This window comes from Vespa mandarinia, chromosome 4, assembly GCF_050613455.1.
Source record: "Vespa mandarinia isolate Hongniang chromosome 4, ASM5061345v1, whole genome shotgun sequence".
NCBI classification, from domain to species: Eukaryota; Metazoa; Arthropoda; class Insecta; order Hymenoptera; family Vespidae; genus Vespa; species Vespa mandarinia.
The window spans coordinates 7,526,219-7,780,000 of record NC_140813.1 but is presented as its reverse complement, the minus strand read 5'-3'; the positions used below and the strand labels follow the sequence as shown (position 1 = coordinate 7,780,000).

The following is a 253,782-nucleotide window of genomic DNA, read 5'->3' as shown; positions in this document are numbered from 1 at the left end:
AGAAAAAAGAGAGAGAAACGGCTATATCGAAACACTCACCGCTATACATACTTTACTATCTCTCGTGGCGAATCGACCGTTTTCTTTTTTTCCATTGTTTTTTTTCTTTTTTTCTTTTTTTCCATTGAAGAGGCAGCGTTCGGAGCCTCGTCGACATACTGATTAATTACTTTACTCCTACGCTCGCTAATATATCAGATTCTTATGTCTCTGCGTCAATATGTGTGTGTCCTTTCGTGTGTGTGTGTGTGTGTGTGTGTGTGTGTGTGTATGTGCGTATGTGTCCAATGTATTTCTTTTTCTCTTTAATTTTTATCGCTACGGTAAAGTTACCATTACTTAAATATCACAATAACCTTACACAGAAAGCTGCTACAATTTATTACTATCGATTATTCCTACTGGTTATTAATATTACTTATTATCATCATCATTATCATCGTCAGCATAAGCATCGGCATGATCGACATCATCATTATCATCATTATCGTCATCATCAAAGTCAACATCGTCGTCGTCGTCGTCGCTACTTCGATCTTGAGATTCATTCACAAGTTATTTCCTTATCTCTATTCCTTTCCATCACATATTCTTTTTATTCCAGCTCTTTCCTTTGCAAGAATATACATTCTCGAAACGTTCCCTAAACTAATTCAAAATTGATATTACGCGTCCATTAGGATACGATTACGAAACGATGCAGGTCACTCGATCGTACATTTCAAATTTAAAATTCTCGCACGAACGAGCACTACCTACTGTTTCGCAAGTTGGATAAAAAATAACCCCATCCCCATCTACCCCCTCCATTGTTATTAGCATCAGTATTGTAATCATTGCTATTTCTGTATGAGTCAACGGTACTTCTTTTACAAATTTTCTTCCTCTGTTTTTTACCTATTTATGTATTTTTGTTTTGTTTTTATCCTCTCCTCCTATTATCTCCCAAATTTCAACCCTATCGTATATACTGTCCGATCTTAAATGTTAACTATCATATGTATGTGTGTCCATGTATTTGTATATGTATGTATTATTTTCCATTTTAAGAGTATAAAAAATATCCATTCAATGATCTATTAATTGCCATTTCTTCATACTTTCATTCAAAATATGTATACGCTTGTGACATATTATTGAATTCATGATTATTACAGTGATCTCTTTTCCTTTCCTTTCTTGTCTTGTCTTGTCTTGTCCTCTTTTCTTTACTTTCTCACTAAAGTATCCACGCGCGGAGAAATATCATCGATGAACAGATTAAACCTTATAACAGCTGACAAGTATATTGTTTGATCGCCATTGAGAAGTAGAGTGAACTTTGGTTTCTTGACTCGCAATGGTTTAGTACGAAATATTGTATATTTGGTCGTTCGTTACTTCAAACTACTTAAAAGCAGAGAAATTCTATATTATATACATATATGTGTGTGTGTGTGTGCGTGTGTATGTGTGTGTCTATGTGTGTGTATATGTTTGTTTGCATATACGTAAATATGTATAGATATGTATAGTATATGACAATATTGCAACGTATGATCTCCGCGCGTGAAGACCGACGTCGAATGAACACGTTAATAAATTATTTATCTTGTAAATATTCCTTTTGGACGTTCAAATTCGGTTGTTAGCTTCGTACAATATACTGCCAGTATACGATGCTTTGTATGTAGTATGTATATGTATGTATGTATATCACAATCCCATTCATTAACTTCCTCGCAAGCGTATCCTATATTTTTCGAAACAAATAACAAATTTATTACTTTTTTATCGTATCTTTGTTTAATCGGGAAATCTCTCTAACAGATTTACTAACTGTTTGAGCTGTTCGCTTAAATAAATCGAATCGGTATCAGTTTTTCGGCGACGAGCATAATGATCTTTAAGAATGTGAATTATGCTCAATTTGTATCGAGTCAAGAATCACAATTCATACTTCGCGCCTTTTTGTATCACATCAATCTCTATCTAACTTTTCAAATAGCTTTGGTTTAAACATAGGCGGTAAAAGATGACAATAAAAAAGTATTTACGCAATCAAACAGCTTTAGTCCAACGTATGACTATTCACAAATAATCAATGAATTTGCTATTCATAATCACATAATGTTCACCTGATATGCAAAAAATCGCTGAACCTGCCTGATGCGAACTTTTTCAATTTGTACATATAAAGAATAAAGTTATATATATATATATATATATATATATATATATATATATATAATATTAATCGCTCTTACATCGATAATACATTCATGAAATAATCACTGAAAATTTTATCCTATTTTTTCACATTTTCTTCGTACAACTTTATATAAGTAGGAACGAAATTCCTAGATAAATCTTAGACGCTAAATCTTAGATTTAAAATTAAAAAATGTTCATTTTCTGAGAAAATATGCAGGATAAGCGTGTTTTCGTTGGCATGAACGATAAAGCATGTGTACGTCAATAAACGCTTAATGGATCTATTCTTTAATTGAAGCTAAAGTTTAAAACAGAAAATCATCATTTTTCTGCTTTTCTTTTTCCTGTTTTATTTTTCTTGCCAAATAAGATAATGATCATTAATAATCGATAATTACGTAAGTAGTAATAGTATCAACAGAATATAATGTATCTATGATGCATCTAATGTTATTCATAATCGTAAAGAAAAAAAGCGAAAATAGACGTACACCTTGCACGCTGCTATGGGAACAAAAAACTCTGTTTAAAAAATATGATATTAAAATGTTAAACGAGCATCATTGAGCATTCGTGATTTACGAAACTCCTGGACGTTGTTTTTTATTTCTTGTTGTTTTTGTCTGTTAGATCGTTTCGATGAGTTTCACTGAAATTGTTCAAATAAGAACACGACGGATCTCGACGGAATAGTGTAAAAATAATACTGATATTTGTTTCGTCAATTGAACCTCAAGCAATTAGATGCTTCTTTCTGATTTAATCTCCAAAAGGCTAGTTTCTTTTTCTAAGTACGTTGAACTACGCACAACCACCGTACGATATAGTCTCACAGTAATCGTTAATATAATATATATATTTTACCAAAATGATAAAATTTTCTTCGTGGATTCTTACATTAGGAAAAAGTAAAGGAAAAAAAAAAGAGAAAAAAGAATTGAAAGAAAAATTCATATGTCAGCGTTTTTTTTTTTTAATATCCGATCCGCCTAAATGCTCGTGTCTCTATAAACGAGGTAATATGACTCGAGTTTTATCTTTGTAAATATAATGATATGTATTAATAACTTATCTCGCTTGTTAAGTTCGGTTCGTAGATTTTGAAAAACTTAAAAACTTAGCTATAAGGCTCGCATTCTTCTTGAGTCTGAAATATAATGAACTAGACGCGTTTTTTTTGCATGTCAAAAGTGTGTATCTATAATTTTGTATAAAACTTGGAAGGATCGAATCGTTGTCGATCGATTATCAAAATATTATCCAATTTTTATTTATTATTGAGCAATTTGTTGTTCACTAAGCCAAAGACAAAAATCTTGTCAATCGCGAATTTTTTTCACGCTCTATTTTTTATTGATCTTTTTACTGATTTTTATCTAAAAAAGAAAGGAAATATGTGCTTTGTTTTATCCCGAATTGATCGATAAATTTCAATGGGATCGACAATCATGATCGATGAAACGCTAAACGATCGAGATCTCTTTCTCCGATTGTAACGGATAAAATTTTCATATTCTGTTATCTTCCTTTCAACGTTTATACATTTTTTTCACTTTTATCTTATTCTTCTTCTTTATATATCTTTTTCTCTTTCGTCTTGCTCTTTTAATCTTTGGAAAGATATACATACATTGCTAATCTTTGGTTGAGAATATATTCTTTCGGAGCTTGATCTCGACTAACCCGAGGCTAGATAACCTTGAATACCCAAGGCTTCTAATTTTTATCTTCTTTTTTTTTTTTTTTAAACCTCTTCGATGATACACACAAGACCAAACTAGAACGATTTCACGCGTTCTCTTTTTTCTGCTTTTCTTTTATTCACGACCATTCACCCTTTTCAAACACAACCTTTTCCATAATATTTTACGTTCAACACATCTTGGTCGATCGCCTGTGGCAAGAAAAGCAGAGTATTTCGTAAGATGATGATCTTCAATGTGTAATGCGAGACGTTCCATTTTTTAGTTTTTTATTTTCTTCTTATTTCTCATTTCTCGTTTTTCGTTTCTTACTTCTCATGCTCCTTCATTCATATATTTTTCTTTGAAGGCCTTCGGCTTATGATGGACGACTTTGAACATTGACAAAAATCGTCGTGAAAGGTAAATGTCCTGTATAAGACGATGTTATCTCTCGTAATCGTACTGATAGATCGACTATCACTCGAAATCGATGAGATAACAAACGTTTTTTCGCGAATTGCTTTTATGGAAAATTTCGTTGGTGCGAATCCACGCATCATTTATCTCTTTCCAGCAATACCGATCAATATCATTGTAAAAGATTTTTGTCACGTAATATATGTATGTTTATATCTGTGTTTGTGTGTATGTGTTTATGTGTGAACTTTTTACATGTATCCTATCGAATACTTTTATCTGGTATCTACATTTTCGCATAGCAATTGCGCATTATTACGTTAATGTAATTTACATGATGATATTGCAATACATTGTATAAAAGAAAAAACAAGTAATCGAGTCGTTAGAATAGTTCCTCTTTCCTCTTCTACTTGCGTGATTTTTTCATGTTATCTCGTTATTTTCTTTCTCTCCCTCTTTTCTTCCCCTTTTTATTTTTCTTCGTTTCCTTATTACGGTACAAAATATCTGATAGACAATGTACATATTTCTCTCTTCATTATACGCGAATTTGTGTTTGTATATGTGTGTGTTTTTATTTTTTCTTTTATATATTTCTCTCTCTCTCTCTCTCTTTCTCTCTCTCTCTCTCTCTCTCTCTCTCTCTCTCTCTCTCTCTCTCTCTCTCTCTCTCTTTGCGTCTTAATTTTTCTATTTTCATACATGTATATACATATACATATGTTTGTATATATATATATATATATATATATATATATATGTATGCATATATATATATTCTTTTTCGTATATATATAGATATATATATTCACCTTTAATATCATATATATATATATATATATATATATATATATATATATATATATTATTCTAATATTCTTATTTACGCGTAAACGCTACTATAGAGAATTACATACTAGCAGTACTATCTACTGATATGAGTTAGTTCACTTGTAAAGCACTTTAAAATTCAACCTAACGATCCGTCATCGATCGCCGACAACGAGTACGTTCCCTTACGATCTAAAATGCAGAAAACCAGTTACGATTACACGGAATGAATTCGCGCTATATTTCACCGATCCCGATGATTCCCTCCTTCATCGAAATATTTTATCAAACTACGGCGATAGAAACTCTACAAAAAGCAAAGAGGAGAACAGATATATTTTATACTTTCGTATCTACACCGTTCTCATCGATTGAGTCTCGTCGATTTCCCTCGTCGAAAAGGCCAATCGGGGAAACTAGAGAATTTCGCTAATCGCACGAGACGTCGAAATGTGTATATATATATATATGTTACCTACATATATCATTTTCTTGATGATTTGCACGCGGAGCACGGGCAAAGCTCGTTCGTCGGATCATAGATATGTATATCGCGATCGTCGGTCTGTGTACGTTTTATTCTTACTACATTGATATTTTTTTTTCTTTTTTTTCTCTTTTTTTCTTTTTTCTTTCTTTCTTTCTTTCTTTTCTTTATATCTTTTTCCAAATATAGCTATTCGAGCGACAACGCTCGAGCAATCGCGTTCGTACAGTAAAAATAAAAAAAAAAAAAAAAAAAAAAAAAGAAAAAGGAAAGATGATAATCGAAGAGTAACTTTTTACTTTTAAAAACGGTCCCGAAAAAAGAACCTTTCTTTTCTCGACGAAACGAATTAATCGTGCACCGAATCGTGTATCTCCCAAAGGAGAAAAAAATTTCAATGATGATAAATTAACGAGTTTTCCTACGAGGCTTTTGGTTTATCTTCAATTGACTAAGTTATTTGGCATTGTTTGCACACTGATCCTCTCACCGATTTCTATTTCATTCAAATATTTCGCCAAGCAATCGCTCTTTAAACGACGTTGAATTACTTATAAGAAATTTATCTCGAATTTCGAATAAATAATTATACAATTGATATATATGTGTACAATGGTTTAACCGAGTCGGTTTCTTCGAAGAAAATATGCCATAATATATCATCGCTTCGTTTCATTGTACGTACTTTCCTAACTATAAAGCGAGCTCTTTGGTAAAAATGTTTAATAAATCACGAAAATGGGAGAGAACAAAATAAAAAAAAAAGAAATAAAAAAATAAAAAAATAAACTGAACTGAAGTAAAGAAAAATTGAAGTTCGAAGAACTCCAGGATTATTCAACGTTCGTTCGTTAATGTTAATAATTTTCCCTGAAATCTCGACATGGGATGTAAGGCCTCGTTTGGCTTACAGCTTCGAAAACTGTTCTATTATTTTTGAAAATAACGTCTAACATTTTTAATCGTTACCATTTCTAACCGTAAGTACAAACTTCGAATGTAGCCTTCAAATGACTGCGTCCGAATTCGCTATAATATATAATACATAAATAAGTTAATAATAGGATTAAAAATCATTTTTTAACGATACTCGAGATATAAAATAAGTTAAAAAACATTTCTATTCTTTTCGATTTAATCACTCACGATCGATTCGAAATATCGCTGCTCGGCTAAGTTACAAGAAAAATAAAAAAAAAAATAAAAATAGGAATATACGACCTAAAGATAGAAATATAAATCAATCTATAATAAAACCACATGAATAATAATAATTTATGTATATCGATAACTATAATCAAATTTAACGACTTAAATCGTTTAACTCAAATATATCACGTGAAACACCATGTAAAGATAAAGAATATAAATAAATAATTAACATACAATAAATATCGAACCTTTACATTGTTGTTGCAAGTAATAATAAACTAAATACTATGGGTCTCTTCGCTAGAAAACCTCATTAAAATGAGAACAGCGCGACTCGTGTTTCGTATCACGTGCATTAATTTTTTTAAGGTGAAATTCTTAATTGAGTTGCGATAAGCTCTATTACGTGCTGTAATTTGCATATTGTAGCATTGTAACCTATTATGTGTACATAATAATTCAAAATATTTATATCGTGCAGAAAATAGAGTTCACTGAAAAAAGTCAATTCAGGAAAACATTTCATTTGTGATATTTCATGCTCGCGACTTCGCAAAAAAGAAGTAATTTATTTTTGTTTTTCTTTTTTTATGTTCGATAGAAATTTGCCAACAAAATTTCGATTCCCATAAGATACACCAATCTTTTCGTTTGGAATATATCGAAACAAGGAATATATTGAATCATATTAAAATATCAGCATTTATTGAAATAGGATAAAGAAAAGGAACCGTACAAAAAAGGACTGATCGATCTTGTTAGTTTAAAATACACCTCGAGAATGCCTTGATGAATGACGTCGATCAAAAAATGCGGAATCGAAATCGTCCTCATAGAATGATTTAAAAGTAATGTAACTTGTATATCGATATCTTGTACGTGTTGCTGCAATTTTGAATACCCATGATGTTTGATTTACTTATTTATTTTTGTATTTTTCTCATTTAAAATTCATTTTATTTTCTATTACTTTCTTTTTAACGTGGATTTGCTTTTCCGTAATTATAAAATTACGTTGCTCAAAACGGTCGCTCGCATTTCCTTGTAATTCGGGCTTTTTTAGTCTAATCCGAGATTAGGAAATATATAATATATATATATATATATATATATATATATATATATATATATGTACAGTGTAACGACCCTGAATACCATTTGCAACGTACTCTTATCACTTTCCACACGATATGATACTTTCGGCCATCGTTTACCCTGAAACGATAATTCGGTCCCACTCTATATATATATATGTGTGTATGTGCGTGTGTATGTGTGTGTGTGTGTGTCTGTGTGTGTGTGTATTTTATATTTATTCGATATTATCATAATCAATATCAACACTATAATTTGTCGTCTAATTGTAAATTCATCGATCCGTCCTCGGATCAACAAACAGATGTATCGACGTGCTTCTTCTTTTCCCTACTTCTTTTTCTATTTCTTTTTCATCTACGCGAGAGACTGTTCTATCTCTCTGAAAGAACGATAAAATGCTATACGAACGTCCACTGCGCGATCAATTGTCCCAACTTATATGAAAAGTTCGCACACGTTTTTTTTTTCTTTCATTTTATTTTTCTTCTTTCTTTTTTCTTTTTGTTTTCATACTATTTCTTTTATATTATTTTTTTCATCCAATTACGTCGGCCTAGTTAAACGGTCGATTTTCAGCAATTTTTGCGCTCACTGGACATTCCGAACGTACGCGAAAACATTTAATACATCGAGCTTAATTAATGAACGTTATTCAACCGAGCGATACTCGGCGAACGATCGTTATACTTTCGATTCATAGTTTAAAGTCTATTAAAAATAATTACGAACGTATTGATTGTTCTGTCCTATCCAAATTCCACCGATATTCAGTGAGTTTATTACATGAGTGCGATGTTAGGACGGCTAAGGATATGTGTCTATCGCGATGGAACATAAATACTTTCTCTCTCTTTTTTTTTATCATGGAAAATGGAAAACGAGAGCCGAGACGATTGTGATCAGTCTACCGAAATTATTCTAGAACATTTCTCGTCGATATTACAAAAAGAGTGTCAAACCAATTAAAGTTTTTATAAATCCACGGAACTCTAGCGCTATTCTCTTGTTACAAATTTGTTATTCAAAAAAGAAACAAGAATACAAAAAGTAAAATATTGTAAACGTCACGAAAGGGAATCCTTTTCTCCTTCGATCGCGACTTTGTTTAATTAATTATTTAATTTTTCTTTATTTATCCATCTATCTCCCTTCATATCCTATGAGCGTCGGAGTCTCAAAATGCATAAACCGCGACTTAGTGTTACATCGATATTTTATTGTATAGATGATAATCAATAGAAATCTCATTGATCTTTTTCTTATGAATTCTTCCTTTTTTGTTATTTATCGATGAACGACAGAGATATTGGCATAAACAGTAAGAATTACTTCGACAATTTGCGAATTAAAACACGGACGATCTTCAAAATTTCTAAAATGCAATTATTCGTCAATCATTTAATTTCTGCGTGAAACTTGTACCTATATACATAAGGCAATGACACGAGCTTCATTATTATTTTTTTTTTTCGTCTAACTCGATTTCATTCGATTCTTGATTTAATTCTAACAACAGCGCGTTTAAGATATGTATTTTACTCGATATTTTCAATACGGTATTGACGTCATTAACAGACCGGAGGGAGACACGGAAAATTTTGCCTTAAAACCGTCCTAAATCCAGCGGATGATATATATATATATATATATATATATACACATACATACATACATACATACATACATACATACATACATACATACATACATACATACATACATACATACATACATACATACATACATACATACATACATACATACATACATACATACATACATACATACATACATACATACATACATACATACATACATACATACATACATACATACATACATACATACATACATACATACATACATACATACATACATACATACATACATACATACATACATACATACATACATACATACATACATACATACATACATACATACATACATACATACATACATACATACATATATACATACATACATACATACATACATACATACATACATACATCATACATACATACATACATACATCATACATACATACATACATACATCATACATACATCATACATACATACATCATACATACATACATCATACATACATACATCATACATACATACATACATGCATACGTACATACATACATACATATGTGCATATATAAAAAGAAGAAAAAAAAACAGCGCTAGAGGCATAAACATTGAATTTTTTGTTTTTTTTTTCAGACGTTTAACATCCGGACGAGAGATTCTTTTTTTTCTCTTTTATCTACAGTTTACGATTAAAGCATGACTCGACCAACGGGAAGGCACTTGGACAAATTACGTGCCGAGTTGGCCGCTGTTTATTTATTTTTTTTTTCTAGCACGCATGGCAAAACACCTGTTCTGTCTGCTTTCTCTTCTCTCGTTTTTTTCCCCTCTTTTTCTTTTTTTTTTCCTTCTCCGATACATCACGATAACAGATCGTATAATAACGTTTCTCAATTTTTTTCTTTGCCCTTGCCTAATTGCCTAATCCTATGATATGTTCACATTCGTTATGTATATGAATAAGGTTATCACTTAATACTCGTTCGATTTTTTATAATTTTTCTCCTTCTCCCTATCTCTCTTCCACCCCCCCTTCTCTCTCTCTCTCTCTCTCTCTCTCTTTCTTTTTCTCTCCCTCTCTTTCGCTAAGCCGTATTAAATCTTTCGTCCTTTTTCTCCTATTTTTTATATTTTCTTTTCATTACACACCTCCCTTACCTTACCAACATCATCCTTTTAAACATCCCACCTAAACACCCACGTTCTTTCGTTTTATCCATTCTATGTGAATAGATGCACACCTATCAACAAGATACATATTCATGCAACGCATGTGGCTCGCACCTTCGCAACCCGCCGATAATAAAACATAAATACACGCATCTTAGGGCACCTTTGGTATTAAGCTTGATGTACATAACTCATCTTCCTTTCATCGCTTTGTATAATAAATACGTAACTTCATCTACGAGCCTTCGACGCTTGTTCCTCTTATTTTTTTCTTTTATCTCTCTTCACCAACATCGTCCATAAAAGATGTATGTTTGTGTTCGTGTGCGCGCGCGCTAATTAGTCATCTCGAAAGCATCGACCGAAAACGTTCCTTCGTCGTTCGTCTTAAAAATCATTATTTACAGAGATCGTTTGTTCAATGGCGACGATAACCATCTTGTATAAAACCTATTTTTTATTCTTTCTTTTTTTCTCTTGTTAATTCTTATAGTCTCAAGTAAAAAGCTGCGAAGGATAGCGTTACTTGCGCGAGCGCTTGATTATTATTATTATTATTATTATTATTTTTATTATTTTTATTATTATTATTATTATTATTAATATTATTATTATTATTATTAATATATATTAATATTATTATTGGATAATATAATTATTCTATTTGTTTTTTCTTGTTTTATTCATACGTCTCTCTTTGTCGCAATTTTTTTCTTTTTTTTTTATCAAGACGACAGCGCGCACACGCTCGTTGCGTTTTTCTTCCTTTCCTGTCTTTTTTTCCTGTCGAGGCGTCGTCGCCGGCATTTTGAGGCACGAATTATCTCCTAAGGAGAATCTTACTCGATCTTCTGTGCGCGACGTGCAAATAAATTATATGTGCTCTTCGGTGTGTCATATCTCTGTTATTCTTTTTTTTTCTTTTTCTTTGTAAGTGTCATCTTGTCTTCTTTATATTATTTATAATACGAACCGATCGTCTTTCGACAACAAGGCTATGCACAAGCGTGGTTTTGCTCTTTAATAATTAGCTTTAATTAGCTTCAATTACATACTCCCCGATATGCGAATCCTTCGTCTCTACTTGCTTCTATCTTCGACTGTTACCTTCGTTCATCTCTTTCTAGTTTCGTCTTTTCATTTTCTTCTCTCTCTCTCTTCTTCTTTCTCTCTTTCTCTCTCTCTCTCTCTCTCTTTCTCTTTATCTTTCTTTCTCGCGCACATTCTCTCTTCATCTCACGCAGTCTGAATTTATTCTTTTTCTCACTCTCCTCTTTCACTTCGTCGTCGTCCATCCATCCTGATGTAAAATCCAGTGAAAATAATAATAAAAAAAAAAAAAAAAAAATAGAAAAAAAATAAAAAAAAATAGGGAAAAACGCACGGCTACGAATCGGTAAGATAAATCCTTTAAAAATATTATGTATACCTAGGAATACACGATTATTGGGCCCCCGGTGAGACGCGAACCAACGCCATTGCGCCGAATAAATTACAAAATTTATCTATTGGTGCTGCTCGGATCAAGGTGGAACGACTCTCCTCACCCCGTCCTCGTGATTCGTATTTTCATATCTCTCCATTTTTTTGCTTCTTCTCTGTATTTACGTGTAAATCCCTGTTTTATTTCGCGTGTATTTGTATATGTATGTGTATGTGTATATGTATGTGCGTCTGCTATTTTTATCCTTTACGATATGTTAATACGCGCCTATATATATTTTTATTTTCCACATTAAGATGGAAATTTTTTACGCCAGATGTATATCCCATTATCGTTATTCTTTTTGTTCTTGTTGTGCTGTGTTTCCTGTTGTTTGTCATCGTGTTGTTGTACCATAGCGAAATCTTCCAATTCATTATGAACGCCTGCGCTTTTTTCCCCTTCTCCATAAGAATATGCCGTTTTTCTCTTGCTTTTCTTCTTATATGCCGTTAATGTCGATCTTAAGGTTGCCCGTTTTCTTCTCTCTTTGATCCCTGAGAAAATAAAGAGAAATAATTAGAATCTTTTAGGGACAACTGTAACGATCGTCTATAAATAAACTTTTTTCCTTCTCATATTAAAAATGTCAAAGTAACTTTTTAATTAAATATTTTTAAATCGCCCTTCGTATAACGCCCTTTGTTTAACATACAAAGGATATCTACTCTGTGAATATTAAATTGAAATTGATTTTATCACTATGTTCAAGAAAAACTAGATGAACGAAGACACAAAAAAATAAATGAAAACTGTAAAAGAAATTAATTTTCAAAGTTAACAGAACGCGTCGCTACGTTATTATTCCCTATGCATGGAAAATATCTCTTGTCTGCTCGCTGTTAAATACAACAGATAAATAATAATAAACTTGCTGTAAAGAATGAGCTACTTTAAAGATTCCACGGAATGTTACTTCAAATGCACTGTATTAATTTTTTTTTATAGGAAATAAATGGAAATTCTTTTACATTTTCTAATCTTTTTTATTAAAAAGAAAATTTTAATTGAAATATTATCTGACAATGTTTTTATCTCAGATATGAATCATATTAACTAGAAAGAATGGATTAAAACTAAAAGAAAATTATTTTTAACAGAATAATCGAGATCTAGGTAAATCCGAAACTCAACATTTACAGGATATTTTAGAAGCGATTATTCAACCGACTTAACGTATCTCTGTAAACGCAAGCATCGTATCATTTAAAAACGAGATCGTGCAAAGACAGAGAAACAAAATTCGTCCCACCGAAGCACTATTCAGCGTAACACATATGTGTATATATAGAGAGAGAGAAACAGAAAAAAAATAAATATGAACTTATTAAGATCAGCGATTTTTTTTTCGCGAAAAGCAAAGTCGAGAACGCAAAAATTGAAGATAGGGAACTTGAATAAGACTGACGCTAATGAGATCGAGAGATGCAGGGTGTGAAACGAAAGTAAAAAACAGAAAAAAAGAAAAAGAAAAGAATAATTAATGAACTCCACTGTGGCCAATTATATCGAATAACGATTCAAAAACGACGAAAACGCAATGTTGTGCTCGTGATCCCTTCTGTAAAAACGATGTACGATATAGATCTTGATCGTTGTGTGACTATACAGATACAGATGTCCTTTTACATTCGTTATTACAATGACGTAAATAGAATCGGTGCAGGAGCAGGTAATCAAGCGTAAAGAACATCGGGCGTGCGTTTATGCGGTTTAAAATTGACGGAGAGGATTGGAAAGGTTCCGAGTGGCTTAGCATCGTATATGTATGTATATAACAGCGAGCAAAACTGCGCGTTCGTCGAATATTTCATGAGAGTAAGAGAATGAAAGAATGAATATGAGAGAGAGAGAGAGAGAGAGAGAGAGAGAGAGAACGAGAGAGGAAGAGAGAGAGAGAGAGAGAGAGAGAGAAAGAAAGAAAGAGAGAGAGAAATAGACAAAGAATTAGCCGGTTGTGTATCATAGACAAAATGAAACCTACTTCGATCCAGAGATTTGTAAAGCCCACCTCGGCCATTTTTGATTTTGCATATTCGATTCTTATCGCTCCTCGGTCGGAGGAGAGGAGAAGGGACCCCTGGAGAGTGGACATCGCCTGTGCCGCGTAGCGTACGTCTTGATATTCGACGAAGGCCACCGGTGACCCTCCCTTCGTGTGCATACGAAGCCGGGAGAAACCAGGGAAACTGTGCATAAATAAGATAAAACGTGCTTTTGTTAGTTGTACAGAGGTTCTTTGCTGCTAAAAGGGTTTTGGAAGGTTGACGGTCTTAAGGGTAGTTAATTGCTGGTGATAATTGTGCAAAATTTTATTATTGTTTTCAGTCGGTACAAAGCCGGTGCACGCGTGTGATGCGTAGAAAAGAGAGAGAAACAGAAATAGAAAGAAAAGAGAAAGAGAGAGAGAAAGAGAAAGAGAGAGAGAGAGAGAGAGAAAGAGGATAAATGGTTGGGTGCATGGAAACCTATACCAGAATTTTCGAATCCTGTGAATGGATGGTTACCATTGTGAAACGATTGTTGGTGCGATAAAAGATAAGATTCTTTCATTCTTCGAGTTCCTTGTCTTCGATTTGCGATCATGTCAAAATGATGAACGGTATCAGATATTTTATCGCGGACTGTCAACTTTGAAAATTAAACATCGATATCGTCGATATTGTTTATTCGGTGTCAATCGAACATACTCTAAACGAAAAGAGAATCCGATTTTTAATTACCGTTCGAAGCAAAACGAGGGGCAGTTGCAAAACTGTTATACTTATCGATTTGAACGATTGTTTGATGATAAGTGTAAAAATGCTTAAAGCATTTAATCCATCTCCAATCTGTTAAACGTCGTAGATATATCAAAACTTTCTGACCTGCTGAAGATGTCCTTGAGCTCATGTTCGGACACAAATTGACCGAGATTAGCGACAAACAGGGTGGAGCACGGAGCGTTGCTAACTGCGATATTCGGCTGTGATGACGGCGATCCAACGGGTGACGCTAATGCCGGTGATGGTAAGAAATGTGGCAGCGATGCGTGTATTGATGTTAAAGTCGTTGGATGTGGTAAAGACATAGGAGCCTGAAATTAAGAAACGTTTGAATATATTTTTACTTTTGGGATCAAAGAAATCGAAAAAGAAAATTCTGATAAATTTGAAGTCAAATTTATTAGTATTTAGCCAACTTTGGATATATTTTTAATAGCCAAAATGGATATATTTCTAATTTATTTCCTAATCCAGTCACCTAACCGTACATTCCTTCCCACGTTCCATAAAAATCGTCTCTAGACCGCGAACTATCTTTATTCGATTCGTTCGATCTACCCATACGTATTAGATAGATATAACATGTACACGTCAAAACATCTACACGAGTATAAAAGCACGTCCATCGAGCAAATAAATAATTCAGACGATCGAAGCAAAAAGATCCGAGGTAGGAAGCCGAGCTATGTCGTACTCGTCGTAGTCTTCGTTGAGTCACGTCGATGAAATTGATTTCGATGTAACTTTACGTATCTTTTATCTCTATTTTATTTGGACACCGCATGATTCAGTAATCGAGTATAACGATCATGTGTATCACTAACGTGCATCGGGGCGCTCGTCGGCGGCTCCAGAGCTTTGTCTGCTGATAGTCAAAGATAGGAACGTACGGGGACCTGAGGGTGTAACGCTGGATGCACCAGCGTTGCATGTTGTAGAGCGCCTGGTAATTCTCCAGCTGTTGAATACGCCAATGGATGATGCCATAGTTCAGGACCACCAGGGAAAAATGGGCTTCCTATGTCTGGAATAGAATTCATTATTAGAGAAGATTGTTGCTTTTCATGAACATAATACATTATAATTTATATTTAATAACAATTCGATGTACCCAAACAAATTGATAATGTTATAAAGTATAATTAATACGAAATAAATCTTAAAATGATCAGGAAAAACGTTGCAGATCATTCATATTCTTTAATAGATAATCCAATGTATTCAAGAAATTTATATATATAATAAACGATACTAAACAAACCTTAAAATGATCATATGAAAATATATTATTCAATAACAATTTTATGTATGTATTTCGAATTGATACAGAGCGATTATTTTCATTTTTTAATTTGATTTTCAGTCGTAATTTTGCAAAATTTCTTGGAAAAAGTGCTATATTTATCTACGTTACATATATGCAAAAAAGACGTCAAGATTTCCACGAATGCCGGATCGAAGCGACGCGCTTTCACATCTGTGACACGTCCATACCCTGGACAATAAATTTTCAACGAGGACGATTAAATCAATCGTGACGGTGAGTAATTTCACTGAAATTGTTGATGGCTTAGAGTTGCCATGTTTCGAAGTACCGATCGATAAAACAACGCTTCGCGGTAGAACCGCGCATGGTACGATAGAACGATACCTGCAAAACCCGCTTGATAAACGCTCGAGTTCGTTCTTTGCTTTCTTCCCTTCTTTCTTTATTCACTGATCTTAATAGCGTGGTTAAGAATTCTCTTGGATCATTTTTATAGAGAATTAATTTTAATACTTTCTTATTCTTTTTTTATGATTGCCTTACTTCCTAATCATGAGCTCGTAAAATGAATCAGTGATAATAGATGGTCATATTATTATTATATTATTACTATTATTATTGATAGGTATATACTCGTATGAGGGACGTAAAACAGATGAAAAGGAAAATAAAACAATAGGATTGAATATATATATATTTATATATATATTTATATATATATATATATATTTATATATATATTTATATTTATATATATATATTTATATATATATATATTTATATATATATTTATATTTATATATTTATATATATATATATATAAAGTTTATACAATCGGTGCAGTGGGTGAGTAGAATAGGTGAGTCGTGTGTCAGCGAGTGAATGAGTGGCGGTGCATACTTACGTCCAGTTAGAGGGTGCATCAGAGCAGGGTGCGAGGTGGCTGCTGCAGCGGCTGGTTGCTTGGGTTTGCTAACCTTTGTGTTACTTTTTGCAAATTCCAAACGTATGGTTTGTGGCATATCAGGATCGAATCTAACCCCCTGCTGGAAATAGATTCCCTAAATTAGTAAACCGGGAGCACACGTACAGAGCTGGGTCGTGATATGTGTGGAGGTAAAAAAAGACAGAGAAAGATAGAGGTAGAGAAAGAGAGAGAGAGAGAGAGAGAGAGAAAAGGGGTCAGGCTTTTTCGAACATTTCAGCAACGTCTCCTTTCCATCGTCGCCATCGCATTATATTTTCATGTCCAACCCTATTCGACCGACAAAAGCGTTAAAATAGAAATATCATGAAAATTCGTTGATATTTTTATTATTCTCGTTTTTTATTTTACGGTGAATAGATATTTTACGTTTGGCGACGATGAATCGGAAAATAATGCATCTACAGGTAGTGCCAATCACGAGGGGTAATAGGTTCGAAAGAATTCAGCATAGGAGCACGCATGTGCGTACGTGTTTTAACAAAGTGGATCGTTCCTCAGTCAGTTCTACGATACAGAGCGAGATGTGTCCATCCGACAAGAGGATGTTTCTTAAAAACCATTGTCATTGTTATTGTTGTCATTGTCTTTGTCATTATTGTTGCATACTTGCAATATAGCGTGAGCTCAGTTGCAGTGTGGTGTAATAAAAAAAATATATACATATATGCGTATATCTATATATGTATATATAATGTATACAATCAGAGATCATACGACTCCTTCCTCCCCTTCACCTTATTTACCACACATCGCAACGTCATTTTATAAAATATCAAATCGACGTACATACATATATCAAAAAACTCTATCGCTAGCGCAGGCGATATTCGAAGGCTTTCAAAACGTGACACGGTCCGTTCGTTAACGGGTCAAAGTTAATATTAGGAATGCTGACGTCAATCCGATCTCGCAAATAACATTAATGCCTCGGATGCATTTTTCGGGATAGATAGGGAAGGGAATGATACCGCGAAAATAAAAACGAATTCTTTTATCGAATTCAATTTCGAACGATGTTCATTAATATTATACGATAAATCCATTTGCTTCGACGTAACGAAAATTACATCGAAGCAAACTTTATTCGACTTTATGTCGAATTGAACTTTGTTCCGATTTTCTCTTTCCGATTATATACCCTTCAAACGATTATCATGACGTTTAAGCGTCGTTCAATGTTCTAACCTACTTCGGAGAAACTGATGCTCGCAATTACTGCAAAGGGGGTACTTACAGGAACAACGGGCGCGATTCAAACGCAAATCAGTGGTCTTTAAAAAAGGAATATATTTATGAAACAGTGGAAAACGCTTACAAGTACCTACCTATCAACCGCTACTTCCCGTCTATACAATTAGTTTGTAAAATACGAAAGTAGTTTAATAACTACAACGCTACAACTAACATTAACGGACCACTGTAATCTCTGCTTTCATTTAAAAAGTTACATAAAAATACATTAAATTTTATTTCATAGATAAAAACTGAAGAAATCCGTTGAGTTTTTCCGCTAATTCTACCAAAGAATTATCGCGATTACGTGAACTATGAATATTTATGCAATGAAAACGATTCTAAAAAAAAAAAAAGTAGAACGCGTTACGGTTATCATGAAAAAAAGAAAAAATAAAATTTATCGATTTTCGTACGTGGTGTTATAAAAAAGAACGATATTGCAGCTTTTCCCAGATGAAAGAAGCTAATGCTTGGATAATGAGAAGGAGAGTGGACCGGATGAGAGGAGGACATAACGAATAAGAACTAAATAACGTTAATCCATGCCAAATGGACGGCATAGTCAAACAATATACTCGCGCGCGTGTGTATGTGTTTGTGTAAGTATAGTTGGGGTATATATTATAGTTGGATATAAAGAAGTTCTAACATTCCATGGCACGTCTTGTCTAAACGTATGTTTGTATATATGTACAAAAGATAGATAGCCAATTTTCTCAAAAGTATTTTTTCCGACTCCTCGAATCCCGTCTATTAATCGAAAGCATTTTCAATACAACCGGATTCTTACCTGTAGATCTTGCTTGGCCGCCTCTGCACCAGCCCTCGTATGGAAAGTCACGAAGCCCACCGGCTGAAATTGTAAGGCGATTTGATCAGTAAGCCCTTATTTATAACAAAATCATAAATCACGCTAAATTTATAAATTTATTATCGATAACGTATAAAGTAAAAAGTAAAAATGTGTCATCAGATCGGCTCTAAACGATCTTGTTAATCAATAAAAATTTTCTTTTGCATATGCATAACCATGATGAAATCATTGCATTATTCATGATACGTTTGACGAAAAAGGTCGTTTTAATATTTCACGATTTTTCAATGTGGCTAAAGATAAATATAAATGATCAAGTGTATGTCATATGGATATTGTTCACTGTTACTTTACCAAGGCACTTTTTTAAGTGAACGAAAAACAGTACAAAAGTTTCGTAACAACCGTATATTCTACTCGAAATGACGGATGCAACTCAAGAAATTCCTTCTGAGACATAGCAATCTCGAAATACAAAGCTTTTCACAAGTATGTTCTTTAAGTAAAATATGCTATTCCAAGTCTGGCAAATAATAAATTATGATGAACGCAAGAAGATGGACGTTCCTGAACTCTCTATGATCCGTTGTCCTATTTTTCACATTATATCTCTTAATATTCTTGGAAATCGTACGAACTATCGTATTTTATATCAACGTCTTCATTATGCGTATTATATAATATGCGTTCAGTATACGTATATTGTACGTTCCGGATCGATGAACTTTAGGAATTCTAATACCAACTATAAGGATGAGTTGCACACATGAATGTTAGTTTACATTGACTTCGTGATAAGCTATCGTTCGAGAGGTTGTTCGTTCTTGAAGTTAGTTAAAAGATTATCAATTATGTTAATAATTGATAATCTTTTAACTAACTTCGAAGCTAACGTTCGAAGCATCATCGTAAGAACCGATACTAAAAGATATATAACTATATCGCAACTAACATAACTGTTCTTCTGCAAAGCCGCGATCTAATCCATTACAACCTTCATATGTCTACCAACCGATAAATGTTTCAGGAGTTTCGAACGAAAATGGAACTCGGATCGATGCCTCGTAAGATGGCCCTCGCTACGTCCGTAACTTTCTTATTTCGGTATCCCTACTGTTTTATTTCCAACTACGTTACCATAGGGAAATACAAGTTTCCTTCACTCAGTACCAGAGTATATGAGAAAGAAATAAAATTTTTCTCAATTCCTTTAAAAAACTTATTGTACGAATCGAATAATGATTATCTATCTTTTTAATTTCTACGTTAAACAATTTCTTTTGTTACATAAATTTTTGAACATATTTGTTAAAAATAAACTAAATTTTTATTTCTTTATATCAAAAATATTTCACTTACCGACGCCGTCTTCCCATTTTTACTCGTAACCTTCAGCAACGATCCCTCGTAACCCTGGAATAAAATAAAAAGTATTCACTCGTCTTCTCTTCGTTGACCCGAACGAATCGGGGAAATAAGAATGAATAACTATAATCGATTCTATTACAACTTTTCTATTACTCATCCATGCAACGTATGGAATGTATAGAAGCTTTTATTATCGACCTTTTATAACTTCTATAAATTCTATTTCTGACGTAAAATCGTAAGTCTAAATGAAAAATAAAAGACGATTAAGTTCTTTCTCGCACTGACCCCACTATTATGATGAATAATAAAAGGGGAGAGGGTGCAAGAAAGAAGACAAAGGGAAGGAAGAGAAAAAAAAAGAAAAAAAAAGAAAAAGAAGAAAAAGAAAAAGAAATTGTGGTAATTCATGTGCTGACCTCGTATGCTCTGAACAGCAGGTACAGTTCTCGAGGCTTGGCGTCCATCGGTAAGCCGCTCACGAACAGCGTGCGCACCTGAAAAAAAAAGATGAAAAGCACGATAAAGAAGATTAAAGAGATACCCTTTAACGGAAGATTTTAGACCTAAGAAAAGAAGAGATGGATAGTCTATATCAAAAGATCGTAAAATCGAATTCGAGATATTTATGCAATTTATATATACATCCTAGTAAATAAAGAAATAAAAAGAAAACTGAAATATAAAAATATATCCAAACATCAACCTTATATTTTTCCCTCCCACTTTCCAATATTGCGATATGAGTCATTAGATAAAGTAGCTTAGTTACTGGAATACGTCGAAGCTTTAACGACACATAACGAGCGTTATACATTACGTAGAGATGATTATCACGGTCTCGCGACCCTATTTCACATACAACCAACCAAAAGAAATCGTTCAAAGTTCACCTATTTTCCTCGGCACGACACGCGACGAACTTTCCGTCCTCGTCGTCGTCATTGTTTCCAAGACAGAAAGGAAAAAAAAATGAAAAGAAAAACAAAAGAAAAGAAAAATGAAGAAGAGGAAGAAGAGAAAGAGAAAAGGGGGGGAAGGCTCTTAGGTGAAAGTTTAAATTTCGCGGATTCTAGTGGGCTCAATAATGAATCTCAAACGGGACGTATAAGATGACGGGGATTGAAAAGTTTGAGTTTAACCAAAACCCGCTGAAGAGGGTATAAAGCGGACAAGAAGAAGAAGAAGAAGAAGAAGGTTAGGTGGAGCAAAAGTATCAACCGAGTGAAAGCGTACAGTAGGAAGAGGTAGGGATGTGGGATGGTAATAAAGAGAAAGGGAAGGAAAACGAAGTATGAGTAGTAGGTGAAGAGGGATCGGGCGGGGGGTGGCAGGTATACTGGCGCCGTCGTGTCTGTGCAACGCCCGGAACGAAAGAAGCAGGCACCGCATGCGAATCACTTATTCATACGCTGTGAAATGATTTCAGCCTTCTGCGTAGAGAGAGACTAACATATGTATACGCGAGCCAATGTTCAGAATTTCTTATGTCTTTTCTTTGTGTGTGTTGAATGGATGTAATATACATCATATATATATATATATATATATATATATATATATATATATACATATATATATATATACATATATATATATATACATATATATATATATATATATATACATATATATATATATACATATATATATATATACATATATACATATATATTAATATGTCGTGCTGTATCTCTTTTTACCTTCATTTTTTTCTCGCATATACGTGTAATACGCACTGTATTTTTAAAAAATACTTTTGTAATTGCCATCAATATATCTAGTTTTAATTGCACGAGTCTCGCGAGAATGATTCAACGAGACTGCACCGATTCCTTTGAATCTTTCGAATGACACAATTATTGATAACTTTCATCGACATCTTTTCTTCGGCCATATGCCTGAGAGTCTGAACGATTTTGGATGGCGAATCGTGATTTCCTTCGGGTTTAGAAAAGAGGAAACGAGAAGGTGATATCAAAGCAGGCAGGGTGCCATGGAGTCGTGAGTCAACTGTCCGAGAGATATTGACATCGAAGAAAGGGCGGAAGTTGAGAGCAGTAATAGAAAGAGGGTCAGAAAGAGAGAGAGAAAGAGAGAGAGAGAGAGAGAGAGAGAGAGAGAGAGAGAGAGATCAGAAGAACGTGAGAGGGTGCCTTGGTTCGCTTGTTTGCAGATAACGAGTCGCGTACGTGTGAATGTGGTCGACTTTCAAGTGAAAAGTGGGGCTGCTACTGACTGTTTCAAAAATTTCTTTATTTCAATTGACTCTAAAGATAATACATTCCAAAACAGTAATTAAGAAGACAATAATACGAGTGAACGATCGTTGAAAATTTCAATCGTCGAAAACTCTTTTATAAATAGAAGGATAATACGATCAATATCCATTTTATCGATCGTACATATTCACCCAGCTTTGAACGCTCCCTCTTTTTGTTCTCTCTTTCCTTTCCTCTCTTACGAAGGATGATTCATAAGGTCTGGTGAGACCTTAGATATAACGGGATTACGGGATTCTCTAGTGGGATAATAGGAGTTCAAATTATGTCCAAAGAGTAAAGCAAGGCATGCCGGTCGATATGACGAGGTATTTTAGATTCTTATTAAAAGTTTTACTGGACGTTTTTTAAAAATCGTTATGGCTGAAGGATACGCTTTCTCAAATGGAGTATATACGTTATATACAGTATTGTGATGAAACAAGTATGTTAAAGAATGCTTTAAGAAAAAAAAAATATGATCTTTATAAGTATACAATATAAAAAGTAGACATACATTCCATCCTTTTCTTTGTTGTTTCCTTTACGTTACAAAATGTAAAACAAAGTTGAATAAACGTAGAACAAAAGCGGGCTTATCTACGTCGTTCAAATATTTTACCATATGCGAGCTATGCGCTCTACGATAGAAACGCTCGCGCATGCGTACACTCCGCGATGCGAATATAACCGGCATAGAATACTCCTCTCTCTCTCTCTCTCTCTCTCTCTCTCTCTCTCTCTCTCTCTCTCTCTCTCTCTCTCTCTCTCTCTCTCTCTCTCTCTCTCTCTCTCTCTCTCTCTCTCTCTCTCTCTCTCTCTCTCTCTCTCTCTCTCTCTCTCTCTCTCTCTCTCTCTCTCTCTCTCATCGATCCTTGCATATACACGCGCCTTTAATCATTAACTACAGATTCTTTAGCATCCAATGGACTATTAAATGAAATTCAAGCAACTTTTCCTCCATCGTTCAACGTTACTTCGCCTTCTTTATCTTTAATATTTTAAAGGTGACATTTTTATTACTCACAGAATATAAAACGTTACGTTTCCCATCGTACTCGTAAAATATTTAAACAACTTGTGACTATAAATCGATTAAAAAAAAAAAAAAAGAAATAATATTCGCATAAAAAGAAATTACCTTACCAAATCGACAAAATATGATGATCGCAGTCTTAATCTATGATAGGTACTACAGTGAAAACAATGAAACAATTAATATCGTTAGATTAATAGCTTCGCATTATTACCACTTGACAATAACTTTATTTTATGTAATTAAATAGAATGATATGTATAAAAATAAAAACGTAATATAAAAGATGTCCTTGCAATCTGTCTTTATCCACCGTGCATTCTGAATTACCGACATACCCTACTGTATGAAGCAATAACATGGCGCACTCTACATTATAAGTGCGGACATTTATTGAACTACAATTACGGATTTTGTCTGTATACTATAACTTAGCAAGGTTGCCAAGTCGAGTGCGTTCTTGCCAAATTTAAGCGTGCGTGTAAAATTCTATGCTCGCGAACACGAATCATTGATGTGTGGAGTAACACATTGCACTAACTCATGCAAATAGTCAACATATGTGTATATGTTATGTGTACGCGCGCGCAAGTAAACGACGTGTGTATATATATATAACGTATGTTCATATTTTTATATACGTGTATCCATCAAACCGTGCATCATAATTGTTCCCTGAAGTAGAAGAGCTATAAAAAAAGAAAAAAAAAAGAAAAAAAAAAGGAAAAAAAAAAGAAAGAAAAAATGGCTGAGAGCGCAATTTTATGGATATTTGCAAGCAAATTCCAACGAATAACAAAGTAAATAATATTATTTAATCATAAATAAAAGAGTGAATATATTATTGAACAATTATATTTTTCTAAGGTTCAATTAAACATCTAAAATGAATAAATAAATCTAGAGTTGATTAATAATTTAATAATCGGTTAATTAATAATAATTTAATAATCGGTTTGTTTCGTTAAAAGTTTTATATTTAATATTTTAATCCGAAAATCTATTCTCTATATTATCGGTGCATGAATCGAATACAAATTAGGTGCGCGCAAATGGTAAGGAACGAAAGCGAACGAACGTCCTTTTAATGCGCGCTTGAAATGCAGAGAATTCTAAGCGCGTCAAGTCTCGTACATCTGTCTTGTACTAAAGACGATCTCTTTTCATTTCAAAGAGCGTTCGTTAAAGCGCCCGTAACTTGTTATAACCGTTATTTATTTGCGTGATGTTTTATTTTTACATAGAAATGGAAAGGAACATGACGAACAAACGGTCGGCCATTTTTTTTTCTTCTTTCCTTTCCCTTTCGGAAAGTAACTTCGATAGACCGTGAGGTAAATAGTAATCGATATCGAACGAGGGAAGGTATGCTGCTGCCCCTTTAGAGAAAAAATGTGCGAACGCACCAAAAAAGGGAAAAACCGGTTAAAATACCTGGCAGATGTGACGAGGTGGGAGAAAGAAAGAAAAAGAGAAAGAGAAAATAAATAAATGCATACCATTTCTCTACTCGCCACTCTCCTGTTACAACTTTGTGTTTTAAAAGTAAGCAATCATGATTCAATGTACGCGTGGAAAAAAAATTTTTTACGACTTTCAGCGTGATGCCACGTATGGCTAAAGGAAGAGACAATCAATAAAGCAAATAAAGCAGCATCAAACTCGTTTCAGGTTGCTGACCTGCGTGGTGTTTGATGGGTCACATAAGAGTACCTTTCACGATGCTCTTTTAAATATATCGTCATTAGAACTCGAAGAACCTGTTTATCGTTTCAAAATGAAAAATAGAGATTAAGATATTCGTTCTTTTTGTTAGAATTTAATTTTCTGATGTTTTTTACTAGTACGTATAAATAAATATACATATATATATAGGTATATATATATTATATATACATTTATGTGTGTATGTATGACAGATCGCTATGCAATTGTTCAAAAAAGAAAATAAAATACGCACATTGGTATTGGCACAATGAAATAGATCGAAAATGCACTGTCGTAACATATGTCCGGAAACACTTTATTACATAGATAGGAACTCTAGTGTGTCATATAAATGACCGAGGTCGATGCAAGAACGTTGATACAATTTCATACGAATGTTTTAAAACTCTCTCGAAGAACAAAGGTTTTAATTTTTATTTAAGTTCTCGTTTACTTTGTTCATTCCCTTTTATTCGCGAAAATCTTTCATTGAAATATAAAAAAATAGAAAAAGATATTTACGATATATATATGTAAAATATATAATATATATAATATATTCGTGCGTACGTGTGATCGACGCGTTAATTCAATAATTTAATTTAAATAGAACATTAATTATAGGTATTACCGAAATTGAAAGGATTTATTCATTGTATAATAAATATTTATTCCACTCATAAAATAACTCATAGATATCGAACAAACACTAAATAAATACTTGTAAAAAGCTCCAACGCCAATCGAAATACTGATTTCAATGGCGTATTGTCATAATACATATAAGACTGATATACACAGACACATAAGTTAATGGATATCAGTTCTACCAGTTAGTAGCATAACATGAATGCTGGTAATCAAGCATTTCCGAATAGCTATTAATTTGGAATATTCGACTACTCTCGTACCAATGTATCGATTTAACCTTTCTCAGAAATCACCTGTGCAATTTGTATATCAACTGAAATACCATGCACTTGAATGCAATTACAACGAGAACGAGAGGATGTGAGGATATATTATTTGAATTTATCTATAGAGAGCTATTTGCAATAACGATATACGCTTTTCGATAACGAAATTTATTTCCAATACGACCTTTACATAAGAAATAGTGCTAAATCGAATCGAACATAAATACTACTCTTCTGTTTTTCAACGAAAGATCGAATTAATAATGGCTATAACTTTCTTCGTTGAATCAACGGAAATGTTTCGCAAAACAAGAACGGTAAAACTGGACCAGTTCGCATAACCTCGATTCAGTTTCAGGGTAACGAAGAGGAATTTCACAATAACGTATCGTCGTTCAATCTCTGAAAGCTGCGTTTTAGACCTCATTCGTTGTGAATGTCTGTAAATAGGAACAGAGTGAAATATATACCATATGTATGCATATAAACGCGCATAGGAGAGACGAATGAAAGATGGATCTCATTGTACGTCGGTAATGTTAAAAAAGGAAAAAGAAAAAATAGAAATGTTCACAGTACCATTAAACATTTTTGCATTCTATGTAGAGATAGAACTCTGACCGCATCTCTACCTTGGTCAATGACATGTCGGAAGTGAGTATTACGACCCAATAGCTAAAATGTCGGTTTTACGAATCACGGGTCGTATATCAACTCTCGTTTTACAAAATATACCTCGACCAACAAGAGAACTGCGGAAGTGTAACCGCAAGTCGAACGTTTCGCGAGTTTTATAAGACACAATAGCGTATAACAAATAAACACGTATCTAATCACACGATAGTGAATTGATACGTAACATATTCAAAAGAATAGTCAAATAATAATTTTCTATGGAAGGAAATATTCGATGAAGAAACAATATAATCAAAATAAATCAAAATAATCATCGCCGAAATGTTAACTCGAAAATGACAACGGCAAAAACTATAATGTATTTTATTAAAAGACAAGGCAATTAATATATCTAGACACATTGAGTTAATGTAAAAAGAGACAATGAATAAGCAAAAATCGACGAGAAAGTATAGTATAGTCAGCGAATTGTATTAAATTTTTAAGATGGTATTTAAATCAGTTATTACTTACTTTCCTCCTGTCTTGTTTTTTGCAAAAAAAAGTGACGAATATTCGATAAAGACACTTTCTACATTCCCGGGACAATGAACGCGAATGATCTCGTGGCGGAATTAGAGTGACGAGAGAGACGTAAATGTCGAATAAAAGAGATAGATAGAGAGAGAGAGAGAGAGAGAGAGAGAGAGAGAGAGAGAGAGAGAGAGAGAATGAATAAAAACAAAAAATAGTAGAAAGAACAGAGAGCATCGAAGTCGAACGACATGCACCAGAAAAACAGTGGTGAAAGAGCGGTTGCAACGAGGAACGAAAGAGATTACGGAGAAAGGAAGGAAGGGTATGAAGGGGAAGGGGACAAAAAAAGGAGGATTCGGGGGCGACCTCTTTTTCTCGCAAAAGCTGATTCGTCCAGCGAGCGTGAATCTACGAAGATACATAGTCCGTGCATAGACAGTAGTAAGAGAGTCTTTATGCTCCAAGGTTAGACCATCATTCCGCGGTGGGAATACTTTATGTTGATCGTATCCGGTTCATGATGATACGCGCAGCTTCCGTCGACGTGATATCGATCTGGTGGATCAAGGGACGAGCCCTCTCCATTCTCTCAGTAGCCTACAAAGCGAACCTTTGAATGCTAGGTTACAGAGCGATTACGTCCGTTATCTCTCTCTTTCTCTCTTACTCTTTAGTTCGTATTGTATAGCAAAAGCCACAAAATCGATGCATTTCTACCATTCAAAGTTATCGAGAGTACATATACATGATCCATTTGAAATCTATGAGAACCTTGCATTAGCCCAATAAAATCTTTCTAATAGAAACGATAGAAAATGTTATGGGTTATTCTTTTATTTATATTCAACGCGTATTTTCTCATATTCGAAAATTAATAAATATTTATGAGAAAAATGATAAAAATGCAAATCAATTGGACTAACTCAAACAATACGATGATTATTTTGATTACGCTAATGGCGGAACCGAATCTTGTTCGCAGTAAATGATTTCCATCTTTTTGATACGCACACTTTCCAATAACTTTGTTTATCGTGTTTGATTATTGTGATAAGGCGCATTATTCATGATCGATTTATTAATTAAACATACTAAAAGCATTCCTATAGTTCTTTTTTTTGTTCTTTTGTTTAAAAATATATTACCATTATTATTTTACTATATTGTTATACGTCATTACTTTTGCACGAAGAGAACATTCCGTTTTACGCGTGAACTTTAAACATAGTTTACTGCTTTGTACATTTACACGAGTTACAACAAGCAAGTTGTTCGCTTAAAAGCAAGCAGGGAAATAAGCAGACGTAATACCTATAGTAAACGCAAATATTTCTCACGAGTTAGGTCAGTGGGATTCTTCATTGGTACGGTCAACTTATGCGCCAGACGCGACACTGTTAGGGACGCTGTCATTTGTTCCGGTCGGACGAGTGTTTCCTGTGCGAATGACGCTTCGCGGAAAATGATCGCGTTCGAGGCCGCATAGGAGTTATGGAGTTGTTACCAAAGGAACGGTGTCGTTTCAATTTAGTTGCAAAGTTACTCCGACGTTTTCTTTCATTATATTTTCATGATCACACAAGAAACTAACTAAACTTTCTGATTGTAAAATCATATTCGTTGCACTGAAACTAAAAAAAACCTACTTTCACGCTTTAAGGCTCAACGAATGGACTTTCGAAAAGAAAAGGAAAGGAGAGTAATCTTTAAAAAAAAATATATATATATATAAATAAAAACAGTACTTATATATAAGAATTCTAAGCAGGATATTTAAAAATTAAATACGATTGGTCATTCGATTTTATTTCGAATCGTGCGAGCGGCGTAAATATATGTGAGAGAGAGAGAGAGAGAGAGAGAGAAAGGGAGAGAAGTCAGACTTTCGTGGCTTTTACGGTTTGCTACTCCCGTCTTGTTCCTCTTCGCTGGCTAACCGTTATACAACATCCGCTCTACCACAATGCCCGCGCCCGCTGAAGTCCCAGCCCTCATTGTCTATTGTTATACAATCGTTATTCGTTCTCTCGACTTGCTACAAAATTCGATGCGATAGAATACTAGGTGTGCAAGCTAATCTGCTATACACATATGTATAAACAAACTTGTATAACTGGGAATGGGAAATGCGAACAAAGATATTTAAATTCTGGTGTGAATCGAATAATCTAATTTTCTCTCTCTCTTTCTCTATCTATCTATCTATCTATCTATCTATCTATCTATCTATCTATTTATCTCTTTTTCTATCATTATTTTTATTTTTTCCTGTTCTTTTTAATTTCATTTCTAGGACTCTTTTCATCTATAAAGTTCACAAAACGTATAAGCTACGTGTACACTGCGAGCATCGATTTTCATAGCTTCCATTCGACCGTCGGCGTCAATCGTTGTACATATCGTTGCTACGTAACGTGTACAGGCTGGATATGTCGTGGTAGTTGAGGAAAAAGAAACATTAGATCCAGTCGCGGAAGAAAATTTGATTTCGAAAACTTCCGTTAGGCGTAAAAAAGAAAAAAGAGGAACGAATCGATCGAGTTTGCATGAATATTTTCGAACCTTTCGAAAAAATATAACTTTTTTTCTTATGAGGCCAAGTAGATATAAACAGATGTATATACGTTAATTGAAAAGGTGATTAGTAGTGAAGAGTGCCTCCGATAATTCAAACTTCTCTCTTTCTCTCTATTTCCTTTTTTTTTTATTTTTTTTATTTCTTCTGTCGAGTGTCTTTTTGATAGCGGAATACCGAATCTATTGAAACGACTAAAATATGCTCCTACAAATAGTACATGCTACTACCATATTCACGCAATAGTACTTTCCACTTTGAAGTTCCATCTGGTGAAACGTTAAATATTTATACAGCTTTATTCCCTTTAGGATCTCCATGCTATCTTTTCGTACTCGCTCTTGTCTTATATATGTTCATTCGTTCATTCGTTCATTCGTTCATTCGTTCGTTCGTTTGTTCATTCGCAAGAAGCTTCAAGGAATGATTTTCTTTAGGTGGAAAGTCAAGGGAAGTCAATGTATGCAAGTCAAGTGTCATTCGCAAATGGAAAATTCGAAAATGGTAAAAATTAATTCTGCATTCATATCATTTCGAAAAGTCAACCATTTCATACTTTATCCAAATCCCTCGTTGTACACTTTCTAGAATTAATTTTTCTTGACCGTAAGGAGAGGTTCTGAGCCATTAATGCTGAATTACTCAAGGAAAATGAATAGTACGGCGGAAACAACCGACGAAGACGAGCTCCAAACATTCTTCAGCCTTAATGCCACCGGATTTGCATCCCTAATCTTAAGGCGCTTGCTACCCGTTGAAATCCAATGCGATTCTATCTTATTCTCTCTCTCTTTCTCTCTCTTGAAATATTCGCGTCTCACACGAGATCGTATCGATCTACTTGGTACTTAACGACCTTTTTGAATATTCAACAATGTCTGATTTCCGCGCCTAGTTACAAATCTTAACATCTTTTTCCCCAGTAAAATCCTATCAACATTTGAAAGGACAGAATTGAAGATAGATCCAGCAAGTAAAAAATGGTGAAAAATAGAAATTGCAAATTCAATGAACGTATTCGTCAAAGCAAAAGTTTTTTCTACTGTTTCTCCCTCTTCTCTTCTTTTTCTTTCTTTCAATCCATCCGAAGAAGTGTCTTCGCTCTCTGAAGATCCAACGAGGCCTAACCCTCTTGCGAGGCTTGACGAGCGCACGGTTTCTCTCGCAGCAAAGACGGATCGGCGCGCTGCTTGAGCACGCGCTAAGCGTTTCAGTTCGAATCGTGGATGCGATTTCTTCGTCCTCAATTTCTTTTCTCCCTTCTCTTAAGCCGAGATATCCGTACGAGAATTTCGCTCACTCACTCACTCGCTCGCTCGCTAGCTCGTTCGTCGTTCTTACCACTAATTTCGAGCTCGATTTAATCTCTCGTTCCAGGACACCTCGACTTTCCTTTCGTTTCTTTATTATGACAAGGAACAGCACGGTGCAAATTGTAAAAAAAAGAAAAAATTTCAAATAGATGAGATCGATATTCGTCTGACCATGACAAATGATATTACGCTCGAATGATTAAAATGAAACTTGTCGAACAAATCTCTTCCTATCCTTTCGAAATGACGAATTACGATGAATCGACATTTGCTCATCGTTTGCGAGAATAATTTGAAATTCGTCGAACGATAGATGTCTTAGATTTACTAATGAAATAATCTCGAAATGCAAGATTAATTTACGTACTTGTATACGATACCACGGAATATGGTAACGATAAAGAAGAAGAAGAAGAAGAAGGGGTATCGTTTCCATATTTAGATGACCGAGCACGATAGCGCGATCGATCTGCAACATATTTTCTCTCTCTCCCCCCCTCTCTCTCTGTCTTTCTTTCGTTCTATCTCTATCTTGAAAAGAACATACGTTGTTTAATCGGGTAATACGCAGAGGATAACGTGATTATAACATATAAACGCTATATTAAAACAGCGTTATCTTTTTACTCGTTATAATAGATTCGACAAAAAAGAAGAAAAAAAAAAAGAAGAAAAAAAAAAAGAAGAATCTCGTTAAATGCAACAGGGAGAAGGTTTTACAACCTCCAGATTTTTTCGTCTCGAGATAATATATTTTAAATGAAAAAAGAAAAAAGAAAAGATTAAAAATGTGAGAACACTTTTCGCGTCATTGTCGAGTGAAAAAAAAAACGATGTGGCACACGATCGCGTCCGACTGGAGAAGTCAACGACCTATTACGTGGTTTACTTGGCCAAGTGAAAACTCCTGTTACATAGAGCCTATCGCAAATAGAATTGTTTCGGTACGAATAAAATACGAAGAACCAAACATTTCAATTTTCTTTCAAATCTTTAAAGAAAAATACAAAATCGAAATTTTGAAAAAACTAACTCACTATCGATTCATCAGGCTATGTAAAATATTGATTCATTGATCTTGCGATTAATTCGATGGCAAACTTCGCACGATAAATAGAATATAATGTGACGGTTAGCACGTGCTGCCACGAACGAATTTCGCTATATACGCGAATCCAATTAACGAGTTGCCGTACGGAGGGATTAATTATGATCGCATTATATTTGGAAATAGGCTGTCACAATTCAAATACGCATGCGTATAATATGTAGCTAGTTATATATATAATAAATATCTACGTGCAAACGTGGAAATTTCGAATTACGTACGTTTGAATCGATCAATGAAAATATCGACACCTCTCTCGTTCATAAATTCGAACCACGCATGATATTAATTTTAATAAACGTTTTCGCACTCTTCCGTGTATTACAATAAAAATGACCGTAGGCTTGAAATTAAATTTCCTCTCTTCATTAAAACGCGAACCTCCAGAGAGAACCGTTTGAATTTATGCCAGTGTTCTACCTAATTCGATTTCGTTAAGGTTCTTTATGCAACGATGAATTAAAATTATTTACCTTCATACATACGTACAATCATTCAGAAAAGTATATTCAGATATTTTGTGAAATAGAATAATATTTTTTAGACCAAACAAAGCGTTCTGGATTTTTTAGTAAACTTTTTTAGTAAAATGAAAAAATTAGTACGTAAAATGAAATATGTAAAATATTTTTTTTAATATTCTTTCGCTGTATCAGAGATAAAAATACAAAATGAGCTTTTTAAAAATTTATATCAAGTGAACTACAAAATGCATATATTTCTTTTTTATAAAAAAAAAAAAAAGAAATACATGCATTTTATAGATCTATTTGTCTTATTTGCATCTTGTAAATATCTTAAAAATTGATAAATCCTACTAATCAATTTTAACACGTTTAACCGCAAATGACGGCCATAGCCGTCCGATTTTTGGCGATATGTAGACAAATGACGGCTATAGCCGTCTTGCACATAACGACTGACGCTCAATTTCATATGACAGTCATAAACAATTGAACAAAAAATGTGTTTCTGAGCACGATCGTCAAATTAAAAGTGTGCGGCAACGTGTTAACTAAATTTAACTAAAATATCTATAAAATAAGAATTATATTATCATTGTATCATAAAATTTATCCTTTGATCATGAAAAACTTTGCAGGATGTATAAAAGATAATTAAATTAATGAAACATATTTACGTAATTTTTATAAAAACATTTAATAAAAAACTTGAATTTATTATTTTGCATGGCTACTAAAAAACATACATATTTCGTTTTAATTCTAGATTTAATTATTACAATTTAATCACTCCATATCTATTAAAAAATTCAGAATATATTTTGTTTAAATATATTCTGAATTTAGTTATTCAATTTCAAAAAGTGTTCAGATATTTCATAAATGAGTATACATTTACATGAATTTATATAAAAATTTGTCATTATATTCAAGAAATTAATAATCGTTCATCATTTAAGTACTTTCATACGAATTGTGATTCTTTTTTCACGTCTTGTACAACGAATCGAATGTTATCGCAAGAAAAACTTTTATCAAACGCACGTTTTGCATTGATTTTTAATCTGCTAATCAAACCTGACGTTTATATTTTTCCGTCAATCGTTTCCGATTTTATACAAGAGGAAGGAAAAAATCAGAGCAAGAAAAAGAAGGCAGTAACAAAGTAGAGTCGTGTGAAATAGAAAAAAGATAAAAACTTCCACGGTGTTGTCGCTACTAGCACATCGTGCAACGAACATGTTGTTATTTGCAGTACCGTGAGAATTAAATTTTCCTCGCGGCACAAAGTTTCCCGCCAGTAACAACGGCGCGAAAGATCCAACTTCCTACCGACCCGTGTCCATGCCTCATCTTTTCTACGCTATACAGAAAAGTCAAAACTATTATATAAGTACAGTAGATAATTATTTATATAAAGATTATAGTCTTACATACATCGACAATAAACCAAAAATAATGAATAAAAAAACCATCCATATTCATTAATTTTTTCAGCTTTCTACATTTATAAACAATACACAATCCTTTCATAATTCCATTTATAATGAAAGATTAAACTACATATCGAATTATTCGTAAGTACCATATACATATGCATAATAATTGTATTTGTCTTGCTTTTTTTTTATTATCTATCCATCCAACTATCTATTGGAAGTAAATAATGTAAAGGATACAGTATATAAAACTTATTCTGTTTCGATTATTTTAATTAATACAGAGGTTCAAAAAGAAAACAAGAAGAAATCGTCGAGCATCGAAAGAAAATAAAAGTTCTTTCGTGCTGACACCGTAGCTAGTTCGATATTATCGACCAAATAATTTTCATCCTGCTGGTGGAGGAAGATTCCGCATTAGTCTCGACGAAATAAATGCAAAGACAAATGTAATGTAATACCATTCATTTTAGCTAACGAGGGAGGTTTACCATCTTCGTCCAGTTCGTTCGCTCACTCGAAATGGCCACTCCTAAAGCTGTTCTCGCGATCGATCGATCGCGATTCTCAATACGAGAATACAACTACTACGACTATGACTACAACAACGAAATCAATGGAATCCGGATTTTCAAGAAAATCTCGATTTTCTTTATTACATGATCAACTCGACAATTGCGAAAGGCAAAATGAGTGGTAATATAGATAATCTCTTTACCCTCCTATCATAAATATTGATCGATCGACGTGTAAAATTATACTGAACTATTATATCTTCTATTTCTATTCCTTTTACTCTCGCTTCAGTTATTACTATCTTACATTATATTATACTTGTACATATTATATTTGTCTTATAATTTGTAATTATAAGTTATAAATGTATAAAGTGTATAAGTTATAAATATATTTTTAAATGATTCATAATTTCTATATAATATCATATGTATAATATTGTATGTGCTTTGTTTTTACTCATTTATAGTATTTATGCATTTACAAATACGAGAGAATTTATTTTAATTCAATAAATTATATTATTCCTACTCTCCTTATCGATCCTGTTTCCCTTTCCTATTTATGACCAAATTGCATTAGACTTTATCGATTTCACAATTTTACTAGTAAATTTAAAACTCATAAAAACTGCAACTTCTACGAGGAATTTTATGTTAAAAAATATATCGAACGAATTTCAACGATGTGACAAGTCGATGAATAATTTACTAGTGATTATTCGCTAGTTGGCATAGCTTAATTTAAAAAGCGAAAACTTTTGTTCTCCTTTCGAATTAATAGCCTCGAAATTCGAAGGACCAAGGAAAAAACAATTTCGTATCAAAATGTAGACATCACTACTGCTGCTATTACTAGCAAATCGCGTAACTCTTTTTCACGGAAAGTTTTCTAGAGCACTAATTTCTTCCCGTCGTATACGAAGCGCGGCTTCGTCAAAAAAGTTTTACCGCGCAAAAAAATAAAAGAGAAAGAGAGCGGAGAGAGGAAGAGAGAGAGAGAGCTCGCGTCGCTCGAACGAGCGTGCGAAATCGGCGAACGTCTCGTAAAACTAAGAATCATCGTTTTTAAAGTGCCTCTCGATCGAAAGAATACAACGAATCGTTCCCTTTTTCGATCGTTCCGTTACGGAGAGACGAATAAAACGGCGTCACGGTTTCACGCACAACCGAAACGATTATTGTCAAACAACAGAATTATTACTTGACGATAACGAGTTACTTGTAGGAAGCGAATTGCTTCGGTTTATTAGATAAGAAATTTGTTTTCAATTTCGAAGAAAGAAAGAAAAAAAAGAAAAAAGAAATGATACCTCCATAGTTCATAGATTATAGAAAGCCACGCGACAAGAAGAGAATCACACAATGTTCGACGATACGATAAAGTGTACAACTTGGTTCGATATTTTCCTTTGCTTTCTTCGTTTATGTATACGTACATAAAGTGTATAAATGCATATGTGTATGATACATAGATATATAACTACACGTAGGAACGTTATATATCATACGTGTACGTACGTTCTCACGCGCGTCAAAAGAAGCGTAATTCTCGTCCATATGATATGGCACGTAAGTAAGCTACATACGTAGGTGTAGAGTACATACATCCGTATGTAGGACGTTGTATATACGTATGTACGTACAGAGTACATAGTACGTATAGATTATAACGTAGTTCGGCGCCTTTGCGCTCGCCGGCACTCGCCTAGCAGAAAAATCAATAACAAGCGTGGTATGGCGTGGCGCGTCGTGCTCTCTCTCAGGTGCCCGCCCGCTCGGTCGCCTGCTTGGCTGCGCGAGAGGAAGGAAGTTGGTGGCAGGAGAGGTGGCCAGCCAGCCAGCCAGCCAGCCAGAAAGCAGGCAGGCAGACAAGCAAACAGGCAAGCAGGCAGGCAGGCAGGCAGGCAGGCAAGCAGGCAAGCAGGCAGGCAACAGACGATGGTGGCAACCAGGCAACCGATCGAGCGAGCGCGAGCTTGGTGGAAACGAGTCACCTGCGGCACACTGACGTACCTTTGCGATCGAATTCTCTCTATCCTTCCCTCTCTTTCCTTTTCTCGAAGGTACACGCGTGACGGGACGCGCGATACCCTATCTTCATAATAGTATGTGTGTACATCTATATATGTGTGCGCGTGCGCACACCTACACGCGTTACCAACGCGTCTGCGCTGAGTAAAGTAAAGAAAAGAAGGGGAAGGAGGTACGTCGACGACGCGTGCAAGGTGGAACGAAGAAAGAACGATGGGAGAGTTGGAACGAAAAGAGGGGAGGGAGTAAAAAAAAGAGAGAGAAAGAGAGAAAGAAAGAAAGAGAGAGAGAAAGAGAGAGAGAGAGAGAATGTGTGTGTCAGTCCGCGCGTGCTCGAAAGACGAAGAAACGAAACGAGGAGACGGACAAGAGCGCGAGTTGAACGAAGGGTCGCTTGAGCGCTCGCGCACGAGCACACGAAAGGCGCGGAGGAAGCGTTGCTTTGCTTCCGTCGAGTGAGCGTGAGCTAGCATCGCCGCTGTCCAATGAATACAAGAGAATGTGTATGATGTATATAAATATATGCATATGTGGGCATGTGTAGAGTTATACATATACGTACCTCGTCCTCACCGGTGGCCACCGTGTTGACGGAGTCCATGCTCTGAGAGAGCGGCGCGTCCATCGTGCAGGCTAATTTGCCAGACGGTCCGGGTTTACCGGAAGCTGCGGTACGAGCGGGTGGCGGTGAGGAGTCCACCGTATCCCGTCTCGGGCGTTTTAAAGCGGGAGGCGTTATGGTTGAACCGGCGAAGACGACGGGCGCCTCCAGGACGTATCGGTGGAAGTAAACTTTCGAGGAGAAAAAATCGGCCCTTTTGCCACCTCCCCCTCTCCCACCTCCACCACCACCACCGCCTCCTCCTCCTCCTCCTCCTCGTCCTCCTTCACTGCCGCCCACTTCCGCTTCCTCCACTTCCTTTTCTTTCTAATTCCCCTTCGTTCACTTCTTCTTCCGCTTCTTACGATGCGTCTCCTTCTTTGCTTTATCCTCTTCTTCCTCTTTTTCTTCTTCTTCTAATTCTTCTTCCTCCTCCTCCTCCTCCGTCGCCGCTGATGCCGTCGCCACCACCACTACTACGTCCACCTCCACTAGCACTACCACCACTACCAACACTACCAACAACCGATCTCCTCCACCAAACGAAACAACGATGGCACCAGCACTAGCACCACCTGCACCACCACCTCCACCGCAACCACCACCAACGATAACAACGACAGCCGAGGACCAAGCAAGTCGCGGTGCTACTGCCACCGTCGTCACCGATGCACCTGTCACGCGCTCGCTCTAAGGGTCTTTAAGATAGAACGAGAGGGCCTGATTACGGAGACGGGAGAGGTTAGCGATGTCCACGAGAGAAAGAGAGAGACGAGATGGATGGACGAGAGGGTCCGCGAATGTCTATGTAGCCTGCAGGTGTTCCCACGCGTCTATTTTCGAGCAATCGATACACACCACACATACGAACACACGCGCACGGTGTGTGCACTCTATGTTTCTCCTCTCCTTCTGACTTAACTTAAAAAACTATTTGATATGCTGAAAAGAAGAGCAAATAAATTGACAATCTATTGTTGTATTTTTCAACGTTTGGAACCACCGATTATTTTCCGATCATTACTCTCCCTGATGACGTTGCAACTTCCGTTCACATTCGAAGAACACCTTTCGTTTCTTCCACCTCGATTAACGGCGATATTCTTCTTTTCGAGCGAGCACATACGGTATCCAAATATCTCTTTCTTGTTATTAACCAGATTTTTGCAAGTCTCCCTTTCTCTCTCTCTTTCTCTCTTGTCGCAACTCCGTTAACGACGACGACGACGACGACGACGACGACGACGACGACGACAACGACGACGACGACGACGACGATGCCGACGACGTAGAGGAGGAGGAGGAGGACGTTTCGTGCATAAAAGCAGAAAAGCGCGAGATAAGGACGCGCGCGCAACTTTCCAAATGGGGTAGTTGGTGGGCTTACTATTAACGACGATCAGAACGAACAAGACAAACGATGATAATGTAGGCGTGGGTACTGATATTTCCTTCCAATGTGAACGCGCGTGGACGTAAAAACGGGACGTTCAAAAGTGTAGTAAGGCGAGTCGTTATAAAAACGAGCCAACGGAACGCCAAAATGTATATGTATGTGTATATATATGTGTATATATATATATATATATCTATTTATATATCTCTATGTATGTATATATATATCTATACATATATATATAAGTAAAGATAATAACGACGTTGTTACACGAGCACCGCGACACAACTGGTACGCAGGCTACCGATAGACTGACGGGCCATGAACGAGCGCAACGAACAGCCAGGTGAGAGGGGAGTCGGTACGCGCGCGCACACACACGTTCGTGGGGTGTCGGTTTTGTCCGTCCGCCAACTACCACCAACACCCACCATCGCTAGCACCACCTCCACCGTAGGGATGAGGCGGCCTTACGATGAGCTTTCTGGGTCGGAGGTAGGCGCGAGCGCAGGACTATGTATGGTAGGGTGAAAGGGCGAGACTGGGGGTGTCACGCGGTAAAATACGACGAGAGGGGTCAAGGGGTAAGAGCGGTAATATGCATCGCTATACTCGAACATTGTGGTAAGGTCGTACACTACTATCTCATCCAGAAAGCAAGGAATCGTAGATACTACAAATTTTTTTTCAATTTTGAAATGGGAGAATGATGGAATAAAGAAATACAGCATTATAGTATTCTCATTCCCTATAATAAAAATGCCGGAAGTGAGATGGAGATAAAACGGCCATAATCGAGAAAAAATTAGTAAACGAGAAGGAAGGATAAACTAACTTCTTGTTTTTCTTTTCTTTAATATTTTTTTCATTGATGGATGCCTGATGCCTTCGACAAAAAAGGTCCTATTATTTTGTGGCTATATTTTAAAAGAACATACGACAGGTGTACTTGATCCGTGAGTTGAAGCTCTTCCGCATGTTTCAAAGTATGATCGATGATTCTACGAAAATTCAGCTGTTCGATTTATGACTTGGCGAAATTTTGATCCTTCGTTGAGGACAGGTGCATCGGCGTTGATGGTTTGGAAAAAAAAAATCGTATTTGATCGATGAACGCAGTTCATTTCACACGTCTTAATATTTTACCTTGTTAATGTCTTTTTACACATACTTTCTGCGTATATACGTAGACATTCGCGTTTTTGTTGCTCATGTTGTAAAAGAAAAGAGACAATAGAGTAGAATCTTCGCAGCCATGACCCAACTCGGCTGATGCCAAGAGATCGTAGCGCTCCCTCGTCGAAGAATATGTCCTAACGTTGACCTTACCATCTGCTTTGCTACTACCTCCTACTACAAATTTTACCGATTTTATGGTACAACCATCGTACAGTTTGTATAACTATATAAAATCAATCTACCGAATCGTACTACATATTTAACATGATAAAATTGAAAACCTCGAATCGTGCAGAGAAAACCTTGAAACTCGGATTAAAATACTTTCGTCGGTCCTATATTTCCGCATTACTCCTGTATTTTTTCATGCTTCAATGCAATTGAGGAATGCGCACTTTTATATAATTATTCTGTGAATAATAATTTACAGTTATCGAACAAAATGAAGCACGATTTAATTATTTCCCCTTTCAATTATTCATAAAATATATCGTTAAGATTAAAACAATGTAAAAAATATTTTTTTAATTTTTACTACGTGTATACACATTTCATATTCCATGTCTTAATCTTACTTCTAACCGATGACACTGTGGCGCTACTATCTGTTTCTATTGATGATAACATTGGAAGCGACATAATGTGATAAATTTTGTTATTTATTTATTTTATATATACTATTTTGATGTAGAAAAAAAATCAATAATTATAAAAACATTAAATACATATAATTGATTGCTAACTTTGACAATATAATTCTTATCACTTTTTTCTGAGTTTTTTTATCAGTATCAATATATAACTTTGCTTTTATACATATTTTTCTTATATATTATTGTAGTAATATTTCAACATTATTTAAAATAGAATCTAATTTTCAAAATCATATAATTACATAATATAAAAGTAAAATTGTGATACGTACGCTCGTATAATGAGTAAATAATATTTACATATTCCGAATATATTGAGTAATATCTAATTGATCAATGAATATAAAAAAGCTTTATCCTATAACATATATATAATGTTTATATCATATGAATCACGTAGTTATGTCTAGTCGTGCCTACAGACGAAAAAATATAAGATTAATCATTCAACATTCGGAAAAATTTATTTCACTTATACGAACGTATTAAGAAAATAAACCTATAATGTTCTAAACAAAATTAAATATACTCCATTTAATAAATCAAACTTGAAAGTGGTAAGTATAATTTCATTAATTACATTAAAATATTTCCATTATAATATAAATTATAATGGTAAGAAAAAGTACTCGAAAAATGAGTGTTAATAATTTTGTTTGTTTATATTACTGATGCTCATTAAAAAATGTATTTATTTATGAATAATATTAATAATTAAAAAAATATTGGAATATTCGTAAATATAAATGCAAAACACATTTTATCGTATGTAATTCGTCAATTTTCATGTTACAATTTTTCGAAATTTTTATCGTCATAGTTACCGACCTAGGAATTAATGATACTTATTACCTACAGAATACGGCAAGAGAGTCGCTTCGATCGTTTCATCTTTTATTTTAATATTTTCTTAAGTATTAAATATATATTTTATAAAAAAAATATCTTTCATGTGATAAAATGTTTATCTTTAATTAACATTTCCGATTTAATGAATGATATTCAATTTTTTAGAACAATTTTTTTTCATTATTATATATATGTTATAGCAATTCGATCGAAACTTCTCGAATATGTATTTTTCGATCGTATTAAAAGTATCGTCTGATTATTATTTATTCTTTTTTAAGCGATGTTAAGAAATTTATAAAAAATGTATAAATTATTTTCTGTAAGCGACAATTATAAATGAAAACGATATAAATTATTCTGTCATGCCATTAGATTCAATTTGAAATTGTATAAAGAATACGATTAAGATACCAGTAGTTAAATGTACGAAAGACATGTATATTTATTGAAGAATAAAGGAATGGAAAGATAGATATTTACTTTTCCTCAGATCTATATAGAAGAGGGAGGTGACCGGTCAAACTCCATCCGCTGTTCCGCAAAGCAAGATAGCTTGCGTTTGAACAACGATATCAACATGCAGCTACTTTAACGTAGAATAAATTTAGAAAATTTTCTTATTATGTACAGTAGTCTGCTTTTGAACTTTGTTCCTATTCAAATGTCAATTTTTACTTTTGTCATGTTTACCGGAGGAAAAACTAACAACCTTCTAATTATAAACACTATCAATTAAATTGAGGAGTATTAATTTATATTATCTACTCTTTTAAAAGAAATCAACATTTTTTTACACGGAATTCGATTTTATATGTTTGAACAATATTTATATACATTAAGATTTTTGTAACAAGAAACAATTGGAAAATTAACAGAAGTACGAATTAGAAAAGCCGAGGAAAAAATAACTATGTATTCTATATCTCGAATTGAAAGATTTAAGAACAAAATTTCAATTAAAAGTTTTTTTTTAATTGCAAAACTTCAGATTACGAAAGTTTAAATGCAGTTCTTTACTCAGAAATATTAAATATATTAACTAACTTTTTCATTCAGTAATACCTTTTTTATATGGAGGTAACATCATTAAGATCATAAAGTTAGAAAAAGTGAAATAACGAAATGCAACTATTTATCTTCTCGTGTAAATCCATGGTATGACTATAAAATATATTAAATAAACGAATAAACGAATCTGTTAAATACAATTACGTTTTGATAATTTCGACTTTATTTCTGGTATTTGTGCGAGAAACTAATTCCTCGTAGAACTAGTATATTTCAAGATAAAGGCGCATGAATGCAATAAGGTCGTCGATCTGCAAAAATCATTTGGTCGTTAGAAAAATCACGAGCAATCTTACTTGAGTTGACACGAGAAATGGAGTACTTATTACCCTGACCGAGACTTCGTTCCTGTAAATAACGTTTAAAATGGTCGCTTTGCTTTCTTAGGAACGTTCTCTCTCATTCCTCTTTCTCCTTCTCACTCTTTTTCTTTTTTCTCTTTCTTCCTCCCTCCTCCTTTTCCTCCTTGTTCTTTTTCGTCATCGTTATCTTATTCGACAGCGAGTAAATGAATAGAGGGTACATACGAAGGTTAGACGTGTTAACTCGCTGCCCCCGAGAAGAAGGGGGAAGAGAGGGCGGAAAGACGGGGAGGTATATGATAGAAGGTACGAGAGCATAAAAGCACGCACGAAGAAAAGTACCGAAGCTTTTGTGGTGTGCTCTCGTGGTCGCTTCGTGTCTCTCGGCGATTTCGTGCTGGACTATACGAAAGGTCCGGAAGCCGAACGAGTCGAACGGCAACAACATCATGGGGCATCCACCTTGGCTTCTAAGAGCCTTCCTCATCCTTGGTTTTGTCCTTTTACCCGTTATTTCGGCTTCGACAAGTAAGTCTACCCCTAACGTAAAATCGTTTTTCAAAAGAATCCACCTTGGTCCACTTTGTTAATATCGATTTTTTTAATATTAAAATCATTTAAGATCGTTTTCTAACGAATTTGGTAACTTCCTTTTGTTTTCTTCTTTTCTTTGCTTTTGTATTTTCTTTTCTCTTTTTTTATTTAACTATGATATTCGTAATTTTTAACTAAATTTTCGAATCAGAATTAAAAAACGATCTTTGCTTTCCATACGTCCAGTTAATCTTATATAAATCAAGTTATATTCATTAAAAAATTTATAAGATTACTATTATATTGTTATTATATCGTAAAATTCATAATTTAAATACACTTAATTTTATTATTAAGCAACAAATTATTCAATTTCAAGAAATACGCAAATATTTTTGTGATTAACTGTAAATGCCATGATATAGACGATAAGTACAATTTTTGTATTTTTCTTTTTCTGTTATACTATGTCGAAGATAAATATTTACCCTATAATAAATGCGAAAACAGTCCCACATAGATATGTTACTCAACATTTTGATTATAACGAAATAATTAACAATAAAAATACTTTCTTGATAACTTTACTATGATTTCTATATATATTGTTCGTATTTATATATATATTCATATATATATTCGTACGTACATGTATGTGAAAATAGTAAAAAAAATTAAGCAGACTATATACTATCAGATATTAAGTTATAATATGACAACGTTATCCATCGTTTTTTTATATTAACTCGCGTTGACGATTATCAGTGTCGGTGGCAAAATTTAATGAATCATAAAGGTTACGCGTAATATCAAGGTTAAAGATTATTTTAGTACCGAGATGTCGAAACGAAAAATTAATTTACTTAATGATAAAATTATATAATACTGATATTTTGAATAATATATTAAATTACAGAGTAAAAAAAGAAGCCAAAAATTAATAACCTCTTATCATCTTAAATCTTAATAATTATTCATAAATATATAACTATTAAGACTTTATTAAATCAAACAATTTTGAATGTTGAGAATTTTTAAGAAGGGCCTTGAAATTTGTTCCTTATTGTTTCGGGAAGTAATTTTTATGGTAATTAAAAAAGTGGTAAATTGTACATACGCTAACAACATATCACTGCATAGTACGATGTCTGTACCGTTCAAGTGATTACACGACCCCAGGGTTAAACCGGACGTTTAGTAAATTGATCTGATGTCCCTGCTATCATCCTACCATCGTCAATTCCCAATAATCTTTTTATTACTTCGTAGAGATGTGTAACCCCGTTACCGTTTTTCATCTATATGATATATTACAATTCTTGTTCTTTAATGACAGATTTATGATACGTGAAATTTGGGGGAATAAAAAGAACTATCTGCTTCACTGGTTAGCGATTGCCACTTTAACGTAATAATTTCATAATGTAATAATTTCATCTAATTTAACTTTTTATTTCTTTATGATAAGATGCTTATACGAGAAATATGTGAATAACTTGTGTAAGCAAATTTTTACATTATTTGATAAAGAGATAACTTTCTCGCTCTCACTAGAGAACGATAACGCAGACATACGAAGCTCTCCACAAATATAGTAATATCAAAAGATATAAAAATTTTGTAACGTTTGGATTCAGTTTGTTGAAGCGAATTAACGCATACATCATATATAAAATAAAAAGTTGATGATCATAGTTCATCTTTATCAAGTATTTTTAATTTATCATTGCAGTCGTTATAAATTTTTTCTCATTCGATAAAATTCAATTTTTCGCACGATAAGAACTTTAAGGAAATGCGACGTAATGTTATGGATTTTATTATTTACCTCTATTGTATGTTATATTATTTTGCTAAAATAAATTTTTTACGAATAACATTTATGAAAGTATTAGAATTCTTATTTATAAAGATTCAATGTGAACTGCTGTATGAATATACATCTAAACGCGTATAAAAGATTAATAATCTTTATATAAAATTTGCCGCAAATAAATAGATTATTTGCGGCCTCTAATATATTCCGTTGTTTACAAAGACAAGAGTTCGAAAAGTGATATGGATAAAGAAGATACTATTAAACGTATCACTTTTGGGTCGCGGTATAAGTCAACAGCGATTATCACTGAATCATGAAAGAAAGTGATTTTTAATCTTACAAATGAAAAATTGAAAAGAAATAACGATCTCTTTATGTTGATCTCTGCTTAATTAAGAAAACGATGTGAATTACATTCACTCGAATACAAGAATAACTTTAATCGAGTTTTAATCAATCATAAACACAAAAAACTTTTATAGAATACGTACGAGAGTACGTATTTAGCGCTCTTTTATCTCTTCCCTATCTTGTTTTTAAAAAACATAACTTTCTGCAAGCATCGATGAACCGTATCGACCCTATGTTAGCTATTTTTCGATGAAACAACGAATCACGCGTATTTATTTTTTATCAAAGTTGTCCTTACTTTGTTATCACGAAAAAGGAGTAAATCATGTTGAAATCGTGCTAAATAAAAAAGAAACGAGGTGTAATTAAAATATTATTAAAACTTTGACATTGATCAATGTTGCTATTAAATTTTTTCATTGCATGACTTTTTTTCTTTCATTTTTAATGCTTAAATTGCTTCATTTTGCTATTTTTCCTGATCAATGAACCGGTTTCTATTCTAGTACTTATATATAGTTCTCTAAACGGCAGGACTTTCCAATGATTCCCAATTCTATAAACAATTAAATAAAATTATCATGTCGCATACGTAATCACCAGCTGCAGAACAAAACAAAAGAAAAATGATGAAACATAAAGCCGAGAAAGTGGGGAGAACGCCCCTTAGTCATTAGGGAGTAAATTTATGACTCTTCGCAATACAACAGCTTCGCTAACATTTCCTATACGATTTGAATTAGTTCAGTGACCCTCTATCAACGTAAACATTTCCACATGATTCCAATCGTAAAGCTAGTAGAACAGTATGTTTGTACAGATTATAATTCCATAATATTTCCATATATTAAAATATGTACATACAAATTCTTTTTAAGATATATCATGATTACACAGCGATATAATGCTTAAAATTTAATTTGTTTCAGAAAAATGCAATCTAGGTTGTCACAAAGGTAAGTAATAAAATTTTAAAATGAATATGCACCTAGCACGCATAGAAAATTACTCAAGTTTATAATATTAAAATAATTGCAGGACAATATCCAAAAGCATATCAAGAAGGACATACCTATATATATCGTTTAGAAGGAAAGTCTGTAACATCTGTAACGGATTCTCAAGGCGATGCTACTCTTAATTTGAAAGCCATTGTTGAATTGACTGCAAAACCAGACTGTGTTCTACAGTTGCAACTGAAGGATGTACATTTGAATGATGCTGTAAGTATCCTCCGGATTTTTAACGATACAATGTGCCTAAACAATAAAATTGATTTATTTATTTAGTCACATTTTAAAATTGACAGAAAATTCAAAGATCTATAATTACATTTTTCAGGTAGTGTCCCTGCCGGACATTCAGAAATACGCTCTTCAGTTTAGCTATCATCACGGTCACATTGATACTGATGTTTGTGCAGAACCTAATGATTCACAAACATCTCTGAACATTAAGAGAGCCGTTGTCTCTTTGTTCCAATCAGCTGTTCAGTTGGAATCCGGCTCTACTGTACACAGCGAGGTATACACGAATCTTTATCAATTAATATATAACGTATTTGTCCGTTTATTTACATATACTTTATAAGAAATCTCCTCCTGTCAATAACCTTAATGTTCAATTGACAAGAGTCGTTAGTTCAAGGATAAATCAAAATTACTGACTATTATTCATCATTGCATGGTAGACGAAGATGCAATTATCAGCTTATTTAATTTATCCTGATGATCATGAATTGCATTAACTTCTGATAATAATACATACTAAGTGACCATATAATATAATAACATCGTTTGATTGATCGACTTAAAAAAGGGATCGAGTCGGTCCATGGATAGGATCCTATTAGCGTGCATGTATGCGTGCAGATGAGAAAAAATAAAACAAGTTCCTTTTAACAATCCATTAGAGACAAATATCAGATTATCAATTCTAAATTCTTATTTATTCTTTATGTTTTTCCACCTAGACTGATATATTTGGCAACTGTTTAACGGAATTCAATTTCCAAAAAGAGGGTGACTCCTTGCTCGTAGAAAAAATTAAGGATCTTTCGAAATGCTCCTATCGCGAAAACTTCAGACAAGGACTAATCACGTCTGTATTCGACACATCATCTGGTATCAAGTCTACGCCTTTGCTCGCTTCTGAACAAAAGATTGAACAGCGTTTTAAACAGGGTATCTTAAATAAGGCAACATCTACGGAAACTTATAAGTACAAACCATTTAGCAATGGAGAAGCCGGAGCTAAAACCGTTGTTGAGACAACTTTAATTTTTAAAGGCGAAAAAGGTGATAATCCACTTGCTCCAGTATCCGTTCCCAAGTCTTTGATTTTCGATGTTCCACATCCAGTCGTGAAATCATCAGTAGATGAAATTAGCAATGCTCTCAAGGCCGTATCGAAAGAAAAAACTGACATTGTTCACGAAAAGGCAGCCGGAAAATTTGCTGAATTTGTTAAAATACTTCGAGTGAGCAATAAGAAGGACATTCTTTCAGTATATCACAAGGTCAGTGCTGGTGCAGGTTATAATAAAGTTTCTGACAAGAAAATCTTGCTGGATGCACTTTTCCGCGCTGGTAGTGGCGAAGCAGCCGAAGTGGCCGTAGAGCTTATAAAGAATCATGAACTAACCAATCTACAGAATTACGTTTTCTACGCTAGTCTCCCGTTGATTCAACACGTGAACCTCCCAGCTGTCGTAGCTGTAACATCTCTTTTAAATCAACCCGATTTACCTCGAATTGCTTATCTTGGAATTGGACAAACCATTGGCAAACACTGCCAAGATCATCCCTGTGACAATATTCCCGAGATAAAGGGAGCCATCCATAAGATTCGTGAAAAAGTAGGAAACGGGAGGACAAAGAGCAGAACACAAGAGAACCAAGTGATTTCTGCTTTGAAGGCACTTGGGAATACGCGATTTCTAGATGATGCGACCCTACAGAAATTAGCAAACATCGCTGCTGACAAACAAGTACGTAATAGAGTACGTGTTGCTGCTATCGAAGCTTTGCCTACTATTTGTTCGATGAAATGGAAGAATACAGTTTTTAATGTATTGAATGATCGTGATGAGGACAGTGAAATTAGAATAAAGGCATATCTGTCGTTGGTCAATTGTGCCTGTCCACACGTTGCCGATAAAATAAAGGAAGTATTAGACAAGGAAACCGTTAATCAGGTCGGATCTTTCATCACCAGTCATCTCCGCAATCTGAGAGCATCAACGGACCCTAACAAGGCAGCTGCTAAAAATCTCTTGGGTCACATCCAACCACGCACTAAATTCCCAGAAGACTTCCGTAAATTCTCCTTCAATAACGAACTGTCCTATAATCTCGAGGCTTTCGGTATTGGTTCCTCTGCCGAAAGTAATGTGATCTACAGTCAAAATAGTTTCGTACCGCGTTCGACAAGCTTGAATCTCACTGCTGAAGTATTCGGACAATCCTTCAATTTCTTTGAGCTCGATACACGTGTAGAAAATCTTGACAGAGTTATAGAGCACTACTTCGGACCGAAAGGACAATTCAATAAACATTCGGTCGATATAAAAGTAGCCAACGAAGCCGTCGATACTGCCTTCGAAATACAGAACTACATACACAAACGTTACGAACAATTAAAACGTATGAAGCGTGAAGTAAAACAAGGAGAACTCGACAGATTTGCGAAGAACGTACGCCTACGTAATACCGAAGTCGATGAAAACCTTAGCATAGACTTATCTTTGAAATTATTTGGCGTCGAACTTGCATACTTGAGTTATCAAGATGATACTGAGAAATTTACACCGAAGAATTTTATCGATAAGATTTTCGATAGTCTTCACAAAGGATTTGATCTAGTTAAAGATTTTGATTATAATTTCCAAAATCATCTTCACTTTTTGGATGCCGAACTGGTCTATCCAACTGGTTTGGGTATCCCACTTTCTTTGGGTGTAACCGGAACAAGTGTGGTTCATATGAAAGCTAAAGGAAAACTTGATATGGCATCCATCTTGCTAAGTAAAGAAAGCACACCTATTCGACTTGCTCTTGAACCAAGTGCATCGATCAGAGTCACTGGTAGTATGATGCTTGAGGCATTGGATAAGAATTCTGGTGTGATTCTCGTCTCAACTCTTCATACCGATACAGCAGCGGACGTATCCATCAAAATACTCGATGAGTATGGCTTGGACGTTAATTTTGGTATCCCTAAAAAGACACAAAAGATTATCAGCGTATCTAGCGAAATTCTATTTACGTCTGGACCGAAAGGTGAAAATCTCGTTTCTCCTAAATTTAACAAGGGCAAGGAATATTCTGATTGTTTCGATCAACTGTCTTCTGTCCTTGGTCTGACTGTATGTGGATACATTCAACATCCATACAATGACATTGAATCCATTCAAAAGAAACCCTTCTATCCATTGAGTGGTCCTGCTAAATTTGGCTTATCTATTAAAAACAATGATGTAAAGAATTATCATTTTAAAATTTATTATAACACAAAGGTTCCGGATGCCCGTTCCTTGGAAATTTTATTCGATACACCTAACAGCAAAACGAACAGGCGAATTTCTTTGCTTTTAGAAGGTGGTTTTCAACCGGATAAATACATCAAGGTAGACCTCAATTTACCTCTCAAAAAGGCTTCGGCTTTAGTTATCCTGAAAAACAGGCCTGAGGAACAAACATTTTCGATTACTGTTCGCAATGATCTTATCGAATATTCTCTTCGTGCTGGACTTCTCGCGAATGGCAATAAGTACAAGCCTATATTGGAATATAAAGTACCGGAACATATCGAAAAATTGTCAGGCACAAAGATTGGAGTTAAGGGTGGACAAAATGGTCAATTATATAACGTCGATGGTGTCGTGAGTATCAACGACCATGAAGATGGTAAAAAGTACACGTTTGAGAATGTTGGCGTCATGGCTGGTGGCAAAAAGATAATTAGTCTTGACGGATTCGCGGTTTCCACACTTAACAAAGCAATCGTCGATGTAAAACTTGGTTATGGGGATGAGAATTTAAGCTTAAAATTGGATGGTAATAGACTAGGTGAAAAAAATTATTTGGTTAAATTGACAGCTGTGCCATCCAGAGATCCAAATATTGGATTTAGCGCTATATGGAAATACCAAAGGCAACCACACGAATTTGAGCAGAAATTAGTTTTTATTCACGGTGCTGATCCAAATTCTGAAATCAATCGTTTCACTTTGAGCCAACACGCTGTGTACAAATTGATTCCATCTGATTTCGTTTTATCTGGATATACAAAAATAACATATCCTGCTATGAACGCACTTTTGAAACTGGAAGGTAAATTAACCGACGCATCGGTCGATGGAGACGTCGAAATAAAATACGAAAAATTCCAATTTGGTTCTGAATTGTCCGGGAAAATCAATATGGTCAAAAAAGGCGACTACGAGGTCGAATTAGAGATTGAATTTTTGAATAATAAAATTGAATTAAAGTCGAAGCGTACTGTCCTTGAATTAAGAAAAAAGAGCGAGTTCAAGAACTCTCTTAAACTATCGCCAGGTGCTAAATATGAGATTAATGGTATCGTCGTTCACGATTTAAGTAAAAATCATATTAATTTACAACTGGATGGTATTCTCGATTTAAATAGCAAAATTGTTACAATTGATACTGCTATAGAAACAAATTCGGGTAATCTTAATACCCGAGGTATCGTTACTGTTGATGGGAATAAATACCTAGAGTTCGTTCTGAAAAGTCACGGTAGTCAAAATCTCAATGGAAACTTGAATTTTAATTTGAAAAACTACTTGAACGCTGTAGGACAATTAAGCTACCAAAATGGCAAAGGAAATGGACGTATTATAATCGATATTCCTAAGTACAATCGCAAGATCGAGGGACACGGAGACTTAACCGTTTCTGGATCACAATATGCACTTAATGTTGAATTGTTGTCTGATGCGGGCAAAGATCCAAATAAACGCATCAAATTGTCATCTTTGTCTGACATAACAAAGACATCGATTGATACAAAGAATATTCTTGAAGTATACTCATCTAAACTAGAATTAAATGTAAAAGGTGAACTAAAAGGTACACTACAGAACGGTGAATTAACGATCAATGCTGATACCCTTCTACCAAATGGACGATATATAGTTTTTTCCAATAAACTAAACTCCGACAAAAAAGAAAACAAATACAATATTAAAATGCAATCTGAAATAATAGATCACGTTACAAAAGACGGTAGTTCGCGGAAGATAATCTACAACGTCGATGTTAAAGATTTCAACGTTGAGTTGTTAATTTTCAATAACAAAGGACAAGTGAAGTTTATCAATTTTGACGGACGCGATGTAGTAGTTGATATAGGTACAAAGAATCTTCCTATTGAAAATACGGATAAAAAAACCGGAGAAGTCTACATCAAACTATCGGGATCGCTTTTACCTAAACCCCTCGCATTTGGAATATCCAGTGATTACGGCAAAAATGACGCCACATATAAAGTCCAATCATCTCTTGGAAATGATTTTGAACTTACGGTACGTCAGTCAGCTCATATATTATTTTATTGTATAATTCCATTTTTTTGAAATTAAGAATATATTAAATTATACATTTGAACGATTTGTTTAACGTAATAGTAATTTGCAGGCAAATGGAGATTACGTTTTTGGTAATAAGGTAGACAAATCTTCCGTCTTCAAAAATAATGTAGAAATAAAATTGCCGTTTGAAAATTTACAAAATATCAAATATCATTGCACTTATAAATTTCTCCTTCTTGAAAACAAAATGTTGGAGTATTCAAGTGTTGATGATCTTACATACAATAACGATAAAAATATTAAACTGGATACCTATGCGAAATATACATGCGATCATAATAACAATGAAGGTATTGGAAAGATTAAGTTGACTGCTCTTCAATTCTTACCTTTGACTGTTGAAACGACTTTCAATAATGCCATCTCCGATGATATGGGAAAATGTTCTGCCTCAATGAAATTGTATTATGGTGACAAAGGTGGAACATTGTCTTTTGACAGTGCATATGCTTCTGACCTATCAACGATTGACATAAACACTAAAGCTACGACGACTATGGAAAAACTGCAGAATATTGATCTTCATCTTAGCCACAAGGTATTTTAAATAAATTTTAAGAACATATCACGGATGTATCACAACATTATAGTAACAATATTGCTATATTAACTTTTTAGAGTAAACCAGACGACTATAGACAAACTGATGCCACCTTACAATTGGATAATGCTAAATATACATTGAGCACTGAAATTCGAAAAGACAAAATAACACCGATGATTCATTTTACTTTAACCAGCCCACAAGGTGTGACAGAATTATTATCTAAGTTTCAGAAAGTTGGTGATAATGATTACACAGGTGATTTGAATTATCAATTTGAGTTTTCGATTCGAAATATACGAATAACGAGTACACATACTTCAATGTTTATTTGATTTTTAGGTGAATGGAAAGTAAATACACCGGTAGGATTTGTTAATGCCGATGCGCGAATCAACTTAGAAAGTGTTGATAACTTTTTAATTAACATCAACTTTGACAGCGATAAAATAAAAGAACGTAAGATTCATGCTGAGATAGCTAATAAGCCGACTGCTAAGACTGGAAGAAGGATTATTATCACTGTCACTAGTGATGGCAAAAATTTAATAACTGGAAGGTATTTCTGATCGCATTACCTATTATTATTCATAATAAAAATAATATAAGAACATACTTCTAAAAATTCATGAAATTATGCTACAAATAATCTGACATATCTAAGATTTTTTTATGTTCACAGTACAAATTACAAAAAGCGCCAGGAAGAAGGCAAAATTATTGTAGAGGGTAATGGTAGCTTAAAAATTGGTGAAAATACAAGAAGTTCCTCTTTCAAATACACTCGTCAACAATTGACACATGAAACTGATGGTGAAGTTGGGATAGCTATAATATTAAATGCAAATTTCGGACCATCCGCGATTGTTGGAGAAGTCAAACTTACGAATAAAGAAGTACACGTATTCAATAGTTATTGCGAGCAAAGTAAGGATTGTGCACATTTCAAACTTCAAGCCACTTTGGACTCCGATAGTAAGTATTTTAGAATTATCAGATCCATAATTTTAAAACATACATAATCAAATCTTTAAATCCAACTATTGAAATCGAATATATTTAAACCATGTTCTTTTAATATCGTTGTGAGCAATCTTATTATTATATATAATATTGTATAATTTAATAATTTATTTTTTCTCAGAAAAATCTTATTTCAAACAACAACAAACGGTTGAATTCAACTTGAGGAAATTCAACATACCTGCCGAATTTGGATTACAAATTAGCACTCAATATCTAAATGATAAGTTTGATCATACAGCGAGTTTATATATGCACTCCACTAAAGATAAATCTCAATACACTTATCAACTGTACATTCACCCCAAAGAAGCTGGTAAGAATATGTTTTATTTATAACATATATCTGATAATATTTTTAAAATATTCATCCATCGCATTTGTGAACATTATTATTTATAAAAAAATATAATTTTTTTTTATAATTACAGCTGCTATTCTAACTTTACCAAGCCGTGAATTAGCACTTGTTATAACATCGGATTTTCCTAAAATTAAGCAAACTGGATCATACAAATTAGAAATTTCTTCCTTCTTAGATAGAAAAAATAGACCTACAGAAAAAACGTGCTTATCTATTAACAGCGACGTAAATATTGATAAGACTAGTTTATCTCTCAATGGTGAAGCCAAATTTACATATCCATCACAGACAAAGGTATAATTATAACAAGTTAGCATGTTAAGAAATAAATTAAACTTTTTCGAAAACCTAGATAATATTTTCCATATTCTTCTCAGGACATGGTAGTGAAAGGTAAACTACATAGTAGCGGCCAAAATCTGTTGGATGCTAATGTAGATATTGATGTTTTCGCAAAAAAAACGCAAAAAATCAATATTGTAGCTAAAGTGTTAAATCTACCAATACAAGAGGGTTATAATCTAACTGGATTTTTGCAAGTACTTAGTAAAGGTCAACAACTCAACGTCGAACATAAAACACATTTGACAATATCAAAGAATGAAATTGGTGCTGGTTCTATTTTTTCATACACCGATATAAATCAGAAACCAAAGAGCATAGTAGAATTATTCTCTGCTAATCTCAATGAAGTTCATCTCTTGATAACTTCTCCCAACAAAGAGATCATTAGATCAGATGCAAAAATGGAATTTACTAGAAACTTACAGAAATTAGAAATAGGAATAGAAACTAATATTCTTGACGGAAATCCTTACGTTACTAATTTTGAAGCAAAAGATTTCAATAATTTCAAATTTGTTCAATATGAAAAGAGTAAGTTAGGATTTAACGATATATATTTTTAATAATCTACTTTAAAAAATATATAACAAATGATCATATTTGTACAGACAACCCTAATAACAAATTAACTGCTAATGGCCATATTGTACTCGGTCAACTAGCTGAAGTTCATTCTGATTTTTACCAAAACAACAAAGAGAATAACTTGTTCCACATCTTAGTACATCTTGATGAAAATAAATTTTTGAAACCTGATTTTGAATTTAACAAGGATAATCTAGAACACGTAATGGTAATATACAATATTTATATGCAAATATATTTGTATACTTTTTGCTATATGTTATATCTATACTAATTGCAACTTTATTTTTATTTTCACATAGGATTACACCCGAAATCGTATCCTTAATATAGCAAAACAAATGAAAGAAGTTGCTACCGATATAGCTAAGGAAACTGTAACTGAGCTCAAGGATCTATTAGATCATGCTAAGAAAGCTCAACCAAATATACAAATACTTTTGGACTATTACTCTAATGAATTAACTAAATTTAAAAACGAACTTCATGCTGACCAAATTATCCAAGAGATCCAAGTGACTTTGTAAGTAATTTTACAGTTAATATATAAGCATTTCTTTAAATAATAGCATTATATAATGTATGCAATTATGACAGAAACAAACACTTTGGATCAATTATTACTACGATCAATAATATTATTAAACAAGTTTCGGAACAATTAAACGAGCTCTCGAAGCAATACATCGCAATTATTTCCAAACTTACTGAAGCAGTTAAAGCAATATACCCTCAAATACAAGAATCTTATAATAAAATCTTCGAAGCATGCATGAATGTGTTAGATGCAATTGCTAACTTAGCTATAACTTATTTAAAAGCTGCCTTAAATATTATTAATAATCACCAAAAAGAAATAAAAGAATTGGCTGTTATCGGAATGGAACTTGTTAAAGACATTGGCAAAATAATATTCAAAGCAGTTGATCAAATCAAGAAGGATGTTAATGAATTTATAACTTTGCTCATTAACCAAGCAAAGGCTTTACCCATTTACCAAATTGTAAAAGAAAAATATAATAACATTGTAAACTTCGAAATACCGGAGGCACTTACAAGCCCTGTTGAAGAACTTTGCAAAATAATAAAGGCGATGTTACCAACGAAAGAATTACAAGATTTCTTCGGTTCAGTATGCGATTACACAATGACGATTATCAAACGACAAAAGGTACGTATCATTACAGTACGATTTCTTACGAAATCTTAAGTAATTTATTTTACGATGAAAATTATTTTGTTTTACATTTACAGCCTGACAATACTGCTCAACTTAATACAATTTACACAAAAGGCGTTAATGCACTTAAATCCTTAATCGATTTGTTGGAGACCCATTCGCTCTTCAATAATTTTCAAAATGTTTTCGACATGAAAACACCAACCGACTTTAGTATTTTAACTAAATTACCTGGTATTTCTACGTTGAGAGTTTCAGTCTTGAATCTTTTACGCAACGCCGAATTACCAACACCTCTTGATATTTACTACACATACGGGTATGCCCAAGATTGAATTTTGTAATTTTCTATTATCCAATGATATGTATGTGTACCTTTCTCTTCCAATATTGTATTGTTTTATGATAATCTTCATTTAGGCCTACCCTGCATCTAACCAACATCGTGCCACCATTCAGCAAGACAGGAACTATCATTGATGGAGGACACATTTTTACATTCGATGGAAATCATTTCACATTGCCTGGAACATGCAACTATATTTTAGTACAGGACATGCAAGATGGAAATTTCTCTATTATCGCGAACTTACAAAATGGAGTTCTAGTCAGTGTAACTATTACCGAACCCAAAGAAAGTATCACACTAAAGAACAATGGAAACGTAAGTATATAATTGAAATATTTGACCTTGAAAGACATAGCTACTGATCGCTTATTTACAAAAAATACTTACGAAATAAATATATTTACAGATCTTAGTAAATAACAAACCAGCGGATTATCCTGCCAGTACAAAGAATCTACAGGCCTTCCTAACTATACCAACAATAAATGTAAAATCTGCTTATGGTGTACACGTAATTTGTAGTAGAAAACCACCTATGATGTGTATAGTTCGAGTCTCTGGCTTTTACTTTAGCAAATTACGTGGGCTTCTTGGTGATGGCAACAACGAACCATATGATGATTATACTTTGCCATCTGGAAAGGTACTATTGTCATATTACAAGTTCTATTGCTGAAATTTATATTTATTTATAGAATAATAGAGTAAGTTCCATAATATTTTCAGATTATTGAAGATCCAACTGAATTCGGAAATGCTTATAAGTTGAAAGGAGATTGTCCAGCAGCTACTGTTGTTAAAACTAGCGCACACGCTCCAATTTGTTCCGAATACTTCGCTAGTTCTTCTTCACCATTAAGGTACTTTATTGGTCATTTACCTTATGATATTTATCTTAATTGTTCATGTTAGAATCAAACAGGGAAAGAAGATATTTTACATTTTTATTACATATGTATATTAATGTTTCAGTTCCTGCTTCAAATACGTTAATGCGAATCACTACCAGGACGCTTGTGATCAGGCCATTAGTGTTGGCGCTTCTGAGAAAATAACTTGTTCGATTGCATTTGCGTACTATGCTGCTTGTTACGAACGCGATGTCTTTGGCATAAGCATTCCTCCTGTTTGCGGTATTTCTTATTCTTTATTGTACTTCTCTACCATAAATTAATTCAATGAAAATATTTATTCTTTTTTATCAATGGCAAACAAAATCGATTGAAAATAAATCAAAGCATTATTCTTTTAGTGAACTGCAAAGATGGCACAAATTCAATTGCTGTTGGCGATTCCTTCAAGGTTAAAATACCGAAGAAAGAAGCCGATATTATCTTTATAGTAGAAGAGGATATGCAAAATGAGAAAATTTTCAAGGATATGATCGTACCACTTATGACAGAATTGAGAGAAGAGCTAAAACAACAAGGCATAACGTGCGTATTATATTATAAATAATATTTTTAATTGTAACAAATTTAAAAAAAAAATCAGTAGTAATAATTGAAATGCATTTATAGTGACACTCATATCGGTCTCGTTGGTTTTGGCGAACACATGAACTGGCCACAACATTACACAACCGATGGCAGCACAAACATCGTGGGTGACGTAAAGAATATTAAATTCGAAGGAAAAAATCCAATTCTAAATCTACAAGTAATATAATTAAATTCATCTAACATAAAACATATCTATAAATAGTTCATAGTATTACCGTCACTCACGTTTTTCTCATATTATAACTTTTAGGATGCTATTAAAGGAGACATAGAAACAAAATTGAAATATCTTAAGCAAAGATATGACGTTGAATTTGGTACTTTCAAATTAACCGATGCTTACGAACAAGCAATAAATTATCCATTCAGAACAGGAGCAGCTAAAGCTGTTGTCGGTGTTATCGTTAGTCCATGTGAAAAGAGTCCTTTACCTATTTCAGTAAGTTTATTTTCTTAGAATCCATTCGGCCACTTTAATAACATTCCACTCAATTCTACCAATATTTAATAAAATAAATCTTAAATAGTTACAGCAATTGCGCTTACTTCTTGGACAAGCGATATATCGTAATCTCGGATTGTCATACTACCATGTATGGTTCTCGAATGACACTCTGGTTTATGGAAAACCACAGAAAAATATTGTTGCTTATGATTATGACAGTGTTTATACATTCTCTGACAGCAAAAAGAAACCATTAGAAGGAAGTAACGAACTTAGAAATAACATGATTCTATCAACCAGTGACGTCTGTGCTGATTTTGCTATATCTGTAATTATACATTTTACAGTCTTTTTTTTTTTATTTAACGATCCACTTGATTAATAATTATTCCCTATAGTCTGGTGGAGCTGCATTTAGTTCGAACAATTTCTTGGAAGCGAAACCTAATCAAAAGAAACAATTCGTTCAAGTAGCCGCCCGAAAAATTATTAGTGGACTTGTTAATACCGAAATTGAAGAGGAATGCGTATGTAAACAAAGCCACGGATTATTTGCTAAACCGTATTGCAAAATTGTAAACAAGAGAGAGAAAGAACCTCTGACGGTATGTAAAATCCTACGAAATGAAAAAATTATTATTGACGAATTTATACTAAAATTTATAAACAAAAATACATCGATTAAAAATATGAGTAATATTTTATCTCCATTTATTTTGTTACAGAGGCACACTAAGGGTGGAGTTAAGGGCTAGAGTCGTCTCGTAATAGTAGAGACTATTATTATTAAATAATCAAAATGTATTTGCTTATTAAGCTATTACTAATGTATTTAGTAATATGTAAAATTGTCATTTAAGATTCACTCTTATTTTATATAAAATGTCGAAGCACCATGAAAACATAAATAACATAATAAATTCGATATTATAATTGTTAAACAAATGTGTTATTAATTGTTTATAAGTCAGTCTCTTTGTCTAAACAATTAAATGTAAATGACATATAAATGTCTTTAAATGTGTGTGCGCATATCTTGAATATATACATATGTAATATATCCTCCTGCGACTGTGAATTAACTCAAACAATTTAGATTTATTTCAGTATTAAATAATGCCATAATAATATACTATGTATATCAAAAGTATAAACTTTATTATGCATCAAATAGCCAATAGAAAAGTCAAGATTCTTATGTGTAGTATAAAATTCTATCAAATGCTATGATATGTTGCAATTTTTTAATTACTAATAATAAACCACAGGTTTTAAATGTTTGTAATCTATTTACAATATGATTATCTATATATGACTTATTTCAACAAATTACTCAGTAAGCATTGTGAGCACAGCTCGCAAATTTCGTAAAGTAGCATCATTGATATCACTTTTTCGTTTTATAATACTTTCTAACTCATTGCATATCTTATTTACACGTTCGTTCAGTTCTTTCGACATATTTTCATATTTCATTTTCTCTGATTCTATCCTTGGTATTTTTACGTCCTTCTTAGAATCTTGGAAAACCACACATATATGCTTCGTATTGTCGTTCATAGATTCTTTGATTAAACACAACAAATAGGATTTAACATTTAAAATATCTTGCAATTTATAATATTGCGTATAAGATAAATATGCAGGCACGGAATCGCAAATCGTTAATTTTCTGGAAATCGCATTTGCAATCTTTGCCACAAGTTCTTCGTTAGGGCACGTATGTGCTAAACGATCGAAACTTTCGAGCATTTCTTGAGACACCCATGGATTTTCATCCTCTAACAATCTACAATTTAACTCTGCGAACCCATTGATCACTTTAGGATGGGCATTCTTAAATGTCATAGCTAAATCTTCTATATAATACGCTATCTTTATTTTTGCATGAGGTAATGCGTGCAAAGATAAATTAGCTATAGCATTTAAAATCTAAAAAAAACAAAAAAATTGTATAGATCGATGTTTATTCTTGTTCTTCGAATACGAAATTTATAGAATTATACATACAGAATCTTGATAAAAAAAGTCGTGTTGAGTACCATCAAGTACATTTATGGAAAAATCAGATAATATGAATGAATATCTATAATCGCATCCTTCAATGATATTTGTAATAAAATTCCATAATTTGGATATAACATCGATCATTTCTTTTTCCGTTATATTGCAAAATTTGCTCGCTGCTGGTATTAATTTTGTCTACGATAAAAATAATATAAATAAAAACACAAATTCATACTTGATATAAAAAAAATTTACCATTAAGATCTTTAAACTATATTTACCAATTGAAACCAATGTCTAGCACTAGGCTGTTGTAAAAAATTGTCGATTAAATTTGAAATGTTTGTAACACTAAAAGCTAAGCGTTCGCATATAATCATACGTGTTTTGTATGGTAACAATCGTGAGAAAGGTAACCATAAACATGCATCTATATCATCTAATTCGAATACTACAGAATGCTTTTCGTTTTCTGGCAATAAAGTATAAAGTCTACTAATTAAATTTTTTAAAACACACACTTCAAGAGAATTGCGACGTTCAGCCAAAATGGCATATGTGTGCATTAAATATTTCACGTGAGAACTACATAAATACGGTGAGCTATAACTGAAAGAAAAAAAATAATAATATGTCCTAAATTACAAATAATAATTCGATATAGTTAAAAAATAATATATAATAATATATAATAATTAAATATTATTAAGAAATGATTAACTAACCGTCCTATGCAATACCAAACGTCAGAACTAAGTAAGGAATTCCAAAAAATTCCGCTCAAAAGATTTTTTAATAATATCTTTTCAACAATATGGAAATTTTCACAAGGCATAGTAATAATAAATTTGCAAATCGATGCCAAAGTTGCTGCATAAAGATCGATCGGACCTGCTTTTTCTTCGAAGTTGTAATTGCTTGAGAGCTCCAATTCTCCAACACAAAGTTCTTCTTGCACTTCGTAAAAAAATGTGTTATTGTAGAACAAAAATCATATAAATGCATAAAAATAATCTAGATTACTATTTAAAAAAAAAAGATAATCACTTACAATAATCAAAATTTGTGAACATAATGTCGAGTACTGATTGTGTTTCTAAGATCCACTTACAGTATTTATCATAAGGAATAGTGTTTATTGCTTTCAAAATTGCAAGTGTTAGTAAATGGAAACCTAATTTATCAACATCCTCTTTTAGTCTATATTGAAAGTAAATCTAAAATAGTTTAATATAAGACAAAAAAGATTCAGTTATCTAATAAAAAGTAATAATATTTAAGAAATTAACGAACTTGGTTAAAATTGCTATTTTTTAAAAGAATATTTAGAAGAAGGGTTGTTCCTGATGATATATTATTATTCAGCATATCAACTGCTATACTGTCCATTAAGAAAGCAGTATACCTAGATTAAACAATGCACATTTTTTGCATTATCTTCTAAACCAATATATTATGTTTTACATAAATTAAGAAAAAATTAAAAAAATGATATACCTCTGTAGGTGCAATAGAAGTTCAATCAATGTAAAGAGAATATCATTACTTAAATATTTACAGTAAGCTGAAGTCAATTTAGTAATGATATTTAAAATTATACTAGCACCTTTTAATGTCCTTTCTTCGTTTTTACTGTTTGGATCCTGATTATAAAGTAAATATAAATAAACTTTCACAATTATAACTCAAATGATAATAAAAAGAAATGATAATACTAATACCAAAATTGTGGAATATAAAATATTGGTTTCCTTTGTAATTTGTTGAAATGATGTAATAACGTTTTCTGGAGAAGTTGTTTTGATATCATTGCAATAAGTCATAGCTAATTTAGCAAAAGATGTTGTTGTTCCCACAAAAGTTTTTAAGTCTAGACCATGTGAACTTGCAGCAATAACACCAAGTAATTTTATTACTATATAATAAAATAAGCAAAAAGTGATTAGTCAAGAAACAAGATTAATTGTAACTTTTATTTACATGCTATGTATTAAAAAACATAAACCCTATAAAATTATGTACCGTTTAGTAATGATGCCATCTCAGATTCTATATTCACATCAAAAATAATGACATCTTCTAAAATAGTCAAAAATATTTTAAGAATTCCACTTGCTTTTCTGAAAAGACTCATTAATTCCTTCGATAAATCTTTGAAAATTTTTCCATAAATATGTGAACTAAAAAATAATTTTAGTATAGGAAAATTTATAAAATTAAAAAAAAAAAAATAATAATTAATTAATTCAGTAAACAATATACTACTATATTGATAAATTACCTTGTCTTGCAATGTTCAAAAACTAGTTTTATAGAAGACGGTAAAATATTAGGTAGCGATTTAACATATTCAATGGAAACCTTCCCAAAGCTAGATACATATTCCACAGATTTTTGATAAAAATGCAATATACCTTCGCAATTAAGTAATTTATCTTTTATATTATTCAAAATATTGGATACTTTAGTATTGGTTAAAAGTATATCAATTTGTTTTAAAATCTGTTAAGTATAAATTTATTTTATTTTTAGAAAAAGCTAAATATATGAATATTTTCAATATGAATGAAATATATTTCATGCAAATTAAAAATTACTCGACATAGGAGAGAATGAACCATAGGTAAAATTAAACTGAAGACATTCTCCTCTAATAACTCTCTCTTACAAGTAGACCAAGATTTCTCTAACAATTGCTGCCATTCCTCTATCTCAAACGTTGGATTTGCACTCTCCAATGCCATGTATAATCAATAAAATATAAAAAATAAAGGAAAACATAAATATTAATTTTTATTTCACGTAAGATATTCAGATTTTGTAAATTTTATCAAAGGATATCTTTAATTGTGATATAGGAGATTCGGCATCAATATCACTTGTAGTAAAAGATATAGTATTATTGAATTGATCTTCAAATGAATTTTGATCTGCCATTTCTATAAATATTTGATATAATATTGTTATAAAATCATTCCGCTTTAAAATATATTGAACCTATAAAAATAATATAGTTATATTTTTAATATTTTAATTTTTTTGTTACTACATACGACATTAAGAATATTTAATTATATACTTTCTTTATGAGAAACAAATCAAAATAACATCAGAATCACTAAAAATGATTTCTTAGTCATAATTAAACGTACTATTAAACTTAAAACAATTATAGAGTCCATAAAAAAATATTTGTTTATAATACTATTTGTTTATGAGAATAAATTTTATATGAAAAAACAATAATTAATGATCAAACAAATAGGCGGGAAAACTCTAACATGCTGGTGTAATAAAGAATATAGCGAAAACTTACAGTTTATAAAAATGTATCCTACATGAAGAACTATTTCACATTGATTTCAAACGAACATAACATAAAAATATCAAAGCATTAAACATACTGTTCTTATGTACTGTATATAATTTCCAAATACGTAATATAAATAATAAATAAATCGCACATAAACAATTCTCCACATTTGTCGTCTTATTTCACGTTCATACTAGGTGGCGCTAGTAATTACAAAATCTGATATAAAGTTTAGACGCTAGAGGACAGTTAAATATTAATACCAATCTTCTCGAATACTGACTTATTACTCTCTAACTGTATTATCAACACAGTTTATACGCTATATATATTTAATTTAAAAGAAGTAAAATTTTCATTCATTTATATACAGTTTACGCATAAAAACTTTTACATAAATAAAAATTAATAGAATAATTCTATTAATTTATGTTAAATTGTTACAAAGTTCTATTTTTAATTAATAATAATGAGGATCATTTTTTATTATTAATATTTAAACAAATATTATAAAGCATTATGAAAACATTTAGAATATTTTAACTGATACTAAAATGATATCCCACTAACTCCGCATATGTACTATTAATATAATGCTTAGAATTTCGATTTCAAACAAACTGCCATATTAATCGAAAGTATGGCATAGTGTCAGTAATAGACAAGAAGACAAAAGAGAAAAGTAAATTCGTATGATGGGCTGATGTCATGGCAACTACAGACAACAAGCTGCCAGATCACGAAGTAGTTTTGATCAATAATCTCGGATGACCGGTAGACCTTCGAGTGTTCTATTAGTGATTTCGAGGATTCTATATAGCATATAGATAGTAGAAGGAAAGAGGTATTGCACCTTCGAGGTGATGTATTGATGAAAGACCAATTTAAATTCATATGGTGACGATTAAATATCAAAGATTAATAAAGATATATAACGAAGATTTCTCTTTAAATAAATGATATTCTTCCGTGATTTTATATTATCAATCGATTTCCTATATTTTTCCTATTATAATAAAATCTAAAATATCCTATATAAATAAATCTCTTATATAAATAAATCTATAATATCTAAAATATAATATTCAAAAATATCAATAAATATATCACGATAGTGGAAACGAGATAGATATCGAGTTGATTTTCGCAAATTTAAAAAAGTTTTTAAGTACAATGATCGGGAGAAAAGAAAAAGCAAAAACTGCACTTATACCGAGTTTCTCAACTAATTGTAAGAAACTCAAACTCGAGTTGCGAGTTCGTGAATCATGAAACACGGATCGATTCTTGAGTTCGAATACCTCGGAAAATCCGTTGAAGGTATAGACGAGTTCAAGGTAATTGCCGTTGTGGATATAACGTGACCAACTGCACGAAGAACAAAAAAGCAACTTACTGTTCGACCACCCTCCTTTTCCTTTCGGTGAGAGGGTGGTAGAAATTCTGTACTGAATCGCAAGTAAGTTAGTAGTTGTAAACGATCATAGTAGAGGGCAATGGATGAAACTCGTCAGTCGGCATTCGATCGTGCTGTGAACACGATGCGAATGATCCGATCATATCTTCGTTCATTCGCATGAGAGAAGAGTTTTCACATCGAATCGTTACTAACATATGTGAAGAAATATTCTACCAACAATTATTTTGGAAAATCATAATCGTACGAATTATCAAAGGTATAGATATATCATGTTGTAAATACATAGGAAAAATATTCTTTATTATTTTTCCATCATATCGAATGAAAATATTTAAAGACATTAATCATGCTTATATTCAGAAAAATACAAATGTCAGAGACTCGTAGATCGGTTGCTCGAGTTCGTCAACTCTCGTTGCAATCACCTATATCGCGGCGATGGCAAATAAGACGACAAAAAACGTCGGACGATGAGAAATCGCCAAAGATTCATGGCGATCCTATTGGATCTGGAAGAAATCGCGCTAATTCGAGATCAGGATCTTTAAGACCGAAGGTCCTTTATTGATTCAATCTTTAATAGTATTATAATTCTATTAAAAATAGAAAATTTTATATTGTTCTGTGTTAATTATATTGCGTAAACAATTTTAATCTACGAATCGAATTCCTTTTATTTTCTTTTTATAATCAAAAAATTCTATTAAATCTTATAGGTGCGTATAGCTTGGGGCGAACGACATCGCGAAAATGACAGCATTGATCATGTCGAAGTCGTTGCACGACAAATTACCGGTAAGTCGAAGTCAGCCTTGAAGAAATCTCAAACCAGGAATATGATTGTAAATGAAGAGAAGGCATCAATACTTTACTCGAGGCAAGAATTAACGGAAAGACTAAGACTTGCATGGAAACATCGCGAAGAAAATAAAGCCAATATCGATATATTTTTGGCGCATGGTGTCGTCGAAGAACGATGCGATTCTGAATCATCAAATTATACTACTATTTCGGAACCGCAGACACCTATCTCCAAAAGCGAAATTCTTCAATCAACGAAAGATAGTCATCTTATCACCGATCTCAATAATTCGGATATTTCTCGCAGCGATAATACATATGAAATTCAAATAACGAAGCGTACGGATTCTCTTGGGGGTAGAACGGATTTGAACAAGGACATCGAAGAAACAAAAAGACCAAAAAAAACGAAAGCAATCGAGGACAATTTTAAAGTTGTTAAAGCTTCTTCGGTGAAACTTCAAAATGATGTTTGTTATTCTGGGCCGATCGAGAGGATAAAGTATGTAGAAAACAACACTAACAAGACACTAGAAGAAACAATCGAGGTATAACTTTTACATGATCCTATTAACAATAAATCTTCTTGTATAATTATTTTCTTTCAGGTTTCAGCGGATCAATCCATTGAAAACGAAAAAAAAGTGTGCATCGAGAAGGAAGATAATATAAAATTACCAACATTAAAATCCGAAATTACCACATTAAATGTTTTAAAAACACAAAACGAAGCAGCCTCGGCGAAACAAAAACGTGCCAATTTTCACAGCGGTACAAAAAGAGCATTTCTATACACAGAAATTGATAAGACTGCTGTCTCGAGAATATCAAACGATACCGATACTCCATCGAGATTAAATTCGATCGAAAGAAGCTCTTCGTGTAAAAGAACAATGGAAATCAAGCAGAATGAAACTAAGAATGGGCCACAAAATGCGATGAAAAGTGTAAACGATCAAAAGCCTAATCGAAAGTCAAGAAGTAGCTCTGCACCGTTACAAGGCCGAAGTTCATCTCGTATTCAAGTAAATATCGTCATAGATACCTTTGATTCTGAAACAGTTCAAAAAAATTCAAACAAAATTAATGACAAAGGAAAAGTTAACGAGGAAGAAGTTGTTACCGATAAAAAAAAAGAAATTCTATCGAAGGTAATATATTAAAGAGTTTTTTGAGATGCTAGTAATTAATTTTTTTGCAATAATTTAACTATCCCAATATCTATTAGCCGTCCTATGCTCGATCAATAAGATCAGCTCCGATAAAAAAACGTTTCAAAAATATAAAGAAGCGTCAACACAGCGTAGGATCTGCTTGCAAAGATGAACAATGTAATGGTTCACGAGGTCGATGTAGAATATCTACGAAAGATTGCGATGGGAAATCAAACGATGTCATTACCATGGTTTCCTTAGTTAGTTCGACCGAAAGCGATAGTGATCTCGAAAATTCCCCGAACGAGGCTAAATTGATCAGTCAGTTACGAGAAAAATTAACTACAGCGCCAATCATAAAAACTTCGACAACGCCGATTCCAGGAAATATCAAGAAACCTGTGAAATCAGGTAAGTTTGACGACTCGAATGTGAAAATGAATGAAAAATATTGGACAATATATAGAAAGAATACAATTAAAATAATTTAATAATGTCATAGATTTTTTACTTTTCGATACATTTTTTATTGATTTATTGATATCGTACCTCTTTTTCAAATTTTGAGACGATCCGTGTAATAAATGGCATTCGCATAATAAACTGATAAAAGCCGAGTAGGAATTCGATGAACCGTAGGCGTAACAATGAGGCGAGGCGTGCAACGATAATTAAAGGAACAAATTACAAAGGGTGCGAGACACGCGACGCACACATTCCATAAATTATCTTTTCGCTGGTTCGCTGTGCTTAGATATCGTACATGAATCAAACTGATCATAAATGAAAAATTTTCATGCAACGATTCGATCGATATTTTTAATAGAACCGTCGAAATATTTTCTAGGATTAAACTTTTGAATCGTCTAGTTTCAAACAAATTAAGAGTTTTCAATCTATCAATGTTAGATAGACACGATAAACTGATGCATTTTCTTCGAATTAAATGAATTCATGCTATTACGACCAAAGACTTTTGTTACATAAGCATAGAAAACTGCAGTGTGTACTTGTCTATGATGCCATTTCTAACGGTTATCAAAAAGGTCTTCTTCATAAAGCGTTGTCTATCTTCTTCGTGCTATCTTTATAATCGATTGAACATGTTAAATCGACCAAACTTCTTCTCAACCCTATTAACCCTCAAGGACCTCCCTTCATGGAGCAAAATATCTCATTGAAACTCGACGCTCAATCAACCTGCAATAATTACTTTATTTGAGTTTTAAACGAACTAATAAAACTGAAAAACGTGTTGGACTTCTTAACACTTAACAAAGGGTACTTTTATACATATAACAGCGATAAATCTTTTTTGAAGTTTTAATTTCGCTCGTTATATCGATTCTCATTTTTCCGTTACTTTAAACGATTGTTTATGAAAATTACATAACAAATTTATCAATATACAAATTAATTTCTAATACGATTTCAATATGACAATATCTTCAAAAATATTACAATATGCAAAATAATTTAAATGAATGTAATATTCTCTAATTACAATCGACATTCGTATTGTTTCTATCAAAAATAAATCTTACTAGACAATAACAAGAAACAAATGTGCAACGAATAAATAACGCATCTTGTAGTTTCTTTTCAAAGAGATTCTTTCGATGAGGATACTATCTTGGAAAAAACGCAGTTTGATTGTGTGAAAACAAAAAATAGCCTCTCTCAAAATCGTTTCATCGTGATAAAAGATTCCGAAGATCTTGGAGAATACGGAACGAGTAAGGAATCGATTCTTTGGAAATCGAACGAAATCAAAACGGCTTTACCAATGCTATCGTTTGTCCAAGATGAAAGCGAGTCTTTATGCGTTCCTTTGATGGAGCATGACATGCGAAGTCTAGCCGTACCAATCGGAAATGTGGATGATATGAAAAAGAAGCCACCTAGAATACGCAATACTTCAACGTTAACGTAAGTCTTTCTGTTTTGTCTGATAATAGAAAAAAAAATACATATTACTACGAATTTATTTTATAAAAATAGTCGTGTTAAATAAAAAGCTAATTCATTGAAAAAGCCAGAAAAAATACGATCTCTAAAATTAATCTTATCCGTTATCACATACTTCGTTAACATTGCGCCTATTTACATTATTATTTATAAGTAAAGTAAAAGCACAATTACAACTCGAGCGTGCATCTTCTTTCAACAAAGTGTACATAGACGATGCGCGTAGGTTCTACCATAATGAACTTGGTTCTTCGAATATATCCGCATTTTAATATTTCATAAAGGTCACGAAATACACTTTGATTACTCCATGATTTACGATAGTCGAGAAAAAAAAAGAGCTGGGTCGATACGATATACATACAACGTTATCAAAAGAGCTACAATATACTGGTACGGCCATTCTCATTTTATTCCACTTTATGTGAATAATTTACAATGTAAATATATAATACATTTTTTTTCGGTATTGAAAGAGATCATCGATAATAATCGAATGTTTTCCTACTACTCTTGACTAGTTGATATAATACTATATATGGATAGATGATAATACTATGAATAGATTGAATAAACGATATGATCACTACTAATTTAACAATTCTAATATACCGTAATATTTTTACAGTGTCCTTGATAAAAAAACAACGATGATAGAGATGAAAAAGAACAACGAAGCAATAGCAACGGACGATCAGTTAGTTGCTCGTCGAACAACTATGACTGCAAAATTTTTACTTCCAAAAGTAAGATAATTTACATTTACATATACATATACATATATATATATATGATTCTAATTATAAATAATATATCGAAAAAGAGTTACGCATTATATAATTCATTGTACCTCTCTATTAAAAGGTCAATTCGAACACGGAAATTTCTTTGAAAGAAAAGAATATAGATGCAATACCGATAGAAATGGAGCCTCAATTTCAAACGCGTAAAGAGAAGGATTGTTGGCATCTCTACAAACGAATGTGTGACAAAGGAGTCAACGTTTCTTTCGACACAGTTTTAAGGTGTTAACAAAATTATTTCTAGAATTTCTTCTTTTTTATTTAGAATTTATACAATTTAATTTTTAAGTATTCTATTTATGAATGTCGAAAATAATCAATGTTAAAGTAATATTACGAAGAAGCAATTTATTTGTAATAAATAAATGCTCATTTAACCTATATATATATATATATATATATATATATATATATACTTTATACACATATTGTTTCAGAGGAATGCTCACACCCACGGAATATCGATTACGTCAGAAAGAATATTCGCAGAATTTTTAAAAACCGTTTCTTAACATTTGTTATTTCCATCTGTGAATATCTTTTTAGCGTGTGTCAGTATTGTGATAATTATTGTGTATCGATTGTCTCGTTATATAAGGAGAACACGAAAACCTATCTCTATCATAAAAAATTTATAGCAAATGATACAAATGTGTAATTGTTAGAATTTTTGTCTGTATAAAAGAAAAAATATAAAAGAAAGAAATCTGTCGCCAACGTTATTAAAAGATAAAATACAAATTTAAAAATAAATGGCACGAAAATAAATTCGACATATTTTTATTTCAAGTTTCGATGAATTTCTTAATGAGCGTATCATTTAGAATTAGAAATTAACGTTACAATGAAAAATGACAGTATTATCATTGACAGCATCATTTAGTAATAGTAGAACACATTCTCTGCAACTGTACATTGTGCAGCACGTACGCGATTGGTCTGGTTGGATATAATAAGTATAGCGAACGTTAGTTCGATGTCTGACTGGGAGGTGTTCTGTGCGTGTTCCTTTAACTCAAACAGCAAATGACTACATTGCCAATTAACGTACTTGTTCGCGAGAGACGCAATATACGTAGTTATACTGTGAATAAAAAGAATGCTTTGACAGATGATACGTGTCTCCGTTCGTGCTTCGCCAAAGCAAACGAAATCGCGTCACGACGATCGAAGGCAAACCGATGACAATGTAAATTATATATGTCATATCGCTGTCATGACACATAAGACTAATGATGTCTCTGATAAATAAACATGGGAGCAAAGTTAATATGGATTACAAAGCTCGTCTTGAATATAAATTGTATCTGGTATGTGTTCATTATAATTGGAGGTTAATGATTAACGTCATCCTCATTATACGATAAATTGTCGTGATCAATTTGACCCTTTTGCTTCAATTGTTTTTCAAATTATACAGAATATATTAGTACATACACAATGTATTTAAACAAAAGATGTGGCTTGATTGTCAAAATATTCACCAGTTCCTAATGTAAAATATGATGCATCAATAACACTGATTTGATGCATGAGTTTGTTTTCTCTAACTGAGAATAATCATGATTGTTACTATGATATTAATATTGAATATTAATTATGATATCAATAGGATGATAATTTTATGATTGATTTTTATTGTTATTTCTTTTTGTAGCTTGTTCAAAAAAAAAAATATTTAAATTCAAATAAATTTCATAGCAATATTATATGCATCATGATAATTATTATATTTATTAAAATGTAATAGGCAAGGGAAAATCCAGAACCTGTTTTTGATATCTCTGAATGTGCTCTAAAACATGTGCCACCTGGGATTTATTCGTTATGCAAAGTCTTTAGGAAGAAAATGCTATGGATGTATTGTAATAAGTTATCTTCTCTTTCGGGTGGAGGTAACTTGAATGATCTATCTTTGCTTACTGTCTTAGATCTTCATGGAAATCAATTTAATACTTTGCCTCCTGACATTATGTGTCTTGTCTCACTCAAGGTATAAGCATATATACATTATATTATATTATATTTCATTTAAATGTAGATACAAAGTATATCTAGATCTCTTTTTATATAGCAAATTATATAAAAAGTATTATGTAAATTGATTTACAAAAATTATAAAACTAATGTTAAACTAATTAAAAAAATATTTTTTCAAAAAAATATGCATGATTTTTGTAACATTTTCTGCAAACTAATTAGTCTGTGTTTGTAACTATATAAAAGTAAATAAAACGTGTTAAAAAATCCATATAAGTATAAAAAAATACTATGTAAAAAGAGATCTAGATATATAATTTATTTAATCTATACATAACAAACCATTTCTTTATACTTTAGGAATTATATCTACAGGAAAATAATATAAGCAAACTACCCAACGAAATAGCACATTTAAATAAATTAATTATCTTAAATATATCAAGAAATAATTTGATACAATTACCAGAAGTAATTGGTAAACTTCAGCATCTTATTACTTTGGATATTAGTTACAATAAACCTCTTCAAAAACTCCCTAAATCTTTGGGTTACCTACAATTAATAACAAGTTTAAATATTGATGGATTAAAATTATCTTATCCACCTGGAGATATTTTGAGTGGGGGTACTATTGTAATCATTGCATTTTTAGCAAATGAATCTGGAATTGAATATTCCCCTGAAGATTCAGTTTTAGATAATGACTTGTCCAGAGAGACAAGCTCTGAAAATGTACAAGCAATATACTACGATAAGAATAGTGATGTGCAGGTATTGCATGTTGACAGCTTGTCTTTTGGTGTTGTAATGCATGTCATAATGTTCTTATTTCTGTTTTTAGGAAACATTGCAGCAGTTAGAAAAAGCAAAGGCATGCATAGTTATTTTTATGTTTCAGAATATTTTGTATCAGTATCATCGCTTTTTATTGTTTATTATAATTTAACATAACTATTTTTATTTCATTAGTAGTCAATTTTACTATTTGTTGACTATTAATAGTCAATTTTACTATTAATTCTTTGAAGTTTATTCAAGTAATACATGTTCACTTATTTTTATATAAACTTTTACAATATAAAATTATTTAATTTACAGGAGCAACGTCAATTTGCATTATTAGAATTAGAAAGAAATATAAAACAACAGAAAGAATATGAAATTGAGGTTCAATCTATGTTAAAGTCACATAAAAAGAAGGTATTTCAAATCTATGTGTATGACACTAAGGGTTAAATTCATTATCTTAGATATAAAGCAGAATTTTATAATTAGATGCGTTCTGCATTCTTAATTCTAGCTGTTAAAAGACTTAGCCCTACAACAAACTCAGTTAGAACACAAATTAGAAAAAGTACAAAAAGAAAGGGACACTAATAGAGCACGTCTGCTTTCCTACATTTCTAATGGTATATCAGTTTTATTGTTATTTTTAAATTTATTAATAAAGACAATTAAGAAATTATAACAATTCTTTGTCTAATTTAAGCATAATTCATATTATCTAATATTTATTCATGATTTAACAATAACATTCACTCATTTTTAGCTGAAAAAGAAGCTGATAATGTAATAAAAGAATTTCTAAGAAATAGTGAAGAAGAAAGGCAAACTCAAGCTGAACTATTAGAACGAGAAGCACAAGAAGAAATGCAATTATTATCATCTTGTCATTCAGAACAATTCTTATTTCGTACAAAGGATACTCTTTGTAAATTTTGTATATTTAATAATTTAGTATAAGTAGTATTAGTGTGTGTGTATATATGTATAAAATATTTTTTTTAGTGGCAATGGAAGAATTATTGGAAGAGGAATTATATAGGACAAGAAAATTGGAAGAACATACAAACTACAAAAATTATACTGCACAATCATTATTATCTCTGTTAGTATTTCACTATATAACTTTAATAGATATTTTTCAATTGTTACAATTTTAATAATGCAGGGAAGTAAGGCAAAATGATCATCTTGCACAAATTGTACAAAATCAAGAAAAGAGTAGACAAGATCTTATTGACAAAATACGTCAAGATGAAGTATTGCAAAAGGTTGCAGTAGCAGCTTTATTAGAACGAAGTGATGCAAGATCTTGGAGTATTATGCAACAAGTGAATTTGGTCCAATCACAATTAGCTGCATTAACTAATATAGAACTAGAAAGAAGAAAATTTGAAATAAACCAACAACTTGTAAGAAAATTCAGTCAATTATATTTTATAATAGATTTTATTTTTCTATATCCATAAAACATTATGAATTTGCAGAATGAGATTGCTGAACGAAGAGTAGCATTAAGTGCTATTCTTATCAGTTTATTAGAACAACAAAAAAATAGAAGAGATCAACTTCTCGAAACCATTAATCATATTGAACAAAAACGATCTAGTAGTGTAATTACCTGCTTCATTTTTATTTTATTTAGATGTCAATTTGACTTATTTTATTTTTCTTTAATTTTTTATTTATTTTGAAGGATTTGAGAAGAAGCAGTCAGTTTTGGTTAATGCAGTACCATTCATTAATGGAAACTCGTCCTCAGGGTTTATTAGAAATGCTAGAACCTACATTAGTGCGGCATGTTGCAATTGCAGGAGCACTACACTGCCTACCTTTTTTGGCTACATTACCATCGTTATTACCAAATATTAATGATGAACAGTTACAAGCTGTTCGTAATATTTATTCGTAAAAACTTTAAAAATAGTTAATTTAATAATTTAAATATATTTTTAATTATTTATGTACAACTTAAAACATAACTTTGCAGATTGGTATAACGAATGAACGGGATCGCGCTGCTATAAAGATGGCTGCTGAAAATTATTTGGCTGAAATAAAAACAAATGAAGATAATTCATCAATATTGCCTTCTGCACCACCTGAGGAAGCTTCTACTAGTTATAATCAACCCGAACTTGATATTGCGAAAAGTATTAATACTGCTGAATGTGTTGTTTGTCTTGATTTACAGGTGAGTCTAATGAATATTTTTTATTAGATAAATATTGTTAATTTTTATAATGCTTTTATCTTTCTTTACCACAACATAAATAAATATACGAAAATAATTTATTATTATATCATTACTCTTATTGTTTTTGATTTTTATAGTGTGAAGTAATTTTTCTACCATGTGGACATTTGTGTTGTTGCTCAAATTGTGCAAATATGGTTTCATCGAAATGTCCCATGTGCCGAAGTATTATAGAACGCAAAATGAGAATTTTAAAGCCATAAGCCATGAGATGCCTTTTTTAAAAAATTAGAGAACCAGTTACTGGTTATTTTTAAGATACAGTACGTAATATACACATAATAAAAAGAAAATATATTACATATATGCAGTATTTTTACTAATAATTTATGTTTACTATTGTGTTTAGGTGTGATCATTTATTTATTATGCATTTCATATTTCTCTATAACAAACTTCGTTAATTTAATTAATAAATTAGATATACAACCTAACATAAACTTTATAAAAATGTTCCTTTTATAAAAGCATCTATGGTCGTAATAAAAAAAATAAGAATACTACATATTCATATACATGTCTTTCTAATGACTTAAAATATAAATAATTAAGATGGATGAAGTTTGCCAAAATGACATAAATATTACTCAAGTAAAATTTAAAGATTTATAATTTTTCTATTATTGAAATATAATTAAATATTACTAAATAAAATGGTCTCTTCTAATTATGTTGTCTACAGATTTTATTTTTAGGAATAATCTAAATACGTGCAATATGATAGTTTATCTATATTACTCAATTGAAAAACTGCTGGAAATAGATCACACAAAACAAATTTAGAAAAAATAGATATAATTTTATTCTATTGTTTCTTATAAAAAGTAATATTTTAAATAAGAAAAATAAAATTTGGATATTATTTAAAAAATTTCTTATACATAATCAAATAATACAAAAATTATATATTTGGTTTGGAGAAATCATACTAAAATTGAAGAGCTAGGTTTTATATATAAAATATTACTATAACATATCAATCTCCAATATACATCACATTTCTATAACAAGAATAAATATGTTAGTCAAATTTTCTAAGTAATCTATAAAAGATTGTAGAATAAGAAATAATTTTGCATTTAAGTCAAGTATAATGAAAATTAAATAGATTAAGATTTTAAATATCTTAATCTGTTACAAAATTTTCAAATTTTATATTAAATATGATTCTATAGTAATATAACTTTATTTCTACATGCTCTATAAATGATTTTGAATATTTAAATCAAAAATAAGTAACCTAAGTTAATTTCGAAATTTAATTTATTCTAATAAAAACGGCTAAAAATATATAGAATAAAATGTTTGTAAACCAACATTTGTATGACATTTTTATAAATAACTAATAATCATTATAGTAACTGTAAACATTTCGTATAATATTGAGATATAAGTTGGTTATGTACAAAATTAATCTATTAAATTGTATGATAAAAAAAATATACGGAATTATATCATTATAATGATATAATAAAAAAATATATACAAAAATTATTGTAATTATAAAATGTAAGTGATGCTTTTACCCTTCTTCACAAGATAAAAGAATAAATATATCTATGAAAAAGTGAACATCATACTGTTATATTTGATAATTATTATATATAATGGTTATAATAATAAATATATAATAATATAAAAAAACTGCACTTTTGCAATTGACTTTATATTATTTAGAAGTATTAATACAAAAAGTTATTGTCAACTATGTTATAAAGTTGTAATTTCCTTTCCAGTATCTTCATCTTCAACTACTTCATCTTCATCTTTTTTGATCTGTTTTTTCTTTGTTGTAGCATCTTTTTTTTCTTTTTGAGTTCTTTTAAAATTTTCTAAGGATTCTTGTAAAGGATCTACAAATTGATCAAAATCTATGTCTGCCATTGCCTGTATAACATCTGTGCCACTAATAGTTTTACGATTTGCTTTTTTGGCTATTATATTTGCTGACGATGTTAAATATAAAATAAAAATTGATGAAGCTTTTGCAATAGCAGTTCTTGCATCTTTTCCTATAGTAACTCCATCTGGTAAAGCTTCTTTTATAATTCTAGTAACAACTGCATTTGGAAGGTTTAAATCTTCTAATCGTTCAGCCATTTAATTATTTTGTGTAAAAGCCTAAGTAAAGAAAATAAAGAATAAAAAGCGAATAAGTTGAATATATCAAAAAAATAATTTCTTACAAATGAAAATAATGTAATAAAATAAGTATTATATAATATTTATTTTAATTATATAAATATAAAGTGTGTTTAGTGTTTATTTAATATTTTATCAATATATATTTACTTATATATATTATCAAACAAAGTAATACACAGTTCGTATAGGTTATATATCATTACACATAGAAAAGTATAAATTTAAAGTAATGTCTAAATGTTGCATTTACCTTCAATATTTAATATTATATGTGTACATGCACGTTTGTACCTCTTCCGAAATGTATTACTTCCAACGAAAAATAAGGTTTTACAATGCACTGCCTTACTGTTTTCCCGCTGTTTTCCGCTAAGGGCCATCGTAGTAAACAATCACAAAAGTTCGATCATAATATCGAAACTAAAGAAAATGAAATAGAACGGATTATGAATGCATTATAGATACTCTATAATCCGCCGCCAGATGTCAGTTATCCACTTATTTTGATTTATTGTCAAAACCAAAAAGAAATATATTTTGTAATTTATGATTATAAATATAATAATTAATTAAGTGAATCGCAATAAACCTTTTATTTATATATCATATTTTTATTTACTGAGTTTGTAAATAGGACCAATAAAAACGATTACATTTGTGTCAGACAACGCCATCTTGCGTTAACAAATATATTGAGTACGAAAAAATCTTGTTTTACATTTGTTCTAACTAAAAAATATCAATTTTAAGGAATTAAAAAAGTGCACAGTACCTTGACAAGAAGTACCTGTCACAAGTAATATCGGAATCGAACACTGTTTTATTCCTTAACAAAAGGAATTGTCGAAGTGAAGATTAATTATCAACTGACATCATTTGGAGAAAAATGTCAAAGATCGAAGAAGGCAATGCTCACATACGGCAAGCCGAGAAAAGGTATTATTATTGAATAACGAAAGAAATAATGTGAAAAACTTAATTTTCAACACGAAATAAAAAATTTTTGTTTTGCTATAATTGTTACAGCTTAAAAACTTCTTTATTAAAATGGAAGCCCGATTTCGATTTTGCTGCTGATGAATATACACATGCAGGTAAAATAATTGATCACTTTTGCAAATGATGTGACTTAATAATATATATATTTTAACTCATTTTAGCTACTTGTTTCCGAATTGCCAAATCATATCAACAATGTAGAGAGTGCTTGATGAAAGCTTCTGATTGTTACAAACAAAATAGAGCGTATCCTTTCATAAATCAATATTGTCGTGTTATATATGTAGTAGCAAAATTAATAAATATTATTATATATTTAATTATATTTATTATCCTGAATTATATTATAGATGGTTTCATGCAGCAAAGTAAGTATTCATTATTATATGTATTAAATTGTTATTAACTATAAAGAAAAGTGTTAATATTATCTTGTGCTTGAAGTCATCAAGATATATTTTCAGGAGTATAGAACAAACTTTAGTAATTTGCAAAGAAATGGGCAATCTTTCAGAAGTACCAAAACTTGCACACAATTCTTGTTCTTTATATCAACAACATGGTTCACCTGAATCAGGTGCTACAGTACTTGATAAGGCAGGAAAAATGGTAGAATCCACACAGCCAGAACAAGCTTTAGAATTGTTTAAGCGTGCAGCAGATATTTTGATGGTATAAATTACTTATTGTATAATATTAATATGAACTGTCTAAAAAAATCTTTTTCGATTAAAGGGTGAAGATAGTCCAAGACAAGCAGCAGAATATATGAGCAAGGTAGGAAGGCTTTTAGTAAAACTTCAAATGTATGATCAAGCTGCAGATGCCATTCGCAGAGAAATAGGAATGCATCAACAAATAGATCATATACCATCAGTAGGCCGTCTAGCAGTAGCGTTAGTATTAGTACAATTAGCACGTGGTGATCAAGTTGCAGCAGAAAAGGCATTTAAAGAATGGGGCAATTATTGTGATGCACCTGAGGTATTTTTAAAAATAAATATCGTTTTATATAAAATGCTTTCTACTAATTATCTTTAATTAATTTTAACTAACATTATTAACTTATTAAATAGGTTCAAACTTTGGAAATGCTTTTACAAGCATATGATAATGAAGATGCAGATGCAGCTAGATCTGCTCTAAACAGTCCTTTTATTAAACACATGGATGTTGAATATGCAAAACTTGCTCGAGGTTTACCTCTACCACAACAAGTATATGCTGTACCACCTGTAGGTATTAGAGCAAATGCAGCAGAATCATATGTATCACCTAATGCTAACAAATTAACTGGACAAGCTACAATTGAAGCTGAAGTCAATTCTGTAAGTATATATGATGAGCATATTTACATTTATAATTTTCTTTTAAATATACATTAATAATATATTTATGTTTATTCATTCAATAGAAAGATGATATTGCTGCTACTGTTGCTGCTGCTGCTGCTGCTGGTGCTGCTGCTGCTGCTGCTGCTGGTGCTACTGCTGCTGCAGCTGCTACTACTGTTTCTGTATCTAGTGATACAATGGAACAAATACCAGATAAAGTGGAAGATGAAATATCTAATACAACTCTACACAATTTGGATACTAATGAAGATTCCGATGATTATGAGGGTGGATTGTGTTGATTGCCTTCCTTATAAAATACACAATTCTTATTTAGAATTCCATATATATAGAATCTAATTTCAAGTATTATTTCTTACATTATTCCACTTAAATAATATACAATGTTAAAGAGGATATACGCAGGATGACGCTTGTAATATGAGAGTACAATTCTTAAATGTATTGAAAATTATGATATATTCTCCAGGCCATGTAGAAAATGAAACAGCAGTATATAGTTTTGTCATATACATATGCATATATATATATATATATATATATATATATATATATATATATGTATGTATGTATGTATGTATGTATGTATGTATGTATGTATGTTATTTATGCAGAAAGATTTAAACAGAAATAATACCAATTTATGTCATATACATGATGTGTGTGCGTGTGTGTATGTGTGTGTGTGTGTGTATTATCATACATGCTTTAAGCAAGAGTAAACTTATTATATTTGCAAGCAAACAAATTGCTTTATACTATAGACCAGAATAGATTAACATATTATATAAAACTTACATGTATTTAAAATTGTTGAGGCCTTCTGTTAAATTTTTTGTAAGACATGAATTTTACTGAGGAAAAATTTATTTGTTACATTAATTTATCAAATTAAGTTCTGTAAATATTATATTATTATATATACTACGTTATTATTGTTATTATAGCTTTGATCGTTTCTAGTGACATTCTTTATTATCATTTATATATATATATATATATATTAATATATAATATAAAAAGTGTCAACTATATTTATATAAGTTATTTTGCAGAATTATAAATAAAGAAAATTATATTATTTGACACATTAACTCGTAGTCATATTTCCGCGTTAATGATTGCATGAAATTACAATTGGTTATTTATATAGCGTTAACACATTAAAGCTTCATTATCCCTGATTTTATAATGGTTTATGCCAACAATGGACTACAGGTATAATACTTGATGAAATTTGAATAATTTTGATGAACAATTTTTGAAGTACTAATAGTTTACATTGCTAATAATAAATAAATAGATTGGATATAGTAGAATTCTATAAACAAATATGAAGCATATAAAATTGTAACTAAAATCAAGATTCTGTCAATTATTTGATCAAAAATAATAATTAGTGAATATATACTTATATATTATATATTATTTTTATAAAGATCAAAACATTAGTTTATTTCCACACTATCTATGAAGTAAAACTCACAGCACTATTTTTTTCGTTGTTTCTTCTGTAGGACTAGTTCTTTTAATATTGTATTATTAATATTACAATAGAAATGATATATAATATATCATACTTATATAATATAATAATGATACATATTTATATAATATAATAATGAGAATAATTATAAGTAAAAAAAAAATATGTATATGTATATATATACTTAAATATTATATAAATTATTTACATCCTACATTATATATGATAATGATGATTTCTAATAATTAAAGAAAGAATATATTTAAAAGAACAAGTTATAATATAGCTAATTTACTTGCTGTTACACAAAGATCTCTGTCCTCTCTTAAGTATATTCCGCATGTTATTTCGCGTGATTGTTTTTCTTGCGAATTTTCAAGAAATCATATCTTCTCATAATAAACATTGAAACTTTCTCTTTTCGAACATTTTAAATTAAAAAATTAATACTTTTGATAATTTTACAATCGTTTAAACAATGTATGATATACACAGAATACAATAATCTAATATTTAAACAATAATCTAGTTATTTAAACATCACATAATTCGTAAAATGTGTTAAATATAAAATAATTTCAATTTAATATTTCAATTGAGTTAAATCTTGTTCTTCAGATAGATAAATACATTTAATATCAACAAAAACAAACAAACGTTTAATTGACTCTGATACTATGTTACGTGCTAGAGGATTATAACCTACATAAATTTATATGCAATGAGAACACGTGGGAACAATGTTTCTCTAGTGCGCTTGTAGTTAATATTTGGCCATATTTGTCGCTGAAGTCTTATATGCTAAGGACAAAAGGCGGTGAATAACCTTAATGTTTATATTTTATTAAAAATTTGTCGATTTCAAATATGGATAGTGATAATGATTCTGATGGAGCTAATATTTTGAATGATCTTTTATCAAACAGTGATATAGAAGAAAATGAATCTACAAAAACGAAAACTATTAAAGAAATGGACTATAATTTTTTGGATTCTATATCTAATAGTACATGTATTGACAAAGTAAATAATAGTAAATGCAACACTAGTAATCAGAAGGCAAATAATAGTGAAAATATTGACGAACTTTTTGGTGACAATATTGATTCTTCAGATGATGAAGACAAACGTTATTTTGAAAAACAAAAGTATTCTGAATATGGACGTAATGTAAAACTTTTATTAAAGAAAGATGAAGTAAAAAAGAAAGATATTTCTGCAACATATGAAAGAGATAGTAGATCACTTTCTGTTAAAAGTATTATATCGAACAATAATGTTAAAAATTTATCACCCGTGCAAAATAATGTGTACAATGATCCTTTTTTTGGAATAAGAATTGTTAATCCACTTATATCTTCTAAACAAATGAGAGAACAAATGAACGGTAAATCAGCTATAACAATCTCAAAAATTAAAACATGTATAGCATCAGGTACATTGTCTAATGATTGGGTAATAGCTGGAGTATTAATTAACAAATCACCTACTAAAACTTCACAAAAAGGCTCATCATATAGTATATGGAAAATTAGTGATTTATCTGAAAACATGACTACAGTTTCTATTTTTTTATTTAGTGCTGCTTATAAAACATTTTGGAAAACTACTCTTGGTACTGTAATTGGTATTCTAAATCCAAATATTCTAGAATCTAAGGATTACATTGATCAGGCAACATTGTCTATTGATACTCCTCAAAAAATGTTGATCATTGGAAAATCAAAAGATATGGGAAAATGCAAATCAACAAAGAAAAATGGAGAACCATGTACTTCTATTGTAAATATTAACCGATGTGAATTCTGTATATATCATGTCAAACAAGAATATAAAAAATGTTCTAAACGAGCAGATTTAGGATCAAATAATAATAGTGTTCGTGGATTTTCATCAGATCTTCCTAAAAGTAAATCTCAACAAACATCACGAATTTTTAATAGTAATGGTATGCAACCATTTGTTCCAATTCGTGCACAGGAAAGTGACAGATTACGTACACATGATCAAAAACGTTTAGCTCTTCTTTCTGAAACACATTATGATAGATCTAAATCTATTGAAAATAACAAAGAAATAAAAAAAGGAATCATTTCTGTAGAATTACAACATAATCAAATAGCAAAAGATCATGAAAGAATAAATAAATTAAAAGTTTGGAATAGTAATAAACAATTAAAAATGGAATTAGTACCATCATCTTCACAATCTACAAGTACTGGAAATAAAAATCTTATTGTTACAGAAAATAAAGAAAAGAAAATGATAAATACAGGAATATCTTTATTATCAACGCCACGTTTAGGTATAGGTTGCAATAATGGTAAAATTGATTTTTCTCAACCTATTACTAAGAGACAAATTGATATTGCAAAAAGAAATGCTATTAAATGGGTTCAACAAAATGGTATAATTAAGCCTAAAGATCCAAATAAAATAAGTTTGGAAAAGAACGAAAAAAGGGGTACCAAACGTACAAGGGAAATTAATGAACACATAGAAGAAACACAAGAATCAAAAAAGTCTAATTCTTTACCAAATAATTTTAAGGAATTAATGGAAACTAAATCTGTGCATGTAGATCTCATAGAAAAATCATATGAAGAAGAAAAAGAAAAATATTTCAATAAATTGGAAATGAAGGAAAAAATGGAAAAAAAGATGTTATCAACCTTTAAAATAGAGTGCAAAGCTGTAATATGTTTAATATGTAAATACACTGCATTTTCAAGTTCAGACTTTTGTAAAAAACAAAAACATCCAATTCGTGTAATAAATGCTATTAAGAGATTCTTTAAATGTTCAGATTGTGGTAACAGAACAGTTAGTCTTGAAAAACTACCTCTGCATAGTTGCACAAAATGTAACAGTTCAAACTGGTTACAAGCTGCAATGATGGATGAAAGAAAAACTAATATTATTACAACAAATTTATCTGTGCGTGGTGGTGAAGAAAAGTTCTTAGGATCATCATTGACAAATGCTGATTTAAATCTCTTAGTCCCAAAAACAAATTAGTAGATATAAACTCTAAAAATTAAAATCTATAAATTAAAATCAATAGATGTATAGAAAAATTACAATATGTTTTTAACATTTTTGTATACATATGTATCAAAATTCGATTTTTGGAAATATTTACATATTTTTTATATAATGACAAGATATATTCTAAATAAACATCAATATGAGTCATCTAGGATTTTTATTTTTTCATGACAATTGTATATATTCATTTTCTACATACAAATGCAACATATCATAACCTAAATATATTAATTAAATTTGAGCTCTCTTAGTAATTTCATTCCATTATCACATTTATGGAATTTGTTACACTTAAATAAATATATTGCTAGGTTTAAAATAAATAATGCAAAAGATAAATATAGTATACTGTCACATAAATAATTATTTTTATACTTTTAATTAAATCTTTTAAGATCATTAGATCAAGGTGGTTTAAATTATTAGCCAATCAAGTTACAGTCACTATTTATTTATTTTGTAACATTGTCTATGAAAATCATTTGATAATAATAATAATAGTTTAAGATTGTATTTTACTACTCATTATATTTATAAATGAGCTTAAGTATCTACGTAAAAAAAAGTATTTTAATTTCTAAAAATTATTTATTAAATATATAAAAAAAATATAGTAATATATCATATATGTAAACATTTCTGGACAAATATATGAATTACTTGCTAACTTTATATCAATCTACATTATACTTTTTTTATGACTATATCTCGAAAAAGAAAAAACTAGAACACATTTCTACCAACCAATATGTCATAAACAACCCATAATTAAGAACCACGAGGATTTTTCTTGTGTACGCTTTTAAGGTTATGCCGCTTAATTTTGATGCATATATACCTTTCTATAATTAATGACAAGAAATGGATGAAACATTGAGTACACCTCCTACAATTAAATTAAATTTATCAGGACAAATCTATTGTGTAGAGTTTTCTCCTTATGAATGGTCCCAACAACTGATTTGTATTGGTTTGAAAGAAGAAGTCATAATTGGTACAATCAAATTTCAGGTAAATCAAATTTTGATGTAAAGTAAATAATTTTAATGTATTAAATGTTGTATTGTAACTTTGTGGGAGTATTTCTAACTTATCTAAAATTATAATTCTTGATATATTAATAAAATCTATTATATAAAGTATATATTAATACATTTATTAAATTTTGTAGGATGAAGATGATACTGTGGAAGATATAGCTTATAATTTAATAAGAACATTTCATCATGACACTAGACCAAATGCTATTGCATGGAGTCCAGAAACAACCTTAAGTGTTGTTCCTAAAATTCTTACATTTTGTGTTGCTGGTACAGATTTTAGAATACGAATGTATAATAGTAATTTAAATGATGTTAATATATATGAGGTAAATTTTCTTAGAAAACATAATAATAATAATAATAAATCATATAATCAGATTTTATAAAGTAAATTATATTATTTAAGATTTTAGAAGGCCATATAGATTATATAAATTCAATTTCTTATGAACCTGAGGGTGAATTATTAGCATCAACATCTGATGATCATACTTGCAAGCTTTGGGCTGTTAAAGAAGATCAAAAATGTATTTCAACATTTCATTTAACATCACCTGGTATGAGTGTATGCTGGCATAGTGAAGAATCTGGAAAGTTGTTAGTTGCAGAAAAAAATGGATTGATCCATATGTACAATGTTAGAAATCAACAAGCAATTATTTCACTTGATGCAGGAGTACTTCCTTTATCCTCTGCGGATTGGGGTTCTAATCCATTAAAAGTTGTATCTTTAGCGGCTGGAGAATTACTTTTATGGGATGTATCTAGACCAAGGTAAGAGTTCAATTACATAATTTATTATCTCTTGATCATGTAATCATAAATAATATAATAAAAAAATTTATGATTTTAGTCGACCATTAGAATCTGGGACACTTTATATAGAAGGTGGTTTGTTAATAAAATTCTCTCCTACTTATGAACACATTGTAGCAAGTATTGGCAGACCTGATAATTTATTAAAAGTTAGTAACTTCAAGTTAAAACAAGTTATATTACATGGGAAAGTTAAAATTGTAGGAGGTTTGTCTTGGCATTATAAATATCCATATATTTGTGCAGGTAGTGATAGAGAACTTCATTTTTGGAAAATAAAAATTAACTAAATTTCAATTAAAGTATTATTTTTATATTTATATGCATTTATATTATTACGTATTCTTTTAAGTAAAATATTGAAATAAATAAGTCAATAATATTTGTAAGAACTCACATATTTATTTTTCAGATACATTTACAATATACATACTTCAAAATCCGATTTCTATTTTCCCTTTTATCTGCTAAGTATAGTTTATGCTAGTTATAAAGTAGTTTTTATCTATATCTCATTAGATCTAATTGAAAATTTAGTTATAAAGTTTTCATTAGAAAACCAATTAACTCATTAGCTTTGCTAAATCCTAAAATCCTAAGAAACTTGGTTCAGGTATACATTCGTTAATAAATCGTTTATTTTCACTTTTAATGTCATCAAGTTTTTTTAACAAAAGCATATTATCTTTTCTATTTGTATTTTCTATTCGTATTTTCATTTATTTTTTATATTTAATTCTACAATATAATACAAAATAATTCAAAAAATTGAATTAAGTAAAGGTACATTTATATATACATATATAAATATTATATATTAATATATATATTAATTAATAACAAACATATTTCGTCATATTAATTATACTTAAAACTTATAATTTCGAAATTATGTTAGCCTCTAATTTCATGATTTCATTAGTTAAGGACCAATATAACACTGTTTTTTTTTCAGGAATGTTTTCAAGTAGTTCTATTAATTGTATCATTTGAATACTATTATTATTCCTAGATAAGTTAATATCATACAGTCCAATTTAAAAGTCTAATGAATGCATAAATAATAATAAATCATAGAGTTTAAATTAACAAATAATAATAAAACACGTATTTCCAATTAAGAGAACCTTGAGATTTCTATTTAATTACTATTTTTGTAACCATTAAATGATAATAATTACTATAATTTCTTAGATATATACTTTTATTATTATATATGAACCAAATAGAATCAGCTGTTTTGATATTCTTTATTTTATTCTTACAATTGATTTGATGTAATGCTTTTTTATAACTATAAAAATACTTGCATCTCAACTATATTTAATATTTACATAATAAAAAAAAGAAGAAATAGAAATAGCACGATAATATTTTAATTATTAAAAGAATTTTATAAAAATAAAAGCATAACAAAAGTAATTAACTTTTTACAACGTTCTAAGAATATGATATATAGAAATAGATTTGAATTTATATATGTTGTTCTAATTATTATTATTCTTTATATATATGCATAGTCATTTTTTCAAATAAAGCAAAATTTAATTGATCAGACTTTATATCACAATTATTAATTGTTAAAAACTATTAATTATATCATATTCAAAACTTTAAATGAAGGAACGAAGGAAGATAAAAAATATGATTTTCACACCATTAGATGTGTTTTTTTTTATTGTCTCGTTATTAATAATGGAACACGTAGAAAAATTGTATATTATAATTATATAATATATTATTAAATTATAATTATTTTTTAATAAATATAACTATAACAATAAAAATAATAAATTTTTATAGAGATTTTGTAGTAACATTTTCAATAAGGTCTACAGTTACTCTCACAAATATTCGGACACCGTAGTGATTGCAAAATTATCGTTTCATATATTGTAGTTATTTATTGTAAGTTTACTGAATCCATTTTGTTGTAATAGGTTAAAGTATTTATTCCAATGCATATATGTACAAAAATATATACTTTATTTTTTATTGTTTCGTACATATTAAATTTTAATCAAAATTAAATACAGTTCAAATATGTTCGATCACTTAACAGTCTATAATTATTTGATAATACGTAAACTAAACTTTCAATAATTTTTCAATATTTTACTAATTGTTCCTTTTGTTTAATTATTTTTCTTACACGCGTAGGTATATGAAAAATTATTTTTTCTAAATAATTTTGCGGTATACGTCCCCACTCTTCTATTGAATGTGTTTGCATATATTTTTTTGTTTTCATCGGCGTTATTTTAATGTTGCGATTCACTAAATCCCATAAGTTTTCTATGAGATTTTAGTCCGTTGACTATGGAGGAGGATGTAACGCTTTTGTACGTATGTGTATTGGAAGTATATTAAAAATATTCAACTTATTACAACAAAATAAATTCGTTAAGCATATAAATAAATATATGAAATAAATATATAATAATTTTGTTATCACTACGATATCCGAATATTTATGAGAGTAATTGTATATAGGTTATTAGATGGAAGTTAACTTTTTGACCTTGCGCATAAAAGCTTTGTAATGCGAATATATAGAATGCGATTAGATATACGTAAATAATAGGAAAGAAGACATTTAGAACAATACAATTTATTATAGCAGAAGTACAGTAAATGAATAATATCTTTATAAAAACAATGTATAATGTCGTATTTATAAACATTTCTGATCAAAACAAGTGTGTTATTTAAGCATTTACTGTGACTTATTTGACCAAGAAAATTAAGGAACATTACCGCATTCTAGTTAAGATGACAATGATTTTGCTATATGTTTTTATCATTTGTACTTCAATTTTTGAGGTTACACTTCTGATGCTTTTTCCGAATATTCAAACAATTGAACAATTTATATCAAAGTATCGTCATGGTTCTAATAATGAAACATACAATCCATATATCGATCTTAATACTGTAAGTAGAAACGACTTTTTATTTTTGTTAAGTATAAATTTGATTATTAAAGAAATATTATATAAATCTATCCATACTTGTTTATGATTGGTACGATTCATACGATATTATGAATTGACGTCATTGACTATATTTGAATGCGTTTTCTTTTTCTCTCTTTTCGTAAATACTTTTTTGTTAATGATTTATTAGTAAATGATTTATTAGTAAATGATTTATTAGTACAGAATAAAGACGAGATTTTATCATTCAGATAAAAATATAATATGAATCATATTTCAACGTTTTTTTTATTCATGTAGTGATTTTTTTAAAAGATAATCTCTTATTTTAAATAAGTAAATGTTCCTTGTATTATACTAGATTCAAATTCTATTATGTATTTATATTTATTTCATTGTACAATTAATTGCTATAACATATTATATGTCTTGATTGTAATCTTTTATATTGATATTTTTCAGCCGCAAATTATACGAAAAGAAGGTTATCCTTCCGAGGCACATGTTATATCTACGAAGGATGGTTATCTTTTAACGCTTCATCGAATTCCGGGAAAATTCAAATCACATCCAGTATTAGTGCAACACGGTTTATTAGGGAGTTCTACTGATTGGGTACTTACTGGTCCAAAAAAGAGTCTTGGTATATTTTCAATTTTATTTAAAGATTATTTTTATTCGTATAAAATAAAGTAACAATTTTTCATAAGATATTTTTATTTATATCAAATATTTTATTTTATAGCTTTTATATTAGCCGATCATGGATATGATGTATGGCTTGGTAATTTTCGTGGTAATACTTATTCAAAAGCACATAAAAGTTTATCAATAAAAGATTTCAGATTTTGGGATTTTAGGTATAATATATAATTTTATATATCTTTATATTTTTTTAAATAGTATAATATATGTGTATTCTTTAGAAACAATATTTTTTCTATTTTTAAATCCTAGTTTTATATGAAATATTTCATATAATATTTTTGCATTAGTTGGCATGAAATGGGTATATATGATCTACCAGCGATGATATCATATATTACAAATCTGAAACAAAGCAATTTGACATATATTGGTCATTCTATGGGAACAACAGCATTTTATATTATGTCCGCCCTGATACCAGATATTGCTAGCAAGGTTCAAATGATGTTTAGTCTTGCCCCAGTTGCTTATATGAAACATATGAAAAGTCCTCTGCGTTTGCTAGCTCCTTTTGCACATGATTTAAAAGTAATTTACTATTCTCTTAAACTTGAAAACGTACTAAAATTTTTTGACATTTTATAAACTAAAGTATTCTTTTTCTTAATTGTAGCTGATTATAGATATTTTAGGTAACAATGAATTTCTTCCACATAATGAGTTAATAGAGTATTTTGCCAAATATGGTTGTGATATTAATATCTTGGAACATAAAATATGTAGCAATATATTATTTGCCCTTTTTGGATTTGATAAATCTCAGTTTAATTATGTATGTTACAGAAATATTTAGTGTGTTAAACAAACTGAAACACATTTATTTATCTTTCATTGTATTTTAGACATTAATACCTGTAATTTTTGGACATTTGCCAGCTGGTGCTTCAACTAAAACAATGGTACATTATGCACAAGAAATACAATCTGGGAAGTTTCAGCAATTTGATTATGGACCAGAACAAAATTTAAAAATTTATAATAGCGTAGAACCACCTGATTATGATACATCTAAAATTTCAGTGCCTATAGTATTATATTATGCCAATAACGATTGGTGTGCGAGTGTTACAGTAGGTAACATTTAATAACACAATGAATAATTAAAAATATTATATTTATATCTATTTTCTTTCCATTTTTAGGATGTTCTTAGATTGTCAAGAGAATTAAAAAATGTTATCAAACAATATAAAATACCTTATATAAAGTTTAATCATCTAGATTTTTTGTGGGCTATAGAAGCGCCGGAGTTAGTTTATGATAAAATACTAAGTACAATGAAAGGTAACTAAAGTATAAAGACAGTAAAAGAAACATATTAATAGATGTACCAAAGATTTATGCTTTTATTTTTTTTCATTAAAATTTTTATGACATTGTAATAATCAACTTACATGAGAATTATTATAAGTATTAGAAAATATACATAATTAATATAATAATATAAAAACTAAAATAAAATTAAATACGCATAAGTAGTCTATATTATTAATCGACAGTATACATGTTTATACTTAAAAATTTTTTATTTTCATTGAATATTATAGAAAAAAGTATGATCAATCGAATAGAAAAATAGATACCGATCGATCTTTAATTGTTCGATCGATATCTCTCTTTTTTTATCGAGAGAGGCATTGTAAACATTTCGTTACAATTAAAGTAATGAGATTTTACTTATTGTTTATTAGATACGGAATACAAATATTGGAAAGTTCTATTTTTTATTTGTTCGTATATGTTAATATTCATGTCTAAAATTTCATTTTTCATGTAACGATTAGAGGTTTTCATGATATTGCTGTAACAAAAATGACATGCTCAATAAAATATTTCTTTTATTGTTTAATCATCTAAGTGATCTTTTAAGCTAATCATTTTATTTTATTTTTCAAACGTTCAAGTGGAATAAAATATATTTATCTTTCTCTGATTCTATCTATATCTTTCATTTATTCATAAATATTCGATTTTATAGATTTCGGGAATTCGAAATAATACAAATTTTTCTTTATTTTTGAGAATTCATAGCATTATCGCGAAAAATTTAAGTATAAATGGATACCATGGAATCGATTAAATGCTTTAGATAATAACGATAAACCGTTTAATATAATACTATAAGTACATTGTGATAATAAACATGTTGAAGTTGAAGATATTAGATATTGAAATGTAACACCTGTTACGGATTATAAATGTTTATTTTATTGATTAGTATCTAACAGTATGATTTACAAATAATTCTTTCATCTTGATAATCATATTTGATTTCAAACAACACGATTAGTGATAATAATCTGTCAAATTTTTCCGACGTGAATCTTTTCAAAATTAGATCTTAGAAAATGTTGCCATCATTTCTTTCAATGTTTTATAGTTTAATAGTAAAATAGTTATAGAAATGTATTTGATTTCGAGAGTTGATACGAGAGTAGGATAGTATCTCAATGCGGATTACAATCTAAATCTTCTCTGCATTTAGTATATGGCTTTTGGTCCGTCAAATGTTTATTTTCAAAGAAGAGAATATTTTGTAATATTAATCTTCAACCTTACATTATAATCGATTTTAAATCAAATTTATACGATATTGTGAATCTGAAATGTCTAAAGTTGGTATAAACATATTACAATATATATGAGAAAAAAAAACGTCATTATATCGTATGATAGTTTTCACTTTATTAATAATAAAATTTCCTAATTTGCTGACGTAGTAACAATCGCACGATGAAAAATAAATTTTATAAGTACCTTATATCCATATAAAATAAAGATTATTAATTATAATTATAAAATAAATAGATTTAAATTTATACTTGAAATTATACTTTACAAAAATATCAATCAATTTAGTAAATATCTTTTATTTTAAAAACGACAATGACAATTTAAAAATGATATTTATTGTACCGAAAATGACAAATTTATTTTAACGAAAATGATAATATTATTAATTTAAAATAATATTATGAATAATATATGAAAATTTTGATAATGATTAAATAATGAAGAATCAGTAAATTCTTTCTTGTTTCAATAAGTTTATTTTCCTTTGCTTCTTTTGAGTAAATATGACTTCATATCTATAAACGCTCTTGATTGAGATTAATACGACAGTAATATATTTGCCGTCTTAGTTGTAACATCTTTGAACGGGCAAAGGCAGAAGATTTGTTGACGTTTACTGACCTTGATTTTAACTGATTTATATAAAGAGTATAGTTATAGTAAAGAAAACTAAGCAACATATCGCTATTAAGATGAGGATAATTTTCGTATTTTTCTTCACCATCTGCATTCTTGTCAAGATGGTTGCATGCTTGGATAATATTTCTATAAATGATGAACAAATGAAATATACGCTCGATAATTCTACTGAGTTTAATAGAAAATCTAATCCGGATATCGATCTTAGTACAGTAAGTTTATCTAAATTAATAAAATTTAAGGAATACGCGTGATCTCTATATTTTTTGATTGCTATTCTTCTTAATAGTTTTTTATTTAATTATTTTATTATTAGTAAATTTAATTCTTACTTATAATAAGTGAGTAAACGATAAATGATTTATAAGTTAATAATCTAGATGTAAAAGTGAATTTTATCATCTTATTTAGTAAATAAAAAAAGAATACATTTTGAATCATACATTTGCAATAATAAATCGTTATAATAGCTCGAGTTTGTTTGTATCGTACTAAATCTTAATTATAGGCTATTTAATAAATTACCCAATTTTTTTTTTTATAAAAAGACATTATTCCTTAGAAGCTTTGAAATTATAAATAATCATTATAATATTGATTATGTTTCTAATCTAAATTCTTTACTGATTATTTCAGGACAAATTGATAAAGAAATATGGTTATCCTTCTGAAATACATGTTGTAATAACTGATGATGGTTATTTTTTGACACTTCATCGAATTCCAGGAAAATCCGGATCACATCCCATATTAGTTCAACACGGCTTATTAGCGAGTTCTGCTGATTGGGTGATTTCTGGTCCAAAAAAGGGTCTTGGTATATATAATTTTATTTTTCTTTAAAATTATTATAAACTTTTGAAGATTGTACCTTTAAGATAGAATCACAATTTCTGTTAAATTTTGTTGAATAATTATTTACGTAAGTAATTTTTGCTTTATTGTATAGCCTATTTATTAGCTGATGAAGGATATGATGTATGGCTTGGTAATTTTCGCGGTAATACGTATTCAAAAGCACATAAAAGTTTGTCAACGGCAGATCCGAAATTTTGGAATTTTAGGTATTCTTTTGAAATAATATTTTTCTGTTAAAAAATTTTAATTTTACGTAAATATTTCATAGAATATTTTTGTACGTTAGTTGGCATGAAATGGGTATATATGACCTACCAGCGATGATTTCATATATTACAAATCTGAAACAAAGTAATTTGACATACATTGGTCATTCTATGGGAACAACAACATTTTATGTAATGTCAATTATGAGACAAGACATTGCTAATAAAGTTCAAATGATGTTTAGTCTTGCCCCAGTTATTTACGTGACTCATATGAAAAGTCCTATACGATTTTTGGCCCCTTTTTCTCGTGATTTACAGGTAATGTTTACTAATTATTTATATTCATAATTTATTGAGATATATATATTATGAGAATAAAAAATTTTTTTGTTTTCTTTGCAGTTTCTCGCACGTTTTTTAGGTCAAAATGAATTTCTTCCACATAATAATTTAATAAAATTTCTTGCTAAATATGGTTGCGATATGACTTCTATAGAAACTGCAATATGTCGTAACATAATATTTTTACTTGCTGGATTTGATGAACCTCAAATGAACGCTGTTAGTATATTATTATAGTATTATTAAATAAATAGAAGAATATTTTGTTAATACAAATATTTTGCTCATTTTTAGACGTTATTACCTGTAATTTTGGGTCATGCGCCAGCTGGATCTTCAATTAAAACATTTGTACATTATTTGCAAGAAGTGAATTCTGGAAAGTTTCGACAATTTGATTACGGCACACCGGAAAATTTAAAAATTTATAATAGTATTGAACCACCTGATTATAATATATCTAAAATTTCAGTACCTATAGCACTTTATTACTCTGAAAACGATTGGTTTGTTAATATTAAGGTATGTAATATTTAATTACAATAGATTTTCATTAATGTACCGTTTTTACAATAACTTTTTAACATTTTTAGGATTTACTTCAAATATCAATGGAATTAAAAAACATCGTTGATATGTACAAAATACCATATGAAAAGTTTAATCATATCGACTTTATGTGGGCTATAAATGCCCCGGAATTAGTTTATAGTAGAATATTAAATACATTAAAAGATAGAACATAAAGATAGTAAAAGGAACATTTCCGATATTGACAGATGTATACAAGTTTTTATGTTTTCTCCAATATCTTAATATATTAGTTACTTAATTAAATATTTTCATAACACTTTTCTTTTTCTCTACCATATAATATAATAAGGATAATGATTCAATTCTAAGTGATAAAATATTAAAAATATATCTCTGTTATTATAAGAGGAAAATTAAAGCAGGTCCATAAGTTAAAATTGTTATCCAAATATAAATATTTTATGAATGTAATAAAGCTTATCATAGAAAAATAATATTCGGATTATTAAATTATGTCTCAATAAAAATATTTCTTTATAATTTTTACTTATACAGTCTTTGTATTGGGATTAATTAATATTAAGTAAGTAATTAATTAATAATAATTAAATATGCATGCATCGTTTTAACTATACATATATTATTTTTGATATATGTATTCATTTTCATATAAATGTTAATTAGAAATATCTTGATATTTTTTTCCATCCATTCGATAATAAAATGCTATTTTTGTGATAAGATAAGTACATTTGAAATATTAGATAAAATCAATCAACGTGTAATAATATTTAATTAATAATATAATTTCATAATCGATCTTTTCAGTTACAAGATAGATATAAAAAATAGCAGTTCTTATTCTAGCAATGTATAAGATATTGCCATTTTTTTTTAATATAAAGATAAACTTGATAAAAAATAGTAATATTTTAACATTTTAAACAATTATATAAACGCTTGAGATGTGACATCTTTAATGTTTCGCGTAAAATTTATTAATTAGAGAGAAGTTCTGCTGACGTAAATAAAATTTAAGACAAAGCACGTTTCTTAAACGATACCAAAATCTTCCGTGGTAAAATTCAGGAGTATAGGCACGTCTGCGTTCATTGTTCTCTTCTTGTCAAAATTATATTACATAGTACGTGTCTGACATTTTATAATAATCCGTGATATATATTAACATTTTATAATTTATGTGATTAGGATTTGATAATTATAAAGAATACGTTTTTCTTTTTTTTGTGAAGCATTACGAGGACGCATCTATAAAAGTTTCAGTCTGCTATAAATGTTATAATTGAGCATTTGTCACGCGTAATGTTAGTCGTATGATAGCAAAAGATCTTTTGACGTTTTAATAAAACTTTTATATGTTAAAATAAAATAAGAAACACTATAGAAAATATCGTGGTTAAAATGAAAATAATTTTTTTACACTTTCTCATTATTCACATTTTTGTTTATTCAATTGCATCTAGGAAAAATAATTTACTACAAAATTTTAATATATTTAAGAAGATTTTATCTAACGATAATTATGCAACCAATGGAAAATATAATCCGGACATTGATCTCGACACTGTAAGTGTAAATGTTTTTATTTTTTCCGATCAATTTCATTTTCCCTGTAATAGTTCTTATAATAATTTTTTTTTATAGTTTTCTTACAATTAAAATATTTCTTAAGTAATTGGCGAAGATAAAAGTTGATTTTATCATTTACATAAAGAAAGACATAACATCGTCTGTTATTTAGTTATAGATTTCTTTTTTTTACATTCATGACTTTTATACTATAAAGATATCTATTATTTTCTTATATTAAATTTAAATTCCAAGTTATCTGAATTAATTCTTTGATTTCACAGAAATATTATTTTTTATCTGTTTTAAAATTATTTTTTTTAAACCCTGCAATATTTAGTATATTTTTATTTCATATTTTTGTTCTTTTTCTTAGGGACCCCTAATACAAAAATATGGTTATCCTTCCGAGGCACATTATATATCGACGGAAGACGGTTATTTTTTGACGCTTCATCGAATTCCGGGCAAATCTAAATCATCCCCCGTTTTGTTGCAACATGGCCTATTTTGTAGTTCTGCTCATTGGGTATTATCCGGTCCAAAAAATTCTCTTGGTATCTCTCTCTCTCTCTCTCTCTCTCTCTCTCTCTCTCTCTCTCTCTCTCTATATATATATATATATATATATATATATATATATTGTGTGTTTCATTTTTATATTATTAAATTTTTATTTAATGTTTTCATTTTTCAGTATTATACGTATATAATTGCGACAAATAAGCTATAAATTGCGATAATCTATTACATTAATATTTTTTCTATACTGGTTCCATAATCCTCGTGAAAATGTTTTGATATAAGTGAAATTTCTAAATTCTGTTTGTGAAGTTCTGCATGAATCATGATATTTTCCAGATTAATGTTTGATTTAAGAGATTGTTCTCATTTTATTATAAATAATTTAAAGTTTAAGATTAACGAAATGTCTTAAAATTTTACTGAAATTTTATAAAACACTTTCTTGAACACTTGATGAATATGAAGATGTCTTGCTTGTAATGTTAAACGAATTGCCTAATTAGTTTCGATATGAAGTCTATTGTGTAATTAAAATATATAATATAATAGGTCATAAATAGGTGTCTATTATTTTAATTTTCTCCAATATAAACGGTGCATACACGCAAGAAGTTGTTATAGTTTATCGAAAAATTGTTTTCATTTATTTAAAAAATATCCATTTTGTTTTAGCTTTTCTATTAGCTGATTATGGGTATGACGTGTGGCTTGGTAATTATCGTGGTAACATTTATTCAAAAGCGCACAAGTATTTGTCAACATCAGATTCTAAATTTTGGGAATTTAGGTATGTATGTATTTCTATATTTATACGTTCATATATCTCTAAGATTTTATTAAAAAAAAAAAAAAAAAAAAAAAAAAAATAATAAAAAAAGAAAAGTGATATTTACAAATTCTATTCTTTTGGAATATTATTTGCAACTGACTATTATTGCTCGCAAATCGCCTGCTCTTATTTCATTTTGTTTTTTTTTTTTTTATGCACGCATCTATCGAAAGATATTACCGCGCCTTTTATCGATTTTTATATATTTAATAAAAATAATATTTTTATTTTTAAATTTTAGATTTATAAAATATATTTTACATAATTTTTTTATTTCAGTTTTCATGAACATGGTATATATGATATACCAGCAATGATATCATATATTACAAATTTAACAAAAAATAATATAACTTATATTGGTCATTCCATGGGATCAACAGGATTCTACATAATGTCCTCCTTAAGACCAAATATTGCTAGTAAAGTTCAGTTAATGTTTAGTCTTGCTCCAGTTGCTTACATGAGTCATTTAAATAGTCCTATAAATGTTATAACTCCTATTACAGCTAAGTTGTCGGTACATAATATTAACTTTCATCTATTCGAAATATATTGGTGTATATATATACATCATGTACATTTTACAAAAATTAAATGTTTTTACAGTTAATGTTACATAACTTCAGTAAAGGTGAAGTATTTCCACTAAACAATGTAGTAATGTTTTTATTAAGATATTTTTGCGATAGTGGTATCATGGCACATAAAATGTGCACACTAGGATTAAACATAATTAGTGGATTTGATAAATCTCAATTTAACGATGTAAGTTGTAACAATATTTATTTCGTTAAACAAATGTAGAAAGAAACACTAAACTTTTACATCGTTTTAGACATTATTACCTATAATTTTTGGTCATACTCCTGCTGGTACGTCATACAAGGTAATAAATCATTATAATCAAGAGATATTTTCTGGAAAGTTTCGGCAATATGATTACGGACCGGAGCAAAATCTAAAAATCTATAATAGCACAGAACCACCTAATTATGACACATCTAAAATTTCGGTACCTATAATATTATATTACGCCGAAAATGATTTTTTGTCGGATGTCACGGTAAGTAATTTGTATTTAGATATGATAAAAAAAAGTGCTTCTTTATTGTCTATTCTGTTTTCTTTTTAGGATGTTTTTCGATTATCGAAGGAATTAAAATATCTGGTGGATAATTATAAGATACCATTTAAAAAATTTACTCATTTGGATTTTCTATTTGCACTCCAAGCACCACAATTATTTCATAAAAGATTACTTCAGACAATGCAAAAGATGGTAACATAAAGCTTCAGATTAATATTAAATTTCTACAGATTTAAATAATTATAACGTTGTTGTGTAAATATTTGTCGGATATGTTAATATAATTAATCTCACGATGGTTTTTCCTTTGTTTTTAAAGTATCTTAATATTAATGTAAATGTTAAGAAATCTTGAAAATATTTTATATGTTTCGTATTTTCAAATTAAAATACTTGTTAAAATTTTTATTTATTTTTAGTTTATTATCGACTGATCATCAATTTGTTAATTGGTAGTTTCAATTTCTCCCTGTAGAAGCGCTGTAAGCGTCTCGCGGCGATGAGAGCTTGTAATAGGCTTCAGTCGTGGTCCGTGGCCCGTGTCGCGGATCGCGAATGTAATTTTGATTGTGTTTCTTTGCTTTCGTTGGTTGACATATGCGAGTGCTGGTGTCAGCAATCTTTCCCAAGATCCAATAACGAGGACGCAAGTTGGTAATCGTACTGTGTATTTACGGCGTGGCAGCCACGCCAATGCCGCAAGAATCACGAACATCTTCTCGTAAGTCTTCTGGTCGCTCCCATTATTAGAAACGAACTTTCCGATCGATACTGATACTAGCTCTCGTCTTGATGAATCAAAACTGACGGATGCTGTACGACATTTTTCTTAGTTTTTACTTACGATTACATTCCTCAGATTATAAAACAATTTTTAATATGTATGTATATATGCGTAATGTTGTTAATTAATAATTCTTTTCGATCTTTATGCGATCGGTTTAATTCTGTAATTTTTATGAACATCTTGTCATGATTTTCCTATTTTCTTTCTTAAAAGTGTAAACACATACGAAAGATGGTGATATGTTTGCGCGATAGTATCGAAATTCTGAACTTGCGTAAAATACGATTATCATTTGAAAAAAGAAAAAAAAAAAGAAAGAAAAGAAAAACATTCGCTATAGGATACTAGTTTCGCAAATAAAAAAAATGAAAATAAATCGTACTTATTCACTCGAAGTAGGTCTTCGTTACGATCCAAAGAAGCTCACTACCTTGAGCAATGCGTCGTTACTTTTGGAATATCAATGAATATCCTAATATTTCACCGTGTCCCTTTTTTTCACATATTACAATGATTTCCCTTTTCTTACGATTGATTTATCTCATGTCTGATAGCTGCGAAATAATAGATGTTCATCATATATTCTGAAAAAGTAAGATACGCGAATTTTTCACAAAATTTCACGAATCGTGTTATATGGAATTTGAAAAGAGAAAGAGAGGAAGGGAGAGAGAGAAAGAGAAAGAGAAAATGTTTGACTTTTTTTCTTTCTCGTTGCATTCGTTTTGAAGGAACGTGTTATTTAAAGGCATAATGATTTCACGTGTTCGAGCGTAACATTGTTTCTCCGTTTTTTTCCGAAGAAATGAAGAAGATCGATCGTGTAACGCGTTCCTCTCGTTCACATCTTTTCTCTGTTAAATCGTGTCACGAGGCACTTCCGTATAAGAAGCTTTCTAATTTCTCGTGGATCGAGAACCGGAAGGTTTTACATAGAAAGGGATGACAATTCAATTGTAGTTGAATGAGTGGTTGAACGACTCACTCCGTTTCAATACGATTTCGTCCATCGATCTTTTTATTCCGCTCGATCAACGTGCCAAGCATTCTTCGCATATTACGAATAGGAATACGAATAAATAAGACGCTCGTCGGAGAGAGTAAACGGACGAATTGCGAATACTTTTCGATTTATATTATATATTTACGCCGATCTTTTTCAAGTCCTTGACCGAAGCGTTCAGACGGAACGAAACGTGTGTATGCACGTATGTATGTATATATCTCTCGTGAAATATCGTTTATTCCGTATATCGATCTCGATTTCTAATGTTTCAATGCTCCTTTCATACTTCAATGATTTTTTTCACATATTCGCCTTGAAATGCTCTTGAGTAAATAACTTTCATTTTGTTTTAAGTGTCTTGAATTAAATTTTTTTTTTTTTTTTTTTTTTTTAAGAAATTTAAATATCCTACTTATTGCGGAAAAGTGGAACGGACATAGATTTGACGTAATAGATATTTTAGGAACAACAGATGTAGAAAACTGAATGTAGAGCGATAAGAAACTAATTCGAAAAAATAGGTCATCCATTAAAAATAATGATTTCTTTAATTTCATGGCTTTGTCATTCTTCTTCAGGACACGTTAATTTACTCCTTGACCTCAATAATTGCTTGACTTTCTAAAATAACGAGCATCGATGAAAAGTTCAAAAAATTTTTTTCATTTCTAACAATGAGAAGAGAAAATCGAACGTTGTTATCTGATCGCAAAATTCTACCATTCTGTCAATCGTCATATATTCTAGTGTGTCTCTTTCAATATCATAGGTAAAGCTTAATGCAACAAACGGAGGATTATTCCGAGCGTCCTTGACGTTGTGTAAATTTACACAGTTTGAGTTATTATTATTTTACGAGTTCTCATTGATATCTTAACTTGAATCAGGATTTCGTCTTGAACTATAATCCTTGAAATAGCAAACGTTGCTTTTCTTAGTCGTAATATCAAGCGTTATAATTAACTATAAAGCCAAAATTTGAAACGTTAAAATTCCATATCCATCATATATACGTCATGTATATGCAGATTCGAAATAAACATTCTTAGACGATATTTTTTAAAACACGCTCGAGTTGATCTTTTATCAGGCTTAAGTGTTAGATTTCTACGATTCGAAAGCATCATAATCTTTAATCGAAGAACGAAAGAAATCGTCAAGCAAGAGAAAGAGCTATTTCGAACGATAATCGAATACAGAAAATTCCTCGTTTGAAAGTCTCAACGCGTTCTTTCCTTCTATTTTATTTCTGTATCTTTCACTCACTCACTCACTCTCTGTCTCTCTCTCTCTCTCTATTTTTTAACGGATTTCAAAGGAATGAAGATGCGTAGGACGGCCTTTACCTTATCAAGAATAAAATTCTATTTTTACAAAGGGAGCAGCAACCGCTGCTTGGTAAACAGTAAATCACGAAGCCACCTCATAACCAGAGGCGTCATGTGAAAAATAAAGTGGGAGATGCTTGATCCCGTTATAACAGTATACACAGTGGTATATATATATATATATATATATATATATATATATATGTATGACAGGAGAGGTCCTTGCACTCTAGGATCGTCAATCGTTGTTTTTGCGATATATTATTGATTTAAATCGTAACTTTTAAATCGTACAAAAACAAAAAAAGGACTGCTGTAACGTTTCAAGTGTAATCACGATTGTTGCGAGGATCGAGAGATTTCTCCATGCTTTCTAATCGCACGAAAGCGATCTACGTATATACGTACGTACGTGTACGCATTTATTCGTCGTACAGATATTTCCAATCGTCCTTTTTTAGAAATTCAAAAAAAGATAAAGAAAAAAAGCGGGGAACTTATTTTGCCGACGAAAGTTATTTCGGTGTGTCATTGATTAATGGCAGAAGCCGAGTGTGATTTCATGAAAATAAATTTATCGTTCTTCTTTGAAACGACGAACCAGGGAGTTCGTTAACAAGAGAGAGAAAAAGAGAGAGAGAGAGAGAGAGAGAGAGAGAGAGAGAGAGAGACAGAGGGAGGGAGACACAGTGTTACGAGCTATGAATATCGAAATGGCAAGAAGATAATTAATTCATTCGTACGTCGTGTAACGTTTTTCAAAACGATTTTCACTGACAATGAGTTGCATCGTTTGTCCTTTGATTCAAACGCGAGAAATTACGACAAGCACGGATCAACCGATTGAGAGGATTTTTAGAACGAGAGAAAGTACAATCCGTCTACTCGCTTCGTAATAAAAATTACGATGGGTAACAGAGCGAATTAGAAACGATTCTGAAGGGACCGTTCGAAGACCTTCTAGTATCGACTTATAGATATTTGATTTTTTTATTGATGGATTAAATGTACAAGTAATTACATAATATATATCTTGTTAATCATTATGGCTTGTCGAACATTGACTAACTATTATTGAAATAAATCGTAGTATCATATGTCATTAATATTCTGTTTAGTTTTTCGATTTTCTTACCTATCGATTTCAATTTTTTTCACTCTTTTCAAAGAAAATTGCAGGTATATATTTTATATATTCAATATATTATTACATTAAGTAACCTCTACTCATGTAGCTTTTAAATTAACGATAGATAATAAAATTCGATACGTGCTTTTAACTTGCCGATGTATCTATTTGTGTTTTTCTTTCGTACTTATTTCATAGCTTTATTTCAACGTTATTAAAATATTATTTTATGTTTTATCGTTGAAACGAACGCTTTTCGAAATGAATTCTTTATCGTCAATCGCCCGCGAAGATGTCATCGGTACACCATCTATATCGCACTGTAGAATAATTCGACTTTCACTTCGAGCAAAGTGAATGTTATCGTACGCGAAAGAGAAATCATAAGGTTGTAAGTTTCGAACTATGAACGTATCATATGATTTGGTACGAAATTAGCTATGATGACCTACATAAGTAGTACAATTTGTTAAAATTTTCTTCTATTTTGATTTCAATTCAATGATTTTATCGTTTGTTGATTCACGAGGCATTTCATGTTTTCCAAATTCCTTTTATTTCATAAATTTTTATTCTTGTTACGGATAGAATTAAATTAGTTGGAATTAAATATTAATGAACGAACATTAAAAATGTTTTTAATAAAATCTACGAAATCGAGTACTCCCGTAACGTATTAATAATGAAAACGTTTTATATATATAAACGTTCGTTGACCTTGTTCAATCTCACTGTTTTTTTTTTTTCTATATTAATTCTACATCTTATCAGGAAATTAATTCTTCAAGATAATCAAGACTTTCTCCAGAGCACGGTAAATTTTCCAGCGATTGAAAGTGGATTTCCGTCTTCGTAACAAGTCTGTGTACACATATGTTACAGGAATATGCTATACGCACGTACTCACGCCTTTGTAAGTTGTTGATCGATCGTTTACTTGAAACATAAATTTTAATGTACATATACCTTAAATAAAATTTTAATTAAAACAAGAGAACACATTTTGTTTTTCCGAGCTAGCGCTAAAGCTTCATGTTCTCTTTTGTTCAATTTGTAACGAATATTTTTTCACGAGCGAATTTTTATTTGTGTGCAATAGTTCGACTTTTAAAAATATGCATAGGCACTATATTTAAACGAATATTCCTAATCCACATTACATGGAATACAAAGCAGAATATAAACATGATATAGATACTATCTTACGAGTTAATATATTTGTTATTCTTTTTTTATTTATTTTGAATAAAAAATATTGCTCTTGTATATCATTTTTCTTTCATTTGAATGTAGAAATTATTAATACATGCACAGTGTAATGGACAAGAATTGAACAGGATTTCTTTTAAAAGAACTTAAAAGAATTTTTTTTCGACGGCAATTACAATGTACAATGTACAACACCATGCCAAGAATAACGATCAAAGGAAGTTTAAATAGAAGGAAATTAATGATAGAGTGTAATAATGATTCATTTACATTCGTTAATTTTGATCTTTTTTAACGTGTTTTCTGTCACGTTCGACTTTCCGTCATCGCTTCAATGATGACGAAGAAGAATGAATAACTTCAGAAAAATTAAAACAATATCGCGTTCACACGTACGTAATAGAAGAGGAAAGCACATAATAAGTATATACGTATACCTAGTACGTAAATATATACCTATCTATATGTATATATATATATATATATATATATATATATATATATGTAGTATGTAATATATATGTATATTTTGTATCGATGAAAATATTAGAGCGGGATAATTGCAGATGCTTTTGTTTATCGGCTTATTACTTAATGACGGCGCTAATAATGATAGTTAATGGCTTGCACCGTTGCTTTTATAATTAATACTTTGAGTGTTACGTTAATCGAATGTCGCCGAATGAAAATAATGTTAAAAAATATCTTGGAACGAATTTTTCTGTGAGTGCCACGAAAGAAAGAAAGAAAGAAAGAAAGAAAGAAAGAAAAAAAAAGTGGGAGGAAAAGTTCGCAACGAATCAGAGCGTAGTGAATTAAGCTTAATGAGAGTAAGCTTGGTTAATCGGAATTGTCTATTGTCGTTCGAGTTTGAGTAAGAATCAAAGTAATCGATAATTAGACCGATGGGGTAGGATTTAAAGTGGGAGGATCGGTACTTGATCTACTCTCGATTGGATCTCGATCGGTCAGGATCGAGGAATACACCGTTCACGAGATTCTTTATGCCATCAATGCGCACGACAGAGCGGAATCCAGTTGGAAACCGGTACGACAGGTTCCACGGTCGTTGCTGCCGCTCTTGTTGTCTATGTGTTAGTAAGTGGAGAACTTCCCGTACTCGTAACTCATAAAGCCCCGATAGTATCCCTACGTTCACATAAAAATACTTGGTCATCGTGGCAAAGATCCCTCCCGGTACTCCTTTCCTTTCTCTCTCTGTCTCTGTCTGTCTCTCTCTCTCTCTCTCTCTCGTCTCTCTCTTTTTTCTTTTTTTTTTTTTTTTCTGTTTCTCTTATTTTGCGTATGTACGCCATTCATGAAAGAATCGTGTTTATCTGCACTCGTGCGTAAACATTACGGTCATTAGAGGTAGACTTATCTACCAAAATCGTTGTTTTTTTCACCTGTATCATATGTACACCGTTTTGTTCTCGTTTTTATTCTCTTCATTTATCAAAATAAATATAAAAATCCTTATGCGTACATTTTGTACTTTCGTTAATTAATATTTCTTAAAAGTTGATAAGAAAGATGACGTTGCGTATGAATTATTCAAGAGGATATATCGAAACGACATATATCATCTTGTCTACAATATTTCCATTGTTACAATGTAGAAATCTTCGTCATTTAATTAACGAACGTACACGTGTACATGAAATGATTTTAACGGATATTTTTGTTGATATTTTTGTTGCGTTAGCACATTCGACGATTCCTTATATTATGAAGATGCGATGTAGTCGGAGTGACGAAGAAAAAATAATATTAAAAATGAAAGAAAATCGTCGATGTTTATAAACGGATGTAACTTACTTTTCATGGAACGCACTTGATTTCGTATATTTGCAATAACGTGTTTTCTTTCATATAAAAGATCCAAAGATTACACTTACCAACAGGGAGACAGCAATGGGAAGGAGCTCGTTAAAAGGGAAGAAAACTATTTTGGATGTCGAGACGTGTGTATTGTCTTGGCTGGGCTTTGTTTGTCGGGCAATTACCTTCTTTCACTCGACTAATAGCATGTATGTACGTATATGTATGTATGTATTTCTATTTCTTCTTTAATATGTGTATGCACGATTCTTCGTGTTGTATGTGAGTCGTCAGTATGTGCTTGTAACACGTGAAGCCCTTTTCACGATGGAATTCTCCGCGGCTCGTGCGCAGTCGGGTCACGGCCCGGGAGAAACGTGAGAGCGTGCGTACGCGTGTGCATGCGCGTGTCTACCCGCTTACGGCCCTCCGGATCCCCGGGATACTGTTCAGGATTACGTCCTGCCTTTTTCTATACACTAACAGATGTGTATGTATGTATGTATATACGTGTATGTAATCAACGGGACGATGATAATTCCTTTTGAAATAGATTCAAAGAAAGGTAAAAAAAAAAGAGGTCGTAAAATAATCGCTTATCATAGTGGAATCGTGAATCATTCTTTTTCTTTCTTTTTTTTTTTCGATTTTGAGAAGAATCTTTTGTCCATATCGTCCTCGTTCTCATTGTCGGTTTTGTCGATGTCAGCGTTTATTGTCACGTGCAATTGCGTGCAGATACATATCCATATACATTTATATATTTATATATATCATTTACACACACATATATATATATATATACATTTATTATTTATTTCATACACTATTATCTGTTATTGAGGAATAATTTTTGTTCAAATTATTTTATTCAAGTTTTCTGTCACTTTTTATTATGGCGAAATATCTTGCTGTAATAACTTTTACATCTTTTCGTAAAATTACTTTAGAAAGAATTTCATGCTAGTAACTTTTGGTTTACGACGAGATTATTAGTATTTTTATATTTATTTATGAAACACTTTCTAAAATGTGATAATGTCTCTAGGAAATTATAGCAGCGAAAGATTTTAATACTGTAAAGTAAATTATTTTATTCATCAGAATCATAATATTGAATTTTTTTTATCTTTGTTGTTATATATGAAAGTGTTCTTTCTTCGTTGCGTTCCTGCATTCTTGTGGCTCAATGGGTATTAACCTTGAGTCTCATTTACGTTCGTACCGTCGTACCTGGTACACCTATCTCCTCTCTCTCTCTCTCTCTCTCTCTCTCTCTCGTAGAATTTCATTATTCTTTCCGGCATATGTATTTTGTTTCAAATAGATTTTGATAATGTTAGTAATTACGTCACTCGTATTGCTTTTTCTTCAATACTTTTAAATTGCCCTATGACCTGATGATTAGATTTATGTCTTGATACGTGATGTATTACACATATCTTTATATGAACATATTTTCTGTGTAATATAAACGAAATTTTTGAGAGACAAAAATATGATAATCTTGTTATTAATAATTTATGAATATTAGATATTTAAATATTAAAAGTATGTAAAAGGATTATTATTTTTTATGGTAATATGCACAGGATTTTTACTCTAGTAATTCTAGTAATAAATAAGATGATCGTTATATAACCACACGTTCACTTTTTTACAATGTTAGCAAGAACATTCTCATAGTTAAACGTTAAAGAATGAACATGATCGCATGTTTATGATATCAATGTTGTCGTCTTTTAAGTTTTTATTTAATCTAGCTTGGGGTCGAAGATGTCGAAACGAGAAGGCTACAATGACGAAATTGCACGCAAATAGACGGCTATCGTTTCCCATACATTTCGTATCTTCCCACGTGTCGTGCATAGGCTTTTCAAACGTGATTGTGCCATTGAAAAAATTCACAGGCTTCAGATTTCTCAAATCTCTTTAATCTCGAAATATTATGAAAGGCTTATAATGTTATCCAAAATACCTTATTTGTGATAAATTTGTGAAACGTGCATTATACAAAAAATTCGATTAGATTTCTCGTGTAATTTCGATTTTTTCTTAAAAAAGATAATGCTTTATTGTCGTTAACCCGATTAATTAAATATTTTCATGGTTAATACGAATGACGTAAATGCTAGTTAGATATATTTAAGCGACAAGTATTTAAGCATTTTAGTGTGAGACATTTTAAAAAGAATTTAGAGCATTGTTTGTTTAACGCAGCTATTTATATAAGATTTTCACGAAATTTTCCATTGTTATCGCATTTCGTTTTTATTTTTTATATTTAAAATACATTTTTATGTACACGTATGTAAAAGCGGAAATTGTCAATGGTAATATCAAGTCGTGATAATCTAATGCGCTAACCAAAATTTAATCATTATAAACAAAAGAATATTGATAGCGCCGGATGTTCGGCGAATGAGGCGATACCGTTGAAGTCGTGTGTTGAGCGACGACATTTTATTCTTAAAAGCATGCCGGATGTTGTTTTGTTACTAAAATAAAGAGTGTGATTATAATAGTGTGCGTGTGTATGTGTCGATCGGTAGGTGCAATTCGTGTCCTATAAGCTAACTTCAATAGTTTTTTGACCCGATACTTTTGTCAGAATGGATCAAGAATTTTTGTAACATTTTTGGTGAAAAATAAATTTTTCCATATCGATATTTATTAAATTTATATTGTTTCTTAAACGTCCATGGATTTTAAAAATTGAAAAATTAATAAGATTAAATACAAATTATAGTTGTAACATTTAAAATTTAACTTTTTAAATATTTCTTTTGACATCATTGAAAAATATGTTTCTTTTTTCATAATATTCAGATGACCTTGAATATTATCTTATCGTTTTTTTTTCTAAAATAGAAAGAATTCTTCCTCATCAAGAAACAACAGTTTCTAAATACGATTACTGTACATAATATTTAATGAAACACAAGTAATTTTCAATGTTCTTTAACTTTAACAAGGAATATCTTTTGTGTCCCAAGTAGTCCCCCATTTGAAATGTTTCTAGGATAGTTTTCTTTATATAATTACGTAAAAATCGCTTCCTACTTCATTCTACTTTAAATATTTTTACCGTTTAAAGCTATTAGTATTACGTTAACGAGAAGTTAGACTAGCAATTGATAATGGCTGTATTTGCGTTTGTATTATAGATAGTGAATAATATATAGTTTTTTTTTTTTTTATATAGTCTTTTGTATGGCTATTTTTCAAATATTAAAATCATCTGACTGAAGTAGTTTGTTCGCATTCGTTTAGAAGAAAAGAAAACATTATTACAAAATCATGAACATATTAACAAGTAACAATTTCTACGATATGATTTATACACATTTGATGTTTTATACAAGATTCGAAAGTTACACTTTTCACATTTACATCGACGAACATGATGAACTTTTATCTTGATTCTTATTCTGGACACATGATTAGTAAAGATACTTATTTTGTTGAAGACTTTCTATATGGAATACCGTTTCCCTTTCCTATAAATAAATAACAATATCGAAATATAAAGAGACAAAAATTGTTCGAGGTCTCATTCCCTTGGGTGATTCGAATGAGAATCGTATTACTAGAGTCGTAGAGATAAGCTCCGATTAAGTTAACGTTCTTGAGCGGATTGAACCGATCTGGATCGTTGGTAGGATCATACGATAGCGATTGCAAGAGGGAAGCCAACGATGCTTCTCCATCACGAAAACGCTTCATGGGACTTCGTGCATGGGAACAACTTCACGATGAATCGCCTTAATGCCAGAGACTCGATTGATAGGGAAAGCTGGAAGATGTGGTATTCGAAGCATCTTTGAATATTCGATTCGATTTCGAACATTCGATTCAGTTTCTACCAGATAAAAACGTATATTAATTTCATTATATGAAAATAAAAAGAAAAAGTTTTTTAATAATAAAAAAATTCTTTATCATTGATAGAAGTAAGTTAAGATGCTATTATTAAAGAGTTTTATATGTGGTATTATATTTATAACGGTAAATTTCTACGAAATTTCCTTGGATATAAGTTTTGCGTAATCGGATGATTTTTAATTAACCTACATAATGTTTCAAAGTTTGATATTCGGTTATATGCTAATATATTACAAGATCTTACTTTTCGTTCAGTATGAAAAAAATAACAGATATTAAAGGATAAAAGTATCGATTATTTATGATAGAGAAAAGATTATATTTGGTAAATTAAATGATATCGTTATGTATAATATATCTATTTACCTACGAGTACTTTATATTATCTACTCGCGATTTCTTATGATCATATATTAAAACAGAATAAGGCGTGTCGAGTCGAGTAACAATGTATCAGATCCGGTTTCCTTGTCAGTCGTGTAGTCTGATGGAAATTGATGAGAGGAAAATGGTGAATAATGTAGAAGGACGAAACGTTTAAGAACATATATATGTTCTTAATGTCGTATAAGTTAGTATTACATTCTCGATTGATATTATTCCCCTAAAGGATCTTGACTTCACCCATCACTTTTTAGTCGTACACCCAGTAGAAAACCACAGATTCACACGAATGCGTGCAAGCCTTTTCATATGTAATTTGTGAGAGAGTGTGTGTACTACTACTACGCTACTTACACCAGTCTATTTGATACCTGCGGTAGACGATAGGTAAAGTTCGATGGTGTGCGAGTGCATACACCATAAGAGAGAACCTCCGTGGAATTGCAGGGCTGCAGATATAGGAATTTCATGTGTTCACAAAGTGTAAGCAGGATGTACGGAGAAACCTTTCTCACGTTCGCCGTGTATCTCAGGGACGCAAGCGAGCTGAAAAATTCGCATTAGGAATGTTTGAAGGACCCCTTTAATGGGTCTTTATCTTTCTCACAATTCCCTCTTAGGATATATTATATATGTAAATTTATATATATATATATATATATATATATATATAAATATTATATATATATATTACATATAATTATAAACAATATATTGCATTCATTTGTCGTAATTGTAAATATTATGATGTAAATAAGAAAAATATTATTTTTTTCGTAGTTTTCTCTCAGCAAGACAAATACAATTCACGATAGAGAAATGGCGAATGACGTTATTAGACTGGTAATAACAGGCCGGTCATAAAATTATAACAAGGGTCACGTTTATCTCATTGAGACTTATTAAGTTGAATTACGGACGACACGATTAATGTGTCACCCCGTTTGCCTCTATTACCGGTTCTATAGTAATCGTACGAACAAGTGTTGAACACGTTCGATAGAGGCCAATTGTTCTCATAGAATATAGTATGGTATAAAAGAGACGGTGAAAAGTGTCCTCGTTGTTTTTCAACGAGTCAAAAAAACGAGTTCAAACGAGAGTATCGAATTAATATTTGTGTAACATTTACCGTTCATTAATTTTCGGTTTAACCTGTCGATACTGTCTGGCACGAATCAGTTGTATTAGGTCGAGAGCTTAGATAAGAACGATGAGATCCATAAGCCGACATATTAATGGATTCGGAGATTATCGTACAAATTTATAGCTTTGAAGTGTATGGGGGAGAATCGAAGCTTATTTTCTCAATTGCAATTATGTTTACATTTCGAAAAAGAAAATACTGTTATTTATACAGAAATTGAATATATAATTTAAGAAATATTCGATAAACATTTTTATTTTGAAAAATTGAAATTCATATTGTCATTTTATTGAATTTTTATTTGATTTCTTGAACATACATGCTTTTTTGTCAAACACCTAAATACATATATCGTCGATAAAAAGATTATTATCGCTTATAAAAATTCCATATTAACAATAGATAATTTATGTTACATATTTAATTACGAATAATATTTTATTGCAATGTAAATAACGTATAATAATAAGTAAGATAAATCCTTTCGAGTCCATAATTATATATCATTTATAGTCAGAATTAAAAATAATATAAAAGACTGTTAGAGTACTAACATTCTGCAGCCCTGTCGTACTTGCGGAGAAGCAGGTGGATGAAGAGAATCTATGAGAATGCATCGTGGAAGGGGTAGTAAAGATCGCTAGCTGACAATGGGCCAAGTGGAAAGAGAACGTATGGTCAGTCCGCGGCGAGCCGTCCTCGTAGGCGGATTATCTATCATACCGTGAGTTTATATCAAAATACGAATCGTATCAGTTATCGAGTGGTTGCTGTTGATTTGGTCTTTTCACTGAAAAATGTCTTATTCGTTTCTTATCATTCAAGTCGAGGATTGACAGGTATCGTTTGAAAACAAACATTCTATTGGTAAAAAGTGATGGCATTGTGAAATTGTTCTCATGGATAAAAAAAAAAAAAAAACAAAAAAAAAGAAAGAGAGAGAAAGCATGCTATCTAATTGACAATAAAGTCGTTCTAAAACTTTCTCGATGTCATTTCGGGACGTTCGTTATCAGTGTGTTTCATCTCTCGAAATCTCATTGAATGATTCAAGGATTACGCATGCTGCGAGCGATGAGTTGTGAGATAAGTTCGAATGGAGAGAAACAATAGAGAAAAGAGCGCGGAATATTCGTGTACTTACTTTCTCTTCCTTTGATGCCTGTAGCTCGTACAGGTATACTTCATACTGTGTATGCTCACTTGTCGGCTTGAGCGAGTGCACGAGCTCGAAACTGTGCTCGTTAGCTCTTCTGGAACGTTATCTCGAAGAGTAGGAGGAGGTACAGCGAAGTGGAAGTCCTTGCTTTCAGTCGAAAAGTACCTGCTAATGAATAGAGTTGCGGTAATCTTCTAATTATAATTGCTCGGCGGGCTACGGTCAAATTTCTCTTGACACAAAAAGGATTCACGACGTATTTGTTAAAGTCGGACGAGCAGGCTTTATTATTCGCAATTGCTTTGTCTACTTTTATTTCAATTCGCAGAATATTAAAAAAAAATATATTTTTCTCTTTATAAAGGATCTTTTATTTCTTTGACATATATATATATATATATATATATATATATATATATATATATATCTTTTTTTATACCTTCAAGAAATATATGCGTAATATATTATTAATTAATTTAGTAATGAATGAATTTTAAATGCGCAGTAGACACTTATCCCTATTTATGCAAAACTTCGTTTAATTTTTTGTGATATCGTCAGTGTAGATAATTTAAACGGTTTCTGAGTATAGGAGATATAAACCAATGTATAGTAACCGTGACAGAGTGCAAGGCCAGGGCCGTATATTCTGGGAACTCTCTATTCATATGAACTTCCATCGATACTAGCCAAGATCTTGTTAAAGACAGTGAAGTTAATTTATTTCTACACATACATAGACGAGTGATCCAATTATTCGTAGAAAGTAACGCGGAATGAGAACGATGTATAAACGAGTTCGTACTTCGTTATAACAAAGCCTGGCTAATAGTGAAAACTGGCTATGAAATGTGATTTAAATAAATTCATATTGCTTTATGTTTAAAAGCATGTATATTTTAATAGATCAATACATTTTTTATTGAAACATTTAATATTGGTGTTTCAAATTTTAATATCCATGACGTCAAATGTAAAATGTTGATCGAACAGATAACTTCCTAGCGTCAAGGATAAATCGAATAATTTTTATCCAAATAAAAACAGACAAAACGACGTTCTTGTATAATATATATGCAAGTCAGGTTCAATTTATATGTATGGTAAAAGCAATATCTAAACATGGCACATACTAGTGAACTTTTATTGTTCCACAGAGAAAAATAGGAGTTATAATGCGTTGAGTACGGCTACAATGATAATTTGCGCTATGATGAAAGCGTAGATAATAACATGATGTTTCGAACAACGTAGATGAGAAAATTCTGTGAAAAATCATCTACGTATATCGAAGAACGAAGTTAACAAAGTTATACCAATTTGTGTATATAAAATTCGAGTTAAGAATATGACGAAGTTACCGGGAATAGAAATTCTCAGAAGAAAGCATCGAAGGTCGATAGAGGTGGGGACATACATATGCATATATATTCGTCGAGGAAGAGAAAGGAGAAATAAGAAAGATATTTTTGGAGTGGCTCGTTCGAATTCTCGTTTTGTGTAGGCTGTAAGCTTATCTATTTGAAAAATATTCAGAGAGATATTTCACTTCTCGCATACTATAATGGTTCAATTATGAATACATTTTAGCAAGATTTTTAAGTACTATATTATGTTGATCAAAGCCCACAAGAATTCTTCATTTGTTTGAAAACATAGTCACGTTGTTGTTGCTATAATCTTTAGATTTAGAGAGTTTAACTGTAAATCATTTTTCGAATTATTTTCTTCTAATCATTAAATCAAACGTCTCGTACTTACAAAACTGTATCGTGCCTAACAATGAAAGATTATTTCTGATAAGAATAGATTGATTATAAAAAGATATATTATTTACCAGAAAATCTAAATATCACAAACGAAACAAAGATCTAAATCCAGTATATAATTTTCTTGAAAAACTTTAAATTTATAGAAACCGATTTAAAGTCAGCGTTATGAAGTGGAGCAAGAGTCGAGGGTTCGGCATCAGCATATCACGCTGGCGAGAGTCGAGTGGTGCTCGAGACGGGATGCTCGAAAGCAAATTAGCGTTTGGCGGGATTCCTTTGTCAGAGAGAGCAGGAGAAACTGGGCTTTATCATCTGCTAGTGTATGGGCGTGAATGGAGCGTCAGTGGTATGCCGCAGCGTCATTACAAATACGGTGTACCCGGCCGTACCATTCGCCGCTTTCCAGCGTGCGATCGCGATGTGAACCGTGACGCAATGTTCGCGTGAACGTCCCATTTGACGAAGCCAAGGATATACATATACAGACTCTTACAATTCGAAACACCTCTGCACTTTTCCACGCTTCCCGCTCGTCTTCCTTTCCGCTCGTCGTGCAAGTGAATTTTCAACGTAGAAAGATTCTCTTGATTGAAAAATTCGTGGTAAACGTGAGATAATCAACCCGTACATACTACAATACCGACGCTCGTTTCCGTTTGAGTTATCACGATAACGTCAGGATAAATTGAAATGTTTTCTCTTTCTCTTTTTTTTTTTCTCAAGCAACGAGTATTTTAGGTGGACGAGTTTAGATATAGAAATCGTTTATTTTACGTGATCGCTTTAATATGTAAATATATATGTTAAGATCAATAGTTAATTTTTTAGTATCGTGTACCGTTAGAAATAATGAACTGTAAGAAGGATAAAATGTACCGTTTCAAAAATATCTATCAACATAGTTTGACGTAACTGTTTCGATTAAAATAATTGAATTCCTATGGGGAATGATGCATTCGAATGCATCTTTGCGTTGGCTGCTTCACCAAGCGTAAAGGAATTTCAAATGAATGAATCTCAACAACTAAGAGCTCACCGTTTGTTCAAATAAAATTTTCTTCGTTTTAATTCAATCTTCGCGCTCACTCAACGATGACTTAATCTTTGCCTTTCGTACATGACATTTTACTTGTGAACAAACGAATCGAGCAAAGTCTTCGTAGAAAATAATATCAAGTTAATTTTTTCACTTCGTAACGATCGGTGAACTTTGTATTTTAGTTCTTTTATTTGAAACGACACGTGGGCGGAAAAACATTGATTCTTTCTTAATGTTAATGGAAACATCGTACTTTGATACTTGATTGTTTCGCTAGAAACAAAGAATTCAATAACCGGAAACGTTTTTAGATTATCATTAATTCTACAGAAGTGAAAATTCTTTCCTTAGTAATGTTATAAAGAGAAAGAAGAGACTGTATCGAGTTAATTGAAAGGATATATGATTAAAAATTAATGAGATTCTTACGATTGATTTACATAAATTTCTTTCTGAACTCTGAATGTGATTTAATCGTGAGAATAAATAAAGATCAAAGCTCACATCGAGAAAGTGGCTGTTACTTGCTTTTCTGCCAAGATCCAATTAGTTTGATTAAAATCCATAAAATGAAAACAGAGACGCGATAATCGATAATAGCACAACGATTGTCGCGACAGTTCTGGACATAGTAATGCCTACGTTATTGCAGTTACGAACTAGAAATGAAATTTCTGTCGGTATCATCGATAAGCTATTTAAGAAGGTAAACCTTTCACCAACGAGACAGTGCCAACAACGAGCAAGGATCGATTAGCACAACTCGTTAAATCAACGCCAAGAAATGGAAGAAATAGAACGTATTTATCAGATCCGCCTTGAGCATCAAGCGTAACAATCTAAATACGCGGTATTCATTGTTGCGAATTAAAACCAACGGTGGAAAACTCGATTAAGCTGTGTCCTTATTTTGAGCTTCCTCTTGTTATTTTATGATGTCTTTATGTTCATTTATAAATAATATATAAAATTAATTTTTGCGATAAAATAGAACTAGTACTAATTTTACGAATGAAAATATTGTTTTTTTTTTTTTTTTTTTAATTCGTAGAACGTAAAAACGTACTGGCAATTATGGAACGGTGAAGACGATGGAGAGAGAGAGAGAGAGAGAGAGAGAGAGAGAGAGAGAGAGAGAGAGAGAGAGAGACGAGAGACGAGAGACGAGAGAAAATTAACTACGCCTGGTTTCTTAATTGACTTAATTTGGAGTAGAGTGTGGGGAAAAGGAATGCGATGACCGGCCGATTCCCAAGTACCGTTTATGCAATGCGACTGAGCGACTGACATGACGCAAGCGACATCACTTGCTTTGGCTACATTGTCTGTTGGTAGATCGCGAAGAAGAGGCTCAAGAGATCTCGCCAAAGGGAACGAAAGATCGAGGTTTCCACTTCGAGTCTCTTAATTCAGCTCGACTCAATTCGCGCGAACGATCAAGAAATATCTCGGTCATGGTATTCGTTTACGCTGATTAGGGCAAAATGTGAAGGTTTTTATTGAAAACGTTGGTTGAACATTTCTACGTTCGAATATCTATTCAGCATATTTTATATTATATATTTTTTAATTTTAACTCGTTACGAATTTTAAAAATTTATCGAAATTAAATATAGAATATTTTTATGATCATGTGAGATCATTTTCCATTAAATACGTAGATCTACATTTAAAATGGCAAATTATATTACATATTGACAGAGATGGTTCGAGAAAGTTTCAAAATATTTAGGTCGATGATAGTACGGTGCATCATTGTGCATAGCACGCTGGTATGCAATAGTCGAGCCGGATACGTCCAGTCTCTGTTGATTTCGTGGATCCGTGTCACGCGATGCGTTACGCCCTCAACGTCCTGTCACGAATGATGAATTATTCCTTCGACGTATCGAGTCATCGTCGTTAAAAACATCAATTTGGGATATTACTTCTTCTCCAAGTAATAATCCATCCTTCGATAAGTAAATAGATTCTCTCTTATTTCAGAAGGAAATTCGATCATCGATGCGAATAATTAAATTGATATCAACTTCGTCAAGCACTTATCGTATTATGTTATCGTCGATAAAGCTTAATAATGATTGAAATAAAAAGTTCTAAGTTTATCACAAAGATAAATAATGGTTGTGCTATTTTAGTAAAGTTGCAGATCGAAAAGAGATAAAGTAATATCCAGACGCCATGAAGGCGGTACAGGAGCAACAGCAGCCGGAATCGATGGAATCCAACGAGTCGGTGTCCGCCTCCTCGAACGAGTATGCCTATCGACCATTGACAACGAAACACCGAAGAGCCGGAAGTACTGGTACTACTGGTGACGAGGAGTATACTACCGACGAAGATGAACTCTATCCAGATGAAGCCGATTGCACGATCGGCTCGACCTTACACGCACCTCATCCAATTCTCAAGTCCGATCTTGCAAGAGCTGCGACCGATCTCTTTGGATATGCGACCAAGCGGGAAGATGAGGAGGAGGAACCTACAAGTCTTTTTGATGAAGACGACAAGTTTCTCAACAACAGGTAGGCGAATGTTAATAACATTTTCATGTTTTCTTTTATAATTATCATCTTGTATCTTATTTTAATTTTTATTTTCCAAACGAGAAAAATATAGATGTGTTATTCATTTATGATCGATCGTCTTAATTGGATTCGCATTTTTATTTAGTTCCAGTTTAGCGAAATCGAACTCGCTCTTCGCATACAACGACAAGATACATAGTGTTTTAACGAGGCATCGAAGTCCGACGATGATGAACGAGAAGAAGCCTAGCGAGGCTGTTTTAAACACGCATGCGTACAAGTCTGAGATTCAGGTACCTGCAACTCAGACTATGACTAATTTGGATATTAGGTTGGGTGAAGAGAAGATAGACGATGTTATGGAAGACACAGTAAATAAGCAGGAAGATATTTGTGTATCATTAGAGATATCGTCCACGAAAGACTCGCAGGTAAATTTAATAAACTGAATGGTGAAAGTATTAAAATAATAAAATTTTACATAGAAATGAAAACAATTGTTTTCTATGTAAAAAACTTACAAAAGGAAAATAATTAAGAAATACTTTTTGAAATTATTCTTTTTAAAATTAATAATGGAAATATTTTGTTAATGCAGGCTGACTCTCGAGTGAAGAAAGAAACTTCTTTAACAAAGGATTCAAATGATCCTCCCTCTCCAACAACTGCACAATGGGGCAGAGCCGTAGCAGAAGTAAAAGAACACGCTGTGGCGAAACTGCAGGAGGAGTTGAAGAGAGCTCACGAGGAATTGAAATTGAAGGATGAAGAGGTGGCAAGGCTCTCGAGGATTCGACAGGACGTTGAGGCCGAGCTGGAGGAACTCACCGCTAGTCTATTTCAAGTACGTCGTGTCGAGAATCGAGATATGGAGATTAAAAGAGAGAAAGGGGGAGAGAGAGAGAGAGAGAGAGAGAGAGAGAGAAAAGGATATGAAATCGAGCTCGAAGGATAATTCATTTTTAGGAAGCGCACAATATGGTGCGCGAGGCGAACGTGCGGCAAGCGACGGCAGAACGTCTTCTGGAGGAGAGTCGAATGAAAGCCGAGGTCCTAGCGGCTGAAGTGACGGCCTTAAAGACTTTGGTCTTGACTTCGACTCCAGCCAGGCCAAATCCACATTTGCATCCTCAGATTGACACGAGATGTCGTTTGAATTCGGGTGATGAGTGTCAGCAAGGTCTTTTTGCTAAGAAACATCGAAGGTATAATTCTTTTATGATTATCATATCGATAGCGTAATAAATAAATTATGAAGAAGCGAATTATATTAAAATTTATTGAACTTTTTATACAAGGTCGCCTTCGCACTTCAATCTTAAATATGGCCGAGAAAACTCACCACCGGAATCTCCTGTGAAGGAACAGAGGCCATCCTTACCAAGTGATAGGGAAGCCTTGGCTAGGGATTGGAAGAAAGATCGTGAAAAGGATAGAGACAAAGAGTGTAAGGATCTAGGATTGGAGGTAGATCCTAGAGTTCATACAGAATTTCTCAGGTGGAAAGCAAATCCGTGCGTCGATAAGAGCGATCCATTTGTTGCCAGAGTGTTCAAAGAAGATATCGACCTATGTTTGGATTTTCCTAATAAAGAACTCGGTTCGAGGGTCCGACAGGCTGTTCTCGATGGAATCATTTTTATCGAGGCTGTCAGTGATAAAACCAAACTTGCCTTTCCTAAGTGAGTTTTTTTTATTTCATCGATCTATAGTTTTCTGATCCTTTTGGAAATTATTTTATTTTATTTGTCATTGTCTTTTTAGAAAGTGTGCTCTTCTCGAAGCACCACGACAATGTCACTATCGTATGAGACTGGGCGATCAGGAGAATCAATGGTACTGTATCTCTCAAATTTGTCGCAACCGAGTGAGTGTCATCTATTTTATGAAAAATAGTTAGATTTTATATATCGTAAAATATTATATAATCGACGATGTTTCTTTTAATGTTTAGATCATAGCGGTCTGTGATTTTCTCAATTATCTACGTTACGTAGAACGAGGTCTTGTTAAAAGCTCGGGTAAGTTACATGATAAATTTATGATCATGTTTTATTGTGTCCTGATAGTTTTATGAGAATTGTAATTATTCTTAGGCTCAGGTACGATAGGCTGCAATAAATTTTTTGTTTCTGTTAAAGTACACGATGTATATTGGGAGATTACAAGATTACGAAAGGAGATGGTGTTCGCTCGTCTGGGTTTAGTGCTTTCATCTTGAAGCTTTTTTCTGGTGGATTTCATCTAGTCTGGAATAACGGCCGTAATACGGACCTAGAATCTTATTATGTTTTTTTGATCGACGAAGAAGAAACGACTGGAGAGAGTTATCAAAGGATTAATATAGGATAATAGCGTCGATCGGAAAGATGATCGATAATTGTCTCCATTTGACACGGGAAGATACGATTTACGTTTTAGACGAAACGTATCCCGCATATTGTATATCCTTCTGTCTCTCTCTCTTTCTATCGCTATTTAGTATATTAGATTGCACTTTTTGCCAATTGGGAAAGATATAACAAGGCGACAATGCAACTGATCACGGGGCTGTGAATGATCTTAAAAAAAAAAGAGGCAAAAGTTAGATGTTATTGATAGTTTCCCTACATGACAAATGTATATAAGAAGGATTTTTTGAATCTATATTTCTTTGAATCTATATTACTTTTTACAATTAGAAATGGATACATTGAAAATGTTACGAACATTTGTGCAATTGAAACACTTGCAAAAGGGATAGGAAGCATAGCGATGTCCCTAAAAATGTTGATATTCGTTGTTATATATTGTGAGTATACATTATTGATATTATTATCTGTAGATAAAGAAAAAGATGTTTATGTGGACCACAGGAAAATCTAGATAGGTTAAATGCATGTAGATCTTTTATGTATTTCCTGTATACGTCCTAGACGTATTATTATTACGCAGCGAAGTTATGTTATAGATTCATTTAAGGAAAGCTATAGAATTGTTTGCTCTTCTAAACGATATTAATCGTAAATGAAGGTGCAGCTAATTTATTTCAGTACCTTATCTTTTCAATGTAATTTAGAAGGTCATTTGTAGTTTTATCCACTTTTTCTACGCGCTTTTATCGCGCTGAACGTTTGAATTCGTTCGATAAATATTGATATTTTGCTATTTCGATATTAACAATTAAGGAATCTTCGATTTACATGCTGCAAACGAAGTATCGCGTTGATACGATATAATTACTTCGTCGACTGAAAGACGATATCGTCTTCCAATGATTTAATTCATTTTTCAGCTGTTATGAATTTATCAAATTACAAGACAATGCGAACATTAAATAAAAGTTGCAGAATGAAAGTTAAGTTGTAGAAATAAAGATCTAAATTTATCTTCATCGCGTTGACTCCAAATATTCGTAGAAACAAGTATCGTTTGTTGTAATGGAGGAAAAGAGAAAGTTCGTCGTATTTTTATGAAACGGCGAAGATTTTCTGTAAATACAAGAACTTGCTACTTGCCTGTCAAATGTAAATAGACTGTCAAAATTATCTGAAAGAATTCTTGTATTTAAAGAAGTAATAAAGGTAATTTCCATTGTTCGATTTTTCTTTAACTAACTCCTTTTTCTATTGCGCGTATATCGTTTACAGAACTGAGAAAATGTAACGAATTCATAAGTCGACGTAAATAATGATTTCCAGCGAAGATTTAACGAACTATTAATATCTATGCCCTCTTATGAATCAGTCTTTTTATTTAAAATCATTTTTTTCGTTTGCCATTCAAGTTGTCTTACATAGCATATTACACTTATATTTTCTTATAGTCATTTTTTTCATTGGTCTTTTATGATCATTATATTCGTTTCTTAATGAGAAGATTTATTGGTGGTGGTGAGATAGTAAAACCATCGATACCCGATAAATCTGGTTCTGGATATTCTGGTGCTATGGAGAAATGGAATCTTTGCAGCATGCAAGCATTTATCAAAAAGAGAAAATTTTTCGCTAGAACCTCGCCTGGACATCTTCTGTGACCTGCAAAAAAGAAATAGAATATAGAGTGATAATGTAATAAGGGATAAATGTAAAATAACATTCATATTACAAAATACCTAATCCAAATGACATAAGCCAAGGATTTTCGCAATATTCTCCCTTCTCATTGATGAATCTTTCAGGACGAAACGTTTTGGGATCACCCCAGTGATTTTCATCCATGTGAACGCTCATTAAATTTGCTAATAAAATGGAATTTTTTTTTATATCGTATCCTAACAAAGTTGTATCGTTCATAGCTCGATGAGGCACCGAAGTCGGTCCTACATTCCCCATTCTTCCTACTTCCGCCAGAGTTGCTTGTAGGTATGGAAGTCTGAGAGATATTAATGAAAACAATAACTCATAATTATGGATGTATCGCCTAGATTTCTATTATGTTCTAGATCACTTAGTTCTCTCGATTATTATTCATCGAATACATTGATGTAATAATTATATACCATTCTATTTCTCCTTCTTCGAATAAGATTATTATAACTTTTATTTGTACTAAAGTATGAGGATTATAAAATACCGATATAGATAATAGAGAATAATAAAATACCGATTTCTATATGCGAGACGAGGTGAAATATCTTTGCCAAAAACTTCATCCAATTCATCATGTATCTTCTTTTGTACATATTGATTTACGGATAGAAATGCGATCACGAAACCAGTGGTACTGGTGGTTGTCTCGATTGAGGCAATAAAAAGATCTCTAATGAGTGCGATTAAATTTTCATCTACGAACAATTAATATCGATTTTACAATACAGGATAATTGTACATGATAATCAGATTAGAAATGTTAAGGAATTAATAACACATACATTTAGGTTAATACCATTAGGTTTCAATAATAAAAAAAAATCAGTTTTACCGTTGAAGTTCGACGATGAAGATAAATTGGAGGAACATTGTGTTTGCATCTCTTTTAGATAAATGTCGATTAAGTTCGTTGGTTCATTCTGCATCTCAGTCACTTGGTGTTCCGTTATTATTTTCTATGATAACAGAATTTTTTATACATTTATCTATTTTAAAAATTAATTTATAAAATTGTAGATATTACAGGATCTTTTATTGTATTACTTTGAAATATAGCCACAGTCGATTTTGCCGTTCTTGCAACTGTGTATATCCTGTTAAACGTGGAAAAATATATCTGAGAAAAGGCAGTTGACTTATTATACTACCGGTTATTCTAGAGCTTCTTGAATTTTCGTTTAATATCGCAATAGCCTCCATCAATTTCGGATCCTCATGATCCAATTGAAATCTAAAAAACGTACAATGAGGAATGTTAATACTTACATAAAATGTAAGTATTTGTTTAAAATTAAATTCTTACTTCGATCCTGTGACAAGAAACCAAAAACTGGCTATAACTGTTACCGAAACGAGATCGTATATATTTGTTATTGGTCCTTTTTCTGCTAATTCTTCGATTATTTTTAACAAGATAATAATATCCTCCAGTATCATATCTTCCATGTTTGCTTTATCGAAACCAAGACGTTTCAATGTTTTTATTGTAAATCTATATTAATTACAGAAATTTATAGGTTAATGAAACATTGTTTTAAAATAAATATTACCTTCTATGTTCTGACCAAATTTTCCCATCGGTAAAAATTAATCCTCTGCGTTCACCTCCGGTTCTCAATCGAATTTCTAAGCTATCTGGTCTGCCATCAAATTCCGCTCGAGTGAGCATCTCGATGATAGCCTTACGTCCAGAAATAATTATAAATGTATAACCGAATCCAAGTCGTAAATGCACCACTGGTCCATAAATTTTTGCCAAATAACACCAGGTATGAGCTTGGAATTTAGTTTTCTTTACTAAACGCTTAATGTCCAATATATTTCCGATTATTGGTAATCCTCGTGGACCTGAGAGGTTTAATTATTTTAATTACGTTTATTCTATAATCCATTTCTTCGATAACATATTTATTTTATATATACATATATATTTTGTAGAATTACCTGGGGGAAAATTTCTTGACTTCTTTTGATCAATCATTATTTTGAAGAACAATGTGATTAATAAACAAATAACCAAGAACCACATTTTCAACGATTTTACACTTCAAACTTCACAATTTTTTTCTTGTGTCGAGTAATTAACATAAGAATTATTCACAAAGAAAATATATATTTCACGTTCATGACATTTCTCGTAGCGACATGTTTTAAACTAAAGGCTGGCAAAGAAAGATGTGGATGAAAAATGTATCCTTTCACCAGTAGATTGGGTAAGAGTCTGTCCGGCTCAAGGTTTCATATTGCGTATCATAACTTTCTTCCGTGCACTTTCCACTTACGTATAAACCGTTGCGGATATTTTGCTAACGTTTATTCAGTTATACAAAATAACGCATATCATAACTTTCGTTTATTCAGTTACAGTTATTTAGTCAAACCATTGCGGACATTCTGCTAACGTTTATTTACTTACACAAAATAACGCGTTCTTATCAATTAGATTTATAATATTTACTTGAAGGAAAATACATGATTCTTATTGAGTAAAAGAAAATTAAACGACGGTATGAAGATTAAAAATATAATTTAATTCATAACTGTTAGTATTGATATTAAAATACCGTTAAATTAATATTTTCCAAATTATCAGATTGCAAAGAAATTACAATGAATATTTCTTTTTCTATTTACATGAAAATCTAATTTAAATATCATATTAAACCGAAAATGATATTAGAATCTGATGGCATAAAACTGTAAAATGCAATATAATATATTCAATATAATATTCATTGTTAACTAGAAGAATTACAGAATGGATGATTGATTCGAAAAATCCAAAAAGAAGACTAGAGATTAAAGTCAATTCCATAATGTTATATATTCGCTGAAAGCAACGGAGTCCAATATAATAGAAAAATCTAAAGAAAACATCGAATTTGGAAAGATCATGTCTCTTTCGTTTCAATGATCTTGAAAACATCTACATGCTTATTTGACAATTTCATATTGGTTGATCCCATTCTTAATACGTTACCGATATTAATTATTTTAGTTGGCTCAACTGTTTCAGTTGATGTAAGCGAAGAATTGATGAAATTAAAATGGACGACGATATTTGTATATTCGCTATATTGAACTTATTTTATATAAAATTTGATCAAAATTACGTTCTAATACATATCAAATTTATTTTCAGTTAATCTGTATGTTCTAGTATTATAAGCATTAATAGTTAGAAGTTATATGATAATAATATAATAAAAGTAAATATCTAATGGCAAGATATCGACGGGTGACAATTTATTATAATTAAACTTTTTAAATTATATTATATATTATATTATATATTATATAATATAGAATTTATTTATTTTTTTTTCTATTATTATGATTTTCTAAAATAAAATTTATTTGTTTCAGTAGTCGTAATAGTTTGGCAAACATAAGCTGTGCGCAACACACATAATTTTCTCGTAGGATCGAATATTGTTTGGTTTGGACATTTTAATATCTTTTTTACATAACCGTTTGTCTCCCAGTAACACAAGTAATATTTTTGACAAGTTGGATCGTTGATAGGGAATCGACCTGAGCTTAGACACTTATATGGATTGACTGTCGTCGATATCATGCAAGAAGTACTTTGTGTTGGTAATACACATGCCTTTTTATACATATCGAATACTGTGCCATCGGGACACTTGAATATAGTGGATTTTAAATCCTTAGTGCATATGTAGTAGTATAGACAATCGGTGTCACCCAAAGGAAAGAATCCAGGTTGCGTGCACAAAATTTGAGCTTTTACTGAATCAAATATTAAAAGATTTATCAAGAAAGCTTTAAAAATAATGAGAAACGCACCCATTTGTATTTCTGATCGTTACGATTCTTGCAGCTTAATATCGAATATACTATACTGATTTCATTTCTTTCAACTGTTTTATACGTCGCATATTTTATTTACTTTATCACTTATCTTGTCTTAGCTCGATCTCGTACTATTTGATCATTGGTATATTGCTAACACAGTAGATCAAATTCTAAGAGGAAGAAGAGATAACGTCAACGACGTTATTGGGCGAAATTTGTCGTCAACATAAAAAAGAAAGTCTCGTTGTTAGACAACTAGATTTAATTCGTGCTCTAGCTAAAAATTACGATGAAACGACTTTCGATCACGTACCTGTGTCACCGACGATCAATTACTATTATAATTTCGCAAGTTCTGTTCGTTCTCCGACACTGTGAAATATTTATGACGATGCATGTTATTTAAATAGATATGAGCGAGGTCGCATAAATAATGTGTCTTTGAGATGTTTGAAAATATCGAGTAACACATATCTAAACGAAATATTTTTTTAGGAATATTACCGAAGAAATGAATGAATACGAAGATATCACAATTAAAAAAAAAGATTCATTTACTAATATTTTTAAAAACAATTAATTTGAAAATTATAATGTTCGTTATTCATCGGCCTTCGCATATTTGGCTTTCTTTAAAAAATCATAAAAGATAACGAATGATTAAAGATGCAGCAAAACTTTCCATACTCGAATCAAAATAGCGAGACAAAACTATTCAGATAATAGAATTTTTAATTTTCGAATAATAGAACAATGAATTTTCTGTTATTAAAGTTTATTTATTTTCGCTTAGTTGTCATTATCACACAATTAAGCTCTTATCACTGTATCAAGCTGTTAAATTCATACTACATTATAATCAAAATTCATTTTATCGAATAGAAAAAAGTTTACACATATGTGTATATAGTATAAAAAATGTTTATATTTATATTATATGTTTTTCTTTATTATATGTAAACAATTTATGTTTATTATATATAAAGTATATATATATATATATATATATATATATATATATATATATATGTATATACAAATACGTATTTGTAATAGAAGATGACATCTGTTGTTAAGAGATATATTATTTTTTTTTAAGTTTTACTATATTTTTTAAAAGTAAGAAAAAAAGAAACCTATTGAAAGAAAATATAAACAACGTTACAAATAAAATAATAATTTCATTGTAAACATTTGAAAAGATACAAAACTCATTATAAGTCCTTGAATCTTCTTAGCTTGTGTTTCGTGACATCGAGACTCTTCAAGGATCCTAGTAACCCATTTAGCCGGGTGCATATACATAACGTGGTCGCGGAAAGACTCTCGTGTATGCAGACTCGATCGACGAACTACGAAGGAGCCTGGAACGTGCCGATGTTACGCGCGTAGAGCATTAAACCCGGTTAGACTTTCTCGTCGCTTTCTGGCGATTTTGTATTCCGCGGATTCACCCTCGATTTCCCCCTCATACGTAAAGTTGCGTTGTTTTAACGTTCTGGATCGTCGTACGTTTCACCAACGACGAAGACAAATGACGGTAATTCAAAGATTTCAAGGCTTTTGTTCGAGGAAGAGGAACTTCGTTGATGTAATTAAAGATGTCTCAAGAATAAAAATTATTTGTATACTTTCGATAGATTTTCATTAAACGCGCATAGACGTAAGAGACTTTTAATTCATGTAACTTGTAACTATTTATTTAGTTATTGTTTGGAGTTATTTCTTTTTTCTTTTTTTTTCAACAACAGTTCGATATCAATGATTTAAACAGTTAAAATTTATATTCTATGGCTTGTCGAAAATTTACGATTACGTGAGCGTGGTACTAAAAAGGACACTACCTCAAAAGCGAAAGTTATCAGTCAGTAAATCTTTTTCGAACAGGTCAAATATCCTTAAACTGAGATTTTTAATGTAAGCCTTTCGACGATTATTCTTATGTCGAATTATTTTAACTAAGAGATCACAAAGATGCACATGTATTTTGTATGAATTTATTTATTTTTTTTTTTTTAATATTATACGGACAAATGTAATAAATATTAAGATTTGTTTTTTATATCTACTCGAATAATGTAATATGTTTTCTATTTTTTCACTGCATTGTAATATTTTTACATTGCTAAGATCTACGAAGAGAACTTTTTGTTTTTAAGATATACAAAACGTTACTTGGAAACATATCTTGAAGAGCAGGTAAAATTTTTTTCTCGATCCTTATTTAGTATTTTAGCAAGGGTTCAGCAGGTAAAGATGTCAGGTACAAAACCATTGGAAAAGCTATTGATTATGCTGAAAAGAACGGAAAATGGTATCTGTAGGTGGTCGATGACGAGATGAAACATTCTTGATACGAAGGTTAGAAAAGAAGAATAAGAGGGAGGAAAAGATGAAAGGAATGAGGGGAGAAGAGCGAACGTATATAAGTCACTCGTACATAAGAGACTCCAATGGACTCTCTCTTTGACCCTGGTCAAGTGCACACCTTTCTTCTCTCTTTTTCCCATTCGCCTCCCTCTCCAAAGTGTTCCTCAGTCAGTCGTCCTCCTCCATGGTGCTCTTCCATCCGTAGTAGTCCTTCTCTTCCTGTCGTTTCTCCGCTCTCGTTGTAGCGTCACTCGTATCTCGTCTCGCGTCGATACTCAGTATAGTGTGTTGAATACTTACGATGGGACACTGACTCACTTTTTATACAAAGTACCATATATTCTTATTCATTTTCACTTTTTCTTTTACTTCATTATCGCGAGTTAAAGAAGATTTCTTCGAAGAAGAAGTACCTTCTTTCGTCATTTCGTTTTTCATTGAGGTGTGATATGCTGAGGAGAAGAAGATTCTGAGAGGTAGAAGGAGAGAGAGAGAGAGAGAGAGAGAGAGAGAGAGAGAGAGAGAGAGAGAGAAAGAGAGATGGACATTCGTCGCGTGAGTGTTTTTTGTTTTGTTTTAATTATCTCAAATCTTTTTATTATATGTTCATAATGTTCTTATAAATTGAAATAGATATTATCTAGGTATACGTATTTAATAGGTATTAGCATTAGAAAAATTAATATTTCAATTTAAATCAAATTTATCGATAGCAAAATTATTTCCTAGTCGGAAGTATAAAGAAAATAACAAGTTTCTTCTTTTGTGTTTCTTTTTTTAGAAAGGAATTCTCCTTTGTTAAAGACCGAAATATGTCACTTTTCGTTTGCCGAACTAATCCAACTCCGTTATCGATGGACAAATAAAATTTCCAAAGATAAGAACATGTTTAATAACGTCGTTAAAATCTTTACCGGATATCCTTCTTTTCATTTATAGTTTCATATATTTCTTGAATATAAAGTTTAAATATATCCACAATAAAAAAATTATAATATAATCATTGTTTCGATCGTATTTTGGTACAGTACTTTCTCTTTGTTTTCATTCATTGCAATCATTAGAATTTAATACTTTGGCAATTTGTCGAAACAAATAATATCTTTTCTTGACAATTATATTCATTATCTTTCTTTGAAACATAAGCTATAGTTTTTAAGAAGGGAACATGAAGAGTACACACGCTTGATTATATTTTCATACGTTTCACCAAGCCTCGCGGCCTGTCATTAGACTCGATAAACTCGGCGGAGATCATCGTAGTTAAAGCGATTTTCGTTTTTCTCGAAGCAAAGAGATGACATGTGCCGTTTCACTCACCGACATACGTCGAAATAGGACATTGAGAGAGGAAAAAGATAATAGTTAACTCTCCCCTTGTCCTCTCATCTGTACTTGCCTGTAATTGTCTTCTTTAGTTCGCGTCATTTCGTTAAAGAACCGTTAGACGGTTCTTGTCTTCTCTATAGAGATCTGATTTTCACTCACGGCTTCCCACGTTATTCGCGCGATAAAATTTCGGATCTTCATCGTAATTATTGTACTCAGAAGATAGTTCACTTTTATATTTCGATTTAGAAGAACGTTCAAGATCAAAGAGAATACTTTCATTAAATAAGTTTATTAATATACAAAGTACGAGAAAAGTAATCGGTTCGTTAGTTTCATTGAAACTTATGGATATTAATCTAAAATTGTTCTTCAACTACGTTCATTAAAGTATCAACGCCAAGGATTAATTTATGAGTTTTTAGAAACTCAGTATTAACGTTTTATGATCTAGATTATCGAGAAAAGCGATAAAGTCTTTCAGATGAGATAGTAATTTCGTTCAAGAACATTGGCTAACGTCCTTTAACAAAAAGATTACTTGTAAAATAATAATTTTAGAAATAGTTTTGAAACGAAACGAACAAAAAGATATAATAAATAATATATCATTTAATAAGATAAAAAACATAAATGGTTATGCTAACGTTATCATAGTTATTATCAGTGGTATCTCCCGATTAATGTCGGTCGAATCGTTCAAGACTTTCATGTTTGGCGCGCAACGATGAGAGATACACGTGGTCACACGTATACACACACGCAAGGCCACGCGTCACACAGATTACATACACGCACGTTACATCGTCTTTTCTCCCCGTAGGTCGACTCTCATAATCCCCACAGTCCACTTACCTACATTGTCGACTCGCGTGCACGTCTACACACACACAAATACAAAACTTCTTGGTTTCTGTGAATATCATGAGCTTCTCTCTGGTGAGATTTCAAAGTGTTTCGCGATATTCGATCACAATTTCATTCTCGATTAAAATACAATTTTTTCATTTAATATCTTCATGACAATTCGTTTCTTGAATTCGTTGATATCATACAATCGAACTGTCTTCGAATAAAATCTACAAAACGATAAAATATAATTAGTGTTTTCTTCAATTTATTTTTTTTTCGATTAAATTCAATATTAATTATTTATTTTGAAATTTCTGTTCAAAAAAGTAATTAAGAATAGAAATCACAAAAGTCTTCGTTTCATTTCATTCAAGAACGTAGAAGTTTTCGTTGAATGTTCAAACAGTTCATTTAAATCAGATATTCGATGTTCGAAGAAAAGAACATAGATGAGGAAGAAAGAACAAGTTGGGTCAAGCGGAACGAATCAGTGAAATCTTATACTTAGCACATTGAAATTGCGATACTATAACGTGCGATTTTCTTTTAAGCCATTGTAAGTTAAAATTGCTATTAATGCGGTAAAAAAATAAAAAAAAACCATAAAAGGGAATAAAGCCGTTCTTATTCAAATTTGCATTTGCATTGTGTAAACGTATAAGTGATGTCCCTATGAGGGCGCAGTTTATCGTATATAGAATCCAATCTATTCTTCATTTATCTATTTTCTTCACTTTCCTATTCCGCTTCCGGTTTCTTCAACTCAAAAGACATTAAAAGGCAGCCCGTGTGTCAAAGTGCGCGCGCGCGCACGACTACTCTCGTTCTCTCTCGTACGGAACGTGTGTGAGCTCTCTTGACACGTAAATGGTACATGAAGCTTGCCAAGAGAGCCATTCAATCTGCGTCGTGTGAGAAAGTCTCAAAGCCCCGGCCACGAATCGACTCGTTCTCGACCTACACATCGAATATATACATACATACATACATATATACATGCAGCATACATAACAGAGAGATTCGTTTTCCTCGTAGCCTTTGGTGTCGAGATCATTCGTGCACGTTATTTCTTTTCTGCACGAATAGAAGCGGAGGAAGTAGTGTGCGAATAGGCGAAAGGATGAGAATTAGGCATCTCGGGAAATATTCCTTGCTTTTCAGGTTTAATTTATTTATTTATGTACGGGATATGAATGCAAGTAAGAGAAAAGTATATGACGATAATGAATAAAGATAGAATATATTAACTTAAAGTAGAAAGTATAAAAATAATTAATCATATTAAGATAAATGCATAGGTATACGTTAATACAGTATTAAATCATTTGTATGATATGTCATGGGTTTATTCTAAAAAAAATTATGAACGCTCGTTGTATGAAAGGATCTCAAAAATGAAATAATATTCGAAGAATTGTTTGAAAGAGTTGTTCTTTAAAAGCATTCATTATATTTTTCAAAATTATAATTATCGATTTGTAAAAGATGTATCTGTGAGTAGGAAGAACTGTTTAGTTCCGTGTATGGCACACATGTTCCGTGAATATTCGAAATGATTCTCACGGAGTGACCCACTTATTGTAACTATACTCGTGTGCTACGTTGTGCCATTGACTGCTACGAGATATACTCATACATAATTTTTTAACGTGTAAACGTATAAACGAACTTTCATAAATTTCAAACGTACCAAGTGTTATGCGAAATACATCGTGTATATATATATATATATTGAATCGTATTACTTTATCTTGCATAGTAATGCAGGCCATTTTCGCAATCATGTTGTAAGCGTTACATCGCAAAATGAGATCCACTTTTGAGATATAAGAAGATCGATGCGTTTCAAATTGCAAAAACTATACAAGAGATTCTCATGCAGGTGTCATGTATTTTATAGGTATACAGTAGGAATAAGGACGCTTAAAACTTTATTTGAACGGTTTCTTTCTAGGCCCCGATGTTCTTAGTATTGTTGACATGTGTCGTTGGTACACTTTCATTAGCCGGCAATGATCGAGGGGTTCCAAATTTGGTACAACGAAATCAAAGATACGCCTTGAGCGAATTTTTGATCCCACCACCGGTACCACAACTGCCATCACGCGTATTTCCCGGAGGAAGAACTGGACGAACTACTAATCCACATCCTGCTGAATCTCCTGGTTATTTCTCAAAGTTCATAAGTTGGTTAAATCCGTTTACAAGTGGTACTACCGTGGAAACGCCTCTACCTCCACCTCCTGAAACGCTTCATCCGCCAAAGTTTGTTCAATCACATGTGCCACCACTACCACCATCGGGACAACCACCTGGATTGCCATTAGCAACGTCTCAAGTTTACAATGCACAACCACCACCTGTTTATGACAGACTACCATTGCCCCAACCGCCGTCTCCCGCAGATATTTACAACAAATTAAATCCACAGGCCAAAAACAAGAATTGTAATCCGTGCAACAAAATTCCTTGGTTACCCATGAATCTTGGAGGAGCTTACCTTCCTCCAAGCAATCAAGATGGACATATTGGAGTTGTGACTGGAGAATATCTTCCACCGAGTAATCACGGACTCGTTGCTGCTGCATCTCAGGAGGTCAAAATACCAGACTTTTTTTATGCACCATTTTTACAAAACGGAGAAATTCCATCGATCGGACCTCTACCGAATCCACATTTGTATCCAGGTCCTATGCCTCCTCTGTTCAAAGCAGAAGTATTTGATTATCCTTCACGAACGAATTATCCTACTAAAGGAAATTTACAACATCACGAGGTACCCGTATCGACTGTTATTGAAACAAGTCCATCGTTATCTTTAGGAATATCAAACGATCAAACGAACAACTCCGGTGATAGGAATTTAGGAATTCCTCAAGAAGGACAAACCATTTTTGAAAGTCATCAAGTGTCTGGTTCAAGTCATACTGAGTTCGGTAATCAAGGATATGGTGGAGTTCAAATAGACTTGTTTTCTAGTGCTTCTCATGAGAATCAACAAGGACCCGTGGTTTATCCAAATTTTAATAAAGAAAATGATGCAACGTCGATTAAAGAAAATTTCGATGAGTCCAAGATAAATCAATTTACAGAACCTAATGCTTCCGGTAATTTCGAGCATACAAATTTTGGGAATAATCAACAATTCGTTGATTCTTCTAGATTGGATTTTCAAAAAACCGATCAGACTGTTCCTTCAACTGTAATAGGACACGATCATTATGTTTTTGGAAATACAGAGTTGGGACAGCAAACCTACAATGGTGATATCTCATCTAGTATCGGTATAGTTAAAGATTCCCATGCATCAGGTACTGATGGATTTTCCAATGTAGGAAATCCAATATATTTTGAAGAATCGCCATTGACAGATCTAACGAAGACGAGCGAAAGTCGTACTGATTCGCCCTCGATATCTTCTCCTTCCACCTTCATTGATCTTGATAGAGAACAAAATTCTAAGACAGCCTTGGATTATGAATCGAGGCCGAATTCTTTCCAAGTACAACAGGAAATTAATCGATTAGGATTATTGGGTGGTAGTAATGATAGTTTTTTGAATTATTCGACAGAAAGTAATGTGATCAAAGACTTATTTAGAATTGACAAAATTAATGAGCAAACATGGAGAAATACTAAACCGACTACTTTGACTACCGAAGGTTTGCAGAATTTTGATACTTTATTCGTAGCACCACAAGCACAATTAACTGATTCTTGGTCAGTCGTTTTGTCGACGACAATGAGGACGACACAAGATGAAACTTTGTTAAATAATTTAGGAAAAAACAAAGATACAAATAAAGAAGATCATAGTTTACAACAGTATGGAGGAAAGAGAAATAAACAGGTACAATGAAAATGACGATAATTTGTTATGATCATAGACAATTGAATTTGATAAAGTTAATGTAATTTTTTATTTTCTTTTAGGTACAGGTAATAATTCCGTATACGTCGCAATATACCCCATTACCTTTCCATACGTCCTATGATGATAAAGATAATGTGGAACAAACTCAACAACGGACAGTATCTTTCGTGGACGTATCGAATCGTGACAACTATGTCAGTGAAGAGTCTAGAAGCGAGAGTAAGGTGATAAGTCTTCCAGAAACGGTAACAGTTTCCGGCAATTTGAATATTTTGGATGATCATACGACGAAAGTTGTAACAACGACAACTGAAACTGTCTTTAATATTAGTACGAAGAAAGTTAACAATTCGATAGATGTTCATAGATTACAAAAGAATATCGACAATTGGACGATACAGGTATGTATTTTGTGTTAAATCCATGGAAATGAAAATATTAAAATATTAAAGTTTTAATTTTTGAAATTGATTTTTTTTTTTAATATTTAAATCGAAACCTGTTTGGATTTATAATTAGGAATATTCGCGAGGAACTACTTTTAGCACGATTTTACCCAGTTCTTCTCGTCCTTATCTGCAACCATCGAAAAAAATACCTAACGAATATTTCACGACAACGGAATCTGGCGAACATGTGAACGGTTTGAACGATCATGAAGAAAATGTAAAATCTTTTGCATTGGCTGGATTCAGTTTTAACGATATCGAGGATGAAGGACCTAATTCACTCGAAGAATCTAGGATACAGGTGATATTATCAATTCATTATTACTATGAAAAATAAATGAGAAGAGTTAAAATAGTTATATTGTAAATGATTAACTGAGAGAATGTTTTCTTTATTCTTTTTAGACCATACACGTTGAAAATCCAACAACCAAAGCGGAATTTAATACGTCGAATGTAAACGAAAATAACTCGAACGTGACCACGAAGAAACAAGAAAGTTCTTGGAAAACTTTTCCAGTATCGATTTCGACGGTCGATAAGGAACGAGTCTATGTCGTGACTCCTCAGACAACTACGACGGTTGCAACCGAGCGTCGCGAGGAGGAAAATAAATCGAGCACGAAGAGTTCAAAGAAAGGGAGCGTAGTCTATTCGAAGAGCATCAAGAGTAAGCAGGATGAGTTCGAGAAAATAGAGAGAGCTTATCAAGTTCTACCGCAGGCTGTAAATAATTTAGCTGTGGCTTCCACGGGTCCGGAAACCCTTCCTCTATGGGGAATAATGGAACACGAAGAGTTTGCCTTGTTAGGCCAAAACGAAGACGAGAACAATGACGATGAGTCAATAGTGGCGCCTATCCTTTATACCGGACATTCTAAGGTACTTTTTCTTTTTGTATTATATGTGAAAGATATCTTTTCTTTTACTATGATTTTTTGATTCTCCTAAGATAATTGTATGCTTGATTCAATAGGTATATAATTATAATAATAATAATAATTATTATTATTATTATAATGATCGGCTTGTTCTTTTTTTATTATTTTAGGTTTCACGGGCTAGGCGATGACTAGATAAAAGACTTTCGATTGTATAAAGATTTTTCATACGTTTGTTTTGTCGCTGATATAACTTCGTACATAGATTAATAATATTTGCGATAGATAAGTAATATTTGTGATCGTCGAGGAGCATTTTTAATTATCAAGACTTTCTGGTCGATGCAAAGAAGAAGAAGTCGGTCAGGCGTCAAGTCAAGAAAGATGAAGAAACCACAATTTCTCATGTGCGAGATATTTAATTAAAGGGACATCGATAACTAATTAATTTAAAAACTAGTGTTAAACGAATGTGTGACTGATAGTGATTGATGATATGAGAATACTAAACACATTGTGTTTTGTTATTTTCTATCAGCTCATATGGTAATATTCATTAGTTATTTATCTTTGATATGTATAAAATATCCAACGCCAGAACTTGCGAAAATAATAGTAAAGTATTTTATTTCTATGTTTAATATTTATTCACCACATTACATCGCGTTTCTTTCATTCGTTTGCCAGTTAGAGATTTTCTCTCAGAGTCATTGAATTTTCATCCAATAAAGTCATTTAGGATTTTTATCGTATTATATTATATTAATTTCTTTTGTATAATCGCACATATTTTCGAAAACTATTTCTATTTAATCTTTAACGAATAAGAAAAACGAAGAAAAAAATTTTAAATATTCAATAAAAAATTCGACGATTGATTCTTCACTATTCACCTTAAGCCAACTGTTTTCTATTTGCGATGTGACTCGATTTTCAAAACGATTGCGTTTTACTTCAGAAAGTCACTTTCGCCGATTTCGAAAATCTGGATGCTAGCCAAAAGGTGATTCAGGTGATTGTAACTAAATATATCAACCGTGCGTGCGGCACATAAATGCATATCATGAAATTGATTTGACATCGGCTTTTCAGAATCGTATGGTGAAAGGAGAAAATACAGTATCCGGACATATTTGGAACGCATGAACGCACGTTTGTGCGTGATTTTACTACCGCATTGGAAAATTTAGAAGCGTACCTGCTAGGTCAGTACGAAGATTTATTTTAAATGGTAAATTATTAAAGATTCATTACTAATTATATATTATAATTCAGTTTAATTGCACAATCAACAATTATTTTAGCATAATCCATAATTCTATAGAAAGAACTTTCACATTTGACTGATTACCTTTGCGATTGACCTTTACAATTTATTAGAGTTTAAAGAAAATTATTAAAGTGGAGTGAAGAAATACTTATTTGGATGTAAAAAATTTCGTTTTTATTTCAAATTTATATCACGATCTTACAAATTAAAAAACAAGGAGAATTTTTTGTTGAATATTTTTTGATTCTGATAGAAAAATCACACGTTTGTCGTCTCTCTTTGCACGTGAGAACTCGTTTCGAATAGACGTGGGAAAAAATTATCTATTGTTCGTTCATGGCATCTCATTTCTTTATTTTTTGCTCGTAATTAGATCTATTTCTTTAGTAAAAGGGAATAGAACAAGGACACGACCTTAATTAAGGCCATTCCAACATCGCCTTTTATTTCTTTGTTAAAAAACATAAAAGAACTTGAGAAAATTGCCAAAATAATATTTCGATATTAAATTAAAATATATCTTAATTTATGACCGAATGTACAGTAAAAACGATTCTATTATATTTCTAAATATTCTGTTCAATGAGATCCTGTTGTGTTTGTTTTAATCGTAGTTTCGTTCTTCGCAAGATGATCAACTCCGTCAGCCATAGAGTGACGGTCAAGGCCGTCATACTATTAATTATGACGATGCAGGGCGTGTAACTTCCCATTGCGTCTCTAATTATACCTACGGTACAAAGAATTCGTCACTGTTTTACGCTTTCTACTTAATCGTAACAGCAAAATTTAAACTATTTTTCCGAGGAAAATTTTATATAAAGGGATTCAACGAGATATTCTAAACTATACCTAAACATGGTCCAACACTTATCATGATGAATCCATTTACCATCATCTGTATCGCAGAAGCATATGGTAGTCGGTTAATCGGCACATAGCTTGGTATGACCAATGACATATAAACAGATCTAATCCCTTTGGCAATTCCTAAACCTGTAGCAACAACTATCACTTGTGTAAAAGAATGGGTAAATATTAAACCTGCATTAAAAAAAGGAAATATGAAAAAAAATTTCGAAAGGTGTAGTACGTGAATAATAAAATCATTTAGTTATATCATATTAGATTATTAGAAAAATTGTACCTGTTCTGCTAATAATAAGTAAGATCAAACTGATAGTGTACATTGGTCTCGGTGTTAGATGAAGCCATTCTCCAAGATATGGAGCACAACATCGGAGAACAAGATCAACCGAGGCAATGGTGCTCATTATAATTGCGATTTCATTTGTCAACAAACCACGGTCAGCCAGAATGAAGGGAGTCAATAAAGAGAAATTAATTTCCGCGAAAATGGCAATCGACATGCCCAACATTATATTGACATATATACGATCTCGTAGAAGATCGAGATCGTAAAAGGCGATTATCCATCGTAAAATTCGCACGAATCTCGTTTTCTTTTTTTGTCTGTTGGCATATCATTGTTACGTTATAAACTACAATTTATAGTAATAATGTTAAAAAAGTTTGCGATAAGATAAATAAATTAAAAAAATTTTTCATTCACATTTGACTTACTTTTCACAACTATCGTTTTGATTCTCTATATTTGAATCATTTATCATTATCTCGTTATTGTTTTGTGGAATGTGATTATCTTCCCTTATACTTTGACAACTATTCGCTTTTGATATTTTATTCGTACTACTGAAGCTTAAATTCTTTCGCAGAGGTTGGCAAGCTGGATCTTCATCGAAAATTCTTAGACTACTGTTTAGATTGATAGTATTTATGCTTTTTGCTGGAATAAAACAATAGAAATTATAGATAATTGCATTATGGATGGTTGTGTAGGATTTTAGATTAAGAAATAAATGAAATTTATTTAGAAATAATGAAATTTACCTGAATTCCACCAGTGATAATCTGACTTGGAACGTGTTCGATTACTTGATTCGTAATTATTAATCCATGTCCAACCATCAAGACTCATCTCTTGCGAAATGGCTAAAAGAAAAAAATAATGCAATCGTAATATTCTGGAATTATCAAGCTAAATAAAATAAGTAAATAATATTTGGTCTACAAACTTCTCGTCGTTTCTGAAAGCTGTCGCGATAATGGAGTTTCAAAACCATAAATGCTAATGCCTTCGACATCGTGATTGATATTTGTTATAGTTAGATTTTTATGCTTTTGTTGTTCTTCCATCAATAGCGCGTCATGAAAAGTATCTTCGTTTTCTGAAATTTCGTTTAGTGTATATTTCAAACATCATAAAAGAGCAAAATTTAAATGATCAATTCATGTTCGTTGTAATTAGAATATTCTTTATCAATTGTTTTCATTGAAAATGAAAGCAAATGAATAATTACCAACAGAGTGTTCTTTTTCTATGTTCTCGATAATCTTCTGCTTATCCTGATCTTTAACGTTTGATTGTTTTTTCATGTGCCATTTTATAGGATGTAACATTAAAGCGCCTATTACCGCGTGTAGAGAGTAGGAACCAAATATCAATAGCGTGCCCTATTTTGGAATTATTACTTTGTATTTGAATCGGAAACACTGCTATTAATAACAAAGCTCATTATCACGTTGCCACGTTGATAACTCTCATGAGGTGAAATTTAGATGCATAATTTTGCATAAATATTAACTAAAAGTAGAGTTTATATTACATTAAAGACTAAAGTAATTCAATACACTATTACAACTGATAATTACATAATACAAAACTGATAATTTCATAACAATTTGTAGTAATAAAAATTTCTACGATGTTCTATATCGTTATCTGAAATGCTCTTAATGGATAATCGAAATAAAGATGTCGAACTATTGTTCGAAGTAAAAACCTAAATTACCTGAGACCCGTACTTATGGAGCAAGAAAGTTGTTATTGGTGGCATAAAGATCGAACCTATACCCATAATAGTGATGGCCCAACCGGTTGCACGTCCTCTCTTCGTTGTGAAGTAGGTGTTGAGTGCGAGAGAAAAGGCCGATGTTGCAAGGTTCATTCCGACAGCTTAAAACGCAAACAAAATAAGATTATGAGAAGTACGTCTTTGAAGAAGCACAAAGAAAAACAAAGAATTACTTACATGCTATCACACCGTACGTGATCATAATAAGAGTAAATGTTCTTGAGAACGTTGTTAGTATTATACCGATAGAATATAACAGAGAACCAGCGATGGCCACTTTTCTGTACCCAAAATATCGTAAAAGTGGACCATTGATTAAACCTAATATCATGCCAAATGCCGAGTTGGTACTAATGATAGTGCTGCTTTGTGTACCATTGATGTTTAACAATGGAAACAAATCCTTAAATATTAAACCTGAACCTTGCATGATAGGTATCATGGCAAGCTAAAAAGAGTTCTTGATAATTTAACATTCTTGAATTTGGAAATTATCATTTACATATTCATAAAACTTACACTGTTAAATGCATATGCTATGACGATTATCCAACCATATCCTCCGTCCGGCGGTACAAGAGTAATCATTTTTATTAAGTTTTTACTCTTCGATCTTGTTTCTTTGTTATCAGATGAAAATAAAAAAATGACCCATCTTCTATACTAGCTTCGTTATTCGCGCACCTGTTTTATGACTTTTTGTTATTTTGATCAAAATTTTTCAAATTTTTCGTCGATTTTGTTTTATTTTCTTTTTTTTTCTAACTTGTTTCTTTTTCCTTCAGACCTTTCATTTCTTCTGACAATTATTGCTACGATGTAGTTATTTATAATGAATGGATCTCAGTTCATACATCGTTTTGCAACTATAAGTAACACGCTTGGCAGCCAAGCGATCAATATTACCAGCTTATTCCTAAGAGATAAGTGTGACTTTAATCTAATCTCGACACGGAATATGTTCTGTCATTCTCAGTAGATTATTGATAAATGACCTTCAGGAATAATGCTGGATGATTGAGATATATAATATTTTATAATTGATATTATCAGTAGATTTATTATGAATGTTAAATATGTTTTCCTGAATGATGAATCAACGTTTTAAAGTTGGAGTATAAATGAAGAAAAATTTCTTAATGTGCATATCTTAGTTTATTGCATCATGTATTTACATACGTGCAATTAAACAATTAATATACTAGAGTCTCAATGTTACATTCTAGTTTGTAATTTTTAAAAATGATATACTTTGATATTCTTTTGTTATGAATTGTGTCGTATACTTGAGATAATGATGCATCATAATCCGTTATAATCCGTTATAATTCGTTTTACAAATTGATGTAGAAAGGAAAACGTATATTCATATATTAAAAGAAATTCGTATATTCAAAGATAATATTAATTAAAATATTTTAGCATAATTTATGTAAACGATGGCATATAGTAATTTTATAATGATAATAAAAAATAAACATATTTTTTATTATCATTATAACAGTATCAAAATTTGAGATGTGTATATGAAAACGTTAATTTAGGAGTATAGTAGCCTAATCAGATATAAGAATCATGTAATAAGAAATAAAGAATTATAGCTAGTTCCGATGTAAAATAGGAGAAATTATTTAATCTAAATGTTTAAAATCAAATTACTTATTAAAATCTTAAGTCACAAGTTCGACATATCAATTTTATAAAACAAAAAAGAAATAATCAATTTGGTTTTTGTTAAATGGATAATAGATTTATTTTTCATTTAATAATTACTTGATATATTCTAATTAATTAGAATTAAATTGAAAATAATCGAGAAATATCAGTGAGAAGCAATTTTGCTTAGTACAAGCACATGTATTAATATTCTTCCAAGCCCTCTTTTATATGATTTCCTTTCTTCTCTTTTCTCTTTCTAAGGTAATTCTCTATTATTTAAAAAATAGTTGTTAAATGCGTGAATGTTTAGATAGTGACGCATAATAGTATAATTTATCACGTCTTCTATCTAACCGATAACAATTCCCAAGATAAGGTAAATCATTCCACTGACCAATTGTTAAATTCCATTGTAGCAGGTAATCTCAATAATAGCACGTATCATGGTATCATCAGAGGTATGAAAAATGTTATTGTAACGAAGGCTATTTTCTAATGTAGCTATTTTGTACGTGAGCTCAATATTTAAAAAATTTTTAATTTTCTTTTTGTGATAAAATTATATTTAAAGAATTATGTGAACGATAGGATAAGTTTAAACGAATCGATATTAATTTGAGATATCAAAAATGTTCCCGGATTAATTATATCTATTCTTAAAAAACTCTTTTCTTCAGCATCATAATATAGATTTTTGCTTTTTTTTTGTGGAGTGCATCATAAATCATGTAATTCTTCAAAAAACGATTCTGACATTTAAATTCAACAATATTTGTATTATTTTGAAATTTCTTGAAAAATTTGATTAAAAATTATTATTACGTATTATTTATAACGACTAACGCATCTAGAATTGTTTCTTTTTCATAGCAACTTCCTTTCGAATTTTTAATATTAAGTAGTAAATATTGTCAAAAATAGTTTTCTTTAAGTTATTTCTTCTTTATTTCAATACTTTCATAAATAAAGTTCATCAATGTAACTTTACATTTATTATTCTTTTGTGCAATCTTGTACAAATATATAATGCGATTATGCGTGGCTAAAAGTGAATTAAACATATTATTGATAATAATAAAGTTTTATTTAATTATATTATATAATAATTCATTATTATATGCTTATAATAATGAAAATTCTATTTATTCTTAAAGTAAAACGTACAAAATGAATGTGGCAGTTAGTACGTTAATGATATAATGCTAATTCTATAATGCTATTATTATTATACTAAGTTCAATCAATTATATATCTTAATTAAATTGAATAATATTTTCCTACTTATTATTTCTTTTTTAAATAAAAATAAATATATTATAAATATATATTAAATATATTTTTAAATAAATTTTTGAATATGTTTCAGGACTATGACATATATAATGTTAAAACTTGCTTTCAGTAAATTTACTTAAATTAAAATGCTTATCGAAATACAGTGTGTTTGCCTGATATCGAGTACATGTTCACGATTAGATTAAAATTGTTATTTTAAATTATAAAATATATATACATATATCTCCTTATAAGGAGTATCTGTATATAATAAATTTTATTATTATTATATATTATATATATATATATATATATATATATATATATATATATATATATATATATTCCGTCAGATATTGTTATTCTTTATACGAAGATTTATTTTTGCACGTTTATATAATGAGGCTTCGATAGACAGTAAATAAATAAAATATAGCTTGATAACTGAATGCACATCGGACGATCCTTATAATTTCTTCTATCAGTACTATTTCATTTTTGCAATGAAAAAAAAATCATTTTAGAAATTAGGAATACTTAGGAATATTTGCACATCGTACAAGTCGTTTTAAACATTAACATCTGATATCATAAATACCATATACAGTGTTAAAAAAGGGTTAAGAACTTAAAGGATATATATACAGTATCTATCAAGTTGAATAAAAAATGTAGTCAACATGGATAGAAAAATTGGAAATTGACTTTGACGAATTTATGAATGATTTTCGATTCTGGCAATGACAGTAACTTTTTCCTGGTCATCCTATCTAACAAATAAAGAATTATTAAGATTTATCTTATCATACTCTTATTTTAATGTTTATAAATAGTGTTTTACACGTTTTCTTTTCGTTATCACACATGCATTATATTTTAATATCACAAAAATGTATGTATATTCTTTTAAAAATTCTTAATTTCTTTTTGTACTGTTTAATAAGGATTTCGTAATTGCTGCTATAGTATTAATCTGTGTGATTTGTAATAAAAGTTAAATCTGCTGATGATTAGAAATGTTATCTGAACTTGGATAACTATTTTAAACCACTAAGCTATTCAGGCTCTTAAGCCAATTTTTTTACGAATGCTTACTTATTAGAGATAGAGATAATCGACCCCGAAAATATTATAGATCATTAATAAAAATCTGGGCACATTAAACGTTTAAGATATATTCATGTAAGATATATTCAATGATCTACATGTTTTCGTTTTAAAATGACGATTTTTGAAACTTCTATTTTCAATGAAAAACAAACTTTTTAAAAACTTCCATTTTAATATTATATTGAATTCTTTTTTGTAACACTCTTTTTTTATATACAAATATATAGATTCCTTTATATTGAAGTATTTCACATATTCGCGCTGAAGAGGTGATGTACGAGAATTGACGAATGTTGTGAATTTTTTGATTTTATAAGAAATAGTTTTTTTTTTTTTAAATTTATAGTATAAAACTGAATATATCATCGAATATCCTGACTTTCATTTTGATTTTCCGCCAAACATCTCTCATTCGGCGTGTCCCCATTATTTTTTACTTTCACATGTTTACCAAAAGGAGACCAAAGTCCTCCGAGTAGCCACAAAAATACGCAAAACATACTCATCGCGGATGTGAAATGCAAAGAACCAATGTAACTTCCAGTTAAATCATGCACCATGCCTGGAAATATTACAAATAAATAAATAAATGTTTATTATATTTTTAAAATTCATGAATAATAATTAATATTATTATTAGATATTAACCTATGATTGGTCCCAGACTAATAGACAAAATGCCATTGCAAACCATTTGAATCCCAGATGCTGCTGGTAACCTTTCCAATGGAACGTAATCTGGTATGATCAGAGTTTGAAAAACAGCCTTTGTACCCTTTGCTATTCCTACGATAACAGCAACTAGAATTACGACGACGTAATCATCACCCCAGGTACAAAGAACTGTAAACAAATTTATAGTATTAATATTTATAGTATTAATATTGAATTATTTCGAAAAGAGAAAGGAAACGAATTTTTCGTATTATTTTTTATAATGTGACTAATGCTCCAATATGACTAATTAAAAAAGATAAAATTGTTGAAAATTAAATGAAATTAAAAAAAAAGAAATGAGGGAGAATTTTTCCAAAATAAAAACCGGATTGTTACGTTTTGAATTTTTGAAATAACTGAAATCAACCCACCCCGAGAAACACTGCATTTTTCAGGTTGACTTCTTCGCTATTTCATTTCCAAATATTTTACGTTGTTCTACGTACTCATCCTTCCAAATGTAGATCCTATTAAGGATATCACGTAAAGATTTCTTGGAGTCCAGTGGGCTTTTTGTGCGATTAGAGGAACACAAAGACGTCCAGCGATATCAAAGGCAGCTTGGATAGACATTATAGTTGCAATCTCCTTTATTTTTAATCCTGATACTTTTTCGAGGACGAAAGGTATCAACGCATTGAAGTTCGTCTCAGCTACCAAAGACATGCCCATACCTACTTTCAATAAGAAAAAGAGTTTTTATTTTTTATTATTTCAAATGAAATAATTGTCACATAAATTTTTTCTTTTTTTTTTTACCTATCACCACAAAAATATAACGTAAATCTTGTAAAAGTATGAGATCTAAGTTAGTTGAGATTTTTTGAAAAAAACTACGTTTCGTTTTCGTCTTTGTTTCTTTAAAAATCTTTTCTAGAGTTTCTTGTTTTTTAATTTGTTCTTGGTCGTTCAATAATTGGCACTCGACAACATATTTTTCGACGTCACTTTCATTTTCATTTGTCAGTGTAGCCACATTATTCACATTATAATCCTATTGAAATAATGTTAAATATTATTATATAAATGATAATACTATTTAACACTTATCATGTAAATTTTACTGCCGACAGATACGTATCTTCTATTTTATTGATAAAATACAGATAGTAAAGTATTAAGATATAGACATTGAATTACCTCAGTTTTTATTTTTTTATTAAGATCGTCGTTATTTACAAACGGTCTTAACAAGCAAGCACCTACGAAAGAATTCGCAGCGATTCCAGCGAAAATTATTAAAGTTCCCGTAGTAGCGTATGCGTCTAAAAGCTTCACTATTAAAAGTGGCATTAGAATAGGACCAAGACCGGTCAATGTTACGCAAAGTCCCATTGCTATATTACGTTTTTTTCTAAAATACGTGTTCAATGCTAAACTCGATGCTGGATAGATGATACCTTGTCCGATTCCTAATTCAAAACAAAGGATAAAAAAATTGTGTAAAATAAAAAAAATTAAAGTACATAGGTAGGTATAATGCTCTTATTAAAAAAAATGTTATTTTTATTTTCTATAATTACCTATAATAACGCAATAGCCTACAATGATGGTAGGAAGAGAGAGAGCGAATGCAGTAGTAGATATTCCAATGACGATTGTGAAACTACCAAAAAAAGCGACTTTGCGAAATGAGAATTTTTTCATCATGGGTCCACTTATCAAACCCAGGCTGCAGCATATTGTACCGTTTAAATGAAGTATCAAGGATGTTTGCGTTGCGCTGATACCGAGACTCGTAAAACGTTTTCCAAAAATAAGACCATAACATTGTTGAATCGGCAGTATAGATAGCTATAAAATCAAACAAACAAATTATTGTCGTAGATATTCATTTTTCAAAAAACGAATATCTTCACTCGTAATGTTGAGACTCTTTTATATCGTTAGTACTCGTTACTTGTCAAAACAAGTCGTTAGGATTTGAGAATAGATATCATATTGCAAAGATACGAAAATTTGCTTTTTTTCTTAAGCTTGTGCCATATTTACGATTCTCCATAAATGTTTTATAATGTCAAACTTATCCGTGTCATTGAATGGGATAAAAAAACGTGACGATTGAATAATTAATTAGACGAAACGATCAAATTATGAATTTTGTATTATTTTTCAATGTTTATCAATATGAAAGATAAATAAAGGATACTCTTTTTAATATACTATTCTAAATATAAATATATAATTCTATTAAATTAAAAACAAAGGGAAGAAAAAATCGATATATTATCGTGTATCATATTAGTATATCGTATGCTATAAAAAATAAGCAGACGAATATCACGGGATAAAGGTTACATTTAAGAGAATTTCGATAAAAAGTAGAAGTGAGGAAGAAAATGATAATATATTCAAATAGAACGAATGTATAAAGTGTATATATATATATATACGTATATATGTACTCTTATCAACTTCTCAGATTTTTTGAGATGTATTTCAAATTGAGGAATATGGGAGATACGGGACGGACTTACGTTAATAATGGTGACACCAAGAACGATCATCCAAGCCCAGCCTCTGTCAGCTTCACACCGAGTCATGATATCGATCTTATCGATCAGTTTCGAAATTTTTCACGAATAAAACCTTTCTAACGTCTCTCTTTGATGGTTCGTCTTCGAATAGTCTGCAGACTGTTGCTTTTAGATAATTGATCAGTATACAAGTCAGAATAAAGAGATAGAGAGAAAGAGAGAGAGAGAGAGAGAGAGAAAGAGAGAGAGAGAGAGAGAGAGAAAGAGAGAGAGAGGAAGAGAGAGATAGAGAGAGAGAGAGAAAGAGAGAGAGAGAGAGAAAGAGAGAGAGAGAGAAAGAGAGAGAGAGAGAGAGAGAGATAGAGATAGAAAGATAAGACACAAGATGGATTTTTTGATAGGAACATGAAGATAAAAGAAGAAAGATACAGAAATCAAGAAAGAAAAAAAATGATTAATTGGTCTTCTCACCCGCACATGAAAATATTAATCACGCTTACCTATACCTAACTGTTTAATGATATATATATTATTTCTATGATTTCGGTATCATATGCCGTTTGAGCAATAAAAAAGGCGGGATAATGTTGTAAAAAATTGTTCCGTTTTAGCAGCGGAATTAAGATTTAAAAATATCCGCAAAAGAGAATTTTCTAATTTTATATGGTTAATCAAAAATTTTAAATCTTTGTAACATTCTTATTTCTTTTAAAGCAGATGATATATAGTTTTATATTTTATATAATATAATTAATTTTAATTCGGAAGAATTGGTAATACCTTTAATAGTTAGCATAATAAATAAAGTATAAAAGTTATTTTTGTAATATCTTTTCTAAAAACTCAAATTACAGCATGTCGATATTATATATAGTTGATAGTACTTTGATGTTAGATAAGCGGAGTAGAAATAAGACGGAGCACTTCATGGACACTTTAATCGGCTGAATTGCTTCTACTCTTCTTATGTACATTTATAGTATATATTCGATCTAGTTCTGTATAATGATAGGTAATAATCTTATCATTCGTTAAGTGTCAACTTAAATTATTTTTATGATAAATTTTGATATTACTAGGTGACACGTCCAATTAAAAACTATTCTCTTATTAATTAATCTGAAACGTATAATAATTATTTTATTTTATCTCTTTAACAGTACAAAAATGGTTGATTTTTTATCGATAGAAAATCGATCTAGTAATTGATCGATCGATTGAATGATTTCATTTTTCTTTACTTGCTATTTGAAATTTTTATATTATTATGAATAATTATCGTTTCTTGCTATATGTCAACGTTCGTTTAATGAAAATATTTAATATTTATAAGCATATCGTTCTTATGCAAATTATTTGTTATAAATAAATTATAATTATTTGTTATAAACAACGCGTATGAGTGCCTATTCATTACTTTTTTTCGACGTTGTTATTTGATAAATTATTAATGTCTCTTTGCTCATATTGTCCATGATTGTTCGTTCGTATTAATATAAAACACAAATAATAATTAAACGTTTCGTAAAAATGAACTGAATCATCGAGTAAACGATACCATTTAATTATAGGAAAAATTTATGTTGTTCATTCAGTCTTTCTTTTCCTCTTCGTATTTTTCCAATTTGTATATTTCCATATTTTAATGATCACGTGGAAGAAATAAAAACGATTATATTACGTTACGTTTTAACACGAACTGCGATCGTTTCGAGACTAAACCTTGTGAGTCAACGATGACACGATTGTAATCGGCTTTATAAAATATATTCCAGAGTGTGCTGTCACTTTCGTATTCGTATCTTCATCTTATATTATCTACGTGCGTTCGAAGCATATAAGACGATTACGCTCGAGACGCCTCCTTTATTGCTACTTTCAAAGCGATTTTAACTTCTCTTCCTTACCGACCGATTGTTGAGTTTTAAGAAATCGAAATAATCATGCTTAACGAAAAATATCTGATTAGCAAATATTTATAATTTATCATTTCGGAGCATCTGTTACAATATCGATTTATCATAAAGTAAAGTATTCAGAAAGTCCTTGTGCAAAATAAATATATTCATCTTATATTGTAATAAATTTCAATGGAAATTTAATTTTTTTCCTTATTAAAAAATATTAAAGGGAATTATTGAACCTAATAAATTCCATATAAATTAATTTGGTGATGAATGATCGATATTATTTGAAATCTATAATTAACACGTGTAAGATAAAAATATAATAAAATATTAAAGAAATATCGATGATCGCGCGATGTAATTTTTATTATTTGTAATATAAGTTACGAAGTACATATTATCCATCATTCGTTAGTACCGATATAAAAAGATCACCTATTGTACATGGTATTCCCACAATGATAAAAGAAATCATGAGGATGATAATAGATCTCTGATGTAATGTTAAATTAACGATAAGACATAATACGTATAAATTCTTAGAATCCGTAATTGTGCACCATTATAGCGTTGAGAGAATAGTGATGAAATGATCTAACGCTATTCTTGGTTTAATTTACCTACACTTAATCTCGTTAATAGTGATACCGGAAAGACAAATAATAAAATAATCTACATAGAGGTTAAATGTCTCCTTACTGATGCTGTTGATTCTTTTTTAGTAAAAAAAAGTATAAATGAACTATAGGAGTGTTGAGGAATGGGAAAGAATTAATTAAAATCTATGATCATGTTTAAGTGCATTTTTATCGTTTAATAAAGTAAAAATAATAGTCAGTAGCATATAATTATAAGTATTATATATTGCAAATTGGAACTCGGTAATAATACTTGAATTACTGTACAAGATTGATCATCTTATTTTCCAAGATGGATCTTTTAAATTTGAATGAGCGATCGTTAAAAAGAAAAGAACAACTCGTTATTCTCTTGTACTCTTATGTGTTTCTTCAATCAAGTCGCGTTTCCTTTTACGTAGGCCGAAATATGAGAACTCGACGGTCCACGAGACAAAAGTCAGAATGATCAGGCTCGTCATTACGTGAATGCATACTCTATAGCTCTGCGTGTAGTCTCGTATGTATCCTGCATCAGTATGAAAACGTTTTCTTCTAATATCGATTATTCTTCTTATGGCTCAAGTGAAGATTCGTACGAATGATAATGGAAATTATGTACAGAATATCTTGCGGTTACTTACCGATAAGTGGACTCATAGCAACAACGAATATACCCTTTGAAACCATAAATATTCCGAAAGCACTAGGGAGTCTCTTCAAGGAGCAACATTCAGAGATACTGAGGTTTAAATTGACCAAAGTAGCTCCACGCAAAAATCCTATTATTATGAATATCACTATTAAAGTTGTTCCTTTCGTTCGCTCGGCCAATACTGAAAAATGATAATGAATGTAGGAAAAATAATTAGCGATGATTTGCGATGAGTCTATTATGATTTTAATGAAAGAGCTTACCGGAACGTCCACAACCAACCATGATCGAACAAATCCAAAATATCGATCTCTTCTTCAAGCCAAACTTATCGAAGATTGTTGGTAACGTCAGACGTGCGAGGATGTCCGTAAAGGCAGTGAGGGATAAACAAAAAGCGACTTCCGCCTTGGTCATTCCTATCGATCGTCAAGTATCTCGAGGAGTCTAGCTAAATTCTAAGTAGTGCCGTAGCGAGGCTTAGTTTTCATTAGATGGTCGATTTGATCCTTTACAAGTTCGCAAAGTTTTTAACGATATAATAAAAAAAAAAAAGCTTCCAATTAATCTTTCTTTTCTGTTCTTTTTTTTTTTATATAAATAAAACACGAGCAATGTCGACTTTTTCAAGATTTAAATAAATCTATGAAGAGCGTTAGATCGATCGATCGACGAACCACCAACGTTCCTTGCTACGATACCGCTCATGAATTCTTTTGCTAGGCGATACTAACCGATGCTCGAGAGGAAAAATGGAGTCATCAACTTGAAATTTGATTCTGCCACGTAATAAAGGCTAGTACCTATAATTACATTCAGATAGACCGTATCTTTGAGAAGATCCAAATCGAAGGTTTTCTTTATTTTGCCAAAACACGTTGTTTTTTTGTCATTCTCATCGTCCTCGACCTCGATGATTTTTGAATCGTTCTTCATTTCATTTTTCTTTCTGCCGTCCGTATCACGACTCGTGTCATTCGTCACTTTACGCAGTGACATTGAATAATTTTGCAGCAAAGCATCCTTCTCCTTTGGCTCAATGATTTTCTATAAGAATCATTTGATAATCATACGTCATTATATTTCCATAAGTTTCAGTCGTATGATAATTGTTTTTGACATGTTATTTCGAAATGGATAACATGTTTTTTTTTGAGATAAAAATTTTCTTATTATAATGATTGATGAAATTCAAGATAAAATTTTTACATTACTTTAGGAATTGAGATTTCTTTTCTAGTTTCCAAAGACCTCAAAAGACAGGCACCTACTACCGAATGAAGTGCCCATGCACTTATAATCAACATTGTTCCACGAAATCCGTACGATCTTAGAAGTATATGAACGAGCTGTAGTAAAAAAAGATACATACTTTGTCGAGTAATTATATATCTGTATGGATTAGTTATCGTTACATAAATCATTTTACGGACCTGCGGTACCAACATCATTGCCAAGGTTGTTCCAGCCATTGAGAAGCCCACTGCTTGTCCGCGTTTCTTGTCGAAGAAAGTGTTCAAGGCTACGAAGGCGGACGCGATCGCAATTCCTGTACCAAAGCCTGTCGTAACGCAATAAATTGCTATTATGATATATATTGTCATAAATATATCGAAGATTATAAAAAAATTGTAATTTTTGAAAATTCATTGATTTTGTTCGAAAAAGTCAAGGAATATTTGACTCAGATCACTTTTCAAATTATTGACATTATATAAATAAATAGTTGTAATCGTTGCTTAATAGAATGTTTGTGAAAGCATGATTATTTACCTCCTAAAATACTATAAGTACATATCAAATAAAACATGCTGTTCGCCCTGGATGTCAACATAAGTGCTGTGCAACTCAGAAGTGAGCCAAAGAATGCGACCTTTCTGTAAGAGTATTTCTTCAACAATGGTCCAACAAAAAGACCTATGAGAAAGAAAAAGATAATGATCGCTTCATTTGTACGAGAATTGATGATCAAAAGAGGTCTTTTAATTTTTTATATCAATATAAAAACAATCAACATAAAACAATTAGATATTACGAAATAATGAATGAAAAAGTAACGGTTACCTGAAAAATTGACGATAGCGTCAAGTACGCTCATTATCATTGACGTTCCAGTAGATTCGATATGGAGATCTTCCAAAAGATCTTGGAAGAGAAGACCAAAAGATGGATCCAATGACCTCAAGGAGAGCTAACCATATATTATTAAATTAATATATCTCTTCATTATTTAATAAAGAAATATCAATATATTTCTTTGTTAACGTCATATCATTTCAGTTAGTAAAAAATGTAAACGAAATCGTGATTAAATAAAACAATGGTCTCTTTTTATGTGGATTGACAGCATACACGTATACATACGTACATACACACACACACACACACACACACACACACCTATGTGTAAAAAAATGAAAATTTCTATCTTTCGAAATTAAATAATTTTGGTCTGTTAATAAAAAAAATTCGAACTTACCGAGATTAAACTACTACCTAGGCAAACGAACCAGCCCCAACCACCATCCGGTGCCTTTTTTCTTGTATCGTCATGTGAGTTCTTCATTTTTAACGACGAGAGAATTTTTGAAACCCGCACGTTCGATCGTGATTACGAATTGAACTGAAATCGACTTGGCACGTGTTACGATTGAAAATTCCGTGTGACAGAAGGTTTCTGCTTTTGATCACATAATCAAGCGAAACAGTCACTATTGATAACTATCACTTTATTCAACAATCACTGATTGCTCGATATAGTTAATCTATCGATTTTCTCTCACTTCTTTTATCGATATTTTCTTTGTTAACATCCGGTTAACACATACCATTTAAGCCGTAACTTCGTTCGTCCATTCATCCACTTATTTGTTCGTTACTTCGCTTGACTTATCGTTTTTATCTCTGTTTTAGTATGTATCAGTCGAAGTTAAAGATAATTCGTTAAAACATTCGTTCATACATAACCAATCCAAAGGACCGTAGATGTTCCATTTGAAAAAATCTCTTGAAACGACATGATTCATTAAGTCGATTATCATTCGTAAAGAAGGTATCTCCGATTATTGTGATAATCACTGTATTTTTCTTTATTTAATCGACAAAACTGAGATTATTATTTATCGCCATCAGGAAATCACATTATTAAGAAAGGTTAAATTTTCTGACAACGTGGAACATCTTATAAAATTCATTCAAATAATTTTTATTACGATATCCCAAACTGTTATTACAAATTCACTGTTATCGACACGAACGGTTGTTATCATATAATTAATAATATCGATTCAACGTATAAAATACTTTTTTATTTCACGTACATAATTATTCATGAACATACACCAATGCACTTGTATTTCGAACGACAAATATTTGCATTATATGTACATTATACATGAAAACGTTGATTCTTGTTTCGCAATAAGGATCACGAGTTATCCTGTGAGCAGAGTGACTTCATCTGCTCTCTCTGCGACCGACAGTAAGACTTGATAACATTTATCGTCTGTCCGACTATTTCTAATGTGCCGTCCACTACTCGTCGACCTTCTTTCCATTACGTTTTACACACGACGCACGACGCACAAACAGCGGAAGGATCACGATAATGAAAAGAACGAATAGCGAACCAGCGGGCGTTTCTAATCACTGGCTATCTCGCTTCTTTAGTCTTTCTCTCATTTTTCTTTCGTCCTGTATATTCGTATTCGACTCGCGTTTGTCTTTCGCATAATTTCATATCGTGCGATTGTTAGCATAAATTTAAATTTCCTGCGTAGAAGTTTGCCTACCAAATAGGTTCAAATGATTGGCATAGTTAAAATAGTAATATAGTTAACATTAAAATTACCAAACACGTAAAAATGATAGATTTCCGATATCTTGTTTTATAATTACCAAAAATTATAATCAAGATATAGATATAAGTTAAATGTTATTTTTCTTTATTTATTATTGTAAAATTAAATAAATTAAAAGATAATATCGAATATACTGTTTTATCCAAATTGACGGATATAGTATGTTGGTAGTTCTAACTTCAATTTCTTTTTTATAATCGATTCTTCGTTTATTCGTATGATTTCTTTTTTATCATTTTATTTTATTTTATGTAACTAACATATATTGAAGGTGAAATTTATTCGTATATGTATACGTAATGAAATGTTACAATCCAGCCACGCAAAGACTTCCGAACGGGAAGTCGAATAAAATAATTCGATAAATGCGGCCGAAAAACTCGTTTGCTACACCTACCGGCACTAACAAGGGAAAGGTGATTTTATGAGGTTGCGTATAAGATCTGGATGGAATAAAATATACTCGTATATACAATTATATCTACAGTCGAACAAGAGTATTAAGATGTTTGTCAGGGATGTGTATGTACATATGTATCGTCGGTATCAAATAGAGATATGTATAATACATATACGTCAAAGAAAGTTACGAATACGAATTTTATTGAATTTATTAACATAAAAATTTAAATAATCTCTGTTGGTCTTTTGTGACTGTCTATACGTATGTATGTATATATATATATATGTGTTCAAGTATATATGCATATATTTATGATTATTTTATCGATTAGATGCTTTTCAATATTTTAAACAATTTCCTGGTTCATTGGATATAACAGAATATTAATGGTTACATTGTGGAAATTCCTTGATCATTTTTTTTAATACAGTCGAGTTGCATTACAAAAAGTAACGTATTTCAATATTTCGACTCTATTAAGAATATTTTGAAATACTTATTTATCGAAGATGATGCGATCGTACTAATAATATTACAGAGTATAATAGGAAAGATAATATTATTCGATAGCATTGGACCAGCAGTGGTAATATACTATGTTGTGTCATAGGAAAAAAATCTCTAAGAGAATATGAGTCAACCGCAAGATCCATTTGTCTGGTTTCACGGCGAATAAAATATCTATCTTCGTCATTTTTATCGATATCTTATCTATATTTCATTGACGTCACTTCTTAATCATTAATAAATCAATGCATCGAGGCATGTTTTACATTAGCTTTCATTATTTATTCATTAATTATTAATATAATAATTAATGAGAAAATAATTCATTGTTCCGTCTTTTTAATTCATTCTGTCTTCTTAATTCTGTAATTAAACTCTATTATGACGGAGTTGAACGTAAATTAAATTTGTAATGTGTATTTATCAATTATGAAATGTACATTTATCTTTTAATTTACCGTGTAACATCTGATACTTTTAAATATTATGCAAATAATTAGTTTCTTATTTAAGATATATGAAATTAAAATAAAATGCATTAGGAATGAATATACATATATTAGTAGAGCGTTAGGAATGATATAAAGATATCAAGATATGTTAAAACATTGAGTTTTTAATTCCAGTAAAATTTTGGTAATTCTAGTCATCTTTAGTATACTGCAAATGTTCAATTCTGGATGACTTTAGTAAGAAAAAGGTTAAATACAATATAATTATAATGCAGTTTTTAAAAATATATAAATTTTTATCGAAGAAATATCGAATTAGCGCAAGATATATTTCTTGTCTACTATTTATACTTCGAGTAGTCTATATGCAGGCTGCGCCGAATGGTATGCAATTATTGTATCGCTGCAACTGCAGTAAAACGACCACTTTATTTTTTTTCATTAATATCAAAATAATTATCAAATTGTTTGTGATCGATACGTTAACGTTTTCAAGTAATGCATTAATAAGTGGTTGACAATAATTAAGCTTTTTCTTTTTTTTTTTTTTTTATGAATTTTAAGGAGTTTACGTCGAAAACAGATTAAACTTGGAAGAAGATATTCATAAAAATAATATTTTTCTCCTTGCAGGTTATCGATTGAATTTGCATTAAGCACATGATCAATGCATTTATCAGTTTCTTGCAGAACATTTTCCATTTCAATAATTTCATTTACTTCTATGATTTTGTTTCGTAAATACGCAACATAACGCAAACATAATAGTATGAAATACAAACATTCTTCAGGCGCAACGATACGTCGTTTCAGTAATGAGCAAATTTTACATATTTATACTAAAACATATTTTAATTTATACTAAAGAAATTTTATATTAAGAAATTTTAAATATTTACACTAATTTCTTCATATTTATACTAAAGTTATAATGATAGCTATATTGTGTATGTTCTCATAATTATTAAGAAGGTTAGAGGTGTATATTTGCTGATAACTTTTACTATATATTCTTCTAGCATAAAAGTTATTGTTAATATATGTATAATAAATTTTTAGTGAAGTTCAACAATATTTTGTTGTGCGTGTTGTTTTCTTAGATCTAAACTTAAAAATCAATGAAGAGGATCCATTGATTCAAAATGTTTCTGACTTTTCAAATTATAACCGCATCTATATATATTTAATTTGTACCTTATTAGTTTAATAAACTATTCAATCTAATAATTTTCTTACGTCGCACAATGATTATAATTAATAAAATTTACAATTAATAATCTTCAATTCTAAGTTTACAATTGATCACATACACAAAGATATATTTAGGGTGAGCCAAGCAGAGTACGTGAGCGCCAATATTAAGAGAAGAGAGGAGAAAACCGAAAAAGATAGTATTCTATTATTCTCTAGAATAAAAATCGTATTTAATAGAGAAATAGAAACGAAAAGATGGAATTGGAATTACACACGTATTCAGGGGAAGTATAATTTCTGCGTTTGTCCTAGGAGTTATTTACTCTAGATATGTCTCTGCAAATACGTTTCTTCAAATGATTATTGAAAAATATATTGCCCTGATAATATTTTCAGTTGTTTAATTTATATTACTTCCTATTGAAGAAGAATGTCTTATCTAAAAAAGTTTCAGGAGCAAAGGATGAACTATATCGGTATTTAAATCATATCTTCATTAAATAAAAAAATTATTTTACTTCATAAAAAAAGAACAAGGCAAACAATTTATTCAACAGAAAAAATCAATCGTAATGCGCCATTTAAAGCTTTCTGTCTTTCTCCGTTCCTTTACATAAATCTAGATTATCATAAGCAATATTTCATATTAATCGAGTAACACAATTTGACTATATTAGTTACGACACAAAAATGTAGCTTTTATAACATTCTGTCAACCTTAATTACTGCTACTTAACTGCAAATCTTATTTTCTTGAATTTTTAACTACAAAAGCTTTGTGGTAACTAATAAAAAAATCAAAATGGAGGTACAACTAATTTAGCTGTATTAACAGACATAAAATCACTTTGACAGCAATTAGAAAAATCGAAATTAGCTGAAGCGAATCAAATTCAGAAAAAGTAGTACATTTTACAAAAAAAAAACAGCTCTAATGTGGCTGTAATTTGTATGTGACTATCAGCTTTATGTAAAACTTAGCATGTATCAGAGATTGTCAATGAATCTATACGTTTATTTATGCGGTTCTAAAATTATTACTTAAGGATCTATATATAGTTCTGTAATCATTGTATTCTTATAGGAGTTTGTGTCCGCTCTAATATACTTACATGTACATTATAAATTGTAATAATAATTTTCAATGATTAATTAATCTTTGACTTTGATCTATGTTTAGTGAAACGAAGCTTCTGGGTTGTTAGTGGTCCAATGCTAGATGAACCAAAAAACTTTTTTGATTCTCTTTTTATTCTTTTCACGTAATTTAAAGATTAAAATCTAATTGAACATTGATTTACATATAAAATACATTATTCATTTATTAGTTTGGTGTTTATCTTTTTGTTTTATTCTGTCATTGCCGTAATGTCCTTATGATGACATTTTTACAGAAAAATAGTTGTGAAGCTAAATAAATGATTGCGACTTCATTTCCAAAACTGTTATCCCACTATTCCTACTATAACTTTGTCAAAAATCATAATGACATTGTAGCTGCGGTAGAAAAAAAAAGTTGCAATTTAAGCTGCGACAACGTTATCGTCGACGTTCTAAAACTTGACTTGGATAATGATGGGTATTTACTACAGTGACGTTGAATACACAGATAACGGAATTTTTTGAATCGTTTGTTACTTGTCTTATTCAGTCTTTCAAATCTGTCTGTCTCAGAAATCTGTCTTTCTCACTATCGTAAAACTGTTCTTGTGAATCGTCCGCAACTATATTACATGATACTGGACGTTAAAAGAAAAAGAAGAAGAGTAAGAGATATAGAAAATAAGAGACACAAGTAATTTTGAATTTGAAACCGAATGTTCAAATAATCACGTTAAATGTTACAACTTTTGCGAAGAAACTATCAGAGATAATAAAAACAAGTGTTAATAAATTTATCGAGCTATTGTGCTCATATTTCGTAATTCATAAGAGTAAAATGATAGTTGCAAAGAGGAACGGTAGAACACCAGAAATGACAGCTTTAACGACTAATAGCGTAGAAGAGACCGAAAAGAAAGATCGGAACCTGACAAGAATTGATCATCAATTGATTTGTGAGCTGGACGATGATATTAAATTGGAGGATCTGGCACCAGACGGTGGTTGGGGGTGGATGGTGGCTTTGGCGATGATCATCGTTCTTGTATGTGAATAACGACTGCTTAGAGAGTGATTTAAATTGGATTTTGAATTTAATCCATTTGTAAATGAAAGAATTTTGGAGTGTCTTAAATTCCTGTATTTTATTCAATTACAGGTCTACGTACTTTTATCCAACTTGTGTGTTACTTGTACAGAGAAGTACAATGTTGCCGGTGATTTATTTTCTAGAGCAATTACATAACATATTAAATTACCTTAATTGCTTAAATATTCAAAGATAAAAAATATTATATAATATAAAATATACAATATGAGAGGCGATAACAAGCCTAACTTAATCATTCGTTTGCGAATGATGTTTCGTATAATTCGTGATTTCTATTTTGCAATTATATTAAATTTTTTGCAAGCCCTATCATTATTTCGCGATTAACGTCCATGAAATCAATTTTTGGATTCTTTTAATTATAGACGTCTAACAAATAATATAAATTATTTTTTCAGGTGACGACGCTTGGACCGGCCTCGTCTTTCGCCATAATTTTCGGTGATTTTCTCGTGACTACTGGTCAGACTGGAACTGCCATGACGCTCTTTAATTCAGTCTTTATGATCACTTTCTCCATCTCTAGTAAGTTGGAATCTGACGCATAATTGCATGTACTTTTTTTGATACAAATATTACGACATGAAGTTCGTAGTAACGTAAAGGCACGTTTGAATTTTATGGAGAAATTTGAGTATTTCGATATTTTAAAGAGAAATTAGTAAAAAAAATACCGGAAACAATAAAATACGATTTCTTATGATTTTGAGAATAATCATAGATTTTTTATTTTTCATATTTGTATTTGAACAATTTATGAAGAGAATTGTCCTTGTTCTTGAGAAAGATGAAACTATGACTTTATGAATTCGTAATTTTATATAAGGACGCATCCTTATATTAAGCATTGTTGTATTATGATTTTCATTAGGCGCCAAGATGAGGAATAGTATATGCGAGACGTCGAGACACGAAGTATATTTGCTTACAAACAGAACAGTGTTATAACGTGTCGTTAAACATGTGTGTTGAGTTCTCATTCGTAATACATATATACACATATCATTTGCGACGTGTACACTGTAGTAAACTTGATCCATGATCTATATATCAAATCAATTCTATTATTGTTAAAAAGTCTTAATCAATTCTGTTTACGTCTTTGTATTGTCTTATATATATGTAAGACAATATATATGTTATATATATGATGCGGTAAAAACTTTTTTTGGTAAGATTTGAGTTTTTATATTAACTTGAAATAAGTTTGTAATCTATTTCTTATATATCGTACAGTGAATATAGTTCTGTTTCGATTATTGTATTACGTATATGCATGTATAAGGAACTTATATATGCATATTTAAAAATAAAATTATTTATAAAATAACGAGAAAGTAATAAATCGAAAGATAAGATGATATCGGATAATCGATAAAGCTAGTATGTTCGTATACGTCGTCAATTTGCATAAGGATTAATATAGATCGTGCTAAAAGAGAAAAACAGTAGCGATAAGAGAAAATGATGAACCGAACAGTAGCTTGTGTGCTTTGTACATAATTTCACAAAAACTTTTCCGATCTTATGTATAGATAGTCTAATAAGAAATATTTTTTATGTATTTCTACTTGTTATCTTTTCTTTGCAAGGAATTAAATAAAGTTTAAAACTTTTTAATTCATTCATTGTATCATTAAGTATATGATTAAGATCATGACAACTGAATGAAAGAGGTTTTAACTTGGTACGTATTTGTAAACTTTAATTTGTATTTGTAGGTTTATTAACGAATGCATTGTTGAAGAAATATTCGATGAGACCGGTTGGAATCGCTGGTGCGATGTTCTTCTCCATACCAAATGTCGCATTGGCATTCGTTAACAATGTCTACCAAATGGCTTTCATATTCTTTCTTCAAGGGATCGGAATAGGCCTTCTTATTACGATATGTAACACGAATTTCAACGCTTACTTTGTGAAGAAACGTACCCGAGTGAGTGAAAACGAGAAATTCGAAACATCGATATTAACGATATACTTTCATTATTCTTTCTGTTTCGAGAGAGAGAGAGAGAGAGAGAGAGAGAGAGAGATAGAGAGAAAGAGAAGGAGAGAAAGAGAGAGAGAGAGAGAGAGAGAGAGAGAGAGAGATAGAGAGAAAGAGAAAGAGAGAAAAAGAGAGAGAGAGAGAGAGAGAGAGAGAGAGAATTATACAGCAAAAAATTATATCGAAATAATTTTATGTCTCAGGTAATGAGTCTGGCTCAAACGATCATCGGTATGGGTGGCATCGCTTATCCCATTTGTATTGAGAAAATGATGTCAATGTACGGTTTTCGAGGTAATTTATTTAATGCAAATACGTATGAAGAAAGTATATTATTGTACATATATTATATATTCGCCGATTTATTACATATAAATAAAATATTATTAGATACTTATCGTGAGAAAAGTTTCTTATATAAACAAATAAAAGATTATTAAATTTCTTTATAACATGTAATTAAATTTTATTATTTTCTACTCGTGAAAAAATAATGACTAAAATTATCGATAAATTGTATCGACAGCGGTAAGATTCGAAATTGGTTTTATTGGGTGAAATGATTTTACTTCTCTGTCTTTTTTCAATAATTGTGTATTTCTTTATGCGTCGAAGGAACCGCAGCGTTGACAGGTGCTTTCAGCCTGAATTGCATTGCCGGTATGACGATGATGCATCCGGTCGAGTGGCATGCTAGAGATCCGGCGGAGGTTCGTGCAGAGAGAATTCGGGAGGCTGATGAGAGAAAATCGAAAGGATTTGCTATATCAGAACGACGTTCGACCATTCATGTCCATCAGGAGTCTGTATCAACCAGGAGGTGCAGTTTACGTAGCTTAAAGGAGGAAAGTTCAAAGGAAGTTCCTCTGCTAATTGATACTTACAAGGTTTTTATGTTTTCTTTTCCTCTTTTTTCTTTTGATCAGAAATTAAAATGAATTGATCAAGTTCGACTTGATTTTGAAATCAATTTTAGACTCATGCAAAAAAAGTTGCATCAATATCCGAGCTCGAAGGTCTTCGCGTGAGATCGTGGTCTTTGTCGGCACGGGAAGCTTTGACTAGAAAATTCTCTGCTCTTTCGGCATCGAGTTTGACAAATTTGGCCAGTGGTGTCGGAGCTCTTACAGATATCAGACACAATCGTTTGGATAAAATCACGAAGGTGGCCGATCAAAAACAACGAGATGAACACGAGGATGAACAGACATTGTGAGCTTTATGCTTTCATTATTCTTCCATCTGTCATATCATACTTATTCTGTTATCTATTTTCTTTTCTTTTCTATAGATCAATGTCTAATATGTTATCCGATCTTTTGGAGGTGTCTTTGATAAAGGATCGTTCCTTTTTGAACCTATGTTTTGGCATTAGTTTTGTTTTTACGAGCGATTTTACATTTAGTTCATTACTGCCATTAATGTTGACCAATTATGGGTATGATACAAGCGATGCCGCTTTGGCTGTTATGGTTGGTGCTACAGCCGAATTGATTTCAAGAATTTTACTTGCTATTTTCACCGTTTTCGTCAACGTCAAAGCCAAGTACTTGTTTTTCATTGCCATGATCGCAATGTCGTTTGCTAAAGCAGGTAAAATGTTTTTAAACTATAGTTTAATAACGTACTAGTTTATAAATATTTAATTAATAATAAATAACTATAAATATTTAATAATAATGTACTAGTATATAAACTATATCAAGAAAAGAATTTTTGTAGAGTTTATTAGCAGTTTATTTGTTATAGGATTTTTAATTTTCGAAAATACTTTGATGGGCGCATTAGTGATGAATGCAGCAATTGGAATGGTCCGTTCTTGGCTGCTAGTTCCTCAACCTTTAGTTATCATAGAGGACATTAGCATTGATAAATTTGCATCTGCTTATGGTATTTTTGCGGTTGTCAATGGTATCGTCTCGATTTTTTTAGGTCCTTTTATTGGTACGTTGTTCTCACAATTTTTATGATTATTTTTTATTTATTGATAAATTTCTACGGTAATTAGGTCAAAATGTATGATATTTGTATTTTTAAATAAATTGTAGGGTTTGTTAAGGATTGGACCGACAGCTACCGAGTTTGCCAATACGCTATGTTAGGAATGAATTCCATTTTCGTCATTCCATGGGCTTTGCAGTTTATTTTCGTAGATCTTCTAAAATGGAGGAAGGAGCGACGAAACAAAATTTTATCATCCTCCCTAAATTAATGCAAATGGAGAGAGATGGAGAAAGACCAGTAATTAGTATAAGTATTCAATAGAATAGGTGTATAGAAATTGAAGGCGTTAAATACGATAATAGTAATAGCGGAAATAAGAAATAATTATACTCTCTATCGATTATATTATATCACAATAATTTTATATGACGATTCGTATCGATCGTCCATTTATATATATTTCGTTAAAGAACGTTTATTTTATTCCTCGCTTATTTCTTATTTTGCATTTCTTCTGATCGCATAGTGAATGCAAATATTACGACACTTTCATGAAGACGAGATGCTTTAGTATTGTAGACAAAACATATTTCTATGAACGATAACATGATTATATTTATTCAATATAATTACGAATGAAATAGATTTAATTTTCTAATTAATTATCATATGTAGTAGTTATCATTTTTATTTGTACTGATTTAATGTTACAATTGTTGTTTGCGTTGATATTGTATGTTTTAAGCTATATTTACTCTAAGTCTAAATTAAGAATATTAATTCAAGTATATCCTTTAAAAATTATTTTACGGTATAACATTTATAATACGAGCGATATCGATCGTAGTTTAAGTACAACTTTCTTGAGCAACTTTTTGGCGTGGCTCGATTTTTATATTGAAACCATCAGATCTCTTCAGAATAATATCAACCTGTAGTTGAAAATCGTTTTCAGATACGTCGGCTAGAATCTTATAGTTTCTTAGAATTGTTGATATAAGTACTTTCAGCTTTAACAATGCGTATTTGCGTCCCACGCAGGATCTTCAAAATAATTATATAGTTATTTAAAATCTGATTAAGACAAAAGCTAGAAGGATATTTTGATAAATTTTAACTAATGCAACTTACCTGGGACCTGCACTGAAAGGAATAAAGGCATAATAATGTCTCTGTTGCATTTTTTCGGGTAAAAAGTTATCCGGATTAAATACGTTCGGATTTGAATAAAATTCGGGCATGCGATGAATTTTATAAGGCGGTATTATGATTCTACATCCCGAAGGTAAAATATTTTTATTGCTGGCTGTAGAAAAGAAAGTTATATGGATAAGAATTATGTTAATAAATAAAACTATATACGTAATAATTATTAAACATTACCTAGTTGTACGTCTTCGTTAAGAACTCTCGCTATCGCTGGGACCGGTGGAAACATTCGCAAGGTTTCTAAAATAACTCTCTCCAAATATTTCATTTCAATAGTATCTTGAAATGTGCATGGCCTATCTGATCCTTTGAATATCTTATTTAATTCTTTCATCACTTGTTCCTGAAAAAGATGTTCCATTTTTTTTTTACATATAAGAGAAAATTAAAAGATGATGGTCGATTGTGATCAAAAGAAAATAGATGAAAAAATTATATCGCAAACTTCTTAGCAATCGATATATGGATATCGAAATGCAAGCGATAGTCCTTTGGTATATCAATTTGTAGTATACTTTCTTATGCACTGATAACCTTTACATTTTTCGGAATTATTTCGTGGTTATTTAAATGGGTAACGTTGAACGTGGAAAGTCATTATTTATGAAATACTGCTCAACTTGTCATACAATCGAGAAAGATGGAAAACATAAAATAGGTCCTAATCTTTTCGGGGTCGTAGGCAGAACAAGTGGTAGTACGTATATCCCTTACGAATGTATAATTGTCTGATTTATTCTTAATCAAAAATTTATTGCGAGATCTTTTTTAAAGAGATTGTTTGTTTGTATAGCTATGCCTGGATTCTTATATACAGAACATATGAAGAAGAAAGCTTGTACGTGGGATGAAAATACCTTAGATATTTATTTAGAGAATCCAAAGAAATTTCTACCAGGCACAAGAATGGTATTTATTGGCATAAAGAAGAGTGAAGAACGAACAGATCTAATAGCGTTTCTAAAGACCTTAAAATAAAATAAGAACTTTAAAAAAACTTTTGCATATTTATATAAATTTGTATCATAGTTGTTTAGGACTTGATAGTTGCTTACTTGAATATCTTGATGAGCTCCCAAGATACAGAGAACGAAGCTGGAAGCTGCTGCCGTAGTATCGTGACCCTAGAAAAAGATAAACAACATTATTTTCTGAGCTCTCTCTCTCTCCCCCCCTCCCTTTCCCTTCTTGGATCAATTTTACCTCAAACATTATGGTGTTAACTTCTTCTTTAATTTCCTCATCGGTAAGATTAGTACCCGTTTTCGCGAGCTCAAGCATCTGATCCAAGAAAGCCAAGCGTCTTTTCTCTCCTATATCATTTTCGTCGATTTCGTCGAGATCATCCTTGGCATATTGCAATTTCGTATATTCTTTTTCCGTTTTATCATTTTTATTTTTATTGATTTTTTTCGTTTCTTTTTTGTCCGTTTGAGATTTCTCGCCAGACACCATTAAATGTGAATCCAGAGCTTCTGCTTTTTTCTGTTTTATCAATCGTGTTGTCAGGCCGTGAATTATGTTCAAAAGATTTTTTTGTTCAACCCCATACTTCGTCCAATTGAAGTATGTGTCAAACCTTAATAGCAACTTGTACTGCCTTAGATGGATAATATTACACATTCTGTATAAAAGACAAGAAAGTTATGAGTAAGTATATATATATATGTGTGTGTGTGTGTGTGTGTGTGTGTGTGTGTGTGTGTGTGTGTAACAGAGGCATATTACTTAATTAAATAAAAATAGGAACAACGTGATCAAACGTATGTGCATAATAATAGAAGGATATGTACTTCATTACTGCCATGGCGTAATCGAAACTGTTCTTGTCTTTTTGGGTTCCTTTAACACCCATAGCGGTTTCCGTTAAAATATCGACCGTTATTGCTGACAAATAATCGTGACAATCAAACTCTTTGCCAACTTGATCTCGTAATCTTTTTATCAAACTCCAGCTATTCTCATAAAATAATGGTACAAACGATTTTAATATACTAATATGAAATGCAGGTGCTATAATTTTCCTGTGAGAGTACCATTTTTGGCCATTGCTAATTAATAAACCATCACCTAGCCAGGGCTTGAAGAATCTGAAATGAGTATAGTTTACGCTTTGTTTTATAAAACTTGATTACAATGATATTATAAATATCGATTGTTTACTTTACTTTTTTACTTTAGAAAATACTTTTCACAACAATAAAATTAATTTTCTATGTATTAATTGCAATTATAATAATGAGAACAGTCATATTGCATATGACTGCCCTATATAATTGCATATGAACGACTAATATGAATTATAGAAATGTGAAATTAATATATATATATAATGAAGTTGGATTTGCATCCATTCCAACCTGTACTCCGGAGATTTGGTTATGTGAACGTGACTGCTAAGAATGATTTCGACGTCACGCGGGTCAGTAAGAAATACGAATAACTTCGATCCAAAAAAAGCACGAACAGTGGGTCCATAAATATCCATGTTTATCAAAGTTTGTAAGATATCTTTTGGATGAATATTCCTTGCTAGCAAAGCATTTCCAAAAAACGGAACAGTTGGAGGTCCTAAAAAAATTATAAAAATATATTATGTAATAATATGAAATATATATATATATATGTAGGATGTAACAAAAATACGCGGCGAGACTTTCAGATATGGATTTCTCATATGTAGAAAGAAAAAATAGGTTTTATTAATATGAGCTCGGAAATGCTTAATTTCTAAATTATAAGACTTGCAAATATGATCTTAGTGTACTCCAATTATGTTTACTTTATTTACTAGAATTAAATCCGAGACATTAGTTATATTACGTTCAAATATATAAACATATTTACTGAAATTTTTTATTGTAACATTTACAAATGCGTTATCGTATTTACTTATGCAAGGAATTTTCTATGATAAAGTTACGAAAAATATTTATGTTGTAATTCTAGTTTTTTTTATCATTTCCATGTATGCATTATTAAAAATAGAATATTACCTGGAAGTTTTCTCCCATATCGAACAAGCCGTGATGTTTCCATATAATAGTAAATCGTAGCTAGAATGATGGTTAGTATCACCAAAGGATAAAATCCCGTAGTTGATAAGAAAGATGATATAATTGGAACTGTTTCCATATTATGGAACTTTCTTTATAAAATTTCTTTTAAATATTTTAATTATAATTCAAAAGTAAATAAACACTTATTCAAATATTTTTATTTTGTTTATTTGACAAAGTCAAAATTGTTAAGATAACAATTTGATTCAATAATCTTCCTTTCTTTTGTCGTTCTGATCACGTAGTAGTTGATAATGTTGTTAAACATTACTCACTGAATACACGTGTAATAATGACTTGATTTTTATCGTGTTTTATAGTTTATAATCATCAGTAAATTATGCATTGACCTTAAAATTCTTCCATCCGTTATAAATTCAATACAACGGAAAATCTTCGTTTATAATATCAAATTTAAAGTAGTGAAATGTTAACTATTGTTTTGATTATTATGCTTATATCGATTTGATAAAAATTTCAATCGTATGCATAAACGATTACATTTTATATCAATAATGTATTAGTATTGCGTAAAGCGTCTTTATGATATGCGGACGAAAATATGTTTTATTTTTGACGTTCTTTCTATGAGCGTTTCTGACGATAATACTATAATTATATATTTTCTATTATAATCTCAAACATTCGGAAATAAATAAAATATATATTCAATACTCATAATTAGCAAAAAAATAACGTGAAAAAGATAATATAGAAAGTTTTGGATAATTTTATTTGAAAGTTATATAAAGTTATGTAAATGAAGTGTAAAAGATGACTCATAAAATTAGAATCATAAAAATTGCTATTAATATGGATCTAATAATAGAATTAATCATAAATTTATAAAACAGAAAATATTTATTATTTGAAAAGGTAAGAAAGCGGTTAACGATTCATTTCTAGGTCATCGAAGCATAAAGAAATACTCGCGGAAATGATGAAGCAAGGTACCCCCTGCATAGAATGTGCTCATAAAATAACCCTCGAAAGCCAATGAAAAAACAACAAAGAGAGAAAGGGAAGAAAAAAGATACCATAGACGAGACAAAGATAGAAAGAGAGAAAACGTCGAAGAGAAACCGTTCCCTTCGTGGTCGGCAAAAAGCAATTTCATGAAATTACGGAATTATCGATGGCCACCCTTTATTACTGCCGGTGGCTAGTACTACATACGTTTCCGGTTTAACATGATTATTCATCAAAGACAGGTAAAAATTTAGGGGGAACGTTTGGTAATTATTGTGTAAGTTAGTGTCGAGTCTTTGTTCATGACCCGTGGATTTAACTTGAACGTAGGTCTCATACAGTAAATTTTTTATAAAGTGAAATAAGAAATATTGTTACGTTCAGAGGTATAATTAAAATGATCTCTTTTTGATCAAGCAACGAAGCTTTTACACATTTTAACAAATATCAAAAATTGAATATCAAGCGCAGATTACAAACAAAATATTGATTATTGAATGCGTATTATAAACTTATGTCATGAATATAGATTTTATGAATTTTATTGACTTTACAGATTTCTGATCGAACCGATTGACTATTTGATTGACTGAATTGAAATAATGAATCTTGCGTCACAGAATTAGATCATCGCAAATGAAAATTCCTGAGATTAAAGGATCTTTCTTGCCGTTGACTTGAGATGATGATCTCTATAATGATTGGTTCTTCCTGTCGTCTAAACAGTTCAAAGAATTCTATTGGTTCAATATTAAACAGAGATTATAATTAAAGAAATCAAGGAAAACTGACAAGAAGTATATTTTAATTAACGAAAGAGAAGTTTATAAATTAAAATGTCAAATTAAGGCGATATTATTCGATTCGAACAGTTGCGGAATACTGATAGCTCATACATTTAACCGGGTCACATATTTTTAATTTTTAATGAGAAAAATATAAGACGTAGAAAGAAATAAAAGAGTATAAGACAATAACATAACAGAGCAGAATATTTGTAATAATGTTATAATATATTCATATGTAAAAAAGTTACTAGGAATTATGAAGAGACATCTAAGGTAATATTGTATAAATATTAAGATGTATTTTAAATATTTTGTAAAAGTTATCAAGTACAAAGAATGTTTTCACATGTATATGAAACAACTTATCTTAAAACTTAATCAAGGCACTTGTATTTACATATCATCTGGTACTTTCTAACGTCAAGACAGTAATAATGTCAACGATAATTCTCGTATAAGTTCATTATAATTTGTACAAAACTTTTGATTTTATCATCCTTTGTATTTTAGAATGTTTGTTAAACTTTTTCTTCATATACGTTGTAAAATATATATATATATATATATATATATATATATATATATATATATAAAACATTGTACATTATAATCAATGGACAACGTAATATAATTATTTGTATAAATAGAATGACACAGTTTTAAATATTCCATATAAAATAGCAAGTACAAAAAATAGTATTATAGTCTAACAAGACTAATCCTTAATTTAATTAAGGCACTTTTATGTACAAATTTTTTTGATTGTGTATCGCATTTTATAAAATGCGCACATTGATGATTTTTTCGTCATCGATATTCTTAGATACGCAGGTATATACAGGTTAATTCATGATTGAAGTTAACTGAATAGAAAGTCATTATACTTGATTAAAAATAAATGAAAAATTTTAAATAAAAATTATTTATATTGTTATTCAGAACAACACGATTATGCGTTTGATTGAATCGACAATATTTTAAATATAATAATCATATGAAAGGATTTTATTTAAAATTTTTCATTTATTTTGTTATGTAGAATTAGCCTCTTCTCAATTTTATTAGCATTAACGAAACAACCTGTATATCGTCTTTCTCACAATATAACAGCATAATAGATTAATAAAAGCAGAATCTCTTCGATGAGAGTCTTATGTGGCAAACGAGAAACATTTAATGTATATATATTTGTTAAAAAGACGAATATTTTAATGACTTCATTAGAAAAACTTGGCAACACAATCGAAATTAATCGATAATATATTTTAATTATTTAAATATCATTGGTCCATTGGATCATTATGATCGTTTTAGAATGTTACTCATACTTTTAAGGCACCCTTTATCATCGTTATAAATATTTAAATGCTTACATAGTTTATGTTTTTATAAAATATCTTCAATAACAAGCGTTTACGTGTGTATACGTGTGAAAAGTGTGTGTAGGAAAAAATCTGTCTCTCAATATTATATTAAGAATAATTTTGTTCAAATTTGATCGTTTTGAACTATGATTATAATTAATTTTTTCACTATATTCTCTGTTTATGTTAAGATATAATTCTATTGGTAATGCATTACCGCAAGGATCATTTTTTTTTTTTTAAGAAAATAAGAAAAATCGAGTAAGAAAGACTGTTTAGGCAGTGGTCGAGAATGAAAGTACTTTAGGCGATAAGTACTAATATTATTCCGATGGAGATTTAATCGTACGGCGATTTCTCCTTTTTTCGGGTTCGTGAGATCAGTAGATTTAGATTGCTGCACGTTCAGTATTCTTCTTACTAATTGTCACTAAAGTAATCTGTAACACAATAAAATAAGGTTAATGTAACAATATAATTTTATGTATAAGCGTTATATATAATCTATAATACTGTTGTATATGATAACATGAGCAATATTTAAAATATGAACAGTATACAAAATATATTACCAATATAATACTAATATGCATAAATCAATAAAATTAGACGTTCTTTGCTTTTACATGTTAAATAACTTTATCTTACTGCTGAATTTTCGAATCGATTTGTTCGTATCATCTCAATCGAAGCAATACGAACAATATTATATTTGATTTTATAATTCTAAATTAAAATATAGCTTTCAGAATTTTCATATAGTAAGATCCATATAATACACGTAATTGAACTAATCGATTGTTTACTGTTACTGGCGCATGAAATTTTTTTGACTTTCGAAACTGGATTAATTTATAATACATTTCAAATATTTATGAAATGCATTATACATTTTCATTGAAGTAATACATTTTCTTTTTTGACAATAAATTTTTCGACTCTTCTTCGATGCAAGAGACCATTGCGATTTGGCATTAGTTAGTTTAGAATTAGGTTTCATGTGTAGAACTTTTTTTCTCTTTTTCCCCCGACTATAAAACGTCAACCAGGGAAACGTGAATCCCAGGAAGAAGAGGATTTCTGTTTCTCCCCTCTTTCCACCCCCTTCCCTTTCTCGTAAACATCTATCTTTCCCACGAATTCTGTCCTTACGAATGTCCAACAGATACCCCAAACCGCTTCTAAATTTAATTCTTTGCAATCCAGGTAAATAAGAATCCATTCGATGAAGAAGGACGGAGTACAATAAGCGGATAGGACAATGCCTGTCCCCAACGTGCAGAGGGGTTCTTCCTTCATTCCCTTGCCCCTTAAAAGATGTATCAAAGTACTCGCAACGCATAAGTAGTGATGTCCTTAAAATTATTTCTCCCTATTTTCGCCTAACGGTTTCTTTTTTGCTTCTCTATTTGAAAAAAGAAAATCATATGATATCGATTTCGGATGTTTGCATAAAATAGAAAACTAGTCGTTAAGGTTATTGCAATCAATGTTGTATTAATTTTATTTTATTTTTTTTTTTGCATAAACCTATATCTATACTAGTACTGGGGTAAAAATTAGATCTATACTGATGTACTAGTATAGATCTAAGTTTTTAATTTTACCTTACTTATCTCATCCTTATAGGATTCACGCGTGTTTCGTTTCGTTGCTTAAGATGCAACTAAGTAGACGATAAGACAAAAAAGATAATTTCAAGTAGTAGCTTAGTTTGGAAAAAAAAGAAGCCGACAGAGTGATTTATTTTATCGGGGAGAGTAAGGGTCTTTAAGATCTGGATCCCATTAATCAACATTAGTTATAACTTTCTAATATGGATAATTTGAGTATTCGGTCGATCATAATCATAAACTAAAATAATGTTTTTAGTTTCTAATCTTTAAAAATCCCAATAGAAGTTAATAGAGAGTAACTAAAATCGATGTATCTTTTTAAAAATAGAAAATCGTCTCCACACAGTTGACTACCGAATCTAACACAGTAAAATTACCATGCTGGTAATGTTTATTGATAAGATAGTCGACATGCGGGTTTCGCCGGTATAATTATTCATTAAACTCTTTTGTTCTCTGCATCCTTATGCAAAACCATAGGTTAAGATACAACAAACATCACAAAGTTTCTGATTAAATTTGCATAGTCTGCGAATTCGTTCGATATGCGTATGTTTATTTACTCCGTATTGAGTAAATAAACATACATATGAATTATTCGATCTATTAAATTATTATTTATATCGATTATGCCACTTCGAATGTATTTGTTAGATTTAATTCGATTTTATTTATCTAATATAAAATAAAGAATTTTAATAACTATTATACACATATCTTTCTTTAATGTTTACGTTAAAAATAATTAATCGTATAATTCTTAAAATTAGATATAATGAATAAAATATAATAAATACTTTATAGATTATTTAATTTTAAGATTAAAGAAGTAAGTGTTTATATTTTGTCCATGATAGAAATATCGTAGGACATGGTAAATTGATAATATGATATTGATATAAAGGAATTATAAAAGACGTGTATACATATAAATGTCTTTAAAATGAAGAAAGATACCGAAAGAAAGACTATCACCCGCACGCGGCGTGAACCAAGGGCGATATAATATATAACTACATGACTGGGAGCCAAGAAAGGAATTTATTAAATTAATTTGCCGCGACGACGCATCTCGTAAACTTCGTAGATGACCTCACTTTATAATTGTCGAGAATTACTTGCTACTTGTGCGTTCGCTCTCCCTTGCGTGAGACTTCTTATTTTGTAGTTTCCAACTCGACTTGAAACTACGATACCGCGCGGCGCTTCTTCATTCCCCGAATTACTCCGACTAATAATTACGTTCATTAGTTGCTTGACGGTAGATCAAATAATTCCTTTCTACCAGTTTTATAGTCACTAGTGGACTGCTGACATTTATTTGATATTTTTATTTCGCGATTTTATAAATATTTTTCATGATTGTTGTTTCATGATGTTCTTGAAAGTTGATTTATACTAATACAGTAGGACAGATGGATCTTTCAAATATAATAGATTCTTTATATGATAAATTTATCGAACGAACATATAAATTTATTTTCCAATAGTATATTGTGTGAAACATTCCATTGATCTACATATTTTAAATTACCATTAGAATATAATTGGTCAATAGAATTGTCCAATTGTATTGTAATTGTCAATCTTTATTTTGTTTTTGTTACTTGTTAATACTGTTGATTCGTTAAGATAACTTTAAAATAATGTTCTAAAGTACGAGAAGGTACGATAACGTAAAGAAGGTACTCAAATACGACCTTAGTCACATTGGTATTCATTTGTAAGGGCTACAAGTGTCCCATGAGTTGTCTCCTCTTTCTATCTTTTACTCTTAAGACAGAAGAGCGAAGAGGATGATGCGCGCACGTGACGAACGCGATAGAGGAAGCCACCAAGTGGAAACTCGTGTTCGGCGTTTCCCTTTTGAACACGTGCTTCGTCGGCTTCGAGCCCGAAAATAAACTTTATGCACCGAACCACTTTGCAAAGTGCCTGCCGACGTGACACTCGAATGTCACGGTCTCTCTCTCTCTCTTTCTCTCTCTCTCTCTCTCTTTCTATCTATCTATCTCTCTTCTTCCCTTATCTTTGTCCTGCGGGCATCCATCTCCTTGTCCCTTGATAACCAGGATCAATTATTACATTGTACAGTGTTACGCGGGCTTTTTGAATGTGGAGAAGGTAACAGACTCGTTAAAATTTTTTAAGAGCAACCGGTTTATCACGGCCTTAATGGAGTTCGTCTGGCAGAAGATTATTTTATAAAAAGATAATTAAAAGTAAGCTACGATAAATTAGATGGAGCTTGGAATTTGAAAAAAAATGTACTTGGTAGATTAATTGTTACTGATCTTACGTTATAAATTTATAATGTCATACAAATGAAAGGATATATGATCGCTGATATAAATGTCAATAGATCTAATTTTTATTTTTGTCATATAACCGTTTAAATTTTGTACTTAATTTATCAGATTTATTGCAAACTGAGAACGCAAACGTAGCGGTCATTTTCAAAAATAGAACCCAGTTTAGAACACGTACATGGTTAAAGAGAAATAACGACGAAGAAATGTCGATACTTCCGTTGTTATCGTACGTACGGCGTCGTCGCGACGTGAGAATCGAAGGAGAAAAAGTCCAGTGGCCGACAGCCCCCATGCCGCAAATAGAAGTCAACGTTTCTGAGGAAACGCGCGTAACCCACGTGCCATGCAGCCAGCAGATATATAATGCGCGGTGTATGCACGCGTATCGGCACTTGGCTCGACCAAACGACGACAAGAGTTGCATAGGGTAGCATGCCATATGGGTAGCATTACGATCAAGAGAAGTCAGCGGACGGTTGCCATATGCTTCACAGAGATCTTTCTTCAACTATATCGAAGCTAGACGATGTACCAAATACTTTTGATAGATTTCATTATATTATTCAAATGAATACGTTCAATTTATTTTTAAATGATTTAAAAGTAAATATCAATTCTCTCATTATTTTCTATCTAGAAGTGGAATGATGTCGTATTAAATGACGACATGAAAATCTGTTAGTTAGTACGAATCAAAGTATTAGAAGTTACTATCATTAACAATAAAATTTCAGAGAAGTACACAAAATTTTAAGATATATTTTATAGTGTGAAGCACTTAAAGTTTTCATAAAATTCCAACCAACCTTACGAGTTACACATGTGCCAACCTCTGAGTGTGTTGTTGAGTATGATGCACCAGTCGACCCTGTTCCTGTTCCCACCAACTGACAACGTCCATAAATTCGCCGGTCTCAGCGATCTCCTGTTTATAATAAAGGGCCCCCGAGAAAGCTTCCGGACTAGCCGCGTAAACGGTCGTAGCACCTTCCTCGCTATCGCCAGCACCGCTGTAAGGGGAGAGAATTCTAGGTTCCAAATTTTCCTCGTTTTGTCCATAATACTCAGAAGGTGGTGAGGCCACGGAATTAGGGGAAAGTCGCGAGAAATTTTGAGGACCGTTCGACGAGAGACCTCGAGGTTCCAGGTTCTCTTCGTCACCCACGGAAGACGCATAATAGTCATGAGGCGACGGCATGGCCGTTTGGTTAGGTGATAGTCTGAAAATATTCAAATTGCAGTTTCAGTATCGTTTCCATATAGATACGAATTTTATCTTCATTCTTCTAAAATGTTCGTTTATTTTTTTTCAATTAAAAATTCTCATAAACGTTTCATAAAATTTATCAATATTGTATGTTTTCATTATAGAACTTTTCTATTATACTTTGGTATTTGTACTTATTGAAAAATATTATCTCAAACAATTTCTTTGACAATGAATAATCATAAAAATAATAACGATCTAATTAAAACAATAATTAGACTTACCTAGAAAGTGTCATTTTGGTTTTACTATTCTCCTCGTCTTCGTCCAATTGTTCACCATCTTCACCGTCTTCAACCGTAACAACGTCGTCCTCAAGTGCGAGTTTCTCACCAGAACCATTGTGACTTGAGGAAACGACGCTGCTCGTAGGCGAGGGAACACATTGAGATCCCAAAGCAGAATTTGAATCGTACTCGACACCATCAGCTTCTGCGAGTAATCTCTGAAGACCTCGAATGTATTCAACTGCCATTCGAAGAGTTTCGACCTTGGACAATTTCTTACCCCTGTCGCCGTATCCCGCCGCGATATGATTCGGTATGTGTTGTCTCAGGGTAGCGAAACCATTGTTTACTTGCTTCACGCGATTCCTTTCTCTGGCATTTCTCCTAGCTACGGCAACTGTAGGTGGTTGACCACTTTTTCCATGTTTTTTCAACCTCGATGAATCATAAGAGGGTAATACGTTAAGCGTGGCCATACCACTACCACTATTATTATTATTGTTATTAGTCTTCGGAACTATTAGATGAGGCTGATTTCCGAGTATATTGCTCTCGTTATCCTGAAGGGTTCGAAGTAGCATCAGCTGTTCCTGATCGTTTCCATTTATTTGAACCCTATTGCAGAAGACCGTTACACCCATAGTCGTCATTTCGAGGTGAATTTTTTGTTAGTCTCTTCAACGAGTTCTAATCTTCACTCCACACTTTCGTTCGTCGTACCTTCCCTCCTTCTTTCCCTTTCAATGTTGGCCGTCAGCTCGCAGGAACGAACGTTAGTTTCGATCGACGAGCCGTGACGCCTCGTGGGAAAGCTTTTCGATCAGGTAGAAGGAACGTTTCTCGGTGCGACATGCGGAGGGTGAAGTCGTCGTGTCGCGTGGTTGGCCGAGTCGACCGGCCGCTCATCGACTCTAATGTCTTTCAAGGACGGAGCTAATTGACGGACTTATAAATAAAACGCGCACTCCCGTCGGAAACAAAGGCGATGATCGTCAAGACAGACGATCAGACGAAGCTTCGATTCGATGTTCGAGGATTTGGGTCACGTTGAATGAAGAAACAAACGAACCATTTGATATTTCACATTCTTTCCTTTGATATCCTACTAGTTGGCGCAGGATTATCACACGAAAAACACGATTTTTCTTGCTTGATCTCACAGATAGGATTTCCGAGGCATCAATAAGGAAGATGAAGGATAAGACAAGACGTGACGTTGACCGGCCGATTCAAGATCCAATTATCTCGCTGCCGGTCGCCACAACTTAAGTAAAGCATGAGGTCACCGACTATTTTTCTTCACGACGGTCGTCGACATCATGAAAAGCATTTCCAAGAAAGCACCCTATCTATCTTTTTTCTTTGACACCTATATTTTCTTTAACTTATAAAAAGAAAATTTCTTTCTATATTACTTTACCACTACCTTTCACCGAACTTAATTTCTCGTTACTTCTCGAACGAGCACCACCGACCGGTCGTAACAAACTATCTCACGAATTTGGAACTATATCCAGAGACAGGGATCAATGGTATTGACGAAACTAACGAGATAATCCGAAATGTTCGCTACCTCTCGCGTCTTTGCTTTGGATCTGATCTAAGCGTTACGCATCGCATGGCGTCTGCATTGAGAATGAGCGCGGACATCCGATAGATGGGTTAGGTTTCAGCATTTTGCCGCACCGTTGAACGAGAGAGAGAGAGAGAGAGAAAGAGAAAGAGAGAAAGAGAGAGAGAGCAAGAGAGCGAAAGAGATGGGGCAAATACGTCGACATCGTAGACACGGTGAAACGAAAGGAGGGGAGTTGCGAGTGTTGGGGAAGAAGGAACGAGAGGGAGAGAGAGAAAGATAGAAAGAGAGAAAGAAAGAGAGAAAGAGAGAGAAAGAGAGAGATTGTGCGGGTCTGATATGTGTGTGAGAGAGATAAAACGAGAGAGAATAAGGCGTCATGGGAGAAGAGAAAAAGGTGGTGGGGATTTTGAGCACGCGCCGCAGCCCCCTTCGTTTCTTCTCCCCCGGAACTGAAAAAGGGGGACCGTGCACGCCATATGCCAGGGGAGCAAACGAGCGTGCGCCAGTTGTGCCCTTGTGTGCGCGCACGCGCGAACACACGCGCGCAACTTCGAGTTTAGGGCACCCAAAGCAAAATGCTAGAAAAGAAAAGTCATGGAGGATGGACTTGTCACGACTACGAAATACGTCGTGAAGAAAGTCTAAGTCCTTGAAAGACTAAGGATTCGTGTCGAATATTCTTCTTAATGGACTTATCAAGAGGGTAAGAAAAGAGACAAGAGAAACAAAGAGAAAAGAAGGAGAAAAAGAGAGAGAGAGAGAGAGAGAGAGAGAAAATTTTCGTTATGAAATCCATTGTTTGCTTCGGTTAGCTGACAACTTTTCGTTGAGCGAATTAAAGATTTTTGACTGCTTTTTATATCAAGGATAAATTATAATATGATTACCTTTTGTTATTAACATTTGATTTCTTCTCATTCCATTCTAGCTATCGTTATAAAAATTTCTCTTTTCCTTTGTCTTAATTTGTTAATAAATTTACTTTCATACAATAATCAATTCATTTAGATATATCTTTTATTAGGACAAAATTTAATTCTCATTCTCTTTTGTTTCTTTTTTTCTATTCATTGTTACATCAGAGTAAAGATTTATAGTATATTTTCTTATTGTAGTTAGATATATGTATGAAGACGTTACTCGTTAACGTTCAATCGATCATTCTCGGAATTAATCAGAAATACAAGAGCAAAGGTTTTTTTTCTTTGCCATTTTCATTAACTCTTAATCCGTTATTATTGCTTGTTTGCATAATGGACATTTAGAACGTAAATGGAATAACGTTGACCGTGAAGAAATAAACACGTGAGAATATGTGTTTATGCTTTCATTAGTCTAAATTGTAAATATATGTATATCGTATATAAGTACCCAACCAAAATATTGATCGGTCGAGGATGAAGTCATTCTCTTTTACCTCGCTCTAAAATATTATCATTCGCACAATCATATTACTACTTTCACGTGTCTGCTTTCACTTGAGACGATTTTTCCTTTATAATATAACCATCGGCGATGTTAAAAAAAAAAAAAAGAAAAAATAAGAGGAAAAAACCAATAAAATATCACATACCAACTGGTACCGAATGTTCTCTTTTCCTCTCTGCGACGTGAAGCAAAGGACAGGAAGAACGAATTTCGGTTCAAGAGACGCGGAAGTCTCGTGTTTCGAGGCGGAGCATTTCCACGGACCAATGACGTCTCTTGTAGGAGATATATCTCGTCTATATTCTCTTTCTCTCTCTTTTTTTTTCATTTATCTTTTTTCTTTATTGTTCTTTTCTTTTTCTAATCGGAGAATTTTTATTATACACTTCGATTTCTAGCCATTTCGAAGGATAAAATCGAGATTAAGTTTGGAATTAAATTATAAATCCTCTTTCATCGTATTGCTTGCTGCCAATCTGGATATAACGTGAAAACAGCCGGGCGTTTTCCCAACTGCGATTGGTCGTTTATAAATCACGATTTAAAAAACAGCTCCATTAACATTTTCCAAAGCGAGGGTTATCCTTATGTTCGCAAACCGAAGGGCTCTGTTTCGACCTAGATCTAGTTTACCTTCTATCTATCTATCTCTCTTGCTCTATATATACCTTAAATCTAAAGAGAGGAGTCGTAAGCCGACCGTGCGACCGAAAGTGGGGGGCTTGATCAAATTTATAATACAAAATATATAGAGTGAGGCCCCACGAACCCTCGTGCGGACCTTTAATCTCCGTTCGTGGCAGGATCGTACATAAAATTTCATATTGGAGGGGCTCCCACGTGAAAGGAAAGAACGATAAATAATTTTATATATTTACGTCTACGTTGAAACCTTATTAATTCTCGTCAAAAGATTTTGTATGTTAAATAATTTCTTTATATATTATTTTAATCAATTTTCTTTTTATAAAAAATGAAATAAATGTATTAAAGAAATAACACTAAATTTATCGAATTTCATTATGAAAGAGGACACAATGAGGCGAATTTTAAACAAAAAGATATTCATAAGTAAGTAACGTATAAAATAATTCTTAATTTACAGGGAAATAAGAAATGATTGAAATTTAGACGGCCCTGTACGAGAGAGAGGTAGAATCGAGAGCACATCTCACAATCCCACGATAAAGATAGCTTCACGTATTCGGGGGATTAAGTTCACCGTCGATCTTTGAAATCCCCAGCAAATCGTTAAAAACCTTGAAGCGACCCTTGTCGTAGAGAACTCTGTTCCAATGAACGCAGAGCCCACCTTTTCTCGTGAGACTCTTGCTCGACCGAGTCGAATAATGCGCATGAGTTATCAAACCACGAAACCGGTCAAATATAATAATCGTATTGATATTCTCCCACTGTCGGATAATAACGAAATTCCGTAATATACACAAGTACCTACCTACGTATCCGAGAGAAGGCTTTATCGAAGAGAACACGATGGAGAAAGGAGTTTACAATTTCGTTTATGTCGCACACGTAAATTCGGATCAACCGAATGGTATCTTCAATTCGAATCATTATGTAGAAGCGTGCGCACACAAATCTTTTGTCGTTATACTTAAGAGATTAGATATCTTTTATTCGAAATGAAAGCATCGTTTGATTTTACGACGATTTATTATATTAATTCTTATTTCTTTTTTAACTACTTTATGAAAATTATTTATCGTTCTATCATATCTTGAGACAGAAGTATTAACAAATTTCAATATTTTATTTGTTCTAAAATTTCTTTTCTTTTTTTTTTTTTATATTCGAGAGAAACTTGACGAAACGAGATGAAAGAAAGGGCAGACCCGTTTCATAAATCACCATATTTACGCCAGTTCGAGGCCGTTAACTAGCACCACGTGGAGTCCATGCATGTGTCGCGTGTGTCTCATTCTCACTATATCCGCTTCTCACGTGGATTAATACAAAGATTTCCACATTCTTTTTGGAGTCTCATTAACGATGACAAAAAAAAAAGAAAAGAAAATAGAGATAAAAATGGATCATATAGAAAAGATCATCAATCTCTTATTTCAGATAGAATATTCTATAATTATAAAATCTGATAAATCTCAAACGTGAATAGAATGATCATCCTTTTTAAATCATGATTTATGACGATTGAATGTTCTTGAATAAAATTGCAATCATTGCGTTACTCTTGCTGTGAAGACATTGATTTTGAGTCAAAGTCAAAGATCGATAGAGTGTGACTAGAAGTTATTTCGGTCGATACTAATGTGCTGGCTCTTTATATTTGAGAAACACTCCGATGGAAGTCGCCGCGGGAATCTAAGAGCTTAAAAAGCGCTAATAGGAGCACGAGTATACATCCAAGTTGGGCCGTTTAAGCAATTGGGTAGCGTTCGGTGGATAGTGTCAGGGACAGAAGCAGCCAGAAGTAGAGAAGGGTAAGAGAGAAGAGAGAGGGAGGCCGAGGGCAAAGTAGAAAGGGGGTGGGCCGGTGCGGGCCCTTTGTTAAGACGCGTGCCCGTGCACGTGTGCACGACCAATGCCTACGCACTTCTGTTACGCATCGCGCTCGAACGTAGGATCGAATCGTGCACAAGCGCACGTGAGAAATGTTATATATGTATACGTATATTTACGTACGGCGATCTCGTTAAGTCTTCAAATTACGATCTCGCATGAGTATACGGTGACAAAGCGTGCTCGCTTCGACGTGCTAACGATTATTTTTAACTTTATTTCTCTATTCTCTTTTATTGTTAAATCATTTTGATTTGTTGTTTTTTCTTTCAGATTTATCTCAGAACAACATTGATATTCGAATATTACAGTACATATATCGATTCATTTTATTGCTTTTATGAATTATACTTTATGAATTTCTTTATTGAATTCCATTTACAATAACATAACGAACTTGCAGATCAATTCGAAGATTCGAAAGCGGGACGGCGATGTAATCCGAGTAACAAAAACGAGAAGGCCTGGATCGAGGCCTTTCTCTCTCTCTCTCTCTCTCTCTCTCTCTCTCTCTCTCTTTCTTTCTCTTTCTCTCTTCCTTTTTTTTATATACGAATAGATTCACCCCAGTCTAGATCGATCCGTCCCTGATTTGGCACGCACTTACGCGCTCGCTCGTTCTCTCTATAACTCGTCCTACGTGCCTACGTAGGTGCGTTTCTATTCAATTCCGAAAGGTAATTCTACTCCCCTTTCCTTCATCGTCTCCGTTCGACATAGGGCCAACCTTTACAATGTGCAAAATTATACGATCACCCAGCTCTGCTCTCATACCCTTCGTCCTTTCTCTCCCCCCCCACCCCCTTTTTGTTTGTTCGATCTATCCTGCTCTTCTCTATGAACACGATCACTCCATTTTTGCTTTTACTCTGTAAACGATACTATCGTTGACAATCCTTCGTTTCTTTCTTATTTCGAATTTTCTTTGAAATTTTTTAAAAAGAGGATATTTTTATCAATAGACATCGTTTATTTTCTTCTTCTTTTTTAAATAATTTATTTATGTTCTTTACATTTTTAATCGTGAATTTTCTAAGATAGATTTTAGAAATGAAACAGTAACCTATTAATATGCGATGACACTTTTAATTCGGCGTAAAATTAAGAGAAACAGTAAATTAGATGAAGGTTCGGTCAAAATGCAAAGCATTTCCTGTCGCGTGTTTTCAGCAATAACAAAAAAGCGTCTAAGGACGGCATATTCGTGACCGTATCATCCTGTTGTCGTCGTCAATGTTAGCGAACGTCTTTGCTTGGAAAGGCTGACCCGCATCATCAACGGATCTGGAATGTATTTTTTGTTATAACCTCGGAGATACCACAGCGACGTCGTTCGTTGAAATCGCAATGACGTGTCCCCGACAAGGGACTACTTTTGTTCGTATGTATGAACACGTGCGCCGATAATAATAATAGCGAACTCAATGTTGGTTTTGTAAATATATATATTTCTTTAACTAACATTTAAATTTTTATGATAAATTATTTAAAATATTAAATATATTAATACGATTAATTGTTATAAAATTTTGTTAACAATTATAATATTTCAGAATATCTAATGATAATAAGAATCATCGATTAAAATACGTTTCACAAGAATCATTTTTATTTTCTCTTTCGTAAACTTATTGAAAAAAATGATTTATGTTAGTATTCTTAATAGTCATTGTATTTCTTCAGAGTACATATTCTTAATCAAAAAAGTAAATATGTCTCTTTATTTTTATTTTAAAAGAACGTTTGGATTTCAAGGTCTGGATCAAGAGCCAGATTTATCTCGTCCTAAAAATTCAAGGATCGTTTCTGTGTAATGATTGTAAACAAGTCGATTGATCGTGGATTCTTCACTATAAACATATGAACGTGTTATCAATGTCAAAGAATCCGTTTATAAATGTATGTGTATTAGGACGATCGTTATTTGGTCTTTGATGAATGTAACCACCAGTTTAGCACGAAATAAATGAGAAGAAATCATCTTCAAATTTCAGCCTTTTAACTTAATATCAAAGCGTGCTGAATTTTTAAATAATTCTTAACAAAGATATTTTAAATATTTTTAGATATCATTTATTAAATCAAACAAAAAAAAAAGTTTAATAAATCTCTGTTGTATTCCGGATAAGTACTTTGTTCACCAAATATTCTTAGTTTTAAGAAACCGTAATTTCATATCGATAAACATAGATGAATAAATCCTTAAAAAATATGTCTGAAGATCGATATAAAATTTAATATTAAGACAAAAAGTTGAAATTAAAATATAATTTTTTTTTTTTCATATATGTATGTCGAACTGAACTGGATGGTGATCTCATCAAAATTCCTTCGAAGGTCAAATAACGACCACACTAATGTATACATACATGTACATAGATTACGGCATAAACGTAAGAGACGGTGTTAAACGTCGAGTTTGGTAGTGTTGTCGCGTGGCCGAAGCGTGGCTGGCTCCTTCCATTCTTTCCAACGACCTCGTGTTTCTCATTGATAGAATGAGGAGCGTGAGACGAGAGAAGGACTTGTAACGGTAACGGGGGAGAGAAGGTTAGAATGAGAGAGAAAGGGAGAAAGAGAGCAAGAGAGAAAGAAAGAAAGAAAGAGAGAGAGAGAGAGAGAGAGAGAGAGATAGAGAGAGAGAGAAGACGAACGAAGCAAAGCGTGCCCGAACGGCTGACTCTCCTGCCAGCTGCACTTTCGGATAGTGACGCTGCTGCTGCTTCTGCTGCTGATGCTGTTGTTGCTGTTGCTGTTACTGTTGCTGCGAGTTTGGACCGAAGAAAATCTCGTTTGCTCCACGACAATGCGATGATCGTCGTCTTGTTGTCCTCATCCTTTGAGACTTTTAAAGGGAACGCATAGACGTTCTTCCTCGAAACCGTTTCTCGCCATTAAGGAAACATCTGACTGTGTTTGGCACACGTTATATTTAAACCACTCTACGTGTCGGTCACTCGAGAGATCAAAATAAGTTAACTTACTTAAGGATGAGTCCTGGAAAGAGATTGCAGTAAAGATGATACTTTGTTTTCTAGTTTATTTCTGATGTTAATTTGTTAAGTTTAATGAAAAAATTTTAAGGATATTTATTTAGGTGAGCTCATACGAGAGAGAGAGAGAGAGAGTAAGAGAGAGATAGAGATACTATGTATTTTATTAAATTTAATTTTAATTGGTTATAAATGAAACTATTATACCAAATATTCTTCGTTAACATTTTTGCAAATTTTAATATTTTTAACTCTCACATGTGCATGGAAGGGCTCTTCATCAAGTTGACTTATATGAAAAAAAGGCGGAGATCCGTATTTCATCGAAAATTGCAAACAGTTCGGGTAAAAGCTGTACGGACAGGGTTGTGTAATATACGTTCATGCGAGAATGAGAAAAAAGGGGAGAGACAGAGAAATAGAGAAAGAGAGAGAGAGAGAGAGAGAAAGAGAGGGAAAGAGAGAGAGAGAGAGAGAGACAATGATTCGTCATCTGCACTGATTTGGAGATAGCTCGGACGGTTAATGAAATGCACTTACCGGTTGACTTGCAGAATTTTTGGGTGTAACGCAGGTGAGAAGAACGTACGCTCACACCTGGGTTCTGAAAAAATTGCGCAACGCTGAATCAATCGACTGAGTAAAAAATTGTCGATACATGAATTGTATTTGAAGAACATCTAATATGAATGTTACTAATGAATTGTAGATATTATTATGATCGGAAATTTTATCGATCGATTTGTATTTATGTTAATGCCTGATTTGCAATTCTGTTAATTGGAATAATGAGTATGCACTTTTATTTTAAATGAAAGAAATCAAGAAATAAAAATGAATTCGATTCTTTGGCATTCCACAAAGGTTTACGATAAAATCGTTTGAAATAATATAAATATGTGCGTTCTCAATATTTGCGAAGTTGAGCGCACGTTCGATTTAAAAATACATAAAAAAAAAAAAAAAAAAAAAGAAATTCAATCTTTTCGAGACACCTCGCATAATAAGAAAGTTACACTTTGTAAAATAGTTCTACTCTTATGGTGGGGTTGTCCGACCCCACGAACGATTTCGACCGAACGGGATTCGCCGTACAAGCAGGTTTCTTTTCTTTCCTTTCACCTTGTCAAAAACGTAGACGGTCGCTATCGATGATCCTACCTACTACTGGATCCCGATTTTTTCGGGACAAAGAAGGTATCTACACCATATAGGCTAGATATTTACCTACCAATCTACGCAGAAACGTTTTTAAAAGAAAAATTTCGTTTGACCATGCCAGATTGAATTTCAGTTTCTATCTTTTTCTTATTCTTGAGCGGTGGTCATCCGGTCGCGTGTCCACACACGCGTTTTCTCCCCCACGGGTTTTTCTTAATTACGAAAGCAGTCATTTCCTGAAATTCTCAGTATGTCACTACTTCCTCAACTAGAGACCAGCCGGAACCGCCGGCGGTTCCTGGTTTTGGACGAGCGATTCTTTCTTCTACGCAAAGGCACATATGAGTCCGACGTTCGTGGGCCATAACATATGCGGGCAGATGGTTTCTGCTTCCTCTCGCTCCCTCCTCGTCATGTACCCTCCCCTCTCACTCTTTCTCTTTCTCTTTCACTCTCTACCTTCGAATCCACTTCCCTTTTTCTCTCTCTTTCTAGCTGCATCACCGCTCTATCTCCCTTCGCTCCGTTGCACGATCCAAAAAAGCCCGGGGCACCCTCTACGAAGAGTGCTCTTGTCTGTTGCCCAACCCCAAAATATCCGGAGACTCATCCAACATCCAACTCTCTCTCTCTCTCTCTTTTTCTATTCTTCTCTCTTTCTCTCTCTTTCTCTCTTTCTATCTTTCTCTCCGTGCACCCATCGGCCACGTGTGCAGTGGTTCTCTCCCAGATTTTCAACCACTTGTAGAGTCCGGAATACGAGACCTTGAACGATCATTGTTGATTTTCAACCCTTTCTTCTCTCCTATTTGATCGGCAAACTACGATATGCAAACAAAGAACTTCGCGAGAAATCTATTCAAACTATTTTCGAGGAAACTTATTGTTAAATAGACATGTTCTTTTTGCGGAACTGAAAATTGAAATATATTTTATCGTCTGATGACAGTTAATAATTTCGATGGGAAATTTTCTTCATTTGCATAGGAACAAGATTGAAGAAAAAAGAAAGAGAGAGAAAAGAAAAGAGAGAGAGAGAGAGAGAGAGAGAGAGAGAAAGAAAGAATGAGAGAAAAAGGAACGATCGTCTCGCAAAACAAGACCGCGAGATTCTCAACCGTCCCTTCCCATTATCCCTCTTGTCCCTATAAAAGCAAAAAAGAAAGAGGTAGAGAGAAAGAAATAAAGAGAGAGAGAGAGAGTGTGTACATGTAAGTGAACTTGGTATAATTTGCCGTGCATTGAGAATAATTTATGTACCCTCCTTTTTAATCGTCACTAACGTACAGAGCCACGATCACAAATTTATCTCACCGATCCAAACCTGGAATTTTGATTTTGATAGAAGTAGAAAAGACAAAGAAATTGAAATGTGCTTTTTGATCTTAAAAAATTTCGTAAAGATTTGAAGATTTTAGCTAAACTAATAACAATTTATAATTAATTTAAAAAATTTTTTGCTGACTTTCGACTTCGTTGTTTTTCTTTATTTTTTGAATTACTTTTTTCCAAAGATTCTTTCTCTCTTTTTCTTTCTCTTTCGTTAGGAGAGAGGTTATGGCAACCTTGCACGAGCGGTAAGAGAGGTGCACGAAGAGAGAATGTTAGGGGTGGATCGTGCCTCGTGGCATGCGACGCTATTCTTTTGTGCCTTCGACCCCGTAGTAGCACCGAAGTCTATCTCTCTCTCACTCTTATATACGTTTATTCTCTCTGCTCTCTCTTTATTTCTCTCCCTCTCCAACCCAGTCATGCCTTCTCTAGATATGTGAGAGCGCGTGCGCTCTTTCTCCCTCTCTCTTTCTCTCTTTTTTCTTGCTCCTTCCTTCTCACCCCTCTCTTCGTAGTTCTACCTCGAGTACGCTCGTGCACAAGGGGTGCCACGTAACCCTCCGTCTTTCGGGGCGAGTGCCTGCACATGCGTGTACGCGCGACATCAGTGGCTCTCGATTGATTCAATGATTTTTAATATCTTTCTTTTTCTTTAAAATTTATAATCAGAATCATCGAATGTAATGGTATAGTTTTGATAATTTTACTATAAGAGAGATCATTTTTTAGAAAATTATACAATTTATACAGAAAAGTGGATCTACAAAGTGGGTTAAAAATTCCTAGTTGTTTTATAACCTGTCTAAAAAAAAAAATCAGCCTAAAGAGCTAGGAAAAAACAGTAATTGATTTTTATAATTACTTATGAACTCCTATTTTTTTTATCTCTTCATTTTATTTTATTTCATCCTTAATCAAAAAATATATCAAATATATATCTATATCATAATACGTAGAAAATAAATAATATTTGTATCTGTTATTATATGCTGTCATTTCACAAATATACCATTATTGTGCCAATGTAAAAAAACTGAAAAGAATTCGGATTAAAATTGAATAATATGTTTTCATTATTACATACGTTATTTAATTTTTTTTTTCCTTTTTTAGGTAATTCTTTGTTCACGAATGTGATAAATATATATAAAGAAAATGAAAATAAAGGAAGAAAAAATACAGTTGAGAACCGCAGTACCACCGTAGAAGATCAGTGCAGTTATGCCGGATCACGATTCGTGTTCGGTCGTACGTATTTCGACCGTAAGTTCTGGCAGGGGCGACATATGCCACCTGAATACCGAAAATCAGGGGAGCAACGCTAGTCAGGTTTCTGGATCGAGTCGAAGTTTCGGGGGATGCAAATTCGGATTAGCCTTGGCCAGTCAGCGAGCAGACTTAAACGAGTAATGGGTGCATGCATTTGTATTAGTCGCGTATGCATGCATAATTAATAAGTCGCTAGTCGAAGTATCGTTGATATAATCGTAGAGAAGGAGTTTTGATGTCATATTATTATTGTTATTAACATTGCAACTGGTCGGGTTGCGATATAATCGGTTACGTACATGGAAGGCATCGAGTGTGAACGCGATATTGCGTACACGTATAACGCATATTTAAAATTATTTTCCTCAATTTTTTTCGAACTAGCAACCTTTTCGATATTATTGCTCGAAAAATTAATAAAAAATGTATTAGAGTTATTCTTTTTCAGAAGTGGATTATCAATATTGTTCAGAATCAATAGCAAAGAACAATGTCTAGTTTTCGTTAAATTTCTTTGTTATGTGCATAATATAAATTGTTACGAGTAATATTAAGTCATTCTATTATGATAAAATTATGTAAAAAAAACTATATAAAACTATATGATTCATAAATATAAATTTATTGTAAATATACATTTTACATCTGTTTTTTTATTATGCGTATAACATACGTACTTATTAATCTACAAAGGAGAACTTATAAAAAACTCATCTCATTAAGTTATTCAATCTCATTAAGTTATTCGAGCAGACTTTCAAAAAATTTCTTGAATTCGAGTATATTCCTTAATTTACACAAAAAAATCTCAGCCTTATATCGGAGCTGATGAACAGCCACCGTTCTCTTAATATCCGCAACCGTAAATCTCCGTTATGTAAGAAATGCAAGTTTCGATAGGGTGAAAGAAAGAGAAAGAGAGAGAGAGAGAGAGAGAGAGAGAAAGAGAGAGAGAGAGAGAAAAGCAGGAGAAGAAAAAGAAAAAAAAAGAAGTGAAAGAGAAATGTTCATTGCCCGTGCGAGATCGATGAAAAGGGAGACGGTTTCCCTTGTAAGAAGAATCGATGTATCGGCATGACACGATCGATTCCGGACAATGAACGGTCGCATCCCGAGATATATTTGGCTATTCGAGGGTTTATAGAAGAGAATGAGAAAGAGAGAGAGAGAAAGAGATGGACAGAGAAAAAACAGAGACGGTAGGAAGGGTGGGTCTTTACCGATCAGGGAAATAAATCTCCATATTTGACGCGTTGCTCAATCGCAAGTTTGGCGTTTTTCTATGAAGAACAGTCGTGGCAGGAGACGAAGGAGAAGAAGAATACTCGTTCTACCTTTCTCTGTTGGGTCGGAGGGTGAGAAAGGAGAGATTGAAGGAAAAAGGGAAGAAGAAAGATGGAGAAGAGTTCGTTTTCATGTTAGAATGAAAGGAGACTCTCTCACTCTTTCTCTCTCTCTCTCTCTCTCTCTCTCTCTCTCTCTCTCTTTCTTTTTTTCTTTTTCTCTCTGCCTGCCTGTGTGCATGAGCTTAGAAAATAGATATCACATCCATGTTACTTCTTGAAGAAAAAGAACGGCACAGTTTTTTTTTCCTTCAGGCAAGATGAAGATTCCCGAAGAATGACGTAGCTTCTCTTTTTCCTGTCTGGACCGCGTACCGCTTTTTCCTTTGACTTCTGGATCTTGATAGTAACTAGATCGGACGATAATGTTCTCGAGTGAAGTCGTTTTGTTAAAAGTTCGTAATGGTATCTTTTCTCGACGTTCCTTGTTCTTCTCTCGGAATCCAAATTACAAATCTTAATGAGGTATTTAGTTATATTGGAGTAGAAGGATGAAAAAAGGAAGGAAAAATTTTCAGATGAAAATGTCGACATATGGCTAGAATGAAGACGGAGGAATAAGAACTTTTCATAGAAAAACGAACGGTTGATTTGTGATCTAGGAAATGTGTCGAACGGATCGGTCACGTCTTCGGGATTTCGACGGATTCGTGAAGCTTTCTGGAGAACGTATGTTTGAACTTTGAACCTGGCCGTACGGCGTTTGGGAAAAATCTTTTTGTCGAAATTAATCCATACGGATGGTGCTTGCGTAGCTGTGCTAACTTCCGTCGTCAGGAACTGTAAAAGATCGACAGATGGCAAATTAGATCATTATCCATTGGTTCGGTCGATTATTGGGACATCGTTCATTACACAAGGCCAATTTTGTTTGCCTCTAATTGCGATTTATTTCGCACCGTATACGTTCTCCACCTTGAGATTCGAAGTTCGATAAAGCATCTCGAGTTCTTATATATTTTTTAAATGATACAGTTCTTTACGAAAGCGTAGATATATCGCGGACACATAAAAAGGAACGGAGAGATCCGATTTTTCCTCGTCGTCGTTGAGACATAATTTTGGCCCGGGACACGATTTCACCGTTGGCAAACTATCCGTTAGAACGTCCTAATGAATCGTCGCGATTATATTTAATCACATCGTATTTCACGCACGCTCGTTTGAACTTCACCGTGTATTTTCGAGGGAAAGAGAGAGAGAGAGAGAGAGAGAGAGAGAGAGAGAGAGAAAGAGAGAGGAAGAGAAAGAGGACCTACTTATATTTTCTTTTTTATGCGGAACTTATTCCCGAGATAAGGCAAATTACGATGATTCTATCTTAATTACTTAAAAGAGGGCGCTACTACTTTCATGCAAAAGAATTAAGTGGAAAAAGAAATAAACAAGATAGAATAAAGTACAGTAGATAAAAGGTACAAGTTATTGAGATGAAGACAGAAAAAAGAAAGAAATAGAAAAAAAAAAGAAAGAGAAAGAGAAGGAGAGAGAGAGAAAGAGAGAGAAAGAGAGAGAGAGAGAGAGAGTAAGAAAAAAGAGGAAAGAATCTCTCCATAAATAAGAAAGAAAATAAGAGATATATAACTACTCGGTCAGTTTGATGTGACACTCCAGGAATGGAAAACGGTAAGAAAAAGATAAAAAGACGAAGCAATGAGGTGACAAAAATGATCAGAAAGTTGCAGTACAACGAAAAGGTAATCGATCCGTACGGTCACGTTTGATCGAAAATGTTCGAGCGATTTAAAGAATCGATCGGTCGCGTATACTTGAGTCTCGATCGATATTTCGAGGAGGAGAGATGGCACGCGTCGTCGAAGTCGCGGCATTCGAAGAGCAGCGAGAGGAGGACAACGATATTCTCTTCGGATAAGGAGAGGGAAGGAAAGGAGAATGAGGAGGAAGGTAGGGAGAGACAGGTGCATCGCACCGCCAATTATATTTCGGAAGGGAAAAAACGAGCGGTGCGTAAAAACAGGAAAAAAGTCCGAAGGCGCGCGCGCGCTCTGGCTTGTACGCACGCACGCACGCACGTACGCACGCACGTGCTCGTGAGCGAGAACAGAGACAAAGAGAAAGAAAGAGAGAGAGAGAGAGAGAGAGAGAGAGAGAGAGAGAGAGAGAAAGAGAAAGAGCGCGAATATGCTAGTCACGAGAGAGGAAGGAAGATGCAGGAGGAAGGAAAGGATGAGAGCTAGTGGATACGGGTAGAGATGATTGAAGTTTTCGAAGCGATCGTCGAATCTTCTCTTACTACTTTTGACGAGCATAAATAGCCGTAGATCACAAATTGCACTGTTAGACGTCTCTATCATGGATTATACTACGTGCCTGGCAATACCGATTCTCTTTCATTCGATTCATAAGTAGAAACGTGAATGCTCATGAATATCGTTGCTTCGTTTCTAAATTATCGTATGCTTTCTATTTTTCTTAATTTTTCATGATTTTTCTCTCATCTCAATTTTGGCTGGCTATAAATTTCATAATAAATTTTCGACGAAAGGAAAATGGAGAATTTAGTAGGGAAGATAAATTCTCGTCAGTTTAATTACATTTGACGCAAAAATATCGATAAAGAGAAATGGCGGAGAGAAAAAGATATTATCTGTATGTTAAATTTATATGTTGCCATATGTATGTATATATTTATGTATGGTTAAAGAGAAAAAGCATGGTAGGCTAATGGTGGGGATAAGGAGTAATCGCGGCACGCGCCTTGTTTCCCTTTCACTCCCCCCCCCTTTTCTGTCTAGAGATCGCCATCTTCTTGTCCTCTTCTGCGATACTTCACTTTCCTCTTGCCAATTTATAAGCATCGATTTTTATAACAAATTTATCTTTGATTTATTCTTAAAGTCTCATTAATTCATATCCAATTTACTCTCAAACTTTATTTTCATCTTTGTAAAATAATGACGTTATAAATAATTGGTATATACTTACTTACTTTCTCTCGTAATGCACGAGAGTGCATACGGAACAAAATAAATGATAGTTAAAAATCAGAAGAACTATCGAAGGACATTTTAGCGGCACTCCTTCTCTTCCTTTTACTTAGCTGAGTGACATCGAATCGGTTTGGTTGTGTGTGGTATCGAACGTAGATATTAAAGGGAGGAAGAGAGATAGAGATGAGAAGAGAAAAAGAGAGAGACTTCGGTAGCACGTGCACGAGCACGAGCGAGAAGGAGATCCGGCCAGTCAAAAGAAGAGAGAAAAGGACGAGGTTAGTGGCGTGCGAACAGCAGGTGTACGACCTCTTCATGACCAGAGCCGCTCCTCAAAAATCATTCTTCTCTCTCTCTCTCTCTTTCTCTAGCTCTCTCTTTCTCGATATCTCCCCACTCCTTTTCTCTTTCGTTTTTTTTTTCTCTGATACACATACGTGCACGCACACATAGACGCATATTTATTATATACAGAGGACCAGCTTGAATACTCTTTTTTCAATTCTTTTGCTCCTCCTCTTCTTCCACCTCTTTCCACCAATCACTTCCGAATTTCGATGTAATTAAGGGATGCCTCGAGCGAGTTGCCATCGGTGACATACACGTGGAGGATTTAATGCTCAGTCATTATCGTGGTTAAATCGTTGCACATCGAACCAACAAACCAAACGTTGCTTATAGAAAAGCACGAAAGTTGCTCACTCTTGCAATGAGAACGACGAGGACAATGACGATGACGACGAGGACGACGACGACGAGGACGACGACGACGATGAGGACGACGATGCAAGGACAATCAAGAACGAAAGCTGTCAATTAAAAGCATCTTGTCTTGACTCAGTTTATGTGCTTGGTTTGGATCGTTAATTCAACTTAAATACGAGATTATCTTTTGGAATTCCATTCAGAATAAAAAGTGGCTCTTAATATATCGAATCTGCAAAAACTCTATTGCGAACTTTATGCGTTATGTATACTCCGGAATTATTGAATGAATTACTGAATTATTTATTGTTATGAAATTAAACAAAGAAATTAAAATAATGATAATTATTAGTAAGTAATAATAAACTATATGTGAATTAAAAAAAAACAAGAATATTAGGATAGGTAGGAATAGTAGGATGTCTTTCTATGAAATTGTAATCATTTCATATTATACTATAGCACATACAGATACATTATTTTCTATTATAATTCTACAGAAATAAACTAAAAATTGTTACTATATTTGTATTATTTTATTTTCATATCTTTTCTAAATACATATATTTTAACATTCTAATTATGTATATATGTATTGTGATATAGTAATATGAACTTAGAAAAATGTACCTATATATAAGAAATATTTATTTTTGACATTATTTATATACTTTACATATCTTACAATTACATATATGTTACAAATATTGTACATAACGATACATAATAATCTACTATATCTATCTAAACATATCTATCTAAACAATATATATCTAAATATATCTATTTAAACAATTGTATACCATTTCCAGATATAACATATAAATATATATCCAACATTATTAAAATCAGCATATATATATATATATATATATATATATATATAAATTGAATTCATACAATACAAATATACAATGTTTGAATAGTATCGGCATTATTAAGATCAAACTTACCAAATAAGTTAATATATCGTCTACATTCATTCGATTAGATTATCATATCAAAGAAAGAAAGCAAAAAAAAAGAAAAAGAAAAGATCGTTTTATCGGCGTAGCTTTATCCAAGATGCGCGTAGAGCGAACGAAGTCGATCGCAGAATCGATCGAACGAGCGGAGCAACGAGGTGGGTTTTGGTGTGCGCACGCACTCGTATCGCGCTCGGTCGAGCGTTGCCTTCGGGCCGGCACCTTGCCTTCGCGACAGACAGGTGCATCGCGATAGTTTCATCCTTTTCTGGCTCCTTCCGTGCGCCTTCCTTCCGTCCTTCTCAACTCGTCCGATAACGAGAACAGCGCACGACGGCTACGAAACGCGTTGGAACGCATGGCCAAGAGACTCTGTGTGTGTCTTTCTTTTTATATGTATGCGTTTCTTTTTGAGTGAGAAAGAGATAGTTAGATAGATAGTGAGAGAGAGTGAGAGAGAGAGAGAGAGACTGAGTGAGTGAGTGAGTGAGTGAGTGAGTGAGTGAGTGAGTGAGTGAGTGAGTGAGTGAGTGAGTGAGTGAGAGAGAGTTCGAGGCACGTGGCAACGAAATAATCGCTTGGAATATTCGGACTCCCTGCCGTTTCTGCACGATGGACCACGACGTTCGACGTTTGCGGCTGATACTTCTCTTATCCTACAAAGGATATAATACTCTTTCTTTCTTTTTTCTGTTCTTTCATCTCTATAGATAATCGAATATACCGTTAATTGATTTGGGATTCTAATAACAATCCGATAATGATCCATTATTATTATTTCGATATATGATCTTTAAAAATTTACAAATTTCGTTTACGATAAAATTACAATTTATTTATTTAGTGATATAGATTGAATCATTAATATATCACATAATTAACTGTAATTGGATAATCTTTTATTTAATTTTTCGTAAACGTTTAGTGATCATTTGTGTCGGCGAGATTTCTATTTTAGTTTCTAACGATTGAAGATTTTTGCCCCTAAATGATAGCTATGCCGGATTACAGGAAGGCGAAATCTACTGCTCTTGTTTAGGCGCCAATACTTACGATATTTAAACTCGTTTATCGGTCGAGCAATCGTATTTCAACTAATTTAGAATGTTTTAGAATTTTCTTAAGAATTTAACAAAATAATTTAGCCGAGGAATAATTGGATATAGCTACAGTTGGCCCATTAATTAATATAGCCGGTGAGACAATTAAGAGAACGGAGCGAGTATAATCAAGATCTTTCATAATTTCATTCTAATTTTAGTGCTTTTATTATACGGAAAGCTTTATTCATATATGAATAATCAAGTAGAAGGTATTGCTACGATGGAGCGAAACGAAATTATAGTTTACGACTAATTTAATTAGTGAAATTAATTTAAATTTCAGTTATTATTTCTCCAGGCTATTGCGTGTTGATCCATACAAGTCAGTATATAGAAATTTAGAATGTTCGTCTGAAATATCGCACCAATACCATATTATTTTACACGAGTATACGCAAATCGCGTGCTGACTTGCATTCGTTATCGCTGGCTTATTCTTTTTTTTCCCTTGGCCTTTTCTTTTAACGAAGATCTCTCTTTGAATATCTATTAAAAAAATATTTCCAAGCGATTAATGATTTCTTCCGATCGTTAGATCCGCCAATCGACATTGTATATAAATTTTATGAAACATTACGTGTATTACCGTCGTCATTTTATCGCTCATAAACGCTCAATTACTTTAGATCGCTTATAATCCTGTAATTCCATCTTTCGAACCGTAACCGTTGTTAAAGTTCGAGAAACGAAGTCTTTATATGTCGCGTAAGAATGTTTAAAGAAGAGCACTTTCATTGTCATCTCGGTTTATCGTCGATCGTATATCACGCGAGTGTGCAGGATGTCTTCTCGAATATCTCTCGACGACTACCCAACGAAGTTTTTTTTTTTTGTCTGAAGCCGTCCGACAGCAGTAAGAACAACCGTCGTAAAGAAGCCGAATTTTATGGCTTCGTAATTTTACAAAAATCTTACCAACGACGTTACGAAGGAGTAACATTCGTTACCGTTTGCTCAAGTGTTTTTACGATACGGCTTCTTCCTCTTTCTATTACCCTTCCATCTTCTTTCTCTCTTAGGAGAAGGAAACTTTCATTGTTTGGAATTTCGGTCCCTGAAACATCGAAGACTTTTCTGTTGTTTCGAGAAGGAATTTCGATTGTTATCTTCTTCGTTTTATTATCGTTTTTTTTTCTTCTTTTTTTCTTTTTTTCTTTTTTCTTTTTTTTTCATGAAAAGAATTAACGAATCGCGCACATAAAATTCTTCGCTAACAATTTTTCTCGATTACAGTTTCATCGAAAAAAGATTCCATTGGAGGAAAAGAAGGATGGAATCTGGATAGCTTGCTGCGTTGGAAGACGAATTCGTTGTCAAATTGTCTAACAGCGGGATATTATTATCAAGATGGTGTTACCAACGTAGAGTTGTGCTCTCATCTTTCCTCTGCGCACGTACAGAGAAAGAAGAACGAGTTCGACGTATCATCGAATACGATCTTTCTCTTTCTCACTTTATTTCCCGTCTTTCAAACCCACTTGTCTAGCGTCACTTTGACTTTACTAACGAGTCTATTTTTTTATTCTCTCTTCATGATTTAAGATAGATAGTAATTACGCTGAATGATCTTGGCGTGACTCATTATCAAGCTCAAGCTTTTACTCAAAGTGTCTCGAAGTTGTAAAAGACAACAACGATATCGTTCTTCTGTCAAATAAAAAAATATACAGCCCAATAGTATTATTCGATTATAATAATTATAAAATTATACTGTTTACCAATTACGCTATTTTAACTTTTTTATTTTTTTGTTTTTTATTTTTTATAATGATGAATATATCTAATAGAAAATTAAGGTACAATAGTATAATTAAAATTAGTTTGAATATTTATTGATAATAATCATATTGATAATAAAATATGTAAGTGAACATTAATTAATTATAGTAATAGTGAATTATATAAATGTGAAGAAGGTGAAGAAACTCGTAGATGGTTTGGCTTTTCGGCTGATGTAAGAAAGAAAGAGAGAAAGCTTAAATTGGTGAAGGAACGAAACCGTGTATTTAACAAATAGGGTACACAAAGGAACGGTACGGACTCCCATTATTTTCTATCCAAATGGATCTTTTGAGAGACCTGCGTCCCACGTTCACTGTTCTCTCACCCTCCACCATAGTAATTCTCCCTTTCTTCATTGGCCGCCGAGCTAGCCCCATTATTCGCGCTTACAGATAAAATCTGCTTTCTGCAGTTACGCGTATCTCTCGCCTTGCTTCCCTACTTCTTATTTCGATCATTTTTCTTGGCTCCCTTTTTCGAACGAGCACGAGACTTCGTAGGATCTTTTTGTCTAGTGGAGAAGGGCTTACTTATGTTCCTTTTGTGATAAAGTAAAATCGCTCTTCGTACGCATGATATATAAGAAGTAATACTGCGATGAATTTATTGTTGAAATAATAATTTATTATTAGCTTGTACGGCCGTAATTAAAAGAGACATTATTTTATATATAATATTATATATATATAAATTTTTGGTATATTTGAACATATTATATAAATCTATGATTATTTGAACATATTATTTAACCTATGATTAAATTATTGACCGTAGAGAACATAGGATGAGCTTTAAATAAATTTAGTTATATATAGATTTATTCAATATTATTATTATATAATTTACTATAATATTCACTAATTATATATTTCCTTTGTTATATAATTTCAATAATCGAACTCTCAGTCTCTCACAAAATAAACCTTGTTCTTACATAACATTGTGTAACTAAATGATTGATCTGTTATATGCCAAGGATGAATTATCATTATTACCAATTAAGGAAAAATAAAAAAGGAATGATGCTTGTGATTCAATATATAATAACAATTGTAAATGATAAAAATAAATGCAAATGATTAATTGTGAATATATATATATATATATATATATATATATATATATATATATATATATAATATAGACATCGAAAAAACATGTGTTTGGTTTGTAGTATATCTAATAACTGTATTCAACCCACGTACAATTAATAAATGATGAACGACATCTAGCACGTTGGTAAACGATCTACAATCAATTTGACACCAGCAACATCGAGCATCGTGGGACATGATCTAGAGGACATATTGGTTGGAGGGCGTCATTAGTTGGTAAAGAACAAGATGAATAACGAAAAAAGAAATGAAAATAAATGAAGAAGACGAAGAAGAGAAAAAAGAGATACAGAGCTAGCGTTAACGCCCTCGATTATTTCTAAGATCGTATCGTACGTTAACACGTCGTTCGATCGAGGCGCGTCATTACTCACGCGGCCACGTAGGATCGAAGATCTTCCTCGGAGCCGATAGACATCGATCGCTACTCGGGCTCTCGATTTCTCGTTCGGTCGATGCTGCGAGTGCTTTGATACTCGAAGCTGCCGAGTAGTCGTCGTCGTCGTCCTCGTCGTCGATCGCCTTTCTACCTCGTTCGCTCGCCACGGGTGCCGAAAAAAAACGTCCTCATCTCGACCACGAACGCAAACCCGAACAGGGATGGCGGATGCTGAAAGAAGAAGAAGACGAAGCAGGGAAGCTGAAGAAGGTTGAGACCGTAGAAAGAGAAAGAAAGAGATAAGAGTTTGCTCGAGATGAGACGAGAATGACCGGGGGCAGCGCACGCGAGTCCATAATGATACACCGCAGGCTGAGAGAGAAAAAGAAAGAAAGAAAGAAAGAGAGAGAGAGAAGGGTGGGGGGAGGAGAAGGAGTAAAACCCAAACGGGCCTCGTGCTTGCCCCTCTACGAAACCCTAAGTGCAATGGAAAAAGAGAGTGGACATTCTCGCGCGAGTCTGCGAGCCGGAATTTCGCACGAAATTGCATTCGCGTTTCTCTTGCTAACTCTTTCTCCTTCTTCTTCTTCTTTCTTTCTTTCTTTCTTCCTTCCTTCCTTCCTTTCTTTCTTTCTTCCTTCTCCTTTTGCTCTTCGCTTTTTCGCTCGCTTGCTCGTCTGCTCTCTATGCGATGTCAGCGCTACCGGCGTCGTTTTCTTAACGATTTTTTAACGATTCACGTTATCGCCTAATGCTTTGCTATATCGAAAGCGAATTACTTCATGGTCGAGGAATGCAAACGTTACGATAGCATTCCCGTATGTCACTTTATTTGTATAGCACGTGGTTCGATTATATGTTTCTTTTTTTATGTTCGATTATATGTTTTTTTTTTGGCTTTTTCAAGCGTAAGAGTTTTATGAGGTTCTGTATTTTTTTTGTTTTCTTATTACCATTGCTCTATAGAAAAATCATAACAGGTATCATACCCCAATGCCTTTTTAGACGAATCGTTATTATTTTTTTATAATTATCTAATCTCGTGTGTTTATTGACAATTTAAAAGCTATTATTAATGATATGATCAAGTGTCTCATTTTATATTAAATATACGTCATGAGAAATTAGTGTAATAAAGTATATTTTTATTACGAGTTATTACTTAATCGTTTCAAAGATATCGTCGATTATTGATAATATAAATGGATATACATATAACTTTTTTATACTTTTTATATATTATTTCCATGGAGATAAAATGAGCACATAAATTAAGTAATTAATTAACATTTATTGAAAATTATTACGTACTTAATAAATAAATTGATAATTAAAATCCACATTTACACGTTTATTAATTTCGCGTTATGATACGGAAATGGAATTAAAAAAAAATTTTAACGATTACCGATCTTCGTGTTTTAGTTAATATTTCTCTAGTTCTCTTTTCTCAACGAACATACTTCTTTCCTCCCTCAGACACTTAGGATCTATTTTGATTTTTTACCTTTTCTATTGGATAGACTAACCTATTCCGTTTTTCGTAACAGTTTCTCAAGACCCTCTTTCTCAATTGATGGTGAGGTAAGAAACAAAAAAAAAAAAACAAGGGAAACAAAAATAGGAAGCCTCTCTCAAGTGCGTCGTTCGTTCGAGAAAGAACGGACAGAGACGAAGAAGCACTTCTTCCTACGGTGGGAACCCGAAGAAGTTACTGCTGCCGTTGCTGCCGCCTCTGGCAGAGAGCGGCAGAAGAAGAAGAAAAAGAAAACTCGCTTCTGCGTTCGTATAAGAGAGTGAGCGATAGAGAGGTTGAGAGAGGAGAAGAGAGAGTGAGAGAGAGAAAGAGAGAGAGAGAGAGAGAGAGAGAAGAGGGTTGCAGAGTGATGAGGAGGGGGGGTGGGGAGAAAGATGACCAGAGGGAGAAGAGAGGGTGATTCTTCTCGTGGTGAGGGTGGAGGTGGAACGAGATAGTCCTCTGCATTCCATGCCGGCGGCATAGAAGAAGAAGAAGAAGAGAAAGACGGAGTGAAAGAGCGAAAGAGTGGAAGAGATGGAAGGTCGAGCGTGGCGGTCGCGTGGCCAGTGAACGCTTGCGCGTGCGCGGACATCGGCTCGATACCATCAACTGTAGATCTTCGTGAGATCGAGAAGCGTAAGTATTGAGCTCTTTACCTTCATATATTTCGCTTCTATTAATCATGATTTGTGATATGCTATGTAACCGAGTGATCGTACATGAAATGCAAATAGCTACATTTCATCTCGAACATTGGATCCTCTTTAAAGAAAAAATTATATCTACTGTCATCGTTTGATAAACATGTTTTTGAATTAAAAGAAATTGGTCAGTTTGTAGCATGATCTTTAATAATAGATAATGCAAAGGACTCTTTACATTTTTTAGACAATTGGTATAAGTATTTTTAGAAGGTATATAATTTTTTTTAATAAGTACAACAATCAGATTTTTGAATATGATTATTAGTTTTCTTCTTATTTATTTTACACTTTTTTTTTGTTAGTCTTGTAAATATAATTCAAATTATTGTATAAGCATTCAACTATTACGTATATTGGATATTGAGAGACCTGTTTATGTAAATGAAAGTTAGATAAATGAAGTTCGGAAGTTTGTAAATGGTTTTTTTTTTAAATCATTGACCACGCGACCCACTCCCAAATACGTATGAGTAAAGAGCGGCAGCTTTCTAACGTAAAAAGTGATATAGTCGAGAAGGAGATAGTCGCTCGAAGAAAGTTGCTCGATAATTGCTACTCATTCAGTATGCATAAAAGAATGAAATAAAGAGGCGAAGTAGAGAAGCGATGTATATGGTACGAAACGATGGTACAAGTACCATCTCCGCAAGAGCGAAATGAGTTCTGTGTTCTCTTATATTCGGAGCTCTCCCTTCTGGCAAACATGGGACACGGCAAGAACTCGAATCGAGGCAAGTGCGCCGGAACTGATCGACGCACGAACAAACTTTCGTTCTGCCCTGTAACAGTCGGCGTGTACTCATTGATAAATTGTTACTGAGGAGGACAGCACTTGGCACGTGCAAAAGATCGCTGAAAAAAAGAAAAAGATACGTTCCAGGAAAAAGAGAGGGGAGAAGAAAGCGAAAGATGTACGAATAAGTTTAAAGAATAATCTAAAGGAAGTGGGAACGAAGAAAAACAAGTTCTAGTTAAAGAAGTTAATGGTAGGGATAATAGGATTTACGAAAAAGTGGTAGAAATCATAAGACAAAATGAAATTTTATAGAAAGAAGAGGAAAAAATAGAAGAGGTATTGCCGAGGAGAGAAAAAGAAGATAATATTCGACAAAAGATGAAAGTTCACGAAAGAAGAAATAAAATTAGGATGAGGAAAGAAGAGAAGTCATCTTTCATAGAAGACGTAGTAAAATAACTATCATCTGCAAAAAAGAAAGAAAGTTGCCAAAGTGGCGAAGCAGAAGGGATAAGGGAAAGAAAGGTGTATCTTGAAAGGTGAAGGATAAAGGAGAAAGAAAGAAGAAAAGAAGAAGATAAGATGGCACGCGCATCGCCTGATGCCGTTCTTCTCGTATGATCGCAAAAACACAAGGAGCAAACCTTACCGTACTTGGCAAGTCGATGCCGAAACGAGTACGCTCGATGATACTTACGACGATTACAACGGTACCAAGAGTACTACGACTCCCTCTCTGCTTTGCTCTTCCTCCCGATAAAATGCCGTATTCCCAAAACGATCAAGAGATGAACGCCGAGAGAGGTGAAAACGAAGAAGAACCGGTGTACACCATGTTCGGTAACTGTCGCATTTACTCGTGAACTATTTTTGACCATGCCGAATAAGCCGATGAAACTTCCCTTTGTACGAATTATGTTTTTCTTCATCTTTATCTCTTTTCCTTGTTATTCATTCTCAGTGTGTACGTACTTGTATTTACAGGTAGATTTGTGAATTTTATTTTTTAAATTTTTCCTATACAATTTCATTTTAACTTGAGCTATCTTAATTCTTTTTAACCTTCCAATTATACTAACTCTGGTTTACTTTTTAACTTAACTATGCCAATTATATTAACTCTGGTTTAAATTTATTATTATTAATTTTTCGCAATAATTATAATTAATTAATAAGTTTATAATTATTAATTTATTAGTATTTTCCCTCTTTTTTATATTTTATTTTCTAGATTCATTTACATATTATTAATATTTTCATATATGTAGGACTTGATCTCTACGTACAATATATATTTCTCTCCCTCTCTCTCTCTCTCTCTCTCTCTCTCTCTCTTTCTAATATCTTTAAGACATTTTAAAAGGAGTCGAATTTTTAAATCACATATTTGAAAAATTTTATTACAGAATTGATATCGTGTTCGTTAAAGTTCATTCGGAACTCATCAGGTACAAAGATATGTCTACCTCTTTTAATAAAGAAACTCTCGTTGAACGAAGTTGTATGTTTCACGTGTTTCGCAGGCAGGAGATACGCTTAATGCGTTAACAGCAAAGCGTTTTATAGGAGTGCAATAACTGTCATGTTTTATGTCGGTCTTCATGAAATACGTTCTTCGATAATAATACATCGTTCATAACACAACAAAGGCATATTTCACAGTGCTCGAAGACGAGACGACGACGAATTTATTATCTTATATGTGCGCCGGCACGCGCGAACATTCGGTAGCAATATATATGTTCCACACACATACACATATATATATATATGTATATATAAGTACTTATATGCACATAAATAGATAAAAACAAATATATATATATATATATATATATATATATATATACATTAAAAAACGCGAAGTTTATTTAAAAATAGGAACACCTGGATAGTCAAAAAAGGACTTCGAAAAGTTTGAGTTGGAAATAACGGTTGGAGCTGGCTCCAACGATTTCATTTATAAATCATCGTATGTAAATGGATCCCTTTTGTACCCAGGGCGGTCCGAATCACGAGCACGCCTTCCTTAGGTTCTCTCAAGGACGAAAAGTAGCGAAGACGAAGAGAAATCGGAGTGGCGAATAGATTGAAAGGAGAACGAAGAAGTCGAAGAATAAGCAAAGAAAAAGGACGAGAACGACGAAGAAAGAAAAAGGTTTTAATTTCGACTCCCTTTGAAGGGACTCTGGTTTCAGTCGTGTACGACGAGCTACGCTGCTAATACGACTCTTGAGAGGGCTATTGTTTATTCTGCCACGCACGCGCGCATCGACGTGTGTACTAACGCGAGGAGATAAAGAGGATGAGGAAGAAGAAGAAGGAGGAGGAGGAGGAGGAGGAGGAGGAGGTAAAGAAGAAGAAGAAGCAGCAAGAGGCGTTTATTCTCGTCAGGCTCGAACGGATCGGGAACGAGCGTACACCGTTTGTAGGTCCGTGTGCCACGGGGCCAGTGGGGCCCCATTCTCTCATGCGCTCGCGCGAGCCCCATGTATTAAGGGAGAGGGAAACTGCGAGGTATGTAAGCATCGTAAGCCTCTGTCGAGGAAAACGCGCGCACATCAACGGTCTCGATTTTATGTCTTTCCTTTTTATCTCCTTTTTGAGTGACATCTTTTTTCATTTTGATCGACGTATCGAAAACGTTTTTGATTAATTTCTTTTACATAATTACGATTATCGCTCTAAATTTATGTTAAACGTTGACTCGATTGTTAATTATTTTTATACTATATTAAATAAAAATTCAAATAGTTATGACTAAATTTTTATTGAATTATTTATTACTGTAATTATACTACAGTATAATACTGTAAAATCGTAGAAATATATTATATTATAATTCCTTTTTTGTATATTTTAGTAATATTTGATTAATGTATGATTAATAATTTATTATATTATAACATTATTCTACCGAAATAATGTTTATTGAAAGTTGTTCTAATTGATATTAAAAATTCAATTGGTCATAGCATGAATGTCGCGTCAACGTACAAATGTTAATATAATTCTGTAAACATTAATTCTTTCGCGTATGAAAATACGTAATTACGGGCAAGAAGGCCGGCACGTTTCCTGCAAAACGACAAAAAAATTGCCTTGGTCTGAACTAGCGGCGGACCACCTTCTGCATCCTCCGACTTTTTCTTGCTCTCTGTTTCTGCCTTTCTCTCTTTCTTTTTCTTTCATCTCGTTCCCTCTCTTAATAATAATTGCACTGCCGAAACCTGTCCGGTTTATATTCCGGCACTACGTCAGGATGAACGTTCGAGAGCGGTATGCTCTTTTCGACGAGTCGTTGCCGCTTGTTACCGTTGCTTCTTGTCCATTGCTGTTCGTTGCGCCTCATTGCTGTCCGTTTGCGCATCGATAATTAACGCATTTTCTTCCTTCGTTCTTAAAGGAGCTCCCGTTCGAGCGAAAGTCGAGCGGGTACTTTTAGACGAAAGTGCTCATACGAAAATACGAACGTAGGTACGAGTATAACGAATACTTTTTTATATTTTTATAACTCTATATTTCTTCTTTTATATTTCTATACCAATACTCTCTCAAAATGAATGAATGAAATGTTCTGAAGAAATGGGATTATTTACAATGTGGATTCACAAGGAATTTCGCTTTGATCCGATTTCCGACTTCAAAAAGGTAGTATTTAAAAAAAATTATGAAATTCAAGAGAAGATTGAGGAATCAATCATAATTCGTCGTATGTTAAAAATTATTTGAATTTGGATAAACGTTAACAAAATAATATATCTTTTTTCCTTTTTTATCATTATAAGACATTAATTTTATTTATTGCCATCTCATAAACGATATTTTAAATTAGCTTTTCAAATGGATAAGGATGGTGGTCCATCGAAAATATGACTTTCAGCAGAGTCAGCAAGACCTATAGTAATCATATGTATTAAAAGGGACGTTGGCCGATCGGTGACAACTGTATCGGGTTAGACAATCTGCGATAAGAATAACTAATTGTTGGTAGGTTCAGATTTAATTGCACCTTCAAAAATGGACATCGTATCGTTATATAACGATCATGACTTTCGCGATCGATCCTATCGGCGATCAAGGATATTTCATCGAAGGTCTGCCCTTTGCAAAATAATACCTCAAAGATATTTTAACACTTTAATTTTAAATTTCTTTCCATTATTATAATACTTGAATGAAATGAAAATTGAGTATGTGGGAATAAGAAATATAATATACCTAAAGAATATTTTCGATATCATTTTTTTCATTTATATATAAATTGATTATATTTAAGTTAATAATAAATATTTTATAATAGCAATAATGAACCTAAAATAAAACAGTAAATAATAGTTTGTTAACGTACATCATAAAATATTTCTAACAAAAATATTTCTAACGGCTTTTCATCTTACAGAATCCATAAAAAAAGGAACCAACGATCATTATGATCGTACCTTGACCACAGAGATACGGGTCAAAGAATAAGATAGGTATCTCTTTTGACCTCTCTCTCTCTCTTTCTGTCTCTCTCTCTCTCTCTCTCTCTCTCTCTCTCTCTCTCTATCTACACACACAAACACAACATCAATATAGAGACATGGAAGAATCGTTTTGCGGTCTGTTGTAAAGCCAAAGGTGGGGCGTGATTTTGACGAAAAGTAGCCCGAGGGCCAAATTCTTGTGAAAGAATAAACTCAGGAGGGTGGTACATGAGGATGTATCCGAAGAAAATCGAGCTTCCATTCAATGAAAGAGGACAACGGATCAGTAATTCCGCGGATTCGAGTCGTTGATCGTCATCAACGTTTTCGGTCTTCTTCATTGGCTAGAATTTCCGTAAAGTGCGTGCTAGGTCGTTCCACCTTCCGGCACCACCACTGTCTCTCGTTCTCCGTGACGGGGGGTGTGAGCGAGAGGGTCGACAAAGAGTCTCTGTCGAAAGAAGAGAACGAAGCAACTGAATGGTGCCAGTCAATGCCGAGGCGTGAGACCCCAGGGTACCCTGGATTGTCCTTCAGAGAAAACCTTACGATGAATGGCTGAAGAATGGGACCCAAACGAGCCAAAGTTAGTCTCAGAGAGGAGCGCGACGATGAAGAAGAGGAAAGGAAAACTGAAGGAGGAAGAGTACCACTGAGGCACTTCTCATTCTTGAAAATCGCACGGTACGAACTCTCTTTCTTTCTTTTTTCCTTTCTCTTCTTCTTTCTTTTTTTCTTTTTCCTTACTTTGTATAGCCTCCTTGAATCGGATACCGCAATAATATTTTTCTAGGAGCCTACGAAAACTCGATACTATCCATTGGATTTTGTCGATCTCGTTTTTCTCGTTACCCTGTCTTAAGGATAACATCCTTGAGACTTTCGAAGCATATTGACGCGTACCAAATAACTCTGAAAGAACTTTGACAAACTAAGGAGCTTCATTTTCTTTTTTTTTCTCTTATATATTCTTTTCTTCTTTCATGTATGACGTAATGCGTCGCCTTTGTCGCGCGTTTCGTTCTTCGAGCTTCTTGTCGTAGATCTCGTTCTTTCGTCGGAGCCGGTGAGTGTAATTAATTATACTCTTGATCGTTATTAACGACGTCTTCTTGATGATAGGGAACGTTATTGCTTCCTTGATTAACTTGGCAGACGCTACATCATTTTTACATACTTTATTGCACCTACATACATTGCTTTTTTTCCACTTCAATTTATCTTCTAAAACTATATTTTAATTCTCATTGATGTCATATATAGCACTTATAAAAGATATAAGTGTCGTTATAAACTAGGTGTTTTTCCGACGCTATTCTTTATAAAATTAATGATTCCTTAGGTCATCAACTCCATCGTTGCTTAACGTCGACTTTTGTGGGAAAAGAACTCGCTCGAGACGAAACAATAGAATCTTTTTCGAAGTTCACCGTAGGGGGCCCGATCGTTGGATCTAACGATGCAACCGGGTAGAGATCGTTACCCCGACACTAATTGCTTTCTAATCGCCGATCCAATCAACGATTGGACGTGAGAAGAGAGTGAGAGAGAGAGAGAGAGAGAGAGAGAGAGAAAGAAAGAAACTTATGGGGGATGTGACTTCGCCAAAAATGATTCTCCCATCTATATTCATTCACTGTTTCGAACGATCCTAATCATCCTTGCTCGAAGTTGATATAAAATGGAGAGAAGATCGTTAAAGAATCATCTTAAACGAAGTCGCACTCGTATCTTTCGGCCCACCTGGCAAACTCCTTCTGGGAGGTCACAAAAAATACGTACATCGAAGTAACTATAAAAAAAGAAAAAAGGAAAAGGGAAGAGTAGGTCGAGACGAAGAACGGTAGACGTCAATGGTAGGACAAAAAGTGGCCTAGAGAGATCAAGGAAAATGATGTATCTCTCTCTCTCTTTTTCTTACGCATGCATCCTGGATCCTTCCTTCCAGAGGAAGATCCCTAAAAAAGATCCCTTTGCTTGTATGCTCGTGCTCGAGCTCCCACGCTCTCTCTTTCTCTCTCTCTCTCTCTCTCTCTCTCTCTCTCTCTCTCTCTCTCTCTCTCTCTCTGTCTCTCGTGGATTTTGTATTTATCGGCAGGAAGTGACTACAAATATTTGCGGAGCCGCTCGTCTCCTACGATCATATTCTCGATCGAGTCCTGTAGACTGGAGCTCGATTGTACGTGCGTGACGTAATCCTTCAACTCCCCTCGACCTCGACTCGATCTACTTGTAAGTTCAAAATATTCCTTTTATCTACGTGTTTTTTTTTTCTTTTCTTTATTTTCTTATAGCTAGGTTTGTTCTACAGAGATACATTCACTTTGATTATTTAATTCTTTTTTTAAGGTTTTCTTTCGAAATTTTTTTTTGTCTTAAAGAGAATATTTAATGATATAATATTTGTTAGATTTATTCCATTGGAAAATATTCTTTGAAAGTTCTAGTAAATATTGTATCGGTGTAGAAAATTCCTTTAAAATTTGATAGGTACCTCGAAAAGAGTAGAAAAGGAAATTCTTGGATTATGAGTTGTATCACGAAAGTAACGTCGGATCAAAGGTAATAAGTAAGCACGTTCCCGGCGAGACGTCCTAATGCGAGCCTAAATATACATGTTGATCCAGGTCGAAGCTCATGAACGCCTTAAGAAGAGCATGTAGATGGATGAAAAGAAGCACGGAAGCCTAATTGGTTGCTAGCATGCAGTAGATTTATAAAGATCTTTATTCGTCGTATTGTATGCACATTATTTTTTGGCTTTTTCTTTCGTTCGATTGATAATACTTTTTATGAATTCGTTGATTTTTATTATTCCTTGTGAAAAAGCCATTAAGATATCAAGAAAAAGACAAAAGATTATTTTTATTGTTCTACTATCATGTTTATTGTTTTTACGATCATAACAATCGCATGATTTTTCCAACTCTATGTATGAATCTAATTTGATAAAATCTGAAAGAAGAGGTAGCGATCTAGAGCGACATTATTTTTATTTTTCTCAATGCGTTATCCAACGATGGATTTTTCTTCTCTCGTTCTTTCCAGTCTCCAGCAGTGCACCCAGTGGAGTTCCACAAGCCCCAAAGGTTCTCTCGATCAAAAGGAGAATTTAACGAGACCAGGTAATTCAACGCGTAAGAGACGGGTTTTCCGCAACAAAGAGAGATGCAGAAAAAGAGAAGAACGATATATAATGCGAATAGTCTCTCTCTCTTCTTTCCTCTTCTCTCTTTTCTCCCACTACGGGCAACGAGATGAAAGGACGAGCCACGGTAATTGAAGTTAAACGAGATACCCATCCATTCATGGACTATGGCGTCATAACAATGAAGCTGGCTCTTCCATGAACGGACGTCTCAGCTGACAGACAATGGCTCTGTCGGAGTTATACTATGTCGAAGTGTTATGCCGTAACACCAAACTTGCACCGGAAACTTTCAGCTTCGTTTACGAAAGGATCTCGTATTCTTCGATTCATAATTCTCCTACGAGATACGACCTTTTCACTGTTGGTTTTTTCAAACATTTTTAAAATTTATTATTTGGGAAAGATTCCTTTGACCATTTATATTGAGCGCGTTTGGAAAATCTTCGATTTTTTTCTAAATTGGAAAGCTCAGAAATGTGGGATCATTATTTTAAATATTACGTTTGATATTTATGTAAAATCGAATGAGAATCTAAAATCATTAAGTATATTAATTGATTATTCATATGAAATATTCATTCTATCCAATAGTTTTCATCGTTTTATCGTATATACTGATTTAATGAATATTCTTTTGGAAATCAGATAAATATATTGTATAAAAAATTTCTGCAGGTATATAGAAATGAAGAGATAAGTCATCGGAATTTGGTCGAACCCAAAATAACACTTTCTTTATCTTTTTTTTATTTTTTTTTTTTTTATTTTTTATTTTAGCAGTACAGTAGTATAAGCGTTCTGAAGTCGTTCGAATAGCTACTCGAGCAGAGATTGAAAGCGAGTACCGGCGCTCGAAGCGATTTCTGCTTGTGTTATACGCATCGTACATATATTATAGTCCTTCTCTCGATGGTCTTAAAGTCCTAAAGGCGTTCGCGGTTCGTTAGGTCGCCGTGTAAGGGCAAGTGTCGTCGATCATTGTGCTTGAGCCGCGAGAATAATTTTGGACGTTCATAAAGAGCCGATGCCCAAAGGAAACATACATTATTCAGGAACAATGAAATCTTAACGGGCATGCCGTAATTATCGTACGACGCACTTGAACGATGCTTCCTGCTACGACTACTACATTCGAATTTTTAGTTTTAATGTACGTACATACTCGAGCGAAGAGTGTTTTAATTGCACAAATTTTTAAGAACCAATATCTTAATTCATAACAGTTCGAATAATAAATATTCATGTTAAAGATTATATTACATAGTAATTTTATTCGATACAATATATCGATTATATCTTTCTATAATTTGAATTGTTCATTATAACATAACTGTTTAATGAATATTTAAAATTATAAATTGAATTTAATATTATTTATGTTGTTTTATTTTTTATTTTTTTTTTATTTAATTTAATTTACTTAAATGTTTTATAATTATTTTATATTTAAGATTGAAATTGTAAAAAAGAAATAATTCTTCTATAAAATTTTAATTCTTTTTAATATATTTCTCACATCTTCGATTCGTATTTATTTAATTAAATGTGAAATGTAATAAATGTATAAAAGTATGTACAAGAAACTTTAACGCTTATCTATTGTTCGAATTCTGCGAATCTTTTACGACTTAGGTTTATTTAGGTCCGTTGAATTTTTACGATCGCATTATATGGAAACTACTTCCCTGAAGAAGTTGGAATTCTATAGTGAAGATCGGGAAAATGATGGGATACTCCAGTTTTAGGGCAGCAGGGACATCCTGCGGGCGGACTCTCCTCGTTCGTTTGCATCATGAAAAAGGATTTAAAACTCGCGTCTGTAAAGATCAGGATCTAAACCCAGCCAATTCTTCTTTCGATTGAGAAACAAAAGTGGTACTTTCTGTCTCTCGGTTGGAGAACAGCGTGACGCATTACGGTGGCCGCGATCGAATTTCTTGAGATGACCGATGGCCGACCGGTTGACATCGGCCCTGACAGTCTAGAGTTCTTCTGGAGATCGACCGCTAGTACGGATAACATCTCCGAGATCAAGACATTCCTTTTTTATTTTTTTCTTCTTTCTATTTTCATCTCTATATATTTCTTTTAAAAACATCTTTATAACGTACCAGAGATATTTCATCTATCGTGTTCCGAGTCAATGTAATCTCGCTTACAGCCAGATCGCGAGATTTCGATTAGAATCAATGTTTCTTAATCTTTCATTCTCGTTATTCGAGCTTATCGATTCGTCCCTCGAAAGTAGAATCGTACGATCGAAGAATTATTAATATCGATTGAGAGAAATGAAACCGTCTCCGGTATAATAATCATTGATTACAATCAAGTAAATGGCGGTTATTTAAAATACGTAATTAATAAACGCAAAATTACTATGCTCCATTCGAACTTTCATAATTATTAATCGAGATCAAGATATTACGAGCGATTGCAAAAATTACTTAAACGATCTCTTCTTATTCTCCTCCATCGATTCTTTGGTAGAAAGTAAGGTAGAAAAAGTTTGGAGTCAATGAAGAGACGAACGATATATCAAACTCGTTCTTCCCGAACGTGGTTAATCGGTACCAAATTCGGTGATGGTGTACGTGGTCGGTTCGCACGAGAAAAAGGGTAAAGTCATCGAATTCGCGTGAAGGTAAGAAAAAAAAAAAAGTGGATGACGGCAGGTAGAATAGGATAATCTTTGAGAAGTTTTAGAAAAGTGAGATACAAACGTCATGAATTCACTGCACGTCGTCGGACATCTGAATGACGAGATCGAACGAGAATCTTCACGGGCGGTCGTTCCGTTTCTCTACTTTGAATCCATTTAAATTCTATTTAGCTAGGAGCAAGCGAATGTAAGTCCTACGGCAAAGATGGACCAGCGAATCAGATGGTTCGAAATAAAAGAGGAAAGAGTAAAGAAGAGGATGTCGAATAGCAGGAAGGAAGAACGCTATGGATAAAGCCAATATTCCAAGTTTCACTACGTGTATCGTGGGTGGTCGCCAAGGGGAATGTTATCCCCAGGGAAGAAGCATCGGGATTCCCCCCGTCTTTCGGAAGAATTCAGCGTGCGACCGCAAAAGATGGGACAGTGAGATACGATGGAAGCTGGACCGATTCCGATCGCAAGTAGCCTTTAGCAATTCGACCGGTCTTTTCTCTGGATACTACCAGAAAGACACTCTTGATTTCGTTTCATTTCTCTTTCTTGCTTGCGTGCAGTTTATTGACGATCCTGACTCTTGTTTCGTGAAGCTCTTTACTCCATAATTAGTTTCCGTAAACCCATAATCGTGCTACTAGTCATTCACTTGATAAGTCCATAATTTTGCTATACATGGAGTTTGAATTTTCCTTTGAGATTGTTTCATTCCTATACATTTTTAAGAAATTACCAATTAATCTTATTCGTACAGGAATGAGTACATTTATATCTATATTGTCATAATGCTCTCGTATATGTTTGATGAATATTCGATATACACGTATCTTTATTATTCAATGTAGATATATGCCTGTTCCTCTTTTCCTAATAGTTAATAAAAAGTATAGAAACATAATAACGTTGGGATAATCTTTAAACGGTTAATTATTTCCAAGGATTACGAACGAAGAAACCACAGGGGACATCCTTTATGCCCGAAGTCTTGTCAAGCTTTTAAAGCCGCTTCGCTTCTTACCAACATACTTACATCTCTTTCTAACGGAACAACGTGTCCACGTCGAGGTGGACTCCGGTCTACTCAAAGAACTTGCCACTAATTATTCGACCGGATGCAAAAGAGAATGCTTCCAACGAGTGACGAATTGACTCGTCTTGGTCGTTTACAAAGTTACTTTGCCAGGAACATTTTCCGAATTTGAAATAATGTTAATTAATTAATCGCTCTCTTCTTTTTTGTTTTTTTTTTCGAGTACTCAAACATGAAGATTTTGTTTATGATCCATATTTTGGCAATTTGAGTTAATCCTATATAACTGTAATTGTATCTCGTTCAATGCATTCGAGATAAAAATAAATGGACAAGTTACCTGTTAAATGCGAAACGCCATAAATCAATAGGCAGTCACGTTCGGTGAAATTGGCTACATTGCCCATAACCGAAGGACGATTAATAACAGCGTCGATGAAAGCAAAAGACATCGATGCATATGAATCGTACTTCTATATCTTAAAATGAAAGTCGAATTCGAAAGAGTATCGGGTTATACTGATAATGACGTACATTTTCGGGAATAACTTTTATATCGTTGGTAATAAATTTGTCAATGTTTTCTCTTTGATCCGATCGACTTCGATTATTATCGTTACAGTTTTTTTCAATATTACAATTCAAAAACATAAAAATATCATTACCATATGATAGATATTCTTTCATAATAAGATTCATCTTTAATTTATTTGTTAATTTTCTTAATGAATGTCAAAATACGATATTAAGCAATGATGATCGTTTCTAACTTCCATGAGGTTAATAGTAGTGAAAGAAGATGTTTAATACATTAAAGAGTAGCATTGATTATGACAGCAACGATGAAAATCTTCGCTTGGTAATTAACGAACCTCGTAAAAATAAAAAGAAGAAGGTTTGGAGCACAGAGGAAGAGTTTATATAGCAATTAACACCGAGTGTCCGTCCTCCAGATCGCAAAGCAGGTTTTAATATCCTTATTTATTGTCTGTTTTTTCACAAAATTATCAACCTTCCGTGATAGAAAAAGAGATTTAATGTAAAGGTATTAGTAGAATGTCAGAAAACATCAAATCACATTAGAATTTGTTTCTTAAAATTAAGAAATTAAAAAAAATTTGCAATTTCGTTTCTTATCGTATTGCGGTATCATTTGATCGTTCGTTTGAAATTAGATTTCTTTGAAAACTGATTCGTGACATGACCAACGAAAAAAAAAAAAATAATAATGTAATATCCGAAATTTTTCTTAAGGCGATTGGAAGAAATAATTCAACACCTATATAACGACCTACGAATTTAAATCCGATTTGACCGACGTTGTCTCAAGAAGAGAGCAACGGAGCATACAACGAGATATACACCGAGGGTCGTTACTTGTCTTTGCCAAAAGCTTTTACCGGTTAGACGGATCTGCATTCATATACTTAATGCACCCTCGAAGAGCTCGCCCTGTTAACTCGTTGCACCGGTAAGACAGGTCCACGATTCGATCGTTCATTGGTTCTCTCTTTTAATGCGTCATTCTCGTTCCTCGAATTTCTCTCTGTTTTACGATATCGTAAAGTTTTTATTCGGAATATTATTATGAAAATTTTTTTAATATATGTATTTTTAATATAATATAACAGATACACGCATACAGACAATTTTATTCACTGGACAAATTTCTTGAGATAATAAGATGTTTTTCAGGTGAACGTGCAGAAATAATTTTCTTGTGAAAATTTTCTCGATCTGATTGATTACAATGCAGAATATCATATGATTTGTACCGAAAAAGATGAAAGGAAAGGATTCCAGGAAAAAATGGTCTTTCTAATTAGATAGTTTCCAAACTTTCGACGAAGAGTTCGTATCTGTGAACTTGAAAAGCACCCTTATACGCCCCTGAGACATCATTCCACCGCGAGAGAATCGTGTAACGATATGGTGCTGTAGGGCGGAGCATCCCACCATTATCCCTGTCAATGTCCTTGTGGTTTTTGAGTAAATAACCAGCTGAAATCACAGTAATCTCTCTGTCGAACGTCGCTTCGGTTGTGGCTCCTTCATTTCGGAAACCGCAAGCAAAGTGTCTCGGATAAAATCATGGCATGTTAACTTTGCTACTTTAAGTTGCGTCAATAATCGTTCAAAAATAACAATATACTAATAGCTAGCATTGCCCGAGGAGAAAATTTAAACTAGACTAGCAACTCGTGATCTCTTCAGGATTATATATTATTTCAATTGACTATTTTCTCTCTCTCTCTCTCTCTCTCTCTCTCTCACTCTCTTTCTCTCATGATTTTCTTTAAATTACTATACGTTTTAACAAAGACCATTCCTATTATTTGGAGTTTACTTTTCCATTTATTTCTTAATAATTTTCTATTCCATATATTTTAAAATCATAAAAGATTTATTAGTAAATCAGTTTTCCTTTCATTTTTCCTTAAAACTATTTGAGTACTTAATCATTCGAAATTTTCCTGATCGTTAGAATTTATAAAAGCCAAAAATTGGGATAGCTAAATATTCGTTAGAAAATATCTTCAGAAAAAATCATAAATATTCGTTAAGATATTCGTACAATTTACTTGACGATAAAATACGATAAAATACGAATTTTTTTTTTCTTTTTATTTATTATATTTCATAGGATATATATTTCTATCTAGTGAATCGTATTACCACCATTCGAAATTTTTAGTAGAAAACAATGTCGGAGAAAGTAATCACTTTTGAATGCAACGAGTTACAACGTACTATTTTAGGTACCTGACACCTTTCAGTTATATGTATAATATGATATTTCATGTTATATTCAAGTTATATACTATGCAAACATTCTTGGTTTAAAGCATACTATGTCATTTGTTTATACTTTGCGATATACTTCACTTAAAGAACATTAGTATTGAAATATTTATTATTTATAGATTCTTGATGATATATGAAATCGTTAATAAAATTTGTAAATAATAATATTTCAATTCTAAACTTTACTTTTTTATTTGTTAGGTTTGTATGTAGATAGTCAATTATCAATACTATTATACTATTATACTGATAAAGGAAGGAAAGGTGGATAAGGAAAAAAGATAAAAATAAAAATATAAATTCTGCATAACATCGTGTAATATATTTAACGAATTATCTGTCGATAATTATTTACAAAGCATTAATCTTGCGAAAATTTGTCGTACGATTTGTTTTTATAAAATTTGAAAATAAATTCAATTCGGTCAGATTTATTTTGTTGTTTCTTAAAAATTTGCTTTTGATACTGATACTTTTGATGACGTTAATATTTTGTAAAACTTCGTTTCTTTTTTAAATGAAAAGAAAATTATTAAACAATCGCACAAGTGTTTATAAATAATTATAAGGCGTTTTAAGGCACTCTGGAATGCCGTATCCATTCGAGAATACTCATTGATCGGCCGACAGCTCAATGTCGGTGATAGTTCTTATTGATTCGATTCAATAGGTTCACTCTTCAATAATCTTAAACGATGGGATTTAAGAGCGCTACACGATAACAATGGCAACATTAAAATGTCTGAAAATAATTTTTCAACGTTCTCCAATATACATCTCAATAATATTGATCTTTGCTTCTCATTCATTCACACACACACTTTCTCATGTATACTCTCATCTAGAATAACATAAAATATTGTCTCGTCATTTTATATATAATTATACAATCTTTTAAAGATTATCTTGTGCTAATTATGTAAATAATTAAAAATGAAATAGTTCCACGCTGATTTAAGCGAAACACGCGCGCGAGACTTTAAGTAAACTAATATCAGATATATACAATTATAAAGTAGAGAGGTATGACTAGATCACAGTTATTGAAACAGCCGCCGTTTGTCATCTTCTGTATTGTACATTGCGATTCTACTGCCTGATAAAATCTTCCGAATGATTATGCATTCCTGTTTTTTTCTGTAACAAAAAGAATAAAAATTTCATTAGTATCGAATGATCTTAAATGAAATTATAGAAATTTTTTAAAATCATTTTTGTTGTTGTTCGATTTATTGTAAAATAATACGATAATGTTACAACGAAGAAAAAAAATCAGCTGAGTTCGTTTTTATCGAAATATATTATTTCGATGTCTACCTTAAGAAAATTGCGGAAAGGTACAAAACAGAATTTTGAAGGTAGAAGGTTTATTGAAGAAAAAAGATGCCACAGGTATACGGATAGAAGAAGTAAGGGGATGATTTCAGGTAAGAGCAGTTTTACTGAAAGAAGGGTCTCGGGAAGAAGAGAAAGAATCGAAGAGAGAGAGGAAAAGAGTATGATAGGGAGAAAGAAGCCCAGAGAAAAGAGAGAGGGAACGAGGAAAATAGGGAGACATAGAGATAGAGAGGAAGTGAGCGTGAGGGAGAAGAGGAGGAAAGAAATGGAAAAGAATGGCGTACCGGTCTAAAAACCGACAAAAGGGGAGGGCTGGTATATCCAGGAAGATGCATTCAAGTTAAACGCAGCGCGCGAGACAAAATCGTCCCTAGATAAAGAGAGGTGGTACGAGAAAAAGAAAATCTGAAATGGGGGATCCGAAAGGCTAGAAGAAGCGACGACAGAGCAGAGAGAGGATTCGAATAGAGAACGCTTAAAGAATGTTATGCGATTCGAGGGGATTTAAAGGAAAAGTTACGTCCATCAAGATTAGAGTCGAATTCGAGTATGAAAAAAAGTCTTATATATATATATATACATATATATATATTTTTTTTTTTCGAAACAAATACGTTACGCAGCAATAGAAATTATTGGATGAAAACTGTATCCTTTGAAAATGAAAGTTTTGTAAGGAGAATTTGATAGTAAAATAATAAAATTTTTAACTAAAATTTATCATTACGTAGCGTTTTTTCTTTTTTATTTTTTTATCCAGAACTCAATTCAAAACACGTAGGGATAATTAATTTTTCTACGTGACTGATCAATTTGAACGCTCGTAATCGTTGAGATAACTTTGACTTCTTCGGTGGGAAAAAAGAGAGTGAGAAAAAGAAAAATAGAAAAAGAAAAAAGTAGGAAGATTGAAAGCGTTGAAGGAGGTAGCATGAGGAGGTTGATGTAGAACGAATCGTGCTCGGGAACGGTAGCGCGTGGACAAAAGGTGAGGAAGGAGGGAAAACGTACGGCAGAATAAGGACGCGACTCTGGTGTGCACGAACGCACACACACACACACATATATATATATATATATATTTATACGATAGCGCGCTAAACTCATACGCACGGTAACACATACAGAGAAAGAAGTAGTAACACAAAAGCGTCTCTCCTCTACTGTATACGCGGTGCTCCTTTGAATGGAGTCTGTGATTTGAATGGTCCAAGTTTCAGCGAGGGGTCGCGGGCGACCATTGTGAGAGGGCAAGGTCACAAATCTACTCGGAAATTTCTTTGAGATTCTTCTTTAAGCGCGAATATTCTCCCCTGACGAAGAAAATTTATGGTCGCAACGTAAAAACGAGCGAGGGAGGGAGTTATCTTAAAAATGAGGGAGAGAGGTTTGAGAGAACCGATGGTCTTTCGTAACGGTAGAACCATTATGATCGATGAAGACCCGAAGATGATCTGTTATATACATATCTATTAATTATCTATGTATGTTTGATAAAATGGTCTGATGTTAAATTGTATCATATGATAAATCGATATTTTGATATAAACTTTTCGATATATTGAAAAAAAATATAGAGAGAAAATTTAATATCGAGTAGTATTAAACTTGGCTAGGAATTCGTAATAGATAGTATGTAAAATCTTATGTTAGTATGTCGAGCAATGAAAGAAGATATAGAGTAATAAAGAATAATCGCGTCACGACACCAACCTCGAGGACTATACGGAAGTATCATCGGGAAATCGTTTGTTGTCTCATTAACTCTGCTGCCAACAGAAGATGACATCAAGAAGATCTTCGTCCTCGGGCCTCATCGGCTCGTTGTAATCGTAATCGTCGGGGTGAGAAGCATAAAGATTACCCGAGGACGTTCCATAACCTTGACTACCGGCTGATGATGTTTCCGAGACGAAACTCGGCGTGGGTGAACTCGAAGCTTCTGAACAGGGTGCTGGTACAAAAGTTGGGCTGGGATTTTGTCTAATATGTTGATGTCTGTGAAGATCTGAGGTATGATGAGGGCTAGTGTGATGTCGCACGTCGTTACCACATAGTCTGAGTTCGGATGCACGATGATTGGAGTCAGTACCGAGTCCACCGGTAGGACTACACGCGGCAGGTGACGTTGATGAGGTGGTTGATGACGCGGATACAGTCGAAGAAGAAATGTCCGAACCGTTGTCATGTTCCTCTAAGAGACGTTGTAGACTTCTGATGTATTCTACTGCCATCCTAAGTGTCTCAACTTTGGATAACTTCTTGCTACCCGCTCTAGAACCACCATGAGTCCCAGTCGTGTTTCCACCCAATGCTTGAGCAACACTCTGAGGTATATGCTGTCTTAAAGTAGCAAATCCATTATTCACCTGTTTTACGCGATTCCTTTCGCGCGCATTTCGTCTCGCCACCGAAGCCGGCTGATGAGGAACAGCTCCATAAGGTCCTGTTGTTTGTCCGTACATTTTTGACCGTTTACAAGCGTGCTGCTGTAAGCCCTTTATGTCGTTATTTGGCATACTGCTAGTTGAGACAATTACATTGCCACGATGGTTTTGCACAGAGCCTGCGGTAGATACATGAAGACCATGGTGATGATGATGCTGCTGCTGCACGCTCAGCATGATGGGCAGTACGTTCGGGTTCTCTTGCTTCAGTCCCACTAAGGTCATATCACTGATCCGATACCCCCACCGCTAGAGTAGGAGTTCTCGCGCGTGCCCGCCGACCTTGAAGAACGAGCTCTTCTTTACGTGTATCCAAGTACTGCCGTAAGAGAGCCACGACTACCTACAGTCTAACCCTCTTCTTATCTATCTGCCTCTCTCTTTTTCTATTTCTTGTTTTCCTCTGCTCGTCTATCTTCTTTCTCTCTTTCTCCCTTTCTCTCTCTCTCTCTCTCTCTACCTCTCTCTCTCTCTCTCTCTTTCTCTCTTTCTAGCTCTCTCTTTTTCTCTCTCTTTTTCTCTCCCTTTTTCTCTCTCTCTTTCTCTCTCTCTCTTTCTCTATCTCTATCGTTATCTTTGTTTACTTAGTATCCTTACACCTTATCAAAATTCAACTGACAAGAGTATATCGATATACGAGCTATAAACAGACTCTGTTCACGTTAGAAATGTTAACGTGGAATAAGAAACCACACCCTCGATGCTCACAGTACGGTCCTGGCTCCCGAAATGCTTTGCCAGGGAGGGTTCGGGGTCTTATATAGGCAGGACGGGCACGCGCCGCATCCCCTCCACCAACTCCCATACTCGATCTCGGGCCCTAAACCCCTCGTCTTCCCCCTACCTCACCCTACTAGCCCGCACTGCCTCATACCCCATGTATCCCCCACCACACTGGCCCCAAAGGCCCTACGAGACGGCCGAGATTCTCATCTCTTCTCGAATTATCGGTACGATCGTGGACACTCTCCTCTATAATCGTGGGTTTACCACCAATTTTACTATCTCTTTAGTCGACATTCAAGCTGTGATAAGGCCTTTACCTTTTTTGCTATTTATCGTTAGGAAAGTTTGATCAATGTTTTTTATTTCTTATGTTATTAAGTTCTATATATTTATTAATTTATTTATGCTAATAATAGAAGTGAATTGGATTTGAATAATACCAATTATGAATATTTTGCAATAATAGTAAAAGCTTGTATTATTAATATAATTAAGTGTATTAATAGCGATTTTTGATAATAAAAAAAATTGTAGGGTAACATCAATTATCCAATTCTATCCATTTCATTCATAAATTTAAAGATTCATGTAATGCCAATGAATTAATCCAGTCATCAAATAAACATTTTTGTTTTCCAATTGCTTCATCAAGAGTAAAAGATGTCAATTGCATACATATATCATTGTCATTCGATTAAAAAGGCCCAATAATTGAAATAAAATAACCTTTTACCCCGAACAGAGCTGCTAATGCAGAGTGCGCAAAATCGTGTGAGAAACACTGACGACGTACGTACGAAGGGGCCAACATCCCCACTGGCGGCTGGTCTGTGTCTCGAGGATCGAAATTTGAACAGTTACCGGGAGAAAGAAAAGCTGGTCCATGGGTCAAGAGGAAAGAGAAAGAGAGAGAGAGAGAGAGAGAGAGAGAGAGAGAGAAATGGTTCGAACAAGATAGAAAGAAAGAGAAAGAGTGAAAGAAGGAGAGATCGAGACGCGTTTGTAGAGAAGCAGAAGAAGAGGATGAAGAAGAAAAAGATGGAGAAGGGGTAGACGAAGGAGGAGAGGGTGGAGAGATCCGTGGCGGACGCATCAGAAAGAAGGAGAGAGAAAAGAAGAGAGAGAGAGAGAAAGAGTAAGATGAAGCCGACGGCGGTTGTCGCAGAGGAAGAAAGAAAGAGATAGAAGATTTTATAGGGAGGTGGGGTTGCAAGCTAAGGCCCAGGAGGGTGGAGGGAGTCGAGTGACGCGAGCCGTCCTCCCCTCTCCACAACGTGGCGCACGCCGACCTCCATCCGGCGGCTCGCTTGCCCCACCACTATTTCCGAGGCCTCATCTTCGCGGAGTCGAAGCCTGCGCGTGCGTGCGTACGTGCGTACATTCATTTGTGTGGGAGATCGTATACGAGAGCGTACGCGTGCTCGGCTGGGCCGCGTGCTCCACCAAGAAGGAGCAAGAGAGAAAGAGAGAGAGAGAGAGAGAGAGAGAGAGAGAGAGAGAGAGAGAGAGAGAAAGAGAGAGGAGTGTTGTGTGCGACCAGTTGGCTTAATATGTGTATGTACGTGAGTATGTGAGAATATGTGAGCGAACAGGAACAGGTATACACTCTATCCTCTATCCTCTATCCTTCTCTCTGTTTCTCCCTGTCGAAAAAGTTCTCTCTGTTTCTCCCTGTCGAAACAGGAAGGGTCAGTGGACGATCTTCGAAGGGCTCGCGTTTCTGTCCTGTGATAAATACGATAGAAGTCTCACTCTGTACGTTGTTGTCGTTGATTTCGGGAGGAATTATTTGATCATTGATACCGTTTCTTTGATTATGTATAAAATCAATAATTTCTAGATAATAGTATTGATGTTATTGTTTAATAGATTATACACTTTTCAATTTAGTTATCTCTCACAGTTTTGCATGTTTATCCAATATATTATACGTATCAGAGGTGTTTAATTATCATACTATCATACATAATCCCAATAACTTTTGTTTTAAAGTTGTTTCTGATCTATTCATAATGCAATCTTGTACAATTTACGTTAATAAGACATAATCGTCTTAGTCGATAAGCTAGGGTTAGAGAAAAAAAGGATAAGATCATAACGGTTTCAAAAATATTTTAAAGGAACTAAGGGTGATCTTCTACGAAGGAGGTTGTCGCACCAAGGACAGGATCGGTGCGCCACGCTAATAATGGCGGTACCTGCGTCTCTGTGGTTAAGAATTTGTCGCGCAGCGAGAATTCATGCGGCGAAGAATCGCTCGACAGAATCATAAATCTTTTGGAAAGAGAATCATCGTGGACCTTGCGGGCAACTATATTTGTAAAACGAGAAACACGGATCGTTACGAACTGAGATGGATCTTTTGCATTTGTTGGTACAATCGAATCAGTGATCGGTAGTTGGACTTAACCTTGGACCCTTTCTTTTTTGATAAAATATTACCATGTAGAATAAGTGTGAATACGATTATTTGAAAATCATTCGTCCATGAGGATTCACATACATACATATATCGGAAAAGATACGAAGCAAAGAAGTAATATGTTGGGATTATATAAGAAAAAGGAGCACTCTCTCCTTCGTTTTTATGAGCTTACAAATAAGGACACTCAAACCGGCCTTACGTCGTGCGTCGTACATCGTATTTTCTTCGGATGTAAACAACGCTGTTCGAAGTACACAGGAGTTGAAATAAAAAGTGTCCATTAAATCAATAAAACGCTGCCCGGGGTGTGGAAGACGTATCTGGTTCTTACACTTGCCGCTCCATTCCGATGTCACCTGGAGCGAGTTTTACAGTTTAAATGGATTGACCGTTTACAAGACACCACGGGGCGTCATTCGTAGACAATAATCCAAACCTTTTTTCTTGCCCATAATCACTTGTATTCGTAAACTCAGTCTAGACATCAGGTATTTTTGCGAATACCTATTCGAGTACGACCCCAAAAACTGCCACTTTTTCCAAGAAACGAAGTCAATGACCATCCTGCAAACCAAAGATTGTGACACTATTAAAAATACTAATATTATTTTGTTCATATAATTCGGTATAGAACAATTTAAGCAAAATATTATTAGATTATTATAGTATTACAGTATTATAACAGAAATTAAGTACTTTATTTTACCCCTATACTGTCCTTAATTATTTTATTTATACTTTTCACGATTTTCACTTTATTAGGAAAGGATTAACGCAGACATTATACATATATAAACATCTTGGAATACTCGATGTAACAGGATGTAATAAAATTAAAAGTTAATCGTTTTCAGATATCATATTCAACGTTTACATCGGACATAGTCACTGATTGTGTGTCGTTGAGAATACAATTAGAATCAATTTGAGCACGGTAAAATCGCAGTAAACGCAACGATACGCATGAAAAGATGACGTGGCACAGCTACGTTAATTTTAATACTCCCCGCACGATGCAAGATAAATAAAAAGCAGAAAAATATGTAAGTAACGTGAAAACGATACAAGAAGATAGAAAGAGAGAGTAGAAATTTTCTTGACCGATCATAATAGCCTTATTACCTTGAACCTTTGACTTAAGAATTTATACTATAATTATATTCCTGAATATCGGTACCCCGACTATGTCTGGCAACGCGCCGTTAATTATCGTGAAATTAACTACCGGTCCGAGTGGCGAGATGAGCGATGCATTGCCGCTGCCGCCATTCTGAACACGTTAAATTTTCTACGTTTTACCCTTTGCACCAGGTTCAACGCAGTGTCGGATTAACAGATGGAAGCTTCCTTGGGCTCCTGAAGGTTATTTTCTTTTCGACCTGTCGGATTTATTTTTATTCTTGTTTCGTATATTTTTCTCCGGATCATCTCAATATTCGTAACAAGTTCAAAGTTTGTTATATTAAAATTTTTATTGTCGAAAAAAGATAATAATAAATTTTGAAATAATGTGTTACTATAATCAAGTTGATATTTTTACTTATCATTTCATATGATTAGTATTTACAAATATGCATGATAAGTTTACATTTTTGCCACAAATAATAAAAATCGATTGATATTAATTTGATTAGAAAAATGTAATGAAATTGTTATTGTTTGTGTCATTTTCAATGTGCAGGGTTACGAAGTATACTTAGGCCTGTGCTGATGGTGCATCCGGCCTTTGAAGTATAAAAGCAAGCGGCGCTTTAACGCCCGGGGCGCAAGTAGATTCCTAGGTCATTCTTATGCGTGATCATAGAGATTAAAATCTTTCTAGTCGGCCAGATAAAATATGGTCGATTCCGACGAGTCGTTACAATTTCTTTTTTTTTTTTCGTTTTTCATACCATAACTGAAGACGCTTGCATTTGCCCTATTTGGAATATTCGTCAATTAGTAGTCTTCAAATTTAATGGAACTTTACTACAGATTGTTATACAGAGCAGATGAAAATAACAATTATTTGCAATAATTTGTCTTAAGGAGTGAAAATCATCTATAAAGTTGTAATTCTTTTTAATCATTTCGTGAAGAAATGGATATAGAATATTAAATAGAAAAAATTGCTTGATTTCTTATGATTATCACAATGACAAAATAAACTTTTTCATAAATTGTTATTTCTTTTTCTTAAGAAAAAATTATTTGCATGATTTTTTGTAACATAGAACTTTTTGTACGAATAAATTTTATTATTAATTTAATTATTCTGAATTTAATCTTAATTTAATCTTAATTTATTCTTATTTTAATTAAAATTAAATAATTAAATATATATATATGATTAAATATATATATATATATATATATATATGTTCCATATTTCAATTCACAGTTAAGATATTGATGATAATGCGATAGCGATTGATAAATCTAACTTGATTGATAAGATGGAGGTTATTGACCTGTTATGAAAGTAAATGTTTTTAAGAACTTCAAATTAATTAAAGAAAGCTATATTCAATATATTTTCATGTGTTTTATAGAAATCAACGTTGCATTAAATATGTTATTATATAAAGCTTTTCAGTAGAATTCATTGTTAAGTATTATAATTTTCGAATATCAAATATGACCGATTAATTATTTCCAAAAGTTTTAAATATTCAAATTTCTCTATATTTTTAGCTAAATATTGAAATATTGAAATATAAAGGACAATAATTGTACAATATTATATTGCGTAAAATTACAAATACAAGAACTTCCTGTAAAACAAAAATAATTGAGTTTGAACTGTAAATATTTCGTAAATAAAGTTAAATCGTTAAAACAATTCGTTACTATAAAAGTTACGATAGAAATATTTTATACTTAAATATTTATTTAAATTCCATCAATATTAAATTTCATCAGTATATAAAATCAATTCTTTTCTTCATCGTCAAGGAACGAATCAAAAATTTGCACCGTCAAAACAATTCATAAGGCAGTACATTGAAAACATCGTAGGTACTTACATAATTATTTTCATTCGAATCAGTGTAACAAGAATGGAACATGAGTGAGGTCGTGAGCATAAAAAAGGGAGGTCAATATCGTCGGTATTCAGACAACCTGCGACAACATATGCGACGTACGTTGGCCGTGATGCAGTACGTATAGTTGCTGGTATTTCTGAAGGCATGCATTCACACATAATCTCGTACGTGAGAGTACGCACGCACATAAACACCATATGTGGTTGTCGTCGATCAAGGGGGTTAGACAGCGCAGACACGGCCCACTGGAATAACCCCACATGACTCCAGACACGAAATACATGCGCCGTAACGCTCTTGAATTCTTTCTTTTCCCTTGAACCCCTTGCTCGAGAAAAAGAGAGAGACAGAAACAGAGACAGAATGTACCTGTGCATTTACAAGCACAAACAGAACATATGCCAGCCGGTGGCAACGAGACGCGACGACACGTGGAAATCGATATTTTAGAAGTGGACCTGTGCATTTTGTACGTAACCCCTTCAATTCGATATATATACGTCCTTTGCTGCCTCGTATCAGGTTTAATTTCATCATTGCCGACGTATGTAAACGTTTTGGGCCCATCAAGTAAGTCAAAGATATTTATATTTCGAGTCTGATGTAGAAATTTGTTAACTCTACGAATATCACCGATCTTTCGTGATAAGACGTTTTATTTTAGTGCAAATATATGTATACATTTATACAAGGTTCGTAAACGAGATGATATTTACCATCAACAGGTGTTCGGCATTCAGTTGCTGGTCAATTAGAGAGAAAGTATTCTTTTTTCTCTTTGGAAGGTCTATATGAATAAATGATTAATCACCCGTGGGCCTGTCTTGAATTTAACATTATTTCACTTGTGTATAGAGTTGTTACTTCATCAAATAATTCATTCTATCTTTCTTTTTACTTTCTAGATATATCAATATAATTCGAAGATATAATTATAGGACTAATCAAATTCGAAATATTATTTCATTTTGATCGTATCATTAGGACTAAACAGATAGCGTGACCTTTGTTTCACTTACTTTTGTCATTCACGTGTCTTTTCATAATTACATGGTAAAGGAGTTTTATACGTTTAAGCGGTGGCAAGCGAAAAATAAACATATTACAATTGTTATGACAGGAATTACATATAATCTTCATTTAAACGTAATGCGAAGAAAAGACTATGACTCCATTGATGTTCTATTACCCGTTTCTCTTTCTCTCTCCCTTTCCCCCTTTCTCCCTTTCCCCCTTTCTCCCTTTCTCTGATCTTCCTACTCTCTTGCAGAGAATCGTCGGACTCTTGTCGGCGAGCACGAGTCGCCTGGCTTGATTAACGATCCTGAATGCATCACGTGTACGCGAGCCAACCACCGTGTGCGGTTTTCCATGCACCGTGCACGCGACCTTGTCGAGTTTATCACCACTACCTTCACCCACCGTGATTCAGAGACACAAGTTATCTTCTTCTCTCTCATCCTACAGTGCTCTTTTTCTTTTGAGAAAATAAAAGAGAAAGAAAAGAGAGAGAGAGAGAGAGAGAGAGGTGGGGGGAGTTTAGCGCCTACACGCGTTCCTTCGCGTGCGTAAGAGTGTAGTATTAGACGGTTGAAGAGACAAGAGAAAAAGGGGGAATATGGAGATACTTTCCATGGAAGCGCCACAAAAGAACGTGTTTCTCATACAAATCCTGTAAGACGCGTTTGATTATTTTTCTTTCTTCCATTACTTTTATCGTTCTATCTATACAAGGGACATTTATATATATATATATATATATATATATATATATATACATATATATATATATATATATATTTCGTTATATTATAAAAGTGTGATCAAATATAATCAATTGATTAAATGCTAATGAAATGGAGTAAAATTATTAATAATTATAATAATTGATAAGGCGCTGACAAATATATTTTTAATGAAAGTAAAATTTTCTTTTAAAATTACATAAATTTTAATTTTATCCAACACAAAGAGGGCTATTAAGAAACTTGATAATTAATAACTTGAATGTACATCTTTAAGAGATGGATGTGAATGATTTAAATGAATTTCCAATTAGTTTACGAATTCGTTGTATTCTCTTGAGAGATTCTATAAATAAAAGAGAATCCTGCGTACGCCAGTGAAGATTCGCAAGATTTCGATTCTTAATATTGTGGCTGTCGAGGGCCATCATGGACGCATATACAAGGCGGACAGGTGTGCATGGATATGGTCGGAAAATTATTATCGTACTTTCGTGCACGCGGTGGATTTATTCCTCTCTCTTTCTCTTGGGTTAGCAGACTCATTATTGCTCATAGTTATTACTCACGTTAACGCGGCCGTTTGACTTATCTAACTACTTATTCCTCGTACCGGCACGTTACCGAGTTCGACATCGTCTCATCGTGCTCGTGACGATTTATCTTTGATCTCTTCGCAAGGATCTTCCGCTCAGGTGCTCCAAGATGGACGTCCTGGACATCTTTCTTCGTTGTCATCGTCCAACGAGAATCGATCAGAGCACGAGGGAACCTACGCACGACAATCTTCGTCTTGAAAGATTTATTGATCTATCAAGTTGCTCGCTATTTTCGTGTCGGACGTTATATTTTATTTTTCAAGGGACACGAACAAAGAGATGGCCTTTTAGAAGGGATTTATATTCTATGAATTTATTTATTTCTTTTTTTGTTTTTTTTTTTTCAATAGTTTAAGGACATCTGTTTTTAATCATGATCAAAGAATTTTTCGAAGTTACATATACTCTACCGATTTTTACGAAGTTTTCATGGCATTGAAAAAAGGAACAAGAAAGAATCATTTAACGAGCCAAGAGCAGGTGCCGTCCGATCGGTGCAGGCGCTACGTAATATCGCAAATGACAAACGATCGTAGTCTTCCCTTCGAACATCATAAATTTTGAATAATATTGTTAAAGCATAGTTGTTACGCCGACTGTATTTTTAGTTCTATTATGAAACGTTTATAAAGAATTTTTCTAATGTAATATGTATATATGACGTATTTTTAGAAATAAGATTATATCATGTTTATTTCTTAAAAAAGAAAAATATATTGTTTCTCGTATAATTTTCTCAAATCTCCATACAATATAACTTTGAGAGATTGAAAAGTTCAAAAATGACATCGATAAATCATAACAAAAGAAAATAAAAATTTGTGCGTCGAAATTTACTGATCTTTCATCTCCGTCGACGTATAATCGCAATTTTAAGGATGGACACGTGCTCGAGGACAAGACTCGATTATTATACACAATGCAACATTCTTACCTCTGAAAGATTTATCGAGTAAAGTTGCGGTATTCGTCCAGCGCGTAATTCCGAGGCTCCTTCTTTTCCACAGGGCAAAAAAGATCGAACGAATCATTCGGTTCGTCATTTTTCACGTGAACGGACAAAGAGGAATCTCACAAAAGACTGAACATCGTATCGGAACGCGCGCGAGCACCGGCCAATCCCTTGTGAATCTTCCCAGACGACTGAAAAGTATTCTCACCGAGAGTATAGAAGCCAAAATCATTGGCTTTATTCTCATGGCTCGTAATTTCTTCTTCATGTTTTCACACGATGACTATAGTGAATAACCATTAGAATCGTTAAATTATCTCTACTACCGGGTGTACGCGATAATAGTAGATCTATTCGAACAAATACTTATATATTTATATAATAGGAGTATTTACAAAAATGATTAATATTAATGATAATTCAACAGAACAAGAGTAATCTAATTCAACATATTTTAGGGACATAACTTACGTAGACATAATGAAAATTTTTTAAAAATTTTCTCCTATTGTTTCTTGACATTTGAAATAGCGTTATTCGAACTTTCGAAGTGTGAATAGAATTCTCTCGTATTCTGCATCGCGTGCAAGCTCGCACCCTTCCTTTCTGCTTAAAAAAGGATTAAAAAAAAAAAGAGAGTAATTTGCACAATAGGAATAATAACATTATTATTCACACCAAGACGCAATATCCAAGAGGTACGTTAATTTGTGTAATAAAATTATAAGCACGAAACTGTGATGGTATGTACGCCAATTCTTGGAAGTTCGCAGGTATTGCAAGGATTCTTCGTTAGCGCAAAAACAGATCGCGTGAGAGCCAAGAAGAAGAAGTAGCAGAAAATACTTGGTAAATATAATGTAAATACTTTGATTGGTTTCAGTAGAGTCCAAGAGTATACAAAGTTTCTACTTTATTTTTCTATAGATTTTGTAATTTGTAGAAATATCCGAAAATAATTATATTACATTAAAATGAAAAGCAATTGTTTGTAAGAGATCAAAAACGATTTAATCGATGCATCTACAATTCAATTTCACTTTTATATTTAAGATAATTACTATTCATTATTTTTAATTACGAAATTTATATAGAAACCAAATTTTATATATGTATTTTCTGAATTCTTTTGTAATTTATTTAATTGACTAATTTATTTAATTATATTATTTTGTAATATATTCAAGTAAGTGAAATAACCATGATTGGAGGATTACAACATTTTCTTCTGTTAAAACGTAACGTTCTATTCATAACACGTATATAAGATGTCGCAATACTCGAGCACTTTGTTATCGAAGTATGCATTAGAAGCACGATATAAAGGCCTTCTCTATACCTCGCGGTACTTGCTGCCCGAATAACAACGAACCCATTCACGATGATCGTGCATCACACTTTTATCTCCGTCTGACTTTAATCTAAAAGGAAGATAAAGAGATAGCTGGAAGGCAAAAGAGAAACAGAGAATCCTTACGATAGTTTCGATCTCTCCAAGATCTCACGGGCACATACAAGTCACCTACAATTTTATTTCTCCTTTTCCTGTCTAGTCTCCTTTTCCTGCAGTTTACAGTATCAATTTCCACGATTCCATATTCGAATATTATAAAGAAGAAGAAAAGAATTGAAAATTCTTATTGTCGGTTGGTTCCTTTTTTGTTGAAATGCCGAAAGCAAGCAAGGACCCTTGGAATAGATGTTGAAAGGACCCTTGCAAGGTGCCCAAAGAAAGAAGGAGAGAGAGAGAGAGAGAGAGAGAGAGAGAGGGAGGGAGGAAAGGAAAGGAAAGAAAAAAAATCTACAAAAATCTCAGACAGGAATATACCTACCCACCAAGAAATCGGTATGGTTTTTGACGACGTTATCTAAATTGTCACTGAGGACGGTGTCTTTGATGGGACCACCGAAAAATTTCAGATATTTGAGATAACCTTAATTACAGGCGTCAAGATTAAGGGAGGGAAGTCCGACTACCTTGGTGGCAATCGTCGTCTATCGTATTTTTTTCTTCTTCTTCTTTTCTTCTTTTCTTCCTTTTGAATCTTTCTTCTTCTTCGAGTAGCAAGTATAGCTTTACGAGTCTCATGGGACGTTGAAAAATTAAGTCTCGCCGTTCTTATGCATCAAGTATCCCAAGTAAATCTGTGGAACCTTGAATACATTAAACCCCAATCGCTCGGAAAGGACCGCAGCAAGATTCGAAAAAAGAAGTTTCTTTTACGTATTTGTATATGTATGTTGTACATATATACGAGCATACATATGTAAGGTGGAACGTTATAGCTCGGGCCGACTTATTAATTGCCACAGCATGCATTCGTTACGTAAATCTTTAGCACAGATTTGTGAGCTACTTTGTGAATCGACTTCGTATCGTATAGAGGTTATTTCAAAGCGAAGATAAATGACGTACTTATGTATTTAAATATATTGATTTCTATACTTTTATTTTCTTGGCTTTTATTAACGTAAATTCCGTGTTTTCTATTTTTACATCGATGTATAATTAAATCCATAATCATCAAGAGAGAATGATTATTAATTGATATCATGCGATCATGGAACGGTGACAAACTAATTCTTCATTAATATGATAAAAAGTTTTCTTTTATGAATAATTTTGTTTCTTTATATGTTATAAAAATATGTAAAGTTATTAAAAAGTTATAAAAAAAAAACGTAAGTTACGCAGATGAGAATATAAGTATCTTATGCATATAAGTATCTGGCTTTTGCATCAGAAAACACATACCTATGCTTACTTCATTACGTTCCCTTTTTTACAGTTTCACAAGATATATTTTTTAAAAGGATGAAATTTATTGTCAATAAGTGGATGATATGAGAATTCTAAAGAGTCTTTATAATGTCGACAGCCATCTACTTACTTTATCTTTTCGTTTGATAGTTTCGTGAAAGCTGAGAATAATCGTCGAATGAGGAATGATGAAGATTCCTTTTGGGGATGTGAGCACAGCAACACCTTGCGCTAACGGTTTAACATCGGGCTTGTAGTGGGTAAGGAATTTTCTATGGCTGATAATAAAGTACTCGAATAGATGTTCATAACTTGAAAATAACCTTAACATTCACCCCGTGATAGGGTCAAGACAGGAATCGGACTATCATAAGTGCACGTATCTTCTTTCGACAAATCGATAGGTTCAACATCTATCGTGTTGTGGATTAAGCGATCAAATATATACTTCATATTTCCAGCAAATTTCTTGATCTTTTATTTTTATCTTTTCAGAATTCTTCGTTCTCTCTATCGATTGTACTTAAGTAAGTCTCTTTTATATGGAGAAAATTTCGGTAATATTTTACAACGATACTAGATTCAAAGATAAGATGTAAAACAAAGAACTCCAAAGTATATCTCAACGATGATAATAAGCGTTGAAATCATTGTTATATTAAAACAAAGAATTATCAATCTTAGAATTATTAAAAAATCTTTAACATTGACACTTTAAAGCACGGAATCTTCGTTGATAGGATCAGATAGGAAATATTGTACGAGACACTACTGCTTTGTTTATGTTCTTTATTCCTTTGATATAATGGCAAAATAGAGAAAAAGAAAAAATTAAATATAAAGAGAGAAAGAGAGAGAGAGAGAGAGAGAGAGAGAGAGAGAGAGAGAAAGAAAAAGAGAGAAAAAGAGAGAAAGGGAGCCGTAGTCAGTAACAATAATTCATCTTTTCTCGATCGTTCGATCGCGGATGACCAGGCTGACCCTGGCGTTGTCGATGTCAGGATCAGATATTGGAATAATGAAGTACATACTGTTAAAAGAAAAAAAAACAGAGGCGGGACAGGCGACTTAACGTTTTATAAGTGCTCACATGCGCGGGTCAGTCCGTCTCTCCTTTCACAAAATGATGTGGTCTACCCTGAGAGGTCGGATAATCGCACCGATGTCAAGGTCTCACCTTGCGGTCAAGGACGTATGCGCGCGAGCGGAATCCTTGTTTTTCTCCTGACCTACGACCCTGGCATCCTCTGGTCTGACCCTGCCGTTCTCTACTCGCTTGTTTGCAATAAAACGAAAATCTTTCTTTTCCTTTATTCTTTTTATATCTCCCTTTTCATTTCGTTCATTTCTTTTTTTTTTGTTCTTTCTAAAGGATATAAAATATTAGATAGATAGTATTATAAATTTTTTTGAAAAATGTGGAATTCGTGGAATGAGAAAAAGTAACATTCTTTAACAAATCTTTAATGAAAAATGTTAAAGAAAATATCTTTGCTACTTATAAATGATTCTTGGTCTTAGAAAAATCTAAACTTCTCAGAGAAAATTTATGTTTCTTATTTTCGAGTAATGCACGGGATCATCCAGATTAAAGTCATCTACGTAACGTGAATGTAATCATCCTACTATATATATTCTTTTTTTTTTTTTTTTTTTTTTTTTCATTGAAAGAATAGAAATAAGAGAACGAGCAGATGGCTGGTAGATTTTTTATTTTGATTGCTTATTATAACTTTTCGAGCATGCAATCGGACCCATTTCTAAGAGGATTACTAACTGATTAGTTAAATATTGCTATTTGTTTGATAAGCTTTTTATAGTGGGTAGAAACATTATAATATATAGCCCAACATATTTTATCAACATAATAATACAGACTGTGTGTTATCAATTTACATAACGAATATTAAAATATTAATAAGCTGTCAAAATGATTAAAATCAAGCGATTTATATAACAAATATTAGAATAATAATAAATCATGAGAATGATTGAAAGTAAATGATTACGATAGTTCGATACATGTAATAGCTTTCCTACGTTATACCTATCGATCATTTCGTTTAAATACAATTAAATTTTTCTCTATTTTTTTTTTTTTTGTTTACTTTCAATCGATCGAACAACGGACGATTTATGTTGTTCAATTACGTTCCGAGAATAGTGAATTCTCTACACGATCGTAGAATAGAAAGTATACGATAAATCGATCGAAATCACGGAGGTGGATCCGATGATCTCTCATTTCCGAGCAACCACGACGAGTCTCTTTTTACGAGAACGAGACAACGACCAAGAGGACGAGTTGGTTTTCGAGGAATCGACTACGATCAGTGAATGGTGCTTCGAGACTGAATGGGGAGTAAACTTGATCCGTATGTATACAAGAGAAGTAGAGAAGAGATGAAGAAGAGGAGGAGGAGAAGGAGGAGAAGAAGGATGATAGAATGAGAGAGAATGAGAGAGAGAGAGAGAGAGAGAGAAAGAGAGGGGAGAGAGAGAGACAGAGATAAAGAACATCGTTTCACGAGTAGATACATTCGTCCTTCGATTTATGCGTGCTGTTCATTCTTAGTGATTTCTTTTTATATGGACGGAAATAAATGGAATCTATTAATACAAAAAAAAAAAAATAATATTAAAAATAATATTAATGTAAAAATATAAAATAAATTGGGTGAACGTTTTACAAAGGAAACTAGATCTTGTTTCCTGTCCCGTGGTAATCTTCAAAAGAAATTCGAATTTCATTTCTCCTTTTTTCCTTCTTTTCTTACTATTTTTTCATTCTTAAATTTTTGCCTTAATACTTCGTATTTATCCATTGAGATTATCATGCCATAGATTAATACAGACAGTTATTGGACATTCAAATACACGGAATATTCACGTTTCGATCTTTATTGTATCTTGAATAAAATAAGATGGATTTAATAAACTTTTGTATACATGAGGTTCAGTTATAATGAGCAATGTTTATTAATAATTATGTGTATGACGAATATATCGTAATAACTCGGATATTACTAATTAACTTAATTGTTTTTTTTTCTCTTAAATTTATTTTAGCATAGAAAATATTTCGTTCTGCTTTCTTCACAGTCCGAGTTTTCCAATTTGGACGATGAGAAAAGCGGAAGATGACTTATCAAAGCGTGCAAAGGGGTTGAACAGCGGCAAGTGTGCCGTCCTCTAATTGGGTGGCACAATTTCACGCTTTCGCAATAATTTTACTTTTTTCTTGAAATATGCCGACTAAGGACTACTCACGGGAGGTCGTGTTGAAATCCATGGGAAGGGTGGAAGCACATCAGTGTGATCATTATTATCCTATATAAATTATTAATGTTCGGAACATTCGAAAGAATGTATTTAATTCATGATGGAATAATTTCATTAAACAAGTCGAAGGAATTTATCAAAAAATCATCAATTTCGAATTTAGACGTTTCTTCTCTTTCAAAAAATGGATTTATAACTTTAAAAAAGTATTACATGTTCTAATAATCAATATTTGCAATGAATTATCTCACGAAAGGTTACCGAAGTGTGCTATAAAAAATTTTGAATTTATGACGCAGCTGTGAATTCATACATATCGAAAGAGTGAATCGTCCCTAGTTTAATATGGCGGACGATGACGAAGTGGTAGCGGCAACGTAAAGTCGAAGCTCGACGGCTCGTCGCCGTCGCCGTCTTTGGTAATCGACTCATTATCTCTCAGGGGATAATTACGGTCGGTCGAGGTGTAATTAACGACGCTTCGGTGCGAGGAACCATAGAGGAGGAGAATGAAAAAAAAAGTAGGGAGATGGAGGGAGAAAGAGAGAGAGAGAGAGAGAGAGAGAGAGAAAAACACATACACCACTTTACGCATGGTCACTTGCGTTATCTTAAAAATCTTTTTAATTTTTTTTCTTTTCTTTTTTCCTTCACCTTTCTCTTGTTTTCCTCTTTATTTCTCTTTCTCTTACCACTCTCTTTCTCTTTCTTGTTTCCTTTCCATTTTGCTTTCCCTCTCGTTTCTTTCGGATTTGGATTCATTCTTTCTCTTTCCACGATGGAGACGGTTCCCTTTTGCACAAGGACGGCTCGTTTGAGAGGAAGTCCGGACCTCGCAATAGCCGAGATTATCGAGGTTTTTGGCACCCAACCACCGCAAAAGATTTTGTGGCTTTCCTCTCAGGTTTCGTTTCGTGCGCCGCGCCGTGCTGGTCGTTCGCGTTCCGTGTTTGACGTTCGAGTACCTGCCGTCGGTCGAAAATACCTTCTTCTCTTTTCTCTCTTTCTCTTTTTTTTTTTATCCTTTTCCATGTTGTCACGTTTAAGAGTAAACACTTGTTTCCTCGACCTGTTACAATGTATGTTATCGCCAATGGCTATAAAATTGACGGCAATTCGTCACTTTCGTTTTTTCTTTGTTTTATCCATTAAAATTTCATAATCAAAATATCGTTCGTTGGTATTAGATAATTTAGAGATATAGATGAAAGAGTCACAGAAAAATAAGAATTTCAAAGTGCCGTGTGATTTTTAAACAAAACGTATAAATCGTTTATCGAGGTCTCTTTGAAGCCGGCAAGACAATTGGATGGGTGCGTGTCCGCGGATGATTTGCTTTGTGCACGCAAAGAGACAGTAGAAAATGGGTGAAAAAATTGAAGAAGAGAGGAAAGGAGAGAGGAGAGAATAACCCTCACTCTCTTCTCTCTTTCTTTCTCTCTCTTTTTCTTTCCTTTTTTCGTTTTTTCTTTCCTTTTTTCTTTTTTTCTTTCTCTCCTTTTCTCTCTTCTACCGTACGACGATGGAACTTCGACTTGGAAACGCAGCGGCAGGTGGAAAGTTCGCTCAAAATTTATAGCTGTTTATGGTGAAGTATCCCGTGTATTGGATTCGACGATATGCCATGATATAAAACATTATAGAATAATAGAATAAAATGGAGATTTAGAACTTTGTAAGTAAAAAAGTCTTCATATTATTTATTTTTCATCTATCATTTTAAAATGAATTCACATTACCATTTCATTTATATCAATGGCAAGTAATAAAGATTATAAATACTTCAAGTATGAAACAAAACGCGTAAGATAGAAATAAAGGATTACAAATGGTTGATACGCCAAAAGAATAATATCGAAAAGAGTCACAAAAGTATATTGCATAACTAAACGAAGGAGCAGGAATGATTCGACGTTGAATCCAGCTGCTTCGAACGCTTGTAATTCGCCATTGCTGCCGATGGAAACCCGCATCTTCGCAACCGTCATCACGATCGATGGAACTTTCGAAGAGAAGAAAATATAAGAATAATAAAAAGATAGGTTGATCGGAGCGACACGCGAACGCCGTTTCTCGCGCTTCGAGATCGTGGGTGAAATCACCTTGTTAACTATTTACACGTGTCGTTCGCGTGTCTCTTCTTCAACGACCAGGAGAAATGCAAGATGGAGGAGGGATGAAGTGGGATGGAGGTAGGAGAAGGCCACGTTTAAGTCTGAGACTGTGACGTAACGCGTGACATTAAGCGAGCTCCTGGCCCACGGGCAGGTGCAGGTGTATCGGCCAAAGATGGTTCCTGATGGTACAAGTTTTCTTCGCGCGTGCGTGTTCCCTTGCGTGCATGCATGCGTGCGTGATGCTTGTGACTCGATGATCTCGATCCTTCAGAAAGTCGCCTTCCAAAGGGTCCTAGCACGACAATTCATGATCAGAGGAAAAAAATTCATGTCAAAGCTCGATCACGTTATTTTTCTCAGAGAAAGTTACATTCCCTTTCTATCGTGTTTCGCGAATTATTTTGGTCCTTTTTAAGTTTGATTGCTTGACAGCAAATGAAAATCTTTTCATTTCAAAATATTTTTTTATCGGAGTGATAAAAGTGTCTATATTTTTTGTTGTAATATTGTAAAAATATTTAGAGAATACTATACTGAATATTTCTCATTTATATTCAGTAGAATTCCATTGTGTCAGAGATGGATATTGTTCTTATAGACAAATTTTTTCAAGAGTATATCAAATTAAAAACTATAAACTTATATGAATTTTCATTTAATTTCCAAACCAAACGTTCAAAACAAACAATAGTATAAAATTAAATTGTTTCTCTATCCTGTTATATACTTGTCAACGATATATCCCATTATATCAAGGTAAGAAAGTTTCTTTAAATATTGGAACAAGTTTAATCAATTGTAATCTTAGGACGAGGAATAATCATTGAAAATTTTAATACCAACATTTCCAATATCTCTCGATTTTCTATCATAAATGGAGTTTAAACATATAATTATCGTAGGATATGTAATTGATATATCTCATAATATCTTTAATTACATTTTTATGAGAACTTACGCGAGAGTTTTTTGATCCTCGAATCGTTTCGAATCTTCTTGTTTATTAAGATAAATCGATAAATCGGATATCCAAACGAGCTTGGGAAAGAATCAGTTCGAGAGTAATCAAAGCAAAAGTTTAAATTTTAGGCAAGGTGTCGATAGGGATCGTAGGACCGTTGGGAGTCTGCTAAGGCGCAGGTGACGAGTCCGGTGGTCCTCTTCGGCGTGCGACTATACTAGCACATGTGTTTGTGTGTACGTACATATTCATTCGAAGGGGATCGTGCGCGTGCATGTCACCGCATCCGAGGAAGATGACGTTCTTTGGCTGACGAAGAAGAAGAGCTTGCGCGGGACAGCTCGAAAAGAGGAGAAAAAAAGGAGAGGATCGTGCGGGCTCGCGAGTATAAAAAAAGAGTGAGAGAGAGAGAGAGAGAGAAAGAGAAAGAGGGAGAGAGGGTGAGAGAAAAAGAGGGAGTGTACGAAGAGACGATCGACGGAGAAAGAGTGAAGAGAACGGACCTGTAAAATGGTATTCGACGAAGAACCGGGTGGAGGGCGCGTGGCATCGTGGTTGCAGCTGCCGTTCGTCGATGCATGTGCGCGTGAGCCGTCTCTCTCTTACTCTCTACCACCCTCCCTCCCTCCCTCTCTCTTTCTCTCTCTCTCTCTCTCTCTCTCTCTCTCTCTTTTATTATTTTACTCTCTCTTTCTCCATCTTTCTTCACTTTCTCGTGGTAGGCGAGCCATGGGCCTCTCTCTACCCTTCTTTCTCTTTTTCCTATCTCTCTTACTTTACCTCTCTTCTTCACTCCATTTCTCTCTCTCTCTCTCTCTCTCTTTCTCTCTCTCTCTCTCTCTTTTTCTCTGTCGCACGCGCCCATACGATTCGCTTCGACGATATTGTGGCGCGCGCCAAGACTCATTAACGCGAAACTCCGGCGTCTCGTTCTACTCGTTCATTCGTCGTCCTTCGTACTCCCAGTCCTCCCTTCCTCTTTCTACCACTCTATCTCTCTTCTCAACCACTTTCCACCATTTCCAGCCACTGAGTTTGCCGACGGCAAAAACGGTTTTTCGTGATTGCGCTTTAATTAAGACGAGCGAACGTGCATTAACGAGTGTTCCATTTTAACAACCCTTTTTGACTTTCGCAATGAAATCAGTGAGTGAGACTATATTTGGAACGATCTCTTGAAGATTTTACGAATATCTTTACTAAACTTCATGGGTTCTTTTTTCTCGATAATACCGCGAAGAGAAATTTTCAATTGATTTATTTTGAAGTTTCTTTAAAAAAAGAAAAAAGAAACTTGTTAATACGCGACGATATTGTTAAATATCAGCAGTAATGTGGATTGAAAGTATCTTTATTGTACACAAGCATATTGTTACTCTCCTTTTGTATCCACCCGTAAGGCTTGTGAAAGTTTCCGCTATTTCGACTGGTTATCTTTCTTGAGGCCGCCTTTGATCTTTGCGGTACTACTACTTTACGCATCTTACGAAAAGACGTTACATGCCTTTTTCTCTTACTTTCTTTCTCGAAAATGAAGAAATGTTTTTATGTTGATCGAAACGACGAGTCGATTTCTTCATTCTTTGTTCTTTAAATTTTTTGACATAGACGAACGAGAGACCAATCGAATTCAAACTTAAAAACAATTAAGATCTTTGTTCGTTAAACATTTCTCGACATACCATCTTTATTTATTCTCTAGGCCCAGGCAATATATTTTCATGAGGAACGATAGACGACGTATCCCGCAGCGAGAAGAAGAAACTACGAGTGAATTATTTAACGAGAGAAGACCGTTTCGCGTTGTATCAACTGGTAATAAACATTGTCTAGGTTAAATTTAATTCTCCGAAGGACGTTTACATCCTACACTTTGTGTATATGTTTTTCAATGTTGTTCTCTTGGTCAATTTAGAGAGATATTTAAATTTAAAAAATCAGTTTAATATTATTCAAGAATTTTTGTTAATTTTACTTGTGGTTTTTTTTTAGTCAATTTTGACTCGAGATATTATATATTCAGAACTACGTTGAAATATAGACATAGTGAGATATTTATTAGCAAAATAGCGAAAGAAATACTTATTAATATTGTGCATCCTTTAAATTTGTAATAATTTGTTTTGTAGATAAACACGTTTAAAACTTGTTATCCTTCAACGCTAAAATTTAATTCTCCATGAGACTGGTTTTTTTACCCATCGATATTACTATTTTAATAAAATACAAGTAATTTATACATAAAATATGATGCGTTTTACAATATTTTATGTGAACATTCATAGATCGATATGTATTATATTATCGCATCATGATTTATGAGTTCGGTGAAAAAGTAATTGCTGATGTCTAACAAGTTTTATTCGGTATAATCACCGAGTAATCGACCGTTGAAAAAGTTAATTTTCTCGTTAACTATAAGAAGTTCGCATAAATCTCACATACTATAAATCAAGGCGTAGATCGATCGATCGTTCGAGTGTGAACGATGAGTTTTTACTGATCAAACGAAGCTGTTTCACGTGACAGATTCTTATCGATCTTTACTTACCAATCGGATACGATTTCATGCGATTTGTGGCACCTTTCAAATGGAAAAAAAGAGAATCTTCCATATGTATGTAATTGATCAAGTTTGATAAAAAAAGAATTAAAAAATATATAAATAATTATTAGAAAACAAAACGAATTACTATACAAGTTAATACTAAATGTTTAAAAATTCGATAAGAAACAAAAAGAAAGTTATTTGTGACAGAAGTGCTGAGTTATTAAAAAATATCATTTTCTTTACGATCCTATTAAAAGAATTCTATAGAAGATCATTTAAACGCGATAAGATAATATGAATTCAAAAGATAATTAGGCGATCTTAAAAATATCGATAATCGAAAGGTTCTGATTTTATTGCCAATTACGATCAACGGCTACAATAACTTCTCGGTCATTCTTTTTTAGTTGTGGAAACACGCATTTTGAATTTTAATAGAGATTCTACAAGTTTCAAGTTATTTGTCGGCGTTTTGACTCGCGAGAACTCACACCGTAACATTTATAACTGTTCCTGTGACTTCTTTTTTTATTTCCACGACAAAACCCATAAAATTCTTTGTACACCTGGACGGTATAGCGTAAAACCGTCCCCTGTCTTTACGCCTAACGTACGTCTGATGAATAATTATTCTACATCTTGGTACGATAATATCGCTTTTTATCGAGAACGATCGCGCCGTGTAGTTTGAGGGCAACTTTTTTGAATTCACTTCCAACATCCGATTATCGATACAAATTATCGATAATACATTTCATATATTATATTTTATCATTATAACATTTATGTATATTCCTATGTATATTCAATATAATATTATATTTTTGAATAATTAATAATGGAAATTTATATTTAAAGAAATGAAAATAATTAGTATAAATTAAATTTTGTTTCGAACACAAGCCTGTTCCCTTATATTTATCATATTTTTCAAGTATCAAGTAGTAACGATTCAATATAAATTGACAATATTGAAACAGATCTTGATAGTTCCTTTGAATTCGAAGCGTCAGAAAATTCTAAAGATCGATCAGTCTATAAAATCGAACCCTCCAAGGTATTTAAATACATCGATCAACGATCGACACTGAATGTCACGTTTTTCGGTAGTCAGGCTACTTCTAGATTTAGGTAAGATTACGATCAACGCGAATCCACAAAGTTAGCTACAAGCTTTGAAAGAGGGTCAGAAGCTTGGAACTAGTCGTATCCGGCTGGCAAAGAGCGTTAGAGGGGAAGCTCATTGTTCGTCGTGACGAGGTCCCGCGATCGTTTATCAATGCGTATAATAATGACGGAACTTGGGTCTGGTATATATCGATAATAAAGCCGGGAAGGTTTGAAAGCCTGAATGGACGGAATTGAAAATAACGGCCGAGTGGGTGGGTATTGTGCGTGTGATCGCCAACCCGGGCCTTTTTGTGGGCTTCTTTCTCTCTCTCTTTCTCTCTCTCCCCCTCTCTCTTCACATAGCCAGCCACTACACGTCGCTCTAATTGCAGGAATCAGAAACTACGGAGAAGTTTGAATGGAGTAACTGAAGGAAGGATTCCTTCGTACGTGGAACAAAGATTCGAAAGCGGAAATTTGTGAGTGAATTCGTTGGGACTATTAGACGATATTAAAGTCTTAGATTTACTTGATATTTCTATATATTGTTAATTAATCGATATATATATTTGAAATAAAACTGATCGAGTTAACTTGTTATACCCTTTCGTATGCGAACACACGAGATGAAATTAAAATTCTTGTATTATTTTCTCGAAGTTTCATATTATACTCTATGTACTGAGTTTATCAAATCATTCTATCATTATACTTTTTTTTTTCACAAACGACCAAGCATCCAGAAATATGTATTATAATAAACGTAGGTTTCATTTGATTAGTGAGTGACATATCAATAAATCCTTTCGCAGATACTTATCGACCAACGTCGACGTAAATCGAGTTTTAATAAAATATGATATTTTAAAGTGATATTTTAATAAAATAGAAAAAATAAAAAGACTAACTTTGATAAGACTTAAGAGTTAAGAGTCCGGATGTCACCGAGTAAATTAAAAAGAGGAATCTCAAGAGGTACAGAAGAACGAAGAAGATCCGAAAAAGTTTTCTGTATGATGTAGTGGGGATGGTTGGCGCGTGGCTCGATTCTCCCTCTCTTTTTCCTACCGACAACGGTTGCTCCCACGAGTGCGCGCGAGTACACCTCGACAGTAAGAAAGAGAGAGAAAGAGAGCAGATGCGTAGAAGGTACTTACTTCTTTCGGCTCGCCAGAGCTCTTTCCGAAGGAGAGACTGGTATTAAAAGATACGAGAGAGGAACCGACCGATGGTTAAAGCGAGAAAGACTTTAAGAGTGGAGACGCAAGCACCTGCCTTGAATGCGCGCGCGCGCGAGCACACTGTCTTCTTCCTCCTCATCGTTGTCCTCTTCGTCGTCTTCTCGTTTTCAAGGTAGGACACGATTGCTCGTTCGATCGCCCCTATGCCCACATTCAAGCACCACCTCGAAAAATCATCCACGAAGAGGTTTCTCCTTTCCTCCCTCTCTCTCCCTTTCTCTCTCTCTCTCTCTCTCTCTCTCTCTCTCTCTCTGTCTCTCTGATGAGGCTGTCGCATAAAATAGTCGAGTCATTAGCTGAACTCCACCCTGGAGAACGCCCATCTCCTCTTCGATGCTAGCTCTTCTCATTTTCTTCGTTTTTCTTTTTTAATCTCTTTAGTACATTGCATGCCGCGCGTTCTTCCGTTGTCGCCTGATAACGGTCGACAATTGTCCCGTTTTCAAAGCAGATCTACAGAAAGATCTTAGATGGATCTACCAAGATTGAAATTTACCAAGATCGAGATAAGTTTAATCGATATCTAGAAACATTGACTCAGGATAATTTGTAGGAATTGATATACGTACGGAATATTTAATACAAAAAAGCAAATTAGTTCTAATTACCGAATTATAATACTACTATTATAATACTACGTTATTTTTAGGTGTTTCGTTTTATATGGTTTAAATAGGCTGGAGTCTTTCTGAAGTTTTTTACATGACATTAGTTTTTGAATAATTTCAAATATTTAGATATGCTTATACAACATGAATCATAATCCTAATACAAAATGTATGTAATCAATTTTTTCTTATCTTTCTTATTTCAATGATTTAGTTAAGAAATTTTTCAATTCGACAATACATATTCTGGTTATTAAAAATGATTGTAATTTTATTTTGATAATCATAGTTTGATTTAATTTAAATAAAAGAAATTTCTAATAGAAAATCCCATACCTTAACGATTATCTATAAAATTGATCGTAGAAATCGAAATGATTCGCATTCAGATGTCTTTTCGCGAAGGTACGGTGACTATAGTGAACGGCGAATTGAGAGGGAGAGGAAGAAGAAAGGGAAAAGGATCGAAGCAGGTTGTCAGGCCAGGCCTGTGTATCCCGTATAGGCTGGTATAGGCCAGTGGGTACCAGACGTATATAGTCACGGTATGTCGCCGGCGGACCCGCATGATCAAAATAAAGAAATAGCAGGAGTCTCAGGTGGTAGAGACGAAGACCGCGATAGAAAGATCTACTCGCGACGTTTAACTCGACGAGAAGCACAACACTAACCCAGTAAACGTGGCAGTTTGTAGCCGGACTCCGTCCTACTCGTAACCCGTTGCATGCTTTTTTCTTAAGGACCGGTCTAGCGACGTCTAGCTCTAGTCTACCGCCTCGAGGATTCTTCGTATAGCTCGCGAGAATGTATCAGGAGATATATAAATGAAAAGAGAAAGGAGATTTAAAGAGAAACAGAGAACGAGAGAGAGAGAGAGAGAGAGAGAGAGAGAGAGAGAGAGAGGATCCAACAACCGGCTCAAGATTTTATTCTATCAAGGTTAATTGTTTCTATATAGTTTCTCTTGTTGTGCCTTATTGTCTATGATACTTTATCCTCAAAGCTCATATCTTGAATAACTACCGTTTACTTTCAATTAATTATAACCAAACAAGTTTATTCACTATTGAATAAGACATCTGACTCATCGTTTTTGAGCTTTCTGATCTTAATTCTTCATAATTCTTGTTGATCATGTTTCTCATGCATGTATAAACCTTGATGTCCTGTTAATTTTAATGCTGATACATACTGTACTAGTATAGATACTATCAAATACATTAAGAAAAATATAAAACATTTACATTTAATTAAGGTATTTATTCAATTCAATTTATAACTATTATACAACTTTATATTTTAAGCTCTACAATAATAAGAGTAGAATTGAAATAATTTTCGAAAGTGCATAAAATCAAATTTCTTTTTTTTTTTTAACAGTATGCCATATCTCATGAGAGTTCAATGTGTCACGTGTTGGAACCGTTAGGTTCTTTCGCGAGAAAACAACATATGGTTTAGGTTAGCGGCATCGTTGTTGTCGTTGCCGTTGCACCATGGAGGTCCTGCGTGTTACCAGCCGGTAATTACCCACTGTGAACCCACGCAAAGCTTATTCTAGTTCCTTTCTTTCTTTCTCTCTCTCTCTCTCATTTTTTCCCTCTCTTTCTATCTCTATCTCTTTTCTTTTTTTGAATGGATGGGTAGTCCTAAAACGAGACGGAGCAAAGCATGTATGGGATATATGTAGGTATAAGAGTAAACTTTTATGCGTGCCAGGCCGTGCCACGCAACCGAAAATGCGTGGGAAATAGCAGACACGTTACATTACGATTACATCGTGCATGGTACGGTTTGTCTTTTGTAAAGAAGCGAAAACCATCATGGATTTCAATTTTCGATAGCTAAACTCATCGTGGGATAATGACGTCGGATATTTTTCGTTTTCATACTACGTGAGAATTTTTTTATTTCATTGTTTTGATAAAAAAAAATTACGATTAATATCTACTACCTTATGGAATAAACAGGTTCTATAGATTCGTTCGTGAAAAAACAACTATAATTTTATTTTTATTATCTCAAGTATAGTGAAATGTTACCAGTACTTCGTTAATTAAATATACTTTAAATAACGTACAATTGATGTTTCGATTAGCATTTGATATGTTGATCGCAAGGACAGTATACGTCAGTATTTCGATTAAAAAACAAGTTTTAGTAATTAAACACGTGAGTTTTTTAAAAGATAAAAATCTTTTGCTATATATCTGATATCTATGAAAAATTAATAAATATATAAAAATAAATTGTTTTTTCCTTGATCGATAACGTTTACTGATATGTTCAAACTATGCGAAACTAGCGAATGTAGAAATATTAGAAGGGCCAAGGGATAATCCTGTTTTGACATTTACTCCGTAGGTGGTACCTACATCTTCCTACCCAGCATAGATCTCAGCATCTGTCACTTTACCAAATATCTTTCTCTCTTCTTCTCTCCCTCACATCTTTCTTTGTTCACCTTTGCATTTCGCAGGATCGAGATCCTCGTAATTCATGCTGGATTCTTCTCGAAAGGGTTCATTTCGTGCGAGAAAAGGACGGACAAGAGGCGCGCGCGTTCACAAAAGAAGGAGAGAGAGAAAGGGCGCGTGCCCGCATCACCTGCGCTGAGTAAAAATCTCAGGAAAAACTGCGAAAATTCAAGACCGGTCCATACCAGCTGCCACTTCTCTCGATCGCCTTGATGTCTTATTCAAATAAGGTCTCTGAAAGTACGATGAAAGGGTGAAGTGAATAAGAGAAGGAGAGATGAGATATGAAAAAAAAAGAAAACACGTACGCGCATGCACACACACACAAATACGCACACGATCCCCCATTTTTCAATGGAATATTTTTCCCAAAACGACATCGAACTTCCCCGTGAAAAAGGGTTTGCCATTATTGATGGCCGTACGTATGTCGCGAGGCAGATGCAAATTTTCCAAAAATTTCTCTCTGCAACTGTACATTTCAATCTTTTGTCAGTTTCGATTTTTCATATCACGGATTTCTATTGGATTCATCGCCTATACAAAACCGCTTTCCTATATTTTTTGTATCATTTTATTTAACATTGTCTTGGTTTGTTAAATTTGCGAAATCGCTAATCATATTTTTCCCACAGCTGGACTGTTCATAAAAAACTAGATCTCTATAATTTATTAATGATCATCGCATCCGTTGTTAGTCGATTGATTGAAAATATAATGGTGTCGATCAATGAATTCAATAGAAACTTTTTCTTTTATTATAAACGAGTATGTTACGATTCTTCTCGATGGAATAAGTGAGTTTCAAGAACACTTATCGTGCATAGTTGCATCGTTAATTGAGTAAAAAATGCGAACGGCTTCTGAACAGCTGCCAATTACTTTAATTAGGTCGTTGTAACTTTGGCCTTCAATATGTTTCCCATGTTACATTTTTCTAGAATATTTATTATCCTTTATCGTACAGTACAGGATAATGCAACAATGGTGGCATAATTTACTTAAATACCATCATAAATAGCATATCAAAAGGAATTGTTGGTCTGTTCTCGTATTTTTTTTTTCTCCGATATACTGAAATATTTAATATCAAAATATTTACTTGACAATATACGTTATTAATGATATCCGTAACAATCGAGTCGCATATGTTAGTATCGATAGGAATTGAAAGTGTGTTGTATGTGTACATGTTCTATATAGAATATAAAAAAGAAATCTTGGATAAACGGATGGAACGCGATTCGTAGAGAGTGATCGTAGAAAAATACGCAAGTCACGGACGAATCAAAGACAGCTAGAAATGCGTAGAAACATGATATAGGTAGATTCAGGTAAGGTGGTCAAAGGGATAAGAACGTACGCCACGAGGGTAGCCAGGTGCGTACTCCCGCATAAGTGATTGCCAGGAAAACGAGGGTGGGTAAGAAAAAAAAGTCTTTCGCCATGCAGGCAAGCGGACGTTGTCATAGTCGTGCTCAGTGATAAAGGTAGATCAAACAAGTTAACAGAGATATTGAACTTCCGAGAAACGAAGGACAACGAGTACTCGGACTTTGATTTTTTTTTCTTTTATAAAACTAAAATAGATATTTTACAATAAAGATATATGATTTAATTATAAATACTAATTAAATTTAAATCATGTTTAATTAATGGTTAATTGAATTTTGTCTATTTTTTTATATACAATAAATATTTAAGAAAATCTTAAATTATATATTTACATGTAAGAGAGAATTTTTTTTGTTACTTAAAACTACTATCATACGCTATCGTATAGATATTATCAATCACATTTATCACGAAGTCTGTATCGAAAGAAATAGAAAAGACGGATTAATCAGAACACTGAATAATTTATCAGTTAATTGTGTCCATAATTATGAAAGTGGTCTAAGTCAAAATTTCACAAATATGAGTTATCACTTATTTCACATCCACATTATCTTAAACTATATGTATTTAATGTAATTTTTACGATATCGTCACAAATGAATCTTTAAATAGTGGATGTAATTTCAACGTTATTCGGAATTCATTTAGTGTTAATTATGAAAGTGGTCTAAGTCATAGTAAGCTGGTAAAATAAATGATAACGAAAATTTCAATTCATTTGAGCTCTATAATTCAGTTGGGCTATTCGGAACTAATTATTGGTGGCAAATAATTTAGATATTTTAGCACTATGTCAACAGATAGCGGTTCTGGTAAGAAAAGAAAACGGGCAAGAAATGAAAATAGTTACGCACAAAATTATACTCACCAACGCTCGAGATGCATATGTATGGAAGAAACATTTCAACTGTTTGAGAATTCGAGCGTTCGGAATGACGACTGTCATAATTTTTACATTTGATAAGATCGAGTGGTTATCAACGATGGGCCATAGAGGGGAATGATTACGGGGGTGGATACGGGGAGGGGGTTATCGCACGTGTCTATCTACAAGAGGGGGTAGGAAAACTTGCGAGACGGTTGTTCGGGTGGTTGACTAACAATCGAAAAGGGGGATAAATTCCCTGGTGTCGAGGAACGCGTTACCACCTGCAAGAGGGCCAGGTGATAGTAAATGTAATCAGGGTAAGGCGCCAATCCGCGTTGCATTTTCAACCCTCTGGAGAGTGTCACTCTTTCTTATTTTTTTCTTTTTCGCAAACTGATTCATATCTGTTCAAAAAAAATCTGTTATTCGATCAAACTAATTAATTTTGAAAAGAGAAACAATGCGGGAGAATGTCGATGAAATCTTGACGTGAGATTAAATACGATTGCAAGGTGTTCATTTCAAATGATTATACTATGTACTTTTTAATTAACTGCTGAAATTTATACAATGTATTATAGAGATTCATTTGGATGTTTTTTAAAATTAGATAACTTTTTCTAGATTTGTTGCAGAATGCAATTTATTGTTATAGCAATAATAAAATGAGCCTTTTTTAAATTTGTTGTTAGAAGTTTGTATATATATATATATATATATATATATATATATATATATATATATATACAAACTTCTGCAGATCTGGTTATTTTATGCCCATCCTGTAAATATTGTTCACTCGTTTACAGATCTATAAAATCGATTTTATATCACTATTATATCGTAAAACTCACTTTATTGCGATTGGAAAGATCTTTGAATATAAATACATAACTTGCTTCATGATCGGTCGATTTTATGATATTCATCAAATAAGCATAAGATGACTAGATCTATAAAATCTATATGCCTATACGTTTTTTACATAATGTTTTTACATAAAATTTAAAATAAGTCTATTTCGTAGCTTTTATCATTATTAAAGAATCGTATAGAAATATATACGATTTGCAGAAGTAATTTTTGGAGCATCTCATTTTTTTATTGATCCTTGGAATCCTGGTTAATGATAGTATTAGAAGTAAACTTATCCCTACTACTTGATATATCTGATGCGGGTTGTCACATGTACAGATGATGTTCGTCAACGCGTTATTATCCACAGTAGATACAAATCATGTGTCTTTTTATTCGTTCTTTCAATTTTTTTTCGTTTTGATATTTTGCCTAGAAAAATCATAAAATGATATATTTGAAATAAATAAAATATAAACAAAATTTCTTTTTGAATAAATTTTCTAAGTTCGAACCAAAAGATCGAGTCCGAATATCTTTCGCCAGCAAAATACGATTTATATGGGTTCTTTGCCCCGGAAGTCAGTGGGTTCTCGCGGTAAGGCCGTTCGCGCGATATGGGTAACGCGTCTTCATGGCAAAAGAGAAAAAACGAGAAGAGAGCAAAGTGGGGGTAAGCGGTCTGCCGCGCGCCAACCACATGTCATCGCACGTGTATACGAGCACGAAGAACTGCGAAACTGGTACCTATCAATTCTCTCTCTCTCTCTCTCTCTCTCTCTCTCTCTCTCTCTCTTTCTTTCTCTTTCCCTTTCTCTCTCGTCTCGTGAGATCGAAGAAATAATGGCTGCCCGTCGTCTTTACTGTCGTCGTTGCTGTTGTCGTCAGCAACGTCATCGACTCGCTTCGAGTTCGCCTTCGTCGTTGAAATTGAGAGTGAGAGCGTATTATACGCGTATTACGGCCCTCTCTCTCTCTCTCTCTCTCTCTCTCTCTTTCTTTTTTGTCGTACGTGCTCAACCGCAAGAGTATCGAGGTTGTCGTAAACTAACAATAGCCGCTACTTTTATCCGATGATTTAAGATGGACGACGTGAAAATTATGTCTCATGATTTTATCAAGTCAAACGACGTAATTAACTATTCTCATTGACATCGTGCTTAAACGACGATGCTCAAAGACATTTATTAACGCTATGATAGCGAGTCATTAAAATCATAAGCGTTACTTTGACGATGATTAGACGAGGTATAATTTATACGAGATTATTTTATTTCACTTTTGAATACATTCAATGAAACGTTCCCTTTTTATTATTTTAATTTGATGACTTCAATGCAGAAAATATTTAGAATAATATCTTTGTAGACATTTATAATATCCTGTCATGTTGTATGCATGAATTATAATATATATTATAATATATGTATAATGAATTATATATATATATATATATATATATATATATATATATATACCTATTCTAATAAAGTTCTTTTTTATGTATAAGCAAAAAAAAAGAAGAATAGCGAAAGGAAGAATAGATAGGAAGAATAGATAGAGTCGGTCTATCGATCGGCATTTATGCCGTTTATGATCGTGTCTTCGGTGCGAAAGGGGAAAGAAGAATGAACAAGAAAGAAAGAAGAAGAAGAAAAAAAGAAGAAAAAAAGACGAAGACAAAACCACTTGCGGTTTACGAAGGATTTTATGGTGTAACCCATAGACCATTCCGCTATTATTATCTATCCTTACGATAGAAATTGGCTGCCTTTTAATAGGTGCGGCTCGCCCATCTTCCGTCTTCTTCATCTTTCACAGGGTTAAACCCCTTAATGATAGTCGCTCGTGGTTGCGAGTAGAAAGAACAACCGAGACACAATAACAACGACTTCTTTTTCGATAGAAAAAGAAATTGGCAAGACATCAAGAAGAGAATTGGTACGCGTTTATGTGTTCACAATTCTTCTCGATCGAATGAATTCCGTAGAATTCTCGAACGTCCACCTTTCGTTTCAGACAAGCTTGAAACTATATAGGTAAAATATACGCGACTCCACAAAATCCACAGACTCTTCTCTCTAATTTCGTTTTTAGGTTTACTATTGAGAATCTCCGACGGCGAATCGGAAATATCGTCTTTAATTTCGAGTGACCTTGAAATCTCCTAGAATTATGATAAAAGCCAAATAATTCTGAACAAATCTCTAATAACAAAATAACAGGTATTTATGCATATTGAAAATTTTTATTTATGTTTTCTTATCCGTGTTAAAATCATCATAGATCATTAATAATTATCATTTAATCTGATTGAATATATTATTTATATTTCTGTATTTTCGAGATCAATTAATATTAAAAAATTAATCATAATGAATATTCTTTAAAATTTTTGTAATAATTTTATTAAAATAGTGAGTACTTAGTAACAAGTCTACTTCGGGATTAATTCAAATGCAAGAGAAACAATGCGAAAGTTTTGGCATCAGTTGGTAGAGCTGGCGAAGCAGACGATCGTGAACCATCTGGTGGTCCATCCTGACATACGGTGAGCATCGGATGTGTAACCGTACGAAAAAAGGCCAAAACCCGATATCCTGGGCTATAAGCTCTCTGAGAGGCCAAAGATGAGTAACGAGAAGAGGGAGTATGAGTATACATGAGATCATTCAAGTTTGACCTTTCGAAAGTGAACCGGAACTTCATCTTTTGCGTTTCCTAAAAGAAACAAGAGAAGTATTCTATGGGTGAAAATTTTTAATTCTAGCGCCCTTGATTATTTTTACTCTTCCATTAATCTCTATTACAACACATAAGTATTTTGAAATAAGGAATATACATTGTAGAAATTGACCGTTTGTATTGTATATAATTGTATATGTTTTATGTCTGTACATTACCTCCAACAAGATCGAAAAGCTCGATTTTTCTTGTCTTTGCATTAAATTAACATAATATCTCAATCCTATTTGAATAATTAAGTCGGATAATATTTATATTATTTAATATAGTTATTCGATTTCATCATCTTAATTGACTGTTTTTATTTCACAAATTAAAAAAATTAAATTACATTTAGATTTAGATCAGCCTAAATACAATTCGAATAAAGAACTTTAAGATTCGTATTTGTTTTTGAAGTCTTAAATGCGAGCTGGCTTAAAGAAACTTTTAGGTCAGAATCACGACGAGACGCGATTTTGAGCTTCAATACTCGAGGGAGCTTGGATGACGCTTTTGTTTTGCAGGGAGCTCGCCGACTCGAAACGAACTAAATAAGACGGTTAACGCGCATATAAGGCGCAATGCTGGTCGAGTCACGTTCTCGCAGAGGCACGTGCAGCACGCGTGCTTCAGCTTCGTCTACCGACAAAAGAATCCCGAAGGAATAATTCCCAAATGGGAGGAAAAGAAATTACTGGTCATTGCGATCATTAATTACAAAATTGTCATTATTTTTTTGTAGTTACCATTATCAAAATCATCAGAACACGTTTATGAGATTTGGTCCTGCTGAAAAATTCATTTTTTTTTTTTTTTCATTAAAACTTGAAGAAAGATTTTTTTGCTTTTACTTTATACTTAACATTATTTCCGATTTATTGTATTTTAAATTATTTATGACAGATTAACTATATTTTTCACACACACCCTGTATGTGCGTTAACATGAATTATTATATAAAAAGTAATATTGAAATAATAATTTTTATTAAGATATAAATGTTTATTAAGATAAAAATGCTTTTCCTTTCATTTATCTTTGATAATTATAATTTGTTTTGTGTATTAGACAAGAGAAATGTTAAAATGAAATTCGAAAATAAAATAAATGTACGTATGAAATGAAAATGAGCATAAATGTACCTTTTTTATCTTGGAATAAAAAATGCAATAAAAATAGAATTTTTGTTTATTTTTTCTTTCGTTCTTTTTTCGTCATAAATTTGTCGACTGTGCATTAGATACGAAAAGACCGGAAGAAAGAATTGACTTTTCTTCATTGAAACTCTTCACTTGAGCCACATTGTTTTGCCTCGATTAAGGCTCTCTCTTTTTCCCCTAATTTTTTCCTTCTTGTTCTTTGTGTCCTGTAGCGGCACGTACCCCAGTTTCGGTGGAGTGATTTACAAGTCACTCCAGCGTGAAGGCAGGTGACCGTGCCGCTCGAGCGCTACTTAACACTTGCACGAATCACGAAGGCGGCTTCGTCGAGAGAGCGCGTGCCAACTTGGATAACTCGCTTAATAATAGCAATAACAATACTAATAACAACAATAAAAAACATAAAAATGATGATAATAATAATAATAATAATAATAATACTAATTAATTATACCTATGTGCTATCATAAATTTATTAAAATTAATTCTTTTTTTCTTATTACGGATTAACGTGAATACAATAGATAGATTAATTAATAACTTATGATTACGTTTGTTTTCTTGTAATTAAATAATAAAACATACACATCACAAAATACATCTACGAATATTAATATATAAATATACGATATATCGATATATAAATAATTCGTATTTTACTTTATAAGATACTGACAAAAATATATAAATATTGTTGAAATTCTCAGTCAAAGGAAATAATTTTTGACCTGCCAAAAATTGGTTTGTATCGTTGAAAAAGTGAGGTTGAAATTTATGAGAGAACCGTTAAAGAGAAGTGACACGTATATAAAAGAAAGACAAATTTTACTTCTTCCGCATCGACAAGGTCAAATGATTCGTA

The 253,782-nt window shown here is 32.6% G+C and overlaps 25 protein-coding genes and 1 long non-coding RNA gene across 56 annotated transcripts; 14 read left to right on the top strand and 12 right to left on the bottom strand.

The window, feature by feature from the left end:
• Window positions 1–11,522: 11,522 nt before the first annotated feature.
• Window positions 11,523–37,920, bottom strand: LOC118443104 (protein couch potato). 6 transcript variants are annotated; one of them, XM_035869589.2, is made up of 9 exons: window positions 37,642–37,920; window positions 20,978–21,055; window positions 20,550–20,603; window positions 19,167–19,229; window positions 17,057–17,198; window positions 15,776–15,909; window positions 14,988–15,196; window positions 14,105–14,309; window positions 11,523–12,617 (listed from the first exon to the last, which is right to left on the bottom strand). In XM_035869589.2, exons 1-9 carry the CDS (start codon window positions 37,702–37,704, stop codon window positions 12,585–12,587), a joined length of 981 nt encoding a protein of 326 aa, XP_035725482.1. In that variant the 5' UTR covers window positions 37,705–37,920; the 3' UTR covers window positions 11,523–12,584. The 6 variants fall into 6 exon arrangements, with proteins under 6 accessions (XP_035725482.1, XP_035725485.1, XP_035725483.1 ...); XM_035869592.2 differs by lacking the exon at window positions 37,642–37,920 and adding an exon at window positions 23,966–24,083; XM_035869590.2 differs by lacking the exon at window positions 37,642–37,920 and adding an exon at window positions 23,337–23,425.
• On the top strand, window positions 18,833–20,360 carry LOC146873069 (uncharacterized). 2 transcript variants are annotated; one of them, XR_014982067.1, is made up of 3 exons: window positions 18,833–18,975; window positions 19,173–19,237; window positions 20,218–20,360. It is a non-coding gene; the product is annotated as an uncharacterized LOC146873069 (long non-coding RNA). The 2 variants fall into 2 exon arrangements; XR_014982066.1 differs by having other exon boundaries at window positions 19,173–19,254.
• A 5,541-nt stretch (window positions 37,921–43,461) lies between the features above and the next one.
• apolpp (retinoid- and fatty-acid binding glycoprotein apolipophorin) lies at window positions 43,462–59,732 on the top strand. The gene is made up of 26 exons (XM_035869567.2): window positions 43,462–43,658; window positions 46,764–46,790; window positions 46,873–47,057; window positions 47,176–47,358; window positions 47,807–52,384; window positions 52,497–52,988; window positions 53,069–53,252; window positions 53,337–53,553; window positions 53,677–53,969; window positions 54,139–54,333; window positions 54,449–54,675; window positions 54,759–55,257; window positions 55,335–55,519; window positions 55,614–55,834; window positions 55,909–56,482; window positions 56,566–56,810; window positions 56,912–57,155; window positions 57,247–57,483; window positions 57,567–57,700; window positions 57,813–57,973; window positions 58,093–58,276; window positions 58,361–58,499; window positions 58,593–58,781; window positions 58,870–59,115; window positions 59,186–59,392; window positions 59,513–59,732. Exons 1-26 carry the CDS (start codon window positions 43,580–43,582, stop codon window positions 59,540–59,542), a joined length of 10,155 nt encoding a protein of 3,384 aa, XP_035725460.2. The 5' UTR covers window positions 43,462–43,579; the 3' UTR covers window positions 59,543–59,732.
• Window positions 59,733–59,945: 213 nt separating this feature from the next.
• Window positions 59,946–64,276, bottom strand: LOC118443094 (FIGNL1-interacting regulator of recombination and mitosis). The gene is made up of 13 exons (XM_085656680.1): window positions 64,199–64,276; window positions 63,636–63,791; window positions 63,392–63,538; window positions 63,076–63,296; window positions 62,817–62,974; window positions 62,516–62,709; window positions 62,292–62,437; window positions 62,088–62,199; window positions 61,846–62,011; window positions 61,520–61,751; window positions 61,076–61,403; window positions 60,798–60,989; window positions 59,946–60,719 (listed from the first exon to the last, which is right to left on the bottom strand). The coding sequence occupies exons 1-13, from the start codon at window positions 64,274–64,276 to the stop codon at window positions 60,117–60,119; spliced, it is 2,733 nt and encodes a 910-aa protein (XP_085512806.1). The 3' UTR covers window positions 59,946–60,116.
• A 1,339-nt stretch (window positions 64,277–65,615) lies between these two features.
• LOC118443095 (uncharacterized) lies at window positions 65,616–70,998 on the top strand. Of its 2 annotated transcripts, XM_035869573.2 has the most exons (9): window positions 65,616–65,783; window positions 65,888–66,083; window positions 66,244–66,876; window positions 66,937–67,479; window positions 67,557–67,893; window positions 69,078–69,411; window positions 70,079–70,196; window positions 70,315–70,475; window positions 70,691–70,998. In XM_035869573.2, exons 2-9 carry the CDS (start codon window positions 65,898–65,900, stop codon window positions 70,749–70,751), a joined length of 2,373 nt encoding a protein of 790 aa, XP_035725466.2. In that variant the 5' UTR covers window positions 65,616–65,783; window positions 65,888–65,897; the 3' UTR covers window positions 70,752–70,998. The 2 variants fall into 2 exon arrangements, 1 of the variants encoding a protein (XP_035725466.2); XR_014982078.1 differs by lacking the exons at window positions 70,315–70,475; window positions 70,691–70,998 and adding an exon at window positions 69,735–69,843.
• A 222-nt stretch (window positions 70,999–71,220) lies between these two features.
• Window positions 71,221–75,857, top strand: LOC118443097 (E3 ubiquitin-protein ligase LRSAM1). 3 transcript variants are annotated; one of them, XR_004838589.2, is made up of 14 exons: window positions 71,222–71,563; window positions 72,004–72,246; window positions 72,594–73,007; window positions 73,078–73,107; window positions 73,335–73,436; window positions 73,537–73,645; window positions 73,786–73,947; window positions 74,025–74,124; window positions 74,188–74,431; window positions 74,507–74,632; window positions 74,716–74,910; window positions 75,010–75,213; window positions 75,354–75,539; window positions 75,626–75,852. XR_004838589.2 is itself a non-coding variant. In XM_035869576.2 (13 exons), the coding sequence occupies exons 1-13, from the start codon at window positions 71,486–71,488 to the stop codon at window positions 75,477–75,479; spliced, it is 2,133 nt and encodes a 710-aa protein (XP_035725469.1). In that variant the 5' UTR covers window positions 71,222–71,485; the 3' UTR covers window positions 75,480–75,854. The 3 variants fall into 3 exon arrangements, 2 of the variants coding, with proteins under 2 accessions (XP_035725470.1, XP_035725469.1); XM_035869576.2 differs by having other exon boundaries at window positions 75,354–75,854; XM_035869577.2 differs by lacking the exon at window positions 73,078–73,107 and having other exon boundaries at window positions 71,221–71,563; window positions 75,354–75,857.
• Window positions 75,858–76,847: 990 nt separating this feature from the next.
• Chrac-14 (DNA polymerase epsilon subunit 3 Chrac-14) lies at window positions 76,848–77,856 on the bottom strand. Its single transcript, XM_035869191.2, has 2 exons — window positions 77,672–77,856; window positions 76,848–77,397 (listed from the first exon to the last, which is right to left on the bottom strand). The coding sequence occupies exon 2, from the start codon at window positions 77,374–77,376 to the stop codon at window positions 76,987–76,989; it is 390 nt and encodes a 129-aa protein (XP_035725084.1). The 5' UTR covers window positions 77,377–77,397; window positions 77,672–77,856; the 3' UTR covers window positions 76,848–76,986.
• Window positions 77,857–78,102: 246 nt separating this feature from the next.
• LOC118443024 (gamma-soluble NSF attachment protein-like) lies at window positions 78,103–80,736 on the top strand. The gene is made up of 8 exons (XM_035869426.2): window positions 78,103–78,357; window positions 78,448–78,515; window positions 78,582–78,666; window positions 78,771–78,788; window positions 78,885–79,092; window positions 79,156–79,404; window positions 79,497–79,748; window positions 79,835–80,736. The coding sequence occupies exons 1-8, from the start codon at window positions 78,308–78,310 to the stop codon at window positions 80,054–80,056; spliced, it is 1,152 nt and encodes a 383-aa protein (XP_035725319.2). The 5' UTR covers window positions 78,103–78,307; the 3' UTR covers window positions 80,057–80,736.
• A 1,050-nt stretch (window positions 80,737–81,786) lies between these two features.
• On the top strand, window positions 81,787–84,447 carry Mcm10 (minichromosome maintenance 10 homolog). 2 transcript variants are annotated; one of them, XM_035869674.2, is made up of 2 exons: window positions 81,787–82,078; window positions 82,188–84,447. In XM_035869674.2, exon 2 carries the CDS (start codon window positions 82,234–82,236, stop codon window positions 84,277–84,279), a length of 2,046 nt encoding a protein of 681 aa, XP_035725567.2. In that variant the 5' UTR covers window positions 81,787–82,078; window positions 82,188–82,233; the 3' UTR covers window positions 84,280–84,447. The 2 variants fall into 2 exon arrangements, with proteins under 2 accessions (XP_035725567.2, XP_035725568.2); XM_035869675.2 differs by having other exon boundaries at window positions 81,791–84,447.
• Window positions 84,448–85,067: 620 nt separating this feature from the next.
• Nup37 (nuclear pore complex protein Nup37) lies at window positions 85,068–86,684 on the top strand. Of its 2 annotated transcripts, XM_035869686.2 has the most exons (5): window positions 85,068–85,320; window positions 85,481–85,678; window positions 85,759–86,126; window positions 86,206–86,317; window positions 86,581–86,684. In XM_035869686.2, exons 1-5 carry the CDS (start codon window positions 85,171–85,173, stop codon window positions 86,653–86,655), a joined length of 903 nt encoding a protein of 300 aa, XP_035725579.1. In that variant the 5' UTR covers window positions 85,068–85,170; the 3' UTR covers window positions 86,656–86,684. The 2 variants fall into 2 exon arrangements, with proteins under 2 accessions (XP_035725579.1, XP_035725577.1); XM_035869684.2 differs by lacking the exon at window positions 86,581–86,684 and having other exon boundaries at window positions 86,206–86,512.
• A 1,976-nt stretch (window positions 86,685–88,660) lies between these two features.
• Window positions 88,661–91,534, top strand: LOC118443156 (lipase 3-like). Its single transcript, XM_035869681.2, has 7 exons — window positions 88,661–89,102; window positions 89,567–89,747; window positions 89,850–89,964; window positions 90,100–90,340; window positions 90,426–90,584; window positions 90,655–90,882; window positions 90,955–91,534. The coding sequence occupies exons 1-7, from the start codon at window positions 88,941–88,943 to the stop codon at window positions 91,102–91,104; spliced, it is 1,236 nt and encodes a 411-aa protein (XP_035725574.1). The 5' UTR covers window positions 88,661–88,940; the 3' UTR covers window positions 91,105–91,534.
• A 1,389-nt stretch (window positions 91,535–92,923) lies between these two features.
• Window positions 92,924–95,403, top strand: LOC118443157 (lipase 3-like). Its single transcript, XM_035869683.2, has 7 exons — window positions 92,924–93,237; window positions 93,662–93,842; window positions 93,975–94,089; window positions 94,170–94,410; window positions 94,495–94,653; window positions 94,729–94,956; window positions 95,028–95,403. The coding sequence occupies exons 1-7, from the start codon at window positions 93,079–93,081 to the stop codon at window positions 95,178–95,180; spliced, it is 1,236 nt and encodes a 411-aa protein (XP_035725576.2). The 5' UTR covers window positions 92,924–93,078; the 3' UTR covers window positions 95,181–95,403.
• Window positions 95,404–96,269: 866 nt separating this feature from the next.
• LOC118443147 (lipase 3-like) lies at window positions 96,270–99,386 on the top strand. The gene is made up of 7 exons (XM_085656798.1): window positions 96,270–96,555; window positions 96,935–97,115; window positions 97,756–97,870; window positions 98,192–98,432; window positions 98,522–98,680; window positions 98,751–98,978; window positions 99,048–99,386. The coding sequence occupies exons 1-7, from the start codon at window positions 96,391–96,393 to the stop codon at window positions 99,201–99,203; spliced, it is 1,245 nt and encodes a 414-aa protein (XP_085512924.1). The 5' UTR covers window positions 96,270–96,390; the 3' UTR covers window positions 99,204–99,386.
• A 195-nt stretch (window positions 99,387–99,581) lies between these two features.
• LOC118443154 (guanine nucleotide exchange factor for Rab-3A) lies at window positions 99,582–121,045 on the top strand. 6 transcript variants are annotated; one of them, XM_035869676.2, is made up of 9 exons: window positions 99,582–99,723; window positions 117,807–118,193; window positions 118,342–118,627; window positions 118,795–119,040; window positions 119,163–119,401; window positions 119,495–119,878; window positions 119,961–120,063; window positions 120,151–120,217; window positions 120,338–121,045. In XM_035869676.2, the coding sequence occupies exons 2-9, from the start codon at window positions 117,850–117,852 to the stop codon at window positions 120,415–120,417; spliced, it is 1,749 nt and encodes a 582-aa protein (XP_035725569.1). In that variant the 5' UTR covers window positions 99,582–99,723; window positions 117,807–117,849; the 3' UTR covers window positions 120,418–121,045. The 6 variants fall into 6 exon arrangements, with proteins under 6 accessions (XP_035725569.1, XP_085512923.1, XP_085512922.1 ...); XM_085656797.1 differs by lacking the exon at window positions 99,582–99,723 and adding an exon at window positions 112,282–112,422; XM_085656796.1 differs by lacking the exon at window positions 99,582–99,723 and adding an exon at window positions 112,396–112,537.
• LOC118443160 (uncharacterized) lies at window positions 109,684–116,328 on the bottom strand. Of its 2 annotated transcripts, none has more exons than XM_085656801.1 (3): window positions 116,173–116,328; window positions 112,843–113,025; window positions 109,684–110,144 (listed from the first exon to the last, which is right to left on the bottom strand). In XM_085656801.1, the coding sequence occupies exons 1-3, from the start codon at window positions 116,232–116,234 to the stop codon at window positions 110,138–110,140; spliced, it is 252 nt and encodes an 83-aa protein (XP_085512927.1). In that variant the 5' UTR covers window positions 116,235–116,328; the 3' UTR covers window positions 109,684–110,137. The 2 variants fall into 2 exon arrangements, with proteins under 2 accessions (XP_085512927.1, XP_085512926.1); XM_085656800.1 differs by lacking the exon at window positions 109,684–110,144 and adding an exon at window positions 110,825–111,097.
• Window positions 121,046–121,911: 866 nt separating the features above from the next.
• Window positions 121,912–124,766, bottom strand: LOC118443155 (methyl farnesoate epoxidase). Its single transcript, XM_035869680.2, has 8 exons — window positions 124,211–124,766; window positions 123,817–124,114; window positions 123,570–123,758; window positions 123,311–123,497; window positions 123,099–123,222; window positions 122,781–122,961; window positions 122,290–122,549; window positions 121,912–122,212 (listed from the first exon to the last, which is right to left on the bottom strand). Exons 1-8 carry the CDS (start codon window positions 124,293–124,295, stop codon window positions 122,031–122,033), a joined length of 1,506 nt encoding a protein of 501 aa, XP_035725573.1. The 5' UTR covers window positions 124,296–124,766; the 3' UTR covers window positions 121,912–122,030.
• Window positions 124,767–125,494: 728 nt separating this feature from the next.
• Window positions 125,495–126,147, bottom strand: LOC146873068 (uncharacterized). Its single transcript, XM_085656799.1, has one exon. It carries the CDS (start codon window positions 126,078–126,080, stop codon window positions 125,598–125,600), a length of 483 nt encoding a protein of 160 aa, XP_085512925.1. The 5' UTR covers window positions 126,081–126,147; the 3' UTR covers window positions 125,495–125,597.
• A 1,374-nt stretch (window positions 126,148–127,521) lies between these two features.
• LOC118442995 (uncharacterized) lies at window positions 127,522–137,863 on the top strand. Of its 9 annotated transcripts, none has more exons than XM_035869346.2 (9): window positions 128,562–129,010; window positions 132,591–134,486; window positions 134,570–134,911; window positions 135,030–135,260; window positions 135,365–135,841; window positions 136,011–136,386; window positions 136,799–136,843; window positions 136,933–137,045; window positions 137,725–137,863. In XM_035869346.2, exons 1-6 carry the CDS (start codon window positions 128,996–128,998, stop codon window positions 136,029–136,031), a joined length of 2,982 nt encoding a protein of 993 aa, XP_035725239.1. In that variant the 5' UTR covers window positions 128,562–128,995; the 3' UTR covers window positions 136,032–136,386; window positions 136,799–136,843; window positions 136,933–137,045; window positions 137,725–137,863. The 9 variants fall into 9 exon arrangements, with proteins under 9 accessions (XP_035725240.1, XP_035725239.1, XP_035725237.1 ...); XM_035869344.2 differs by having other exon boundaries at window positions 136,799–136,852; XM_035869345.2 differs by having other exon boundaries at window positions 136,011–136,455.
• LOC118442997 (uncharacterized) lies at window positions 137,245–140,974 on the bottom strand. The gene is made up of 10 exons (XM_035869352.2): window positions 140,566–140,974; window positions 140,224–140,494; window positions 139,984–140,147; window positions 139,492–139,645; window positions 139,207–139,359; window positions 139,022–139,123; window positions 138,695–138,917; window positions 138,258–138,583; window positions 137,963–138,154; window positions 137,245–137,840 (listed from the first exon to the last, which is right to left on the bottom strand). The coding sequence occupies exons 1-10, from the start codon at window positions 140,632–140,634 to the stop codon at window positions 137,677–137,679; spliced, it is 1,818 nt and encodes a 605-aa protein (XP_035725245.2). The 5' UTR covers window positions 140,635–140,974; the 3' UTR covers window positions 137,245–137,676.
• Window positions 140,975–143,332: 2,358 nt separating this feature from the next.
• On the bottom strand, window positions 143,333–149,283 carry LOC146873067 (monocarboxylate transporter 9-like). Of its 4 annotated transcripts, none has more exons than XM_085656651.1 (8): window positions 148,843–149,283; window positions 147,285–147,443; window positions 146,331–146,601; window positions 145,948–146,219; window positions 145,567–145,801; window positions 145,254–145,484; window positions 144,739–144,933; window positions 143,333–144,652 (listed from the first exon to the last, which is right to left on the bottom strand). In XM_085656651.1, the coding sequence occupies exons 2-8, from the start codon at window positions 147,348–147,350 to the stop codon at window positions 144,453–144,455; spliced, it is 1,470 nt and encodes a 489-aa protein (XP_085512777.1). In that variant the 5' UTR covers window positions 147,351–147,443; window positions 148,843–149,283; the 3' UTR covers window positions 143,333–144,452. The 4 variants fall into 4 exon arrangements, with proteins under 4 accessions (XP_085512777.1, XP_085512778.1, XP_085512776.1 ...); XM_085656652.1 differs by having other exon boundaries at window positions 147,285–147,436; XM_085656650.1 differs by having other exon boundaries at window positions 147,285–147,449; window positions 148,843–149,282.
• Window positions 149,284–149,984: 701 nt separating this feature from the next.
• Window positions 149,985–154,024, bottom strand: LOC118443148 (monocarboxylate transporter 2). The gene is made up of 9 exons (XM_035869669.2): window positions 152,943–154,024; window positions 152,528–152,654; window positions 152,237–152,380; window positions 151,897–152,024; window positions 151,678–151,812; window positions 151,198–151,510; window positions 150,727–150,882; window positions 150,453–150,644; window positions 149,985–150,337 (listed from the first exon to the last, which is right to left on the bottom strand). The coding sequence occupies exons 1-9, from the start codon at window positions 153,027–153,029 to the stop codon at window positions 150,174–150,176; spliced, it is 1,446 nt and encodes a 481-aa protein (XP_035725562.2). The 5' UTR covers window positions 153,030–154,024; the 3' UTR covers window positions 149,985–150,173.
• Window positions 154,025–158,541: 4,517 nt separating this feature from the next.
• On the top strand, window positions 158,542–163,633 carry LOC118442976 (uncharacterized). Of its 2 annotated transcripts, XM_035869301.2 has the most exons (10): window positions 158,937–159,025; window positions 159,140–159,197; window positions 159,490–159,616; window positions 160,813–161,027; window positions 161,285–161,375; window positions 161,697–161,968; window positions 162,058–162,293; window positions 162,373–162,674; window positions 162,831–163,025; window positions 163,130–163,633. In XM_035869301.2, the coding sequence occupies exons 2-10, from the start codon at window positions 159,189–159,191 to the stop codon at window positions 163,291–163,293; spliced, it is 1,611 nt and encodes a 536-aa protein (XP_035725194.2). In that variant the 5' UTR covers window positions 158,937–159,025; window positions 159,140–159,188; the 3' UTR covers window positions 163,294–163,633. The 2 variants fall into 2 exon arrangements, with proteins under 2 accessions (XP_035725193.2, XP_035725194.2); XM_035869300.2 differs by lacking the exon at window positions 159,140–159,197 and having other exon boundaries at window positions 158,542–159,025; window positions 163,130–163,629.
• Window positions 163,634–163,697: 64 nt separating this feature from the next.
• On the bottom strand, window positions 163,698–167,574 carry LOC118442977 (cytochrome P450 4g15-like). Its single transcript, XM_035869302.2, has 8 exons — window positions 167,231–167,574; window positions 166,595–166,805; window positions 166,028–166,324; window positions 165,438–165,858; window positions 165,290–165,358; window positions 164,409–164,577; window positions 164,157–164,331; window positions 163,698–164,069 (listed from the first exon to the last, which is right to left on the bottom strand). The coding sequence occupies exons 1-8, from the start codon at window positions 167,367–167,369 to the stop codon at window positions 163,874–163,876; spliced, it is 1,677 nt and encodes a 558-aa protein (XP_035725195.2). The 5' UTR covers window positions 167,370–167,574; the 3' UTR covers window positions 163,698–163,873.
• LOC118442978 (cytochrome c-like) lies at window positions 164,805–165,212 on the top strand. Its single transcript, XM_035869303.2, has 2 exons — window positions 164,805–164,931; window positions 165,028–165,212. The coding sequence occupies exons 1-2, from the start codon at window positions 164,805–164,807 to the stop codon at window positions 165,210–165,212; spliced, it is 312 nt and encodes a 103-aa protein (XP_035725196.1).
• Window positions 167,575–169,923: 2,349 nt separating the features above from the next.
• LOC118442927 (uncharacterized) lies at window positions 169,924–177,457 on the bottom strand. Of its 2 annotated transcripts, none has more exons than XM_035869189.2 (3): window positions 175,834–177,457; window positions 175,149–175,562; window positions 169,924–170,854 (listed from the first exon to the last, which is right to left on the bottom strand). In XM_035869189.2, the coding sequence occupies exons 1-2, from the start codon at window positions 176,484–176,486 to the stop codon at window positions 175,157–175,159; spliced, it is 1,059 nt and encodes a 352-aa protein (XP_035725082.1). In that variant the 5' UTR covers window positions 176,487–177,457; the 3' UTR covers window positions 169,924–170,854; window positions 175,149–175,156. The 2 variants fall into 2 exon arrangements, with proteins under 2 accessions (XP_035725082.1, XP_085512575.1); XM_085656449.1 differs by having other exon boundaries at window positions 175,173–175,562.
• Window positions 177,458–216,260: 38,803 nt separating this feature from the next.
• LOC118442916 (achaete-scute complex protein T3) lies at window positions 216,261–219,619 on the bottom strand. Its single transcript, XM_035869167.2, has 2 exons — window positions 218,598–219,619; window positions 216,261–216,683 (listed from the first exon to the last, which is right to left on the bottom strand). The coding sequence occupies exon 1, from the start codon at window positions 219,554–219,556 to the stop codon at window positions 218,645–218,647; it is 912 nt and encodes a 303-aa protein (XP_035725060.1). The 5' UTR covers window positions 219,557–219,619; the 3' UTR covers window positions 216,261–216,683; window positions 218,598–218,644.
• Window positions 219,620–253,782: the final 34,163 nt, after the last annotated feature.

Excerpts from the sequence above, each read along its gene's own strand:
- LOC118443104 (XM_035869589.2), bottom strand. The coding sequence starts at position 37,704 with ATGGACGCGCCGCTCTCTCAGAGCATGGACTCCGTCAACACGGTGGCC. Across the intron at positions 20,604-20,977 it reads TGCTGTTCAGAGCATACGAG|GGTTACGAGGGATCGTTGCT; the intron begins GTCAGCACATGA and ends ATTTTATTCCAG. Across the intron at positions 12,618-14,104 it reads TTACAAATCTCTGGATCGAA|GGATCAAAGAGAGAAGAAAA; the intron begins GTAGGTTTCATT and ends TTATTTTCTCAG.
- apolpp (XM_035869567.2), top strand. The coding sequence starts at position 43,580 with ATGGGGCATCCACCTTGGCTTCTAAGAGCCTTCCTCATCCTTGGTTTT. Across the intron at positions 57,701-57,812 it reads AGTTCTTCTTCACCATTAAG|TTCCTGCTTCAAATACGTTA; the intron begins GTACTTTATTGG and ends TTAATGTTTCAG. Across the intron at positions 58,782-58,869 it reads AGAGTCCTTTACCTATTTCA|TTACAGCAATTGCGCTTACT; the intron begins GTAAGTTTATTT and ends AATCTTAAATAG.
- LOC118443094 (XM_085656680.1), bottom strand. The coding sequence starts at position 64,276 with ATGTGGAGAATTGTTTATGTGCGATTTATTTATTATTTATATTACGTA. Across the intron at positions 62,710-62,816 it reads GATGGCATCATTACTAAACG|TAATAAAATTACTTGGTGTT; the intron begins GTACATAATTTT and ends TTTATTATATAG. Across the intron at positions 62,200-62,291 it reads CTTCTATTGCACCTACAGAG|GTATACTGCTTTCTTAATGG; the intron begins GTATATCATTTT and ends TGTTTAATCTAG.
- LOC118443095 (XM_035869573.2), top strand. The coding sequence starts at position 65,898 with ATGTCAGAGACTCGTAGATCGGTTGCTCGAGTTCGTCAACTCTCGTTG. Across the intron at positions 67,894-69,077 it reads CAAGAAACCTGTGAAATCAG|TTTCTTTTCAAAGAGATTCT; the intron begins GTAAGTTTGACG and ends CGCATCTTGTAG. Across the intron at positions 70,476-70,690 it reads TCTTTCGACACAGTTTTAAG|AGGAATGCTCACACCCACGG; the intron begins GTGTTAACAAAA and ends ATATTGTTTCAG.
- LOC118443097 (XM_035869576.2), top strand. The coding sequence starts at position 71,486 with ATGATGTCTCTGATAAATAAACATGGGAGCAAAGTTAATATGGATTAC. Across the intron at positions 71,564-72,003 it reads TTGAATATAAATTGTATCTG|GCAAGGGAAAATCCAGAACC; the intron begins GTATGTGTTCAT and ends AAAATGTAATAG. Across the intron at positions 74,911-75,009 it reads ATGATGAACAGTTACAAGCT|ATTGGTATAACGAATGAACG; the intron begins GTTCGTAATATT and ends ATAACTTTGCAG.
- Chrac-14 (XM_035869191.2), bottom strand. The coding sequence starts at position 77,376 with ATGGCTGAACGATTAGAAGATTTAAACCTTCCAAATGCAGTTGTTACT.
- LOC118443024 (XM_035869426.2), top strand. The coding sequence starts at position 78,308 with ATGTCAAAGATCGAAGAAGGCAATGCTCACATACGGCAAGCCGAGAAA. Across the intron at positions 79,093-79,155 it reads GTGCAGCAGATATTTTGATG|GGTGAAGATAGTCCAAGACA; the intron begins GTATAAATTACT and ends TTTCGATTAAAG. Across the intron at positions 79,405-79,496 it reads ATTATTGTGATGCACCTGAG|GTTCAAACTTTGGAAATGCT; the intron begins GTATTTTTAAAA and ends CTTATTAAATAG.
- Mcm10 (XM_035869675.2), top strand. The coding sequence starts at position 82,129 with ATGGATAGTGATAATGATTCTGATGGAGCTAATATTTTGAATGATCTT.
- Nup37 (XM_035869684.2), top strand. The coding sequence starts at position 85,171 with ATGGATGAAACATTGAGTACACCTCCTACAATTAAATTAAATTTATCA. Across the intron at positions 85,321-85,480 it reads TTGGTACAATCAAATTTCAG|GATGAAGATGATACTGTGGA; the intron begins GTAAATCAAATT and ends TAAATTTTGTAG. Across the intron at positions 86,127-86,205 it reads TGGGATGTATCTAGACCAAG|TCGACCATTAGAATCTGGGA; the intron begins GTAAGAGTTCAA and ends TTATGATTTTAG.
- LOC118443156 (XM_035869681.2), top strand. The coding sequence starts at position 88,941 with ATGACAATGATTTTGCTATATGTTTTTATCATTTGTACTTCAATTTTT. Across the intron at positions 89,748-89,849 it reads TGGTCCAAAAAAGAGTCTTG|CTTTTATATTAGCCGATCAT; the intron begins GTATATTTTCAA and ends TTTATTTTATAG. Across the intron at positions 89,965-90,099 it reads TTCAGATTTTGGGATTTTAG|TTGGCATGAAATGGGTATAT; the intron begins GTATAATATATA and ends TTTTTGCATTAG.
- LOC118443157 (XM_035869683.2), top strand. The coding sequence starts at position 93,079 with ATGAGGATAATTTTCGTATTTTTCTTCACCATCTGCATTCTTGTCAAG. Across the intron at positions 93,238-93,661 it reads CGGATATCGATCTTAGTACA|GACAAATTGATAAAGAAATA; the intron begins GTAAGTTTATCT and ends TGATTATTTCAG. Across the intron at positions 94,090-94,169 it reads CCGAAATTTTGGAATTTTAG|TTGGCATGAAATGGGTATAT; the intron begins GTATTCTTTTGA and ends TTTGTACGTTAG.
- LOC118443147 (XM_085656798.1), top strand. The coding sequence starts at position 96,391 with ATGAAAATAATTTTTTTACACTTTCTCATTATTCACATTTTTGTTTAT. Across the intron at positions 97,116-97,755 it reads CGGTCCAAAAAATTCTCTTG|CTTTTCTATTAGCTGATTAT; the intron begins GTATCTCTCTCT and ends ATTTTGTTTTAG. Across the intron at positions 97,871-98,191 it reads TCTAAATTTTGGGAATTTAG|TTTTCATGAACATGGTATAT; the intron begins GTATGTATGTAT and ends TTTTTATTTCAG.
- LOC118443160 (XM_085656800.1), bottom strand. The coding sequence starts at position 116,234 with ATGGATTTTAATCAAACTAATTGGATCTTGGCAGAAAAGCAAGTAACA. Across the intron at positions 113,026-116,172 it reads GTAACAGCCACTTTCTCGAT|CAGGTACTTTTCGACTGAAA; the intron begins GTGAGCTTTGAT and ends TCTATTCATTAG. Across the intron at positions 111,098-112,842 it reads AGGCATCAAAGGAAGAGAAA|CTCGCTTGCGTCCCTGAGAT; the intron begins GTAAGTACACGA and ends CGAATTTTTCAG.
- LOC118443154 (XM_035869676.2), top strand. The coding sequence starts at position 117,850 with ATGAAGGCGGTACAGGAGCAACAGCAGCCGGAATCGATGGAATCCAAC. Across the intron at positions 118,194-118,341 it reads GACAAGTTTCTCAACAACAG|TTCCAGTTTAGCGAAATCGA; the intron begins GTAGGCGAATGT and ends ATTTTTATTTAG. Across the intron at positions 118,628-118,794 it reads CGTCCACGAAAGACTCGCAG|GCTGACTCTCGAGTGAAGAA; the intron begins GTAAATTTAATA and ends TTGTTAATGCAG.
- LOC118443155 (XM_035869680.2), bottom strand. The coding sequence starts at position 124,295 with ATGTGGTTCTTGGTTATTTGTTTATTAATCACATTGTTCTTCAAAATA. Across the intron at positions 122,550-122,780 it reads CGTCTCGCATATAGAAATCG|ACTTCCATACCTACAAGCAA; the intron begins GTATTTTATTAT and ends AATATCTCTCAG. Across the intron at positions 122,213-122,289 it reads GCTTATGTCATTTGGATTAG|GTCACAGAAGATGTCCAGGC; the intron begins GTATTTTGTAAT and ends TCTTTTTTGCAG.
- LOC146873068 (XM_085656799.1), bottom strand. The coding sequence starts at position 126,080 with ATGGGTGCGTTTCTCATTATTTTTAAAGCTTTCTTGATAAATCTTTTA.
- LOC118442995 (XM_035869346.2), top strand. Across the intron at positions 134,487-134,569 it reads GAGGAAAGAGAAATAAACAG|GTACAGGTAATAATTCCGTA; the intron begins GTACAATGAAAA and ends ATTTTCTTTTAG. Across the intron at positions 134,912-135,029 it reads TCGACAATTGGACGATACAG|GAATATTCGCGAGGAACTAC; the intron begins GTATGTATTTTG and ends ATTTATAATTAG.
- LOC118442997 (XM_035869352.2), bottom strand. The coding sequence starts at position 140,634 with ATGATTACTCTTGTACCGCCGGACGGAGGATATGGTTGGATAATCGTC. Across the intron at positions 139,646-139,983 it reads TCCATAAGTACGGGTCTCAG|GGCACGCTATTGATATTTGG; the intron begins GTAATTTAGGTT and ends ATTCCAAAATAG. Across the intron at positions 138,155-138,257 it reads ACTTATTATTAGCAGAACAG|GTTTAATATTTACCCATTCT; the intron begins GTACAATTTTTC and ends TTTTTAATGCAG.
- LOC146873067 (XM_085656651.1), bottom strand. The coding sequence starts at position 147,350 with ATGACTCGGTGTGAAGCTGACAGAGGCTGGGCTTGGATGATCGTTCTT. Across the intron at positions 146,220-146,330 it reads AGGCTATTGCGTTATTATAG|GAATCGGACAAGGTATCATC; the intron begins GTAATTATAGAA and ends GTTTTGAATTAG. Across the intron at positions 145,485-145,566 it reads TTATATTTTTGTGGTGATAG|TAGGTATGGGCATGTCTTTG; the intron begins GTAAAAAAAAAA and ends TCTTATTGAAAG.
- LOC118443148 (XM_035869669.2), bottom strand. The coding sequence starts at position 153,029 with ATGAAGAACTCACATGACGATACAAGAAAAAAGGCACCGGATGGTGGT. Across the intron at positions 152,381-152,527 it reads CGCTATCGTCAATTTTTCAG|GTCTTTTTGTTGGACCATTG; the intron begins GTAACCGTTACT and ends TCTTTCTCATAG. Across the intron at positions 150,645-150,726 it reads GGTTGGTTGTGGACGTTCCG|TATTGGCCGAGCGAACGAAA; the intron begins GTAAGCTCTTTC and ends ATCATTTTTCAG.
- LOC118442976 (XM_035869300.2), top strand. The coding sequence starts at position 158,819 with ATGATAGTTGCAAAGAGGAACGGTAGAACACCAGAAATGACAGCTTTA. Across the intron at positions 159,026-159,489 it reads TGGCGATGATCATCGTTCTT|GTGACGACGCTTGGACCGGC; the intron begins GTATGTGAATAA and ends TTATTTTTTCAG. Across the intron at positions 161,376-161,696 it reads GTCAATGTACGGTTTTCGAG|GAACCGCAGCGTTGACAGGT; the intron begins GTAATTTATTTA and ends TATGCGTCGAAG.
- LOC118442978 (XM_035869303.2), top strand. The coding sequence starts at position 164,805 with ATGGGTAACGTTGAACGTGGAAAGTCATTATTTATGAAATACTGCTCA. Across the intron at positions 164,932-165,027 it reads CGTAGGCAGAACAAGTGGTA|CTATGCCTGGATTCTTATAT; the intron begins GTACGTATATCC and ends TTGTTTGTATAG.
- LOC118442977 (XM_035869302.2), bottom strand. The coding sequence starts at position 167,369 with ATGGAAACAGTTCCAATTATATCATCTTTCTTATCAACTACGGGATTT. Across the intron at positions 166,806-167,230 it reads ATATGGGAGAAAACTTCCAG|GACCTCCAACTGTTCCGTTT; the intron begins GTAATATTCTAT and ends TAATTTTTTTAG. Across the intron at positions 164,070-164,156 it reads CCTTTCAGTGCAGGTCCCAG|ATCCTGCGTGGGACGCAAAT; the intron begins GTAAGTTGCATT and ends ATTATTTTGAAG.
- LOC118442927 (XM_035869189.2), bottom strand. The coding sequence starts at position 176,486 with ATGACGACTATGGGTGTAACGGTCTTCTGCAATAGGGTTCAAATAAAT. Across the intron at positions 175,563-175,833 it reads ACCAAAATGACACTTTCTAG|ACTATCACCTAACCAAACGG; the intron begins GTAAGTCTAATT and ends GAATATTTTCAG.
- LOC118442916 (XM_035869167.2), bottom strand. The coding sequence starts at position 219,556 with ATGACCTTAGTGGGACTGAAGCAAGAGAACCCGAACGTACTGCCCATC.